The following is a 288358-nucleotide window of genomic DNA, read 5'->3' on the forward strand; positions in this document are numbered from 1 at the left end:
AGAAGCCCCAGGAAGACATTACCACTGGAATTCCCGTCCCAGGGGAAAGGCCCCTCCCAACAGACTTGATTCTGGTTTTGGTCTACCAGTTTCAACCCCAGCACAGCTTCCAGAAGTCTTTGCGGGAATTCAGAGCTGATGTAGGACAAGTCACCTATCGAGAGGACGGGAGGCTTTGCTGGGGGCGGTTGTCTGTCCAAGTAAGAGGAGGCCATGTGGCCGTGTGACTGAGATTTGTTTTGTTTCTCCTCGCCACCCTGGCGAGAAGGTGCCTGGAACCCATGGAAGGGGTCTGAGAAGAGATAGGGGCGGGGCCGTGTGGGGGCGGGACCCGGCTTAGGGGGCGGGGTTGCAGGGAGCCCACCGTAGGCTGGACTGCGGGGGCGGGGCAGAGGCCGGGGGTGGGCGGGGCCATACGGTGACGGGCGGTGGGGCGCAGGGTTGGGGGCGGAGCCCTAGGGGGGCGGGCCCCTGGGGGCGGGGGCTCGGTTGGCGCGAGTGTCCTGTCGCCGCCGCCTCGGGCTGATGGGCTGACTGGCGGCAGGCTTGCCGTGGCGCGGAGTCCCGGCTGCGGGATAGACCGAGGGCCATGGCCGCCTCTCCCGGACCCGCCGGCGTTAGCGGCGCCGGAGCAGTCTACGGCTCCGGCTCTTCAGGCTTCGCCCTCGACTCGGGACTGGAGATCAAAACTCGCTCGGTGGAGCAGACGCTACTCCCGCTGGTTTCTCAGGTAAAGTGGCGCCTGGCGCGGCCCCTCTTCTCCCTCCCGCCGCGGCCCGCGATGGCGGCCGCCGCTCGCACGACCGGACGGGAGGCAGCCGCTGCCCCACTTTCCGCGCCGGCACTGCGGCGTTGTTGTCGGACCGCCTGTGTGGGGCTCCGGTACGGGCCTCGGTCCGGGCGGCGAGAGACTGGATAATCCAAACTCCGGCGGCAGGGTTGAGTGGACTCGGCAGCAGGGGAGGCTGCGGGGCTGGGGTGCCGGCCTGGGCCTTTGCCCCCAGTACCTGCCTCGGGTCTGTGGCTCCCGGGGGCCCCCGGCCGGGCGATGCCCCCTCCGCGGGGCGAGTGGTTGAGCCCAGCTCCCGAGGCAGAGAGGACCCCCGCGGGGGCCCCCGCTGGCACTTAGGGCCCTCCTCGATAATCGACTCTGTCACCAGTTCGCAGCCCGGTCCCGAGCCCCGCTCCTCCGCCTGGGGTATTCCTCCCGGCCTCCTCGCTCAGCGTGCGCTCCCTGATCCTTTGTCCCTCCCCGCCGTAGGTCAGTTTGCTGGCCTCCCATTCATCCCGGCCACTCTACCCCTTCCCCTGAACCTGCTGCTGCTCACTTCTGCCCGCTTCTGTCCGGCCTCGTGGAAAAGTGACGTGGAGACTGTCTGACAGTTAATCCAGATGCACACCGTTTTGCCAAGTCCCGTTTGGGATGTGTGCGTTACTGTATTTACCAATCAGCTAACCGACGCCCTGAGTTTTAGGAAAGTTTTTGTTTCTCTGAGCTGGGTTATATGCAGCTTCAGGGCTAGAATTCCTCACTTAGGTCTGTGGTAAGATGCCAAGCACTGTGGGGAGTGAATTCTGTGCCTTCGGGAGCGCGTTGGCGATGTGTGACTCACATCTAGGTTGTAACCACTTCGTGACTCATACTAGGATTACCAAGATTTTAGAGGTAGATGAAATCTTAAAGATTATCTGACTTTAAAAATTCTTTCTTTAGCATCCTTGACACCTGGCCACCAGTACCCTGCTTAAACATGTTTAATGAAGGGGAGCCTGTAGCTGTTGCATAGAATTCTAAATACTATTATCTCTTCTCCTGCCCAGCCCTGCAAATATTTGAAAACAGCAGCCACACATGTCCCCGGATTCCTGTTATGCTGGTTAAATAAACATCCCTATTTTCTTCACCTTCGCGTGGCTAACAGAGCAGTGATGTATTACCTGACACTTTCCCTCCCTTTTCCTGTGTCTCATAGAGGCTCTGACCAGTGGGAAGGGCTACTGGGATCTCGCAGTAATGTCAGACCCACCGCTCCTCCCCTATCTCCACTAGCACAAACACAGCCAAAATAAGAAATACTGGAGCAGTTTTAAGAGGCAGAGAGATAAAAGAGTGATGGAGTTCAAGTTGATAGTATTTTATCCATTTTTTAAATAACACCTGTGTAATGCTTACTATGTGGTAGGCCAGGTTCTAAGCACTTTGTAAATATTAACTCATTAATTCTCATAACAATCATGTGAAGTTGGTATATATTCTCGTGGTATGGGCGAGGAAACTGAGGAATAGTGAGGTTAAATAATTTGCCATTAGGGCTTTCAGTAAGTGCCAAACTGGGATTTGCATCCAGGTACCCTGGCTCCAGAAGGTTCTCTTTGCTACACTATGCTGTGTCCTCTCTAGAGATTAGAAGCAGTAATGAGGTTTAGAGAAAAAGATAGTACACAGTGGAAAAACAAGCTAGAAAGTCGTAATCTGGAGAAATGGCAACTTTTCACAGCATGCACTGCTAAAAATGTATCAATCTTACAGCTCTGCATTGTGTAATTCTGGGGTAAAAGAAGCCAGAGAAGGGTAGGAAAGCAGAGGAAGAAAAGTATAAATCACTGCTGAGAGTTAGAGGTCAATGCCAAAGGGGAAGAATGCCTGCCTTTTTTTTTTCTTTTTCCAGTTAAAGCCTTGTTCAGGGTCACAGCTGAGGTTTTGCATCCCACACATTGTATGTCTACAGCTCCATCTCTGTCACAACACCATAACTGATATTCCTCATAATTGACTGTCCTTAACAAGAAAAAGTTAAAATCAAGAAGTGTATTAAGCATTGCCAGAATACTCGGTTAACAAAGCAGGGAAGTACAATTTAGAAAGATTTTAAAGTTTCAGTGTTAGGAGATTAAAAGCAGTTCTCCAGAAAACTCATATGTCCACAAGTCTCATTTTCTGAGAATGCTGTATTATTACCCAACTCATGTTTCACCATCTCATCCACAAGGATATTTTAAGCATTTTAAGCAAGCATTTATTGCGTGCTTATTTGTTGCTGTTTTTTGAGGGGCTTATATTCTAGTTGGTCTGTAGGTCATGTATAGAATAGCACATGCAAAGTGTCAAATGAACATCATCAATGGTACATACCCTAAAAGCTCAGAGAAGGCATGGATGAGTCAGCAGCGATGTCATGGAGGAGTCAGGGTTTTGAGGTAAACAAGTAGGTCTGGCACTAAACGGTTTAAAGTAGATAGTTTCTATTCTGGTATCATCTAGCTTCTTCTGACTCTCCAAGTGAAAAGTCCTGGGTTACTGGCCTTATTCTATGAATGCAAGATTATATCAATATTAGAAAAATGTGTACAGTTTTCTTTGCATTCACAGATTAGAAAAGATATATTTTTATAACGATGCAGAAAAAGCATTCAACTAAATTCAGCTTCTAATAATGATAAGAAGCACTTAGGGAACTAGTATTAGGAAAAAGTGTCCTTAACCTGATAGAGTATCCACAGAAAACTTTTAGTTAACATCATAGCAACAGTCAAATTTAAAATAAACATTTCCTTTAAAGCCAGAAACCAGAGTGGGGTGCCTGCTATGCTTCTATTCAGCATTGCACTGGAAATTCTAGCCAGTGTAATACGACAAGGAGAAGAAATAAAATGAATAAATATAGGAAAGGAAAAACCAAAAGTCTCAGTGTGATATAATAACCTATGTAGAAAACTCAAAACAGTCTACAAGTAAATTATAAAAATTAGGAGTGTTGGCAAGTTCACTGAATGTAGGATACTAAAATCAATTGCATTTTTCTACATTGATAACAAACAAGGCACAGGTGCACTGGCTGGTGCCTGTAATCCCAGCTACTCTAGTCTCAGCTATTCAGGAGGCTGAAAAATGGGAGGATGGCTTGAGCCCAGCAGCTCAGGGCTGCAGTTAGCTGTGATCATGCCACTGTGCTCCAGCCTGGCCAACAAGGACCCTGTCTTTAAAAAATAATTTTAAAATAATAAAAAATAAATAGAAAAAGTAATTATTAAAAAATCCAGTTATATTAACAATAACAGCAAAATATGAGCTTCCTAAGAATATACTGCTTTTGCTATGTATATATAGAGATAGAGCTCTTTCTCTATATATACATAGCAAAAGTGGTCAAACTTCATGGAGAAAATTTAAAAATTTTATCAAAAGCCAACATGGATCTAAATAAATGGGAGAAAAGTACTGTGTTCGAGCCTAGGTTGACATATTATAGACATATCAATTATCCCTATTGGTCAATTTAATGCAATTTCCATGAAAATTTCAGCAAGATTTTTCAGTAGAACTTGATAAAAGTAATTCTGAAGTTTATATGAAAGCACAAACGGCCAAGATTAGGCAGAAGAGAAACAAGGTGGATGGACTTGCTCTGCCAGATTTCAAGGCTCATTATAAAACTGTAGTAATTAAGACAATGTGGGTATCAGAACAGGGGTGAAAAACATAGACCTGTGATACAGAATAGAAAACCCTAGAACAGATCCACACATGTATGGAAACTCGGTAAATGACAATTGACATTGCTGGTCAGTGGGGAAAGGAAGAACTTAAAAAAAATTAAGCTGGGACAATTGGATATCTAAACAGAAATATATGAAATTGGATCTCTGTCCCATACCAGTAAAAAGTCAACTTCAGATGGAGTAAAGACAATATGAAAGTAAAAGCTCACAACACTTTTAGAAAAAAAAATAGGGCAATATCTTCATTACCTTATGCCGGGAAAGGATTTGTTAGTATACCACAAGTATGAACCTTAAGAAAAAAATGGATAAATTTGACTTCTTTAAAATGAAGAACCCAGGCCAGGCGCAGTGGCTCACACCTGTAATCCCAGCAATTTGGGAGGCTGAGGTAGGTGGATCACTGGAGTCCAGGATTTTGAGACCAGCCTCGGCAACGTGGTGAAACCCCGTCTCTACAAAAAATACAAAAAATTAGTCGGGTGTGATGGCATGCACCTGTGGTCCCAGCTACTCTGGAGGCTGAGGTGTGAGGATTTCTTGAGCTGGGGAGGTTAAGCCTGCTGTGAGCTGTGATCACAACACTGCACTCAGCCTGGGTGACAGAGTGACAGAGTGAGACCCTGTCTCAAAAAAAAAAAAAAAAAAAAAAAACCTCTGTTCATCAAAGCGAAAAGGTAAGTCATGAAGTGGGAGAATATGATTCCAACACAAATAACCAATAAATGATTTGTAGTACCTAGAATAAATAAAATACTCCAATGAACAAAAAATAAAAAGATTAGCCATTAAAAATTGGTTAAAAAATAATTTCACAGAAGAGGAAACAGCTAAAAGATATATGAAAAGATATTCAACTTCATTAGAAATCAATGAACTGCAAGCTAAAAAATCCACAGTGAGAATAAGTGTTGGTGAGGAATGTGGAGATGATAGGAATATCCGTGTTACAACCATTTTGAAAATGGTTTGTTGTAATCTATTATAATTGAAGGTGGGCATTACCTGTGGCCCAGCAATTCCACTCCTAAGTCAGTACCCCTAGAGAAACTCCTACACGCCTATTAGAAAAATGGATTGGGGCTGGGCGTGGTGGCTCATGCCTGTAATCCCAGCACTTTGGGAGGCTGAGTTAGGTGGATCACCTGAGGTCAGGAGTTTAAGACCAGCCTGACCAATCCCGTCTCTACTAAAAATACAAAAGTTAGCTGGCATGGTGGTGCATGCCTGTAATCCCAGCTACTCGGGAGGCTGGGGCAGGAGAATCGCTTGAACCTGGGCGTCAGAGGTTGCAGTGAGCCAAGATTGTACCACTGCACTCCAGCCTGGGCAACAGAGTGAGACTGTCTCAAAAAAAAAAAAAAGAAAGATGGATTGGAATGTGGATAGCATTTTTACTTCTGATGGCCCCAAACTGGAAACTTCCCAAATGTCTTTTAACAGTAGTATGTTTACATAAATTGTGCTATGTTCATGTAACGATATACTCTGTCACTGAAATGAATAAACCATAGCTATAATTATCAGTGGGGATGAATCTCAAGAACATAATGTTGAGTGAAAAAAAATAAAGGTTCGATACCAGATAAAACTAAACCAGATATCATTTAGGGTATACTGTATGTGCAATAGTTATAATAAGGGAGTGATGAACACAAAATTGGGATGATGGTTTCTTTTGGGACAAGAGAGTGATATGCACAAGGAATAGCCACAGAGTACATGGGCTGTCAGAGATACTGACATTGTTCTCTTAAGCTTGGTGGTGGCTGCACAGGTCTTTCTTTCATTTCTTTAAACTCCACACATATATGTTATATATACTCATATGTTTTATATTTTATAATTCAGACAGTTTCTTGAAAAGCCCTGGGCTAAGAACCAAGCATATTTTATGTAGAGTACCTCCCCACCTCCATTAATAATCACTTTATTCTCCCTGTCAGAATTCCCACTCCAAGTCTTATAATGCTTTTATTCAAGGAAGGGAAGAAGGATATCTGCCACAGAACTCCACCCTGGTGTGGAATGTTATTCTACTGCCCACTAGTCTTTTCCTGTCTATGATAGATTTCCTTTATTCACTATTTATACAGACCCCTTAAATTTCTAAGGTAGCCTACCTCATTTTCCCATTACTCTCTGCATTGTCCTGGAAGCTTTTCAGGATTCTTGTTGCAGTTACGTTGTTGATGAAGAGAGTAAATAAGGCGCCCTCTCTGCTCTTTGCTCATTGTGTATGTGAATATACACGTGTTTTTTTCTTTTCTTTTCTTTTTTTTTTTTTTTTTTTTTGTGATGGAGTCTCGCTCTGTCACCCAGGCTAGAGTGCAATGGCGGGATCTCGGCTCACTGCATCCTCTGCCTCCTAGGTTCAAGCAATTCTCCCGCCTCTGCCTCCCAAGTAGTTGGGATTACAGGCACCCAGGCACCCTGCATCAAGCCCGGCTAATTTTTTGTTTGTTTGTTTTTTTGTAGAGATGGAGTTTCACCACGTTGGCCAGGCTGGTCTTGAACTCCTGACCTCAGGTGATCCGCCAGCCTTGGCCTCCCAAAGTGCTGGGATTACAGGTGTGATCTGCCACACCTGGCTGATGGGTACAATTATTATTTCCATTTTCACAGGTGAGAACACAGAGTCACAGAAAGGTTAGATAACTTGCCACATGGTCACATGGCAGAGCCAGAATTCAAAACCAGGCAGAATGATGTCCATGCCCTTAACTGCTGGGATATGCTTTGGTGTTTTGCACTTCTTGACACCCTTTGTTAGAAGCTATCAAGTAAACCCTAATTCTTATTCTTTTATTCCACAGCAGAGTTCTTTAGTACACCAGATCTTCTTTCTTCCCCCAAGGGATGCCTTTTCTGCCCTCTTCTCTGGTTCATTTAGCTGTTCTCTAGACTCTGGTGTCAGGGCAACTCCAAGTTATGACTCTCAATTTAATATCCTTCCTATTTTTTCAGAACTATGGCTAAGATTGCATTTGTCATATTATAATTAACAAAGCACTCTTGCTAGTTGTCTTTCCCTTGATCCTTAATGTAATCCTGGCAGGTAAGAGAGACGGTGTAGTGATTAAGAGTGTAGGTAGCTCCCCTGGCTTTGTGACCTCGGGCAAATACTTAACCTCTTCAAATTTCAGATTTTTTATCTATAAAATTAGGGTAATAATAGTATGTATCTATTAGATGCTGGAGAAGCAAGCATTAAAAGAATTGATACATGTAAAACACATAGGCCAGTGCCTGGTACTGTTGTGCTTAACAAATGTTAGCTAGTCTTATTTTTTACATGATAAGGAAAGTGAAGTTTAATCTCAATTTTGTAAAACTGTGTATTTAAGTATCTATATGTATAAAACAAGACTGGAAAGAATTATGCCAGAATTCTCAGAGGATAGTAGGATTATGGGTAATTTTTATTTCTTGAGGCTCTCCTATATTTTCCATTTCTGTTTATAAATAATAAACATGTATAACTTATGAACCTACCTTTTAAAACATTTAAAACTAATTTTAGAATATAAGCAGACCTTAAATAAAGAATGTTACATATTGACTTAGTTCCTCTAAATAAAATTTTAAAGGCATACTATATTTGGATTGAACATTTCCCAGACTGCTTTCCAGTAAAAGGAAGGCAGCCACACCTAATTATGCACTGGGGAAGGCGCTTCTAGTGAAAGCAAAATGTGTCTTTTGGAACTGAACAATAGTTCATATTTTAGCCTAATTGCAGGATCTTTTCTTTGTAATTGAAATTTTAAAACTTTATGTAAATGAAATATTTAATAAACAAAATCACCTTAATCTGTTCGGGTTGCTATAAAAAATACAATAAACTGGGTGCCTTAAACAACAGAAATTTATGCCTCACAGTTATGTAGGCTGGGTAGTCTAGGATCAGGGTTCAGGCAGTTTCAGTATCCGGTGAGGGTCCACATTCTGGTTCATGGACAGCTGTCTTCTCACTGTTCTCTCAGGGTGGAAATGAGTGAGAGAGCTTTCTGAGGCCTCTTTTAAAAGGCATTAATCCCATTCATGAGAGCTCCTCCCCCATGACCTAATCGTCTCCCAAAGGCCCCACCTCATAATACCATCACATTGGGGGTTAGGATTTTAACATAAGGATTTGTGGAGGGGGAGGGGGAATGGGACACAAACATTCAATCTATGGCAAGCACTTAAACTCCTTTCCACTGCAGAGTCTTTTCCAAGATGTTAGCTTGGAATAGTCAATGCTGAGCAAGTTCTCTTTTTTTTCATGTGATAGTAACAATTCCCTAGAGTCTGTCAGGTGTGGAAAAGGATTAAGCTGGTGCCAATAGGATTTGTTCTCTGCTTCCCAGCAGCATGGCCCACAGTCATTCTCCAAATTAAAATTATTGTGACTCTTTCACATGATTATGTAATGGGCTTTTAGGTAACATTTCAATTAAAAAAAATAGGAAAGATTAAAAACTTCCAGTAAAAGAAGGAGTATTAGGTGGGGACTTGGTGTCAGTTTAAACCTGAGTTCAAATTCTAAACTAGGCTACTTATCAGTTGTATGAGCCAAGTATGCAATTTCACTCAGCCTCAGTTTTTTAATCTTTAATAATACCTGAGGATTAAGTAAGATAGCTAATTATAGTATGTCTTTGAACACTTACAATAAACTGTTTATGGTACTGTGTTAAACACAATGCTTTAATTATTTTATTAACTCTTCTTATTTATTTATTTATTTATTTATTTTTTTCAAGACAGAGTCTTGCTCTGTCACCCAGGCTGGAGTGCAATGGCATCATCTCAGCTCACTGCAACCTCTGCCTCCCAGGTTCAAGCAATTATCCTGCCTCAGCCTCCTGAGTAGCTGGAATTATAGGTGCACACGACCACGCCCGGCTAATTTTTGTATTTTTAGTAGAGATGGGATTTCACCATGTTGGCCAAGCTGGTCTCAAATTCCTGACCTCGTGATCTGCCCACCTTGGCCTCCCAAAGTGCTGGGATTACAAGTGTGAGCCACTGCGCCCAGCCAACTCTTCTTATTAACATTATAAGGCAGAGAAGGCAATATGGCTAAGTGGCTAAGAGGCTAGTCTCTGCAGTCAGAATATCTGGATTTAAATCCTAACTCTCCCATACTTCTTGATGTCCAACTTCCTCATTTGTAAAATAGGGATGATTATTACCCCAATTTTCCAATTTGGGGAAATGAGGTTGATTAATATTAACCTATTTCACTGGGTTGTTGTATGACATTATAGGGTAGTGTTTAGGAGTATGGTCTCTAGAATTGAAATGTCTGACTCTGAATCCTAACTCTAGCACTTATTAGCTGTGTGACCTTAAATAAGCACCTTTTAGCATGGGTTTCCTTAGGCTCATGATATGAGCCTTTTCACTTGGCCGGTCAAGTGTCTTCATGACATGGGAATTGTCTTTCCCTAGGGTGAACAGAGAGAAAGAAAGATGAAAACCACAGTGACTTTATGACTTGCCCTCAAAAGTAGCATACTGTCACTACTGTTTTATTCTACTAGTTAGAAATAAGTAGCTAAGTTCAGCCTGTACTCAAGGAGAGGGGAATGAGACTTCACCTATTTAAGGGAGGAATAGCAAATAATTTGTGGACATATTTTAGAACTACCTACACTCTAACCCTCTGCCCACAAATTGTTTACCTTATTCCCACCTGCAAGTAACCTCTCCCCATTCATATCCTCTCCAAAGTCACAACATCAGCTGGAAATCCACGATGTTGGTATCTATTACAAATATGATCCCGGAGAGACTTCTTATATGTAGTAGTTCCTTAAGTGTAATGTCTTTCAGCTTTAGGATGACCACTATAGACTCTTCTGTTCAAAAAATGAGAAAATAGAAAGTATAGAATAACCGCTATAGAGTCCTGTTCAAAAATGAAAAAAAAATAGGAGCCACTGGTTTATGGCATTCTGAACTCCTCCTGGGCAAATGTTGCCAGTTCCTTGATTAAGACTGAAGTCCTGGGAATAGTTCATGGCTCTTGATTCTGCCCTCTAAGTCATTATTTTACATGAATTGTAGCTCATGTTTTCAGCTGCATAGATTTCTCAGCCTGTTCCCTGCCTATGGAAGTTTGGAGCAGGGGCTGGTATGAAAGCTTCTTTTCATACAAAGATGTATTCCCTTTTAGTCCAAGCTGATAGGGTTTCTGCAAACACAATTATCTTAAAAATTTTGTAGGTCTTCTGTGAGTCATATTGAATTCATTCTACTAGACAAAAGCCCACACCCACAAGTCTGTTTGATATATGCTCTTCTTTAACTTGGGCTTCTGCTGGGACTGCTGAGGAGTAATACCTTTAGGCTTCTTAGGAGATCTGTTGTTTACCTGAATGGTTGTCTGAAGCAATACCTTGGACCTTTCTGAGAGCTTAAGATTTTATAGTCATACCCTTAGCTGCATCTTTAGGTGCTTTCTTGACACAGCCCTAGATTTTATTTTTGCCTGGAAGCCATTCTTAATTTTAGTGTGGTGTGGCATCTGGAGAAGATTTTTTTTTTTTTTTTTTTTGAGATGGAGTTTTGCTCTTGTTGCCCAGGCTGGAGTGCAATGGCACGATCTTGGCTTACCAAGATTCTCCGCCTCCCAGATTCAAGCGATTCTCTTGCCTCAGCCTCTCCAGTAGCTGGGATTACAGGCATGTACCAGCACGCCTGGCTAACTTTTTTTTTTTTTTTTTTTTTTTAGTGGAGATGGGGTTTCTCCATGTTGGTCAGGCTGGTCTCGAACTCCCAACCTCAGGTGATCTGCCCGCCTCAGCTACCGAAGTGCTGATTATTATAGGTGTGAGCCACCATGCACGGCATGGAGAAGGAATTTTTAAAACCAGCAAGTTCTGGCTTGTTTTTATTTATCCGTGTTTCTTTTAATTTTTCTCTTCTCTTACATTTTACTGTAAGCAGCAAAAAGAAACCAGGTAGCAACTTCAGAGTCTGCTTTGACATCTCCTTAGTTAGATCTCTGAATTCATTAGGTATATTTTCTCCTTTTCATGTTAATGAGGGTGACTTTCTGTCACCCTATAACAAGGAACCCCTTTTCTTTTTTTTTTTTTTTTATTATTATACTTTAGGGTTTTAGGGTACATGTGCACAATGTGCAGGTTTGTTACATATGTATCCATGTGCCATGTTGATTTCCTGCACCCATTAACTCGTCATTTAGCATTAGGTGTATCTCCTAATGCTGTCCCTCCCCCCTCCCCCCACCCCACAACAGTCCCCGGAGTGTGATGTTCCCCTTCCTGTGTCCATGAGTTCTCATTGTTCAATTCCCACCTATGAGTGAGAACATGCGGTGTTTGGTTTTTTGTCCTTGCGATAGTTTACTGAGAATGATGTTTTCCAGTTTCATCCATGTCCCTACAAAGGACACGAACTCATCATTTTTTATGGCTGCATAGTATTCCATGGTGTATATGTGCCACATTTTCTTAATCCAGTCTATCGTTGTTGGACATTTGGGTTGGTTCCAACTCTTTGCTATTGTGAATAGTGCCGCAATAAACATACGTGTGCATGTGTCTTTATAGCAGCATGATTTATAGTCCTTTGGGTATATACCCAGTAATGGGATGGCTGGGTCAAATGGTATTTCTAGTTCGAGATCCCTGAGGGATCGCCACACTGACTTCCACAATGGTTGAACTAGTTTACAGTCCCACCAACAGTGTAAAAGTGTTCCTATTTCTCCACAACCTCTCCAGCACCTGTTGTTTCCTGATTTTTTAATGATGGCCATTCTAACTGGTGTGAGATGGTATCTCACTGTGGTTTTGATTTGCATTTCTCTGATGGCCAGTGATGATGAGCATTTCTTCATGTGTTTTCTGGCTGCATAAATGTCTTCTTTTGAGAAGTGTCTGTTCATGTCCTCTGCCCACTTTTTGATGGGGTTGTTTGTTTTTTTCTTGTAAATTTGTTTGAGTTCGTTATAGATTCTGGATATTAGCCCTTTGTCAGATGAGTAGGTTGCAAAAATTTTCTCCCATTCTGTAGGTTGCCTGTTCATTCTGATGATAGTTTCTTTTGCTGTGCAGAAGCTCTTTAGTTTAATGAGATCCCATTTGTCAATTTTGGCTTTTGTTGCCATTGCTTTTGGTGTTTTAGACATGAAGTCAACAAGGAACCCCTTTTCTCCAGTTTCCAGTAAGATTTTTCTCACTTTTCCTTAAGCTTTTACCCATAGCTTCTGCTATGGCCTGATTGTTGGCATTCCCCCAAAATTTATATGTTGGAACTTAACCCTCATAATGATGGTATTAAGAGTTGGGGCCTTTGGGAGGTGATTATGTCACAAGGGAACCTTCATGAATAGGATTGGTGTTCTTATAAAAGAGGCTTCAGGGAGCCTTGTGAGGACATAGAAGACACCACTTGTGAGGAATGGGTCCTTAGTAGACACCAGATCTGTTGGTGCCTTGATCCTGGACTTCCCAGCCTCCAGAACTGTAAGCAGTACATTTCTGTTATTTATAAATTACTCGGTTTAAGGTATTTTGTTATAGCACCCCTAACTAAGACAGCTTCCTCAAAGGTCATCATGCTTCTGCAAAGTTTCTTTGACGTTTCTAGTTTTTATTCACTCAAAGTTCTTTCAATTTCCACAGCCCAATTTTAGAGCCATTCTCACATTTTAAGTTTTATTACAGCCTCACCCCAAATCCAGGCACCAAAATCTGTATTAGTTATCTATTGATGCAGAACAAATTAACTGAAATTTAGTGCATTAAAACAACAAACATTATCTTACGGTTTCTGCGGGTTAATTCTCGGGTGGCTTACCTGGTGGTTCTGGAGTGAGCTCTCTCATAAAATCAAAATAAAGATGATTGACCAAGCCTGCAGTAATCCAAAGGCTTGACTGGGGCTGGAGAATCTGCTCTCAGGTTCACTCATTCAGTTGTTGGCATGAGGCCTCAGTTCTTCACTATCTTTCGGCCAGAACCTTCAGTTACCTTGTGGGGCTTTCCATAGGGTTGCTTGAGTGCCTTCCATTATGTGGCAGTTGGCTTGCTCCCACTGTGATTGATCCTGCAGAGAGTGAGTGAGTAAGTAAGATGAAAGTCACCGTGTGTTCTATGACCTACTCTTAGAAGCACTCCATTATTTTCACTTTATTCCATTTATTAGAAGTGAGTCACCAACTGCAGTCCACACTCATGTGGAGAGAAATGAGGCTCTGCCTCTTGAGGGGAGAATTTGTGGACATGTTTTAAAACCACTACAGAGATTATACCACTTTTCTGCTTAAAAAACCTTCAGTGGTTTCAAACCACTGCGGAGATTATATCACTTTTGTGTTTAAAAAACCCTTCAATAGCTTCAAATTACTGCAGAGATTATAGTATTTTCTAGTTTAAACGCCCTTGAGTATCTTCTTGTAATACATAGAATAAAATATAAGTTCTTTTTTTTTTTTTTTTTTAAGATGGAGTCTCATACTGTCACCCGGGCTGTAGTGCAGTGGTGCAATCTCGGCTCACTGCAACCTCCACCTCCTGGGTTCAAGCGATTCTCCTGCCTCAGCCTCCCAAGTAGCTGGGATTACAGGCATGTGCCACCACACCTGGCTAATTTTTTTTTTTTTTTTGTATTTTTAGTAGAGACGGGGTTTCACTATGTTGGCCAGGCTGGTCTTGAACTCCTGACCTTGTGATCTGCCTGCCTCGGCCTCCCAAAGTGCTAGGATTACAGGCATAGCCACTGCACCCAGCCAATATAAATTATTTATTCCAATTCCAGAACCCTTTATTCCAGGCTGGTCCCTGCCCATCCCATCTCTTGGATATTGGTTTTAACTTGCCCCCGACCCGCTGTCCTTTAGCACTTCCGACTTCACCTCATTCCTTGAACAGGAGAGGCTCATTCCTTAGGGCTTTTTTTTTTCCCCCTCCACTGTTCCTTCTCCTAGAATGCTCTTTATCCTTTGATGTTTGCTGGTCTGACTACTTCGCTATCATTTAGATCTCAGCCTAAACATCCCTTCCTCTTAGAAGGAAGACCAATCAATTTCAGGTAGCTACACAGATACTTTATATCACACTATCCTAACATTTTGTACATAACAGTTATATTAAAGTTTATTTTTTGTTTACCTATTTATGTGATTTTTAGTTCTCCTCCACTCCTTCACTAGAATGTAAGCCCCATGGGAACGTGGGCTTTTCTTTCTTGTTGATTGTTATTTCAGGTTTGCCTAGAATTTTATTTGGGATATGATAGTGTGCAACAAATATATTTTGTGCAACTGAATTATTGCTATTCTACCATACTGTAAACCTACTGGGGGTCGGATTGTCTTAGTCTCATTCACTGATACATCCTTAGCAACTGGCATATAGTAGATATTCAAAATTTGATGAAAAGCAATATTGTAGTTGAGGTAACTTAGAGATTAAATTTCCCTAGATCACTTAGCAAGTAATCACCGAGCCAAGACTCAAACCCAGGTCTATTAATTCTAAATTATTAATACCTAAACATACATATAAAGTGCTTGGCACATAGTAGTTGTGCAAAGAGTAGAAGTGATTCTCTTCCCCTTCTTGTAATGCTCTTCCCCTTCTTTTAATACTAGTACATGTACGCTGAGCAGTAGTTGGGAATCTATGTTTTTCATACAACATTTCTTTAATAAATATTCTTAGATGTCAGCATAGTTCATGTACTAGTTTCCTAAGATATTTTGAAGAATTATGTTTGTTTCAGTGAGCTGAAGTTGTCACGTTTTGTATTTTATTTCATGGCCTGGGATCAAGTGTTAAAACTCTCGGTATTTCGTTTATTTTGAGTCGGATGCAACAAAACTTAGCACAATGTAAAATATAGATTACAATGCTCATTCTAAAGTATCTAGTTAATTTGGTAAACATGTATGGCACAAGTACTATTTTGTACAACCTGTGCTCCATGGTAGGCAATGGAGTGGAATGGAGAGGAAGAAGAGCTGTCTCTACTCTCATAGCATCTGAAGTCGTAGTAGAGGAAACTAGACCTGAAGTATTTTGGCTTTCTGAATGTAATGATCTATCCGCTTCTACTTTTCTCCTTAAGATTTGTTGAAAGATCTGGAGGGCCTCTGGAACTGTATGCCCCAGATAAACTGCATGCCCCCAGATAACTGCCCTCAGGTGAACTTGGAGTTGTAATTAATGGAAACATTGTCCTAAGGAATGATGGAGGATACTTTGCTGGTTGTCTCTGTTGAAGCATCTCTAACTATTGATTTAGTCTATTGAGCTATCCAATATGCCAGGCTTCATTTTCTTTGACTTTGTGATACAGCTTAAAAAAAAAAAAGGTATTGAGATAAAAGTTGCTTTTATCTTTTATTTTTAGATCACCACACTTATTAATCATAAAGATAATACCAAAAAGTCTGATAAAACTCTGCAAGCAATTCAGCGTGTAGGACAAGCTGTCAACTTGGCAGTTGGAAGATTTGTTAAAGTAGGAGAAGCTATAGCCAATGAAAACTGGGATTTGAAAGAAGAAATAAATATTGCTTGTATTGAAGCTAAACAAGCAGGTAGGTGGATATTGATTTTGAAGACTGTTCAAACCACTTTTATTGCTTTGGTTATGACGAAAAATTATTGTTTTATTTTGAATAAAGATATATAGCTCTTTGATTATGGCTGCCTGAAACATTAAAGGCCTGGATTAGCTTCCGCAAATACTGGAATCCAAGTATTTGCAAATCCAAGCTTCGCTTGGATCAAGTCCTAAATCTGAAACACAGGACTCCTTCACTGGTCAGAGTTAGTGATCGGCCATCCTCATCAGCCACTGAGATGTGAAAGAGACAGAGAAGTGGGAGCTGTGGCCTCTATTCTCTAAGAACATATTAGTCTACCTTCCATGACATAAGAAATGGAAATAAGCATTAGTATTCATTAGTATTCTACAGCAAACAAATCATAGTGACTTCAAACTTCATGATGGTTCACAGTTCTCTATAGATTGTAGCACAGAAGCCTTTGAGAACCTAGGGTGTTTTGAGGACTGCAGCTTTGTTGAAGTATCATTTATCCATTAATTTTTTCAATAAATATTCACTGAATGCTGGTGATATATCAGGCATTCTTTTAGACCATAGGGAGATAGGCATGGACAAATCAGTCCCAAATCTGCCATCGTGGGCCTTGCATTCTGCTGAGGGAGACAGATCATAAATGAATATGTATGTAATGTCAGGTGGTGATCGTTACCATGTAAAAAAAAAAAAGCAAGGTAAGAGTTAGGAGAACAATGAAGGTGCTGTTTTAGAGAGGGCAGGGTTTTTTAACTTTGGTGCTACTGACATCTTGGGCTGGATACTTCTCTGTTGTGGGAGGCTGACCTGTACATTGTAGGATGTTTATCAGCATCACTAGCTTCTACCTACTAGATGCTGGAAGGTCCCCTCTCCTTCCATGGGACAACTAGAAATAGCTCTAGACATTACCAAATGTCCCGTGAGGGGTAAAAATGGCCCCCAGTTGAGAACTCCTGGGACAGGGGATTAGGAAGACCCGCTAAGGAAGGAACATTAGAGCAGAGACTGCAATGGAATGAAGGCCTGAGCTATGTGGATACTTGGGGGAAGGGCATTCCTGGCAAGGAGAAAGTGAGAATAGGCAAGGACTGGAATTTTAGACTATGTTCTAAGTGGAATGAGGGATTAGTGGGAGATTTTGTGCTGGGCAATGACATGATCTCATTTGTATTTTTAAAAGAGTAACTGGTGGCTCCTGTATAGAAAATACATTTTAGGGGGTGTGAAGATGGATTCAGAGAAACCAGTTAGGAGGTTGTCACAGTGGTCCAGGTGATAGATGATGGTGACTTAGACTAGACGATAGCATTTGAGGTGGTGAAAGGTGGCTTTGTTTCAATATATTGCCAAGGTGGAGCTGATAGGATTGGCTGATGGTTTGGATGTGATAGAAGAGCCAGGGATAACTCCAAGATTTGGGATATGAACAGCTGGGCAAATGGTGGTGCCATCCACTGAGATGAGGAACTCTGAGAGAGGGGCAGGTCATCAGCAGGAGGAGAGTGACTGCGATAAAACCAAGTAAATGTGGAGGGGTGGACAAGATCATACACGGTCCTGTATGTTATGTGGATGATTTCAACTATTATTCTATACTAGGAGTCATTGAGAAATTTTGAGCCAGATGAAAGACATATTGTTTTGTGTTATTTTGTTTTGTTTTGTTTTTTCAAAACAAGAACATTTCACAGATGTTTTGTGTTAGATAGAAGTCTTTCTGATAGTGTGGAGGAAGTGAACGAATGAGGACAGCCTGAGAGAAGGTTGAGACTGAAGGCAGGGAGATTAATAGGGAAGCTTTTGTGGTAAAACCAGCTAGGCCAAGTCAGTGTAACAGGGCTGTAAAGAACAGGAAGAGTACACAAAATACTCATTAAGGTGGTTGAATAGGTAAAAGTAGATTGTTGACTAAAGGAAAGGGAAGACCCTGGGTTGACATTTGGATTTCTAGCCATTCACTGGGACAGAGAATAGGTTTTATGTGGGAAGCAGGGGGGGATGTCCTTATTCTATTCATAATTTATATTTTTCCTACTTTAGAAAAGGATTTGAAAGCACTAACAATAAAAGACATGTTCAATAAACTTATTAAAATAGGATGTGAAAATAAACCAGAAACTTTGGCAAACATTATTATTTTAATTAAGCATGAAATTTATCTTTGTACTTCCTGGAAGGCAAGACAAAAATGTGGGAAATAAAGGGTTATATAATCTCATTGTTTGTTGAAAGGAAGCAAACCAGCTTGTAAGAGGAGAGACTTTTTTTCCTGACACTAAATTATTGTGTGGGTGCTTATGAAACAGGCATTACGTAATGGACAATTCAACAGAAAATGTAGAGATGTTCTTCATATAACTGTTTTTTTTGCAAGAAAGCTTTGTAGTTAAAAAAAAAGAAATAAAAAAATTACTGTTTCTTCTAACAACCATTGATTAAAGCAGGAGTACAGTATTTTTAAACAAAAGGACAACCTGAGTCCTGTGCTCCTTGTTGGCTTTGTAGCATGTCATTGTGCTCAGTGTAAGGTGAGAGAGGAGGACGTGGTACACTGACACGAGTACCATACGCCCAGGCAGCTCCATAAATGGAGTATTTTGGAAGCTGTCAGGTTTCATGGGCTCCACATGTCATCTTCCTCCTAGTGTCACTCAGGTAAGAGTATGAGAATGATGCCTTCTGGAGTTGTAAAATATAGAAGCCTTTTTTTCTCTTAATACATACAAACTTAAGACTTCATTAAATCACTGCTGTAATGTTTCTAGCCCACTCAACGCCTACGAATCATTTTCTTTTTTCGACAACAGCATTCATTTGAGGGAACTAATATAAAGTAGTAGATAAAGAACTGGAGCTGGCTGGGTGCAGTTGCGCACACCTGTAATCCCAACACTTGGAGGCCAAGGCGGGTGGATCGCTTGAGCTGTGTTTGAGACCAACCTGGGCAACATAGTGAGTCCCTGTCTCTACAAAACATAAGAAAAAAAAATAGCCAGGTGTGGTGGTGCATGCCTCCAGTCCCAGCTACTTGGGAGGCAGAGATGAGAGGATTGTTTGAGCCCAAGGAGGTTGAGGTTGCAGTGAGCAGTGATGGTGCCACTGCACTCCAGCCTGGGAGATGACAGAGTGAGACCCTGTCTCAAAAAAAAAAAAAAAAAGAACTGAATTCTTAGAGTCAGATTGCCTAGATTTTAATCCTAGTGCTTCTACTTGCAAGCAGGGTATATTGGGCAATCTATTAAACATTTCTAAACCTCAGTGTTCTCATCTATAAAATGAGACTGTTAGGGTTTGTAGAGGTGTTTGGATATAATGCATGTATCATTTCACACATAGTAAGTGCTCAATAAATATTAGTTGTCATTATAATAATTAATTTTTATTCTTACTTCCCTGTGTTGAACTCTTAACATTATATTGTTGCTTTTTACTTGGCTACCAGGCAAGGTTTATATTTATGTTTTATATGGAATTTCAACAAATATTTGTGTTTGATTGACCTTGGGTTTTCCTATTAAGGCACAGCACTAGTAATTACATATAATAAATTAAAAATGATACCCGTGAAGCTGTAAGACAGCTTTGTGACTTTTTTAGGGAACTGATTTCTGAACAGTTTACACTTTGAACAACTTTATAATGTTAAGGAAGCAATGGACCATGTTGGTGGAGCCGACCAAATGTTACTATCCCACGTACTTATGAGTTAAATGCCTGGGGTCTAGTCAGAAAAAGGAAAGGTTGAATAATGCCATATGTTCAGGCTTACATGTGGTATCTTTTGTGGTTGAGAGGTGTAGAAAAAATAAATTAACATTTTCCAGAGGATCAGAGGAAACATTGTTATCCTTTTAGCTAGTAATGATAGAATGCAAACTGATACTTTTCCTCCTGCCCCTTCTGTATGCCTTAAGGTTAATTCTAAGCACTTTCGTTCTCTGTTCTTTGCTATCAAAACTTTGTATTAGTTACCTATTTCTGTGTAACAAATTAACCCAAACTTAGCAACTTAAAACCACAAACATTTACTATCTCAAACAGTTTCTGAGGGGGCACCAATCAGGGAGTGGCTTCACTGGGTGGCTCCGGATCAGAGTGTCTCATGAGGTAGCCGTCAGTGTGTTGACCAGGCCTCTGTTACCTGGAAGCTTGACTGGACTGCAGTTCTGCTTCCAGCCTCCCTCTCATGGTTGTTGGCAGGCTTCACTTCCTTGCTGGCTGTTGGCTGGAGGCCTCACTTCCTTTCCACATAGGTCTCTGTGTAGTAAGGGCTGCTTATGACATGGCAACTGGCTTCTCTCAGAGAGAGAGAGCAACCCAGACAGCTGCCTCAGTGATTTTAGAACCTAAGCTTGGAAGTGACATACGACCACTTGAACCATACCAACCCTGGTATGATGTGGGAGGGGCCAGACAGCACAAGGTTGTGAATAACAGTAGGTGGGGATCATGGGGAGCCATCTTGAAGGCTGGCTACCACAGAATTCCTCTATCTGTAGAGCTTCAGATATTGTCATTATACACAAGACATCCAAGTCTGCATTACCAGTCCATGTCTTGTGGCTTATCTTTGGTGTATTCCTCTGTTATTTCAAACTCCTGTTGTCTGAAAGTAAAATTATCATCTGTCTTCCATGCCCTTCGATTTTCTTTAAGCAACTTAGGTTTACAACCTTGAGGCCATTTTTTCACTCGTTCTTTCCTTCTTATCATTGGTCAGGTACTAATTTCATGTTTTCTTAGTGTCTCCCAAATCATCTTCTTAATGTTCCTATGGCTACTATACTAGCAAGGTCTCTACTATTTCACACCCACAATTGATACAATAGCCTGGCTCTAAGTCTTTCCATTCTATTTTATGTAGTCCTACTAGACTGATCTTTCTTTTTTTTTCTTTTTTTCTTTTTTTTTTTTTTTTGAGACCAAGTCTCACTCTGTCACCCAGGCTGGAGTGCAGTGGCGCCATCTCAGCTGACTGCAACCTCCACGTCCCAGGTCCAAGCGATTCTCTGCCTCAGCCTCCTGAGTAGCTGGGATTACAGGCCCCTGCCACCGCACCTGGCTAATTTTTGTATTTTTTTTAGTAGAGACTGAGTTTTGCCATGTTGGCCAGGCTTGTCTTGAACTCCTGACCTCAGGTGATCCACCCGCCTTGGCCTCCTAAAGTGCTAGGATTACAGGTGTGAGCCACTGTGCCTGCCAGACTGATCTTTCTAAACCTTGACTTATATTTCACCCTGTGGCCTCTCCATTAAGATTCCAATACTTTTTACTCAAGATCCTTAGCCTATGAGCTGACACATTATTTTGTGTATGTAATAGAATTGACAGGAGGGCTTTTGTAAGAAAATCAATCCATTAGGCACACAGGTATATTTAGGACTTTAAAAAATGATCTTGAACACTGTAAGTTGGTTAAAGGTTTATTATTTTAAAAATCTTTTTAACAGTATGGAGGTTTGAAGAATATTATAGCCTTGTATTATAATACAAGAATACTTGTTTTGTTAGCAGATAATTACCATTACAGAAATCAAAAGTTTTGATAGCGACAGTGAAGAAGATAATTTTTCTAGAGGGTTGGGTGTTCAATTAATAGAATCGTTTATGCCAGGCATTGTAAGAAGTTTATATAAATTCAAACTGCAGCCTAAATGAGGGCCAGCCTGTGGTTTGAATTCTCAGGAGGGAGGCTTTTGTTTGGTTTACTTTCCCCACCCAAAGTCCAGGCTGACTGTCAGACAAACTTCCTTATTGTTTCTTTTTGCCTATTGACAGTTCTTTCCGGGCCCCCATTGTATTGAAGATGTCATCCCTTGGGGCCCAAAGCCCTGTCTTTTTTCTCTCTCTGAGGATCCGTGAAAACCCAAGGCCGTTCAGCTTGTGGAGTTTGGCAGTGACCCCTGACTTCTCCCCGGCCTCGCCCCAGGCCAAGCCTTGGCACCTGCTTATTGCTCGGGTTTTAGGGTATTCTTTGGTTTTTGACTCATGAGATTTCTCTTACTGTCTTGTAGGGCAGGAGGCTTTTAGATTGTGTAGTTTGCATTACCACTGGAAACAAAAATTATGATGTTTTTCAAACTGGGTGAGGGCAAAATTTGTCACAGTTCTTAAGAGTATGCTGTTATTTTCTGGTTAGAAAGCATCGTATGATAATCCCTACAGTCGTCAAGGTGAAACTGTTTCTTGTTCCTGAAGTAAGACTCCAAAGCTGAGTTTCTCCTCATTGTGCCTTACCTTCAAGGTCAGAGAGAAGTCTAGATTTTAATTTGTATGCCCGTTTAACTTTCTCCCCTCACCTTTCTTGTTAGGAGAAACAATTGCAGCACTTACAGACATAACCAACTTGAACCATCTGGAATCTGATGGGCAGATCACAATTTTTACAGACAAAACAGGAGTGGTAAAGGCTGCAAGATTACTTCTTTCTTCAGTGACAAAGGTGTTGTTGCTGGCAGACCGAGTAGTCATTAAACAGATAATAACATCAAGAAATAAGGTACTTACCTTTCTGATGTTGCTGTATTTTTGTCTTTCTGTGTTGTTCAAAGTGCTTTTTATGACTCTTAGTGGTGGATCACTCGGCTCATGTGTTGATGAAGAATGCAGCTAGCTGTGGGAATTAATGTGCATTGCAGGATACATTGACACACTGATCATCTATACATTGAATGCACTTGTGGCCCTGGGTTCCTCCCGGGGCTATGCCTGTCTAACCATTGCTTAAAAAAAAAAGTTGTTTTTAGGTTAATTGTAAGTAATTTGGCAATGCTTGTCTATTATAATTGTTTATAACTCTGTCTGTAGTTTAAAAGTAGTGTTTCTTCTATATGTGTAATTCTTAAATGATGGGTATGCTGTGCCTAAACTTTTGAATGCAAGTAATGTCTCCTCTTAGAGAATCATTATCCACTTGTTGAGGCTTATTGGTAAAAGCTTTAAATGTGTACAACATTTGGAAAGAAAAGGCGAGCACCATGATAATATATGTAGCAGAAACCTAGTTGATAAAAATACTGAATTCTTCAGTACTTTTTTCCCTCCCAAATCAGAGACTAACAATATATAACTTAAGACACAGTTAAATCAGTGGAAATGACAATTATCCACAGCTACAAAATTTCTGTATGCAGAGTCCCTAAATGTTACTGAATAATCTCAAAACTTACAGAATGGATTTAAACTCTTCCAGTCCAGAAGTTAATCTCTCAGATGATGGTCACGCTCCATGATCATCTGGGAATCCAGGGTATGTACGATCACTTCTTGCTCTGGATGATTCGCTAGGCAAAGAGGAGAGCAGTTGGCCGGGGAAGGAGTTGTCCTAGTAGGATTTGAGGATAAAACCACCTGATAAGTGTTGAATGAATCAGAAATTGGAGAGGTGGATCTGGCAGCGCTGGAGAAATAGAAACAACCTTCCCCTCTTTGAAAGATGAAGGTTCTCACAGTGGTGGCAATGTGCCTTATCTGTGTTAGTCGCCTGAACTTCCTGAGCTGCCAGGGGAGATTAACATGCCAAATATTCATCATATTCTCAGGAAAAATAAGTAAACACAGGATATCTGTGTTTTTTTTAACCTATCTTGTTCTGACTAGAACAATCTAGTAATGTTATTTTAAAGAAAAGTATTTGAAAATATGTTTCACATTTATTTACTTTATTTCTTACATCAAGAAAACACATAACATTTTAGTCATTGGCTCTACCACAGATTCACACTCTTTATTCACCCCGATGGCCCATTTCTGACTGAGCCAGACTAATTTTCCTACTCTTAAAGTCCCACACTTCCCTTTCGACTCTATGCTCTGCAGATGATGAGGTTCCTTCTGCTTTCCTGAGAATGTTAGGGTTCCTGTCCTCCTGGTTCACTGAAACTTAAAGCTTGTGTGTGCTGGCTTTCATCCTCACCCCTTCCCAGTTCTCTGAAGATTTGATTACTGTAGTCCTGCCCATTCCCACCTTCTAGACTTGGCTGCATAAATGATCCCTTCCTTTGTATATGTAGTCATTTCTTTTATTCTTTTTCCTTTTCCTTTTCAAGTAGCTCAAAATCTCATCGTATAAACAAATCATTCCCCTAATAATTCTGTGCCTTGAATCGACTTCTACTTCTCTGAGCATCCCCTTCTGTGTCTTCTATCTGGCTCTGCCTTCTCAGCTTTCACCTAGAATTCAGAATTTTCCTTTTTTTCTGTCTACTCAGCCTTGACAATCTCAGTCTCTTGAATTGCTATCACCAAATAATGAAATATTATCTGTTTTGCAGGTTCTTGCAACTATGGAAAGACTAGAGAAAGTGAATAGCTTTCAAGAGTTTGTCCAAATATTCAGTCAATTTGGAAATGAAATGGTGGAGTTTGCACATCTGAGTGGAGATAGACAAAATGTATGTACTCATCACATTTTACAATCTTCAGATAAATACATACATTTTAGTTTGGATGGAGGTATGATCTTCAGGATTGTTTGGATTGGTTTCTTTGCTTATTACGTCTATAGCCTTGGTCTTGAAAGCCTTTCATAGATAAGTCAGGATAAAGTAAGTAGATCTGTATGTCTTTTTTTGTACATTTATAACAGTTAATTTTGTTCCCACCTCACATACTGGGAAAGGTCATACTTGCCTTCAGGGCTCAACTCAAGTACTTCTTCTTTTTATTTGGTTACTTTCTCTTTTATGAAGCTTTCCATTTGATTCCTCTACTAGGGCTCAAGCATATAAAATTGAGTCATCATGTGTATTCTTATAGTATCTTGTTAGATATTTGTTATGCTTACCATATTAGATTAATAGTAATAACCCAAGCCATTATTTATTTGAACTGCCTATGTGTTAGGTACTTAATATACATGATCTCATTTAATTCTCAAAACATCCCTATGAGGTAGGTATTGTTACTACTGTTTTACATATAGGGAAACTGAACCTGAGACAAGGATAAACTTTCCCAAGGTCACTATGCTAGCAGATCGAACTCAGTTATATCTGATTCTAAAGCCTGTAGTTCTCAAACTACAACATGATATTTGTTTTTTATTTTATTTTATTTTATCTTTTTTGAGATGGAGTCTCGCTCTGTCACCCAGGCTGGAGTGCAGTGTCGTGATCACGGCTCACTGCAACCTCCACCTCCTGGGTTCAAGTGATTCTCCTGCCTCAGCCTCCCGAGTAGCTGGGACTACAGGCATGCACCACCACGCCCAGCTAACTTTTTGTATTTTTAGTAGAGACAGGATTTCACCATGTTGGCCAGGCTGGTCTCGAACTCCTAATCTCAGGTGATCTGCCCACCTCAGCTTCCCAAAGTGCTGGGATTACAGGCGTGAGTCACCGTGCCCAGCCGATATTAGTTCCTTATGGGTCTGTTCCCCAATTCAGACAGTAAGCTCCTCAGTTTTGGGAGATGGAAGATCATATTATGTGTAGGATTGACTTTTCCTTGTTGGGGTATTTGTGTAGGAGTCTGTCTTGTTGGCAGGTTAAATATATATAATAATTGACCATTTCTTGGGATGGTTCTGGGTGTAGTCCCATAGGCTATTCTCACAGTTTTTGATATGAACTTTCCCAGTTGCAGCTGGAGTTGAAAGATGGGTATTGGTCTGGAGAGTGGAAGGCTGAAATAATGGCATTGGTTTCTAATACCAATGGTGATTTTATAGGCAGGTACCTTATTGTTTCATTTTCTGTCTGCCAGTATTGTTCTTTATAAAACAAATTTTCTTTCTTTTCCTTCTCTTCTCTTAATCTTCCTTCTTCTCCTCATTCTCCCCAATGATAATTATTAGCCTGAGTATTTTTATAATAATAATAGCTTATCATCTAGCATTTTCTTGATCACTTGAGCAAGCGTGGCATGAGTCATAGGTTCTAAAGCTGCCATCCTTCAGTTACACTTCCTACAGGATCCTCTTCAGCTTCTGGACATAACTGAAAAACTTTCACCATCATTTTGATTTGTAATTAGAAATTTGGCATGGAGAACATTTTATTTTTCTCAATTCTTGTAATATTGTGATCCAACATTTAAAAATTTATTTTTAAATAAATTTTTAACAATTTAGCTCATTAAATTTGGGACCCCTGAAACTTACTGGCAGCCTTTTTATTGTCTTTGTGTTTGATAAGTGCTACTCCTGGGTCATTTTTTTGGGATATGCATCCAGGGTTCAAATGCTTTCTCCTTTAGAATAGTCAGAATATCCTGCAAAGAGCTATAGGTCAGGTGCATTCTCAGTTTTCTCAGCAAATATTCATCAGCTGCTTACTGTTAACCAAATACTACACTAGGTGTTGAGGATTCAACAGTAAATAAAAGTGACAAAAACCTCTGCACTCATGGAGCTTATGTTTTAGTAGGGGTGGGAGGAGATAGACAATAAAACAGAAACATGCATGGTGTGTTCAAAGAACACGAGGGCCAGTGGATGGATCAAAGTGAGCAAAGGGGGAGGGTAATAAGATGAAATCAGAGAGGTAGTGGGCAGGCCAAACTGTAAAGGACTTTGGCTTTAAGTAAAATGGGGAGCCATTGGAGGTTTTGTGTAGGAGAATGACATTTTCTGACTTACATTTTAACTGTATCACTCTAGCTGCCATGTTGAGAATAGTTTGCATGGAGACAAGGGCAGAGGCAGGTAGACCACTCAAGAGGCTATTACAGTAATCTATTGAGAGATGATGGTGACCTGGACCAAGGTGGTAGAAAGTGGAAGTGGTGAGGCTGGGCATGGTGGCTCATGCCTGTAATCCCAGCACTTTGGGAGGCTGAGGTGGGTGGATCACCTGAGGTCAGGAGTTTGAGACCAGCCTGGCCAACATGACAAAACCCCATCTCTTTTAGAAATACAGAAATTAGCTGGGTGTGGTGGCACATGCGTGTAATCCCAGCTACTTAGGAGGCTGAGGCACAAGAATTGCTTGAGCCCAGGAAGCAGAGGCTGCAGTGAGCTGAGATCATGCCACTGCGCTCCAGCCTGGGCAAGAGAGGGAGACTGTGTCTCAAAAGGAAAAGAAAGTGGCAGTGGTGACAGCCTTACCCAAGTCTGAGAAAATACTTCTGGAAGTATTGGGATGCTTCACTTAGTGCTTCATGGACCATCTGGGTTTTATGGACACCTCTGTTTTGTCCTGTGGACCAGCCCTTTCCAGGTTGAGATGCCATCTTTTTCTGTTGCTTGTTATCACCATACAGCATATGGGGTCATATGTGGCTTTTAAGTGTCAGGTATAGCATACACACTTGATGCATTGTCAGCTGGACCCACAGGTGTGGGTCCTGTGGAAAGGAGTCCTGTCCAAAATGTTAAAGACAAGAGGAATGGGTGGAAATTTTATAAGCAACCTCAACCTTTATCTGATAGGTACCCATGATGGATGATACTCACATATAGGACACAGCTCTTTGGGATGTGATCTGCGTTAGCTTTGGGGTTATATGCACTTTGTCATACACTATTTGTAATGCCATCTCTATCTCTTATTATATCTATACTGGGATGCAAGTGAGTGAGAGTGATATTACTGTGTAGGACTAACTTCTGAATCCATTCTAATTTATTCAAGCAAATTTACTTTCAAAGGCAAATCATTCTTAAACTTTAGGTTTTTCTTGTTTGTAAGAAAGGGCCTTTAACCTAACTTACAAATAAAAAAGGCTAACGTGACAGGGAAAAATTTTTATGTAATTCAAATTTCAATCTCCATAAATAAAGTTTTCTTGGAACACAGCTGTTCTTATTTATTTGTGTATTGTCTCTGTTTGCTTTCATACTACAATGACAGAATTAAGTAGCTGTGATGGAGACTGTATAGCTCAGAAGGCCTCAAATGTTTATCTGGGCTTTAATTGAAAGTATTGCCCACCTCTGATTTAGATATAATAACCAAATTATTAACAGAGTATTTTGTTGTAGATTTGATCAGCAAACTTTGGCTACCTCATATAATAGCACACATTCTATTGAGGGCTCTGTGAGGAGAAGCCACCCCCCACCAAAACAAATTCAATACACAGTGCTTTCTTAGGTGTTCCTTTTCAATCTTGTTGAGGAAAATTATCTACCCAAGAAACATCTTAAGAATATTTCAGAGCAGCATATTGATTAAGATTAAGACAAACGAACCCCAATTTGAGATGCATAGCAGTTAGATGGGATTAATTAGACAAGGCTCCTTAAAGAATTGACTTTTAAGTGTCTGTTTTGAAGGAAATAATAGTCAATAGATGCTCAGTAGACAATTTACTTTTAATTAAGTAAGACATAGGCTGGGTATTTCTGGTTAAGATGCAGTGTGTGCACTTGGCGTGAGAATGTCAGGTGTGACAGAACACCAGAATGTCAACCATGTGCAGCCTCTACCTGTGTCTCAGTTCCTGGCTCTCTAGCCCTTACTAAGAGTAGCTTTTTCTTTCTACTCATATTGTGTTGATGTATTCATATTGAAGCAGTGACAGTTTGTAAAACTTTATCCTGTTTTTTATTTCACTTAACAATATTACTGAATTTTTGAGTATTAGTGTTGAATAAATACTTTTTTAAGAAATTGGGTTGTTTACATGGTCTTAGACTCCTCCGTGATTTTATTTCATATTTAGGATTTGAAAGATGAAAAGAAAAAGGCAAAAATGGCAGCAGCTAGGGCAGTTCTTGAAAAGTGTACGATGATGCTTCTCACAGCTTCAAAGGTAAGACAATTTTGGTTTTACTGTGTGATAAATTAATAATTAGAACACCTGACTAAATGCATTTAACTTACATAATTTACATTTTAAAAAAGATCAAAGTGGTAACTTAGAACATAGGCCTGAATAGTTAAATCTCAGTTATTATTTATAAGAATGCTAACTTTCTTCCCCAACTCCAAATAATAATTAATTTATGAGTCAGCTTTGATTGAACAGCTCAGCAGAACATGGTGTATTAGGTACTGTGAATTAAGGCCTGTCACACATGGTCGCTGCCTGCAGGGTTTTGCCAGTCTCATTGAGGAGCCAGCACATGTGCTGTAGGAAAAGCTAGACAAGTTAAGATCTGTTAAATACAGCGGAGTAAGAAGTCAGCCCTTAGTTTATTCTGCAAATTCACCCTTTAATCCCTTTTTCCACTTTTAACAAAATTATCAATCAAGAGTATTTCCAAACAGCAGTTGGCCAGCAAATTGGTTCAATTCTAGAATGAATGAGTAAAATGTCTCTTTAGCAGTTTGTTTGGAATAACCTTTTCTTCTGAGAGTATTTACCCTGTGCTAGAATCAGTGAAGCCACAAAAACAGACTTCGTGGAACCCACTCAGAAGGCTCTATTTTGTCTAGGCCCTTGAGTTTTTTATTTACATCGTTTTTTAAAAGTCAAGATGCATCCATGATCATATTTCACTTCTGTTCATTTCATTTTTCTTCATTCTTTTTCATTTCTTGCATGTGTAAGGCAACATTTAAAACAGTTTTAATCATGATGAAAAGAGATTTTTTCCCAAAAAATTTTTAAGTAAACTTACTATTGAAGTATAAAGGTATAGTTTTGCACTCTGCATTTTTTATTTAACCTTGCTATCGCTTTTTACTCATCCTGCTTCCACTTTAGTGAGGAGAAGCAGCTGAGTGAGCCAGGGACCCAGGAGATTTTGGTAAAGAACCATTTTTCTTAGCATGACATGTTCTCTGTAAGATTTTTGTGCGTTATGACATAAATCAAATATTAAAATAAAAATTTTCAATTGTTTTGAAGACATGTCTGAGGCATCCTAACTGCGAATCAGCCCATAAAAACAAAGAAGGAGTGTTTGACCGCATGAAAGTGGCATTGGGTAAGGTCATTGAAATTGTGACTGACTGTAAACCGAATGGAGAGACTGACATTTCATCTATCAGTATTTTTACTGGAATTAAGGAATTCAAGGTAAGAATAAAGAGAGTATATTTTTATTTTTCTCTTTCTATTTTATTTTATTTTAATTTTTTGAGATAGAGTCTCGCTCTGTTGCCCAGGCTGGAGTGCAGTGGTGTGATCTCGGCTCACTGCAACCTCCACCTCCTGGGTTCAAGCGATTCTTGTGCCTCAGCCTTCCAAATAGCTGGTACTACAGGCATGTGCTACCATGCCTGGCTGATTTTTGTATTTTTGGTAGAGATGGGGTTTCACCATGTTGGCCAGGCTGGTCTCAAACTCCTGACTTCAGGTGATCTACTCGCCTGGGCCTCCCAAAGTGCTGGGATCACAGGCATGAGCCACTGCACTCAGTCTTTTCTTTCCATTTTAAAGGAGCATCGTTATGTATAGTATCTATATTTTTGTGTAATGTTTTACAACAATGCTTCACAAAAGCAAATATATCTATTTAAAGCAATGCCACTCTGTACAAACTTGTTGCTCAGTAATATTTACATTAGAGGTGTTATTTACAAAGAATGGTGGTCTTTGGTTATAGTAGCTACTCTGGCTCTGTTTAGCTGTATGGTTTAGCTGTAGCCCCCTGTTTAAAAGAATGTTCCCTTCCTGTTTTTTGAGCAGTGCCATATATTTTTGAGCAGTACCATACATAGGATGATGGTGAGCAGCAAATCATTTCTGCTAGAATTCCTGCTTTTCTCTGTGTTAGAGGGTTGATACTTTGAGACTATAGTAATAGTATTAGTAATAATTAAAATTTAAAAATAAACAGTAATACACACTAACAGTTATTGAGTCCTTACTCTGTGCCAGCCCTTTTCTGAGTGCTTTAAATATATGAACTTATATAATCCTCAAAGAACTATTGCTATTATTTCCATTACACTGTTGAAGAGCTTGAGAAACAGAAAGGAGATTAACTTGCTGGCTACTAAGTACCAGAGTTGGGATTTGAAACTAGGCAGTGTGACTCCAGGAAGTCTGACTTCTCATCAGAAGTCATAGACATGGTGAAGATGCTTTCTGGGTAAGAGCAGTGTCTGAGTTGGGAGGGCCCTAAGAAGTCATCTAGTACAATGCCCTCCTTTAACAGATCAGAAAACTAAGGCCCTGAGAAGTTATCCAAATGCTAAAGGTTCCCACTTCTCTAACAGACAGGGCTGTGATGAGAATGGCATTCTTTCCATTTTACTGCACTTTGATTTATTTATTTATTTATTTTTGAGATGGAGTCTCGCTCTTGTTTCTTGGGCTGGAGTGTGGTGGCACGATCTTGGCTCACTGCAACCTCTGCCTTCTGGGTTCAAGTGATTCTCCTGCCTCAGCCTCTTGAGTAGCTGGGATTACAGGCACCCACCACCACAGCTGGCCAATTTTTGTACTTTTAATAGAGATGGGGTTTCGCCATGTTGGCCAGGCTGGTCTTGAACTCCTGACCTCAGGTGATCCGCCCACCTTGGCCTCCCAAAGTGCTGGGATTACAGGCGTGAGCCACCACGCCTGGCCCTGGACTTTGATTTCTAATTGTGTGAAGGTCTAAGTAGGAACATGGGGTGAAAAGACAGTAATGGAAAGTATTATCTCTTTTTGCTCTTAATAAATATTTTATTTAATCCCTACCTGCCTTTTAGGTGGATATAATTATATACTGTTTTTTTGTTTTTTGTTTTTTTTTGAGGAGGAGAGCTAGTAAGTGGCAGAACCCTTCTTTAGGCCCAGGATTCTCTAATCCCAAAGTCCATGACCTTTCACTTTACACCTCTGGGTTTGTTTATATGATGCCAGTCCTACCACTGAGGCTTCCTGAGGGGAAAGAAGCTGTAGGGACCAAACCTTCTCTTAGAAATTTTATTGCTGAAAGGGATCTTAGAGATTATTTTTCTAATCTTCCCTTTTTATAAATGCTGAGGGAGGAGATGTGTTGTTAAAGGATAATTAGGGAAACAAGTCAGGTGAGAGACATCTTTCGCCACTTGCTGCTGCATTTCTGGTGCAGGTGAAGGAGGGGCAGTGCTCTGCCTGTGGCTGTTGCCGACAGCTCTGGCTGCTGCCCTCTCACCATCAGGTGTGCTGGAGGCAGAGCTGTTATAAATAGGCTCAGTCTCACCGTCTGTGATTATCTCTTTGGCATCTTACTTTTTTTCTGATGGAGAGTATAATCTATGGAGGGAAACTGGATACTTTGCTGTATTTGGTACAATGAATATACGGACAAATGTTATGAAACCATATCAGTAAATAGCCTCTTTAAAAAAAACCCACAAAACTCCACTAAGTTGCTATCTAAAAACATGTATATTTTCTCTCTTTTCTCTCTAAAGGGAAAATAAAAAACCTTAACATAAATGGTATGAGGCCAATATAACTGATTTTTATGTTTTAATTCTGTTTAAATTCTCAAATTTAATTATCTGAGAAGATCCCCATTGTAAATTCCATACCTTACTATTATCCATATTCTTTCCTAGCTTAAATACAAGTTTCTGTCTACCTAGGATGGAGTGATCACCTGACACAACTTGGGCCAAGAGCAGGAGGGGAAGCAAGGACTCTCCTATGGCGTCTTGACTTTCCCAAACTTTGATATTTTCATGGATCATGTTAAAATGAGTCACACATAAGGATTAATTAAAATAACATTTGTGAAAGGACTTTGAAGTGTTAAACAAATGTAAACTATCCTTATTATCACATTCATTGTGACCATAATCGTGATCATTACCACTTGTTGCCTCTTGGCCCAAGTTGTCTGTGTGACATATTTCATGGACTGTAGTGTTTTACAGGGTTGAAGTGGCATGATGCATCATAGAAAGCTGAGAGAGAAAGACTGCACACGTGAGCATGTGTTCATCACATAGTCAAGGAACTCCAAACAGGGTGGCTGAAGTGAAAGGTTGTTGGGGGTTCAGGGGGTGAGATAGACTGTTAGAGAAGTATATAAAGACAGGCCATAGAGGATTTTGTGCTATACCATAGACGTTTGGGCTTGATTCTCTATAGATGGTGAGGAGCTATTACAGGGAGGTGGCAGTATCAGGCGGTTTACATTTTAGATTATACAGACCCTCTGGTAGAGGATGTTTGGGTCAGTAAGGTGCTGTTGGGGACTTTAAATAAAACGTAGGGAGACCAGTTAGGTGACTAGGAGAGTCTTTGCTGAATTAACGAAGGAAAAATGGATGCCTTCCCCAGTCCTTCTCACACCCCACATCTTCCACACCATCCTTCCCCCTGGGCTCAGCACATTTCATATTTGGGTGTAACTTATCTTCCAGGACTTTGCCTAGGCATTTTCTCAGATGCAAATCTTTTACCTGGAGGCTGGTTCATTTTTCCTACTGGTGGCTACAGGATGATGCTCTTTCTGCCTTAGTATTCACTGATCTCATAGGAATGTCATTGTATTAATTACTCTAGGAATGGTGCTTTACATGGATATTGAAGGCTTTTGAGCAATGTGTCCTCCTGGGTTAGTGGCGAATATAGATATCATTGGTGGCTGTATTTCCCCTCAGCTTGGGAAAAGAAAATGCTAGTGTTTTCCTGGGCACTGTTAGAAATTACAGCCCATTTTGGTCAGGTGGGAATATTGACTCACGTGGATGGATGGATGTCCTTTCTGTTCTCAGATGAATATTGAAGCTCTTCGGGAGAATCTTTATTTTCAGTCCAAAGAGAACCTTTCTGTGACATTGGAAGTCATCTTGGAGCGTACAGAGGACTTTACTGATTCTGCCTACACCAGCCATGAGCACAGAGAACGCATCTTGGAACTGTCAACTCAGGCGAGAATGGAACTGCAGCAGTTAATTTCTGTGTGGTTTCAAGCTGTAAGAACTTTTTTTAAAATCAAAGTAAATCTTATATAATGGCTTTCCCATAAAGTTTTGCAAGATATGGAAGCTACATAATCACCAGGAGTATGAATTTGTTCCAGAATGGGCCAGGATATCTCATCCCTTCTTTCCCTCCTAGTTGGCCAAAATATCCTTCCCATCTAGCACTCACAATACTTGACATTTATTTCCAGGCCTGTTGACTCTCATTCTAGCCAGTCTGGATTCTATGCCTCTGTCACTATCACTAGTTCACTCTGTTTTCCCCACTCTTCCACCAAACTCACCTCTGGAAAATTCCTCCCCAAAATGCTTCTTCAGAGTGAAGAACAGAGAGGTAGACCCCCACCTAGAGGTTCTTGGGACCTGAGCCTGACTGCTGGAGCCATTCACATGTACACAGTTCTTACCTCTGAGGACAGCTGATTTACAGACACAGTGATTTAGAAAACTTATTGGGGTGTAGATTCAATGAAAACAGGAGTAGATCCATCTGGCAAGTAAAAGCTTTTCACCCTTGCACAAATTCCTGGTCTAAAATTGGTGGGTGGCCACTCTATGAACCTTAAATGGGTTGTTGGTGTGCTTCAAACAGAGGAGCTTATTTGGGCAAGAATGGCCAAGACTGACAGAAGTGGGACAGCACAGGAAGTGTGTGTACACAATCTCTTACAGCAGGTGGATTGCAAAATGGAGAGACAGAGAGCCCTGGGACATGTCTCTAGCATTATTTATTTCTTAGGCCCAGACTATGTCAAAAAAGTATTTAACATGGCTTACAATATAATACAGCAGTGATAATACAAATCTGGAAGTCATGAACAAAGCTTTGGTAGTAAAGATGATGAAGGAGGGTGGATATGGCTGAGATTGAAGAAAGAAGGAGCAGTTGATTTCCTTGTAAATAGATTAATTTATGAATGAAAGTAGATAATGAATCACAGATTTCTCAGATATTTTCTTGGCATCACAGTAGTGCACATGTTCTTATTAACAGGCAATCTTGCCCTAGAGTATAGTGGTGTGAGAGACTCGAGCAATGTTTTGTGTTTAGTTTGAATTATCTGTGTGATACACAATCTAAAGTGTAGATTGCTTCAGTGTTAAATTTTAAGTCCAACACTCACTATGAAGGGTTGCTTGTGATGAAATACTCTGTTGGGAATGTGATTCTATCAATACTCAAATTTTGCAATTAGCAAATGTCATAAATTTAGCAAATTTACCCTGTGCATATTTCACAAGCACTCAGATCTCTGATCCTGCATGCTAGATGTATTTTTCATTCATTCATTTTTTTCAGCAGTTGTTACAGGTGCCTTTTATATGCCAAGCACCATAAATCTAAAGATGAGTAAGATAAAATCTTTGTCTGCAAGAATTTTACAATATAGAAATTTGCGGGAAGGGGTAAGACAAGTACAAATAGCTTTGTAAGTATCCTAAGAGAAGGTGTAGACTATGCATTGAGATGGTTTGAAGGAGGACAAATTTATATTTAGGGAGAGGGCTCAAGAAGGCTTCATGAAGTATTGATATTGAATTTTTATTTATCATGCAAAGAATTGAATATCTACTACCTACCATTTGCTGTGCCAGGTACTGTGGATTTAGTGGTGTGCAAAATAGATGTGAACCCAGCTTTCGTGGCCTAGTGGGGAAGATAGACTTTAAACAAACAAAAAATGAAAAATTCCAGATGGTTTGGACTGAAAAAATAAATATGTAATTGCAAACTGGGATGATTATGGAGCAAAAAGATTACAGTGAGTAAGAAGAGGGTCTGATTTAGATTGAGTGATCTGAAAAAGCCTTTCTGAGAAAAAGACATTTATGTAAGATCTTAAAGATGAGTAGGATTTTAATTTTTAACTAGGTTAGGAGTGAAATCATGGACATTCTAGGCAGAAAATAAAAGAGATTAATTTTAGACTTGATGAATTTATTAAAGAAAATTAGATTTTAAAAGTTCACCTTTCAATATAATCCCTAGGTTCACAGAAAAATAAATAAATAAAAAACAAAAGTTCACCTATTTGTAGTTAGCATTGAAAAATATAACTAAACTGAAATTTTATTTTCCACTATAACTTAAACAGGTAAATTTTGAAAATCTACTTTTATAGTTCACAGAGTAATATTAAAATTTATTACAATTTACAGTTCAAATAAAATTGTAATTAACAGATTAAAGAGATGCGGTAACATTACATGTATACTTTTTAAAATTTTTAGCAAAGCAAGAAAACAAAAAGCATCGCTGAAGAACTGGAACTCAGTATTTTGAAAATCAGTCACAGTCTTAATGAACTTAAGAAAGAAGTAAGTATAGTTTGAAATTTAGCCTCTTCTAATTCTTTGCTAATTTTCATGTTGTATGGGTGTATGAAATGCATTAGTATTAGTATGTCTCTGTGCCTAGAAAATGGTTTTAAAAGTTTTCCTTTGAGGCAAGGCATGGTGGCTCATGCCCGTAATTCCAGCACTGTGGGGAGGCCAAGGTGGGAGGATCACTTGAGCCTAGGAGTTTGAGATTAGCCTGGGCAACATGGTGAAACCCCATCTCTACAAAAAATACAAAAGATTAGCCAGGTGTGGTAGTTAGCGCCTGTAGTCCCAGCTACTCGGGAGGCTGAAGTGGGATAATCACCTGATCCCCAAGGCTCAAGGCTGCAGTGAGCCATGATTGCGGTACTGCACTTCAGCCTGGGTGCCAGAGTGAGACCCTGTCTCAAAAAAAAAAAAATAAAAAGTTTTCCTTTGACATAGTTATTTCGAAGCCATGATTTTATTAATGCCATCACTCTCAAAGCTTGCACATGAATTTAATCGCTTTATTCATAATAACAAAAAACTAATAACCTAGGATTCTATCAACAGAGGAATTGATAAATGAATTTTGGAATAATTCTACCAAATACTATTCAGTAATAAAAGAGAACAGTATTGATACATGCAACAATATGGATGAATCACTAAGACATACTAAGCAAAAGAAGCCAGGCACAAATGATTATATGTATAGAATTCCATTTAGAAAAAAACAATTCTAGAAAAGGCAAAACTAATTTATAATGACATAAATCAGATCAGTGGCTATCTCGGGTCAGAGGTTGGGGTATATTTACTGCAAAAGGGCATGGGAGGACTTTTTGGCATGATGGAAATGTTCAAAATTAGTTGTTGTGGTGGTTACATGGCTGTATATGTTCATCAAAACTCACTGAACAGTATCTTTAAAATAGGTACATTTTGTTGTATATCAATTCTATCTCACTGAAGTAAATTTTTAAAAATATTCCTTTGTTGAGAAGGTTTCCCTGTTCCCTGAATAAAAAGTTTGTCATCTCATGACTTACTTGGCCACTCTCAGGTTATTGAAAGTCCTATGGTCACTTTAAGTCAGGTGTTCACAAACTACAACTGGACCGTTTTCGTCAGTAGAGTGTATGGGGACACAATGCTGCCCATTTGTGGCCCTACTGTCTACTGTTTTCTCACTACAACAGCAGAGTTGGATAGTCACAATAGGACCTAAAATATTTACTCTCTGGCCCATTACAGAAAAAGTTTGCCAATTCCTGCTTTAAGTCACAAAACACGATCTCAGTTGAAAAATTAGAATGTTCCCTCCAATATGTTATTCAGTATTTAAATCTTCATTTAGTTGTAGAGCTTCTTCCCTGTTCCGTTTTCCCAGCTCCAACTAGATAGAGCTGGGAAGATGTGGTCTCTTCTCCCTTTTTCACTTTCCTCACCCTCCATTACGTAGCTGTTGTTGATTGTTGTCAGGTTGTGGCATAGAGAGAGAAGAGAGAAAGTTGAGAGGCAGAAGGTTTTTAGTGACCAGCACCCTTATCAAATGGCTTTGGGCTTGGTAGACATTTACAGCAGACTTTCACTCTCATGGATACTTTAGTGGTTCTTCAGAGGCTTTCCTGTTGCCCCCCCTACCCCCACCCCCACCCCTCAACCCCTATATCCTGTTGCTCCCTCCACTTTGAGGCATGCCTGGAGGAGGGAGTCACAGTGGGCACCCAGCAGCTCTCCAGACAGACCCTCCTCACACAGACCTCTCCTTTCCCTCAGCTCTGCTTTCTTAATTCTTTTATTTTTATTTATTTATTTTTTTGAGGTAGAGTCTCACTCTGTTGCCCAAGCTGGAGTGCAGTGGCGCGATCTCAGCTCACTGCCACCTCCACCTCAGGGGTTCAAGCGATTCTCATGCCTCAGCCTCCTGAGTAGCTGGGATTACAGACGCACGCCACCACGCCTGGCTAATTTTTGTATTTTTAGTAGAGATGGGGTTTCACCGTGTTGGCCAGGCTGGTCTCAAACTCCTGACCTCAAATGATCCACCCGCCCTGGCCTCCCAAAGTGAGCCACTGCACCCAGGCTTAATTCTTTTATATTCTTGAAGACGGTCAAGGGCTCAAGACAATGAAATTAGAATTTTTAAAAAATTTTCTTATTTTTGAGATGGGGTCTCACTTTCTTGCCCAGACAATGGTGCGAACATGGCTCACTGCAGCCTTGACCTTCTGGTCTCAAGTGATCCTCCTGCCTCATCCTCCCATGTAGCTGGGCCACAGGTGCATGCCACCATGTCTGGCTAATTTTTTGTAGAGACAGGGTCTCACTATTATAAGCTCAGGCTGGTCTTGAACTCCTGGGCTCAAGCAGTGTTTCTGCCTTGGCCTCCCAAAGTGCTGGGATTACAGGTGTAAGCTATCATGTCTGGCTGAAATTGGTTTTTGGATGTTTCTTATATAAATTATATACATGGTGATCTGTTTCACATCTTACTTGGCACTGATATGTCTATTGAAATCTCCATTTAAACATCCTGTTAAACATAGAAAGACATGGTTTTCTATGCTTTATAAAAAGCCTGCTGCCCTTGACACAAGGAAAAAACAAAATAAAACAAAAAAGAAAGAAAAAAGCCTACCCATTTTATTCCAGACTATTCAGTTTTAACTCAAGTATTGTTAAAATCCTGACTATCAGTAGAACATGGTCTACTTGTGATAAACTGAGTGGCTTTCCATAGGCTTCATTTTCATTACCTCTTATATGGGTGTATCCACGTCAACCTCATAGAATTCTTGTAAGGATTAAGGGAGATAATGTATATAAGGCTGCTGTCAGGACATTGCATAGAGCAGGAACTTTGCGTTTGTCCTGCCTCCCTCTTCTTACACGTGACGAGTTATGTGACCTTGGCAAGACACAGTCTCTGTGGAGCTGTTTCACAGTCTGTAAAATAAATGACTGGCATTAGATATTCTCTAAGGTCCTGCTGGTGAAACAAAATCTTTTTAAGTTCTTATGTGGCATTTAGTTTCCTAAGGAAAGTGAATTTTAGTTTCTTTGTTTCTAACTGTAATTATTCTCACTTAGTTGCACGAATGCAGAGGCTATCCTATTGTTAATTTTGGAGACAATCCTCTAATTTGAATTGAGATTGGATTACTTCCAGGAAAAAAGAAATCACTTCATTCAAATAGATTTAATTCAAAGTCAGATTTTTCTGAGAACAATGTTATTAAAAATGATCTGTTTCTGGACAACCCCAAAATAACCTGTCACGTCATTAAAAAAAAAAAAAAAGGCAAGATAAGAAGAAAATGTTTTGGAGTTAATAGTGTTCAAAGATATCCAGTAAGAGTGAGCCATGCATTCCACCCAAAGTGAATAAAACCATGGGGTTTGTGTTACCCTTTAATCTATTGTTTCTCCTGGGACCAAATTTGTTCATAGAGGTGGAGAGTAAAGATCTGGATGGCAACTATAGACAGATTCTAACCTCCCTGAGGGCAGGGGTTGTGTCCTACTTGTCATGTATGCCCAGCCTCTAGTACAGTGCTACAGTGCTTGCCATGATATAGGTATTTAATAAAATTTATTAAATTTATTGAATCTCACATTGGTACTTTTTCAAAAGTATGCTAAAGAACTTATCAGTGATCACAAAGTGCCAATTTTCTTAGTACTCTAAATATTGCAGTCTTAATACTCCTAATACTCTTAATACTGTTTCATTCCTCACCAACTTTAAGATTAGCAGAAGCATTTTTCACCTAAGGGAAAAGCTACATGGGAAAGAGCTGGTTGATAACAGAATGAAAAAGGGACAAGGGTATTCAGCCATTGAATAACCAGTTCATCTTCTAGAAACAGCATTACCACTAGCACCAGGGGGTTAAAGGATGAGTTAGATATCACTCCTGCCCTTGAGAGAAACTGTAAGCTCATCAGTGCTACACAACTCCTACTGTTACAAAGGGAACTTTACTCCCTCCCCTCAGTGGAACCCACGGAACTGCTTTGCAGCTTCTCTTTATTAATAGTTTTTAAAGTGCTGATGTGGTGCTTGGTCACAAAATGTTATTGTTTGTTTTCTTTCCTTCATCACCCTTCTCCTTCTCCACCCTCCCACCCCTCCACCCACACACACACCTGCAGCTTCATAGTACAGCGACACAGTTGGCAGCAGATCTATTAAAATACCATGCTGATCTGGTGGTTCTAAAAGCATTAAAACTTACTGGAGTAGAAGGAAATTTAGAAGCTTTGGCTGAATATGCCTGTAAACTCTCTGAACAGAAAGAGCAGCTTGTTGAGGTGAGTAAACAAGGTGCTAAAGAAATTGTAGTTTAATAATGACTTTATTAAACTATATGGGAATGTTAACACAAATACAGTTTTGGGTTAATTTATCTGAGCATTTTCTCTCTCCTTTGGAATCTTAAAAGGATAGCATATATCTGTTCTGTTCCTGCAACAGTCTGGCCTCTAAAATAAAACAAAATAAAAATGCTAAGACCCACAAATGAACTTCTTAATCTTCTTTTCCTTATCCTCTCAGAGAAGTTAGACCTTGGGGTAGAGCCATGGAGGTACGTCGCATGACCTTGTTTCTGTTTGAATCTCTCAGGGTCTCAGCAGGGAGAAGATGACACACTCAAATTAGGATAATTTGAAGAGAGTTTAATAAAGAAGCTGTTTACAATTGCATAGACAGGGCCTGGGGAAACCATACATGAGAGAGCAGTAATTGGGGCGAGTGGTAGCAAGGCTGATACCACCCCAGGCCAACATCAACAGGGGAATGTGAAATATAGAAGCCTTTCAGAGAACTGCCTTGAGAAGTTTGTGATTTTAGGACTAGGCCCAGAGACAGCCCAAGGTGACCCTCCCGAGAGGAGCGTCGGAGTCAAGGCCCATTCTCTCCTCAGTCCTGCTCATCTGTGGATGGGGCTTCCCATTGGATATCCCATTAGGGTAATCCTAATTATCCAAACATAGATGTAGACAATATAGGTCAGTCTCCCAGGGCAAAAGGCAGATGTGAGAAGGGAGGAGTGTGGTTAAGGAGGGACAATGAGAAGACATCTGGCACACGATTCCAAATCTTAGTTATGAGTTACTGATGCTTCAACTGACACTTGTGTTATAATTCCATTTAGGCTTATTAATTGATATTCTGAGCCTTCTGCCTATTGAAAATGCCAGATATCTACTAGAAAAAAAACCCAACTGTATTAGTTTGTTTTCACTCTGCTGATAAAGACATACCCAAGACTGGGTAATTTATAAAGAAAGAGAGGTTTAATGAACTCACAGTTCCACATGGCAGAGGAGGCCTCATAATGAAAGCAGAAGGCAAAGGAGGAGCAAAGGCACATCTTACATGGCAGCAGGCAAGAGAGTATGTACAGTGGGGGAACTCCCATTTATAAAACCATCAGATCCCATGAGACTTATTCACTATCACGAGAACAGTATGGAGGAAACTGCCCCCATGATTCAGTTACTTCCACCTGGTCCTGCCCTTGGCACATGGGGATTATTACCAATTCAAGGTGAGATTTGGGTAGGGACACAGCCAAACCATATCAACAACCAAACAAAAAACTGAACCCATGTATAGCTTGTAGGTATGAGGTGTTTGCTAGCCAACATGCATATAAATACACAGATATGAACCATCTAGCTATCTTCACATAATCTAACATACCCTGTTCACCAAATCTCAAAGACTAATGGTTAGAAGGAACCTTTAGACTAATTGAACTGGCTTCCTCTTCTTTACTTGTTTACATAGGAGGCTAAAAACTTCTGGGGGAACATTCTTAAAATGACTGTAGATATAGCTTCTTCTTTTAATAAATTTGATGCTGCTATGTTTATAAACCAAATATTATAACTATAGGGAAACTGCTTATTTTAGGAATCTTGCAGCAAATCTTTTTAACATGGAAAAAAAATGTTCTCTGATTTTCTGTTTTAAGTGTCAAGATTTTCAGTAATTTCCTCTGATATAGGGTCTCTCCTTATTATACCAGTCTGCCTAATCCAATGTTAGCTCCATTGGAAGACGGTGTTGATAGAACATGTAGCTTTTAGTAACTCTGACATAGTTTAGCTGTGAGACCTTGGGCAAGTTACTTCTCTGAGCCAAATTTCTTTATATATAAAATATGTGGGCACTACTAGGTCTTTCCAAATGTTCTTTCTGTTTCAAATATTCTGTATTAGAAATATTAGCCATCCAATCTTGCCATGATTGGATAGGAAGTAGAAACAATGTTATACATTTATTGGTATCTGCTTTGTTCCCAGAGAATCTGTTGGTGACCAATATAATCTTCTCAGTAATGTTTAAGTTTATTTTAATAGGTTTTAAGAAATTTTATTTGTAAAATCTTCTTTTTAATTATAAAATGATACTATGTATTGTGGAGGATGACGATGTGAAAATTAAACTGTAGACATGTTTTCTCGTAGACCTGTCGATTGTTACGACACATATCTGGGACAGAACCTCTGGAAATAACCTGTATACATGCAGAGGAGACATTTCAGGTGACTGGCCAACAGGTATGATAATAGCAGATTGCTCCTTCTGTATTGTGTCCTATCTGAGTGTTATAACAAGTTGTGTGGATGGAAGGTATAAATGGTTTTTCGTAACTAGAGTCCAAATATACATAGAGAAAGAAAGATAATGGAATTTCTGTTGGTAGTGTGCCAGAACATGGCTAACCTTCCATTGGAGCTGGTCATCTGCCAGATTGGAGACTGGTTCATTTAACTAATACTCTAGTTTATATCTATTTTAAAGGAAGCTGTTTACAATGCACTTGTTATGTTTGGAGATTAGGTTATCATGACATAAGAAGCATATATTACGTAATATTCACATTTCAACCTAAGATTCAAATACATTTCATGCTAATAATTAGGACATGAGACTAAAACACAAACAAAACAATGTTATGACATTACTTATAAGATTCAGTTGGGACCAGGCATGGTGGCTCACACCTGTAACCCAGCACTTTGCGAGGCTGATGTAGGAGGATCACTTGAGTACAGGAGTTTGAGACTAGCCTGGTCAACACAGCAAGACCCTGTCTCTACAAAAAATAAAAATAAACAAACAAAAATTACCCATGTGCAGTGGTGCTTACCTATAGTCCTAGCTACTCAGGAGTCTGAGGCAGGGGGATAGCTTGAGTCCAGGAGTTTGAAGCTGTAGTGAGCTATGATTGTGTCACTGTACACCAGGTTGGGTGACAGAGCAAGAGTCTGTATCTGGGGAAAAAAAAGATGCAATCAGAAGCAAAATAACTATCTTAAATTAGGCAAATAGTACATTATAGTGTTAAAATAATAATTATGATAACCAGAATTAGCAACTACTGAAAGAATGTTCTGTTCAATATTAAATGAAAAAAGTAGGGTACAGATTTGTATGTATACAAATTATTCCCATAATTTCATATGTATAGAGAATGTATATGCATATGAAAATACCTATATGACAATATCCTTGTTTAGCTAGGGTTTTTTTCTGGATTTTCTATAGTAGAGGTATTCATTTGTCCTTATAATTTTCAAAAGCCTTTTTAAGACTGATTATCTCATTTAATACTGTTCCTGTCAAATTAATCTAAGGAAAGTGGTTAAGACAGAGCTTCCTCCTTTTTTTTTTTTGAGACGGAGTCTCGCTCTGTCGCCCAGGCTGGAGTGCAGTGGCACGATCTCGGCTCACTGCAACCTCCGCCTCCCAGGTTCAAGCGATTCTCCTGCCTCACCCTTCTAAGTAGCTGGGATTACAGGCATGCACCACCACGCCTGGCTAATTTTTTTATTTTTAGTAGAGACAGGGTTTCACCATGTTGGTCAGGCTGGTCTGAAACCCCTGACCTCGTGATCCCCCCGCCTCAGCCTCCCAAAGTGCTGGGATTACAGGCGTGAGCCACAGCACCCAGCTGCTTCCTTCTGTTTTAGAGTCTAAGCTCTAAAATAACGTTTTACAGTTGTTCTTTTATTTATATTTTTAAATATTATTTATATTTTAATTTATACTTTATTTATATTCATTTATTTACTGTCAGCCAAAAGGATTCCTCCTAACTTGCAATATTGGGCAGTAGAGGTTGAGTCCCTGCATCTTTTATAGCTGAGAACAGTGCAAGTGACCTAGACTCAGTGATGGTGTGTGCCCTCTAGGAGAATCATGTTGGATGTTGGAGGGACGATCTCATGCTCTGCTGTAGAGAACAGTGTCAAAGGCTTATCATGAAAGCAGGAACTATATGAATGAACCTCCACAATGATTATCTGCTGAACACTTTATTACAACCAGGGGATCTGCTTACTGGGAGAAACTGTGTCTTCAGTATTGGCATGGGAGTCACTCTTCTTGCCTTGGCTGGAAATGTATTCCAGTAGAACTGGAGGGCTTGGCTCTCCTGCCATATGCAATCAGTTGTTGCTCCTATCCTCAGGCCCTGCTTGTCATCTGGTTGCAATTTTTGGTTTATTGTTTTATTGCAGCAGAGATATTAGGAATAGCCATATTTTCTTCCCCAGGATAGTGGCAGAGCATGTTGTTAATAACCTGCATAACTTGAGAAGCTTTTTCTGTTCCCAAAGCCTCAGCTTCCACTCCTAGTCTTTGCCATCTGCCTCACAAAAGGATAATTTAAGGCCATTGAGCATGCCTCTGGGATAATTTATTTCTGGATATCTCTGCTTTGGCAATGTTATTTTTATACTTCCTTTAAAATGTTAGACATACTGAAGGAACAATTGAACAGTTTGTACGCTAGTTGAGAGGAGAGCAATGCCGAAATCTAGCCTGTAGTCCATGGCAAGTTATGTGCCTGCTTTCCCCGAAGAGGGGAACCTTGTTCTTATAACACTGCCATCTGCTTGGCAAGTGCTGTGCCTGTGACACTATGCCCACCCCAGAGGGAGGAGCAGCTAGTTGTAATTCATTCAAAGGTACCAACTATTAATATATTAGCTAACATGGCCCTGATCATATTAATCTTCTGTAAGTTCCGCAATGACTTTATCACTCAGAAGAAAATCCAGTCCTTACCATCTATGCTTCTCCATTACATGGCCACTGGCCACCTTCCCCTTGCTCATGTCAGTCTGTTCCTCTGGCTTACTTGCTGTTCCTTGAACATTCCAGAAATGTTTCTGCCCCATCCCAAATGACTTCCCCTCGATTTCTCTGTAGCTCCCTCACCTTTTCAGTGACCCTCTAACTTAAAATACTGTGACCACCTAATCCCCTCCATCATTCTCACCCTTTATTTTGATACATATTTTTATTCCCTTCTAAAATATTTTATAATTTATTTTAATTGTGTCTCTCCCCACTGCTTGTTATAATGTGAGTCCCATGAAGCCAGGGACATTTATCTGTTTCATTCACAGCTGTTTCCCCAGCACCTGGAACGTGGGCACAGTGCCTACTAGTATAGTGGGTGAATGAATAGTCATGTTAGTTGTATCTGTGTGTGTGTGAATAATCCTATATAATCAACTCCATGGAATAGCAACATCGCTTGTTAGGAATGGGCATTTCTATCACATTATCCTATTGATTTCCCTCATAGCAGTTATCATAATTTATAATATTTTAATTGTGTGCTTGTTTATAGTTCCAAATCCCCACTAGAGTATAAGCTTCATAATAGAGGACTTTTATCTTCTTTTTTTATCACCTTATCCCCAGCACCTAGCATGATTTTTTTCACATAGTGGGTTCTCTAAAATACTACTTACTGAATGAGTGTTTGATATAATATCCCCAGTCTGTGAAACAAGAAGGTAGACAGAATCAATGCCAGTTGTTATGAATAGAAGGTAAAAGTGGTAGAAGGGAAAGGATCTGCTGTGAACATATCAAGACTGAACTCCGAATTCCTAGCTCCTGGATCTTTGTGTGTGTGTGTTTTATTTAATGGGCCATCAGGAAATTTCAGTAGGTTTGGTCTGGTCGATGGCTTCTATTTTGAGGTAGAAGCTAAAGTGTAATTTCTACTGAATGTCAGGTCAGGAGGTGTGTGAAGACTCAACCCAGCCATCCATTTTCTGCCTATATTACAATTAGCATCCCTCAAGTCCTTTGTGTTAGAGAGTGATTATTATATGAAAGATAAAATGTTAGTTGATTTATTAATTCATTCATGTAGTGGCTAACACTAAATAAAACCCCAAATGCCAAAATCTCAGGCTTAATATAATAGCAGTTTATTTCTCACTTGTATTAAGTACGGATTAATGGTATGTCTTTCTCCCTGTTGGCAATCCGGTCCCCTTTCATTTTGTGCCTCGCTAGCCCTTAGGACCTCAAAGTCCCTACTGGATCCTGTGCATTGAACCATCAGATGTGGAAGGGAGAGAGCACTGAGGGGCACGAGGGAGGTTTGGATCAATTAGGATGGAAGTGGTGACCCACATTCAAGTGGGGACAGAACTCAGTCTTGTGGCCATACGTCTCCACCAGGGAAGCTAGGAAATGTAATCTTCCTATGTATCCAGAGGGAAGACAAACAGATTTTGATGAAAACATAGCAGTCTCTGCAACAATTCATTTATTTATTCAACACATTTATTTAGCCCATGTGGTGGTACGTAAATGTGCCAGGATGATTTCTGCCCTTTTTACAAGTGTTTTGTGAGAGGCAGTGTGATGTGATGGAAAGAGCCTGAACTTGGATCAGGTAGATCTCAGTTTAGATATCAACTCTGTATATACTCGTAATAGGGTCTGGCACAAGTTACTGGGTATCTCTGGGCTTCAACTTTTCCAGCTGAAAAATGGAATAATGCTTACTTGGAAAAAGTACTATTTTATTTGTATATTTTGGGGGATATTAATGTATTAATGTATCTCAAACACCAAACACAGTATCTCAAGCATGTATCTACCAAGTACTCATGGGTGTGTATATATGTTACTTATTATTATGACTACCATTCCTACTACTACCACTGCTACTACCACCACCACTATTACTGCTACCTTTGCTACTCTGTATACAGTACACTTTTTGTGGTCTGAGTATAACTCTTTGAATTATTCTGTGGGAACAACTTTGTTCAAACAGAGTTTTACTTGAATGAAGAGAATTGCTCCCTGAATGCAGGTTTGTATATAATAATGCATACTATTTATCTGCAGGTCAGATTATAAGAAACAGCAAATTTTGTCCTACTGTGTATCTTCATATTGCCCAACATGGAGCTTGTGTATAGAAATTACTTCATAGTTGTTTATTGAGTTGAATTGAACAGCAGACTTACTTACCTTTGGTCTTCAAAGTGATTCTGAGGGCTAAGATTTTGAAATTCACACAGGTGTATATTGTGTTTCTTTAGATAATTTCTGCTGCTGAAACACTGACATTGCATCCATCTAGTAAAATTGCTAAAGAAAACCTAGATGTGTTTTGTGAAGCTTGGGAATCCCAAATTAGTGACATGTCAACACTGCTGAGAGAAATCAATGATGTGTTTGAAGGAAGACGAGGTGAGAAACTGTCCACATAATGAAATATGTTATTATTTTAATGTAACTCTTGTTAGTTTTTAAATGCCAAACCTCAACTGCAAATGAATTCTTGCTGTAACACAGCTGGGTTATTTTCGTAGTAAAATATTGTTCACAAAAAGTTACAAAAATATTATTTTATCCTCCTTTATTTTAGTATCCAAGCAGTAAAATTTGTTGTACAACAGTGTAGTAGGCCAGGTGTGGTGGCTCACACCTGTAATCCCAGCGCTTTGGGAGGCCGAGGCAGGTGGATCACTTTGAAGTCAGGAGTTCGAGCCCAGCCTGGCCAACATGGTGAAACCCTATCTCTACTAAAAATACAAAAATTAGCCAAATGTGTTGATGTGTACCTATAATCCCAGCTACTATGGCTGAGGCACGAGAATCACTTGAACCTGGGAGGCGGAGGTTGCAGTGAGCTGAGATGGCGCCACTGCAGTCCAGCCTGGGTGACAGAGCAAGACCCTGTCTCAAAAAAAAAAAAAACAGCATAGTAGATCTCTGAATTAATATTAACATTCTAGTTTTCCTACTGAAATAGTCACTTTTAAATTTCTTCTGAATTGTTTTTTAGTTACAACAGCTCTTCTATAATACAGTAATTCTGTTTTAATTCTACTAACTTCATAATGAAATGAATGTAGTTATTTGATTTTTGAATTGCTTTCCTTCCACTTGGATGGAATCTCTTTCCTTGATGACTACATAATCTTGGAATATTGCCTGTGGTGGGTAAGTTCGTTGGTATTTCTACAGCATGTAGAATAGTGCCATACAATGTATAGGAAGGCATCATTTTTATTTTTTATTTTAATACCGAGTGGAAGTTTTATTTTCCATTGTACTGTGTGTCCTGTTATTTATATTTACATGTTTATATTTTTTCTCTTCAAATGGCTTCTGTAGTGTCAAAGCTTGCTTATTTTTTTAAATAAAATGTCATTTACAATTAGATCAAATTATTGATTATTTTTTATTTTTTATTGAGTATGCCCATTTAAACATTTCATATTTTAAAAATACTCATTTAGGATACATGTTAATTTGCTTAAAAATCAGGGCATAATAGAATTATAGCTATAACATCATTTGTAAAGTATGATAAATGTTTACCATGCTTCCACATTTAAAAATTTCTGTGATAGTCTGAATGGCATATCATTTTGATGCTTTGTAGTGTATTTGTTTACATCGATTTTTATATGAGCCAAATTTCAGATATTAAAAGGTAAATGATATAATTGATCCACCTTTAAAAGGAAGAGTGGTCACTTCGCTTTAGGGACTGTTGGGAAATGAAGAGAAGTGGCTTGCTGTGGTTATAAGATACCTGATGTGGGTTATCCTGGAGTATCTGTAAGGCCCAGCTCTTTCTTAAACTGGTGTTAGGCAAGCTGTTCCCTGCTCTGGGCCCAAGTGTCCTTGGCTCAATAATGAAAGTCTTAGGCTGAGTGATCTCAGTGACCTGTCAGATCTAAAAGTCTTTTGTGAACGCTACCTGAAGTTAGTGTACTTTCGACTTCTGGGCATAGAATATACCCTGCACTGTGTCTTTATCCTGCCTGGCTCTCTTTAAAGGCCAGAGGACTATTGTCTTCTGGCTTTATCAGTTGTCATCAGCCCATGAAAGTAGGGAGGCTGGAGGAGTGCCACACGATGGCTATTTTTCTGGCATGCAACTGACTCCATGTAGTTGTAAACGTGTTCCACGTGCACTGTGAGAAGCTTTACTGATAGCTGTGGCCATTCTGAAAAGAATATGGCATCAAGCCTGGCCAGCTGATTCTCCTCTTTACCAGAACACCATTAAGCTTAGCACAGGTTTCTCCTATACTGTTTTCAGTGCTGAATAGGTTTTTGTTTTCATCCATGTAAACATGGGCTATGGCTGAGTTTTCATTACTTGTACTTCTTCTGTGTCCCTAGGCCAGTGAGTTCATCATCATCTGAAATGGATATGGATCTAGTCTTCTTGACCAAGGGCCTGAGCCCCCTTCCTCTTTGTGTTTGAGATGCTTGCAGTTTCTAAACCAGGCTGTTCTACCAGCATTTTGGTCTATCTTCTCTCTTTTATTTCCATAAGAACTGGAGTTATAACAGGTTTCCCCCCACTTTCAAGAAAGATAGCAGTCATTTAACAGTTATTCTCTGCCTTAATCCCAGGCGATGTTCTGAGTAGCAATTACGGTAGCAATTAGAGGTTGATAAGCTTGGCAAGGGGGTTTTCTTTCTATAAATGTAGGTAATTTTTTTCCTTAAAACAGAAAACAAACCCAGGTTGCATTTTCCATCAAGGGGTCTCTTCCTTCATCTGAGATCTGAGTGCTAATCTCATGTTAGGGATAGAATTGGGTACGAGTTGAAATCCAGGTTCTGAAGTGGACTGCCTAGGTTCCAATCCTGCCTCGGTTCCAATCCTGCCTCTGCTATTTCCTAACTTAATCTCTCCATGCTTCAAGTTTTACATCTGCAAAATGGGGATAATGATGACAAAACTACCTAATATGGTAAGTGTGAGGATTAAATAAAATATGTTAATTCACAGTAAATTCTCAACAAATGTTACCTCTATCAGCATCAGCATCATGACCACTGTTACCTTGTGGTAAAACTAAATAGTTTATGAGAAAACATTAGGTCCAATTTCTCTTCCTTAATCTCAATCTCTCCTACTTTCTGACATCCATCTCTCCCTATGTCCTTTCTCCTACGCTAGGGAGGACTAGCCCGTCCGGCCCCACCATAGAAAATCTCTAGATCTGCAGAAGCAAAGGTAAATTCCTTGCTTCTTTGTACAAATGAAGCTCATCCCTTCTCCAATGGTGAATTAACACCCTCTGAAAGATTCCTCTCACCGGACATGTAATGCAAGATTAATTCAGTGTTCTCCTTTTCTGTCTCTGAGATTTGCCTTTCTTCAACCAAAGTTAGGCTCTTTAGTTGGCCGGGCGCGGTGGCTTACGCCTGTAATCCCAGCACTTTGGGAGGCCGAGGCGGGCAGATCACAAGGTCAGGAGATCGAGACCATCCTGGCCAACACGGTGAAACCCCGTCTCTACTAAAAAATACAAAAAATTAGCTGGGCGTGGTGGTGGGCACTTGTAGTCCCAGCTACTCGGGAGGCTGAGGCAGGAGAATGGTGTGAACCTGGGAGGCAGAGCTTGTAGTGAGCTGAGATGGTGCCACTGCACTCCAGCCTGGACCACAGAGCGAGACTCTGTCTCAAAAAAACAAAACAAAACAAAGTTAGGCTCTTTAAAAAAATAGCTAGGGAAGTTTAAGGAAAAGTAAAAGCCACAGGCTACTAGGGTCTGTGTGGGTAAAATTGTAAACATGATCCTTCAGAGGCCTATGACTATTACAACCATAAAAATAACAGTAGCTGTCATCTCTTGAGAATGTACTGGGTTCTAGGTACTTTCATAAGTGCTGGATGTCCATTTTCTCATTTAATCCTCTCAGTAACCCTGGAGACAGGTATTGTTTCCACATTTTACGTATGATGAAACTGAGGCTCGAAGTATCCCACAGTGAGTAAACTACAGGAGCTGGGACCCTTACTGAGGTTTGAATGATGCCAAAGATGAAATTTTATTAACTACCCATACTCTATTACTCAAGCAGTTAAACTCCCCTCCAATCCTAAAGTTTTCTAATGAGAATGAACCAATTCTGTGAAAAATGCTCATGACTGCAGCTCTGAGTTCTGCTTTTTTTCCCTCCCAAAGCTATTTCAGAAATGACTGAGAGATCCCAGGAAGCACAGAGCAAGGAACAAGTAATGACTGGATTCTTATTTTGGTTGGTCCACTTATTGGCTGAGGATGGGGCCAGCTAAATTACAGAAGACATAAAACAATCTGTTAGTAATGGAATCCTGGGCACATTACCTGCCCTTTTGAGTTTGTTTCTTTATTTCAATGGACGTAAATGAAATAATGTGTCATAGTGCTTGCACATCCTATACCTGTTTTCAGAGTATGTGAGCACTGTGGTTTCTTTTACTTTCAAGCTGGATATTATGTAAATAATCTCTTCTTTAGGTTCAGTTAACTTATGTTCAAAAAATCAGCATTACCCAAACTTCCTAAGGACTGAACAAAAATTCCTTCTTATGTGGGAAACTCCTCAGCCTTCAGTCAATGAGACACCTATTGTTTCACTGGGAAAGTGCCTCTCTGTTCAGAAAGGGTTTATGTAGGGTTCATTGTGATGGAGTTGGTTGATTGTGTGTATTGCCTTTATTTGTCCTGATTTTTATCATGAACCTCATGAGCATAGCTTTTTCCTCAAAGAAGTCCAACTCTGGGTTAACCATTACTGACTGAACTGAATCCAGTGCCACAGTGTTGTTCTTCCTGTTATGCATGGTTGGTGTGACAAACCTGCCCATTACCTTGCACCTGCCCACTACTTTCCATACAAAGGTGTATTCTTCAGGTCCTGATTTCTCTTTGCTGCTGTTATAACTCCTGTTATGACTATTGTTGAAAAGCCTTTGCTGTATTCTAGCCACCTTAGTTCTGCTCTGCATAATTTGCCTCCTGTGATTGGCAAACTACCAGGCATACTTGTAAGTATCATTCAACCATCCAGCTAAGTGGTAAACATCATGCTGAGCACTAAGAGGGAGGCTTTAGTGTTCACATGCTAAAAGTTAGTCTGAGAGCTAGGTCATTGTCCACCTTAACCCGAGACACTTAAATTTCACACTAAGACCTCCTGGGATTGTTTCAAGAAGGTAAAAATCAATACTTGTCTTCCTGTCTTCTGCTTTCATCCCATTCTGCCTTCTCCCCCAAACCTCCAGGGAGGCTGTGGTCCTTGTATTAGAAGGGACCAGACCTTGCTAATCAGCTTAAGGAGATTTTGGGCTGAGACAATGGGGTTTTCTAGATAGACAATCGTGTCATCTGCAAACAGGGACAATTTGACTTCCTCTCTTCCTAATTGAATACCCTTTATTTCCTTCTCCTGCCTGATTGCTCTGGCCAGAACTTCCAGCACTATGTTGAATAGGAGCGGTGAGAGAGGGCATCTCTGTCTTGTGCCAGTTTTCAGAGGGAATGCTTCCAGTTTTTGCCCATTCAGTATGATATTGGCTGTGGGTTTGTCATAGATAGCTCTTATTATTTTGAGATACGTCCCATCAATACCTAATTTATTGAGAGTTTTTAGCATGAAGGGTTGTTGAATTTTGTCAAAGGCCTTTTCTGCATCTATTGAGATAATCACGTGGTTTTTGTCTTTGGTTCTATTTATATGCTGGATTACATTTATTGATTTGCGTATGTTGAACCAGCCTTGCATCCCAGGGATGAAGCCCACTTGATCATGGTGGATAAGCTTTTTGATGTGCTGCTGGATTCGGTTTGCCAGTATTTTATTGAGGATTTTTGCATCAATGTTCATCAAGGATATGGGTCTGAAATTCTCTTTTTTGGTTATGTCTCTGCCAGGCTTTGGTATCAGGATGATGCTGGCTTCATAAAATGTGTTAGGGAGGATTCCCTCTTTTTCTATCGATTGGAATAGGACTATAAATCATACTGCTATAAAGACACATGCACACGTATGTTTATTGCGGCACTATTCACAATAGCAAAGAGTTGGAACCAACCCAGATGTCCAACAATGATAGCCTGGATTAAGAAAATGTGGCACATATACACCATGGAATACTATGCAGCCATAAAAAATGATGAGTTCATGTCCTTTGTAGGGACATGGATGAAATTGGGAAACATCATTCTCAGTAAACTATTGCAAGGACAAAAAACCAAACACCACATGTTCTCACTCATAGGTGGGAATTGAACAATGAGAACTCATGGACACAGGAAGGGGAACATCACACTCCGGGGACTGTTGTGGGGTTGGGGGAGGGGGGAGGGATAGCATTAGGAGATATACCTAATGCTAAATGACGAGTTAATGGGCGCAGGAAATCAACATGGCACATGGATACATATGTAACAAACCTGTACGTTGTGCACATGTACCCTAAAACCTAAAGTATAATAATAAAAACAAACAAACAAACAAACAAAAAAAAAAAAGAAGGGACCAGACCTAAAAGACTCCACTTTTCCTTAGTGGTGAATATGTGTCAGTTTAGAATTTGAGATTATTTTGGACAATAAGTGTCAGAAAAAAGCCTTATCTCAGAGCTTGCAGTCTTTATCCTTCCTTTAAGGAAGCTGAATTCCCTTTGTTCTGTTTGAATCATTTCAGAGTAAATATGACTACGCTTCAGTTTATAGAGATGCAGCCCTAACTAAACTATGTAGGGCAGTTATGATCACGGATCCTGCCAAGAATCTTAATTTGGTTTTCAGTTCTGTAACTACTTTTCTCATTTTCCTGGCAGCCCTATTTCATAGCCCTGCATTTACATTATCGTTTGGCAGATTGGATGCCACTAAAAATGGGGGTACAGGACGATAAACATGTTCATGGGTAAAGATGAGTTTATTTGGGGATGGTAGGAGTCTGCAACAAGGGAGTGATCTATCCAGAGAAGAGATGGTGGTCTATACTAGGGTGACGATAGTCAAGATGAAGATAAGGGGACAAATTTAAGAAGAATTTAAAAACTAATATTGGTAGGGTTTATTGGTCAATTGAATATAGAGGTGAGGGAGAGGGAGGAGTTGGAGGATGATAGCTGGGTTTAGATTAGAATACCTCATTCCTGCTCCTGAGTTTAGCTGATAAGCTGCCTATCCTTTAGTGATCAGGGATTCATTTTAAGTGGGTCTGGGGACATTAATTTTTTGATTGATCATACCATATAGAGTGCCTCCAGAACTAAAGATAGCTAATTATAAGAAATGTGAATCAGGGATAATTTAGCACATTTTCAGTGAAATAATAAGGCTTTTCCATTCTTGGGGAATTAGCTTTATTTTGTAGATATACAGAAAGGCTCTATATATTGTAACTGAGAACATTTCTCAATTAGGTTTTCATAAGGAATAATTTTAGTGCTCCCTTAAGATGAGAGAGCCTTTGAACTTAATTGTGAACTTAATTTATCTGAAGGTATAAACTCAGAAGATGGCATAACTGTAGTGTTGACTAAACAGGATTTAGGGGGTATTAAACATACAATACCTCATTGAGGATAGTGCTTTGAAGACAATTCTATATATCAGATCTGTACTAAGTATATTTTCTCCAAATAGTCCTCTTTTTCCAACTATTTTTAATGTTTATAATATGATAGAGTTTGTTTATGCTACTTCTTTGATATAACAGCTAAACATAATTTAGCCAGTTTATTTTATTATTATTATTATATTTTGGAGACAGGGTCTCACTTTGTCACCCAGGCTGGTGTGCAGTGGTGTGATCATAGCTCACTGCAGCCTCAAACTCCTGGGTTCAAGGGATCCTCCCACATATCTAGAACTACAGGTGCTGGCCACCATGCCCAGATTTTTTTTTTTTTCCCCCCAGAGATGGGAGTCTGGCTGTGTTACCCAGGCTGGTCTTTTTTTTTTTTTTTTTTAATATGGAATCTCACTCTGTCACCCAGGCTGGAGTGCGGTGGCGTGATCTCAGCTCACTGCAAGCTCTGCCTCCCGGGTTCACGCCATTCTCCTGCCTCAGCCTCCCAAGTAGCTGGGACTACAGGTGCCTGCCACCATGCCCGGCTAATTTTTTTTTGTGTGTGTATTTTTAGTATAGACAGGGTTTCACCATGTTAGCCAGGATGGTCTCCATCTCCTGACCTCATTATCTGCCTGCCTCGGCCTCCCAAAGTGCTGGGATTGCAGGCATGAGCCACCATGCCCAGCCTACTCAGGCTGGTCTTGAACTCCTGGCCTCAAGTAACCCTCCTGCATTGGCCTCCCAAAGTGCTGGGATTATGAACATGAGCCACTGTGCCTGGCTGAGCCAGTTTATTCTTTTTTTTTTTTTTCTGCTTAGAATCAATGGCAATAATTAGACTAACATGGAAATAACATCTATAATTAGCCGAGCGTGGTGGTGTGCACCTGTAGTCCCAGCTACTCAGCTGCTCAGGAGGCTGAGACGCAAGAATCGCTTGAATCCAGGAGGTGGAGGTTGCAGTGAGCCGAGATTGCACCACTGCACTTCAGCCTGGGCGACAGAGTGAGACTCTGTCTCAAAAAAAAAAAAAAAAGTGGGAAATAACATCTATAAAAAAAGTGGGAAATAACACCTATAATTAACTATTATTTAGATCTCCTGTTAGTATTAGATTGCTTTTTCTTGTGTTATTGTCAGCTTGTTTGGTTTCTGTTGGAACTGGGGGAAAGAAGAAGAATCTTACCTGCATAGTATGGAGGGGGGGCGCTATCTGAAAAAATGATCAACTTTGCAGTTATCCTCAAATTCGTATAAATCATCCTGAGTCTAACTGCAGGATGGGAATAGGAAGCAAAACAAAGTATCTGTAAGAGGACCAGAGGGATTAGAACTATCAAGTGATAAATACTACTAGGTGGATGAAAACAGTAGCAAATCAGGTTACATAAAAGCTTTCTTTTCATTGGATTTATTTCTCAATGCATTTATTTATACATTCTACTTTCTTTAACTCTGTGGTATCTTAGAGATAAAAGAGATATCAAAACAGTTGGTTTTGCCCCAACTTGTGGAGAGTAAATATGAACATTTTAGGGCCATGGGCACTATAGATGATTACTGAGTTAGATAATACAAGATGACTCCTGTAGCTGATTACATTTAAGTAATGATAGTGCCCTTTCAAAATTCAACATTCTTTTTTCTTTATTATTTCTTTATTTTTAGTACTTTCCCACTTTTTTTTTTTTTTTTTTTTTTTTTTGAGATAGTCTTGCTCTATCACCCAGGCTGAAACAAAACAAAAGAAAAAAAAAACAGAAAAAAGAACAGACTACAGGCATGCACCACTACGCCTGGCTAATTTTTGTATTTTTAGTAGAGATGGGGTTTCACCCTTTTGGCCAGGCTGGTCTTGAATTCCTGACCTTGGGTGATCCACTTGCCTTAGCCTCCCAAAGTGCTAAGATTACAGGCGTGAGCCACCATGCCCGGGTTCCTACTTCTGTTTAATGTGCCCTTTATAATATGCTAAGACCACTTTTTAAAGGATATTATGGGCAGGATTCAGGCTTTGAATTAAGACAGATGGTGAATTTTGAAATTCTGTGTGACCTGAAGACTATTTTCTGTTAATATTGCAACTAAATCGAGCACTTTTCACATCAGAGCTTAGAGACAAGGCATGAAAATAGCCTCTTCCTTTTTAAGTTTTTTCCCCTCACCATTCTGAAATCAGAAAACCATTAATTAATAAAATTCACTTAAAATGTTGACATTATAAGGAAATGATTTGAATCATAAAGCTATTCCCAAGTACCATTAACTGATTCTTAGTAACAGTTCTTCTTCTAGATCAGCACTGTCCAAGAGAAATAGAATGTGAGACACATATGTAATTTGAAATTTGCTAGGCTAGGCACAGTGGCTCATGCCTGTAGTTTCAGCACTTTGGCAGGCCAAGGCGGGAAGATCACTTGAGCCCAAGGAGTTTGAGACCATCCTAGGCAACATAGTGAGACCTCATCTCTTAAAAAAAATACAAATAAATTAGCTGGTGTAACATGCCTGTGGTCCCAGCTACTCAGGAGGCAGAAGGTGGGAGGACCACCTGAGCCCAGGAGGTTGAGGCTGCAGTAAGCCTGTAACCTCCACCACTACACTCCAGCCTGGTGACAGAGCAAGACCTTGTCTCAAAAAAAAAAAAAATTTTTGTTTTAATAATTTTTAACCCAAATATCCAAAATACCATTGAAACATATAATCAATATTTTAGTATATAATCAATATTTTAAATTAATATATTTTACGTCTTTTTTCTCCCTTTGTACTACATCTTCAAAATCTGCTATGTATTATACACTTACAGCACATCTCAGTACAGACTAGTGACATTTCAAGTGCTAAGTAGTCAAATGTGGCTAGTAGGTTCCATATTTAATAGTACAGTTCTAGATGAAATTTTAAGTATTTGTATAAGCCATTCTGAGACAAACAGGTTTGCCCATTTCATGTAATAGTCATTCTATGAGAAAAGGTGTGATTTAGTGCTCTTATGTGTACTTTTATTAGTTTGGACCATATGAAATTTCAAAATGGTTGAATACCAGCAATTTCATATGGTTCAAACTAATCTATTATAGCTGAATATACTTGTTTTCCTTGAAGAAGAAATGTTTCTTCAAGAAGCAATTACTGCTTAGGTCTTGAATTTTTACCCCAAATGTCACAAACCAGCTTTTATAAAAAGTCTATCATTCATTGTAAGCTGACTGTATACATGACCTGGAAGTTGTAAAGATGATAGATGGGGCAGGAATGATGCGGGCATTGCCTGTCTCCTTCTTTTCCTTGTTATCGTGCTTCATGCCACGTGTCAGTTCACAGCCAAAAAACCTCCTGTTATTTGCTTTATTTCATCTTCCTATCTTGTACAGAGGGTTTTCTTCTTCCCTGACTGAGAGAATACATTATGAGGTTAGTTGTAAATTATTTGGTCTGGTACTTGCAGAAATGGAAGAAGCGCTGATACTGGTACTGATAAAAGAGGAATCAGGTTTCATTAGAGGCAAACTGCTGTAAAAGGAGCACTCTGTGAATGAAGCTGATTGCAAGTGGCAGTAAATGTCAGTGGGACATTTGCCTTTCTCCCTTTATGTTGGGAGAGGTGGAGATTGGCCAGCATAGGTACCTTAGACATGCAGCTGTTGAAAGTTTTCATGTTCACCAGCCAAATTACAATTTTATTTCTGAATTTTATGTAATGAATAGACTAAGTTATCAAAACTAATGTACTAACATTCCTGTTTGTTTAATTAATACTTTAAAAGTTAAGTGTGAATAGTAGAAAAATATATTAATAGAAAAAAAATTTTTAAGTTATATGTGTTATTTGTAGGAGAGAAGTATGGCTACCTTTCACTTCCAAAGCCAATGGTAAGTAGAAGAATTATGTACATTTTGGAATGTTTTTATTCAGAATTCAAATTATGCTCTTGTTGCCTGTTGCTGCTCCCCTCTACAACAAATAATTGACATGACAGAAAAAGGATATTAACGTTGACTTCAGAGTTGTTATTCTGGGTAGCAATCTAGATGTGGCTTATACTCTGAATATTTGTTTTAGGTTTGGGGGTTTGAGAGAATAGGTAACATAATTTTTGATTAATAAAAAGCCATATCCCAGTAATAGCATCATAAAAATAAATAAATAAGCCATATCTGAGGTCAGAAGTTGTTTTGTTCTTCCAATCTTGGATCTAATTTGAGAAGTCATGTTGGAATCACTTTCATCTAACTAAGGACTTTCATATGGTTTCTACCTAGATGAAAACATGTCACATGTCATACATATGGGAAAGAGATACAGAGTGGTATATTAACCAAGTAGTGGTCGTAAGATCCCTTTTGGGGGTCAAAAATATTGGAAATTGTGGGCCAGGCATGGTTTCTCATGCCTGTAATCCCAGCATTTTGGGAGGCCGAGGCGGGTGGATTACCTGAGGTCAGGAGTTCGAGACCAGCCTGGCCAACATGGTGAAACCCTGTCTCTACTAAAAATACAGAAAAAAAAAAAAAAATAGCCAGGCATGGTGGCACATGCCTGTAATCCCAGCTACTCAGGAGGCTGAGGCAGGAGAATTGCTTGAGCCTGGGAGATGGAGGTTGCAGTGAGCCGAGATCGTGCCACTGCACTCCAGCCTAGCTGACAGAGTAAGACTGTGTCTCAAAAAAAAAAAAAAAATTACTGATGATTATCAATAGTAACAGTGTGGTGAAGAACAGATGGTGAGTATCAGAAGAGAGAACTTGCAATGAAGAGAGATATAAAAGGCTTAAGTCTGGAGTTTTAGAAATGATAGTGGGAATGGTCGATGGTGTAGGAGAAGAACAAATGATAAATCAAATCCCCAAATCAAAAAATGGTCCAAACTTAATTAGTGTATTTTTTTGAAAAGGGACTGGCATTTAATACTGAAATACAACATTAGGAACTGAATGTAGCTGGTACAAAAGCAATCATGATACTGCAAATTAATTCTGTGACTTAAAACAGTTTCTGTGCCTTAAGCTATCGTCAGAACAGTTTGAAAGTACAGATAGCAATTTGTCTATTTTTGTTATTTTAAGCTAACTTAACCCTAACAGATGGTTTTATAGCTAATATCCTACTGGGTTTAAGCAAGTAAGGATAGACTCACTGTTTTTGTAAGTGCTATAATTTAGGGCTACTACAAAATAATTTTTTGAGAATTAGAAAAGGCATCACAAAGCTTTTAACAGGTTGAATGGAACAAAGATTTTATTCAACTGAATAGTATTTTTTATCTTTAGTGACAAATCATTTCAGAATCATGAACCATTTTCTTAGTTGAGGGATAGCATAGTTAATTATATTCCTAGAAAATTATAGTTCTCTCTTTTAGGAAGCAAAGTTGGAGTCTGGTGCTATTTATATTTAGGGGACTGACGTCTTTAGCTTTATATAACTGAAACGAATGAATCTGACTGCATTCCAAAATAGTGTCCACTAGATGGCAAGCAAGCTTGGTTACATTATTAAGATGGTTTATTTACCTTTTCAGGCAATCCCCTTTCAGTTGTCATTAAACACTTTAATAATCATCATCATTAGTAAAACTAAAAATAAAAATATGAAAATCAACTAAATTTAAAAGAATAAGGTATAAAATTCTACATAAAACAAAACCTAAAAACCTTGAGGGTGTTCCTTACTTTCTTAAAGGTTTTATCAATTGCGTTATAGTCAACTAGACCAAGGATAGAGATAAAGATGATGTGACCATTCAAGGAGGAGCCAGAGAGATCATTGGTCATATTTGTTTGTTCTCTCTCTCTCTCTCTTTCTCTCTCTCTGTCTCTTTCTCTCTGTGTGTGTGCATGTGTGTATAACAAGAGTTCCTTTGTTTTTATTTTCTGTCCTTCAACTTCACCTATTTCTTTAACAGTAAACATCGTTAGAAAATCTCAAAAGGGCTATGTTCCATGAGCAGATCTAAACTCCACGAGGCTGTTTTGTTCTGTGGTGAAACTGGTGACAGAATAGTTGGTCAGAAGTAACAAGTCATGGTAATAAGGGAAATAAAAATATATGTATGAGAAGATCTTTTTCCTTGAAGTATTAGTGATGATTTTCCTTCCTAAGCTAAGTGTACACATGAGTGTTTTGTTTTATTGTAATTTATACTTTGTGTGCATGTATGTGAATCCATACCCAATGTGTGTTTGTGAGTGTGTATGACTTAAATATATATTTCCATTTTAAAAAGTTAGCTCCCTGCATCTGCTGGCCCCCTTTTCTCTACAAACCCTAGCTGTTCTGGAACTCCTGCCTCTATCATGGGAGCTTTCACTAGATCTCAAAGTTGGAGGAATCCCTCTGTGGGCTATCATCTCCAGAGAACTTCGGAATATATTTTTCAAAGAAATGTTGCTATTGGTGGTGGTGTGATTTGTCCTGGTACTCTGTTCTTCAAGTATACAGGCATCAGTGGACTAGCCCGGTCTAACTAGTATGGAATATTTTCTCCTCTTCTAGGGAAAATACACTCTGAGTTCCAGATAGTTTACTTGAAAACAAACTTTCTCTTTCAAAAATAGGGAACCATTGAACATTGGTTCACATATTAAATTCAGAATCCTAAGTATAATCTCTTTACAACTTGGGATATGAGACTAGCAGTTGGGATATCAATGAAACTAGAGTGTTGAAATTTAGCCTTCTAAGAGCAAATTAGTTAAAGGAATTGAATTCTGGAGTCATAACATGAGGAATGTATAGAAAACTACATATAGTGGCTAATTTTAATATATCATTTCATAGGAATAATTCAAGAATTATAAGAATCTTGTTGAACAGAGAAGCCAGGGAGTTTTGGGGGACATAATAATTGGACTCCATGAATAGTGCAGAAGTTGTCTTGAGTCCCTGGAAGCCCTCGTGAAAAGAGGAGAGCAACTGTAAGCACAGAGGCCACAGAGCAGGGAAGACATTGACTTGCTTCCTCTGGCTCCAGATTTCAAACTAACAACCTATTCAAAGCTGAACTCACCTACTAGTAGAGTATTTCCAATTGGTAAAATATTCGGTCATGACATACTGAATATTTTAAACTTTTGTTACAAGTACTTTGTTATGCTTTGTATTACTATTGTATTTCCTTACAGTTTAATATACTGCTTTTTAAGATAATCTTAATCTTTTTATTGTCACAGAAGAATAATGCAAACCTGAAATCATTAAAGCCAGACAAGCCTGACTCTGAGGTAAGACCTAGTCCTACATCTAATCTTCCTTTTACATGTATAGTGATAAAGTCATTGTGATTAAAACGTCTGTTTCGTAGGAGCAAGCCAAGATAGCAAAGCTTGGACTTAAGCTGGGTTTGCTCACCTCTGACGCTGACTGCGAAATTGAGAAGTGGGAAGATCAGGAGAATGAGATTGTTCAATATGGACGGAACATGTCCAGTGTGGCCTATTCTCTGTATTTATTTACTAGGTAAAAGTAGTTGTATTTTTATTTTTTAAATCAGTATAATGATATCTGGTGTAAAGAAAAAAGTTCCATGTTAAATCATTGATAGGTTAAAGTCAGTATCAAATATATGGTAAAAAGACTAAAAGTAGTTACTATGACAATTTACGTAAGTGAATGCAACAAGACACATGTATTTAATTAGGATTTAGATTTAGAAGGGATCTTCTGCTAGGTTTCTGCCCACTCTTTCCATCATTGAAATAATTTTACATCCTGCTTTTTTGTTATCCTGCATATTAATGCCTCTCCCAGCCAGCGTCAGTATGTTAAGAAAACATACGTTAAGAAAACATGTCTTTTATGCCTTTATACAGTGATTGACTAGATACAGATGAAGATTGATTAGACACAGATCAAAGAATAGAGCTATGAGGACTATGTCAATAGCATGCCAAATCTCTGTGAGTCACCATTCATTATGTAGAGAATTCCCCTAACTTTAATGTTATCCGACCTATATTCTCTGTCTTGTTCATATTACAAGACTCTTGATTAAATGCCTTGTTGACGTCAATGTTAGTCATATTTCAGTCTTCCATTTTAGTAATCTATACATAGGGTATAGTAATTCTGCTTAGTTAAAATCAGTTATCTGCTGAATAATCCATTCTAGAATTTTCTCAAGGAATAACTTCAAGCTTTTCACTCAGTTTCTGAAATCTATCTTTTTCATTTTTAGAAACCTGGGAAATACTTGATATCTCCAGTTTTCTGGCTCCTCTCCTACTCGTTCTGATTTTGAAAAGGTTATCCACAGTGGGACACACCTGCAGGTTGCTTCAGGATTCTAGAGACTGAAGCTTAATTAAAGTAGTGAAGGATCTGTACAACTGTGTGAGATTTGGGACTCAATAAATAGCAACCCCTGCCGGGCATGGTGGCTCACGCCTGTAATCCCAGCACTTTGGGAGGCCGAGGTGGGCGGATCACGAAGTCAGGAGATCGAGACCATCCTGGTTAACACAGTGAAACCCCGTCTCTACTTAAAAAAAAAAACAAAAAACAAAAATTAGCTGGGCGTGGTGGCGGGCTCCTGTAGTCCCAGCTACTCGGAAGGCTGAGGCAGGAGAATGGCATGAAACTGGGAGGTGGAGCTTGGAGTGAGCCGAGATCGCGCCACTTGCACTCCAGCCTGGGTGACAGGGTGAGACTCCATCTCAAAAATAAATAAATAAATAGCACCCCCTTTTCCCACCCAAGCTTTTGAGCAAAATGAAAAATAAGCAAAAGAATAGGTAGATGGGAGCTGGCAACATTTATATTGATAAAGCTGATATTGGAGAATGTACTTTATGTCCATAGGCAATTAAGTTTTGAAAAATGATCCCTAGAATTACAAAGTCTTACCTCATAGGGACACAATGTATCTCTATAAAACACATGGAAGACCAGTTATATCTCAAAGGCAGCTGCACTTCCAAGAGAAAAAGGAGAAAAGAAAGGGTTAATGTATTCAATTTATTTTTGCAAAGTCACCAGAAAGACTGAAAAGATGAGCATCCACCTCCTTTTATGGGATGGGATAGGTGAGGCAGCAGAGAGAAGTGAGGGATGCTGTGCTCGTGAAGATTCCTTCCTATAGAAGGAGGATTAAGAGTGGGGAAGATGCAGTCCCAAGCTTAGAGGCATCATTTTCCTCTTGATGATGTCTTCTACCTTTTCTAGATAGATAATTCTCTGGAAAAAGATGGCAGAAATGATAGGAGTTAGAAATTTTGCTCCTGTTTAGCTATCATTTGTCAGTACCTTATCATATTTTCCATCATTGGAGACCATTCCTTTGGTGGTTTCCTTCCATTGTTCCTAACTGTTGTTAGCAAGCTTCTCCTGTGACTGAGTCTTCCCAACATGAATTTTGACCTTTTTAAGTTCATACCTTTTTAAAATCTGATGGCCCAGGCCTCTAAAAGAATGCAAAATGGAACTTCTGTGTTTACTCACAATAAATTTGCACAGACTAACTGAAATAACAAAAATCTCAGCTTTTGGCTGGAATCAAGCTAGTTATTTCCATGGTGCTGAAAATCATGCTTTTAAAAAATGTTTTTGACTAATAAGACTTGGGGGAATATATTATTAATGAATATAGTTTGATATGTAAAATATTCCCAAATGAAGGGTTCATCAATAGACTTTCCTGGTTTTTTTTTTTTTTGAGATGTAGCCTCGCTCTGTCACCCAGGCTGGAGTGCAGTTGCATGATCTCGACTCACTGCAACCTCTGCCTCCTGAGTTCAAGCAATTCTCATGCCTCAGCCTCCCAAAGTGCTGGGATTACAGGCGTTAGCCACCACACCCGGCCTAATTTTTGTATTTTTAGTAGAGACGGGGTTTCGCCATGTTAGCCAGGATGGTCTCAAACTCCTGACCTCAAGTGATCTGCCCACCTTGGCCTCCCAAAGTGCTGGGATTGCAGACATGAGCCACCGTGCCTGGCCAACTTTTTAAAAAAAGATTATAGCATCTCCTTTAATTAGTTTTATTTCAGAATATTTCAGGATGGCATGCTCAGTATTTTTTGTTTCAGTGTCAGAATAGTAGAGTATCCCATGGACACTGGGAAACATGAGGGGTTGCACTATGAGGGGAAGCTCTGTGGAACAGGACTTCTTCCTAGAATATAGTTATCGGATAGTAGCGATGACATTCCAGAATAGAAAATGGATTTTTCTGTAATAGATAAATACCGTGTGGCAGTTTTCCTGGGCAGATTTATAGCCCTTCCTCAGGCTACTGTTTAAGGTTGTCTTAATAATTTATATGATTTCTTAATGATTTACATGTAATCATTCATATTTCTTAATAATTTAGATATTTAAGATTTTCTAGTGCCTTATAGTTTTTCAATATTTCAAACTTACTAGTACCTTATAGTTTTTAATGTGGTTTTTGCTTCATCATTTCATTTGACCTTCACGACGGTTTACTGGAGAACAGGAATGATATGTTCACATCTCCTAAGTGGCAGAACTGGTTGCTACTAGATTCCAGATTTTCTGACTTATCCCTAGTCCATTGCTCTTCTTAATGCATTTGGTTATTCTTATTGTAATTTACTTTTCATTTTTTAGAGTTCTTAATTCTTCTTGGTAGTTTTTAATCTGCTGTTCCTCAATCTTCTGATGAAAGTGGTAGCACAAGTATTATTATGACTACTTTATTCACTCAAAATTGAATGTTCAGTGATATGCCTCATCAAGGTTAGATAACTGAGTTACTACCAGAATTGAAATAAGAATTAGAAGTGAAACGTCCTGAGTTTTGGTTTGATCCTCTTTCCATTACGTAACAAAGGCTTTTGGTCAAGACATTATCAGATCTCACATATTTAATTTAGGAAGTAAAATGAAAAAGGTTAAAAGGAGAAATATTACTTGTTTGTTTAAAATTTTTTATATTATGAAATTAACATATATAAAGTTTACTTGGGGAAAAGTATCTTAATAAATAATTGTTAAATATTAAATTTGCTTTAAGCATAAAGTTACAATATTATCAGTCTATTCATATTCTTCAAAATTTAGGATTTGTTAATACACAAATGCTCTAAAATTTTCATATTATAAAATCGATTTTCAGGTAATAACTTTTTGTTACCTTCTTAACAATTAATTTTATTTTAGAGGAGAGGGGCCACTGAAAACTTCCCAGGATTTAGTTCATCAACTAGAGGTATGCCTTGTTTCCGTTTTATGCTAGTACTTTAATATCATGCTAAAAGTGGGTAATAAATGTTTTCCAGATGATTTATTATATCCTGTGTATATGCTTACATCTGTACATACCCGTGTATTACAGAGAGCAGTAGAAAAGTAGAAAGGTAGATGGCTTGCAAGGACATTTTGCAAAACTATACTGACCTCATTGGAAAGAAACTTAAATATTATGAGCATAAAGTAGAATGGGCTTTACTGATAGTCAATAGATGCAATTATAAGCTTTAGGTTTACCTAAGTAGGTGAAAATATCCTGTAAGCAGATGCAAATCCAGAGTTCTAGAAAGACTTTTGGCCTCTTCATTATTGAATGGGATAAAATATATTGATTAAATGAGATAACACATGAGAAAGCATCTGTTAAAATGCTTAAGACTATTAAGAGGGTACTAAGTACATGTTAGTTTCCTTCTTTCCTTCAGTATGCATGATGATTTAGGGCATTAAAGGAGAGACAGATATGCTAACACCCACTCTTGTGCCATGTGTCTTAACAGGACTCCACATAGGCCCTTCTGTAATTCTACTCCCTCTAGTTAGAGGCTTTAGATTGGCAAGTGGGTTGCAAAATTCCTTTTATGTTTTCCCTGATCCCCATGTTAGCCTGTTTGCCTCTCTAGAACCAAGAGCATTCTTGTGTGTAAATTTGAAATTTCTGTCACTTTATCACTCATATATAAAGTGATATATGGCATTTGGCATTCCCATGTACATCTGAGATTTGAAATTTCTATCACTTTAGGCCGGGCGCGGTGACTCACGCCTGTAATCCCAGCACTTTGGGAGGCCAAGGCAGGTGGATCACGAGGTCAGGAGATCGAGACCATACTGGCTAACACGGTGGAACCCCATCTCCACTAAAAATACAAAAAATTAGCTGGGCATGGTGGCGGACGCCTGTAGTCCCAGCTACTTGGGAGGCTGAGGCAGGAGAATGGCGTGAACCCGGGAGGCAGAGCGTGCAGTGAGCTGAGATCATGCCACTGCACTCCAGCCTGGGTGACAGAGCGAGACTCCAACTCAAAAAAAAAAAAAAAAGAAATTTCTATCACTTTATCACTCTTATACAGTTTTACTTGGCATTCTGTAGGAAAGGGATTTCACCTTAAGAGGATGATTGTCAACATAATCAGAAGTATTATAGAAAATATGTCTTCTGGATTTTTCTATAGAGCAGACTATAAATGAGCTATTTCCCTTAAGATAGTTGAAATTCTGAATTTATTTATTTTTTTTCAGTTTGGCCCAAGTCTATTCTGTCATACCGCCCTGTAGGGGTGTTTTACTACAAAAGATCCACTACTTACCTTCTTCCTATGTGAGCTTAGTTATTAAATCAGTGTCCAGTGAATTGTCTCCAAACTGTGATGAACATAAAATTGCATACTTCATTCAACAAATATTTATTGAACTTGTGCTATATGTGAGATCTGGGAGAACAGAGCTCTGTGGAGAAAAGTGAACAAAGCAAAGCTCCTGCCCCCGTAGAGCTTATGTTCTAATGGCAGAATATAGACAATAAGAATTTAAGCATTCAGTGCACATATGTAAGTACTTGGAGATAAAATCACGTACGACTAGAATACAGGGGTGATAGAAGGGTGGTCAGAAAAGATCTCTATAAGGAGCTAATGTTTGAGTAGAGACAGTAATGAAGTGAGAGTTGGATGGATAAATATGGGTAGAGGATTTTAGATAGCCAAAACAAGTGCAAAGCCCTGAGGTGCAGGGGTAGGGCTGGGTGTATCAGAAGAAGGAGGCAATTATAGATGGGAGTGAAGTGAGCCAGAAGGAAAGTGGTAAAATATGATGTCTCTGCAGGCCATGGGAAGAACGTAGACTTTCTTTTTTTTTTTTGAGACGGAGTCTCGCTCTGTTGTCAGGCTGGACTGCGGTGGCACAATCTCAGCTCACTACAACCTCTGCCTCCTGGGTTCAAGTGATTCTTCTGCCTCAGCCTCCCGAGTAGCTGGGACTACAGGTGTGTGCTACCACACCCAGCTAATTTTTGTATTTTTAGTAGAGACGGGGTTTCACCATGCTGGCCAGGATGGTCTCCATCTCTTGACCTTGTGATTCGCCCGCCTCAGCCTCCCAAAGTGCTGGGATTACAGGCCTGAGCCACCATGCCCAGCTGATCCTATTATGTTTTAAGTAAGGTTTTTGGCTTGGCCAACAGAGTGAGTGGTAGTGCCATTTTCTGAGACAGGGAACACTGAGGGAGAACACTAGATTTAGAGGGTGGAAATCAAGCATTTTGTTTTGCACATGTTAAGTACAAAGGTCAGATAGGATATACACTTGGCCCTCCCTATCTGCAGGTTTTGCATCTGCAGATTCAACCAACTATGGATTGAAAATATTCAAAACAGTAAAAACAGGCTGGGCACAATGGCTCACTCCTGTAACCCTAGCACTTTGGGGGACCAAGCTGGGAGGACCACTTGAGTCCAGGAGTTTGAGACCAGCCTGGGCAACATAGTGAGACCTTGTCTCTACAAAACAAAAAACAAAAATCAAAAAAGCTAGCGGGGCATGGTGGCACACACCTGTAATCCTAGCTACTCAGGCGGCTGAGGCAGGAGGATCGCTTGAGCCTGGGAGGTCGAGGCTGTAGTGAGCTGTGATCACACCATTTCACTTCACTCTGGACAACAGAGTGAGACCCTGTCTCAAAAAAAAAAAAAAAGGAAGAAAACCAATAAAATATAACAACAGTAAAAAAAAAAATACATTTTAAAAGGTTAGAGTTCCAAGGGAGGGAAAACAATACAGTATAACTGTGATTTACTTAGCATTTACATTAACTCAGATATTATAATTTAGAGATGAGATGATTTAAAGTATATGGGATGATGTGTGTAGGTTATATGCAAATACTACACTGTTTTATTTAAGGGACTTAAGCATCTACAGATTTTGGTATCCTTGGGGAGGTCTGGGAACCAATTTCCCATGGATACTGACAGATGACTGTACAAGACTGATGTCAGGATAGTTCAGGAGTGGAGACAGAGACCTGGGAGTTATCAGCTTTCAGGTAGTTTTAAAACCATCATACTCCATGAGACAGACATGGATTTTGTCCCCAAGGGGTTTGCAGGCTAGAAGGAAAGAGAAAATTTGCAGAATAGAAAGTGGTAACATGAAGTGATAAGGAACACTTGGGGAAGTGAATCATTTCGTTTGGTTGGAATCTAGATGTAACACTTACTGGTTTCCCTTTTAAAGGGAAGGTTGCAAAGTACAATTTGACCTTGAGATCACTTTATCCAGTGATAGCAAGGTGTTAAGCCTTTTGAAAGAGGGCATAAATTAACCCTGGAATTATTGCGTCCTCCTTCTTAGTATTCTTTAATTTATTACGAAGACCTGTTATTTTCACTCACAAACCACTCTCAGATTTTCCCTGTTCTCTCCATTATTACTGCTGCCGCCTAAAACCAAGCCTTCCTCCCCTGGCATCTCATTCTAAATAGTCTGCAAACCATTTTAACATAATATCCTAAATACTTCTATCTTACCTGTACAACCGTATTTTTCACTGTACTTCTTCATCATCCTGTTCATCTCACTAAATTATAGAATTCATGATACATGGTGAATAGTGAAAATTAATCTGAAAAAAAAATAGCAACAAAAACCAACCACCTGGATTGGTTCTCGCAAATGTCTGGTTATGGAATACGTATGGGTAACAAATTTTGTCTTGCCTAGATGGAAGTGGGAAGGTCCTAACCCTTTGACCTCATGCTTGAAAATTCATCATCCTTTTATAATTGAGCATATTTGAGATGAGCTCTAGGTCCCTTGAGTAATCTAGACATAATTTGTGTAGCTGAATATCACAGGTCTGTGTGACCCTCCAGAATAATTGGAGGTCTAGTATAGAGAAGCCTCTCTAGAGATGGATTCTGCATCTCGTTTGTGAAAACTCTTCTGAAAACAGTTAAACCCTTGTGCATTCCTAGTACTGGAAAAAGTTTAGGAGTTCCATGACAGACTTTTTATGTCTAGGCTTTATTTTTAAAATTCTATGTAAAAATTATTAGTAAGTATATTTCTTACCAACTATCCATAGACATCAGTCTAAAATAGTGTTTTCTCTTTCTACCAGGTTTTTGCTGCAGAGGGTTTAAAGCTTACTTCCAGCGTACAAGCTTTTTCAAAACAGGTAACACATGTCTACCTGCCTGGTGCTGGTGGTGGTATTATGTATAACCTACTTTGGGGGTATAATATCAATGTATAGAGGTATTTAAGGTATTAAAGATGGAGTTTTGTTGCAGGCTGTTATAACTTGTTAAATTACATTTCAGCTGAAAGACGATGACAAGCTTATGCTTCTCCTGGAAATAAACAAGCTAATTCCTCTATGCCACCAGCTCCAGACAGTAACTAAGACTTCTTTGCAGAATAAAGTATTTCTAAAGGTAAAAGAGACATTTGAAAAAGTTTCACACATCTATCTTTATCTGGTTAAAGCCCCTGTTTCTTCAAATAAACTGTTAGTACCCACAGAAGGGCAATTTATTTCCTTTTTTCATGCCTTGTCTACAAGAATCATTTGTTATCTACCCTCATAATTGACCTCAGAGAGTAGCAGATTCACCAAATAATGTAGTTTTTTGGACATCATTAATTCCGTAGCACTAAACAGCTACCCTTCAATTCTGAAGTCATTACCTCTGTAATAGGACACAGGTGCCTCTGAGTCTTGTCTCCCATAATTTGTCTGAGAGAATATGGGTTTGTGCCCACAAAGCAGAGTGCAAGGAATTGCAAAGGATGGGATTGAATTCCACTATTTGGAGTGTTTTGAGAAGCCCCTAAACAGCCTGCAGTAGAATGATTAATTTTCCACCCACTCTTTCTGCTGGGGTTCCATGAGATAGACATGAGATCTAGGCAGCGACCCCTGCACCTGTGTCCTGGGGCTTTAAGTCAGCTCATGTGCCTAAATCATATCTCTTTCAAGATCCCTTAGATTTCCATATGGAGAAATTTTATCACGTTAAAACTAAATAAATGGTAAGGTCTTTTAAGTACTACTTTTTAGAATATCATTTGCATGCTTTTTGTCATTGTAGGTTGAGAAGTGTATTATAAAGACAAGATCCATGATGGCTCTCTTAGTCCAACTTCTTTCACTTTGTTATAAACTGCTGAAGAAGGTGAGGTAGCTTTTCTATTTTAGACTCATACTTTAAAAATTGGTTTAAAGGAAAATGCAAAAGAAAATAGTTACTACTTAATTTTGTAATTTTTTTTTCAGAGTGAAACCAGATAATAATTGTCTTAACTCTTTCCAGCTTCAGATGGAAAATAACGGATGGGTCTCAGTTACAAATAAGGACACTATGGATGGTAAAACTTGAGAAGCTTCTGGGGTCAGATCTCTGGAACATCATGTGATGAAGCTGACATTTTAAAATATCAAATGATCCTTTATCTTTTCAGAAATTCATCAATTTTATAAAGAAAACAATATTGAAATTTTGCTCTATTTTCTGATCATGGAACTGATTGTAAAGCTTTTTGACAACTAATAAATGTCTTGGTAATTGCTAGATTCTAATTGTAGTGTGATTTTTAAAATGGAACATTGCACTAGTGTTCTTTAAAAGTCAAACCAAATATCCCAACTGTCTCAAGGACAATTTAATCCACAAGAAGCTATTTTGAATATGTGCTCGCCTTTGGCATATTTTACCTTAACTGTTTTCTTTCTTTTATCATCTAGATCACTAATGTCAACCTGTAGTCTGGGTGAACGCAGGGTTTTCCTTAAACCTGTGGACTCTTCTTCAATCCTTCTGTTTACCAAGTGTGACAAAAATCCCCTTGATGACCCTGTCCCAGATCATCCATGCCAGCAGCAAGTTTGTTCCCTAATAAGCATTTTGTACAGCAAGGGTGGGTCTGCTGTGCTGTGTATGTCCCTCACCTACTCCCAAAAGCAAGGTAATGGAACTCCACAGAATCCTGGAACAACTCCTAGAGAGTATGAGATGGGTTTTTGGTTCTAGTTCTAGCATAGCTGGCCAGTCTGCCCTGAATATTAGCTGGGATTCTAAGCCTATCTTATAGACTTAAAAGATATTTTGAACTTTCTCAGTATTGATTGATGGAATGGAAGATAAAGACAGAATAAGGAAGCCAAGAAGCTATTTAAATTCTGAATATCATACATTTTTATATATATATATATATATATATATATATATATATATATATATATGGCTTTGAAATGTTCACTATAATACAAAAAACGTCTTTAGTCTTTTAAGGAGTTTAAAGCTTTTCTTGTTTTTGTGGGTGGGGTCATGATTGAAGGATCTGGTTTATAGGTTTTCTCCTTATAATATAGTATGGCCAACTTTGTGTTAGACTCCAGTCATAGTATTTGTATCTTAGTGCTTTGACATTCATTTTGAAATCTAACAGGGCATGTCAGTTACCAAATGGCAGTAGATAATATAAGCTTATCTGATGATCTTTATCTGGATCAGCCACCACAATCAGTATTCACAAAAGATCCAGAAGAACCACAGTAATGCCAATTGACCACAGCTAGTCAATATTTTATTGAGGAAAATTTTCACTGTAGTCCTTCGGGAGAAAATGTGATGCACTCAGCTCTGTTAATAACCTTTTTAAAATCTTTCCTTAAACAGTTCAAAATCATTAAGCATGATTTTAATTCTCTGAAACCAAAGTATTCTTTTAAATTACAACAGAAATAATGGGAGAATGATGTAAGGTAATGTTATATGTAAAATGTTATACACAATTCTTTTACTGTTACTGTCTTAGTTTTATGACGCCTTTAAGAGTCATTGTGCTACTTAAAAGTGAGGATCTGCTGGTTTGTTTATATTTTCAGCTAATAGCACCATCGTGGAGGTGTTTATCCACTTACTACACGTATCATGTCTGGGGGGTATATTTAGGGGGATAGTCATGCTGGCACTCAGATTACAAGTTTTTCCTATGAATCAAAATGTTAAGTTCTATTTACAAAATAAGTATTATTTTGTAAATAATTAAAACTTAAAAATTCCAACCCCCACTTGTACTTTCATTAGATAATATTGTTGCATACCTGAAAAAATAATAATCTCTAATGAAAGAGCAAGTGGGGGTTGGGAAGGGGTAACTTATGACTTCAACAGCATAAGAGGATAGATAACCAATGGAATTTATACATCAAATGATGTCTTCTGTATAAAAGGATATTTTATTTAAAAACAGGGATATTGAAATGTATGTTATAGCCCTTACAGAAAAATAACATGTTTTATAGTCCTTTTATTTGAAATTCAGTGTAAATCACTCTTAAACTATAAATTCACAGTTGGAGGTTTTTTTTTTTACTTTAAGTGATGTGAAAGCATTTGTTCCATTCAAAGGCCTCTATGCCTTTGAATGACATATTCTCAGTAACTTCTTTGCTGGTAACTAGATTATGTGAGACTGAGTAACTATAATGTGCGTATTTCAAGAATTAGCTTCCCACTGCATTATAACACATTTCCTAGGAAAGCCTTTGTATTTTTCATAGCCTTTTCACATATCCCTCATTTAAGAAGTCACACTGTTGTAGTTTTACTTTGTTTCAGAGGGGAAGGCCATCTTGTTGGCATAATGGGGACAGAAGATATAATATACTCTACACTCCGGCCTCTTCCCTACAATCTAAAAGGGAGAGGAGTTGAGGCAGATGAGCTAGGACTAGGCTTTTTGGTAGGCACATTGTAGGAGACTGGGTAAGAAAGGCGGGTTAGGTTTTTTTAAACTTCAAACTGTTAGGAAAATGAGGCAAAAGCTATAACCATACCATATGTTCAAACAGAAGTAGGTTAAAATGTAGTAGTTATCCCTTGGTTTACATAGGGGATTGGTTCCAGGACCTTCCACATATACCCAAATCCATACATGAGAACTCAAGTCCTGCAGTTGGCCCTTTGGAATCTGAGTATATGAACCTGCTCTATAAGTGGGTTTTGTGTTTGGTTAATGATATATTTTTGATTCGTTTATAGTTGAAAACAGTCCATGCATAAGTGGACCCATGCAGTTCAAACCCATGTTGCTCAAGGGTCAAATGTATTTACTTCTGGATTATGGGATGATGGGTAAATTATTTTTACTTGGCTACTTAAAACTTTTCTGTATTTTCTAAATTTTATTCAAAGAGCTTTGTTTGTTTTTAATCAGAAAAACATCCTTTGCATGCCAGTTGTTAGAGAGATGCAAGAGAACAGCGTGAGTACATGGGCAGGCCAGATCTGGCAGGCTGTAGACAAATGGGAACCAAGGCTCATTATGAAAACAGAGAAGGAAAACTAAGTGAAGCACTAGGCCTCCCCTGCATATGGCTGGCTGTTAGGTATGCTTTACATATACTGGTTCTTCTCCTTTAGTACCCTGATGGTTTAGGCCAGGTAACAAGAATCCCACTTTGCTTTTTGTTCCATGTCAATCCTCATGACGTAGCTGTTGTGGCATTAAGGCGTTTCACCATGACTTCTTTATATTGTTTTTGTGTCAGTAACCCTTCTGTTATGCTTTTACTTTCTTCAAATTTGGGTAACACAACTGCAATGTAGCCTTCAGTAGATGGCTGGAAAGGAAAGAACATTTAGTACTGTCAAATGATGAAAAAAAATCCAATAACAGGTATGTGAATGAGATCATATTTTTTCTCTCTCTTTTACCTTTTCTTGAAGAATAGATGGCTTATGGAGAATGTTTTCATTCACTTCCATCAAACGTCCTCTAACACAACTATTAAAAAAATTTAAGATTTCAGCATGTTTACTTAGTTAAAAAAAATTGTTTCTAAGAAAAAACATTACCTCCCTTTGGTCTCCTAAATGGTGGCTAACATGTTACTCACCTAGACACAGTATATTCTTCACCATCTGAGCAGTAAATCTTACAGAGAGGTGCAAGCTCTGTTAGAAACTGTGCTCCCTGTGTAATGAGACGGAAGAAGTAATCAGTTGATGGACATTTCCACTTTCCTTTGAGAAGTAGCCCTTAGGTGTATAACAGGATGTATTCCTGGAACTGGTGTTTTAAATCAATTACTTCAGTATATAAAAATCATTCATTAATTTCAGAACCTATATGAATATAAGTACCTACTGTGTGCCAGTTGCCATCCTAGGTCTAGGGAAAAAAGCTAAGACACATGATAAATGGGAATTTACAGACTAATAATATATTTTATCAACTATAAATGAGAAAGCTACATATAACCAGGTATAAAGATTTCAAAAGTGTGGGAAAATCCATCAACAAGAAATAATATAAAATTCGACATGACACAGTATGACGGCAATATTGTATAAAGATAGTTTCATTAAGATTTCTACCTCATTTTAATATTAGAACTTAATAGATAAAGGAACTTACTTACCAGGGTCAATCACTAAGACTTTTTGAAGGGATATTGTTCTCCCCGCCCCCCCCCTTTGTAAATCCCCAGTGTGTTAGTAAGGGATATTTTTTCTAGTTAAGAAAAACAAAAACAAAAACATGCACTTTGAGGAAAATGTGGAAAACAAAAGTTTTAAGTAGCAAAAATAATTGATCCATGAGTCAATACTACATTTTGATGTGTATGTGTTTGAAGGTCATGGCATGGTTATTGTTTCATGTACTCCACTAGATGGATATACCTGAGGAGGCTCTCACAAGTATCTACAGGGAGGCTCATGAGAGCCGATGCAGGCATGTTTCAAGTGTTGCCCTCTTTTCTCCCATGAATTTTTCCTGTAGTGGACATAGGCATTTCAGGTTAAGATGCTATTCTTTATGACCCCTTTATTTACCACTCAAAACATTTTTAAATGGCATTCAGATATCACTATGTTGGCTTCACTCCTCTGCACGTGGGTTCTTCATTTTAAAATACTAGAGTCATTGTGACTCTGCTTTTGAAAGGAAGGGGAAGGCTTGTGTCAAAAGAGCAGACACAAAAGAGCTAGGTCTGTGCCAAAAGAGCAGAAGTGTTTTGATGCCTTTTTGTCACCTCCTTTGGGAGAATGATTGGCAGTTCTGAGATCCAATGAAAACTTACCTGTAGTGGGTTCAATATGCAGGTCCCTCTCTGTTCTTCACTTGTAACAAGAGTGTTACTTTTTTTTTTTGAGACAGGGTCTTGTTCTGTCATCCAGGCTGGAGTGCAGTGGTGCCATCATGGCTCATTGCAGCCTTGACTCCTGCGCTCAAGCAATCCTCTTACCTCAGCCTCCTGGGTAACTGGGACTATAGGCACATGCCACCATGCACAGCTAATTAAAAAAAAATTTTTTTTTTTTTTTTGGTAGAAATGAGGTCTTGTCATGTTGCCTAGGTTTGTCACAAATTCCTGGCCTCAAGTGATCTTCCCCCTTCGGCTTCCCAAAGTGCCGGGATTATAGGCATCAGCAACTGTACCTGCCTTAAGTGTTACTATTTTGGACAGAGATTTATCATTGAAACTTCAGAATTCTTAAGTGTTATTGTAACTTGTAGACTATCGTTTAAGACAGGTGCATGCTTTTCTAAGTCCACTAGTTTCTGGAGTGAGGAAAAATCAATAATTTTAAGGCACATTATTAGGGGACTTCAGGCCTACAAAGGGGGGTTTGAATAAGGGTCTCCTAGAATAGTGAGAGCAATTAGCAGAAAATCTTAGTATGTACTCAGTAAATGAAGGACTTAAATCATCAACAGAAACTTTCCCAACCAGTGGGTTTGTTAAGACATTTTAATATGTCACTAAATTCTCCTTGGTATGATACTCTTAATAATCTGTCCATTTTGCCTAGAGTTACGGAGGGTAGAGATACCATTCTGTATAACCGAGTGTTGTGTGCAGGTACAGGGGGTGGGTAGATGTGTATTACATTGACAATGCTTTAGGAATGGAAAAACAGTAAGGAACAAATACCATATATTTTCTCGTATTCATGTTTTTTTTTTTTTTTTTTTTTTTTTTTTTTTGAGATGCAGTCTTGCTCTGCCGCTCAGGCTGGAGTGCAGTGGCGCGATCTCAGCTCACTGCAACCTCCACCTCCCAGGTTCAAGCCATTCTCCTGCCTCAGCCTCCTGAGCGGCTGGGATTACAGGTGCCCACTACCATGCCTGGCTAATATTTGTATTTTTATAGAGATAGAGTTTCACCATGTTGGCCAGGCTAGTCTCAAACTTCTGACCTCATGATCCACCCACCTTGGTCTCCCAAAGTGCTGGGATTACAGGAGTGAGCCACTGTGACTGGCCCATGTTTTTTTTTTTTTTTTTTTCCTTACTCCCTTGGGAATTTTTTTTCTGTTTAATTTACATGTGGAAATATATGGTAAAGAAGAGTTAGTCGCCTAAATTTTACAGAACTCGACATACTAGTTTAATACGACTAGAAGGGACAAAATATCTTGTTATATTGCTATTAGAGTTCTCCTTTCAAAGGCCTCCCGTCCCCCTCCTCCATCCTGGGCATTATAGGGATAGTAGCACAGAACCTAATATAACAGATACTACACCTCCTGAGATACCTAATTTTGGGGGATCTGAGAATTTCTTTAGGTGAAAGTATACTTAAAATCAGCACTTCAAACTGCTAGAGAAGTATGCTAAGCATATGCTACTGGATTCTAGTTAATTGGATCTGTCATTACCATGAATACAGAGGATGTAAGTAGATAATCACAGAATTACAGGAACATACCCGCTTAAATTTCCCAGAGACCTTGTTCTGAAGTCTGCTACAGTTGGTACTGATCTGATAGGAAATGCTTTTAATTGTTTTTCCACTTTGAAGAACTGGATGAGATTCTGCCAATGTGATGACACATATTCTACAAGGAGAAAAAATTGATCCTGTGTGATTGCTTGGAATAATTTTTCCTCCCATAACTCCTATTGGAACAAGAATGTATGAACTGGTATTTGTTTAGTCAAACTATCATCTTCCCCCTTTTTTCTTTGGCTACTATTGGGGCATAACTGTAGAATAGAGAATACAATAATAAAAGAGAAAACAAGATTGAATTACTTTCCCAGGAAAGGGAAGAGTACCAGAGGTCTTTAGGTAGGTAGCACTGGGGTAGAAGACAAAGAAATAAGGCATGCCTGTGTATACGAGATACCATATATGTCTCTACCGTAGCCCTTTCTGTGGGCTCTTAACAGTTCAGTAGTTGGGCACAGACTGGCCACTTCAGGTAGTAGCTGATGATGTGGTCCTCCATTTGGATGTCTGAGTAATCAAATTTATATGTTCAGAGTGGCCAGGCACTGGAATACTAATTCTTGCCAAACAAACTCGTATAATAATACCATTTCAACACAGTAGAAGATAATTAATGCATGTTTGTTTAGTGAACATTTGTTCAATCCAAGACCACAAGACCATACCAGGCTACAATACCAGAAAAAAAAAGTTTTTGATAATTTAAAATTCCCAATTTGCTTACCGGTTAGAGTGCTGTAGTATACAGTGGTCCTCACAAAATTTTCCTTTGACATCTAGAAGAATACATGAGTCTGTTGGTGGCTGAAATCAACATTTACTACCACTATGTGGTACTTTCTTTGGGTCATATAGTTGATAATGAAGATTGGACACATACATGCTGCATGCTGATCACTGGTATCCCTTCATTACTCAAAAAGACATACCTAAAGTTTTCCTAGAAAGTATTTAAAGAGATCTGGCCCAGACAGAATAATTTATTCAACATTAAGGTAATTAACTCCTTGCTCCATCTTACTTTACACTCACTTCCAAATGAGTACACACAGTATTTTTGCTAGGAAAATGCAATTAGCATCCCATTCTTTATGATATATATTTTTTGTTGGTGGTTTCCAGGACTGTCCTGATGTTGGTGCAAGTCCGACATTCTGGGAAACCCCTCAGTCATGGGTGAACTAGGACAGGCTGGTCACCCTATGTTTGGCCAACAGAAAATATGCTACAATATATATTTTTTAAACTGAGTATAACCATTATCACTGAATGAAAGGAAGAAAGGAGAGTCCCCAACGATGCTCTCGCCACTGGTACTGCTTACACAAAACAGTACAAAAAGAATACCTACTTCTAAGTGGCAGATGGCGTCTCTTAAGGTAAATGTGTAGATTCTTCTTTCTAAATGTCTCTAATCTAACCCACCCTCTTCTCGCCATCCCTGCTGCCTCTACCTTAGTTTCCATCTGATCATTTAAATAATTTTATGTATCGCTACTCCCTGTGAGAGTGAGCCCCTCAATCCCTCCAGGCACTTAAGGACTGTTGCAACCTAGCCCTCCGCCTACCTTTGGGGCCTCCGTTTAGAGTACTCTAGAGCTCGCACTGCAATCGCCGGCCCCAGAATGCGCCCTGAAGTATTTCAGGCCACCAGGTCTTTGCAAATGCCATTCCCTGGGGCTAGACGGAACACAGAAGTCCAGTTCCTTCTGACGTGGGGAGGGAGAGCCAGGGAGAGCGCGCGTGGTTTATGATCTGTCAACGTAGTCTCCACAGCATTAGGCCAGTGCGGCCAAGGAGGGATCAACATCACTCCGCACTTACCCGGTTTGTACCAGCGAGTGAAGTATCGATCCACGAGCGAAGGCACCACTGGCTCCGCGGCTTCGGGCTCGGTAGCCATGGCGACCTCTGGCGCCGTCACCCCCGCCCTCCGGGACCCCAGCGCTTCCTTCGCGCAGCCCGGACGGGCGTGCTTTTCCGGCGCGCAGCGCGTGTCGTGCGCACGCGCGCTGCTCCCAGCTCCGCAGGTTGCACCACCCCCCCCATTACTGTGCTTTGGGGTTCGACATCAAAACAGAGATCAAATACAAAAGTGTGGGCAGATGGGCAAGAGGGCAGAGGGACAGAGGACGCGGCCAATGTAGATCCTCTACCTCTACGGTGCCAGGGCTACAAAGAAGGCCGGCTGCCGTGACCAGAAGCGGGCCCGGCCACGCCCCCTCCGCCTGGTGACGTCACTCCCGCGCCGCACTCCCCGCGCTGGGCCTGCCTAGCTGACGCGCTCATTGCGCCGCTGGCCTCTTTGCAGCGCTTCAGCGTTTACCCCCGGAGGGCGCCTCCATCCCTGGAGGCCTAGTGCGGTCGATGAGAGAGCGGGAGCCGCGGACAGAGACGCGTGCGCAATTCGTGGCGGACTCTGGGAGCGGACTCTGGGTAGCCGGCTGCGCGTGGCTGGGGAGGCGAGGCCGGACGCACCTGTTTGGGGGTCCTCAGGTAAGCGATCCATCCAGGGTAGGGGCACGGGAGTGGACCCCTCCGCCGGCGGTGTCCGGGTGAAGGAGACCCGGAGGCTCCTCTGCCTGCTGCGGGCCGGGGACTGGAGTGCGGGCTGCACCACCTCTTTCCTAGAGCCTTAAATTCTTTTTGCAGGCTTGCCACCTGCTCCATCGGGGGCGCCGGGAGGCGCGACAACCCAGGGATGCCTGCTGCGCCTCCAGCCGGACTTAACCCAGCCTCTTGAGTGCTTGCAGGGGATTGATAATAACGCTGAAAGCGAGAGCATTAATTCACGATGGAAGGCGGCGGTTAATAGAGGCTCGGGTGCTGTGGTGCGGGTCCTTTCTCGCGTCTGAGACTTTTTCGTGGAGGTAGTGTCCTCCGTGCTTCTCCATCTAACGTGGTGTTTTACGTGGCTTTCTTTCCCGTTAACGATGATCTCCGTGGAGACAGTGGCTGTCTGAGTAATCTTCAGATCCCAGCACTTAGCAAGTGCTCAGTCGGTGTTGGATGTAGGCCACAAACCGGATCGTAAAGAATTCGACTGTATATTGACAGCCACCGCACTAACCAATGAATAGATCCGTATGAAGAGTAAGCAAAAAGGCAGCAAAGACAGTTTTTCAGCTGGGGGACATAGAGTAGAAATGGCCTGTCCCCAAATAATGGGAACTGTCATTTGGGGGAAGAATAGCAAGTTCTTTGCTTTCCAGGTCGCATTTGATGTGCATGTGAGACATGCTTGTGATTCTATCAGGAGGTTGAAAATGTGGGTTTAGTGGTAAGTTTGGGCTAATTCAGTCAGGGCTAGGCATTTAGGCCTAATCAGCGTATTCGTGATCTACCTGGTACATGTAATCATGCATGTGATGTCTAGCCAAGAGGTGGATAGTCGAAGGGGCAAGGGAAGAAAATGAAGGAGTTATCAGGAAATTAAGAGAGAATCCACGATTGACCTTTGGTGTGAAGGGATCTTTAGCACATTTAAGGATTGCGAAGAGTTTGAATCAGTGGAGGCAGGAAGGCTGGAGGTTGCAGATGTCAAAGAAAGAGTACCAATAGGCCTAGTTCCTGTGGCAATATGGAGGATATTCCTTTCCTAGCCTGGAAAGAAGTGGAGGGAAGTCTTCCTCTAAGAAGATAAGGGAATAAGGATGATGGGTGTGAAATTTCAGAGAAACTAGTTTTGAGGCGTTTTTATGATGTTTAAAGATGAAAAACGCGGCCAGGCACGGTGGCTCGCGCCTGTAATCCCAGCACCTTGGGAGGCAGAGGCGGGTGGATCACTTGAGGTCAGGAGTTCAAGAACAGCCTGGCCAACATGGTGAAATCCTGTCTCTAATAAGAATACAAAAATTAACTGGGCATGGTGCCGGGTGCCTGTAATCCCAGCTACTCGGGAGGCTGAGGCAGGAGAATCGCTTGAACCCGGGAGGCAGAGGTTGCGGTGAGCCGAGATCGCGCCATTGTACTCCAGCCTGGGCAATAAGAGCGAAACTCCGTCTCAAAAAACACAAAAAACCCTGCATGATATGTTAGAGGTTTCAAGTAATTTCTAGCAGTTCTTGAATATAATTGTCACCAAAACTTACTAAAATCATTGTCTGCCTTGACTGTCTTCACTTCCATCATATATAAACTTACCTTCCTTTTATCCCACATTATATATTATGTAATTCCTATTACACTTGACGTTATCTTCTGTGTACTATTAAGATTGATTCATCTTTATTCTTTCTATGTCATACATATGTGGGGTGCCAAGATGAGAGAATTCTCCTTGGGTTAGTGACAATAAGGCCAGTATGGTCCTTGTAATTGGTACCCCTAACATAAGTTAGGGACTTACAATCATAAGCCTTAAAGGGATCTGAATATAAATAACTAGCACAGTAACATTTTTTTTCCCTACTTAGGTAATGTTATGCATTTAAGCAAGTCTGATTTTGCCAGACCAAAGCAGATGTCCTGTTTAGCACTCTTGTCTCACGTTTTGTATTGTCCTGAGAAAAGCCGGGCCAGAAGAACAAAGTTACTGGAAGTAGTTATGTCAGGTCATCAAGGTCCTTGAAATGTTGGTCATCATTTTGAAATAAATTGTTGTCATGTCCCAGTATTTTCTCTTCCCCTTTAGAACAGTAAATGTTTTTCTATCTTTGATTTCAATTTTTTTATGAATGTATAAAGCCAGTTTATAAATGAATAGACCTGGTGAATATTAAAGTCATTTCAGATTCTCTTCAACTGCCAGTATATAAAAATGGATTTTCAAATAGTGCTAATCAGTGGGATGCCCTTTTGTTTTTCCTCATGATTTTATAAAGATGTCCTAATATGTAAAAATAAAATGTTTCCCCATTCATTTGTTGTTTCAACTTTCCCAGAGGAATAACTGATATTACATCCTTTTTGAAGAAAACATTCTAAAGTTGAGAATCTTGCCTCTCCTAAAAAGTGAGAACATAAAATAGGTTTCAGAATTCCTAATTTGTAGACCATAACTGTATAGAGTGGGTCAGGTTGCTGCTGTAATCCGTACATGGGTGTGTACTCAGAGAGGTAAGTTTTTTCTTTTCTTGGTTATTCTGATTCTGACTACCACTTCTTCACCCCCTGAGTCATTTCATTTAAATAAATATGGTGATTTATCAGTATTAAGCTATTTCTTTTTCTCTTAGGGATTAATGGTTCATCAAGAGATAGTTGTACTTGTCTCGTTGGAATCACTTCATCATGCGAAATCTGAAATTATTTCGGACCCTGGAGTTCAGGGATATTCAAGGTCCAGGGAAACCTCAGTGCTTCTCTGTCCGAACTGAACAGGGGACAGTGCTCATTGGTTCAGAACATGGCCTGATAGAACTAGACCCTGTCTCAAGAGAAGTAAGTTACTGATGGAGAATGCCAGCACGTGGGTATGACCCTTGATTTGTCTTCTTCCAAATTTCTTTCCCCACACAGTCTTTCTTTACATCTTATTGAATTTATATCCTCCCTAATAAACATCTTTTGCTTCATATATATGCCATGTTAGACATAGCTTAAATAGTAACCCTTCTTTAACTCTGCTGGTATTTTAACCTAAGTCAGTAGAACTCTGACCTTACTTTTTGAGTGTGTGCCATACTTTCTACCCTTTTTGTCATGCAAATTCTGTTTATAAGAGTGGTTTTTTTTTTTTTTTTTTTTTTTTTTTTTTTTTTTTTGAGACGGAGGCTCGCTCTGTCACCTAGGCTGGAGTGCGGTGGCGCAATCTCGGCTTACTGCAAGCTCTGCCTCCCCGGGTTCATGCCATTCTCCTGCCTCAGCCTCCCGAGAAGCTGGGACTGCAGGCACCCGCCACTGCGCCCGGCTAATTTTTTGTATTTTTAGTAGACACGGGGTTTCACCGTGTTAGCCAGGATGGTCTTGATCTCCTGACCTCGTGATCCACCCGCCTCAGCGCCCGGCCAAGAGTGGTTTTTAATTAGGAATGAACACGAAAGTTGCCCATGGAGCTTTCTAAAAGTTTGAGCCCATATCTCATGTCAACTAAATCAGAATCTTTAGTGTTGGCTCCTAACTATATGTACTTTAAAAACCTCTGTGGGTTGGTTTTGATATAGTCCCTTGATTATATTCTTCTACTAATATGTTTTAGGCAGTTACATCCTGTCGTGCCTTTTCCCCATACTATAGAAATCTTAGAAAAACATAGTTATTAGCATCATGTTTTATTGGACATTTTTAAAGAGACCAGGCTTATTGTTTTTGTTTTTGTGTTTGTTTGGCAAAAAGGTCACATTAACTATTTTTCTTGTTAAAGATGACAGAGTAGTGGTATTTCTCAAATGAAAGTTTGGATTTTCATCTAGAAAAAGCATTTTTGAAAGCTTTTATGTAATAAAAGAAGCATTAAAAAGTATTTCTGGAAATGTTATCAATTATTCTTGAAAGTAAACTGGGTTAATTTGCTTGTGTTTTTGGTGAAAGGTGAAAAATGAAGTTTCTTTGGTGGCAGAAGGCTTTCTGCCAGAGGATGGAAGTGGCCGCATTGTTGGTGTTCAGGACTTGCTGGATCACGAGTCTGTGTGTGTGGCCACAGCCTCTGGAGATGTCATACTCTGCAGTCTCAGCACACAACAGGTAAGTGGAAGACTCCAGTAAGGGGGAAGTCTCAAGCATCCTCAAATAGGTTACTTGCTATTTGTGGAAGTTTTCAAATCAGTAGCCATTAATAGTTACACTTTTGCTAATTAATTTTTGCATTATGTATTTCTTTATAAAAAAAATTGTTAACATGGCTTTATCTATATGTTAAGATTCTTCTAAAACTCAGTTTTGTCTGTTGCATCTATTAATCAGAATAATCAGAACATTCCAAACGAGAATACATTTTTTTAAAAGTTAAAACTGGCTATTCTTAGGTGGTGTAGATCACCTCTTATCAGACCCTCATCTTGATTTGCAACCTTTGTTTCTCAATTTAGGAAGTCGTTGAATGTTTATCTGACTTAGATTTTCTGTAATGAATGTTGATTGGCTAAATTTAGAGTCCCTGAACTCTAGGCACTAAAGTAATACATTATCATTACCTGCACATTTGTTGACTGCCAGGAGAGCTAGAGGTCAAGCAATTGCTTCTTTCTCTACTTTAGTGTATAGTTGAGTTTCTGATTTCTATCCTCACCTTCTTAACAGCAAGGATTTCAAATCACACTTGCCTGATTCTTTAAATCTTCTTTGATTACTTAATTAGTTGTGATCTCAACATTGATTATGTCACAGAAGTTAGAGTATTACTAATAGTAGGATAATGATAGCAGCTTACATTTATTAACTATCATGTGCCTGGCACTTTTTAAAGTGCTTTTCATGCAAATTTATTTAATCTTCACCATGACCTTATGCAGTAGGTTGTTGTTTCCTATTCTTCAGAAGAGGCAGTTGAGGCACAGAGTGCTTAAGTAATTAGACCAGGGTCACACAGTAATCAAATGGGGTTTGACCCTAGCAGTCTAAATCTCTGGCACCTTTGCTCTTAACCATTCCATTTAGTACAATCATAAACCTTTACTCGCAGTTCATGGTGGGAAATATCAAACCTGTCATACACAGCTTGTTTTTTTTTTTCGTATTTAAAAGATAGATGCTTTTACTTTCAAAACATTTTGTAGCATTGTTTCCTGGTTACTGAGCTCTTCCAGTCTATTTATCTTCATTTAATGGTGCTGATTCTGCCCTTTAGTGGCTTCTCAATTGTCTGGAAGGTAGAGCCCACTATTGTGCCTTATAAGCCCCTTTCACTGTCTGTTCCCCACATTCCTTTTTAGCCTCATTCCCCCCATTGTTCCTGTGTGTACGTAAACCTTTTTAGTTGCAGCTGATTTTTAACTGCTCTTTTTTCTGGCTTTGTGCCTGTACACTGTGTTTTCTTCCTGGTCTCTCTTTCCTGTCCTTATTACCACTCTTTGAAACACATCAGAAAAACTTTTTCTGGACTTTGGGCCACTTGTCATTCCCTGTGCTGAGATGCATTTTGCTTTCCAGAGATCTTGGTCATTGCTGTCATCCTCTGTAGGGTCATTTTTTATCTCCTTCGTGAGACAGCTCTGGGAAGAAAGAGGTATTTATTTCTAATCCCTGTGCCTAATAACAGGTCTATTCTCTTGATATCCATTATTGAAGAAATGTTTGTTGAGTAAGTTCTTGTTTTAATTTTTAAATATAAATTTTTAATTTTTATGGGTACATAGTAGGTACATATATTTATGGGCTACATGAGATGTTCTGATACAGGCATGCAGTGCAAAATAACCACATCATGGAGAATGGGATATCCATCCCATCAAGCGTTTATCCTTTGTGTTACAAACAATCCAATTACAGTCTTTTTAGTTATTTTTAAATGTGCAATTACTATTGACTATAGTTACCTTGTTGTGCTATCAAATAGCAGGTCTTATTTATTCTTTCTATTTTTTTTTGTACCTATTAACCATCCCACCTTCCCTCAGCCCCTCACTACCCTTCCCAGCCTCTGGTAACCATCCTTGTACTCTCTGTGTCCATGAGTTCAATTGTTTTGATTTTTAGATCGCACAAATAAGTGAGAACATGCGATGTTTGTCTTTTTTGTGTCTGGTTTATTTCACTTAACGTAATCATCTCCAGTTCCATCCATGTTGTTGCAGATGACAGGATCTTATTCTTTTTTTATGGCTGGATAGTACTCCATTGTGTATAGTACCACAATTTCTTTATCCAGTCATCCATTGATGGACACTTAGGTTGCTTCCAAGTCTTAGCTATTGTGAACAGAGCTGCAGCAAACATGAGAGTGCAGATATCTCTTCCATATACTGATGTCCTTTCGTTTTGTTTTTTTAATAGTTTTGATTGAAGTTGCAGTCAGTTTTTACTGAGACACTAGTGTTTTGAGTCTCTCTTTTCAATTTTCTCTGTCTCAGCTGGAGTGTGTTGGGAGTGTAGCCAGTGGTATCTCTGTTATGAGTTGGAGTCCTGACCAAGAGCTGATGCTTCTTGCCACAGGTAAGCTTATTACTGGTGCCTCACTAGCTTTTCTAAAACATTACTCCAGATGTCTTACAGGCTTCATCAGTTTTGGTCTGCTTGGATTTCAAAAAATTTCTTTGAACCAGTATAATACCAATGATAGATAGATAGATAGATAGATAGATAGATAGATAGATAGATATAATGTAGAGTGATTTTTTTTTTTTTGTGACTGAAGTTTTACCTCTTAGTCTATCATTATAAAAAGTTGTTTCATGTAACTTTTTAAGTCTTCGGGAGTAAGAAACAAAGTCATAAAATTTGTTGGGGAGGCTGCTAAGTCCCCAGTTAGAGTTAAAAATGTTAGCAATATATATTTTAACTTATTCTAAGAGTTGCTGTATGAACACATTCCAAAAGCCCTTCTTGGGTTCTGTTGCTGTTTTTGCCCTTTAAGTCTCATCATTCCAGATGAGTCTAGTAAACCAGCTCCACTAATAACATATATATTTAGAGGTGTCTTGGGGACAAGGAGTGTTGAAGTTAGTGGAGGAGGGCTTTGTGGACTTTTATGTTCAACTGTACACACATTAATAGCTGAGCATAAGCACCAGGTGACTTATCTAGGCAAAGCTTTTTGGATTTTTTTGTCATTGTTGTTTGTTTTTTTAAGTCAAAGCGTTTTGGATGAATTCTGTCTACTCTGTTCAGACTAACTCCAGCTCCTTAGCTTACAGTGCCATAGGTACTTACGGAATGGCAAATTTGTTACATGAAAACAAAATCATTTTTGTTTGTGTTTCTCTAAGGTCAACAGACCCTGATTATGATGACAAAAGATTTTGAGCCAATCATGGAGCAGCAGATTCATCAGGATGATTTTGGTGAAAGTGAGTATAGCTTTGTGCAATATTTTGTGACCTACGTTTCTTCCCATTTTTGACCATTTCCTTGTGCACTAATAGCCATGTCATTAGGCCAAAGAACTGTGAAGGTTAAACCCCCAGTTATTAAATGTCTATTAGTTCCTTCAGCCCATCCCAAATCTTAAAAGGCCTCCTGATGCCTCTCCAGGTCTGAGGGTTGGCTTTGTCAGTAACCTGGAAAATATAAATCAAATGTTTAAGGTCACTTAGATAGTTATTACCCAAACCCTAGGAAAGTCTTAGGCTGGGCTTTCAGTGAAAGGGACTGTACAAGCTAGTATTTCTGGGATACAGTTTTAGGGAGAAGAAAAGAATAAAGGGGATAGAAGGCTGGGTTTTGTTCCTACTGATTAGATCCAATCTGCATTTCCATGGGAACAATCTGATTATTTTCTTGCTAAAATCTAGCCAAGGTCATTCGGGCATTAAGGCTGTGGGAGTATTGAAGGGCAGTGCAGGAGAAGAGCGACGCTTATTAAGCATAAGCTTTGGCCATCTTGAAGTCACCAAGTAGCTGGCCTGATTGAAGAGGGAAGGGGAAGAAGATATTCCAACTTCTGTTAAGGTCTAATTTCCTGCCTTCTTGCTCCATCAACTCTGAGAAATCATTTAGACAATTTCCATCCATTTATTTACAAATAATGTAGTTGCTCAGAAATAATTTTGGAGGGCTGGGCACAGTGGCTCATGCCTATAATCCCAGCACTTTTGGAGGATGAGGCAGGAGGATTGCTTGAGCCCAAGAGTTTGATACTAGCCTAGGCAACATAGGGAGACCCAGCATCTACAAAAAATTTAAAAATTAGCTGGGCATGGTGGTATCAGCACAGTAATGACATGATGTGCAGGTGTTGGGGTAGCATAAGGGAAGGAAACCAGTAACTGGAGAGGGATGATTTCCCCAAGGAGGCCAACTTGAGCTGAGTCTCAGCTGAATTGGTGTTGGGTAGGTGAGGGATAAGGGTGGGGAGTAGTCAACTGAATTGGTATTGGGTAGGTGAGGGATAAGGGTGGGGAGTAGTCAGCTGAATTGGTGTTGGGTAGGTGAGGGATGGGGTGGGGAGTAGTCAGCTGAATTGGAGTTGGGTAGGTGAGGGATAAGGGTGGGGAGTAGTCAGCTGAATTGGTGTTGGGTAGGTGAGGGATAAGGGTGGGGAACAGTCCAGGCAAGTGAATGTGTCCATTTCAAGTGTCCATTTCAAGGGAGGGTTATTTCATAGAAACATTGCGGGTTTCTCAGGGAACTGTGAGTAATTCAGCATTGCCGAAGTCGCAGATTGTGAGTGTAGAATGAAGTAAATGGGACAGATTTGACTGAGTTTGTAGTAGGGAATTTGGACATTGAGTTGTAGTTGATCAGCCATTACAAGTTTTGATGATAAGAGGTTTAAAGAGATTTATTTAGTAGAAAGATGGCTCATGATGGCATATTTTTGTTGTTTTTGTGTGTGGAGAGGGAAGAGACTAGAGGCAGGGTGATCAGGTAGGGGGTTGCTACAGGAATCCAGATGAAAGATAAGGAAGGTTTGTTTGGGGCTAGAAGCAGGAGTCATTCAGGAAAAACTTGACTCACAATGAGGATGGGAGTACATTTTTTAGAATTAGCTGAAAAACTTTTTTGGAATATATGTGCATGATTCCCCTTCTGCCCTAGGCCAGTTTGAGAAATACCAATTTAGAAAGTGAAATAAATAGGCTTTGCGTATGTAAGGTGAATAAGAAAAAGTTGAGCAGGACTCCAGCCAGAACCTCAGGTGATGGGAATAAAGATGCCAGTCACTGAGAGGGAAGATGGAGAAGTGCTGGTCTGTAAGGGGTGGGTGGTGAGGTCTGTTTTGGATTTGTTGAAGGACCATATGGGATTGCCATGTGGAGTAGGCAGATACAAGGCTGAAGCTCAGGAGAAGCCAGAGCTATGGACTGAGAGTGGTGGGTATGTAGGAAATTCTGACAGTTTTGGGAACATATGGACTTGTTCAGGGAGCAGATGCTGTACAGGAAGAGTCTAGAATCCAGGGTGGAATTCTGGGGCATCCAGCTTTGAGGACAGTCAGAGAGAGAGTAACAGCACACAGTACACTTTGAGATGGGAAAGTGCTCTGGGCCTGGTGTTTCCCACTAACTTTTTCACAAAAATCCTAATGTGGTAGAACAAAGGAAATCTAGTCCAAGTTAAGGTCTTAGGTCTCAGAAATGTGTTTCTCAGTACAAAAAAAATCATTCTATGGAGTGACGAATACTTTTCCTCTATCCTGGGGTCAGTAAACTTGTTCTGAAAAGGGCAAGGTCATAAATATGTTCAGCTTTGAAGGTTATATGATTTCCGGTGCAACTGCTCAATTCTAATGTTGAGGCGTGAAAGTTATACACGATAGATAAACACGGCTATGTTCCAGTAAACGTTTGTTTGTAAAAGCAGACGTAGGCTGTAGTTTTGCAGATCCCTGCTATAACTCCATTACTTCTTGTCTTCCATTGGAAAAGTTCTCTGTCTTCACTCCTTGGTCCTTAATATTTCTGTGGAAACTTGCAGATAGAAGACTGGGGGTTTGCACCAGGATAGGCACTACCATTTGTATGCAGCAGCAAGGTATGCTTTGAGGTACTGTAGCGCTTGGATGTGAGCAGACAGGAAATGGTCATATGGACCCATAATTTATAGGAATTGCAAACAGCCCTGCTTCATCAGAATCAGAATCAATGGCAGGAGGAAAGTATTGGATCCTGTATTGGGTGATGCTTTCAGGACCATCTTTATTGTGCCTCTTGCAGATGGATCCTACCTTCAGGAACAGAAGGGTTATGTTGTTTCAGCAACTCTGCCTTTATAGTTTAAGCAAGAGAAGCATTGTGGTCTAGAAAGAACCCCAGTCAGCCTGGAAGGCAGAAGACCTGTGTTCTAACTTTGGGCTCCACCATTAGGGAGGGCTGAATCTCTTAAGTCTATGTGAGGAGCTGTCTTGTGACCTGCAGCCCCTCTATCACCAGTGAGGAGCTTGCAATCAGAATTTTATTCCCAGTTCTCATCTTGAGGTTTTATGTTCCGGACATATTTTGTAAACTCTTCGTGTTTCATTCTTCTTACTTATAAGGTGAGGGTGAGATCCCTGACTTGTGTCATCAAAGAAACTTGGAATATATAAGATGGCAGTAAAATGCTTTCCAAAATAAGGAAGGGCATTTCAAATTCTTCAAAATCACTGCTGCATATAATATGAAACGGGTTTTGTTTATTTGTTTGTTCTGAGATGGGGGTCTCACTGTATTACCCAGGCTAGAGAGTGCAATAGTGCAATCACGGCTCACTGCAGCCTTGAACTCCTGGGTTCAAGTGATCCTCGTACTTAGTCTCTTGAGTAGCTGGGACCACAGGTGTGTGCCATTATGTCCAGCTAATTTTGTATACTTTTTGTAGAGATGGGGGTCTCCCTATGTTGCCCAGGCTGGTCTCAAACTCCTGGACTCAAGTGATCCTCCTGCCTCAGCCTCCCAAACTGTTGGGACTATAGGCATGAGCCACCATGCCCGGCCTGAAACATAGTTTTCTCAGATATTGACTGCTGGACTGCTGGTCAATTTATTGAGAGGCCTTAGAGGACCCGAGTAATTGCCAATGACTAACTTCATGAAGAATAGCAGTGAAACTGTTTTTGTTTCATTTCATGCAGCTTATTGATTGTCTTGCCAATTGTTCTGTAGGCAAGTTTATCACTGTTGGATGGGGCAGGAAGGAGACACAGTTCCATGGATCAGAAGGCAGACAAGCAGCTTTTCAGATGCAAATGGTAAGTTTGGTTTGATGGATAAAGAGCCTTGACTGGAACAAATATAAGTTTGCCACCCACCAGGAACTCTTTTGTGTCCACTTAGATGCCAGTAATGAGCAGTTCTCTTCTGCTTTAGTAAAACTGCCTAGAGCCTTCAGGAAATGAGTCCCCCTAGAAAGATCCTTTTTTTCCTTGTTGTCGCCAAGTTGCTTTGTGATTTATTACCATGGTAGCAAGTAATTATAACCAATATTCATCACCCAGTTTAAAAAATAAAACATCACAGACAAAGGAAACCCCTTGTGTATCCCATCCCGGTATCCCTCCCCTTCCTCTCCAGAGAGAGCAGCCATCCTTCATTCACATGTGTGTTCTCATACTTTTCCCATATATGTATATATTAGATATTTTTCTTTTTCTGTTGGATGAAACTCTTTTTTTCCTTACTTCTAGATTAGAAAATTCTAAAGACTGACTTACTTACTTCCTTCCTTCCTTCCTTCCTTCCTTCCTTCCTTCCTTCCTTCCTTCCCTCCCTCCCTCCCTCCTTCCTTTTTGAGACGGTCTCCCTCTGTTGCCCAGGCTGGAGTGTAGTGGCATGATCTCGGCTCACTGCAACCTCCCTGCCTCAGGCTCCCGTGATTCTCCTGCCTCAGCCTGCCGAGTGCCTGGGATTGCAGGCACGTGCCGCCATGCCTGGCTGGTTTTTGTATTTTTGGTGGAGACAGGGTTTCGCCATGTTGGCCAGGCTGGTCTCCAACTCCTGACCTCGAGTGATCTGCCCGCCTCGGCCTCCCAAAGTGCTGGGATTACAGACGGAGTCTCACTCACTCAGTGCTCAGTGTTGCCCAAGCTGGAATGCAGTGGCGTGATCTCGGCTCGCTACAACCTCCACCTCCCAGCCGCCTGCCTTGGCCTCCAAAAGTGCTAAGATTACAGCCTCTGCCCGGCCGCCACCCCGTCTAGGAAGTGAGGAGCGTCTCTGCCTGGACGCCCATCGTCTGGGATGTGAGGAGCCTCTCTGCCCGGCCGTCCCGTCTGGGAAGTGAGGAGTGCCTCTGCCCGGCGGCCACCCCGTCTAGGAAGTGAGGAGTGTTTCTGCCCGGCCGCCACCCCATCTAGGAAGTGAGGAGCACCTCTGCCCGGCTGCCACCCTGTCTAGGAAGAGAGGAACGTCTCTGCCCGGCTACCCCCCCGTCTGGGATGTGAAGAGCGTCTCTGCCCGGCCGCCCCGTCTAGGAAGTGAGGAGCACCTCTGCCCGGCCGCCCCGTCTAGGAAGTGAGGAGCACCACTGCCCGGCCACCCCGTCTGGGAAGTGAGGAGCGCCTCTGCCTGGCCCCCCCGTCTGGGAAGTGAGGAGCGCCTCTGCCTGCCCGCCCATTGTCTGGGAAGTAAGGACCGTCTGCCCGGCTACCCCCTCTGGGAAGTGAGGAGCGCCTCTGCCTGGCCGCCCCGTCTGGGAAGTGAGGAGCGCCTCTGCCCGGCCGCCCCGTCTGGGAAGTGGGGAGCGCCTCTGCCCGGCCGCCCCGTCTGGGAAGTGGGGAGCGCCTCTGCCCAGCCGCCACCCCATCTGGGAAGTGAGGAGCGCCTCTGCCTGGCCGCTGTGCAACTTTCCAAGTGTGAAGTGACAGCTTTTCTGCAGGTGTACACAACAGCTCCGAAGAGACAGCGACCATCGAGAACGGGCCATGATGACAATGGCGGTTTTGTCGAAAAGAAAAGGGGGAAATGTGGGGAAAAGAGAGATCAGATTGTTACTGTGTCTGTGTAGAAAGAAGTAGACATAGGAGACTCCATTTTGTTCTGTACTAAGAAAAATTCTTCTGCCTTGGGATGCTGTTAATCTATAACCTTACCCCCAACCCCGTGCCCTCTGAAACATGTGCTGTGTCAACTCAGCGTTAAATGGATTAAGGGCTGTGCAAGATGTGCTTTGTTAAGCAGATGCTTGAAGGCAGCATGCTCGATAAGAGTCATCACCACTCCCTAATCTCAAGTACCCAGGGACACAAACACTGCGGAAGGTCGCAGGGACCTCTGCCTAGGAAAGCCAGAGACCTTTGTTCACGTGTTTATCTGCTGACCTTCTCTCCACTATTATCCTATGACCCTGCCACATCCACCTCTCCAAGAAACACCCAAGAATGATCAATAAATACTAAGGAAAAAAAAACAAGTAAAAAAAAAAAAAAGACACGAAAGAAGCTAGGCACTGTGGCTTGCCCCTGTACTCCAGCCAGGGCAATAGAGTGAGACCTCGTCTCTAAAATAAATAAATAAATGAAAAAAAAAAAAAAGAAAATTCTAAAGAACATATAATGATGTCTTGATGACTCAAAGTAGTACTTCTTGATCTTCTAATATAGGCAGCCCCTGAAGGCACAGGTGTGTGGACACAAGAAGAGTGCAAACTCTTGGGGCACCTGGGGAAGTAGTGTCCATGTCACATTAAATTCATTTAAACTCTTATATTTTATTTTAATTTATACAATATGAATATTTTTTAAAAATATGAATTGAAATTACCCTTGAGTAAAATTAATGCCCCAAGAAGATGTGCCATATTTACCCTCTGGCACACTGCCAAGTACCCCCAGGGGCAGTATAGATCTCTGTTAGAAAAGTACAGATTACATTATCCTTATAACATTTAGAAGCTATGAGACCTTGACAGGGAAGTTTCCCAATGTTTCTGAGCCTCAGTATTCTCTGTAAAGTGGACAACATAATGTCTCCTTACAAGGGTTGAGATGGGCAGGTAATAACATATATAAAACAGCTACCATAGCATCAGCACAGTGTAGGCACTCAAATGGTAGTTGCTGCTTTTATTTTAGTAGACAAATAACTTTTGAAACTTTTTTTTAAGCGTAGTTTTTATTTCAGAACAACTGTTGTGAGTAAAATATGTATAGTGGGTCTAATTTAACATTCTGAAAGCTATTGACTTATTAGAACAGTAAAGGATTATTAGAGGGCAGAAACATGGAGTAAGTACTCTCAGACACAACCTTGCTTCTTTGGGGGTGATCCACTACAACTGCCCAGCTTTGGACAAGTGGTTTTCATGTCCCCCTGATTTTTAAGTGATTTTTCTTTTTTTTTTTTTTTTTTTTGGCAGAAGGACTTAAAAGGTATCCTTGGCTAAACAGGAACTTGACCAAGTAAATAGTTGGTGCAATTTGAATATTCTTTCTTGCTGTAAGCAGCAGGTAAATTATGCTACAGCTTTCTAAGACCGTATATTTTCGATTTAAAAAAAGCACTTTACTCATACATGTTATAACATGAGTAAACCTCATAAAGATTATGCTAAGTGAAAGAAGCCAGTCATAAAAGATCACATATAGTATTATCCCATTTGTATGAAGTGCCCAGAAGGGGCAAATTCACAGAGGCAGAAAGTAGAGTAGTGGTTGCGTAGGGCTGCGGGGTGGGGTGGGGAAAGAGTGACTGCTAACGGATATGGGGTTTCTTTTTGGGAGGATGAAAATGCCCAAAATTTAGATTATGGTGATAGCTATTCAACTTTGTAAATACACTTTAAAAACATTGATTCTTACCACTGAGTTTAAACAAAAAAAACCCAAAATACATTGAATTGTGTGCTTCAAATGGGTGAACCTTAATAATATGTAAATTGTATCCCAGTAAAGGTGTTAAAAAATAGTACTTTAAGGGAATCTATGGTAGTATTGAGAATAAGGCAGTTTTCCATACTTTGTTAAACTCTGGAGAAGGTGACATTTTACTACTGGTACCTGCTAGAGTAAGACTTATCTAGTATTGCCAAAATTACGATTTATTAGTGATATAGGATGATTCAGGTAATGGGGGAAAAAAAATGAGCATCCTATTATCTAATGTACTATCCAGTAAACTACTCTAGCTTTTTTCATGAACTTTTTCTAAAGGCTTTCTAGGGCCTCGTCTTGGTTTGAAAGTTCACAGCTACCCTACAGAAAAGAAAACAAAAATCCATGGAGTAGTCAGACGCAAGTACTCATGTGAGCATAATTTACTTTGATTTTTTAAGTTGTGTTGTTCTAGCCCTCAGCCTATTCCCTGCCTGGGCTCTCCTAGTGCCCAGTAACACTGATTCAAGAGGTTGCATTTAGCTGGGCACAGCGGCTCATGCCTGTAATCCCAGCACTATGGGAGGTCAAGGTGGGCAGAGCACCTGAGGTCAGGAGTTCAAGACTAGCATGTCCAACATGGCGAAATCCCATCTCTACTAAAAATACAAAAATTAGCCAGGCATGGTGGCAGATGCCTGTAATCTCAGCTACTTGAGAGGTTAAGGCAGTAGAATCGCTTGTACCCGGGAGGCAGAGGTTGCAGTGAGCCAAGATTGTGCCACTGCACTCCAGCCTGGGCCATAAAACTAGACTCTGTCTCAAAAAAAAAAAAAAAAAAAAAGTGGGTGAGAGAGAGGAATTGAGGATACCAAGGGTTGGGCCTGAACAAATAGAAGCATAATTATATGTAGAAATTAATATGAGCTACTCTTCTAGAATAGATGACTCAATAATACCCTGCTTGCCATCTACGTTTTCTGTCCTTAATTATTTCCAGTTCTATTTCATATAACGCCTATTTCAGGCCTTAACCCTTCACTAAAGGAGGTTTGGTTTCTATTCCCTAGGACAGTTTCATTGAGAATAAATTTTGTTAGGCTATCTATGTATTCCCTACTGTGCAGACTGTAGTACAGTACTAGCAGAATTCTTAGGCTGTTAATAGAATATGATGATGAATGCCCGGGTGGTCATCTGTCCCCACCTGGTAGAATTGGCTTCAGGATTGAGATACGTGTGGCCCTGGAGGAGACGTTTCTTCCCGTCATGCTGCAGAATGAGAATATTTCCACGTTTTCGTCATTGTTTGCTGCTGCCTTTACCACCTCTGTGGCTCCTCCCTATTCACCTTCTTCACATCTTAACTCATCTGTGCCCTGTTGTGAAGCTTACACAATATGTAAACAAAACTCTACCCTGTTGGACAAATGGAACACTTGTTTCCTTGTAGTTACCTGATAGGTTCCTTAGCTCATTATATTCAGGATCTAGATCTGTAGCTCTTTTCCTCTTTTGCTGTTCTCAGAGGCCACTTTTTTTTTGAATGCCCAAAGGAGGATTTTGTTTGTTTTATATTTTTTTCTCTTTTTTGATGATTTCTGGGTTCTAAGAACCAACCCTTGGATGGTTTCTGATTCTATAGGTGGGCTTTCAAAGTAGCTTAAACCTCTTATAAAACATCTATATCTAGTGGTGTGAGGCTTGTTTGATTCTGGGATACTTAAGGTCCCCCAGTAATATTGGTGTTTCTTCCCCTTTTTAGCATGAATCTGCTTTGCCCTGGGATGACCATAGACCACAAGTTACCTGGCGTGGGGATGGACAGTTTTTTGCTGTGAGTGTTGTTTGCCCAGAAACAGGTATGGAAATATATTGCAGTTAAACAACAATAAAGAAATTTTATCTTATTAAAATTAAGGAAAATTTTCTTTCTTTTGCTTTGAGTAGGGTATTATACATATGGGGCAAGAATGTGATGCTTTAAATATGAAATGAGTTTAGAGTTAAGAATTGGAAGAGTCCTTTGAGGCCATCTGGTCGACCCTCCTACCTGGTGGACACAAATTTTTAACTAAATTAATCTAATTGGCTGTGTAAAACCATGGCAGTTTTTATTTCTAAGGAAGGTGTTTGAATAGTTCTGAATTGACAACTTTTATCATAATGTTCTAAGTGTGTGTGTTTGTCTCCACTCCCGCACAGGGGCTCGGAAGGTCAGAGTGTGGAACCGAGAGTTTGCTTTGCAGTCAACCAGTGAGCCTGTGGCAGGACTGGGACCAGCCCTGGCTTGGAAGTGAGTGAGAGAAGAAACCTTAGAGAAATTCTTGGAACCAGAGTAGAGGTGGTGGTACACATGGATACAGATGATACAGATGTTTGTGTAACACAAAGGGATTTTTACGTTTCTTCATTTGGTTATAAGCCTGTATCTATCTTTGTTTCTTCTTCTTTTTTTTTTTTTTGTTCTCTGAAGTCTGAATTCAACTTGAATATTAGATTTTAGGCTTCTTCACAGATTTCATCGTTCCAAGGCTGCATATATTTTGCATTCCTAATTCCTAAAAGGCTGTGGTTTTAAGGCAGGGTGTATATGAAGCCATTGTACAGAGCAGAAAATGGTGTTTAGAAGGGAAGGCCCAGTTTGCAAGGCTCTGTGGGGCAGATGGAGCTTTTGTGGAAATCAGGGAAAGAGCCTCCTTTCTTGGCACTAAATTCCCACAGTAGAGGATCTGCTTGCCAAGGAGCATGCAGGCTGGATTCAGACCCATTCTCCTCCTTGGCCCAGTACCCTTGTGCAGGTCACAATTTGCCTGTCATATGTGGCTGCCTGATTTTAGATAGAAGATGTATCTCCTCTGTTTCAGTGATACCTGTTGTATGTAGACCTCTTGTTTCCCACCAGTATCTGAATGGTATTATGTAAGAGCAGAAGAGAAATATATTTGAATTAAAACCCTAGAGACAAATATATAAGATGAGGTAATTAAGATGTTTTCAACATTTGGAGAAGTCTTAAAAAAGACCTACCTGAGCATAGAATATTTGCTGAAGTCATATAATTGAAGGAGAAATAGATTTTGATTTTTAGGACATTATACCTGGAATGGTTTAGATAACTTATTATTTTTAAAGTCATCCAAATGCAGTGTAAATATGTAAGGCTTTGTGGGCAAATGGAGCCTCTGTGTAAAATAGGAAAAGGCACTCTTTCCTCTGGGCAAGTACAGTCCCACAATGGGGTGAACCGCTTGCCAAGAGACAAGGGACACATGGGATTTAAAACTTCCTTGGAGAAAGATATTCATTAATTCGTTCATTCCTTCATTCATGTTTGCTGGATTTTATCTATTCTTTAGTTAGGTGAGCTTTGGATGTTGTAACACTCTGAGTTTGCTTTAAGACCCTCAGGCAGTTTGATTGCATCTACACAAGATAAACCCAACCAGCAGGATATTGTGTTTTTTGAGAAAAATGGACTCCTTCATGGACACTTTATACTTCCCTTCCTTAAAGATGAGGTTAAGGTAAGTGCCTGAGTTTGTTTCGCCCTCAAATGTAGAGGACTTTCCACAGCTGTAGAGGGAATTTTTTTTTTTTTTTTTTGAGATGGAGTTTCATTCTTGTTGCCCAGGTTGGAGTGCGATGGTGCAATCTCGGCTCACCGCAACCTCCGCCTCTCAGGTTCAAGTGATTCTCCTGCCTCAGCCTCCTGAGTAGCTGGGATTACAGGCATGCGCCACCACAGCCAGCTAATTTTGTATTTTTAGTAGAGACAGGGTTTCTCCGTGTTGGTCAGGCTGGTCTCAAACCCCTGACCTCAGGTGATCCACCCGCCTCCACCTCCCAAAGTGCTGGGATTACAGGCGTGAGCCACCACGCCTGGCCTATAGAGGGGATTTATATTTGCTACGGATATATAAATAGAAGCTTTAGAGTAAATAGTAATAAAAATGATGGCTTCCTAGAACTGATTTTTTTTAATAAAAGATATATTGTTTTTCCAGTGATTTTGCAAATAATAGCATTTCTTCCCCACCTTAGATAAAACAGAAGTAGGAAATAAAAATGCTAGTTTTTATTGTTTATTTTGACAAAAGCATAATTTTTCCAGTAATGAAGATGTTTTTCATTTATAACATTTAAATGTTAAGCGGTTTGTATACCATTAAGATCCTTGCTGAAGTGAGAACACATGAAATGGTATCTCTGTGTAAAATTTTAAACATCTTGAGAGACGAGTTTAATGAACTCCCGTGTAACTATTACTCACTTTCAGTAGATACCAACATTTTGCAAAACTATTTTCATCTGTCGGCAACTCTTTGGCCTGTACATATATTTTTATTTCCTGGAGTTTTAATTCTAGAAATCATATTTTCAATATTTATTTCTAACAGTTAAGGACATTTTTCTTTACATAACCATAATTCCATTATTACATCTTACCTCAGTGTTGTCTAACACCTAGTCCATATTCAAATTTCTCTGATTGTCTAAAAATGTCACCTTGTATTTGGTTAAGTTTCTTAAGTCTTTTTTAATCTTTAAGCATAATGTATTTCTTTTTTTTAAGTCCTCTACATAATAATGACATATTTTACAGATTTGTTTAATGCCTCTGTAGGTTAGTGATTTACAGTTAGGGATGAGCTCAGGTAGTGGGATTATTTGATTTGAGAGAGGAAATACAGCTATTATAAAGATTTGGAAGTAAATCCATATCTGAAAGCCAATGACAGATCTTTTTTCCCTTCTAGGTAAATGACTTGCTCTGGAATGCAGATTCCTCAGTGCTTGCAGTTTGGCTGGAAGACCTTCAGAGAGAAGAAAGCTCCATTCCGAAAACCTATGGTAAGATAGCTGTAGTACCCCAGCCTTCTGCCCCATAAAACGTAGTTGAAAGTAGACAGGTATGAGATTTCCTTCATCCCTTCTACTTAGTCCCTTAGTAGAATCAAAGATGCTGAAGTGGGCAGATGGAGACAGGGGTGGTTAGATTTTGATTGATTATGGATTTCAGTCATGTATTGGTTGGGGTTCTCTAGAGAAACAGAAATAATACATATATATAATTCATCCCTCAGTATTCTCTGGGGATTAGTTCTAGGATTGCCCATGGACACCAAAATACACACATTGCACAAGAACAGCCATAACATCTGTGCTCACAGAACATCAGCATGTGGTCTAACTTCAAAGTGTTGTAATAATGCGGTTTGAGACTAGGTTATGTTTGCTGTGATCACTAATTAAGCATTAGTGGGCAAGGAGATTGAGAAAATCCGTAATATAAATAATATTTCTTAATATAACTATAATTCCTAATATAACTAAGGTCTTAATTTATATGTCATCTGTTTAGTAAAGGTTGGTTTTGGCATGATTAAGTCGTGCTTGCTTAATAGACGTTGGAAGGATAATTGCATGCTTATCTTCTTTGGGCAACTGAATCAGGGTTAATACCCAGATAGCCTTGAACATAAGTGCTTGCAAAGCACCTGAAAGAAAATAAGCATCTTAAGCCCAATACAACACAATGATGCTAGCCTAGATCTTGGATTGAGTGTTTTAATACTTTTAATCTAATTGTCAGGTTATCGTCTTCCTAAATCTTCATGAGAAAACCCACTAAAAGAATGCTTTGTCCTAGTAGCCTTCCATAGTGATCATAGAGTTTGGGAGTAAAGTTGAAAATAAACATATGGGCCAGGCACGGTGGCTCACGCCTGTAATCTCAGCACTTTGGGAGGCCGAGGCAGGCGGATCTCGAGGTCAGGAGATCGAGACCATCCTGGCTAACATGATGAAACCATATTTCTACTAAAAATACGAAAAAAAAAAAATTAGCCAGGCGTGGTGGCGGGTGCCTGTAGTCCTAGCTACTCGAGAGGCTGAGGCAGGAGAATGGCGTGAACCTGGGAGGTGGAGCTTGCAGTGAGCTGAGATTGCGCCACTGCACTCCAGCCTGGGCGACAGAGCGAGACTCTGTGTCAAAAAAAAAAGGAACATAAGCATATGAATAAAAGTTAAAAATAGAAAAAAACCAAGAAAATAAACATGTATTTCTGACCTTATTGATTCTTGACATTTTATCTGCATGGAAAGCTATTTTTTGGCAATTATTATTGTTCTTATTTTAGAGACGAGGCTGAGCAGGAAGGGTCCTTTGATAAAGAAAAGATTGCCCTTGAACCCCTCTGGCAAGTGGGATGAAGTCTGCTTCCCAGCCTCTAATGGCTTTCTTTTCATTTTCCCTTGCAGTTCAGCTCTGGACTGTTGGAAACTATCACTGGTATCTCAAGCAAAGTTTATCCTTCAGCACCTGTGGGAAGAGCAAGATTGTATCTCTGATGTGGGACCCTGTGACCCCATACCGGCTGCATGTTCTCTGTCAGGGCTGGCATTACCTCGCTTATGATTGGCACTGGACGACTGACCGGAGCGTGGGAGATAATTCAAGTGACTTGTCCAATGTGGCTGTCATCGATGGAAGTAAGCTGCTGGGAAGTGTGTCCATGAGCCTGCAAGGGGTCCTGAGCCTAGGGCCTGCAGATGTGGTGGTTTGACTGGAACAGTGGGGAATCTTTATTTGTTTTGGCTGTTTGGGTTACTTGTTTGATTTTTTATTGAATGGGGTATAAGGTGGGGTATATTCTCTCCTGAGAACCATCGTCCCCCCTCCCCACCCCACTTTCCTGTTATACTGCCTCTGTGGCCTTCACACATTTACTTGCCTGGCCTTTGAAGACACTGAAAACTTTGACTCTAGGTAGAGAGGACGACAACAGTAGAGTCTTGTGGGATTGGGTGTGTTAGCCTTATCTGTTTGCCCTGACACAGATTTATAATTGATCCTTGTACCACCCCACTTGTGTTGCCTTGTTTCCTGATATAAATGCTTGCTGATATATACCTCTCCAGTATGTTCAGTTCATGCGTAGACGTTTGCCTAATATGAAGATTAGGTTGATATTTTATAATTAGATAGAAGGTTTTTTAGGGGGTGGGGTGGGGAGGGCAAGATTGAGGAGTGAAGTAGTCACCTTAATGAATAGTTTTGTTGCTGATAATAAAAGGGAACACTGGCTTCTAAGATTGTAATGTGAGGTGGTATATTAATTCATATTCTGTGTAATATTCTATATAATACTGATTTTATACTCACGTGTTCCGTATAGAGCACTTAATCAGATCTGCCTTATTACCAAATCCGCACATAGGAAAGTGCTTTAAGGATTTTGAAGGTATTAATTCCCGTGGTTTAGTGTGGCTTGGTTGCAGGCCCAGGTTTAAAGCTAGAGGTCTGACCTCTTGGCCTTTTTGCCTTAGTCCCTGGCACCTGAAACTCCAGGTTCTGAGATGGACTACTCTAGGCCTGGAGGTGATAATGGTCAATTATAGACAGAACCCATGACATTTCCCCATCCCACACTGTTTTTAAACTTGTTCATGAGAAAAACATTGAAAGTTATTTTTTTGTGAATTGCCATTATTGTTTAGATATGCCGTGATGTTCAGATGGCTTATCTTACAAATTGAATATCCTTGTGTCTAATCCTCTTCTTTCTTTTTGACTGCAGATAGGGTATTGGTGACAGTCTTCCGGCAGACTGTGGTTCCGCCTCCCATGTGCACCTACCAACTGCTGTTCCCACACCCTGTGAATCAAGTCACATTCTTTGCACACCCTCAAAAGAGTAATGACCTTGCTGTTCTAGATGCCAGTAACGAGATTTCTGTTTATAGATATGGTATGTTATAAAACTTTTACAAAGATATTCTGAATCAAGTCCCTTCTACTCCTACATAAAAGCAAATTATAGTTTGGTGTTGCCATAGGTCTAGTGTTTCTCAAAATTTTGAAGTCTGCAGTTGATGTCATTATCATTATGATATTTAATTGGCTTGGGTTTTTGTTTTTGTTTTTTTTTAATCCTACACTGGTTTGCATGAGCCATACCTTTTCCCTTACTGAACTTGAAGAGTCAGTTATTTAAGAATAACATTGAACTCTGGAAATAACATAGTATGTTGTACATTGTTAACATGTTTCACTATTTTCATTGCCCTTACACATATTTTCAGTTGATCTCATCCCTCCTAGTAGCTGTGTCAGAGATGGGGTTTTCCACTTTTATAGATGAGGGAACACAGTGTCAGAGGTTTTGTAATTTGTTTGAACAAGAATGGACAAGGACCTCAACACAGGTGTTCTAGCTCCTGATCTAACTTGTCCTGCCACAGCCCCGTTGCTGTCAGTTCTTCATTACTTTCCTGATGTGCTGGAGAATCTGAAATTTGTTTTTACTTGTGAGGTCTGTGGTTATGTCATAAATTCTGCTGGCATATGGCAGTGGTAGCCTTGTTTTCAAATATCATTTGAATTCTCAGAAAAAGCTAGATAGTTGCCAAGAGAGAATAATCAAAATTAATTAATTTAAATGGGAATTCTTTACTTTCATTTCAGCTTTTCTGTTAAGTCAGCACCCCACTGTGTACATGAATCCTGTCTGGATATGTCACCAGTTTCTCTGATTATAATTTCAGTGTGTAAAATGCTGTTACAGTCCTCCTTAAACTTTTAAAAATAACTTTTAAAAAAGTGCAAATATGTTCATTGTCAGGGCAAAAAGAATCAGATGTAAAGTAAGCTTTTGTGGGACTTAACTGTATGATGCTAATGAGTTTATGTGTCACTTTACAATGTATGGGATGTTTTGTTCTGCATTCACTTAAAAAATAGATTTATATCATTCATCATTCAGTGGTTTATATGTGTGTGTATGAATATATATATGTGTGTATATATATATATATTCACAGAGTTGTACAGCCATCACCACGATCAATTTTAGGACATTTTTATCTCCTCAGAATGAAACCCTGTACCACCCTGCATTCATTTTACTTAAGAGAAAACTCCCTGTGATGAGATAGGACAGGTTGAGAGCTTCACTTTTGAAAGATTGTTCGGCATCAATATGTGGGGTTGGCCATAGGTCAGGGGCACCTAGAGGCAGAGATTCTAGTTAGGAGAAGCTGTTGTTAAGTGTCCAGGCAGGAGCTAGCTAGAGCTTGAGCCAGGGCAGTGTTCATAGAAATGGAAAGAAGAGAAAGATCATAACAAATCCATGAATTAAAAACCCTGAGAAGTTAAAGAGCCCACTGGGGAGAGTTTGGATATAAGAGCATCTGGAAAAGGAGATGTTGGACTGGAACAGGTCAGGGCTCAGTGCCCAAGTGGAAGGGAAATTAAGAACTTGGAGCCAAGTGGTAGACGTTTGAGTGGTGTGGAGACAAGTTTGTTGCCAAAGTTTTTAAAGATGGTGTTTGATGCATCCTGAGTATCACTCCTTTTTCCCCCTCATTGTTTCTTGATTGTTTATTATATGCCAGGCTTTTTTCTAGTACTTGGCTTGTTGTACTAGAAAACGAGTTGTACTTTGTCTGCAACTTGTTGTTCTAGGTGTAGACAAAAGATATCAATTAAATATGATCTATCAGATGGCAAGTGCTGTGGAGAAAAATTAAGCAAAATAAGGGATAGGGAGAGCTTAAGGATAAGAGTTTACAGGGGGAAGGTGGCTTTCCTATTTAGTGTAATCCCAAAGGCCTCTCTGTGAAGGTGACATTTAAGCAGAGACCTGTTGAGAATCACAGTGGGAGCCACACAGACATCTGGGGTAAGAGCGTCCTAAGCATTCTATGCTTGAAGGCGAAGAAGAAAAAAAAAAGAGCGTTCCAAGCGGGGTAAAAAGCAACCACCGAAGTGCCTGTTGTATTTAGGAAATAGCCAGGAGGCCAGGGTGGCTGCAGCAGAGCAAATGAGGGGAAGTTGGTGGGTGAGTTCAGAGAGGTGATGGGAATCTGCTCTTGTAGGGCCTTGCGGCTTTTACTCCGAGTGAGATAGGAGCCACCAGAGGGCTTAGAACAGAGGAGTGCAGTGTTCTGGCTGAATTTTTTAAAGGCTTGCATTGGCTGCTGTGCAGTGAATAAACTGGATGAAGAATAGAAAGAAAATGTCTTTTAAGCAGGTGCTTAGGACTTTGGAGAATTTGAGGATATTGCGAGGTGGTTGAAGACAGTGGAGGAAATTGTCCATAGCACTGGGCTGAGAAGGTAGCCCCTTTACCTGGTCTTGCTGAGATGTGGCGTTTATCAGGGAAGATTATGACTGATGTGTTCTTAAGGGGAAAGCAGAGATTTTAAGGAGGTTGAGATGTGATTATTTTCTAGATTGCTGTTTGCCTTCTAGAACTCGTTAATTGCAGACACCATCTCCTTAGTATTAGGTGAAATCTTATAATTTACAATGATAGTATTTGCGTTTTTGTTTTCCAGGTGATGGTCCAAGTGCCGACTCTACAGTGCAACTGGGAGCTGTGGGTGGAAGTGGATTCAAAGTTTGCCTTAGAACTCCTCATTTGGAAAAGAGATACAAGTAGGTTCTTAATTATCTTGGGCTTCTGGGAACAGAATCAGCCAGCATGCAGTCTTAAATTCAGCCACCTGGTACAGTTCTTTGCCTGTTGCTTAGTGGAACACGAAATAAATACAACACCCAGGCCCTGACTTTTGGATCTGATTGGAGAAGCCAGTCATGTAGTTTGTCTGAATGCCATATAATTTGATAGGTAGCAGGAGAGCATGAGTCGTAAGCCGGCCTAGGACCTACTCCCGATAGCGCTTGGTTCTCCAGGAAAAATCATGTGGGAAAGATGGAGATGACAATGATAAGGCGGAGCTGCATTCTCTTACATAAATGGGGATGTATGGGTTGTTAACATGGATGACCTAATGCAGCCTCTGTCTTTGCTCCATCCCAGAATCTGGAACTTCTGGGTGCTGTGTTTTGAGGCTCCCGGGATGGAAAACAGAATGCATTCTTCCACTGAAACAGTATTGTAAACAACTGGACATAATTGAATACCTCAGGTACACTATAGGCATTTGCAAAATGACCTAGAAACCAAATTATAATGCCACGTCTGTAAGAGAACTTTTTAAAAAGTACCACTTATGGAGTACTTACAGATTAAAAAAACAAAGTGTAGAGGTTAGGTAACTTACCCAAGGTCATGGACCTGGTAACTAGAGAATTTAGGGTTTGATTCCATTCTGTTTGATAAGTCCATGTTCTTCATTACTAAACTACTCTGCCTCTAGGGAACATTTATTGTTAGATTAATAGAAATAATTAACTGAGTACAACAATAACAGAATTTAATAAATAATGTTTCTTAAATATATGTGATATATTTAATAAATACAGCAGAAGTGCTCAACCTCTGTATGATTTTGAGGCTGCCTGTGTAATGCTTAGTAGTTTTTAAAGAGCATTTACATACATTATTTCACTTCACAGACTTGAAACCACTAGAGTAGAGACAGAGGACAAATTAGAAAGTATGAGGCAGTTTAGAATATAGTTTCATTTAAAAAAAAACTGATGGGGATAATGTCAGTTCGTCTGAGATTTCACAAAAGACATGAATACTCATCGTGATCCTTGGGGAAGGGATAGGTTTGGGGTTGGCAAAGAATTGGGAACATTGGGTCTGGTGGGGAAGAAAGTGTCAGTGAAAACCAGAGGTGGGACTGATCCTCCATGGGATACTCTGTGCGAATGCAATGGAGAGCCTGAGTCCAGGGGGTGATGTTTGAGGAGGAAGATCAGGCTAGTGACCAACTTCTTCAGTGGGAGCTGCGGATTTGACACCTGATCTAAAAGGCAGGAAGCAGCCATTATCGGTTCCTACATGAGGTGACAAGAACAGTGCCCTGGTCAGGTGTATGAATGCTACCGAAGAATGCATTAGAGACATGGAGACCATCTCTCAAGCTAGTCAGTCAGTTTAATGTGAGGTGCTTAGGAAAGGACCCATTCTACTGCAAGTCACATACCTGCCAGAGCCTGGTTTGAATGCTGGTAAGTCGTGGCAGTGGAAAGGCTCTGGGGTTCATTAGTGTAGGGACTAGGGCAGGTAATTTTCTTGTATAGTCAGTTTCCTCAAGTGTTCTCTTCAAATTTAAAGATTTCAGGCTATGAGAAATTTTAGGGAAAATATAAAAACATATTCTTAAGCCAGAAAAAGATTAATTTTAGATTTTCTAGTATTTGGTAGTATCTCAGGTTTTGTCCCTCCAAATAATTAGGAGTTGACTGTATACAAGATGCTTCAGTCTTCCTTCATCCAGGAACATCTCAGTGGTTTTTAAGTTTTATTCATGTCTTGGATATTCTTCAATATTTACAATAGAATTCAGTTTGAGAATAATGAAGATCAAGACGTAAACCCACTGAAACTAGGCCTTCTCACTTGGATTGAAGAAGACATCTTCCTGGCTGTAAGCCACAGTGAGTCCAGCCCCCGGTCTGTCATTCACCATTTGACTGCAGCTTCTTCTGAGATGGATGAAGAGCATGGACAGCTCAATGTCAGGTATTGCAGTTTTTCCCTGTACTCCACGTGTTAAGCAAATGAAGTTAGGTTTTTGTCTTTTATGAGCATACAACTTTTTTTGACCTCCATTGATCAAGGTTGAGGAGCAGTAGCTTTCTTGTTAGACACACTTAACAAGAAGGTTAAACCTAGTTATGAGCCGTGTCAAAATAACAGACCAAAAATATATCAAAAAGTAGTGAAAAATAGGATAAATATTAATAGACGAAGCAACTTTTTAAAGATGTGTTAAATATTTTAATTCAGCACCTACCCACATTTTTCCAGGGTGATTGTTATATGTTATAATTGATTTTAATAACTGTCAAGCATAATTAGAGTGGCTAATTCTCATGGGCTAATGTGATGGGAAGGAATTTTGTATAAATGCAGTCATGCGCATATATTTGCGTGTGTGTGTGTGTGTGTGTGTCTACATACCTTTTCTATGTTTGGATACACAAATACTTGACATTGTATTACAATTGCCTGTAGTATTCTGTAAACTAACACAGTGTCCAGGTTTGTAGCCTAGTAGCAATAGGCCATACTCCATAGCCTAGGGGTGTAGTATGCTATACCACCTAGGTTTGTGTAAGTACTCTATGATGTTTGCACAGTGATGAAATCACCTAACAACACATTTTTCAGACGTATCCCCAACATTAAATGACGCATAATTGCATATATATGCTTTGTTTTGATGTGGTGACTTCAAAATGCTTCTTCCAGCCTCCTCTTCTATATATCCTATTTTGTACTTGACTACATTTACCATTAGAAAGTCTATTCTTCTTTGCTGAAATTTCACTGTTCTCTGGGCCTGAGTTTTGTTTTGATTCCTGACTATATCTTCATTATGTAACAGGTTTCAGTTAATGAATGCTCTTCTGTGTAATGCAAGCCCTGTTGTATAGTTGATAGCATTTTCTAGCCAGTTCCCAGAACTCCTTGTTTCCAGTGTCAAGACTTGGCACGTTTGTCCACTGATACTAATCCCCAGATTAATTTGTAATTAACGCCCTACTGGTGAGATTTCTCTTCTGAGAAATGTTGTTGCAAAATTAGGAACCTTTCGTTTATATATATACATTACATACATTTATAGACATAAAACATTTTAATGCAGTCATTTGCTCCTACTCTTTGACTCATAGTGCTTCGTGATATTTTGAAAAAGCCTTTTGTTAACATGTCTAAATGCAGAATATGTTCTAGAAATATGTAGCACTTAAAGTAAGCCAGTAGATTACTTTTTGAAAAGCAGGACAATTTACTAAGTTTCTACTTCTTCTGATTTGAAATTCTTCATCATTCGCTTATAGAGGCAAAAGCTTGATGCAGTCATCTCATTTGCTATAAAGGAAATGAGATGTCATTTACAGTATATTTCTACTGCTTTGACTTTTATTTCTCAAAAATACTGTTTTGTTCATATAAAATATTAATGTTTTTGAGGGCTGCAAAGTCCCTCAGTTAAGTAGTTTATATTTACTGTAGCTTATACTTTGTAAAAAATACTCTTCTAAGTGCTTTCTCTGTTTTAGCTTATTTATTTCTCATAATACCTCTTTAAAGTATGTGCCATTTGCACCATCATTTTACAGATGAGACAACTAAGACATGGAGCAGTTAGGTAACTTGCCTGAGATCATGCAGGTGGAGCCAGGATCAAATCCCAGCCAGTCTAGCTCCAGAGTTTGTTTTCTTCTTGACAGATAATTTATCCTCACAAAATTTGAAGCATTTGTAGAGGAATTCCCTATTGTTATAATTTTTAGTTTTTTTGTAGATTGGTTAAAAACTTTGAATTAAATGTTAGCATTAACATCATTTGCTTTTATCACTACCTCTTTGTCTCCCTTTTTTTTTTTTTTTTTTTTTTTTTTTTTTTTATCACTACCTCTTCCTCTTTTAAGAAATTCTGCTTCCGTGGCTATGGTCCAAGCTACTTGAGAAGCTGAGGTGGGAGGATCACTTGAGCCTAGGAGGTTGAGATTGCAGTGAGCTATGATTATATCAACTGCGTTTCAGCCTGGGCAACAGAGCAAGATACTGTCAAAAAAAAAAAAAAAAAAAGTAAAATTTTACTTGTCTCCATTGACTCAGGGAAAAAAATGTAATGGTGATAACAAATTCCCTTCATCTCATTAGTGAAAATCCACAATTTTCCATCAATAGATATGATAGTGATAGAGATATTGAGTGTGCTCATTTTCCTACAGACCAGCTGCTTTAACTATTTTAAGCAGACAGAAATGATATTGGTACCATCCATGTCTAATGAAGGCAATACATTGTAATAAGTTGCAGTAAGTTGTGGCCAGAAGAGGAATGATGACTTCACAATGTAAACAACTACCTTATTGGGTTTGTGGAAAATGGTGTCATGTAGCAGATGTGGCTTTGTCTGGGCTTTGGTTTGGAGTAGTTTTATCTATTCATCTAACCATCCATCTGTCTCTGAGTGTATATGTGTGTGTGTGTGTGTGTGTGTGTAGTATTAGTTGTGTATATATGTATTTTGTCTACATTGTATTGAAGTAGGTAGTGCAGCATCAAAAGGAAATTGTTGATTTTCAAAATCAGTGAAATGTCACTATTTTTGAGAAAAATGGTCTGTTTACAGGCCCTCCTCCTTTTTTTTTTTTGTCAGTTCATCTTCAACGGTGGATGGGGTCATAATCAGTCTATGTTGCAATTCCAAGACCAAGTCAGTAGTATTACAGCTGGCTGACGGCCAGATATTTAAGTGCCTTTGGGGTGAGTATCAAGGTGTTAGGAAAGCATGTTATGACTTACATAGATGCTTAGTTCTTAAGAACATGTACTTGTATCTTGTCAGTACAACATTGATTGTCAGGTCTTTTAACTACCCTGGAAAACCCTAAGCTTTAGAGTGGAATTGGCAAGTGTATTCTACTCCTGTTTCCTCTTTTAATGAACAGTGTACTCTTAAAAAAGTGATTGATGACTATCGCAGGGACAAAAAACCAAACACCGCATGTTCTCACTCATAGGTGGGAACTGAACAGTGAGAACACTTAGACACAGGAAGGGGACTTCACACACTGGGGCCTGTCGTGGGGTGGGGGGAGAGGGGAGGGATAGCATTAGGAGATATACCTAATGTAAATGATGAGTTAATGGGTGCAGCACACCAACACGGCACATGTATACATATGTAACAAACCTGCACGTTGTGCACATGTACCCTAGAACTTAAAGTATAATAAATATATATATATATAAATAAATAATGCCAGCATTGGAGAAAAAAAAAATGATTGAAATTGCATGTTAAGTGTTTTAGCAAATATTGATGTTGATGGTTTTTTACAAAGAGCACATCAGCTATTTTAAACTAGATCTGTGAATCTTGCAGAGTCACCTTCTCTGGCTGTTAAACCATGGAAGAACTCCGGTGGATTTCCTGTTCGGTTTCCTTATCCATGCACCCAGACCGAATTGGCCATGATTGGAGAAGAGGTAACTGAACATGGAGCAGAAAATTTCCTTTTAAAGTAGTTACCCAGGGACTGATGGCGTTAAGTACAAAGAGCGTGGGCTTTGGAGGTGGACTTGGGTCTCCACTAAATGCCTAGACAATAGTGGGAAATGATCTCACTTTCATAAGCCATACTTTATTCATCTATAAAATGGGAAAATCAGTATCTATCAGGGTTCAGAAGACTAAATGAGATAATATATGTGATTAGCAACCTTTTATCCCTAGTTGTACAAATCATTCAAAGTTAATTTTATTTAGTAGGGAAAACAGAAATGTGATCTTGAAAATAGTTTTAGTAGATTTTTATTCAACACATATTAGAATGCCTATAATTGTGGTGGATGGCAGGATGCAGTGGTTGGAAAACAAAACCGCTTAACTAATTCCTGCTCTTCTGGAACTTGTGATCTATTAATTTCAATGTAATGATTCCCTTTGTTGGGAGTGTGATGGAAATGGACAGGGTATACTGGTAGAGAATGCTGAGATGTTTGAGGGGTAATTTGAGGATGGTGGCTATGAGAATGGGAGTCCTGCGTTTGGTGGTCTAGGAAGGCCTCTCGGAGGCAGTGATGTGTGTGCAGAGATGTGAAGAAAAAGAAGGCTCTCTCTCCAGGCAGAAGGAACAACAAGCTCCTTGAGCTTAGCAAGAGCTCATCTTATTCAAGGGACTGGATGGAAGCATTGTGGCTGGAGCTCAGTGACAGTCATAGGAGGGAATTTGGGTTTTTTAATTGAACAAAGATTAGAAACTTCTTGTGATTTTTAATAACAGAGTAATGTGTTCTGCTTCATGGTTTGAACAGTGATTCTGGCTGCCCAGAATAGAGTTGATTGGAGAGTGATGAGACTGGAATATGGGATCAACACAGGTTGGTGGAGTTAGGGGAAAAAGGAGATGGGTTTGAGATATATGTAGGAGATGGAGATGTCAGGGCTCACTGATGGATTGGATGGCTTCACATCCCGTTTTGCACTGGACCAGCTGCATCTTAGGTATCTATCTTTAGTCCTGATTACAGGAACTTAGGTGTGAAGTCATAGGGCGTTAGAACTATGTGATAGAAAAGGTAGGTTTAACTGATTTGAAATAGAATTGCTTGTGATTTCAGTTTTATTTCTTTGCAGGAATGCGTCCTTGGTCTGACTGACAGGTGTCGCTTTTTCATCAATGACATTGAGGTATCAAGGCTTGGTTTGGTGTTGGATCCTTTTCACAGTGTTAGCTCCGAGTAATCTAGCTAACTTTCCCCCATGCCTCTCTGGCCTTCTCTTGCAGGTTGCGTCAAATATCACATCATTTGCAGTATATGATGAGTTTTTATTGTTGACAACCCATTCCCATACCTGCCAGTGTTTTTGCCTGAGGGATGCTTCATTTAAAAGTAAGTTTTCAATGTATAAAATAGAAATGGTCCCTCTTCCAATGTCTTTTGGAGTCTTGATGACTTTTTGAATTCTTCATCTACTTTGGCTTTTTATCAAGGAGTCCTAGGCTGGAGAAAATCTTTATTTTACTTATACCCTAATCTCAACATAATATCTCAGTTAAATCATTCTGCACTGTAGTAAAGACATCCAAGGAAGGGAGTTCCTTCCTTAAGCAGCACATTCTAAAGTTAAAAATTTTTCAGGAAATTTTATTATGTAACTGATCTAATATTTTATTTGGAATTACTATGTAGATCCCAAATGTTTTACCTTCTGTGTAGTCTTTTCCCATTGTGCCCACCCTCCACTGTACATCTGGGCTCCATCTTGTGGTTTGTAGGATATTGGCTGCATTTTGTCTTCTGTTCCATGCCCTATCTATCTCTATGTGTGTGGCGTGTATGTGTGTGTGACGTGTGTGTGTGTGTGTGTGTTCCTTATTCTAAAAAGCCAACTTATTTTCTTTGCTTCCAACTTGGAAATAGGGAATCTTTCTTTCACTGATATGATTATAGTACACTGATAATGCTAAGAAATAGAGAAGTTGCCCCAGTGCTTACTGTGTTTCTCCAGATCATTTGAGAAGCTGTGTATATGAATATGCATGAGGGCTCTGTAAGAGAGAGGGCAAGTTCCAGGGATGAGCGTGTTCATCAGCAGGGCTGATAGTCTTGAGGTTCAGTGGCAGAGCTAAGGCACACGGTTGTTATTTGTTCTCTTCTATTTCACATAACGTGTGTGGTTTCAATTGCAGTTAATGGAGAGTGGCTTGTTGTGATAGTTAAGGCTTATTAGTTAATGGTGTGTTTAGCATTACAGGCCGGCCTGAGCAGCAATCATGTGTCCAATGGGGAAGTTCTGCGGAAAGTGGAGAGGGGTTCACGGATTGTCACTGTTGTGCCCCAGGACACAAAGCTTGTATTACAGGTAAGCTGGTTTTTCAGACAAGATAGATAGTCTGATTGTCATTCAGCCAAGTACCAAGCATAATTCTTGCAGGTTGTATTTTAGGCTTTCTTATTCTTTGTATCGTTTATTGTAAACCTTTCCTTGATAGTTTTCTGTTAGTTTTATTCAAAGGAGTGTTGATACAGGCTGTGACCAGTAAGGCTCAAAGGGAAACTTTTCTTGGAAGTCAAGATAAATATAGAGAACAACCAGATTCTGCTAAAAGTGTGCTCATTTTAGAGAGTTGTGGTAGTTCTCTGTGAAGAGTTAGGTAAAATTGTGTATCCTGGCTATTTAAATGTTTTCTACTTAATTAAAAATGTTACTGCTTTAATTTATTTAAGATGCCAAGGGGAAACTTAGAAGTTGTTCATCATCGTGCCCTGGTTTTAGCTCAGATTCGGAAGTGGTTGGACAAGTAAGTGCCATTGTACTGTTTGCGACTAGTTAGCGTGTGATTTACATGTGAAGACAGTAAGTATTTTATTACAATTTTGAGAACTTAAAAGTATGAAAAGCCCTCATTACCTATATCATCAATCAGATTCTTAGAGGTTCTTTTTTTTTTTTTTAACTTTTTTACTTTAATACAGTATTTTGTAGTGGAGATTCCTAGAAGAAAGAATCGTGACACTCATCATATAAAGGAGGGCTTCTCTTAACCTGAGGGAACACATGTGGGTTTTAGGTGGCCTATGAACCCAGGGAGACTATACACACCAAACCTTGTCTTTGTGTATTTATTCAAGTAGAAAGCCCACAGCTTTCAACAGATTTACAGAGGGGCCTATGACCCAAAAAAGCCTGAGCCATTCTTGTGAAGGAAATGACTGATTTTCTGAACCTATTTGGAGGAAACTTTGTATTAGAAAGATCTATACTAATGTTTTCTTTAAAAAGTAGACCTAAATTCCATGATGATTTTCTTTTTTTTTTTTGAGACAGAGTCTTGCTCTGTCACCCAGGCTGGAGTACAGTGGTGCAATCTCGGCTCACTGCAACCTCTGCCTCCTGGGTTCAAGCAATCCTCCCACTTCAGCCTCCCGCATAGCTAGGATTACAGGCGTGCACCAGCACGTCTGACTAATTTTTTTTTTTTTTGTATTTTTAGTAGAGACAGGGTTTCACCATGTTGGCCAGGCTGGCCTCAAACTCCTGACCTCAAGTGATCTGCCCACCTCGGCCTCCCAAAGTGCTAGGATTACAGGTGTGAACCACCGTGCCCGGCCTTCTGTAATGATTTTCTGTTGTATGTATGTGAAGATGTAGTTCTCAGATAGCCATGATGACTAAATTACACCTTTTAAGAAGGTAAATGAATGTGGCACCTGATTTTTTTATTCTGTAATTTCAGAGTAGAAATCCAGTGATAGTAGCTTGGCATTGGGGCTGTAATCTGATTATAACTGGTTTGTATCATAATGAAAATATACTGGGCCCATGGAGCTCAGTTTTTTTGAGTACCTTTTATATTCTTTGTCTCCTCACAGACTTATGTTTAAAGAGGCATTTGAATGCATGAGAAAGCTGAGAATCAATCTCAATCTGATTTATGATCATAACCCTAAGGTAACTTCCTAAGCTGTCATTTACTCTAGCTTACTTTGTACTTAAACTAATATGATCTGAATGAAGATGTTTTGTCCCTTTTTTGGTAGGTGTTTCTTGAAAATGTGGAAACCTTCATTAAACAGATAGATTCTGTGAATCATATTAACTTGTTTTTTACAGAATTGAAGTAAGTATTTTGAATAATTCATGTGTATCTTTTCTATAATTTTCTCTCTTCTTGTTAAAGAAATCAAACATAAATAGCTAGAAAAGAAAAATTCCTTACTGTTCATTTTTAAAAATTGCTATAACTCTTAGATGCCAGTTGGTTTTTTGCTCTTTTCCTTTCTTTTTAAAACAGCCTGTTTAAAACTATGTCCTTAAAACATGTCATTCAGAATTATTATTTGACTTGATTTTTAGCTATACATATAAAACTACTTGTTTTTCTTAGGAGATTGAAATCAAATGGCATCTTTCTCTCTGATGATCTTTCCCCTCAACTTTTTAATGAAACACTTTCAAAATAGAGAAAAGTTGATTGTCCAGTAAGCAGCCTATTTATACCCCACCTGGATTTGCCAGTTTATATTTTTCTGTATATGCATTCTCATTCTCTATAATTTGTCCATCCATCATTCATCTTGTTTGTAGACAAATTTCTAAATGAGTTGTAGACATCAGTCCACTCTACCCCCTGTACTTCTCCTTGTATATCATTAACTAGAGGGCATTCTTTGTGTGTGGGATGGTTTTGTTGTGTTTTTTCAGGTCATATTTATCTACAGTGAAATGTCCAAATCTTAAGTGTGCCATTTAGTGAGTTTTGGCAAATGTACACTTCGTGTAACCTGAACCTCTATTAAGTTAGAGGGCATTTACTCCTTTTCAGAAAGCTGCTTCAGATTCCTTTCAGTCAGTCCCTGTCCCATTCCCTAGGCAACTACCCTTCTGAATTTTTCACCATAATCAGTTTTGCCTGTTCAAGAACTTCACCTAAATGGAAGCGTACAGTATTACTCTTCTGCGTAAAGCTGTTTTCATTCAGCATATTGTCTTCAGATTCATCTGTGTTTTTATATGTATCACTAGTTCATCCTTTTTTTATTGCTCAGTAGTATGCCATTGTGTAAATACACCACTGTTTGCTTATTCATTCCCCTGTTGCTGGACACGTGGATTGTACCCTGTTTGGGGCTAATGTGACTCAAACATCTACAAACATTTGTATACGTCTTTTGTGGACATGTTTTATTTCTCAATATTTTTATAATTCAACTCTTTTCCAAAAGACGTCATTTTTATTTATCATCATCAGCATGCCAGGTGTATGTTAGTAATTTGATCGCTGGGCTACATGTTCTGTTGATGACCGTTCCATACACACCTGTTCTTAGAGAAGAAGATGTCACGAAGACCATGTACCCTCCACCAGTTACCAGCAGTGTCCACCTGTCCAGGGATCCTGACGGGAATAAACTAGACCTTGTCTGCGATGCTATGAGAGCAGTCATGGAGAGCATAAATCCTCATAAGTATGTATGCTGTCACCAGGCGGCATCCTTTGAAAAACCGAAGTGTGTAGTTGTCCTTGTCCAGCCTACTTACCTTTCTCATTCTGGTGTTCTTCATTTATTACCTCAGATACTGCCTATCCATACTTACATCCCATGTAAAGAAGACAACCCCAGAACTGGAAATTGTACTGCAGAAAGTACACGAACTTCAAGGTAGAGATCCACTCACAGAGAAAGTGCTTAAGGTGGCCATGACTGCTACTAGTCTTCTGCAGGTGACAATCACCATGTCATTGCCACACCACAGATTTAACATGTGACCTTTTAGTTGCCATTGTAAGACCCGTGTTGGTTTTTTTCAGTGCTGCCCTCTAAAGCATATATAAAAGTATCAGAAGTATATATTCTTCTGATGTCCAGTTCTGTTGAGAAAAATTTATTGTCTTTTTGGTTATGTTGTTAGGTCTGTGGGTTTTTTCCCCAAATGGTTGTGTTCTGTTTTGTTTTCTACACACTGTTAGGAAATGCTCCCTCTGATCCTGATGCTGTGAGTGCTGAAGAGGCCCTGAAATATTTGCTGCTTCTGGTAGATGTTAATGAATTATATGATCATTCTCTTGGCACCTATGACTTTGATTTGGTCCTCATGGTAGCTGAGAAGTCACAGAAGGTATGTGGAGTTCTTACTTTTATGCCGTTTGGTTCTTTATATAATGATGGTGTGAAACCCTGCTTCTGGTAGTGCAGTAGCTTTTCTGCTATCACTCTGTGAGTGCAGGGCTGCAGACAGATCTGTGAGTTTCTAGGGCCCACGTTCCTAAGCCCCTGTGCTTATGAAAGTGTTTTGATTGTGAGGTTGAAGAAGTGAAGTAAAATTTCATGGCTTTTTTTTTTTTTTTTGAGACAGAGTCTCACTCAGTCGCCCAGGCTGGAGTGCAGTGGTGCGATCTCAGCTTACTGCAAGCTCTGCCTCCTGGGTTCATGCCATTCTCCTGCCTCAGCCTCCCAAGTAGCTGGGACTACAGGTGCCCGTCACCACGCCTGGCTAATTTTTTGTATTTTTAGTAGAGATGGGGTTTCACCATGTTAGCCAGGATGGTCTCCATCTCCTGACCTCGTGATCCGCCTGCCTCGGCTTCCTAAAGTGCTGGGATTACAGGTGTGAGCCACCGTGTGCGGCCTAAAATTACATCGTTATTTTTAAGATGATGGGCATATGTGTGAGCTAATTTCTTCTCTTATAAAGGAAATGTAACAAGTGATTCATGTTCCACTCTGGTTCTTTCTCACATGGCTCTTTTTTCTAGTGGAGGGTGGGCACATGGAGCACAGATGGCTCATGGCCTCCTTTCCTATGTTGGTACATGTGCTATGATCAAAAACTTTGAGCACCACTGGTATGTGTATTTTTTATTTATTTTTTTGCAGCCTCAGTCTCTTCCCCATGACCTCTCCAGAAATGAAAATTGGATCCTTCATCTCTCCGCTTAAAATACTTCATGAGCTCCCATTGTTCCGAGGATACAGTTCAGACGCCATAATACTGCTTAAAAACCCTTCCTTGACCTGGCCTCTGTGTATCTTTCCATTCTCACTTCTTGGTATTGTCTTTTTTTCCTCTGCCCATGGAGGAAAGACAGTGCTTTTTTCCCCCTTCCCTTGCCCCTCACCACCACATGCCTTGGTGGGCAGCATTACTTCTGCCACCCGTGGGCTTTGACTGCTTCCACCCTCACCATTCCCCTGGCTAATTCTCACTAATCTAGGTTAAAGGATGCCAAGGTGGCCTCTTCCCAGTAAGCCATTCATGCTTCCCTCCAGGGACTGGTTGAGGTGACCCTTCTATATGCTTCTGTTGCACACAGTGCCTACCCCTGCAGACTACAGTGTGTCTCCTTCTAGAGTGTGGTATTGATTTATTTTTGAGACAAGGTCTGGCTCTATCACGCGGGCTGGAGTGCAGTGGCACCATCTTGGCTCACTGCAACCTACGCCTCCTAGGCTCAAGCAGTCCTCCCACTTCAGCTTACAGGCGTGCACCACCATGCCCGGTTAAGTTTTGTATTTTTTTTTTGTCGAGACAGGGTTTCACCATGTTGCCCAGGCTGGTCGCAAACTTGTGAGCTCAAGCGATCCTTCTGCCTCGGCCTCCCAGAGTGCTGGGAATGAGCACTTAATTATTTGTTGTCTTGGGTTTTTTTCCTATGTTGTTCTTACATGTATTTATCCTGTCAGCCCAGGGAAATTGCATTAAAAACAGGAAACACCTCTCCATTAGGAAGAAAAACAATTTGCTTACAGGGCATGGCATAGAGCTGGAGATGATAGCTCCGATAAATACTAGGTTGGCAGGGTCTCCGAGTTTTGTGTCCAACTCAGTGTAATTTTATTTTTGTTTTAATGTGATCATTTCAAGAGGGCGTGGAATGTCATGAAAACAGCACCAAGAGCAATGTCTTAGACTTTTAGGAGAAACTTAGATGCATTTGTTGAACATCTTCTAGACTGAAACCTTATTTCCCTTATTAGCCTATGAAATAAATGATACTGTGAGACTTAGTTAAGGAAGTTACTGTTATTCCAAATGTAACTTAATAATATCCATATGTGAAAGCATTTTTGCCAAAGCTTGTTTGATGTTCAGCTGACCCTTGCACAACATGAGTTTCAACTCTGCGAGTTTGAACTGTGTGGGTTTATCCAAATGTGGATCTCTCTCAAACACAGTTGGCCCTTTGTGTCCGCAGGTTCTGCATCCACAATCAGTGTGGATCAAAAGTACAATATTTGCAGGATTTGAAACTTGCAGATACAGAGGGCCAACTGTATCCAGGCTCCATGGGGTCAAATGTAGGGCTGGGGTATGCTTGGATTTTGGCATCCTTGGGGTGTCCTGGAACCAATTCACCATAGATACTGGGGGACAACTGTAGTTTGATTTTATATATTATATAATATGCAGTTAATATATAATACACATTTAAAAATTATGTAGCTTTGGGTTTATTGCTATATATAAATGCTAGTTTCTATTCCTATATATGAATATCACAAGTAATAAAGTTCTCATTAATCATTTTTTTAGGATCCCAAAGAATATCTTCCATTTCTTAATACACTTAAGAAAATGGAAACTAATTATCAGCGGTTTACTATAGACAAATACTTGAAACGATATGAAAAAGCCATTGGCCACCTCAGCAAATGTGGTAAGTGTGGGGATTATTATGTTCATCTCTACTTCAGATCTTCTTTGGAACTAGGCAAGGTATAAATTAAACTGTTAGTTTAGACAGTGACTGATTCCACTTCCCACTCCTGAAAACTCTAACAGTTATGTATGCTCACCTTATTTTGTCCTGTGTTCTGAAAGGCTGAAGGTAATCACTTTTAATGAACTGGAGGAGCTCCCTAGGTAAGAACGTGGAGCAGATCCTTTTTTGGTTAAGAGTGAGCACCTGTGAAATTAACTTCTGTGTCTCAGAATCAAAATTGGTTGACAGTTCTTCCTTCTCGTGCTATTTGCAGATATGTCAGGGAAAATCTGCTTGTCTGGAGAGAGTGATGAGGCCACCTCCCCGTACCCTGCAAGACACAGTTTTAATTGACAGTGATGGGGTGCCAGTTGTTCTTCCCATGCTGGAGCAGTTGTGATTCTTTACTGAGGACCGACAGCGGGGAAAGGAAGAATCACTTGGGGTGCATGTTAAGCCTTCAGCTGCTGGCATGCTTGGAGAATCTGATTCAGCTGGTCTGGGATAGGACTGAGGCGTGCATGTGTCTAATAAGCTTCCCAGACGATGTCTTTTCAAGGAGGCTGAGAAAACACTGGGCTGGAAAGCGGGACTCTTAAGTGGGATGCTGATCCCAATCAGTGCTTCGCTTGCCTCAGAATCTGCAGTGGTGCTCCTTAAAAATTCAAATTCCAGGATCCCTTTCTTCAGATTCTCTGATTATTTAGGTCTTAAGAAGTTCCTCATTTATTTTGTTTGGTGATCATTGGTATAAATGAAGTCCATTATGCTTCCCATGTCTTAAGCCTGTCTTTGTGTGCATCTTTTTCCTGCAGGACCTGAGTACTTCCCAGAATGCTTAAACTTGATAAAAGATAAAAACTTGTATAATGAAGCTCTGAAGTTATATTCAGCAAGCTCACAACAGTACCAGGTATGTGGTGTGTGAAATGAGGCTGTCCTGGTTTTGCTTTTTGCTTTAGTAGGAAAGGAGTGAGAATCCTAAGTTCATAACACCATCCTTGGCTTCAAAATTTGTCTTAAAACTAATTAGCCTCAATTTGAACTTCTTATCTGGGAGAATGGTCCTGACCTGTTCTCTGATTCCTCTTCTGGAGTACCACAGCACCTTCCCCGTGGGGTTCCCTGCTTCCTTCCCACCCCTCCTCTAGCCCAACCTCACTGCTGTAAGACTGATCATCCTAACAAGTACAGATCTTTCCCATATATGTCAGCATAAAGGGAAAGTTTTGTTTGTTTAAAAAAGCATCCCTTAAGCTTTTTTTATATACCACACACTTTGCTTATAAGTTAAATGTGTTATATGATCCTCTTAACAACCTAATAGGGTGCTGTACACAGTTTGTAGATGAGGAAGCAACTTGCCTGAGGATCCAGAGCTACAAAGTGCTGGACCTGGGATACAGAGCCCAGGCTGCCTGACCACCCTGCCCATGCCATTAACCACCACTCTACCATGCCACCAGCATCACCATTTTCAATTTGTCCTCAGACAATATACACATCTTTCTTTCATCAAGCCCCTGCCAGCTTCTTTAGCACCAGCTTCTGCCACTGTCCACATTCCCAGTTACTTGTAGGTAGTTCTACAGATGTCACATCGTGTGATTCCTCTGCCATTTCTCTACCTACCAGCCTTCCTTTAGCCCCATTTGTCCATCAGAACCCTTGGGTTACTCCTGAATGCCATTCCTGGACCAGGCGCCAAACACTGAGCTCCCAGAGCAGCCTGCCCTCACCTTGGTGATTGCATTTGTCAAACTGCTGATTAGCTGCTTTGTCTCCTCCACCAGGCTGTGGGCTCCTTAAGGGCGGAGACTCCATGTTGTATTCCTCTCTGAATCTCTGCCTAACATCCAGCCTGGAGAATCGAGGATTTGGCCAGTGGCTACCTCTTCGCCCTTGTTTTTTATTCTCTCCCACACTCTATCTTCTCCAGTCACACTGGCCGTCCTGTTACTCCTCAGACCTGCTATATGCATTCCTGCTGCATGGCCGTGGTGCCTTCTGTACCCTCTGCCTGGACGCTGTCCCCTGTCTCATCACGTGGTTTATTCTCCTGACAGCTGTTAGAGCTCACACTCCCTGAGGGCTGCGAGGAGACTGTCCTCTGTCCCTTTATCCACCTTTGCCATTATGCTATAGACTGTATTTTTTCCATAAGTCCATCCTCTGTTACTATAAGAGCAGCAACTTGGTGGTGGTTCTTAATATGGTTTTTCATTTGTTTGGTTTTATTTTTTGCCTTGCTGTAATATCCATACTGCCCAGAATGGTGCATATGTAGTGAAGAGTAATTATTTGTTGAGTGAATAAATGGCACATCTTCAGTAAGGTTTTGAATGAAAAAATGATTGCACTAACTGATCAACTGTAAGATTTTCCCAGGTAATTCTTTCAAGGGAGTTTCAAGTATAGGAACTAAGGCAGCTGCCCTGGAGCTTTAGAGAAATGATTGTCATGTTTCCTCCTCAGTCCTAAATCTCCTCTTGTCACAGGATATCAGCATTGCTTATGGGGAGCACCTGATGCAGGAGCACATGTATGAGCCAGCGGGACTCATATTTGCCCGTTGTGGTGCCCACGAGAAAGCTCTCTCAGCCTTTCTGACATGTGGCAACTGGAAGCAAGCCCTCTGTGTGGCAGCCCAGCTTAACTTTACCAAAGACCAGCTGGCGGGCCTCGGCAGAACTCTGGCAGGTAAGTACAATCATTTATATGTCTACATCTACAAAGCTTTTAAAAAATTTATTTCTTTTGTTTGGTATTTTTGCAAATAAATTTAGGGCAGAATACCCTGAGACAGTCTCATTCTCACTGATAAAAATTAATTTAGAATGCTTTAAAGGATAAGCTACTACAGCAAGAGTCCCAGAATGCAGTGGCCCAATATGGAAAGAAGTTTATTTCTCCCATAGGGATTTATAGGCCCTTCCGTTGTGTGGCTCTGCAACCTTTTAGGCAGATGGTTGTAGCTGGGTTATCTCCACATCTGTGGGGAAGGAAGGAGGGTGGGGAGAAGTTAGAGTCGTGGTAAAACATTTACCTTTAAGTTGGAAATGACCTGGATGGAAGTTAAACTATCACCTTCTATTCCATCTCGGCCACACCAGGTAGCTGGATGGGCTGTGCCCTGTAAGGAGGTAAAGATGAATTTTGGGATGGGTCCATTCTGGTATAAACAGTAGGTTGTTGGAATAGCCAGGAATGAGGTGGGGGAAAAAAGGCCAAATGTCCAAGCATTCTGAAAGCAAAGGCAGTTTAACTGCATCAGGGACAAGGGTTGCCCGAACCAGAGGCAAGGCTGGTACCAGGCTCTAGTACCAGAGTGGAGGAAAGGGTAAGGACACCTGTGAAAAGAGATGAGCAGAAGCTCTGGTCCTCTCAGCAGTGCTTGAAGTAAAGCAATGACTGGTATATTTTTTTCCCTAACTTGTAAATATTGTTGAGATCTCAAAGAAAAAATAAAAAGCAGTCCTAAAAAAATTCCAAACTCTATCCTGTTAAATTTATGTACCAGTCCTTCTTTGTCATTTGCAGTATTCTTTTTTTCTTGGGATTCTAACAGTGTATGGGATTATCACTTTTCTTTTTCTGGTTATTAGTCCTTCCCAAATCCCTCCGTTTCCAAGCTGGCCTCTTTTTACAAATGTCGAGAATTCCTTATTTCAGGCCTTGTAGTTTATTCATTCGGTCTCCATTGTTCCTTTCTGCTTTAGAAATGTATGATATTGGTTGTTTATACCTTCTATCTCTGTTCTTGGATCTCTTATCTTCTATTCGTTACAGCTCTTAGCTTGCTATTTCCCATGTCTTATAAGGGAGTATTTCTAGTTTTTCTCAGATGTTTAGCAAAAGTAGGTGGGGAGGGCAATGGTCAAAGATGTTTGAGAAATGTTACACACTGGAGTCACTCTGTGTGTACATTTAACGTAGGCAGTTTACACAAGAGAGCAAAAGAAAGAAAAGGTAACTATTTAAATAGTGGAGGTGATTTTACCTACTTTTTTAGTGATATATGCCCTGGAGTGAGAATGCAATGAGAGACCGGAATCTGCCAGCTCCTTCAAAAGCCTCAGGTTCTCTGTGCCTCTCAGTGTGGTTTATCTCAATTGGGCTGAGAGTGATTCTAGGATCTAAAGACACTGCATGACTCAAACATAAGTCAGCTACCTCCATCTAGTAGTGCTCAACCAAAGAAATAGTGGTCTCTTACTGTTAAGGGACAAAGTGGTTTAGTGAGAGATACCAGGTCATTTTCCCATATACATGCTTTGGAAGCATCTTTCAAGGCTAATTTTGGCTGTATATGATTTTCAATTCCTGTCCTAAATTTAGATTCTAGCTGCCATTTAAGATAGGACTCTATGGTGTATATACCTGTTGCCTCACAGAAATTCAGAAAGTACATAGTTTTATACATAATAAAGACATATTAAAGAAGCACTTGAGCCAAAGAATCTGTTTAACTTTATAGTCAACTGCTGCTTATTGTCTCTACAGGAAGGCTGGTTGAGCAGAGGAAGCACATTGACGCAGCTAAGGTTTTGGAAGAGTATGCCCAGGTAAACTCAATTCCTCCCTTCTAAACCCCCCAGTCAGCAAGAAAGGTCTTCTCAATTGTATCTTAGTGATGATGAAAGTTAAAGGAACTGTGCATAATTGTTAAGTCCAGAGATAGTGTTTGCCCCAGAGGTCTTATCTTACTGGCTTGACTTGGAAATCTAAATTTAGTACATCTCTAAGTTTTGTGAGGTAGAATATGAAAGGGCTCTACTTTAACACACTACTGGTTTGACCTTGGTAGAAAGTACTTAATGATATCTCAAGGTAGCTGTGCTTTTTAAAATAGAGTTTGCCAAAGTAGAAACAATGAGAAAGGACCATTATAAAACAGGATTATTGAAGGCTACATACTCTTGGCTTTTACTCCCATTCTCTCTATTGGAAATGTCTCTTTTACCTCAGGGACCTGGAGGTACAGCAGATTATAAGGATAAGTACTCGTATGAGCATTTGGTAGTATTACAGGATTTATTATGAAAATAATAAAACTGCAGTAACACTGGCCACAGACTAACAGTACACAGGTGCACAGTTGACACCAGGGATTATTGCCTTGCAGAGTTTTGACCTTTGATGAGAGAGTGTTTTTTACAGTTGTTACTGATAGCACATTTATGTAACTTAATTGTGCTTTAAAAATATTTAGTTGTCTCTTGTGTAATAACAGTGAGTGAAAGAAGATAACTAAAATTTTATATAATTATATCCTGGAGAGAATATTAGTTGGGTGATTGAATTGAAAATACCAGTGAATGAAACATACCTAAAAGGGTAGATAGGTTGGGATGGAAAAATATACCACATAGAGGGTTAATTAAATGGATAAGATGCCATTATCTTTTTTCTTTGTAAATGAAGATTAATGCATAAAATTATTTCGTGTAATTTACGTGTAATAAAATTATGTGTTGTACAGTTGTATAATTTACATATAATAAAGTTAATTCACCAATTTTAGATGAAGAATTCAGTACATTTTGACAGATGTTTGTAGCTATGTAATCACCATTGCACTCATGATCTAGAACATTTCTAACACCCCCAAAAGTTCCCTACTTCCCCTTTTGCGGTCAGCCTTCTGCCTCCACTGCCAGCCTTTGGCAAACTGATCAGTCAGTAAAGTTTCACATTATCTAGAATTTCATATAAACAGAGCCATATGGCATGTAGTCTTTAGTCTGGCTCCTTTCACTTACGTAGTGCATTGGAGATGCATTCATGTTATAGTTTATTCCTTCGTATTGCTGAATAGTATCCCATTGTATGTATATGTCAGAATTTGTTGATCTATTCACCAGTTGATGTACATTTAGATTGTTTTCAGTTTGGGGTTATTACGAATAACGCAGCCATGAACATTCTAGTACAGGTCTTTATGGGGACAGGAGTGGGAATGCCACATCCCGTGGTAAGTGGATGTTTAACTTTTTAAGAAGTTGCAGAACTAATCTGCAGTGGCTGTATCATTTTGCGTTCCCCCCAGTGATATGTGAGAGTGCTTCAGTGACTCCTGTACTCACCAACACTGGGTGTATTACTGTGACACTAGGTGTATTATCTATTGCTATGTAACAACTTACCTTAAAAGCTGGCAGCTTAAAACAACAGACCCTATTATCCCACTTTTTCAATGGGCCAAGAATCTTGGCTGGGCTTAGCTGGGGCCTCTGGCTCAGGGTCCTTTATAAGGCTGCAATTAAGGTGTTGGCTGGGGCTGGATTCATCTCAAGGCTTGACTAGTTTTTAATTTCATTTTCTAATGTTTTATTACTAGTATATAGAAATATAGCTGAAGTGTTTTGCAGGGAGACTGTATAATTGACCTTGTATCCTGCAACCTTGCTAAACTCATTTATTAGTTCTAGAAGCTCTTGGGTGTATGCTCTAGGATTTTCTACATTAACAAACATGGTTTCTATAAATATAGTTTTATGTCTTTCTTACAGTCAATACTTTTTTCTATCTGTGTTGCATTTTCTAGGGCTTCCAATGTGGTGTCGAATAGAAGTGTTAAGAGTGAACATCCTTGCCTTTTTCCTGATGTTGGAGAAAATTCACTTGTCTTTTAGCATTAAGTGTCATGTTTGCTTTTTTAAAATTTTATTATATATTATTTTATTTTTGAGACAGAGTCTCGCTCCATCACCCAGGCTGGAGTGCAGTGGTGTGATCTCAGCTCACTACAACCTTGATCTCCTGGGCTCAAGCGATCCTCCCACCTCAGCCTGGGACTGAGTAGCTGGGACTACAGGAACATGCCACCATGCCTGGCTAATTTTTGTATTTTTTGTAGGGATGGGGTTTTGCCATGTTGCCCAGGCTGGTCTTGAACTGTTGGGTTCAAACAGTTCACCTGTCTCAGCCTCCCAAAGTGCTGGGATTACAGGCATGAGCATCCGTGCCTGGCCTGATATTTGCTTTTTTTTTTTAAATACTCTCTATCGCGGAGTTGGCAAACTACAACCTGTGACAAATCCAGCATGCCACCCGTTTTTGTAAATAAAGTTTTATTGGAGCATAGCCATGCTCATTAGTTTACGTCTTGTCTATGGCTGCTTTAACACTACAGCAGCAGAGTTAAAGAGTTGTGACAGATAGTTTGGCCCATAAGGCCTAAAATATTTGCTGTCTAATCTTTTACAGGAAAAATTTGCCAATTCCTGCCCTCTTGGTTTGAGGAAATCCCCTTCTGTTCCTTGTTCTAGAGTTTTTATCATGAATGGGTGTTGAATTTTGTCAAATGCGTTTTCAAGTATGATGAGTTTTTGTTTTTAGACCAGTGATTTGGGGGACTAGGTGATTGATTTTCTACTGTTAAACCAACCTTGCATCTCTGGATTCAACTCCACTTGGTATTATATATTTATTTCCCTTTTTCTCTCCTGGTAGATTAGATTTACGAAAATTTTCTTGAGGATTTTTGTGTTTGTGTTCACGAGGGGTATTGGTTTGTAGTTTTTTCATGTCTTTGCCATGTTTTGGGCATCAGGATAATGCTGCTGTCATAAAATGAAGGGTGGTGTCCTTTACACTTCTGTTTTCTGGAGGATTTCATGTAGAATTGGTATGAGAGTCTGGCTCATGGTTAAAAACCTATGTGTGATATTTCAGACCTGACCATAAACAATTACAGACTTTACCTAGGAGGCCACATGAGGAAAGGCTGCCCTCCCTACACCAGACTTGGTGTACTGCCAATGCATTACAGTTTCTAAAGGGAGTTGCAGTCAAGGACTCAGGGCCCCCTGTTAGTCATGCTCCTATAACAGTATTTGCATTCAGAGTCCTGGCACTTTCATTCCTAGGTCTCTCTATCTGAGACCATGGGCCAAGGTCTTCTTCAGGCACCTCTGTCAAGGCCTGTTTATGCAAGAAGGAGTGGAAAAACCTTGACATTTTTTTCCACTGTGACTCACTACCCAGTACTTTTCCACCCTTAGCCCCCTTCCTTTGCACCCATACCTCCAAGATCCATCAAACTGCTAAAGCCTTTTTTTCCAAGCTCCTTCAACAGTGAACCAACCCTCATGTCTGTGTGGATCCAGCTGTCTCTTGACCAGTGAGTTGTTCCTTGGGAAAAAATGGAACAGAGAGAGTTGGTGCTTTCCCTGGTTTTAGCCTCTTGCTTATACCAATGCAATGCCTGAAAGCTTAATTCATTTTTGACTTGTTGCTTTGATCAGCTACTCCAACACCTGACAGCTCAGCTCTTTCTCCCAGCTCTTGGGAGATATTTTTTTCCTTAAATGTTTAGTAGAATATACCAGTAAGGCCATCTCAGCCAGGAGTTTTCTTTAATGAAAGTTTTTCACTATTAATTCAGTTACTTTAGTAGACATTAGCCTATTCAAGTTTATCTGTGTCTTCTGGAATGAGCATTGGTAGTTTATGTCTTTCAAAGAATTTGTTCATCTAAATTGTCAGATTTATTGACATGAAGTGTTTATATTATTCTCTTATTGTCCGTAGGGTCTGTGATGATGTCCTTTCATTCTAGATATTGATGTGTCTTCTTTTTTTCTGATTATTCTGGCCAGAGGTTTAACAATTTTATTTATCTTGTTAAAGAATGAACTGTTTCATTGTTTTTCTCTATGATTTTTCTGTATTCTGTATCTTTTTTTTATTATTTTCTGTTTATTATTTTATTTGCTCTTTATTTTTCTAGGTGACAGCTTTTATTTTTTTCTTATTTTTTTCTTTTGTTTTTTTTTTAAAGAAACAGGGTCCCACTCTTGCTCAGGCTGGAGTGCAGTGGCACGATCATGGCTCACTGCAGTCTCAAACTCCTGCGTTCAAGCTATCCTCCCCACTCAGCCTGCAGAGTATTTGGAATTACAGGTGCATGCCACCATGCCTGGCTAATTTTTAATTTTTTTTTTTGTAGAGATGGGGTGTTACTATGTTGCCCACGCTGGCCTGAAACTCCTGGCCTCAAGTCATCCCTCCACCTCTGCCTCCCAAAGTGCTGGGATTCCATGTGTAAGCCACTGTGCCTGGCCAAGGTGATGGCTTAAAGCCATTGATTTGAGATGATTCCTTACTTTATAGTTTAAGCATATAATGCCATAATTTTCCTCAAGGACTGTTTTAGTTACGTTATACAAATTTTGAAGTGTTTTGTTGTCATTTCCTAATTTCCCTTGCGATTTCTTTATTGAACCTTGGCTTATTTAGAAGTATGTTTAACTTGCAGATATTGGAGATTTGCCATCCATCTTTTTGTTATTAATTTTTACTTTAATTTTGTTGTGATTAGAGAACATATATTTTATTTAAATTTATAATTTATTTTAATTTATAATATGGTCTGTTTTACAGAATGTTGTGTGTGTATTTGAAAATAATATGAAATCTACTATTATTGGATGGAGTGTTCTATAAATGTCAGTTAGATTAGATTGATCATGCTGTTCTAGTTTTTTATATCCTTATTGATTTCCTCACTACTTGCTCTATCAATGACTGGGAAAGTGTTAAAGTCTCCCACTGCAATAATGTATTTGTCTATTTCTCCTTTCATTCTACTGGTGTTTGCTTAATGTATTTTGAAGCTCTGTTATAGGTGCATACATGCTTATGAGTATGTTCTAGATGTGTTCATTTTGATATCCTTCTTTCTCTGTTACTATTCCTAATTCTGAATTTGACTTTAATGTTATTAATATAATTCTTCCAGCCTTCTCTTGGTTAGTCTTTTCATTGCATATCTTTTTCTATCCTTTTACTTTTAATCTAGCTGAATGTAGTCTTTATTTTGAAGGTGGGTTCCTTGTTGATAGCATTAGTTGGTTCTTTTTTTTTTAATCTAATTTGACAATCTCTGCCTTTTAATTGGAGAGTTTAAACATTTGCATTGAATGTGATTACCAATATAGTTAGATTTAAACCTACAGTCTTGCTGTTTGTTTTCTTTTTGTTTCATTGGTCCTTTGTTTCTTGTTTTTTCTTTTTTTGCTTTCCTTTGGATTTAGTATTTTTCATAATTCCATTTTACCTCCACTGTTGGCTTATTAGCTACACTTCTTCATTTCAGTATTTTAGTGGTTGCTCTAGGATTTATAGTAAATATCATTAATTGACCATACCTTCAGATAATAGTATACTACTTCATATATATAGTGTAAAAACCTTTCAAGAGTATTCACTCCATAATACTTTGTTATTGCTTTTGCTTTAAGTGATCAATGATTGTTTAAGGAAATTTTTAAATGACCTTTCATGTTTATTCTTTTTTTTTTTTTCCAAAAGATTCAGTATTTTCCGAGTTTTCAAAAACTGCTGGCTACTCAAAGTGGATCAGCAAAAATTTAAGAGCTAAAACTGTAAAACTCTTGAAGGCTGGGCACAGAGGTTCATGCCTGTGATTCCAGCACTTTGAGAAGTTGAGGTGGGACGATCACTTGAGCCCAGGGGTTTCAGACCAGCCTGGGTAACATAGAAAGACCTTGTTTCTACAAAAAATAAAAACACAATTAGCCAGGCTTGGTGGTGTGCACCTGTAGTCCCAACTTCTTGGGAGGCCAAGGTGGCAGAATTTCCTGAGCCCATAAGTTTGAGACTGCAGTGAGCTGAGTTCACGCCACTGCACTTCAGCCTGGACAACAGAACAAGACCCTGTCTCAAAAGCAAAACGAAACTATAAAACTCTTAGAAGAAAACAGGGTTAAATCTTCATGACTTTGGATTTGGCAATGGATGGTTAGAATTATACCAAAAACACAATCAATAAATTGATAAATTGGATTTAATAAAAATTAAGAACTTTTGTATATCAAGGACATTGTCAAGAATGTGAAAAGACAGCATATAGAATGGTTCAAGATATTTGCAAATCCTGTATCTGATAAAGGTTTAATATCCAGAATATGTAAGGAACTCCTGCAACTCAACAACAGAAAGCCAGACAAATCAATTTTGAAATAAGCAAAGGCCTGTAAAGCCAGCTGCTTGGCAGATTGAGACAGGAGGATTGCTTGAGGCTAGGAGTTCAAGACCAGCCTGGACAACATAGTGAGACCCTGTCTAAAAACATTTTTTTAATTAGCTGGGTGTGGTGGCATATGCCTGTAGTCCCAGCTACATGGGAGACTGAGGCAGGAGGATCACTTGAGGCCAGGAGGTCAAGGCTGCAGTGAGCTATGATTATGCCACTGCATCCCAGCCTGGGCGACAGAGTGAGACCCTGTCTGAGGAAAAAAAAAAAAAAAGAACAAAAAAAAATTTAGAAGATTGCTATTCTAGTCTACTATTTTTTCAAAGGGTGGTCTTGTTAACAATTCTGGAGCCCACCTAAACCTGCTAAATCAAACTTGGTAGTAAAGCTGGGGAGATGGGCATGTCTAACAGACGTTTCTGGTGGTTTTGATGTCCAGGCATGCAAAGAGATGATGCTTACCTTGTGTTTTGTCATTATTTTCAGAATTTACACCCCTCCCTTATCTTTTGTATCAATATTTATGGAGACATGAACTCTAGGATAGGCATGATGTTGAGAACTAGGAGTTCTCCCCTGGCCAGGGAGATAGAGGCAGGTCTCTGGTTAGTTTTGTAGTTGGCTGTGATGACATCTGACACGTTCTCTTCACTTGTTGTCTTCTTCCTGTTCCCTTGTCAGGATTATGAAGAAGCTGTGCTCTTGCTGTTAGAAGGAGCTGCCTGGGAAGAAGCTTTGAGGCTGGTAAGAATCTTTTAAATCCTCTGGATGTTGGGTGCTAAGCAGAGAGAGCGAGCAAGGGATTCCAGGTCAGTTGGAATCTCTTGTCTTCTGAGGTTCGTGAAATAAGTAGAAATAGGTCAGCTTCCTGGCTTAAGGAAAAGCAGTGTTTTTAAAACCATTTTTATCATTCTTGATAATATTTTGGAATTAATCCTCCACATTTGAAATATTACTGTCTTTTTACTGAAATGAATTGAATTTCCTTGGCTGCCTTGTAGGAGGCCTGTTTTTCAGGAAAATATTCTGATTACCTCTGAAAGTAATCCATGTCTTTCTAAGTATCTTAACTCTCCAGTGACTAGAAGTTTTCCTTCCTAAAATTACTGTGTTTTTCCTTCTAGGTATACAGACATAACAGACTGGATATTATAGAAACCAATGTAAAGCCTTCCATTTTAGAAGGTGAGGGTTCCATTTTAGATAGAATTCCTCATTTGGAAGAAGGTGAGGAGAGAGAGATGGGAGAGTCTCCTCCTATTTACTGTGTTTTCTTAATAATATGTCATGTAGACTCAATCAAAATTACCCACTGGATATAATATTTAATTCTCACTAGAATTTTTAAATATCCTGAACTGTTAAATGGTAACAAAATATTTAAATGTTAGAAACCTGTGATCAAATATGATTAAGAATCTTTGTATTTGGGAATACTTAGTAAACTTGAATATGAACTATATTAGATAATAATGTAACAGTGATAAATTTCTGGCATTTAATAATCATGTTGTGGTTATGTAAGATAATATCCTATTATTCTCAAGAGGTAAATGCTGAAATATTTAGGAATGAAGGATCATATCTCTGCCTTAATCTTAAAAGGTTCCACAAAAGTAATAATGAATGTGTGTATGCATGCAGAGAAACAGGAAGCAAAAAATATGTCAAAATGTTAATAATTGGTAAATTGAAGTGAAGGGTATATGTGTGTTCATTGAACTCTTACAACTTTTATGTAGGTTTCAACGTTTCAAAGTATTTTTTAAAAATTACCTTTTCAAATGAAGTTTGTGGTTCTTAGAAAACATATGAATATTACCAGTTCTAGAATACTCAGATGGTCACTGTGACCTCTTAAAAGCAAAGTGGAGAAGAAGGACATCAGTTTGACTTACAGAAACCTTAGGGAGTGGTTGATTTTAAGTTCTGCATTTTTATGCACATCTACCCTATAAGTAACGTCTGGCCTTTCTGACATTTACATGTATGCACATTCTTACCTTGTCTGCACCCCCTTCCCCGATCCTAATTAAAATGTTGCTGGGGTACTTTTTATGTCATTCACTTTAGGTACCTCTAACTGGGTACTGAAAGCATCGTTCCTTGTCTATAATAATCTAACCAGCTCTTAGTTAGATTTTCACCACTAATGAGAACCTTTCTTAGATAAATGCCGATAATTCATCTGCATAGGCCCAAAACCTATTAATAAAATGCATCCTTGGATGGTAGTATTTTGCTTTTTTTAAAATGTATTCTACTAGTGTTATTTTTCTCATGTATTTTTCCATTTGACAATATTTTTCAGAAATCATTAAATACATTTTTTCCACATCCATGGGCGTTTTGATGGATGTTTAGCCAGAAACATTTAGGTAACTTTCTTCTTATTTTTGTTAACTGAGCCCCACTTCCCCACCGCCATTTTTTTTTTTTTTTTTCCAATCCTCTCGTGGTTTAGATTTCATTCAGGTGATTTTATAAGTTCAGTGGTAGCGCATATTCTGGGATAATGTTGATGAACTCTAAGATCTGGAATCTCACTCTCTAATTTGTTAATGCTTATTAAGGAAAAAAAGCTCGCTTGGAAAACCTAGGAACCTCTTTCTTTTTCCTGAATTTTAACCCTCCACTGCTTCCCACCTTTAGTTTTTTCTCTTTGCTTAAACCTCATGCTCAAACTATTTTCCATTCTGCATCTCCAGCCCAGAAAAATTATATGGCGTTTCTGGACTCTCAGACAGCCACATTCAGTCGCCACAAGAAACGTTTATTGGTAGTTCGAGAGCTCAAGGAGCAAGCCCAGCAGGCAGGTCTGGGTGAGTGTCTGCGTGAAGGCCATTGACGTGCGGGGCACTGGGGTCGGGTAACACCACACATTGTCTAGGTTGCTTGATGATCCTCCTGCAATCTGATTACTGTGCCATGGGCAAGTGTGAGGCTTCTGTGGAGCCCCTTCAGGGCCCTCTGTGTCTGTGTTTGTGTGTTGGTGAAGGGCAGGACCAAGCATGAATGGGGAGAGCTCTGCCAGACATTCCCACCGACCCCCATTCACCCAGAGCAGCTGACCACTTCCGTGTCTAACAAAATGAGTTTCCTCATTTCCAGAAAAAAGTTCAGGAAACTACTGATTTGCATTAGTAATTACTGTATTTAATATTATCTCATTCATTTTGAGATCAACTTTGCAATCATTTTCATCCATCCTTTGATATGCCCCAGTTGACTCTAGTTCAGTTACCGCCCTGAAAGTAAACCCACACATTAGCAGGCAGTGTTTTCATTGGCTTCTGGTTCTTCTTTTCTAGATGATGAGGTACCCCATGGCCAAGAGTCAGACCTCTTCTCTGAAACTAGCAGTGTCGTGAGTGGCAGTGAGATGAGTGGCAAATACTCCCATAGTAACTCCAGGATATCAGCGTACGTATCACATTGATTCAGCACATTGACCATATCCTGGGCATATGGGGAAAGTGGAAGCAAATAGATTGGTTTTCTACTGGGACAGTGTAGTGGGAGTGGGGAGAATATTCTTCAACACTGTGTGGAAGTTGTTCAGACACTTTCCCAGCATATCTGAGACATTAAACTTGGCATTGGAAGGTTTTCTTCCTCAGCTTTGTGGCCTGTGTGTTTTCCCATTACCCATGAGGCAGTTCCTCCTCTGAGTGCTCAGTTTATATTAACATCTGATTTTACTTTTTGAACAAATGTTGTGACTAAATTATAGGCACTGAAAAAATGAAAAGATCAAGCTTCTTCAATTCAAAATCAGGATTGGAAGAGACCATAAATGTAAAATAAGTCATAACACTTTTACCAAATATAGTAATTTGTCAGAAATATTTATTCAACACCCATATGGTAGATGCAGTAGATGTTACCAAAAACTTATAAGGAGATATGAGTTATAAGAGTTTATAGTCTTGCTTGGGATGTGTAAAACAATGCAAGATTATATATTCAAACTGAATTATGCTTTAGGAATTTAAAATGGAGATCTGTGAAGTTGTGTGGGGTGATCAGCAACTGCAAGAAAGTAGCCAGGCAAGGTAGCACATGCCTGTAGTCCTAGCTACCTAGGAGGCTTAAAAATATCTGTGTAATTTCTAACAGGAGATCATCTAAGAATCGCCGAAAAGCAGAGCGGAAGAAGCACAGCCTCAAAGAAGGCAGTCCGCTGGAAGACCTGGCCCTCCTGGAGGCACTGAGTGAAGTGGTGCAGAACACTGAAAACCTGAAAGGTATATTCTCAGTCCTGATGATGATTCCTGACCACAAACAATAGTGAATAGGCAGTACAGACAGGCAGAGTTCAATAGGTGATTAAGCTACCATTTTCCCAATTTGAGGAAAGATGAGAACTTTTAGCAGGAAAGGTCATGTCAGCACACATTCCTGAAGCAGCCCTTCTTAGCTGGTAACTGAGAAGCCTTCCTCCATTTGGCATCCCCCTAACTGAACTGGGAGAATGCTTAAGCAATTGTGGGACACTGCTTTCTGCGTAGGCCCCCCAGTGTGCTTGATTTTCTTTTTTTGTAGTACATGTGTTTAATTATTCCAGCATTTGGGAAGAAAAAAGATAATGTGGGAGAAAGGACCTGCAGTGGGATCATAGAAATTTTTGGCCTTGGATAGAAGCTATGGTATGATTCTGTCAGTGGAGCTGGGAATATAACTTACCACTCTTTCAAATTTCTTCTCTCTAGATGAAGTGTACCATATTTTAAAGGTACTCTTTCTCTTTGAGTTTGATGAACAAGGAAGGGAATTACAGAAGGCCTTTGAAGATACGCTGCAGTTGATGGAAAGGTCACTTCCAGAAATTTGGACTCTTACTTACCAGCAGAATTCAGCTACCCCTGTAAGTTTTCTCAAAGACGGTGTGCATTTTTTTCATCATTTTCGTGGGTTATTGTATTCACACAATCCCCAAGTCAAAAAGTTTTCCTGTTCTTAAAACATAAGATGCCATAGTTAAATTATCTTAGATTTATATTTAAACTGTCAGTAAGATTTGATATTTGCATGTAGAGTGACTAGTACACCTTGGCGTAGGTCAAATGGACTATCATTTTTCTTTCTGGATGAAGTAGCTGTCATGGAGAAAATGGGAAAGTCACATGATTGCTCCTGGCCTTCAATGAGGTTGCAGTGGGGAGAGAGGGGGGGAAGATGGGATCAGATACAGCCTCTCACTTTCCTTTCAGAACTCAGGGATGGGATCAGGCTTTAAAGGGACCCCAGGCAATTGCTTTTCCTTTTGTTTTATGAAAAATTTGACTTGTCACTTCTGTGTTGTTATGATGGACTTTGCGGGTTGTGTTTAAGGCTCAATCGGCTTTGTATCGCAGAATTCTAATGTATTGTCATCTGTTTATTATTTATACCTCTGTTCACTCTCCTATACTTCAAGTCTATTGTTAAGAGTTTTTATTTGGCCGGGCGTGGTGGCTAATGCTTGTAATCCCAGCACTTTGGGAGGCCGAGGCAGGCGGATCACGAGGTCAGGAGATTGAGACCACGGTGAAACCCCGTCTCTACTAAAAATACAAAAAATTAGCCGGGCGTGGTGGCGGGTGCCTGTAGTCCCAGCTACTTGGAGAGGCTGAGGCAGGAGAATGGCGTGAACCCGCGAGGTGGAGCTTGCAGTGAGCCGAGATCACGCCACTGCACTCCAGCCTGGGGGACAGAGCGAGACTCCGTCTCAAAAAAAAAAAAAAAAAAAAAGAGTTTTTATTTGGATTCAAAAAGGCTGATATATCAGTCAAGATCTAGAAAGGAAAACAAAAGCCTATGATTTTATCACAGAATTTAATATATGGTTTGGTTAAATAAGTATTAGAGGACTAAACAAGGCAAAAGGGAAATACAGAGGAAGGACATTGAGATAGTAACTGTAGGAAGCAGCTTTACCCTCTAGCTGAGGGAACAGGAGGAGGAGTTGGGGATTATTAGAATTTAGAAGCCTAGAAGTGGGGCCCTGTAGAGCTGGCTCTTGAACCTCTGAGAGGAGGGTGCCAGCCAGCTAGTCCTGGCATTTCTGGGGGTGCTGGTTCCAAGCGTACAGAAGTAAATGGAAACTGGAAGGAATAGCTGCTGCTGGGGGGAAAGCCAGCCAGTCGAGCCGGGTGCAGTGGTGGCTCACGCCTGTAATCCCAGCACTTTGGGAGGCCGAGGCAGGCAGATCACCTGAGGTCAGGAGTTTGTGACTAACGTGGCCAACATGGAGAAACCCCGTCTCTACTAAAAATACAAAATTACTGGGGCATGATGGGCATATGCCTGTAATCCCAGCTACTCAGGAGGCTGAGGCAAGAGAATCGCTTGAACCTGGGAGGCAGAGGTTGTGATGAGCCAAGATCGCGCCATTGCACTCCAACCTGGGCAACAAGAGCGAATCTCCATCTAAAAAAAAAAAAAAAAGCCAGCCAATCAAGGAAGAAATCTAGAAATCTTTTGTTCATCCTCCAGCTTTGTACTCTCCCTCTGGTGTTCACTGTAGGCAGGACATGATGGGAAGCCAGCAGCAAGGAGGAATATCTTTCAGGTGCCGGGCCCCAGCACCACAAACAGTGGATAGAAGGGTGGGTTGGAGCTGAGAGATTACAAATCAGCTCACTGTTTAGAAACACATATGCTTATCGTGTCTTGATTTCCTCATTTAGAAATGGGCATAAGACTTCTCTGTGTGCTTCAATAGAATGCTTTGAAGGTTAAATAAGAGGGTGAGTGTAAAAGCACTTTACAAACCATTGAAATAAAAGCAACTAGGAATCAGGGCCCCACAACTTCTTGAATTTATTATAGTAGGTATTTCTTAGAAGAAATGTGATCATCATCTTCAAAACTGTAGTACTTTTGAAGATAATTGTTTTTGTTTTTTGCGACAGGGTCTCACTCTGTTGCCCAGGCTGGAGTGCAGTGATCACCGCTCACTGCATCATCCACCGCCCTGGACTCAGGTGATCGTCCCACCTCAACCTCTTGAATAGCTGGGTCTACAGGTGCATGCCACAACACCTGGTTAATTTTCAAATTTTCTGTAGAGACAGGGTGTCACCATGTTGTCCCCACTGGTCTTGAACTACTCCTGGGCTCAAGTGGTCTGCCCACCTTACCTCTCCAAAGTGCTGGGACTACAGGCATGAGCCATTGTGCCCGGCTTGAAGATAATAATTTATAATACCACTCCCATGCCATCCCCTTCCCTCTTCTCTTCTGATCACATGATCACATTAAGGTCTTATTTTATTTTATTTTTTTCTTGCTCTATCACCCAGGCTAGAGTGCAGTGACGGTATGATCAATCATGGCTTGCTGCAGCCTCGAATGCCTGGGCTAAAGCAGTCCTCCCACCACAGTCTGCTGAGTAATTGGGACCGCAGGTGCACACCACCATGCCCAGCTAATTTTAAAATTTTTTCCTAGACATGGGGAGGGGGACTCTTGCTGTGTTGCCCAAGCTGGTCTTGAACTCCTGACCTCAAGTGATCCTCCTGCCTTGGCCTCCCAAAGTGCTGAGATTACAGGTGTAAGCCACCATGCCTCCCACATTAAGTTCTAAGACATCAATTTTATGATTGTGGTTTTGATTGGTGAAGTATGGTTGTGGTATGTGCAGGATACCGTGAGTGACTTCTCATGGTGTTGCTCTTGAGAGTGTGCCACCAAGGGTCTGCACTAACCAAGGGTGTGCCCAGTGGCTCGCTGCAGGCTTGAAATTCCTGTGGAGTCTTGTGTTTTACCTGGAGCACATGTGCATAGTTTCCATTCTGCTCCATAGTATGCACATATTTGTATTTATTTCAACCTAAAAATGTTTGTTTCCCATAACTCTTTGCGTATAATTGATACTCTACATATTTATAGCCTCTTGGACTGTTTCCCCTCTCCTCAGGGAGTGGTTTGCTCATTTGGAAAAGGCCAAGATATATCACTGTAGAGTTTCTTTTCTTTTCCCCCGCCCCCCATCTTTACCTTGTTCTGGGAGAAAGGAGAATTAGAGGTCTGAGTTGCAGCTGGAGAAACTGGCAAATTAAAATCACACTGGGAAAGAGAATTACTGTGTTTCACACCATACCAGTAGAAATGACAGGCTGTTTTCTGCTGGTAGGGATTTGGCCTTTGGTATTCGCAGTCTTGAGAAGTATTAGATAATCTTTGCTGTTACACTCTATTTTCTCCTCAGGTTCTAGGTCCCAATTCTACCGCAAATAGTATCATGGCGTCTTATCAACGACAGAAGACTTTGGTTCCTGTTCTTGGTTAGTATTTTTTCTCATTTAATATTACAATACTAAGCAGAAGGACTATCTTTCTGTAAGTATTGAGAAGATCAGCAGTATAAGGAGAGATTGGATACAATTTTTCACTACAAAAAATTGACTACAATTCTTCTTCAATTCTAAGACCGCATCTTTAGTATGATCAGTTTCATGCTTCTATCGGTGGGGGACCTGGTACGGGAAAATCCAACATGACCGTTGTATGTGTAATTTTTAAAAATATTTCTGTGGCATATGCTTGTTCATAAAGGCACATCACAGTTCCAGTTTCAGTCTAAACTGTCTACATTTACGTATACATCAAAAGATTCTTCTGAAGTATCATTACTGGCTATTGGCAGTTACGCTTTGCATCTTGGGGGCATTTTCATAAACCTTGCTTATGAGTGGGACCTTTTTATAATGTTTAGGATTGATAATATAATTTGAAGGCAAATCCAAAGAATATTAGCATTTTATACATATTTCCTGTTTAGTTGTGCATGAAGTGTTTTATTTGTTGAGGGGAGATGATTCTCAATTAGATTACTTATATCCCTAAAAATTAAAAACCCTAAGCGCTTTCTTTTGAAAGTTGATTAGAAACATTTGATGGGTCAACTTGGGACTTTCAGTATTTGCCCTTACTTATAGTTGGATCAATGAAGCATCTTAGCTTTGAAAAGTGAATGATAGTTTCTAAAATAACTGGCAGTTTTAACTGCCAGTTATTTGCATTTCTAGCATGTGACAAGCAACTTTCTGAAATTTTTTTTCACCAAAGTGCTACACTGTAATAGCATTTTGATGACATTTGAAGTAGCCTGTGGGGATTCAAATTAAGTTTGACTTTAACAGCTTGTGTTGCTACCAGGAAAGAACAGCTACCTTCCATCCCAGCTAAACTCATACATCCAGACAGTAACTACTGTATTCCTAGCTCCTCTTCTGTCTGGAGAATGGCAAGGTACTTTTGATATCAGTTTCGACATATCCACTTATTCCTGTTTCTTTGTAAATTTTTTTATTAAAAAAAAAAAAAACAGATGGGGGTCTTAATATGTTGCCCAGGGTGGTTTTAGACTCCTGGTCTCAAGTGATCCTCCTGCCTTAGCCTCCCAAAGTGCTGGGATTGCAGGCTTGTGCCCCTGTGCCCAGCCCACTTATTTCTCAGATGCTAGAAACTTATATTAGACCTGAGGCCATTTGGTCATTGTTTATTTTGTGCTGTAGTCCAATCCGTTGTGATTTCCACCTCCTATGTTCCTCGTTGCTGGCCTGATGCTGACCTTCAGGTCAGGTCAGTCCCACCATTCCCTGGGGTATTCTAGATGGCTTTCCCACTTCAAAGAGCACTTTCTTGTTTTCCAGCTGGGCCTTAAAGACACTCTGTAATATTTGAGAGCCCCTCATTATCTGAGTGTTTATTATCATTACCCTTGTGGTTTCAAGGTTGTATAGGAAAAGGGAAGTTCCTATAATTCAAAAATTGCCACTGATGAACTAATCACAAAATTAGTCCCACTCAAATATTACTCAGCTGCCCCTCCCCAGCTAACAATAGTTAAGTATATTGGCACATCCCCACAAGTGAAATCAATGACTTGATGGGTCATCTCTGATTGTTTCCTGCTTTGGTGCAATACAGTATCATGCAGAACAATTGCAAGTCTTGCAAAAATTTAGTATTACATAAAATAGATAAAAATGATATTGGAAAAGCACTTGAAGCACAGCTGGGTTGGACTTGTTGCAAGTGATGACAAAATAAGTGCTTCAAATGATTTTGACTATCAAAGGATTGAGAGAAGTAGTTAGAAAAATTGAAAAGCCCTCAGGGTATTTTTATAAAAATTACTTTTTTTGTGTGCTGTGAAATTCAAATATGGAAATATGAAATATGTCATGTCCTGCTGTCATATAATTTGTCAGAATATTTACTTTCTTGCCCAAAAGTCTGTACTTTGTGTTTATTTCAAGTTAAGTCTAGACTCAAATATAGTTGTAGTTATGCCTAATTTAAAAAAATGAGATAGAGCACATTATTTTCATAACTAGTTTTTTAAAGATAAAGTCATTCCAACTTTAATTGGTATTTATGAAATTATGGACCTTGCTGACAGTGAATTTATTTAAGTAGCCCTTTTCCAGTATTGATATTCTTATATCTTTATGGCACCATTTAGTGGAGAGAAATGTAAACAAACATAAAGATGTAGTATTAAATCATAACTGCATAAAATTAACTGTAGTACATACTGCACTACTGTAATAGTTTTGTAGCTACCTCCTGTTGCTATTGTGGTAGGTGAGCTCAAGTGTTACCAATATCTGCTTAAAATGCCACCTGCCACTAATCATCTCCACATGAGCAGCACATGACAGTCTCCATTAATTGCATATGGCAGCGAAAAGTGATCTCTTGCATTCTCATGTATTTTTTATCATGTTTAATGTAATATTGTAAACCTTAAATAACACCATGAGACCTATAGGAAGTACCACAAGTGATGCTCCCAGGAAGCAGAGAAAAGTCATGACATTACAAGAAAAAGTTGACTTGCTCCATATGTACTATAGATTGAGCTCTGCAGCTGTGGTTGCCCACCACTTCAAGATAAATGAACCCAGTGCAAGGACGATTATAAAAGAAAAGGAAATTTATGAAGCTGTCACTGCAGCTATGCCAGCAGGCATGAAAACCTTCTGCTTTTTGCAAAATATCTTTTTATCTTGTATTGAAGATGCAGGTTTTATGTGGGTGCAGGATTGCTATGAGAAAGGCGTACCTATACAACTAATATGATTTGAGAAAAAGCACAGTCATTGTATGAGAACTTAAAGTAAAAAGATGAAGGATCAAAGCTGGAGAATTTAATGCCAGCAAAGGATGGTTTGATAATTTTAGAAAGAGGTTTGGCTTTGTAAATGTCAGGATAACAGGAAAAGCAGCTCCTGCCATCCAGGAGGCAGCAGCAAAGGCAGTCAGGTTTATGATCAGGACGGCCCTTATCTATAAAGCTGCTAACCCCTTAGCCTGGAAGGGAAAAGATTAACACCAGCTGCCAGGCTTTTGGTTGTACCATACAACAAGAAGGCTTGGACAAGGAGAACACTTTTTCTGGATTGGTTCCGTTGTCGATTTGTCCCTGAAGTTAGGTAGTATCTTGCCAGTAAGGGGACTGCCTTTTAAAGTTCCTTTGATACTGGAGAATGCCCGAGGCCACCCCAAACCCCATGAGTTCAACACCAAAGACGCTGAAGTGATCTACTTGCCCCCAAACACACATCTCTAATTCAGCCTCTAGATCAGGGGGTCGTAAGGACCTTTAAGGCTCATTACAAACAGTACTCTATGGAAAGGATTGTCAAATGTATGGAAAAGAACCTTGACAGAACATGAAAGTCTGGAAGAATTACACCATCAATGATGCTATCATTGTTATAGAAAAAGCTGTGAAAGCCATCAAGCCCAAGACAATAAATTCCTGCTAGAGAAAACTGTGTCCAGATGTGCATGACTTCACAGGCTTTACGACAGCCAATCAAGGAAATCATGAAAGAGATTGTGGATCTGGCAAAAAAAAAAAAAAGGTGCATGAAGGATTTCAAGATAGGGATCTTTGAGAAATTCAAGAGGTGATAGACATCACACCAGAGGAATTAACAGAAGATGACTTGATGGAGATGAGTGCTGCCAAACCAGTGCCAGACAATGAGGAAGATGACATAAAAGAAGCAGTGCCAGAAAATAAATTGACATTCATTCCAAAGGTTCCAGTTATTCAAGACTGCCTTTGGCTTCTTTTACAACATGGACGATTCTATGTTATGGGCACTGAAACTAAAAGAAACTGTGGAAGGATTGGTACCTTAGAGAAATGAAAAAGCAAAAACATCAGAAATTATGGTGTATTTCTGTAAAGTTAGTGACACTGAATGTGCCCACCTCTCTTGCCTCCTCTTTAACCTCCCCTACCTGTTTCATCTCTACCACCCCTGAGACAGCAAGACCAACCCCTCCACTTCCTCCTCCACTTCAGCCTACTCAACGTGAAGATGACAAAGAAGAAGACCTTTATGATGATCCACTTCCACTTAATGAATAGTAAATATTGTTTTCTTTATGATTTTCTTAATATTTTCTTTTCTCTAGCTTACTTTATTGTAGGAATGTAGTATATAATACATATAACATACAAAACCTTCGTTAACTGACTTTTTATGCTGCCAGTACGCCACCAGGCAACAGTAAGCTATTGGTACTTGAGTTTTGGAGATGCAGAAGTTAAACATGGAGCCAGGTGTAATGGCTCACACCTGTAATCCCAGCACTTTGGGAGGTTGAGGTGGGTGGAACGAGACTAGGAGTTTTGAGAGTAGCCTGGGCAACGTGGCGAAACCTCATCTCTACAAAAATTAGCCAGGTATGGTGGTGCACACTTGTAGTCCCAGCTACTTGGGAGGCTGAGGCAGGAGAATCACTTGAACCCGGGGGGGTCGAGGCTGCAGTGAGCCATGATCGTGCCACTGCACTCCAACCTGGGCAACAGAACGAGACCCTGTCTCAAAAAAAGAAAAAAAAAAAGGTATATACAGATTTTTGACTGTGCAGTGGGGGTCTGCACCCATAACCCTACATTCAAGGGTCAACTGTAATTTTTCATGCCTGCATGGCTCATGTGTACGGCTTTACTGCTGGAAGTTTATCGTAAATAATGCTGAAAAAGAAAATCCTTATATATACATATTTTCTGATATCTCTGCTTGCAGTATATGATTCCTGGTTAGAAAAGAAACCTAACAAATCTAAGTGACAGAGTGCCTGGGAGTTTTAGGTTACAATGACAGAATCTTTTCCTAACCCTTTCTCTCCATTTACTTTTTTTTAAGCAAAGGCATCTTTATTGATCAACATGTTTGTCGAAGTTTCATCATAATGTAGTTCCTGTCCATTAACTTCACTTACTGAATATGTGCTACCACATTTTGCTATTCCTTAAAAATTGAGATAGACTTTACATATAGTGAAATGCGGAGATTTCAGGTGTATAATTTGATGAGTTTTAATAAATGTATACAGCCATGTAACTGCTGCCACCACCCCTCCCACCAGGTTGAAATGCAGTCCCTCCTCTCAGAGCAGGGCCTCCAGGCTGTGTTTGCTCTGACTTGGAGGTTGCAGGGGTAGCAGACACATGAACTCTGGCTCTGATGGTCTTATTGCTGCAAACCCTACCTGCCTAGTTTGTTTAGTTTAGAGTTACTGCCTCAGCGCCCTCCAACAAGAGTATGTTTGTCACAATTTCTCTTCCTTTCTTACTTTTAGATGCTGAGCTTTTTATACCACCAAAGATCAACAAAAGAACCCAGTGGAAGCTGAGCCTGCTAGACTGAGTGACTGCAGTTAGAAGGGATCCGACAGAGAAGACCATTTCCACTCATTACGGTTGTCCTACCACCCCTTGCTCTTTGAGGCCTGGCTATTGAGAACTGGAAAGAATAAAATAACTTACCTTAGCATTGCCAAGAACTTCAGCAGACAACAAGCAATTCTATTTATTTTATTTTGTGTATACATCTTAATCATTAGCAAGACATTAAGCTTTAACCATTATGGCATCATTTTGTGAGAATGATTGTTCTTTCACTTGGGCTGTTTGAGAGCATAATTATGGTAATCATGAGATTAATGTTCCATGGTTTCTACCTCCAAAGTGTGAAGACAAGTAAAATAATGTTTCTAAATTGTCTTATTTTATTGGCGGAGAAGATTACAATGGCTATGAGTGCTACATTTGGTCAAATGTAATCACTTATACGGCTTCTTGTCACCTTAAACTAAGGCAGAATAAAAAGTATCCTTTGAAATTATAAGCCCTCCTTTGCTGACAGCTATTATTTTGTAACATCTTACCAGGTCATGTGCTTTCATTTATAACTGGGCTGAGCCTCCTATAATTACAATGTCTGTAGGGACTGTTTTACTGCCTGTATATTTTCTGCTAGAGAGTTAGCAATGTTAGAGCTGGAACAGATTAGAATTTCTAAACAGTATCATGCACATTTGGTGTGAGCGATCAGTGTGCATTGTATGGCATGCATGGTTGTGAATTAGTCTGTTCTCCAAATACTGTTTCTTTAACTCAGATATTTGTGTTAGTGTCTAGGCCACTTCATTTATTTTTCATTATGGTACTTTACTGACTTCCCTTTATTCAATTCTCCACCCCCTCACCAAAAAATACTGTCTCAAAATGAGAATATTTTGTTTTCTTGGTGAGTCTAGAAAACGCCCACTTCATTCTGATTAAAAATTCTTCCATGTTTTAAATATCAGAACCAGACCTTTCTTACTGTATATCTTAGTCCATTTGTGTCTCTATAACAACAACCAGCTTTCAAAGGACCTAATAGAGTGAAAACTCACTCATTACCACGAGGAATACACCAAGCGATTCACGTAGGATCTGCCCCTGTGACCAAAACACTTCCCACTGGGCCCCATTTCCAACCTTGGTGATCACATTTCAACATGAGGTTTAGGGAAACAAATGCCTAAACTACAGCACTGTACATAAACTAACAGGAAATGCTGCTTTTGATCCTTAAAGAAGTGATATAGCCAAAATTGTAATTTAAGAAGCCTTTCCCAGTATAGCAAGATGTTAACTATAGAATCAATCTAGGAGTATTCACTGTAAAATTCAACTTTTCTGTATGTTTGAACATTTTCACAAAATAATAGGAGTTTTTAAAAAGAAGAGGAAGAAGATATACTTTGCTTTGGAGAAATCTACTTTTCGACTTATATGGATTTGCTGTAATTAAGTGCCCAATATTGAAAGGCTGCAAGTACTTTGTAATCACGCTTTGGCATGGGCAAATAAGCGTGGTAACTTACATTGAAATATATTATAGTGCTCTTGCTTTGGATAATTGTAAAGGGACCCATGCTGATAGACTGGAAATAGAAGTAAATGTGTTTATTGATAATGGTGTGAATTTTCCTGGACATTCAGTTTCCTTAAATAATGTATTGAAGCAGCAAGAAATTATTTGTTTGAATGCAAATTACTATCAATTACTGTTTCTCTCAACTGAGCAGGATTGGATTTTGTTCATTTTTAGAAGAAGCAGGCAGGAGGAGACCTTCCACATTGAGGCAAAGCCAAGAAGAATTCATGGAGGAAAATTGAGTGTATGAGAAAAGGAGAAAACTCCTCTGAGTGATGAATGCTTAATTTGGGGGAAAGACTCTGTCAAGTTTTAGAAGGGTACATAAATTTGGATCCTGTCCCAAAGCAAGTTCATGCTGCAATAAGCTAAAACCTTCGCTTTTCTTGGTTCCATTGAGTCAGATAGCTTTGCTCAGATGCTCTAAACTTCAAGAGGGAACTTGCGGAAGACTATCTTCTTCAGTCAAAGTCCATTTTAAATTTATGCTTTTTAAAAAACTGAGGCTGGGTGTGGTGGATCACACCTGTAATCCCAGCACTTTGGGAGGCTGAGGCGTTTGAGACCAGCCTAGCCAACATGGTGAAATCCCATCTCTACTAAAAATACAAAAAAAAATTAGGCAGGTGTGGTGGCGGGCACCTGTGATCCCAGCTACTTGGGAGGCTGAGGCAGGAGAATCACTGGAACCTGGGAAGGTGGAGGTTGCAGTGAGCCAAGATCGTGCCACTGTACTCCAGGCTGGACAAGAACGAGACTCTGTCTCAAAAAAAAAAAAAAAAAAAACTTAGCAGGAGCAATTTTTATATGCCTTTGTGGATGTAGCTTGATGCAATTTCTTAGCCCTGCTGCATATTTTAAATTTAATTATATATGCATGTATATATACATACACATTTGAGAGATTTGTCATAGCAATAACTGAAGAGGGTGTTTTTAAAAATAAGTAAAACTGATGAAGCTTAGTAACTTAAGGTGACTGCAAATTTGAGAAGCAAAATTAGATTTGTTCTTCCTCTCGTGCTGGTTATTGTACTCCCATATTCTCTAGAAGCATCGCCTGAACAAGCCCTGGGGAGTCTTTGGCTGTTCTTTCTTGTTTGTCGTATTTATTAGTAACTGGGTGCAAATAAACATCTTAGGAGCTAGGTAGCCGTACATATTCATGAGGCTGGAGATAAGACAAGGCTAATTTAGTAACATTTGGCAGTGCTGAAGGCCTGCGTTGGATTCTCGTGTTTCTATGTTCTCTGTGCTCCCTGAGCCCTTGCCCATGCCTGCAGTGGGCTGCTCCACCACTATTCTTATTGGCTCTAAAGTCCCAGGACCTTTAAGAACAACAGTTGTTGGGTTGATAAAAAGGAAAGAACAAGGCTTTGGGCCATGTGTCCAACCATCTTAGCAGTGTTGGACAAAGTCACTTAATCTCACTGAGCCTTGCTTTCCTTCAGTCTTGTGTGTGCCCATCAAGCTAAGCAGAGTTTCTGAATGACACTGTTGTCATTTTGGTTCATGTCATTCTTTCTTTGGGTGTTGGGACGTGCTTCCCTGCACATTGTAAGATGTTTAACAACTTCCCTGGTCTCTAACCCCTAGATGCCAGTAGTACACACTCCCACCCCTGTTATGACAACCACAAAAATATTTAGATGTTGTTAAATGTCCCCTACAGGCCAAAGTTGCCCCCCACTTGAGAACTACTGTGTTAAGTTCCAAATAGTAAAACTATTGCTTTTTTATGAGGAGATTCTCTTTTTCTACTAGGGCATACTTGTGAGGATCAAGTGAGAAAATTCATAAAGTGCTTTGAAAAAGACCACAATTGCTCAGCCTTCAATTGGCGTTTTTCATTTAAAAATGAACATTGAGGCCTAGGAAGGCCTGGAGATGCCCATCCTCCAGAACCACCTCCCAACCCTCCTCTTCATTAAGACCCTTGCCTTTTTAGGGATCTTTGACGTGGGGTTCATATACCCCTAAGGGATCGGTAGATAGAGCATATTTCTGTATGATAAGTTTCCTCTGTAATCACACATTTTATTTTATGCATTTAACAACATTATTCTAAGGAGAGGTTTATAGGTTTACCACCCTGCCAAAGAGGTCCGAAGGTTAAGAACTAACCAAACTGCAACTTGCGCATCAGTGAATGATCATGGGTTGACACTAGAGTGGTTTGGGCAGAAACTGAGGTAAAGATGTCCCTCTCTCTCAGGTCAGTGTCCCCAACTCCTGATTCCTTGACAGTCCAGCATAAGGCTTAGTCATCCGTGCTGAACCATGGGAACCTCACATGCCCCTCTGTGGCTCTCTCTCTGCTGGTGCCAGCCAGATATTCTTATTCACCAGACCTGGATCCAGGGTCAGGCACTTTAGGCCTTTCAAGACTGTCTAGGCAAGCCTGGAACCTGTGAGGGCAGCTCTGGAGGGCTTCTCCCTGGAGATGGTGGAGGTTGCCAGCTCTCCTCTAAATGCAGAATGCCTGCCTTTGAGTGCCTGTGTGGCTAAGGACTATAGTAAGAGACTTTTGGCCTTCTGCATAAGAGGTAGAAACCTAAAGATACTAGCTAGCTATTGTGAGGACCCCCAGGAGTCTAGATACTAGTATTCAGATACTTTTCGCTGTTTTTAAATGAGCTGTGTGAGGTAGGCATTTATACTCAGTTTTGCAGGCAAGCAAACAAACTCAGGTGGTAGCAAAATAGTGTTTCAAACCAGAGGCCAGAGCCCATGTTCCATCCTCTGTTTTGTGCACCAACTAGTGTTCAGATTCTGAACTTTAAAGACAAGACAGAGAATGTATTGGAGGCTGTTCTAAAGAATCTCTAATTTAAAGTGCTCATATTGCAAACTCCCCCTGCAGGAACACCATAGAGCTCGCTGGGCCCTGGAAGAGCTTCCCTGGCTACTGAGGGTCTCTGTGTACCTTTGGGCTCCCCAGTTGGGTTAGAATGACCCACATAGGGCAACCTCCCACAGACCCATACCATCAGCCCCAGAACCAGCAGCCTCTATCCTCAGCACACCCCAGACTCCAACTGTGTGTGTTATAGGCTGATGGAGAATCCGGTCTGCTGGGAGATGGGCAGCTACTACTTGAAGTGTCTAGAGAATAACTGTGACTTCAATCCCTAACCTCTCTGCTGATAACCCAAGATCAATCTTACTTCGGTTTTTAACAAGGGAAATCTGTATAGCACTTGTTCTCTGAAGAGTTGCCCTTTGAGGCACATACATATGCCTTGCTTGTAATATGCTAGGCTTCAGCAGCCAGTTGCCATGATGGCTTAGTAAGAACTGGTACCGAGACATAAATGACTGTTGGAACTAAAAGAAACTCTGTTAAAGCAGGGCTCAGACAGCTTTGCCAGCTCTTGCCAGTCCCTCAGGGTTGCTGATGAAGTGTGAAATGGACACTGATGCTTTGTGGGAGATTGCACTGTTACAGCATACGTCCTATTGGCATTTATGGAAAGGGAACTGCTTATATGCCCCTACAGCATTTACCCTCTAATCTTCATTGCACTCCCCCTTCCAAGCAGAGTTTAACCATAAAGTAGTTCCTAAAGCGGGGAATGCACAAAATAAGGGGAAGCATAATTTTAGAGCAAGTGAATGTTTAAGCAATCCACATACAATGCATGTCCTATTTTGTTCATCTTCCCCCTACTCCTACTTTTGTTTGGGGAAATGTATATTTTAAGGCAGATGCTGCGTGTGTGAAGTTGTTCTTATGAAGTCAGGAAGTAGAGAAACACACTGTGGAGGGGCATATGAGGGGTGTTTAATGCTACAGGAATAAGCGCCGGCTCCACCCCCTGTGTGTAGGAGTGCGCTCACCCCGCCAAGGGTACACACTGCCAGTGCAGTGGCCATCCTCACTGCCATTCAGAAGCACCTCCTGTAGAGGAAGAAAGGCCCGTGTTCCTCGTACTCAAAGCGGTGGACCCACAGTGGTTGGAAACCCTGAAGTGAGGCCAGGATGGAGCCACCGGTCCACACGGCACTGTCTCTCTCAGGCAGCACGTTTACTTGCGGGGTGTCATTGGGACACATGTTGCTTAGCTCCTTCTGCAGACGGTTAGGGAAGCCACTGAGCAGCGTGCTGCCCCCGCAGAGCAGGATGTTCCCCATGAGGTCCCGTTTGAGGGCGATGTCACACTTGTTAAGGCAGGACACGGTCTGGGTGTGGAGGCCCAGCTGCATGGACTTGATGAGAGATGGCTTGAAGAACATCTCCGAGCAGAGGAACCGTTCCTGAGACAGCTGAATCTCCTTCCCATCCGGCAGCACGTAGCGGATCGTGTGCTCACTGAGAGGGACTTTATTCTCCTCAGTGGGATCCAGGGCCACAAAGCAGCATTTCTTCTTGATGTCCTCCACGATGCCCATCTGGTCCTGGGTGAATTCGTTCCCTGCACCGTTCAGCAGGCCCAGCAGGTAGGCTGTCAGGTCAGAGCCCGCGTAGTCCAGCCTTCCGGTGATGCTGGGCAAAGGATAACCCTCGTAGATGGGGACCACGTAGGACACGCCGTGGCCCACCTCCACCACCAGGCCGGAGGTCCTTCCGTAGGAGTACATGGACAGGCGTGACTGGTAGGCGATGTGCATCGCAGGGGTGTTGAAGGCTTCAAAGAGCATTTCAGCGTATTTCTCTCTGTTGGTGTGTGGGCTCAAGGGCGGGTCTGAAACCAAGACCGCATGCTCCTCTGGGGCGATCTTCATCTCTTGTCGGAAGAGATATTCCCAGATATCCTGCACTGTATCCCAGTCCACGATGATGCCATGTCGCAGAGGGTTAACCAGCTTGAGATGAACGTTTGTGTTGTTGAGTTCCTGCCCCACGAATGTCTCCTTGCGATTATCCCCAGTCTTGGCGGTCTCCATGTAGGGCTTGCCCACCGTTGTTGAGATCTTGTGGGTGGGTCTTGGCAGGCCGGCAAAGCCACATTTACAGTAGCCAGTGCCCAGGTCCACGACCACTGCTTTGGTCACCTCCTGCTTGGGCCTCTCCTTGGCTGCCTTTGATTTAGTAGGTTCTTGTGGCTCTGAACTCCTATGGCGGACCCACATGGCCCGCTTCGCTGGGCCATCCCTTAAAGAGGCAGTCTGGAGGGTCTGTGTCTGCAGGGGGGCCTGGTTACCCACCTTCTTGGCGGGCCCATCCCCCATGATTGCTGCGGGTGGAGCCCACATGTTGTCAAGGGCCGCACCACTCTTAGAAAGTTCTCAATTCCACTGGATTCAAGGCCTGAAAGGCCTACATCAGAGGATACCCTGAGAATTTTCCCAACAATGACATCACTAATTATGATGTAATCTGGTGACCTGGGCTTTCTAGATATTGCAAACCCTTATTCTGTGTCAGGGTACATTTGGGATATTGTTTTTCAAATGGCTCCCCTTTTCCTAAATTTTGTAACAAGACTGATTTATTCAATTAATTAATATTTCTTGAGTATCTGCTATATACAAGGCAGCTGGGAATTCGTTGGTGAAAAAAACAGACAAAATATCTTATTCTAGTTGGTGGGGGATGGGGGTGACAGACAGTAACCAAAATGAGCCTTAAGAGCAAAAGCAGGGTGGCAGTGCTAGTGTGGCCTGGGCAGGGCTTCCTGAGAGGGTGACATTTGAATGAAGACCTGCCGGAGGTGAGGGAGGGAGCCACGTGTATGTCAGGGGAGCAGCAGGTGCAGAGGACTGGAGGCAGATGTGTGACTGAAGAGTTAGATCGGGGTCAGCAGGCTGCAGTCCAATCCAGTCCCCGGCTTGTTGGATAGGAATACAGCCGTGCTCATTCAGGTACGTACTGTCCATGACTGCCTTTGCAGTACAACGGTAGAGCTGAGTCATGGCATTGAAGACTGTATTGCCCAAAAAGCTGAAAGAAAGTAAATATTGACTGGCCCTTAAAAAGTTTGCCGACCTCTCGAGTTAGAGGAGGAGCAGGAAGAAAAGTGTGGCTGGCATGGAAGGAGTAACGAAAAGTAGATGAGATGGGGTGGGAGAAGGCGAGCAGCTCACGGTAGGCCTCATTGGCCAATGCGAGGATCGTGGGTAAGGTCAGAAAGCACCAGAGGATTTGGCGCAGAGCACTGACGCCACCTGATTTAGATGTTAGCGGGATCCTTTGCTGCTATGGTGACTATGTGAAGGGCACTAAGGGTGACACTTAGAACAACCTTAAGGGGAATTATTTTTGGATATACATGTGTACACTTACTGTGCCTTCATCAGGGTCATTGGCTAGACAGTGAAATTAGACCCTACAAAATCCCACTGACAACATTGAGGCTCGTAGGTGCATAGCTCACCCAAGGATATCCAACCGGGAGTAAACAAGCTCTCCCGACTGTGGCTTCCTCCCCAGGATGTGCTGGGACACAGCTTGATGGGACCTAGCGTGCATCTCTTAGGCTGCTTGGCCACCATCTTGCATGCCATTTCTGAAGCTGGACACACTGGTGTGGATGCCTGCCACACTCAGGGCAGAATCCAACCTTGTGTTATGCCACACCTTGAACCTGATTGCAGCCCTTCATAAAGAGGCAGTCACCACAATAATGGGCTTTCTCCTTTAGAGAGGCTATGAGGGCTGCTCTCAGTTCCTTGTTGGGTATGAGAGAAGAAAGGGACCAAGTCCAGTCTCATGAGATTTGTGACTATCTGATGGGGGCAGCAAGGTGTCATCCCAAGGACAAAAATCTCAGTTTCTTGCTTCATTGATTAGTGGATGAGATAAATGGCATGGAATTTTAAAGGAAAAATATGAAAGTACTTTCGATGCCTGGCTGCCTGAAAAACAGTTTAATTGCCTCTGCTGTTCAGGGATTTGCATGGGCAACTCAGATTGTTTGACTTTATTTCAAAAGTGCTGTATATGGTAACCAAAGGCATATGTAATTTAAAACCCTCCATTTTTTTCTTCCCAAACCCTACTTGAATTTTGAGAAATCTATAGCTGCTTGGTGCCTTTTCACTAACCTGGACTCCTAGAAGAGCCTGTATTAGCTTCCTGTTTCTGCTGTAACAAATTACCATGGATTTAGTGGCTTAAAGCAACTCACAGTTATTATCTTACTATTTTGGAGGTCAGAAGTTCGTAATTCTTCTTAGTGGGCTACAATTAAGGTTCTTTCAGGGCTGTATTCCTTCTGGAGGTGTAGGAGACAATACTTCCTCTTGCCTTCTCCAGCTCCTAGAGGCCACCTGTGTTCCTTGGCTCATAGTCCCTTCCTCCATCTCGGAAGAGGGACTCTCCGACTACAGCTATCATTGTCACATCTGTTTCTCTGCCCTTGACCCTCCTGTATCCCCCATATGAAGACCCTTGTGATTACATTGGCCCCACCCAGGCCATACAGGATACTCTCCCCATCTCAGATTCCTTCATTTAATCACATCCACAGAATCCCTTTTGGCATGAAAGTTAATATCGTCAGAGGCCCCAGGAATTAAGATGTGGACACTTTTTTGAGGACCCTTTCACCTGTTCAGTGCCTCCCTCTTTGCTAATACACTCCAAGCCTGACATGCTCTGACTCATTTGCTCTTCCTGGGCTGCCCAGGCTTGCCCATCTATCATCTGTCATCGCCCTTTCTGCATTTGTGTGTGGAAGAGGTGATGCTTTAGTGTAAGGCAGTTACTCTATCTAGTCTGTAAGGTCCTTGAGCATAGGGATTTCCCTCACATTCTCTGAGCAAAAGCCAATGAAACACTTGCCCTCCTTTTACTTCACCTCTGAGTTGCACATGTTGGGTGCTCCTAATAAAAACCCTGTTTCCCCTAAGCTTCCTCTTACCCTCTGTGCCTCTTCTCTCCCTCTATGGGTCATCACATGGTTAGTGGTAATAATGGAAGAATGCAGAGACTGTTGACACCGTGCCCCAAACCTCCACTGCCTAGCACACAACCCCCCATAATTGTCACCAGCTAAGGTCTGTGTGGGCTCTCTGGGGTCCCTAGTGAGGTCCCTCTAGGCAGAGGCACCCTATATTGCTCAAAATATGTTGGGCCACAGTTTCTAATGGGATCGCACCTACTTTTAGTCCTCTGGCTCAAGACCAAAAAAAACCATGGGATGACCCCTTTTCAAACGCAACCCTGGGATCTTCTTCTATAGTGGAGGGAGAGAACATGGAAAGGTGAGATTAAAGAACACACTTCTCACCGAGGTGCATCCTGGCTCCTGGCTTCAATTTTTGGGACACTGCCCACCCCTGACCTTTGGAGGAGAGGTGGGCCAGGCCTCTGGAATTTTAGCAGCTATGGGAGGGAAAAAAAGAAAATCCAGCATGGTGTTTCTTCTCATGAATCACCTGGAGTTTTTCTTAAAAATTACTGGAGCCCACCACAGCCTTTCCAACTCTTGAATATGCTGGAGAACCCCTGAGTCGGGAGCTCCCAACAAAGAAGATCCTCGCCAAACAGGCACTTTGAGCTGCTTTCTCACAGCTCAGATCCCAGTGTGGACACCCAGGTCCCAAGACTGTGTCCATTTCCCCGAGGTGGAAGGGAGAGGACCCGTCTTCAGGGGGAGATATGCTACTGAGCACGCAAATGTGGATCCGGATGCTTCCCCTTCCATGTGCTCCAGCACAGTGTCCCACAGCCTGGTGGCCTTTGGGCATCTCTAAGTCAGCAGGCCCCAAACATGTGTGTGTGGGGGAGGGGGGCACCATCATCCACTTAGCAGCTCAAGGCAGAGACCTGGAGGCTGTGAGTAGGGTTCAAGTTGACAAGGGAACCCAGCAAAATGGTGATCACATTCAAACAACATTTCAAGTAGTTTACACAAAGTCATACAGATTATAAATAACAAATCTATGTTTGAACCCAGATCTTCAGATTCCAGTTCCTCAGTCTTCCCTCTGCTCTTTACTGCCTTTCCGTAAGGAATGGACAAAAAGTAGGCTCCAGCAGTCCATGAGCACTGCCTTTAAATAGCCTAAGAGTTGTTATGGAAGAATTCACTTGCCCTGTCGAACTTCAAGAGTAGACCCAAGACCAATTAATGGCTTCAGAGAGGTACAGATGCCAATCCAGTGTGACGAAACGTTTATCACTCATGGCTGGCCAAAATGGGGTGAGCTGTCCATGTCAGACAACTGGATGGGATGTTCTAGAGGGAACTAAAGGGTCCAATCCTCAGCTTCTGTGATTTCATGATCCCACCACAGGGCATTTCTGGGTCATGATGTTCATAATTGTAACCCTCAGAAAGTTGTTACCCAAATAATATAGTTGAATGCTGCCATGTTCCAAGAAACAATTCAGTGAGCTGGGCGTGGTGGCTCACACCTGTAATCCCAGCACTTTGGGAGGTCGAGGCAGGTGGATCACGAGATCAGGTGTTCAACACCAGCCTGGCCAACATGGTGAAACCCTGTCTCTACTAAAAATACAAAAATTAGCCAGGCATGGTGGCAGGCACCTGTAATCCCAGCTACTTGGGAGGCTGAGGCAGGAGAATCGCTTGAACCCGGAAGGCGGAGGTTGCAATGAGCCGAGATCGTGCCACTGCACTCCAGCCTGGGCGAAAGAGCGAAACTCTGTCTCAAAAACAAACAAACAAAATTCAGCAAACAAAAATCCCCACGCGTTCCTCATTAGCATTCTTACACGCTCCATGGCAGTATTTCTTAACTCTTTTTTCCCCCATGCATGTTGCCTAATCAATTCCTCAGGCACCTCTGCTCATCTTAATTCTCCCAGAAAACTTCCTCAGGCTCAGTTGCTGCTCTTCTCCTTTTTCTCTTGACTTTTTACCACCAAAGCCCTAATCTGCCTTTTTGATTTTCGGAGTGGGAAGGGGCAGCTTAAGTTGCAGGTCCCTCTGGCACTCTAGTGAATTTGTCCTTTCTGGATGACAAGCCGTCTTTCTTTGCTCGGGTACAGGTAAGCGATTCATCCTTCCCTCTGCCTCACATCCCGCATCACAGGAGCCCATGAGGGAAGGCCTCAAATGTCAGAGTAAGAGCTTGGATTAAAGTGAGGGATGGTTGGGGAAACAAGAGATTGGATTCTACTCTACTTTCTAAATTTCTCTAGAACCAGGCTCTTCCTCTCTTCCACACTCTCACAGCCCCAGGTCAGGCCACCTTCAAGTCTTATCAGAATTTCTCCGATGGCCTCGTTTTGGGTCTCAGCTTCTAGTCTTGCCCCTCCCATCCATTCTCTACATTATAGCCAAATGCAGATCTTTTTAACATTTTTCTTTTCTTTTTTCTTTCTTTTTTTTTTTTTTTTTCGAGCTGGAGTCTCACTCTGTCTCCCAGGCTGGAGTGCAGTGGTGCGATCTCAGCTCACTGCAACCTCTGCCTCCTGGGTTCAAGCAATTCTCTGCCTCAGCCTCCCAAGTAGCTGGGATTACAGGCGCCCGCCACCATGCCTGGCTAAATTTTGTATTTTTAGTAGAGATGGGGTTTCACCATCTTGGCTAGGCTGGTCTTGAACTCCTGACCTCGTGATCCACCTGCCTCGGCCTCCCAAAGTGCTGGTTGGATTACAGGGGTGAGCCACCGCACCCGGCCCTTTCTAACATTTTTCTAGAGGGCAAATCTGATCATTCCCCTGCTTAAAGTCTTCATAGGTTCCCTGGCTCACCTCAATTTAGTCTAAACCTACTCTTGGCATTTGATGCCCTTTCTTTTTTCTTTTTTTGAGAAGGAGTCTCGCTCTTTCATCCAGGCTGGAGTGCAGTGGCACGATCTCGGCTCACTGCAGGCTCCACCCCCCGGGGTTCACGCCATTCTCCTGCCTCAGCCTCCCACTTAGCTGGGGCTACAGGCGCCTGCCACCTCACACGGCTATTTTTTTTGTATTTTTAGTAGAGACGGGGTTTCACCGTGTTAGCCAGGATGGTCTCGATCTCCTGACGTCGTGATCCGCCCGCCTTGGCCTCCCAAAGTGCTGGGATTACAGGCGTGAGCCGCCGCGCCCGGCCTGATGCCCTTTCTATTTGGCTCTGTGACTTCTCTAGCTTCATCTGTTTTTCCAAACACTTTCACTGCGGGAAGTTCTTCACCGTGCCTCCATCTGAGCCTTTGCTCAAGCTGTGCTCTCTGCCTGGGACGTCTTCCCCTCCTCTTAACTACTTGACAAATACCTACACCTCTTCCAGGATTCAACTTAAGCATCACCTCCTCTCTGGAGCACCTTCTGACTGCTTGTCTCAAATGAGTTCTCCAAGTAGACTTCTTCTTGCAAACCCATCGGCACCCATTCCATTTTCTTGTCTAGACTGGGCACTGCTGGTGGCCTGAGTTTTTATCATCTATCACTGGCAGGCTGCACTAGGTAAGACCTACTACATACTCCAGTAAATGTGGAATGAAGGGAGGAAAGAACTCTTGGGGCCGTTAAGGAGGCCTGGTGCATTGGAGTTTGATGAATTTGGGTTAAGGTACAAACACCCCAAGTGCTGTTTGCTCTTGGGCAAGTCCTTAGAATTCTGAGCCTCATTTCCTCAGCTCTGCTTACCTGCAGAACAACCCAAGTGAAGTACCTGGTACAGTGCCTCCCTTACTGGAGGGGTTCAAACAGGCCCTCTCCACCAAGAAGCGGAAGAGGAAAGGTGTCCAGTAGTGAACAGGTTAGGCATGGAAATGCAAGGGGGCTGAGCAGAAACCTCTGAGACCCCAGTGTGCTTGGATTTCTAAAACTGCCGGCCACCTGCTCTGTCCTGGAGCAAACTTGAGTTAGAGAGATGGGGGTGACACACCAAGAGCCGGCCAAAGCCAGGCCCCCCCCCCCACCCCCGCTGCCTGAATGGACCAGCCCCAAGTGACATCACAATCCCGGGTGGTTGTCATGGCACTGCTGGAGGTGGGGAATCTCATTTCTCCCCAGGGAGCTCTAGGCTGTGGATGTGAGAAGGGGAGCAAGGGAGGCAGATGGCGACAAGGAACAGCCCCATGCCCCTGGGCACGGCTCAGGGTGACCCTGGAGAGGCAGGAACACGGCCCGGCCCTGACGCCGGCCTCCAGGACACAGGTGCAGCCACTCAGCTCAAGATGAAGCCCAGGAAGGTGCGCAAGATCAAGGCGATCATCATCGACCTGGGCTCCCAATACTGCAAGTGCGGCTACGCGGGAGAGCCGAGGCCCACCTACTTCATCTCCTCCACCGTAGGCAAACGCTGCCCTGAGGCGGCCGACGCTGGCGACATCCGCAAGGGGACCTTAGTGGGCCATGAGCTGCTCAACACGGAGGCGCCTCTCAAGCTGGTGAACCCGCTGAAGCACGGCATCGTGGTGGACTGGGACTGCGTGCAGGACATCTGGGAGTACATCTTCCGCACGGCCATGAAGATCCTCCCCGAGGAGCACGCTGTGCTGGTCTCCGACCCTCCGCTCAGCCCCAGCAGCAACCGGGAGAAGTACGCGGAGCTCATGTTTGAGACCTTCGGCATCCCAGCCATGCACGTGACGTCCCAGTCGTTGCTGTCCATCTACTCCTACGGCAAGACCTCGGGGCTGGTGGTGGAGAGCGGGCACGGCGTCTCGCACGTGGTGCCCATCTCCGAGGGCGACGTGCTGCCGGGCCTGACCAGCCGCGCCGACTACGCTGGGGGTGACCTCACCAACTACCTGATGCAGCTGCTCAACGAGGCGGGCCACGAATTCACGGACGACCACCTGCACATCATAGAGCACATCAAGAAGAAGTGCTGCTACGCGGCCTTCCTGCCCGAGGAGGAGCTGGGCCTGGTCCCGGAGGAGCTGCGCGTGGACTACGAGCTCCCGGACGGCAAACTCATCACCATTGGCCAGGAGCGCTTCCGCTGCTCTGAGATGCTCTTCCAGCCCTCCCTGGCGGGCAGCACCCAGCCGGGCCTCCCGGAGCTCACGGCCGCCTGCCTGGGCCGCTGCCAGGGCACGGGCTTCAAGGAGGAGATGGCCGCCAACGTGCTGCTGTGTGGCGGCTGCACCATGCTGGATGGCTTCCCTGAGCGCTTCCAGAGGGAGCTGAGCCTCCTCTGCCCGGGGGACAGCCCTGCAGTGGCTGCCGCTCCCGAGAGGAAGACCTCCGTGTGGACCGGCGGCTCCATCCTGGCCTCCCTGCAGGCCTTCCAACAGCTCTGGGTCAGCAAGGAAGAGTTTCAGGAGCGGGGCAGCATGGCCATTTACAGCAAGTGCTGAGCCTAGGCATCTGCACAGACAAGGCCTCCAGCACAGGTGACTACAGGCCACTCTATACACATTTACAGAATTTGACATAAAGCTTTACTCTGAAATGGCTTTTGTCTAGTCTGGGTTTCTTGCTTCAATCTGATAGCAGAGGGTCGGGGGGAGTCGGGCTTAGAAGTGGCAGCACCTTTTGCACTGGAGGTGGGGGCTGTAAGGAAGGGGGCTACCATACTGATCCCACCCCCTCTGCCTGCCTCATGATGGTGACATCATCTCAGGGCCTAGAAAGTGGCCTCCTGTTTTATTAGTACCTCCAGGTTCAAAACCTGATCCAAAGACACTCCTCATCGCTCGCTCAACTTAAGGGGGTTGGCTCCGATGAAGAGACTAGCTTCAGTCACCTAGTGGTAGGTTGGAGGAGATGCACAGCTGGGTGTCCGACTCCAGTCTCCTGTTTCTGCTGCTCACAAGTGCTCCCAACCTTAATACTGCTTGATCACTCCAGGTTCCCTAACCTCCCCCTAGTGCCTGCCACCCTCAATGTGGGAGCCTAAGGCTGTGCCAGTGCGTCTCCTGAGTGTGAAGCCCCATTTCTACCCATCTGTGGGTGTACCCCTTTCAACCGCAGCCAAAATTGCAGCTATTTTTCCAGAGTCACAAAGCAGAGCCGCTGATCGCAGAGGACGTCAGAGGAACCAGAAGGTCCTTTAGAAATCAGCTCCTCTCCCTGCTATAGAGATGGGGAAACTGGGCTGGGTGTGGTGGCTCACACCTGTAATCCCAGCACTCTGGGAAGCCGAGGCAGGTGGATCACCTAAGGTCAGGAGTTTGAGACCAGCCTGGCTAACATGGTGAAACCCTGTCTTTACTAAAAATACAAAAAGCTGGGCATGGTGGTGGGCACCTGTAATCCCAGCTTCCCCGGGAGGTTGAGGCGGGGCCGTTAAGGTTCTTGCCCCTCCCATCCATTCTCTACATTACAGCCAGCAGGCGGAGGTTGCAGTGAGCTGAGTTTGCATCATTGCACTACAGCCTGAGCGACAGAGCAAGACTCTATGTCCAAAAAGGAAAAAAAAAAAAAGGTAAACTGAGACCAGAGAGGAGAGGGCCAGCCTGATGCCAGTGGTTGAGCCCAGGTCTCCTGATCCACGTCAAGTTATTCCCAGAAGGGTAAATATGGTTTTTAATGGTTAGTCAGCAACCCAAAGCACTTACCATGCATCTACTGTGGGCCAGGCCCAGTGCTGGGGACTGAGAAACGACCGGAACACAGTCTCTACCCTTGGCAATCACACACAGCTAATGGACAACCACACTGGTAGGGAGGCAAGGTCTGAGCTAAGTGTTCACGGTGGCGAGAAGGTAGTGGTGATGCACTGGAATGCTGTAAATGGAGAAGTTGCTGGGCAAGGTGGCCACTTACTGGTTTTGGGGCTGAGGGAGAGGCTGTGGATGCTTGTGAGATTTCAGCTGGTGACTAACTGCCTACTTAGAAGAGTGGGTTCCTGCCCCCTTCCCTACCCTCACCTTCCAATGGAGTTCATGACCCAGTTGGTGCCATCTATGGGATCAGACATCCATGAGCTGCATAGTCTTGGATGGGCTGAGACTTAAATATCCCTGAGTCACCTCTTACCTTAAGCAAAGGGTCCTGATTTGGGGCACCCCATGAGGCTGCCTCTGTCCTGGGCCCAGTGCTGGGGGCTGCAGACTTGGGCAAGAACCAGACAAGTCATTATCACCTAAGGCCCTGCTCTTTAGTCCTTCCCCATTGTCCAGAATTGGGCATCTAGCCTGGAGTTTGAATACCCCTGGTCAAACAGGGCATTGGCAGCAGGCATGGAACCTGGGCTCTTTCCTGTAGAGGGATGTTGCAGACTGGAGGCCTGGAGGCTGAAGGTGGCCAATAGTCATGTTTCATGTGGCCATCACAGTGTACAAGTGTTTTCTTGAATGTGAAGTTTTTTCTGTGGGGCTGCATTTTCGAGGTTGCCAACGTCCCTGCCACACTGATGTCTTCATATATACTTGCTGCTTCAACACAACTTCTTCCTTAGCATTAGTTTCTGCTGCTTGTAACCCAAGTGATTGTAAAAAGCCTGATGAAATACAGAGAGGGAAGCTGAGGCTTATAGAGGGAAAGTGATGTACCCCAATTCACACAAGCAGTAAGTGCTACATGTAAACCCCACTCCCTCCTTATCTCCTCTCCTCACTCCACACATCCTCAGCAACTTCTCCTGTCTCTAGTCACAGCTTCAGTCCCTCCACCACCTGGTCATCTCCTCGAAAGCATCCCTCATGTGGCAGGGGCTGTAAAAACACTAATTGCTAGATCCCTGACATGAACTTATTTAAGCTAACCAGAGGATTCAGCAGGAGATTTATTTTTCGTGGAAAAACATGGGTCAGTGACTTCCAGCTTAAGATGACCCCCTCACCCTGTGTGTTTATCTTCCCTCCCTTCTCAGATTCCATGGAGTCATAGTAGGGAATATAAATGCATAAGCTCAGTGCAAATGAAGAGAATGGTAGGGGAATTACAGGGACTAGAGATTTCTACCCGATTCTGGAAGAAAGAGAGCGGAGTTGGGAACCAAGGAAAGAAGCAAGGGTAGGAATTTCCTGTCCTGCAGAATGGGCAGGAATTTGCAACTTGGAAATGCCAGGCAGGAAAGACATAGGAGTGAAGTGTGTGAGAGTGGGAATGGGCTGAGGAGGGGTGGTGCCCGTGGTCTCTATCTGAAGAATTGTGGCTTTCCATGCTCACAGGTAGAGAAAGGGGTGAGCACACTGGTTGCCTCTACAGGTATGTTTCTTAGGAAGAAAGAAGTTGAATTCTCTCTCTAAAGGTGGTGCTGGTATAGAAAAAGGAGGAGGGAAGCATGTGAAGAACAGACCAGGAGCCCCACCTGCACCCCCTTGTCCCTTCTCCAGACCAGGAATCACACTTGGGACTATCTCATATTCCCGAGGTAGAACAGTCGATGCCTCCAACTTTCCTCTTATCCCTTTCCACAACTCCTGGGTTCTGCATGGGCATCAGATGTGGCCCAGGACTGACTTCCCTTCCAGCACCGAGGGCAGAGCACGTGATTTAGGCTCAGCCAATTAGAGCATCCATCTCCTTGGCCATAATAATTGGTTCTGGATGAACATGCGATCTCAGTAGAGTGAGTCCTGGAGAGTGAATCCTACGCTTTTTGCTTGGAAGCTTGATATGAAGTTGAAGGGTGTGTCCTAGCACTGCTGTGGCATTTGTTACTAGGAAAGAAGCCAGCTTGAAGCTGACCCACCAAGGATTGTGGAGCTCAGAGAAACCCTGGGGACAAAGTGAACCTCTGAATCAAACCATGCCTAGAGTTTGAACCCACTCCCAGGTATTTCAGTTCTGTGAGCCATGCATTCAACTTCATCATTCATGTCCCTTAGGGTTGTGTGTCTGTTACTTGCAACTGACAACATTCTAGCTGCATCAACTTCCTTTTCAACAACAGCATTCCTCTGGAGCAGGTTTGCATGGAGAAGTGACTGGGGTTGGAGAGGTCTCTTTTAATTGAAATATTAAGAGCAACAATTCATTTTTTCCTTATGAAAAAACTACATAAGAAGAATTTTTATCAAGGTACCAGAGGATATCAGATAACATACTACACTGAAGGGCGGAGACCAAAGAGTGTCTATTGACCGTTATCTTATATATTCACTTCTTAGATATTTGTCCCTCAGCTTAGACTCAGAGCTTCTTGAGCGCAGGAACTGTGCTTCCCTCATTTTAGTTTTCTCAGAGTCCGGTGCAGAGCATGGCACAGAGTTGGTGCTTAGTACATGAAATGAACTCATTTATTCCCAGTCTGTGAGATGGACATTACAGTATTTCCCCCCATTTTACAGGTGAGGACACTGAGGCTTGGAGAAGTTAGGAGTCTTGTGCAAGGTCACCCATCTGGTAAACCAAAGTCTTGTGCTAAATCAAAGTTTTGAGATTCCACAATGCCTTTTTGCCCTTGTCTCTTACTTTTCTGAAAATTATCAATATCTTTTCCAAGAAGAAAAATTTACATATAAAAATTGCTTTCAAATCATGTACAACAAATTTGATGTAATTTCATAGTCATTATCCTGAGGTTTCAAAGTTAAAAATGCCAATCTTTTAGCAAAGAAGAGACTTGTCTTGCTGGAACCTTCCAGAGACATAAGCATCAGAGCGACATCAAGTGGTGGAGTCATACCACTTCCACATGGCAAGAGGCTTGTTTTCCTCACTGTCTAGACAGTCTGATCTCTCTCCCTCAAATGTTTGTTACCAAGTTTTCTGTAAGAGTTATTTGCCCAAGGTCTTCTTCTTTTTCTTTTTCTTTTTTTTGAGATGGAGTTTCACTCTTGTTGCCCAGGATGGAGTGTGATGGTGCAGTCTCAGCTCATGCAACCCCCGTCTCCCCTGTTCAAGCAGTTCTCCTGCCTCAACCTCCTGAGTAGCTGGGATTACAGGCACCCACTACGCCCAGCTAATTTTTGTATTTTTAGAAGAAATGGGGTTTCACCATGTTGGCCAGGCTGGTCTCGAACTCCTGACCTCAGGTGACCTGCCCGCCTTGGCCTCCAAAATTTCTGGTATTATAGGCATGAGCCACTGAGCCTGGCCCCAAGGTCTTTTTAAGAAATTAACTTTATTGCCCAGGCACAGTGGCTCATGCCTGTAATCCCAGCCACGTGGAACTCTAAGTCCAGTTAAACCTCTTTCCTATGTAAATTGTCCAGTCTCAGATATATCTTTATCAGCAGCATGAAAACGGACTAATACAGTAAACTGCTGAAAAGATACCCAAAAATGTGGAAGCAACTTCAGAACTCGGTAACAGGCAGAGATTGGAACAGTTTGGAGGGCTCAGAAGAAGACAGGAAAATGTGGGAAAGTTTGGGACTTCCTAGAGACTTGTTGAATGGTTTTGACCAAAATGCTGATAGTGATACGAACAATAAAATCCAGGCTGAGGCGGTCTCAGATGGAGATGAGGAACTTGTTGGGAACTGGAGCAAAGGTGACTCTTGTTATGTTTTAGCAAAAAGACTGGTGGCTTTTTGCCCCTGCTCTAGAGATTTGTGGAACTTTGAACTTGAGAGAGATGATTGAGGGTATCTGGTGAAAGAAATTTCTAAGTAGCAAAGCATTCAAGAGCTAACTTGGGTGCTGTTAAAGGCGTTCAGTTTGTTGTTGTCGTTGTTGTTTGAGACAGAGTCTTGCTCTGTCGCCCAGGCTGGAGTGCAGTGGCGCTATCTTGGCTCACTGCAACCTCCGCCTCCCGGGTTCAAGCGATTCTGCTGCCTCACCCTTCTAAGTAGCTGGGATTACAGGCATGCACCACCATGCCTGGCTAATTTTTTTAAATGAAGCTAAAAAAAAAAAAAAAAAAGAAAGACAATCTACAGAGGCCAGGCATGGTGGCTCACATCTGTAATCCCAACAGTTTGGGAGGCCTAAGCGGGCAGATCACCTGAGGTTGGGAGTTTGAGACCAGCCTGGCCAACATGGAGAAACTCCGTCTCTACTAAAAATACAAAATTAGCTGGGCATGGTGGTGCACACCTGTAATCCCAGCTACTGGCGAGGCTGAGGTAGGAGAATCGCTTGAACCCAGGAGGCAGAGGTCACAGTGAGCCGAGATTGGGCCATTGCACTCTCCAGCCTGGGCAACAAGAGTGGAACTCTGTCTCAAAAAAAAAAAAAAAAAAAAAAAAAAAGAAGCTAAAAAAAAAAAACTACAGACTGAGCGAAAATACTTGCACACTATATATGTTAAATATATCCAGCAAAGGACAAGTATATAGAATTTTTAAAGACCCCTCAAAACTAACAGTTTAAAAAATCAAATTAAATAAATGAGCATAAGACATGACAGACATTTCACCAAAAAAGATATGTAGTTGGCAGATAAGCACATGGAAAGAATGTTCAACATCATTAGCCATGGAAAGGCAAGTTAAAACCATGATGAGACCTTACTATCCATCTATCAGAATCGGAAAAAAAAAGAAGAAACCACCAAAGCTGGTGAAGATGAAGATGAGGAGAAACTCGGTCACTCATACATTGCTGGTGGGAATGTAAAATGGTACAGCTGTTGTGGAAAACAGTTTGACAATTTCTTTAAAAATGAAACATGCAGCTACCATACTACCCAGAAGTTGCACTTGCACATTTATCCCAGAGAAATGAAAACGTATCTATCTTCACACAAAACCTGTACACAAATGTTCATAACAGCTTTGTTCATAGCAGCCAGAAACTAGATACGACTCAGATCTCTTTCAATGGGTAAATGGTTAAGCAGTAGTGGATTCAAATTTTTCTAGCAGGGCTGGACATGGTGGCTCATTCCTGTAACCTCAGCACTTTGGGAGGTCAAGGCAGGAGGATTGCTTGAGGCCAGGAGTTTAAGACCAGCTTGGGCAACACAGACCCTGTCTCTAAAAAACAAAGAAATTAAAAAATTAGCCAGGAATGGTTTTCCATGCCTGTAGTCCTAGCTACATGGGAGGCTGTGGTGGGAGGATCAGATGAGCCCAGGAATTTGAGTCAACAGTGAGTTCTGATTGTGCCACTGCACTCCAGCCTGGGCAACAGAGCAAGACCCTGTCTCAAAAAACAAAGCAGGTTTTCCAGTTCTTACTGACAGGCACCCATGAGGATTGGAGAAGAATGAACTACAGATAGATGCAACAACTTGGATGAATCTCCAGGGAATTATGCTGCTAGAAAAAAGTCAATCCCTGAAGGTTACATACTGTGTGATTCCATTTGTGTCATTTTTGATAAAACAAAACTATAGAAATGGAGAACAGATTAGTGGTTCCAAGGGTTAGGGTTGAGTGGGTAGGGGGAAGTATATACGGCTATAAAAAGAACACTGGGAGGATCCCTTGTAGTGGTGAACTGTTGACTTCTTCTTGACTGTATGAATGCCAATATCATAATTGTGACATTATACTATAGTTTTGCAAGATGTTACCTTTGGGGGAAACTGGTTAAATGTACCTCTCTCTATATTAATTCTTATAACTGCATGTGAATTTACCATAATCTCGTAATAAAAAATCGAATTAAAAACTTAAAGAAATAGATAGGGAAAAATATATATATCCTAACGTTCAAGCCACAGCTTAGACCTTTTAAATCAAAATGTCTAAGGGTGGGACTAGGTATTAATATTTATAAGTTTTTCAGATGATTCCAGTTTGAAACTTGCAGCCAAGTTTGAAAACCAGTATCTTAGCCAACTGTGTGGAGCATGAGGAGCCAGCATAGGAGGCCGTGGAGAGCTTTGGGGCTGTACACCTCAGTGGAGACGAGTTGTGTGGTCTTGGGCAAGACTTTTAAACTCACGTAGCCTTGGGCTTTTCTTTGTAAATTGGTTATAATCTGTCCTTACTTCCCAGCACTGATTTGCAGATCAAGGAGAAAATGCAGGTTAAGTGTTTTATAAATTGTGAAGTGTAATGTAAATGTCCTGATCAACGGGCAATGTATATTGTACATACGTACAAATATGTGTGTTTTTAAATATGTACTGTACGCAGATATTTTCATGTTTAGTATCTCATTTAATCTCATCAACAACTCAGCAGTGTAGGAGTTGTGATCCTAATTTTATAACGAGAAGCCTGAGGCACACAAAAGGTAATAAATAATAATACTTTTGGCTTTAGCAGTACAGATTCTGTTCCAGCAAAACTCCATCTGCCATAGTTTACCCAACAGAGGTGGTTGTCAAGGTCACTTAGATTTAAAAGTAAGTCACTGCTTTCAAGTCTAAGAGACTTACATGAATATGTAAATAAAATTCCTGTAAGGGCAATTTTGGTTGCATTATCTGGGCCGTCATCTGAATTGTGCACTTCACTTCGCCAATACAGATGAAGCTAAGCATAAGAGAGGAAAATGGATGTTGAGAATGAGAAAGCGCCTGATTCCCAAATAATTTATGCCCAGCAAGAAGTGAGTGGCCACCTGGGATAAGAAAAAGCTAGGACTTGTGGCATCCCATTAGTGAATATTAAATCCCTTTTAATGCCTGTGTTTGATTACAAAGGTAGTTAAAAACACATTAAATATGGAAAAAGCTGATTCTGGCATCAGGCTTTCACCAAGTGAAAAGAATGACAATGCAAAGGAGAAGGAAGCTATTCTCTTTGTATGTGCTTCTATTATAAATTTAATTAAATTACTGGAACATTTGTAAAACTAAAGTCAAAGATGGATCTATTCAATATATAACAGAAAACTGAGACAATTTTATGTTTAAAAGTCCATATATGCAACTGGAAATATCTAGATCAAATGTCTACATGCTTTTTTGGATTATTAAGACAATTACTTGATTGACCAGCTGTGTTTATATAAATAGAGACCAAGTAATACAAGGTCTTCTACCTCCCAAATGGATTTGGAGCATGGGATCAGCCTCAGAACTGGCCATTGGGCAAAGTTTTTCTAATCATCTTCCAAGAATTTAGAGCTTTGCGTAAACTAGCTACCCACTATCTTTCCACCTTTGAAGAACATTTTTTCATTCACTTTATTTGGGTTTGCTGGTTCCCAGTTAAGTTAAATCCTTAACATTTTGGCTCAATGAATTAGGAGCAACTCACCAAATGAATCTTAAGAGACTGGAGAAGGTATAATTACAGTCAGTAGGCAGCTGGGTGCAGTGGCTCCCGCCAGTAATCCCAGCACTTTGGGAGGCCAGGGTGAGGACTGCTTGAGCTCAGGAGTTTGAGACCAGCATGGGCAAAATGGTGAAACCCCGTCTCTACCAAAAACACAAAAATGAGCTGGATGTGGTGGCATGTGCCTGTGGTCCCAGCTACTCAGGAGGCTGAGATGGGAGGATCCTTGGAGTCTGGGAAGTCAAGGCAGCAGTGAGTCATGATCACGCCACTGCACTCTGGCCTGGGTGACAGAGCTAGACCCTGCCTCGAAAAAAAGAAAAAAAGGATATTTTTGTGTTTTTGCATCCTGTTCTCTTTTTCCTTTTGAAATCAAGAAGAAACCTTTCTACTGGCCCAGGTCTTGGAGAGACATGGCTGGTTTCAGTCCTAACTTGAGGATGTCTGGGCCTTGAAGAAGTTGCACAAGGCATTTCACTGTTCTTGATCTTATTTTCCTCAACTGGTGAAATGGTACTGATGTGGTTTGGCTTTCTGTTTCCCACCCAAATCTCATGTTGAATTGTACAACATGAAAAAATTTAAATAGACAGGAAAAAAATATATACCCAAATGTCCAAGCCACACCTTAGACCTTTTGAATCAAAATCTCTAAGGGTGGGACTAGGTATTAATATTTATTTTAAGTTTTTCAGATGATTCCAATGTGCAGCCAAGTTTGAAAGCCAGTATCTTAGCCAACTGTGTGGAGCATGAGGAGTCAGTTTTAATGTTAATTGAACTAACATCACCTGGGATTCACAAGGTGGAAAAGATTCTCAAATTTTAATATTTATGTGAATCACCTGAGGATCTTGCCAAAAATGTAGATTCTAGTTTTGCATTTCTCACGCGTTTTCAAGTGAGGCAGATGCTGCCACCCTGGGACCACATTATAAGTAGCATGACAATGGAATTTCAGGCAGGGAAAATAATCTCATGCCCCTAGCTAAATCCGAACCTCACTCTGCTAATTTTCAGTTTTGTTTTGTTTGTAAGGAAGGCAATTTTTTTAAAGAAACAAACTGATATGGTTTGGTTCTGTGTCCCCTCCCAAATCTCATCTCGAATTGTCACTCCCTTGTGTCAGTGGAGGGACCTGGTGGGACTGGATCATGGGGGCAGTTTCCCCCATGCTGTTTTCGCGAGAGTGAGTGAGTTCTCACGAGATCTGACAGCTTAAAAGCGTGTGGCGCTTCCTTCATTGCTCTTTCTCTCCTGCTTCGCTGTGGTGAGACGTGCTTGCTTCCCCTTCGCCTTCCACCGTGATTGTAAGTTTCCTGAGGCTTCCTAGCCCTGCTTCCTGTACAGCCTGCGGAACTGTGAGTCAATCAAGCCTTTTCTTCATAAATGACCCAGTGTCAGATAGTTCTTTATAGCAGTGTGAGAACAAACTAATTAAAGTACTATGAAAAATGACATGGAAAGCCATTTGGCAATGTTGTGTGAGCTTCCTGGCATCGGCCTGGGTCCCTGTGGATTGGGGTTTCTGCATGGGCACCTATCAGGGCAGTATTTAGGCAGTACCTGTACTACTGTCTCCAACGGATACTTCCCGGCTGCTCTTCTTGTTACCATCTTCCTGGCTATCAGGGACCACCTGGCTCCACTCATCTTTTCAATTCCTTCTCCCTCCTTGTCTGAGCTTTCACTTCACCCTGGCTCTTAGCCAAATTCCATGCTATTCCTTAGCAAACCATCAGTAGCTTTCAATATATAAAACTATTGAAAAACTGAATTAGATATAGGTTGTCTATTTCCCTATCGCTAAATCTGAGTTGCCAGTGTTAGTGATCGTCATCCTTCACAGCAGCACTTTGCAGTTACAAAGCACCATTGCACCTCCTTTTTTACATTTGATTCTCACAAGTAGCCTAGAAGAAAGACTACTAGGTGGGTGTTTAACAGTATTCTCTTTTTATAGATGGGCAAATTGAACTCAGTTTTGTGTTGGATTTACTTGCTGTGCACATAGCACTGTGTCCGGTGCATTGAGAGTACATAAGAAGACTATTCCTTATGGCAGGATGATAAAAGCAGACAAAGGAAACCCTTTTTTTTTTTTTTTTTTTTTTGAGACGGAGCCTTGCTCTGTTTCCCAGGCCGGAGTGCAGTGGCATGGTCTTGGATCACTGCAACCTCCGCCTCCCAGGTTCAAGCAATTCTCTGCCTCAGCCAGAAACCTCTTTTAAGCACCTGACTTCAATTCAGTACAATGAACAGAATGAGTACTCACTTGATCCACCCTCTGCCAGCTCCTGAGGGTGGGTGGATGCAAAGTAAAAATGCGTAAGCCCTGCTGTCAAATTGTTTATGGTTTTAGGTGGGGATGGTTGTCAGATTTAGCAAATATAGATAATGATGCCCAGTTAAATTGGAATTTCAATAAACAAGTATTTTTTCAGTGTAAATATAAACCATGCAACTTGTGGGGGCAGTATGTTATTTGACAACCCTACATGGGAGAAGAAAGACTTAAAAGCCTGAAATTATGATAATAGTAGGGACTCTAGGAAGATTTCCTGGAGGAAGTAACAGCCGAGTTGGGTCTTGAATGCTGCAGAGGCCACAGAAGATCTCGGTACAGGAGGCACAATGGAGTCTGGGAAGTTAGGGAATGGAGATTTTATTATTTTAGTCTCAGTTTTCTCATCTGTAAAATGGGTATAATAATAGTACCAACTTTGTCAGGTTGTTGTGAGGATAAAATGAGTCTACATTCGTAAGACACTTAGGGGAATGCCTGGTTCAGAGTAAGTGAGTGGTGATGATAAAACTAGCGACAGCAGTGGAAAAAGGTGAGAAAGAGAGGCTGGGCGTGGTGGCTCATGCCTGTAATCCCAACACTTAGGGAGGCTGAGGCTGGTGGATCATTTGAGGCCAGGAGTTCAAGACCAACCTGGCCAACATAGCAAAACCCTCTCTGCTAAAAATACAAAAAAATTAGTCAAGCATGGTGTTGCATGCCTGTTATCCCAGCTACTCAGAAGGCTGAGGCACGAGATGCTTGAACCCGGGAGGTGGAGGTTGCACTGCTGCACTCCAGCCTGGGCAACAGAGTGAGTCCCTGTCTCAAAAAAAAAAAAAAAAAAAAGGAACATTCCAGAGATTCAAGTTATTAGTGGACTGGACTAACTGGAGGAGCAAAGCCATGAGGCAGAAGGTGGAGAAAAAGAAGAATGACATTCCTAATGGGGTTGAGTGGGAAAAGCTGGAGTCTGGGAAGAGTCAAAGACAAGTAGGTTTCAGAGAAAGTGATCAATTCTATTTGTACCTGAGTGCCCAGTCTATGTGAAGAGATGTGGCTGGAATTAAATACAGGCTCTAAAAAAAGGCCAGAGTCAGGCGTAGAGGTCTGGGAAGCCTCAGATTGGAGGTGAGGAAAGCCAAGGACATGTATTATGAAATTTCCAAAAGCCTGAATGAGAGATGAAAAAGAATGCTGAGGTCACCACCTGGCCAATGCTCTACTTACAACTCTGATTTTCTCTAATTTAACTTAGGCAATCCCATAAAACCCAGGGCAACCATGAAATCCCCACAAAGTTATGGACCTGCATATATGCTTGGATGGGTGTGGGCTGACCTGGAAGGCAGGCCTTGGAGAGAACTGAGAAACCAGGGAACTGGGGTGAAGGAAGAAGTCACTTTTTGCTTTCTACCTTTTTATTACTTTTGTTTTTCTCTCCAAGTATGAATTTTTTTTTTTGAGACGTAGTCTCACTCTTGTTGCCCAGGCTGGAGTCCAATGGTGCGATCTCGGCTCACTGCAACCTCCACCTTCTGGGTTCAAGCGATTCTCCTGCCTCAGCCTCCAGAGTAGCTGGGATTACGGGTGCCTGCCACCATGCCTGGCTAATTTTTGCATTTTTAGTAGAGATGAGGTTTCACCGTGTTGGCCAGAGTGGTCTTGAACTCCTGACCTCAGGCAATCCACCCGCCTCAGCCTCCCAAAGTGTTGAGATTACAGGCGTGAGCCACTGTGCCTGGCCGAAATTGTTTTAAAAAATCTTAAAAACTAGAGATTTTGGTAAACTAGTGTAAGAACCTGCAAAAGGTGGCTCCTATTTGCATTTTATTCTTTCTTTCATCATCCTGGAATGACTTTTGTAGACATCTATGACTTTCTTCATTTTCACCCCTGGAAACAAGACTCTGCCTCAGGATGCCTCCACTCATGCTTTGAATGTGTCCAAAGAATCTTAAGAAATACTGCTCCAATGATTGCACTACATTTTTCTTTCTTTCTTTTTTTTTTTTTTTACTTTTAGGTTCAGAGGTACAAGTGCAGGCTTTTTATGTAGGTAAACTTGTGTCACAGGAATTTGTTGTACAGATTATTTTGTCACCCAGGTACTAAGCCTAGTACCCAATAGTTATTTTTTCTGCTCCTCTCCCTCCTCCCAACCTCAAGTAGACCCCAGTGTCCGTTGTACCCTTCTTTGCGTCCATGAGTCCTTGTCATTTAGCTCCCACTTATGAGAACATGTGTTATTTGACTTTCTGTTCCTGTGTTAGTTTGCTAAGGCTGATGGCCTCCAGCTCCATCCATGTGCCTGAAAAAGGAATGATCTCATTCTTTTTTATGGCTGCATAGTATTCCATGGTGTATATGTACCATATTTTCTTTGTCCAATTTGTCATTGATGGGCATTTACATTGGTTCCATGCCTTTGCTATTGTGACTAGTGTTGCAGTGAACATTCACATGCATGTGTCTTTATGGTAGAATGATTTATATTTCTCTAGGTGTATACCCAGTAATGGGATTGTTAGGCCAAATGGTAGTTCTGTTTTTAGCTCTTTGAGGAATTGCCATACTACTTTTCACAAGGGTTGAACTAATTTACACTTCCATTAACAGTGTGTAAGTGTTCTCTTTTCACCACAACCTCACCAGTATCTGTTACTTTTTGACTTTTTAGTAATAGCCGTTTTCACTGGTGTGAGATGGAATCTCATTATGGTTTTGATTTTCATTTCCCTAATGATCAGTTGTACACAGTTTTCATTTCTCTCAGTGCCTGATGTCTACTTCAGTTTCTCCATAGAGCTGGATTGTGGGAACCATTTGTCAATGCTGTGTTAAAATCCCTTAGACACCTGTCTGAGCCTGGCCCAAAGTACTAGCCCAGGATCCTGGTCCCCAGGAAGTACAAAGAGAGAGTCACTTGGGAGTCCTTGGATTTTCCACATCCGGTAATGCACATGGGAGAAACAGGAGAGAAGGGAAAAACTGTCTATTCCCTATAGTTACTGCTGTACCATTCCAAAAAGTGATAAGAGGAGGCCATGGACATGAACCATTTTTACTCACAACATGTCTGACACCAAATGTGTGGGATTTCCCTTAATTTTTCACACCAACCAATTTAACAACTCTTTAGACATCAACTGGGTGTCCTGCAATTCAATTCAATCCAAACATTAAGTACTTAGAGTTGGCACAGACCCCACAGGTTAAGGGCTCAGTCCTATAAAACTGTCCCCCATGCTGGGCGAGGCGTCAGAGCCCCAGCATTGAGAGGTAGTGGACTTGTGGGTTGGTAAGAAGAATTACTGACAACAGTATAGGTTTGAAAAGTAAAGTTTGTTAAAGAAAAAACTCTGCAGAAGACTGCAATAGAGGCCAGTCATGGTGGCTCACACCTGTAATCCCAGCACTTTGGGAGGCCAGGGTGGGTGGATCGCTTGAGGTCAGGAGTTTGAGACCAGCCTGGCCAACGTGGCGAAACCCCGACTCTATTAAAAATACAAAAATTAGCTGGGTGTGGTGGTGGGCACCTGTAATCCCAGCTACTTGGGAGGCTGAGGCACGAGAATTGCTTGAACCCAGGAGGCAGAGGTTGCAGTGAGCTGAGATCGTGCCACTGCACTCTAGCCTGGGCCACAGAGTGAGCCTCCATCTCAAAAATAAATAATAAAAAAAATAAAATTTATAAAAAGATGAGTGCAACTTGGTGCCTCAGTGAGAGGACTGAGCGTGCCATGGTGGATTTTTTCCTTAGGAGCATTTATGGACCTTAAAGCGGGAGCTTAAGCATAATTTGGACCACGTTAGCCACATAGGTTCATGCCCTGATGTCAGCAAGGGTTGTGCAACGAGTTTTGGCATAGCATTCCGGAGATGTATAGGAATTCTAGTTTCTTATAAATTTTGTGGTGGAAAGACCTGGTACCAGTGCCTGCTTTAGATAATAGGGAAGTCTAGTTACTTATTTCCCCACATAAAAAGTTTTGCCTCCGGATGGCCTGTTTGATAGTCACCAGGTGGTCTTTGTTTCCTTCTAAATTCCTCAGATAAGGAGTTTTTGTCTCTGGGGCCTCTTCAGTGGTCACCAGGTGATTGCGCTCTCCTCATCCCACTTCAGAAGGTAGTTACGGGTCCTAGGTTTCCACCTGCACTTCTGACCAACCGCCTATAAATTGGGGGTTCCTGTGACGCCCTCTTCAGGTTTGATAATTTGCTATAGTGACTCATAAAATCAGGAAGGTGCCTTACTTACTATTACTAGCTTATTACACAGGATACGACTCAAAAACAGCCAAATGGGAGAGAGGTAGAGCATAGGGCGAGGTATAGGGAAGGGGTGTAGAGCTTCTGTGCCCTATTGGAGTGTACCACCTTTCTAGTGCCTCTGTGTGGTCACCAACTCCAGCTCTCCAAACCCTGTCACTTCAGGGTTTTTATGGATGCCTCCTCACTTAGGCATGATTGATTAAATCAATGGTTGTTTGTGATTAGCTCAATCTGTAGCTCCTTTCCTCTCCCTCGAGGTCTGAGGGTAGAGAGGGAGGCTGGAATTTCCAAACCTCCGATCATCCTTGGTCTTTCTGGCAACCAGCCCCCATCCTGAAGCTACCTAGGGGACCCCACCAGCAGTCTTTCATTAGCATACAAAAGAAACTCTCATCACCCAAAAGATTCTAAGGGTTTAGGAGCTGTACGCCAGGAGCCAGGGACAAAGGCCAGAGGTTTATTTATTTATTTTATTATATCACAGTGGACAAGTAGGAAATGGGAACAGGATGAGAGTTTTAGAAATAATCTGTAGGAGCGCAAAGATCAGTAATAAACCCAATTTAGTCAACATTTTTTAGTTGAGAAAACAGAAGCCCATGGTTGGGAAGTGACTTGACCAAGGACACACAGCTGATAAGTGGAGGAGCTGAGACCACTGTCACATTTTCCAATTTCTGGTCTTGCACTCTCTCCACGTTATTGAAGCCTCTAGTTCAGCTACGTGCAACTCAGCACATCCAAAGCCTTTGCACTGCGTGCTCTTTAATCCTTTAAGAATCTCTTAAAGAGGAACAGACTTGTCTGCGGGTGCCGGTGACCTGGCATGAGCATTCCTTTTGCAGGAACAGTGTTAAGCTCTCTACAAAGAGCAGGTGTGAGTCACCTCCAGTCACAGCCAAGCCAGCATCTCTCACAATATTGTGGAAAAAGGCCCCATGTATCAAAACTGTCTTTTTAGAAAACAGCCAGATTTGTGCTCTGAGAAGAGCTCTGGCCCTGGTCTGAGCTCCCAGGGATCCCTCTTTGGGCCCCAGCTTTTCTTTTTTAACCAGACATCTGTTATGTAGAGGTTAATTCCCATTAGGATATAAAAGGATTCAGCAAGGATCACGTTCCTCAAGGACAGGCGTAAGCAAAGGAGGTCGTGGTCAGGGCAGCAGAGCGTGGCGTCCGTGCAGGCCCCTCTTCAGTGGTACTTGCATAGTCGCTCATGCTTGAGCTCCTTGTAGGAAAGGCAGTAGCTGAAGAGCATGTAAGCCGCCAGTACCGTGGAAACCCCTGAGACACCCTTTCTTCACGTCGATGTACTTGTTATAGTACCAGTAGAAACCTCTTTGAAATGCTCCAGCAATGCCAGTAGGGGTGAAATCTTGCATCAGTATCCAGCCTTGGCAGCTCCCCTAGTTTGACATCCAGGAGTTTCTTCTCCTTCACTGGTACAAATAATGCCATCTTGGAGGACCAGCTGTGGGGCCCAGCTTTTCTTTCAGTGTTAAGAAGCTTGAATAGCTAATTGCACCTCACTAGGAGCTCTGATGGCACTGAGGAGGCTTCCCCCAGCTAAGGCCCAAATTAGTGAATGGCAAAGGCTCACAGCTAGAACAAGAAGGAGAACGTGAAGCAGGATGAAGAGCATGGCAGAGACTGATAGTTGTCTAGGAAAACATCCCCCTTCTTCAACAGTAATGAAATTTTAGCTGGGCATATGGCTGCCCAGTTGGAGGCTGCACTACCAGTCTCCCTTGCGGCTAAGTGTGGCCGTGTGACTAAGTTCATGCCAGTAAGGGACGCATGGAAGTGCTAAATGCAACTTCTGAGTCATCTTCAATGTAAAGAAGCTCCTTGTCCTGGAGCAGTTCTCTGTTCCTTCTTCCCTTAAGCTGAATATGAACGTGCCTGTGGCCTAGCACTAACTATGCAGACAAGGACAATGCCCTTGGTGATGGCAACAGGACGGAAGGAACCTGGGTTCATCAGTGACAGCATGTAGAAAAAGCATTCACCAACCTAGACCTCAGCATTGTTAGTGACAGAGGAACAAACCTCCATCTCCTTTGAACTATTTTTGAGGTCTTTGGATATAGTAACATATCCTTTACTCTGATTTCACAAATGAAAAGGTCTTGGCTATTTCATATTATCAAGAAGCTGTAATTTACATACCCCATTATAAATGACCAGGGATTTGACAATTCATTTATATTCCTGTTGCTTGGGGCTCAGGTCATGCTTTTCCACAGAATCGATGTGACTCATGGTGACACATGTCATCCCCAGACTCAATTAACTCATAGCCTCAGGTCGAGGTCTAAGGAGCAAGGAAAGAGAGTCATGGTAGAGATTATGATCCTCCAATGACCATACAACCCCATGCCCATTCTGCCTATGCTTCTGGCCTGCCTTGCTTCCAGGTTGCTGCATACCAGGTCTCAGATTGCCACCTCCCCTACAATTCAACCAAATGCCTAGCTTGGTCTCATTTCATATAGAAATAAACAAAGCAATCTGCCTGAACTGATATATGCTGACATGATTTTTATCTAAGAAAATCTATGTCATTGACTATGGTGAACTTAGAAAAGTTTGTGTTCTATACAGTACATTTATTGCAGTGCAGTTGTGGTCCACAAGCATGGTTGCATCTGTCTAGTGAATTAGGTTATCCTACTGACCACGTTTACTTCCTGCAGACAAAGTTTAAAATAGAAAGGAGAATAAGGCAGGGAAATAATTTCAAAAGGCAAGCAGACACTTGGCTGCGTAGTCCAATTGCTAGGAGACTAGATTGCATTTATGGAGTATAGAAAGTAAGGGAGTGATTTGGAAACACAGGAGCCGGTATAAGTCTGCTTTGTACCATATACATAATAATTGGGTTCAAGAAACAGAATCCATTCTGAATACTGTAAACAGGAAGAGATTTTTAACACATGGAATCTTCCAAATTTTGCTTACCAAAATAGTTGTGAAGTGGGAGTGCTTCACATATTACCTCATTTAATCTGGAGACTATTTCTAGGAGGCAGGTAATATTATTCTCATTTTCACGTGAAGATACCAAGTCTCAAAAAGTCTGGGAAATGCCCAGTTCCAACATGAAATGGGATTTAAACCATGTCTCTTTCTACAAGTTGCTGTTCTTCTCTGCTCCTCACATTCCTCCACATCTTCAGAGAAAAGATAAAATCTAGACTATATCCCCATGATGTTTTTATGAACCACTTTAAGCATCAAATGACAAGGCTGGAAGTGAGACTTCTCTGAATATAACTTATTTACTTTTGAACCACATAAACTGTTTGACATTTTTCAAAAAAATAAAATCAAGGAAAATAAAGTTAACCCTAAAATTGAAAATAAATTGACATTAACAAACTTAACTCTATCAAATTGGTTACATAATCACACAGAGAAAAGAATTATTCCAAGTGACTTTGGAACATGTTTCTCTTGTATATATTCTTGGTGGGATATATTGTAAGAAAAAAAGAATTGCAAATAATTTTAAACTTCCCTCAGTAGTTTTATTATTAGAAGTAATATTTGTACTATAATTTTGAAAGTATTTCATATATAATTAGGATAAAAAATAAGAATGTTAATATTGGTTGGGTGTGGTAGCTCACATCTAATCCCAGCATTTTGGGAGGCCAAGGCGGGTGGATCACTTGAGCCCAGGAGTTTGAGACCGGCCTGGGCAACACTGAAACCTCGTCTGTTATTAAAAAAAAATTTTTTTTTAATGAATGCTAATATTATTAAGATCCAAGGTTTTGATTAAGAGAGAAAGGAGATACAAATAAAATAAATGTAAACACTCTGTAATGTTAAATTTGTATAGGACATATTAATATGAACTCATGGTAAAACATTTTTTTACTTCCTCTGTTCACTTAACCTATAAAAAACGATATTCCAGTAGCGATGTTAACAGAAACTTTCCCTTACTCTTGATAGTTTTGCTGCCAGTTCTGGCCAAGTGTCATCATGTGGGTGGGAAGGGATTGGATGCCAGGCCAAGGTTGCAAGGAAGTAATTTATTTTATTTTACTTTTTTGAGATGGGGTCTCACTCTGTCACCCAGGCTGGAGTGCAGTGGCGCCATCATGGCTCACTGCAGCCTCAACCTCCCTAGGCTCAGGTAATCCTCCCGCCTCAGTTTTTTTGTTTTGTTTTGTTGATATTTTTTTGCAGAGATGGGGTTTCATCATGTTGCCCAGGGTTGTCTCACTCCTGGGCTCAAGTGATCCATCTGCCTTGGCCTTCCAAAGTGCCAGGATTACAGGAGTGAGCCACTGTACCCAGCCAGGTAAAGAAGTAATTTAGTCCTTCATTCTGCAGTTGGGGATTTTAAAGTTGTGTGCCAGTCCTTTTCCCTGGCCCTCGTCATCACTTACAATATCTCTTGTAAAGGCTACATTGCTTACTAATGCTTTTATGTCCAAGTAGACTCTTCTGAGTGAGTATGAAGGTGGGTTCGTGTCCTGTGTCTGGGTCCATGAAAGGTGGGAAGCTGAAGTTGAAAGAGAGAATCCTGAGAGTGCAAAATCCCTGAGAATCAGCAAAAATTCCTGGGAGAACTTCTGACTTTCGAAGGCTATGTAATTGGTAGAGTCAAAGCTGAGGTGACCCAAAGGGTAAAGGACAACCCAGCTAACATCTGAGTTGTAGGTGGAATAAAGAGAAAATAGCACTGCAGTTTATTTATGATTTGATGAAAGAGTAGAATTGGAAAATAGTAAGGTCCAGAGAGGTTGGAAGGATTTAGAAGGCCCAGGAAGGGTGGCAAGATCTGCTTGGCTGGATGCTGTTCGGGAGGGATTGTGGGTTTACTTTCCTCTTTAAGGGCCTTCTGTCACCCCCAAGGATACTGTCACTGTTCTCTATCTCCATGACATGGGCCCAGACCTCTAGTCCAGAGCACACATTCTCTGTGCTCAGTTGTCTGAGGCAGCTGTCGGATCAGCTCTGCTCAGGCGCATCTCAGCCTTGGGGCACTAGTTCTGTCCATCCTTGATGTACATTGTGAGGCTTCTGTTGCTGTTCCTCTACTATTTACAGAGGAATCAAAATATAACCAACACTTAGGCCAGGCGCAGTGGTTCACACCTGTAATCCCAGAACTTTGGGAGGCCGAGGCAGGTGGATCACTGGAGGAGGTTGAGAGTTCAAGACCAGACTGGCCAACATGGCAAAACCCCATCTCTACCAGAAATACAAAAATTAGCTGGGCATGGTGGTGCATGCCTGTAATCCCAGCTACTCAGGAGGCTGAGGCAGGAGAATCATTCGAACCTGGGAGGCGGAGGTTGCAGTGAGCCAAGATCATGCCACTGCACTCCAGCCTGTGTGACAGAGTGAGAATCCGTCTCAAAAAAAAAAAAAAGAAAAAAAAAATATACAACCAACACTTAGAAAGCACAGACCCTAGGGCCAACTTCCAGCAGAGTGCAACCTTACCCTATTTCCCTTCCAAAGTTTTCTAGATCAATTATGTTGGCACAGAGAGCCACCTGGCATGGACGCTCCCGGGAAAGATTAGAATATCATCAAGGGGAACAGAGCAGAGGTAGGAGTGGGAGCTGGGGTTTATATCTGAAGCCCACAGATCCTCTCTCTGGGTAAGGGCTCCAGGATAAAACCCTAATCCCAGTGATTCACTGGCCACAGATTGGATTATTAAGAGAGTTCAGGATACCTGTAGGAGAACTGAGTTCCTCAACTGTTAGTCATGGGCCACAGTCCCATCTTAGGGTTTCTGGGTCAAGACTTCCCCTTGTGTTAGGGCCGATAGGGAGAAAAATGCTCTGAGCCTGTGAAAGCCTCAAGTCAGGTGCTGGGGCTCAAGCTCTGTCGTCAGGGGCAGGGTCCCCTGGGATGGAGTACACATTCTCCTGCAGTTCTGGGAATCTGCCCTTCATGAGAAAAGAGGGTAGGGACTGAAAAAGTCAACTGAGTATGACAGACAGAAAACCCTTCTTGAAAATTTCAAAGAAAAAGAACGTATTTTAATCTACTTTAAAGTGAGTAACAAGATGGATCACAGAGCTCTGTTTATTGAAGATAGAACATCAGATGACCCATGAATAATGAATGTCTGGAGCTTGCCTGGAGGGGAGAGGACAGTGAGAACTGGATCCCAGCCACTCACTCTTATCTGTCAATATCAGTGCAGAGTCAAAAAGAGAAACAGAGGCATAACATTAAAGGATAAGGTTTTGTTTCATTAGCGCAAGGCTGCCCAAGGGCTAACCTTGATCTCACCTTTCTTTTTTTTCTTTCTTCTTTTTTTTTTTTTTGAGATGGAGTCTCCCTCTGTCACCCAGGCTGGAGTACAGTGGTGCGATCTTGGCTCACTGCAACCTCCATCTCCCGGGTCCAAGTGATCCTCCTGTCTCAGCCTTCCAGGTAGCTGGGACTACAGGCACGCACCACCACACCCGGCTAATTTTTGTATTTTTAGTAGAGATTGGGTTTCACCATGTTGGCCAGGCTAGTCTCAAACTCCTGAGCTTGAGCAATCCACCACCCTTGGCCTCCCAAAGTATATCTTGCCTTTCCATGAGGGCCCAGGTCCGCAATCTCTGAGGATGTCAGTGCCTAGAGCAGGTCCCTGTTAGAAAACAGAGCTCCCAGAGGGGAGACTTCACGGCAGCCTGTCCTGCCTGTCCATCCAAATGAAAGCGTAATGGAGCTGAGTCACCCGTCCTGCCCACCAGGGGCAGGTGGTGTGAGATACATTGGAACCATTATTAGTTTTGGAGGCAGAACTTCCAGGTCCTGATTTTCGACAAGCTGCTTAACTTCCCCAAGGTTCTGTGAAAATTTGGTTGGAAAAGTTCAGTTTCACAAAAGGTTTGAGAATTGTTTTGTTTGATACTGAAAGCTTCCCTTCTGCCTATGATGCGATGGGAGTTTCAGGGTTCTGGATGTTCGGCCTATGACAGTATTTGTCATCCCCAAATAACTTCTTGGTTGAGTCTCATTACCTAGGAAATCAGCTTATTAATTCCAAGAAATTGGTAGCAAAGGAAGTTGGGTGGCACCCGGAGGAGGAGAGTAGGTACAAACTCAACAGACGGTGTAATTGCATGCGGAAGCCTCATGATGAGCAAACTGTAGCATGGTGCTGGACTCATACCAAGGAGTGACTAAGGCTGCCAAAAAAAAAAAATTAAGGATAAAGACCTTAGAACTATCATAGTTAATAAACAAGAAGTATCAGCAATTTAAATCTTAATTTGGCAAAGTGGAAAGAACAAAGAAATAGAGCAAAAGCACATGCAGATTGTAGCTTAATAATCTTTGGCTCCGGTCCTTTTGGGTAGTGGGTCGGGGGGAGTTGTATACATCCTGAAGTCACCAGCTTAGCCTCGAAGATCTTGGGTAGAAGGTTCCCCTTCCTGAGGTCATCTGCTTCAGAATGATTACTTCAATACCTCTGTTTGAGATATCTGTTCAAACAGCCTTTTTGTGATTCTAGTGTGGCCTAAGTCTTTATATTTGGGAGGTATAGATTTACTGTTGTGTTGTTAGTAGTACCCGGTAAGGTCCTTCTAATTGAGGTTCAACAGCAGTCCTTGATGTCTGATCCACTAACAAATAAGAAAATTTGGGTTAAAATTATTCAAGATAATGCCAGAAGGACAAAGTTAATAAAATGTTTTGGTTATTCAAAAGAAAACTCTGTTATCTGGGCATCAAATAACTTGCTAATTTTATGGAAAGGAAACACTAATTTTACTCTTTTGGTGTATCTATATTTGCAGAAAAAATGTATAAGCCTTTTTTCTGTAATTTCAGGCATATTCTGTTTACATGGAATATAGCCTGAAATTTGTCTTTTTATCATTTATAGGATTTTTAAAAATGTTAATATATCTTTATATATGTAGATATACATAAATACACATATAACAAAATTTTAGTTTTAAGATATAATTTATCTTAGCATATTACAATAGATGTATATATTGAATCACCATTTTTAAAAATAAAGTAATAATTCCGTAACAAACATATTCACCATCTTGCATATACATTCATACTTTTCGGCAATTACTGGTTGAGCATCCCTAATATGAAAATCGAAAATCCAAAATGTTCCAAAATCTGAAACATTTTGAGTGCCAACATGACCCTACAAGTGGAAAATTCAATATCTGACCTCATGTGATAGGCTGCAGTCAAAATTTGGTTTCAGGCACAAAATTATGATATTGTATAAAATTACCTTCAGGCTATGTGCATAAGGTACATATGAAACTTACATGGATTTCATGTTGAGACTTGGAGTCTATCATCAGGATATCTCATTATGTATATGCAAATATTACCAAATCCCCAAACTCCAAAATCTGCAGCACTTCTGGTCCTAAGCTTTATGGATAAGGAATATTCTTTCTACATTATACTAGTATAGTCTTAATCATTTTATTAATTGCCACAATTAGACAAGGTAACCAACTTTTGTCTCCTCCAAATACGGAGAACAGTACAAGGCAAGAGACCAGGAACTGCCTAACTAAGTTTTGTTTCTTTTTAAATTTTATTATTTTTTTTTATTTTAATAGGTTTTTGGGGAACAGGTGGTGTTTGGTTACATGAATAAGTTCTTTAGTGGTGATTTCTGAGATTTTGGTGCACCAATCACCCAAGCATGTACACTGTACCAATGTATAGTCTTTTCTCCCTCAAACCCCTCCCACCCTTTCTCCTGAGTCTCCAAAGTCCATTGTATCACTTTTAGCCTTTGCGTCCTTATAGCTCAGCTGCCACTTATGAGTGAGAACATACAATGTTTGATTTTCCATTCCTGAGTTGTTTCACTTAGACTAATTATCTCCAGTTCCATCCAAGTGCTGTGAATGCCATTATTTTGTTCCTTTTTATGGCTGAGTAGTACTCCATGGTGTGTGTGTGTGCGTGTGCGTGTGTGTGTATGCACCACATTTTCTTACTAGTTGATTGATGGGCATTTTGGCTGGTTCCATATTTTTGCAGTTGCAAATTGTGTGCTATAAACATGTGTGTGCAAGTATCTTTTTCGTATAATTACTTCTTTTCCTTTGGGTAGATACCCAGGAGTGGGATTGCTGGATCAGATGGTAGATCTACTTTCAGTTCTTTAAGGAATCTCCACACTTTTTCCATGGTGGTGGTACTAGTTTACTTTCCCACCAATGGTGTAAAAGTGTTTGCTTTTCACCACATCCATGCCAACATCTATTATTGTTTAAGTTTTTGTTTATGGCCATTCTTGCAGGAGTAAGGTGGTATCACGTTGTGGTTTTGATTTGCATTTCCCTGATTATTAGTGACGTTAAGCATTCTTTCCATCTGTTTCTTGGCCATTTGTATATCTTCTTTCAAGAATTGTCAATTCATGTCCTTAGCCCACTTTTTGATGGGATTGTTTTTTTCTTTGATGATTTGAGATCTTTGTAGATTCTGGGTATTAGTCCTTTGTCAGAAGTAGAGATTGCAAATATTTTCTCCCACTCTGTGGGCTGTCTGTTTACTTTGCTGATTGTTTCTTTTGCTGTGCGGAAGCTTTTTAGTTTAATTAAGTCCCATCTATTTAACTTTGTTTTTTGGTGCATTTGCTTTTGGGCTCTTGGTTATGAAGGCTTTGTCTAAGCCAGTGTCTAGAAGGGCTTTTTTAACGTTAACTTCATAGATTTTTTTATGGTTTCAGGTTTTAGATTTACATTCTTAATCCATCTTGAGTTGATTTTTGCATAAGGTAAGAGGTGGGGGTCCAGTTTTGTTCTCCTATATGTGGCTTGCCAATTATCCTGCACCATTTATTGAATAGGGTGTCCTTTCCCCATTTTATGTTTTTGTTTGCTCTGTCAAGCCTAGCTAACTTTTCATGAGTTCGCATTTTATATTACCTTTTACCTTTTCAGGCAGCAGAATGAACACGTCATCTAAAGGCAATTACACATTCTATTAATCTATAGCCTTTATATAATGTATATAAGTAACAATTAAAACTATATATATGGTTTTTTTTTTTTTAGCTTAGAAACTGTTTAGGAATCCAAATATATATCAAGTAAGCTAACATTTTCCAAGATTGTAAAATTTTAACTAATATTTGGAAATTACAATTTTAACTAAAACGTAAATTCTCATGATTTGTAGTATTGTAAGAATTTTACAAGATCAAAACCATTTTAAAAGACATCTGTGCTATGATTTCACCTAAAAGCAATTTTATATTTTGTAAGCTTAAAAAATTTGTTCCAACAGTGATCCCTTTCTTGTTCCATAAAGTCTGTATAGGAAATTCCAAAAGTTTAAATCTTGAGGAGTTTAAATCTTGAGAAGTTATAAATATTGTGTAATATTGAAACTACAAAGTTATAAATATTAATATATATAAGACTGTATCAGTCATAAATTAGAATATTGTCTTAGCATTATTTTATAATAAAATGAGGGCAATACAGATACTGAGTTATCTTTGATCAACATAAACAACTCATTCCAATTTGTCCAAAATTTATCAGAAATATTACAGGATACTTTAAAAATATATTTTATAAACTGTATTCATGAGACAGATGTTAAATTTTAAGATCATATTTAAAATCATTTATATTGAAGCTAAGATGTTTTCTCTCATAACTACAGTAACAAAGCCTATTAATTTTTTTTTTTTTTTTTTTTTTTTTTGTTGAGACGGAGTGTTGCTCTGTCGCCCAGGCTGGAGTGCAGTGGCGCGATCTCGGCTCACTGCAAGCTCCGCCTCCTGGGTTCATGCCATTCTCCTGCCTCAGCCTCTCCGAGTAGCTGGGACTACAGGCGCCCGCCACCACGCCCGGCTAATTCTTTCTTTGTGTTTTTAGTAGAGACGGGGTTTCACTGTGGTCTCGATCTCCTGACCTCGTGATCCACCTGCCTCGGCCTCCCAAAGTGCTGGGATAACAAGTGTGAGCCACTGTGCCCGGCCTACCTATTAATTTTTAAATACATTTGTGTACTTTTTATTTTTCCCTGAGCAGAGAACACCAGTGATATTTGTCTACTTTTTTTTTTTTTTTTTTGAGATGGAGTCTTGCTGTCACCTAGGCTGGAGGATATTTATTTACTTTTTTAATGAAAAAGGAAGTTTAACTTTTTAATGACATTGTTGACTACCCAGTGTGTACCATAATAACAATTTTTTTTTTTCTGAGCAGTTAATTTTTACAGTTTCTCAAGTGACAACTGAGGGGAAGGGAGAAGGATAGAACAATATGAAGTTATTACTCTAAGAGGTTATTTTTTCCTTCCATAACAAGAAGGGAGAAAATTTAGACGCAGGGACCCCTTTTCTCATCTATACATAGACACAAAAGAGAAAGTCATTATAGCCAGTTTAAACGGTAACCCCAGCCCTCAACAATTTTATCAAAACATACGATTAAAAGCCAGTGCTTATTAATCCTCAAAGAATGGAGATGGAGGGGAAATCTCCTACATGAATTACAGTGATCTCCTTCTAGATGGACCAGACGTATAATCTCCTCTTGAGGGTCTCTTTGCCGTTTTTGCCTGGGTACTTCTCAAATGAACATCCTTGTTCATGTCAAAGTTCTCTAAGTGGCCACTATAGCTCTAACTCATCCTCAGTGAAGTTATGTGAGGAGGCAGCACGAGCTTGTTAGCAGAGAAGCCCAGGAGAAATTGCTTGACTGTTGATCAAAGGTAAAATATTACTTGTGTTTCCTACCCTCACCCCAAGGTTAAACTGCCTCTACTTGCTGACCTGAGAAGTTAGCAGCCACTTGGCACAGACTGTGTGGAGAGATCTTTCCCAAAGCCAATTTCTCACACCCAGGGAAGCCTGGAGGAAGTTCTCTTACATGAACAGAAGATAGGGACACACAGAAGGCAGGAGACAGTGTTAAAAGACAAATTTCACCAAGAGACACCAAAGTCTGTTTGGAAACCGAACATTTCAGGAAACAAATAATAAACCTCATACTGAACAGCCAAAGAAATAAGCAGAGCCTAAATTCAGTGTAAAACCACACAATTAAAGACAGAACTTGAACTTGACTCATGGAGTCTCAGATGTGCACATTATTACTGAGTTAAGGTGGCCAATCCATGGTATTGGGGGTCTTGGCCAAATCTCAAAGGAATCTTGTATGTCTTCGCCTGGCCAGCCTCAGTCTACCAGGAGCAAACTTTTACAGTCTGACAAATTCAGGCTTATTGGCTCATTGCAATGAGCGAGATCACACACCAGAAGAACCATGGACTGTATCACCAAGAAAGGGCAAAGTTATGATACGATTTTGCGGAAGGGTGGCATTTAGGTGAAGCTGAGATGAAATGGTTATTTTGGTAGGTGACAGCAAAGCAGGGCTGCGTGTAAAGCGACAACATCAGGTCTGAATGGCAAAGTAGACACAAGGTCTCTCTTCCTTAGAAACAAATCAAGATGTGAAATGTTAGGTCCAAAAGCCCCTTAACAGGATCTGTACCTGAGTTGAAAATGAAGGCTGCTCCTCTGTGTCAAAGTGAAATAGATCTTGCAGCCAAGAGTGAGAGGGTTTGTTCTTACTAAAATGATTTCAAAAACAAAGTTTCTGATAAACCAGGATTTTAGAAAACTAGATTTCTTAGTACCAAAGTAGTAGTCATGCTACAGTAGGCATGTTAGTAAGTGTCATTAGGTGGCTTCACAGCTGCAGTGTTTCCTTGGGAGAAATAGAATTTTCTGATAACTTTGCAGCTGGCTTTATCTGCATCTGTTTTCCCAGACTGATGAATGGCATAGCAAAATTTCATATTCTCAGGTTAAATGGATTTTCACTTTCCCAACATGTAGCGCAGTCTCCTGCTTTATCAGCTTGTGGAACTTTCCAGAAAAAGTGTGGTGACATGGGACGTTTTCTGGAGGTTATTACTGTCTTCCTTTCTTTCCTGTTTCCCTCTTCTTGGCATGGGCTGTGAAATTTTAGGACCCCGGGCCCCCCTGGGGTTGTTCCTGAAAAAGGAATCCCTAAGGAGCACAACCTGAAAGCAAGCCTTGGGGTGAGGGAGACACAGGAATCAGTATTAGAGTGTAAGATGTGGGAGAATGGGAGGGGCCAGCATGCAGTGTGCTTCAGGTGCCAACCCCTGCCAGACCCTCTTGTTCCTACTTTGTTTCTGGCTGAAGCTTGCAGCCTCTTGCAGCCACTTGGGCAAGCTCCCTGATTAACACGGTTTTGCTAACTGTGGGTCATGATCCATGCAGGGAGACGTGTGGAAGCATGGCTGGTGGGTGACCTCGTGCTTTTGGGAAGCTATGAAAGCTGCTGCTCCCTCTGTGTCCCCTGTGGTTCCTGGCTCCTGTGCCTGAGCTTTTTTGAACTCTGGCTTCCAGACTCTTCCTCTGAGCCCTTTCTACCCGTGGCCTATTATCAGCCTCTCTGCCTGGGATCCTCCGAGTTGCATTTCCCTTTCTGCACCCCGGCTTGTCTCTGCCTCTGCTCCTGCCTAGGCTGGTATCTTCTCATTGCCCCCTGCCTTTCACAATGGGTCCCACTGTCTTGCCCCTCCTTCCGCCCCCATTACTGGCCTCCTCTGCCACGAGAGGCTGTCTGAATGGCTCCCACATTCTCAGTCATCTCTTTTTCCACTCCCATGATGGCCTCATCTCTGCCACGGGAGTCCTCCTTACCCCATCTCTCCTAATCTTTCACATATCCTTCTTTTACCCCAACTACCAGCTTTCTCATCTTTTCAAGCAACAGATGGAAGGTCCTCCCTGCTTCTACCCCACCTCCCCCAGAGCTCTTTATTCAATCTCAACCCTTGGCACCAGGTCCCTTTTTGCCAATATGAACTGCTAAATAGTTCTCAAATTTTATTCTCCTCTCAGTTCTTACCATCACCCTGGTAGTTCAGGCCCTCATCTGTTATCAAATCATGCAGTAGCCTCCTAAATAATCTATTTCTTCAGTTTTGTCCTTCTTAGATTCTTTCCCGTCACTACTTGGAGAACAATCCACCTAAAACAAACATGACCATGGGTTAATATCCTTCACTGACGCTGTTCCTTCCCAAATGAAGTCTGCTGTACATTTTTCTATCCCAGTAATCAAGAAACCTCTGTTTTGCTCAGTGCTTTTACATCTGTATTCATTAAGATTTCTACTACACTCCCCAAATAGACAGGAAGCTCCTTCAGGTCAGAGGCTATGTTCTTTTTCAAGGAATTTATCCATTTCATCGAAGTTGTTGAATTTATTGGCATAGTTGTTGATATGGTTTGGCTGTGTCCCTACCCAAATCTCACCTTGAATTGTAATAATCCCCATGTGTCAAGGATGGGGTCAGGTGGAGATAATTGAATGGGGCTGGGTGGAGGGGGTGCGGGCATTTTCCCTCATACTGTTATAGTGGTAGTGAATAAGCCTCATGAGACCTGATTGTTTTATAAATGGGAGTTCCCCTGCACAAGTTCTCATGCCTGCTTCCATGTAAGATGTGACTTTGCTCCTTCTTAGCCTTCCACCATGATTGTGAGGCCTCTTCAGCCATATGGAACTGTGAGCCAATTAAACCTCTTTCCTTTATAAATTACCCAGTCTCAGGTATGTCTTTATTAGCAGCATGAGGACAGACTAATTACAGTAAATTGGTACCAGGTAGTGGGGTGCTGTGGCAGTGACTTTGGAACTGGGTAACAGCCAGAGGTTGCAACAGTTTGGAGGGTTCAGAAGAAGATAGGAAAATGTTGGAAAGTTTGGAACTTCCTTGAGACCTGAAGGGCTCAGAAAACAAGAATGTGTGGGAAAGTTTAGAACTTCCTAGAGACTTGTTGAATGGCTTTGGCCAAAATGCTGATAGTGATATGGACAATAAAGTCCAGGCTGAGGTGGTCTCAGATGGAGATAAGGAAGTGGAGTAAAGGTCATTCTTGCTATGCAAAAATATTGGTGGCATTTTGCCCCTGCCCTAGAAATCTGTGGAACTTTGAACATGAGAGAGATGATTTAGGGTATCTGGTGGAAGAAATTTCTAAGCGGCAAAGTGTTCAAGAGGAAGCACAGGATAAAAGTTTGAAAAATTTGCAGGCTGACGATGCAGTAGAAAAGAAAACCCCTTCTTTTGAGGAGAAATTCGAGCCAGCTGCAGAAATTTGCATAAGTAATGAGCCAAATGTTAATCACCAAGACAATGGAGAAAATGTCTCCAGGGCATGTCAGAGACTTTCATGGCAGCTGCCTCCCATCACAGGCCGGGAGGCTGAGGAGGAAATAGTGGTTTTGTGGGCTGGGCCCGGGGCCTTGCTGCTTTGTGCAATTTCGGGACTTGGTGCCCTATGTCCCAGCTGTGGCTAAGAGGGTACAGCTTGGGCCACACTTCAGAACTTGCAAACCCCAAGCTTTGGCAACTTTCATGTGGTGTTGAGCCCCTGGGTGCAAAGAAGTCAAGAATTGAGGTTTGAGGTTTGGGAACCTCCACCTAGATTTCAGGGGATGTATGGAAATGCCTGAATGTCCAGGCAGAGGTGTGCTGCAGGGGCAGAGCCCTCATGAAGAACCTCTGCTAGGGCAGTGTGGAAGGCAAATGTGGGGTAGGAGCTCCCACACAGAGTCCCCACTGGGGTGCTACCTGGTGGAGCTGTGAGAAGAGGGCCACCTTTCTCCAGACCCCAGAATGGTAGATCCACTGACAGCTTGCACCATGTGTTTGGAAAAGCCACAGACATTCAATGCCAGCCCATAAAAGCCATGAGGGAGGCTGTACCCTGCAAAAGCACAGGGGTGGAGTTGCCCAAGACAATGAGAGCCCACCTCTTGCATCTGTGTGACCTAGATAAGAAATACAGAGTCAAAGGAGATCATTTTGGAACTTTAAGATTTGACTGCCCCACTGGGTTTTGGACTTGCATGGTGCCTGTAGCCCCTTGTTTTGGCCAATTTCTCCCATTTGGAATGGGAGGATTTATCCAATGCCTGTACCCCCCATTGTATCTAGGAAGTAACTAACTTGCTTTTGATTTTACAGGCTCATAGCTGGAAGGTACTTGTCTCAGATGAGACTTTGGACTGTGGACTTCTGAGTTAATTTTGAAATGAGTTAAGACTTTGGGGGACTGTTGGGAAGCCATGACTGGCTTTGAAATGTGAGGACATGAGATTTGGGAGGGGCCAGGGGCAGAATTACATGTTTTGGCTCTGTGTCCCCACCCAAATCTCACCTTTAATTGTAATAATCCCCATGTGTCAAGGGCTGGGCCAGGTGGAGATAATTGAATCATGGGGGCTCTTCTGATGGTAGTGAATAAGTCTCATAAGATCTGATGGTTTTATAAATGGATGTTCCTCTGCACAAGCTCTTGCCTGCTTTCATGTAAGGTGTGACTTTGCTCCTCCTTTGCCTTCCACCATGATTGTGAGGCCTCTTCAGCCATATGAAACTGTGAGTCAATTAGAAACTTCTTTCCTTTATAAATTACCCAGTCTTGGTTATGTCTTTATTAGCAGTGTGAAAACAGACTAATACAGTTATGCATAATATTTTCTTACTATTCTTTTAATGTTGGTAGTTCTGGTGATGTTCCTTCTTACATTCTTTTTTTCATTTTTGAGACAGGATCTTGCTCTGTCACCCAGATTGGAGTGCAGTGGCATGATCATGGCTTATTGCAACCTCCACCTCCTGGGCTCAAGTGATCTTCCCACCTCAGCCTCCCAAGTAGCTGGGACTACAGGCATGTGCCACCATGCCCAGCTAATTTTTGTATTTATTTATTTATTTTTTGGCAGAGACCGGGTTTCACCATGTTGCTTAGGTTGGTCTTGAACTCTAGGTTCAAGTGATCCACTCACCTTGGCCTCCCAAAGTGTTGGGATTACAGGCTTGAGCCACTGTCCTTGGCCTTAAATTCTTGATATTGGTAATTTGTTTCTTTTCTTTCTTGATCAGTCTGACTAGAGATTTATTTATTTATTTATTCAAAGAAAAACCTTTTGGTTTCATGGAATTTTTTTCTTTTTAATTTGTTTTTCTGGGTTTTATTTCATAGGTTTCTGCTTATATCTTTATTATGTCGCTCCTTATGTTTGCTTTGGGTTTATATTGCCTTCCTTTTTCTAGTTTCTTAAACTGAATACTTATTCACTTTAGATCATTCTTCTTTTCTCAGTATACAATTTTCTCTAAGTGAGCATAACGTCATGATTTTATTGTTTTCAGAGTAAACAAAAGTTGCAGCTCAGATCTGAATCACTGGCCTTTTCTCTTATTCTGTCTTCTCAGTTCAAAATGCTTGTGTCTCTATTAATAGCCAGCATTTTCTTAGATTTGCTGTTGGAGTTTCTTAGATCAAGCATTCAAGCCTCAGCATAATCTTCTATATAGTTTCAGCTTTTCTTCTGGAAATTTGGCTTAGTCTGTTTACCACAGCCACCCTGCCTCCCATTGCAACACTGCTGTCCCTGGGCATACAGAGTTTGTGCCCTCCTGTACTGTGTCATTTTGTGGGCTCATTGCTTGCTACTTTTCTTACTGAAAGCATGGTGGGTTTTAGGAATGTTCGTGTTCTCAAGAATGTTATCATTATAAACTTTTAATGCTATGAATTTCCTTGTAAACAGTGATTTAGCTGTATCTCACAAATTTTAATATATTTTTTCATTTTCGTTCAATTTAAATTATTTTATAATTCCTCATTTGACTTCCTCTGAATTATTTGGAATTATATTTTTAATTTCCAGGTATTGAGGATTTTCTACATATCTTTCTGTTCTTACTTTCTATTTTAATTCCAATGTAGTGAAAGAGCATGCTTCGCACAATTTTACTTTTTTGAACTTTATTGAGATTTTTTTATGACCCAATATGTGGTTTATCTTGGTGACTGTTTTATTAGTATTTGAAAAGAATGTCTCATCTGCTGTTTTGGATAGGGTTTTCTTTAAATATTAATTAGTTGCTTTATGGTGTTGTTCAGGTCTTCTATGTTCTTCCTAGTTTCCTTTCTGTGTCATTTATTAATGAGAGGATTATTGAAGTGTCCAACTGTAATCACAGAGTTGTCTATTTTTCCTTTGAGTTCTATCAGTTTTTGCTTCATGCATTTTGAAGCTTTGCTGTTAGATGTATATACATTTAGGATTCTTGTATCTTGTTGATGAATTGTCCCCTTCCTCATTATCTAATGACTCTTTGTATCTTGGGTAATACTCCTGTACCGAAGCCTACTTTATCTGGTGTTCTTATGAATACCAGGTATTCCAGCTTCCTTTTAGTTAGTGTTTGCATGATACAGCTTTTTTCATTCCTTTACTTTTAACATAGTTGCCTTTATATTTAAGGTAGGTTTCTTGCAGCCAGCATATTGTGGCATGTTGCTTTTTTTTTTTTTTTTTTATCCAATCAGACAATCTCTCTGCCTTTTAATTAGGATATGTAGACCATTTACATTGTGTATTAGGCCATTCTTACACTGCTATAAAGAAATACCTGAGATTGGATAATCCATATATTAAAAAGGTTTAATTGGCTCATTATTCCTCAGGGTATATGGGAAACATGATACTGACATCTGCTTGGCTTCTGAGGGGACCTCAGGAAACTTAAAATCATGGCAGAAGATGAAGGGAGAGCCTGCACTCCACATTGCCAGAGGTGGAGGGAGAGAGAGAGAGCCAGGGAGGTGCTACACACTTGTAAACAACCAGTTCTTACAAGAACTCATTATCACAACCAAGGGAGATGGTACTAAACCATTCATGAGAAACTGCCCCCATGATGCACCTCCCACCTCCCACTGGGACCCACCTCCAGCAGTGGGGATTAAAACTGAACATGAGATTTGGGTGGAAACAGATTCAAACCATATCACATTGTTATTAATGTGGATATATATTTAACTCTTACTTTAGTTTCAGGGTTACATGTACAGGTTTGTTATATAGATAAATTGCGTGTCACGGGGGGTTTGGTGCACGTATTTCATCACCCAGGTAATTGTATTACCGAATAGATAGTTTTTTGATCCCACCCTCCTCCCACCCTCCACCCTCAAGTAGGCCCTGGTGTCTATTGTTCCCTTCTTTGTGTCTATGGTATACTCAGTGTTTAGCTCCCACTTACAAGTGAGAACATATTGTGTTTGGTTTTCTGTTCCTGTGTTAGTTCACTTAGGATACTGGCCTCCAGCTCCATATTACTGCAAAGGACGTGATCTCATTTTTTATGGCTGGGTAGTATTCCATGGTGTGTATGTACCACATTTTCTTCATCCAGTCCACCACTGATGGGCACCTGTTGATTCCATGTCTTTGCTATTGTGAATAAATTGTGATGAACATACATGTGTGTGTGTCTTTATGGTAGAACGATTTATATTCCTTTGGTTGTATACCCAATAACTGTATTGCTGGGTCAAATATTAGTTCTGTGTTCTTTGAGAAATCTCCAAACTGTTTTCCACAGTGGCTGAATGAATTTACATTCCTGCCAGCTGTGTATAAATGCTCCTTTTTCTCCACAATCTTGCCACCATTGGTTATTTTTTCACTTTTTAGTAATAGCCATTCTGACTGGTGTGAGATGACATCTCACTGTGGTTTTGATTTGCATTTCTCTAATGATTAGTGATGATGAACATTTTTTCATGTGCTTGTTGGCCATGTATATGTCATCTTTCAAAAAGTGTCTGTTAATGTCCTTTGCCTACTTTTTAATGGGATTGTTTTTTGCTTGATAATTTAAGTTCTTTCAAGATTCTGAATATGAGACCTTTGTCTGATGCATATTTTACAAATACATTCTTCCATTCTGTGGGTTGTCCATTTACTCTGTTGATAGTTTGTTTTGCTGTGCAGAAACTCTTTAGTTTAATTAGGTCACACTTGTCAATTTTTGTTTTTATTGCAATTGTTTTTGGCATCTTTGTCATGAAATATTTGCCAGGGCCTATGTCTACAATGGTATTTCCTAGGTTTTTTTTTTCAAGGGATTTTATAGTTTCAGGTTTTACATTTAAGTATTTAATGCATCTTGAGTAGATTTTTGTATAGTATAAGGAAGGGGCCCAGTTTCATTCTTCTGCGTATGGCTAGCCAGTTATCCCAGTACCATTTGTTGAATAGAGTATCCTTTCCCTGTTGCTTGTTTTTGTTGATTTTGTCAAAGATCAGATGGTTGGTGTACAGCTTTATTTCTGGGCTCTCTATTCTGTTCCATTGGTCTATGTATCTGTTTTTGTGCCAGTACCATGTTGTTTTCGTTACTGTAGACTTGTAGTATAGCTCGAAGTCAGGTAATGTGATGCCTCCAGCTTTGTTCTTTTAGTTTAGTATTGCTTTGGCTATTTGGGCTCCTTTTTGGTTCCATATGTATTTTGGAATAGTTTTAAAAAAAAATTCTGTGAAGAATGTCATTGGTAGTTTGATAGAAATAGCATTGAATCTCTAAATTTCTTTGGGAAGTACAGCCATCTTAACACCTTTGATTCTTTCTGTCCATGAGCACAGAATGTTTTTCCTTTTCTTTGTGTCATCTCTCACTTCTTTCAGCAGTGTTTTGTAATTTCTCATTGTAGAGACCTTTCACTTCTCTCATTGACTTCCTAGGGGTGTGTGTATGGTTATTTATTTATTTTTTTAATTTTGAGACAGTCTTACTCTGTCACCCAGGCTGGAGTGCAGTGGTGTGATCTCAGCTAACTGCAACCTCTGCCTCCCCAGTTCAAGCGATTCTCTTGCCTCAGCCTCCCGAGTAGCTGAGACTACAGGCGCCCACCACCACACCCAGATAATTTTTGCATTTTTAATAGAGACAGGGTTTCGCCAAGTTGGCCGGGCTGGTCTTGAACTACTGACCTCAGGTGATCCGCCTGCCTTGGCCTCCCAAAGTGCTGGGATTACAGGCGTGAGTCACTGTGCCTGGCCATGTGTGGCTATTTTGAATGGAATTGTGTTCATGATTTGGCACTCATCTTGGATATTATTGGTGTATAGACATGATACTAATTTTTTACATTGATTTTATATTCTGAAACTTTGCTAAAGTTGTTTAGGAGATCTAGGAGCTTTTGGGCCGAGACTGTGGTGTTTTCTGGGTATAAAATCATGTCATCTGCGAACACTTTGACTTCCTCTATTCCTATTTGGATGTCTTTTATTTCATTCTCTGGCCTGATTGCTCTGGCTAGGACTTCCAGTACTATGTTGAATAGGAGTGGTGAGAGTGGGCATCCTTGTCTTGTTCCGGTTCTCAAGGGGAGTGCTTAGTGCTTGATATGGTTATATTGAAATATATCGTTTACTATTTGTTTTCTGTTCGTTACATCTGGTTTTTTTGGTTATCTTTTCCCTCTTTGCTTACCTGTCTTTGGATGGAATATTTTTTACAATTCTATTTTATCTTCACTCTTGTCTTATTTGTTACATCTCTTTTCCTAATTTTTCTTTTGTGTGTATGTCTCAGGATTTAAAATACTCATCATTAATATTCATAAATAGCCATCTTTAAATAATATACTGCTTCATATATAGTATAAGAACTTTACAACAGAATACTTTTCTCTCATTCTTTGTGCTATTGTCATGTACTCGGGCTGTATTTTTCAAATTAATTTAAATTTATTAAGTGATTACTTATTTGACTAAAAATATTAAAACATTTCATGTAGCTAAAGTCCCCTCAGCCAGTCACAATGGGTCATGCTTGTAATGCCAGTTCTTTGGGAGACACAGAAGAGGGATGATCACGTGAGGCCAGGAGTTCAAGACCAGCCTGGGCAACTCAGCGAGACCCTGTGTCTACAAACAATTTTTAAAGTTTTTTTTTTTTTTTTTTTCTTTTTAGAGATGGGGTTTCACCATGTTGCCCAGGCTGGTCTTGAACTCTGGGCTCAAGCAATCTGCTTGCCTTGGCCTCCCAAAGTGCTAGGATTACAGGTGTGAGCCATCGTGCCCAGCCTAAAAGTTTTTAAAAAGTCCCCTTGACCATCCCTTCTCTGGTGGTACACAATGTTACCAGTTTCTTATATATTCTTCCAAATCTTTGCTGTGCCTTTACATATGTGTGTATATGTATACATCTGTATATATATGTGTGTATATATATACACTTAGAATATATATAGTTTTTACATAAAAGATAGTATACTGTGCATATCATCTTATCGCATGCTTCTTTTATTCAACAATGTATATTGTCAGTCTACCCATATTAGTACATATAGCTCTGCCACATTCTTTTGAACTGCTGCATAGTATTCCATTAAATGGATTTCCCAGTTTGTTTTTTGAATTCGTAGACATCCATTTTATTCATTATGGTAAACAAGGCCTCAGTGAACACACTTCCTTATGCCTTACTGTAGACATTGGCAAAATGCTTCTCTAGAGTAGATACTTGGAAGTGGAGTTATATTTCTTGTAGAATCCTCTAGCAAGAAATAAAAGGGACAGGAGAGACAGAAATTAAACCTGGAAATTTCTAGGGTTGCATTTAAATTGGGGCTAATGGGGAATGGTAGTGGGGGTAGTAGGTGAGGTAGAAATGCAAGAGGATTTAAAGCCTTGGAAAGTCTTTGGAAAATCTTATATAGCAATGATGTCATCTTTGAAACTCAGGGACATCTGGGGGAAATTCATTGGTTATTGTTTTCATGCTTTGGGTATAAAAAAAGCAATTTTTTTTACTTCATCCGAGATAGAAAGGAAAAGGGTATAGAAAAGGGAAGCCCAGTGGGCTTAGGAATGTAATGGAATTTAGAGATCATCTGGTTAAGCACCTTCACTGTTCACATGGGAGGCAAAGCTTCCGAGGGAGACTTGGTCCAGGTTCCATATTGAGTCAGTGGTAAAGCTGGACCTCCAGGCCTAAGTGCTGACATATCTTAGCCCAGCTATAGGAGGGAGAAAAGCAGAAACAGGAAGGAGATAGCTTAGTCCAGCTTAGTCCAGTGGGGGCGGGGGGCGGTGCGCGCCTCACAGACACAGAAGCAAACAGCATTGCTGCCCACTCGGCCCCCGGCAGCTCACTCTCTTCCTTTCTCCAGATTCCTGTGGACTTCTTTCTTCAGCAGCATCAAAGAAGTCCAAAAAGGAAAACTAAACAATCCAAATTACAGGATAGAGAAAAAGACCCATTTCCATGTAAATGTTACCATTCTGCAGCAAAACAAACAGTGGAAATAATGAGGCTTTGGTTTGGATCTGCAATGTGGAAGATGGGCCTTGCTTATAAATAGTCTTTAAACCAACAAGTAGAGCCACAGTAATTCTGTCTTGGAGGGTAGAGGGATTGGGGACTGAACACATCACCCTAAAGCAGCTATTCAAAAAGTGGTCCAGGTCCCCTCGCAATAATTAATAATAATAATAAATTTCAGGCAACAAAATGAACAAAAGGAAACAACAAAAAGCAGGGTTGGATCATTAAAACAGAAAAACTGGGTACTCCAAAGACTTCTCACAGCGGACAAGTTATGGAAATGAGATTTGAAACTGTGCCCCTGCAGGATCTTGTCCACTTGTACAACATAAATCCTTAAATTGGCCTGCCCACCGTAGACTGGATGCCCTTTGAAAGTGCAGCATCCTGGAATGCTGTCTTCTGAGAAACAAAAGATACACAGTTGAACCATATGAAATTGCCAACATTTGACTATTCTGACTTACCAAAAATAAGTAAGTAAAAGCAGCACGTTGAAGGGATTCAATGTTTAATTTACTCAGGCCCTCAAAAAGACAGTGTCTTTATCAGTGTAAAGTCATTGGACAAGCCCCCTCCAGGCCAAATATCAGCAGACAGGCACAAGAGTCACCTGGGTGATTGCCTCAGAAGCCCAGCAGTGCTCCAGAGCAAGGTGCACCTCCTCCCTGTGTTGGGATACCTGGGATGTCTTTTACACAGGCGCATTCCTGAATGACTCACCCCACTCCAGTCCTGAATCCACATTTCTGTGGTGGGCCTGGGAACCTGCATATTAAACAATCACCCAGGTGACTATTGTGCCTGTCTGCTGATATTTGACCTGGAGGGGGCTTGTCCAAAGACTTTACGGTGATAAAGACACTGTCTTTTTGAGGGCCTGTGTAAATTACATTGAATACCTTCAACCTGCTGCTTTTACTTATTTTGGTAAGTCAGGATAGTCAAATATTGGCAATTTCATATGGTTCAAGTGTGTGTCTTTTATTTGTTTTTCTTTAAATTTCAGCTGAGCTCTGGAAAATAAGTTTTCTAGATCTTGGATTGGACACATTCGGGGTTAAGAGATTTTTCCAGGTGCGAACATCAACTGACAAGTTTAGGAGCTATTTCAGGGAATACCTTTGAATTCTTCTTTCCATTTGGAGCCAGGAAGTTCAAAGAAACATTCTATGGGGTAGCAGGTCTTCAGGCTTTAAAGGTAATTGTATTGTTCTTTATGTTTTTAGATCCAACCTCTTTTTAGAATCATTACAAACACTGTGAGAGGGGTTTCTCCCCACATTGCAGAAAAGGATTTGAGTAAGGTAGCCATGTTTGACCTCTTCTGGAATAAGGTAAGGGGATCAATCAACCAAGACAAAACTCTCAGTGGTGAATTGGTAGGGCCAGGATCCCATACATAGCAAATGGGAAAATCAGACTTTGAACTTAAGTCTTTGGAAATAAGCTGGTGCTGTAAAAAAGGAGTGTACATTAAATTGAATTTTGGCCTAAATTAGGGCTACCACTTAGTAGTTAGTTGCATGATCTTGGTCAAATGAAGCAACCTCCTCCAGTTCTGTGTCTTGCAGAGGTGGGCTTGGAGGTACTGTTCTTGGGGGAGCTGAGTGAGACCCTCAGTGCCACGCATGTCCATAAAAGGTGCTCAGTAGTTTATTACTAGTGAATTTCAGGCTGGAGGTTTTTCCAAAGATGCACAGCAGCCTCTTGAGTAAGAAAAGAAGAAAAGCTGCAACCCTTCCCTCTGCCCCTAATCGCTTCACACATACAACCACCCTGGGGCATTTACCCTCCCAGGGATAATTCCTGGTTGAAAGTAAAGCTGGCACAGCTACTGTGGGCACCAGCAGGTGCCAGTGCAGGCTAAGCTTTCAGAAGGGTTGCCTGGCCTGACTTTCTCATTTCTTCTGTCTCTCAGTGTGACTCATGAAAGCCCAGACTTCCTTTCCTTTCATCCAGAGTGATTTCTGTCTCATAGCCTTTTGTTTGTTTGTTTACATAATATGTCCATGGAACAATCTCATAGCCTTTCTTGCTTGCTATTCTGAACCCGGGAAAAAATGCCCAGGGTTTGCACTGTCAAATATCAAGGAAGAAGAAAGATCTCCTATTTTGGAGATCTTCGTAACAAAACTAGTAAACACCAGTGGCTACTTTGGGCAGCACTTCACAGTTGGCAAAGTACTTTTGGATTCATCATTTCACTGAATATTTTGCAAAGCCCTGGCAAGACAGTGTGATGGCTAAGGGCTGGGCTCTGAGGTCTGCAGATTGCCTTCCAATTCCCATCTTCACCTCTTCCCAACTGAATCATCTTGGGCAAGTATTATAATTTGCCATCTCTGAACATCATAGATTTAAGTGGAAAGTACTAAAATAGTAGCAATAAGAGCTTAATAATTGTTAGCTATTATTTCTGTCATTCCCATTTAACCAAGTGACTTTGTTTTTCCAGAATATCTGACCTTAACCTAACAGGTCAAACTTCACTTTCTTCACTTTTACACCCTCATCCTTTCCTTACAGTCCCCTGCCTCCACTCCTCCTCTGCCTCTCTTCCCCATCACAGCCTATACTAAACTTTCCTGTGGGGTGCAGGCTGTCCTTTGTCCTGAAAATGCCACACTTGGTGAATACCTACCCATCCTTCAAGTAGACTGACTTACTCCCATGCTCCTGGTTTGCTTTCTCCACACCTTGGCTACAACAACTGTGTCCGGAATTGGTGGTTTCTTGGTCTCACTGACTTCAACAATGAAGCCGCGGACCCTCATGGTGAGTGTTACAGCTCTTAAGGTGGCGTGTCTGGAGTTGTTCGTTCCTTCTGATGTTCGGATGTGTTAGGGGTTTCTTCCTTCTGGTGGGTTCGTGGTCTCGCTGGCTCAGGAGTGAAGCTGCAGAACTTCGCGGTGAGTGTTACAGCTCATAAAAGCAGTGTGGGACCCAAAGAGTGAGCAGTAGCAAGATTTATTGCAAAGAGCAAAAGAACAAAGCTTCCACACTGTGGAAGGGGACCCGAGCGGGTTGCCACTGCTGGCTCGGGCAGCCTGCTTTTATTCTCTTACCTGGCCCCACCCAAGTCCTGCTGATTGGTAGAGCCGAGTGGTGTGTTTTGATAGGGCGCTGATTGGTGTGTTTACAATCCCTGAGCTAGACATAAAGGTTCTCCACGTCCCCATCAGATCAGTTAGATACAGAGTATGGACACAAAGATTCTTCAAGGCCCCACCAGAGCAGCTAGATACAGAGTGTCAATTGGTGCATTCACAAACCTCGAGCTAGACACAGGGTGCTGATTGGTGTGTTTACAAACCTTGAGCTGGATACAGAGTGCCGACTGGTGTATTTACAATCCTTGAGCTAGACATAAAGGTTCTCCAAGGCCCCATCAGAGCAGCTAGATACAGAGTGTCGATTGGTGCATTCACAGACCCTGAGCTAGACACAGGGTGCTGATTGGTGTATTTACAATCCCTGAGCTAGACATAAAGGTTCTCCACATCTCCACCAGACTCAGGAGCCCAGCTGGCTTCACGCAGTGGATCCCGCACCGGGGGATCTGTCTGCCAGTCCCGCGCCGTGTGCTTGCACTCCTCAGCCCTTGGGTGGTCGATGGGACTGGGCGCTGTGGAGCAGGGGGTGGCGCTCGTCGGGGAGGCTCGGGCTGCACGGGAGCCCACGGAGGTGGGGGAAGGCTCAGGCATGGCGGGCTGCAGTCCTGAGGCCTGCCCCGCGGGAAGGCAGCTAAGGCCTGGCAAGAAATCGAGCGCAGCACCGCTGGGCTGGCACTGCTGGGGGACCCAGTACACCCTCCGCAGCCGCTGGCCCGGGTGCTAAGTCCCTCATCGCCCCGGGCTGGCAGGGCCGGCCGGCTGCTCTGAGTGTAGGACCCGCCAAGGCCACGTCCACCCGAAACTCCAGCTGGCCCGCAGGCACCACACGCAGCCCCGGTTCCCACTCGCGCCTCTCCCTCCACACCTCCCTGCAAGCTGAGGGAGCCGGCTCCTGCCTTGGCCAGCCCAGAAATGGGCTCCCACAGTGCAGCGGTGGGATGAAGGGCTCCTCAAGTGCCACTGAAGTGGGAGCCCAGGCAGAGGAGGCGCCGAGAGCGAGCCAGGGCTGTGAGGACTGCCAGCACGCTGTCACCTCTCACAACTATGTAGAGTGAGCTGGTCTCTTTCCCCATCTGTCGTCTTATTAGACTGAGTGCTTTCTGAGAATAGGAACCAGATCTCCTTGCTTGTGGAATCTGCCCCAATATCTATGGGATACCAAATAAGTGTTGGTTTGAATGAACAAATGCTGCAGAATGTATAAAAGCAGTTAAAATGATCTTAGGTAAGCACTGTACTCATGGAACCCAGAGCTGGTGAGCCAGTCCTGGAACCCAAACTCCCACTCCCCATGCTTCCTGGGCATCCTCCATGCTGCCTCTGGGTGTGGCCATCTGACATTGCTGAGTAATTTTTCTTAAGCTGGACACAGAAAGATAAAAACTAATGATATGAAAGCACTAGACTTCATATTTACAGGCCCAATAGAAGTTTCCAATGACATCAAGCAGCCAGTGTGCAAGGCCTGCTTTTAATGTATCAGAAAAGACAAAATTACAGGATGACCGCCTTTGATGTCCCATCTGTTTCGTCTTTCTGAATAAAAGGGAAACTCTGGCTCCAGGCTGATTTTCAATTGCAAAAATAGACTAAATTCCAACCCTTAAATTATCAGAAGTGCCACATACTTGACAAGCAGCTAAGCAGAGTACAGAAACTACCAAGTTAGTAATTAAACAGAGCTTAAGTCAAATTAACAGAGACAGACATTCTTGTCTGGCGGTCAGAACAGAGGCCTGGGGAGCCCAGGATCTGGCCCTGGTTCCTGCTTGTGTCAGAGTCAAGTTTTGATGTGCAGCCGCAATTGCTGAGAAGAGACCCCCTGGGCTCCCTCCACCCCCCATCTATCCTGGAAAGACTCCCAGGGTGGGAGGGGGGATGTTCCTGTTGAAAGATACGAATCGGGGAGGGTAGGCCTGAAAGGAGTCAGGAAGAGACTGAGAGTGCCTCGCTCCTCTCCATTTCAGAATCTGTTTCCAAATATTGCAAGAGGCCATGGAAGATTTTTTTTTTTCCCATATAATGATTGGCACTTAGGAGCCCTTATAAGAATTTTAATATAAATTATTATCTGTTCACTCAAACAATTTTGAGTGCTTACAACAGTGGATAAAGTAAAATCCTAGACTTGGAGAGCTGACATGCTGGTAGGAGGAGGCAGACAATGAAAAAGTAAATATTTAGTATTTCAGGTGGCTTTAAGTGACATGGGTGTAACCATAGAGGAGGGAGAGAGAGTTCAGGAGGGAGTGGGGGAGAGGTACGATGGAGTCGCAATTTATATTAGTCAGTTCATGGAGGCTTCTCTAATAAGGTGATCATTCAGCAGAAACCTAAAAGCAGAAGAGAATTCCAGGCAGAAGGAACAGCATGTGCAAAGGGCTTGAGATGGAAGAGTGCTGAGCATGTCAGAGGGAAAGCAGGATCCTGGAGCAGCCAGATCAGGGCCAGCGTGGAGAGAGTGGTAGGAGATGAGGCTGGAAAAGGAATAGGGGCTAGATCATGTAGGCATCCTGAGGATGCTGGCTTTTAGTCTAAATTAAAAGCGAAGGCATTGAAGGATTTTGGGTTGCTCCGACATGCTGTACAGGGTCACCTGGGGCTGCTGTGTTGAGAGCAGACCTAAAGGCAAAGGTAGTAGAAAGGCAAGGGTAGAAGAAGGGAGACCTCTCACGAAGATGCAGCAATAATCCAGAGGAGACACGATTGTGGCTTAGATTAGATGGTGGTCAAAAGTGGGTTAGATTCGGCCGGGCACAATGGCTCACGCCTGTAATCCCAGCACTTTGGGAGGCCGAGGCGGGTGGATCACGAGGTCAAGAAATCGAGACCATCCTGCCAACATGGTGAAACCCTGTCTATACTAAAAATAGGAAAATTAGCCGGGTGTGGTGGCTTGCACCTGTAGTGGGAGGCTGAGGCAGGAGAATTTCTTGAACCCAGAGGCAGAGGTTGCAGTGAGCCGAGATTGTGCCACTGCACTAGAGCCTGGTGACAGAGCAAGACTCCATCAAAAAGAAAAAAAAAAAGTGGTTAGATCCAGAATTTTGAAAGTAGACCTTATAGAATTTGCTGATAGTTTGGCTCTTGGATGTAAAAGGAAGAAAGAATTCAAAGATGACTTTAAGGATTTTGGCTTGACCAAATGAAATGATGGAGTTCCCGTTTAATGAGATGGGGAAGAGCAGGTCTGGGGGATGGGCATGAAGAATTTGTCCTTGGCTATGGTGATTCTGAAAGGCCTCTTGTATGACCATGACAGGTATTGTGAAGAATCACGGCTCCAGGCATGCAACCTGAGTGCAAGTTTATTTTTGTCTCGGAATGTCCCTTTAACATTTGGTGGAGTAGTGGTCTTCTTTGCCATCGGGTAAAAACTCTGGCAGTCTCCATGATTTTTCTCGTCATTCTCGTGTATCAGAAAGTTTCATCATTCACTTTAGGAAAATGCAATGTTGATCCAGAAAAAAATGTCCAGTTCACTCTATTAATCAATACTTATGTCATCATAAAAATGTCATGGTGTATACCCAATGTAGAGGCTGATGAAAAAAATACATATTTTTTAATATGAAGAGGTCATGGTTCTTCTGCTTCCAACTCCCCCATCTTATACCTCTCAAGCTTGTGCCTATAGCAGGTAGGCTACCACATTGGGGAAGAAGTTATGGTCAGGTTTTTTCTCTTTCTTGCTTATCTTCTCATTAGCTATGGTTTCAACCATTCCAGAGTTGGAGACCTTGGAGGGTAAAGCAAAAAGATCAGGAAGTTCTTACTTGGGTGGTTCTGTCCTAACATGGTTACACTTTCCCTGGGGTTGGCTAATATTCAACACTGAATCTTCCTTGGTTCTTTTGTACATTCTCTGGTGGCTCCTCTTTGCAACACCGCTGGCGTGGGTAATGCATCCTCTTCCTCCAGCTGCTGCTGGATTTTCTGCACTACACACAGACTTTCTCAAGTATTGTCCTACTATTCTGCCAAGCAGAACACTTGAGCAAGAATGATAAGGGTCCTGGCCCACTCTTTCTCCTGCACGGCCCACCTCTTGTCCATGGGACACATACACCCTGTGCCTTGGCTGATCCCTGAGGGTTCATCTCTTTTCTGCTATCATCCACGGCTTTAGCGGCCTCCTACCTTTACACTCCCCAAGTAGGAGTCACACTCCAATTAATTGCTTCTTCCCCTTCTCCAAACTGCAGGGAACACATGTCGGCTCTCCAAGTCATCCTCTGTCAATAGATCTCTATTTTCTATGGAGAGGAATTATTCACAGCACAGCTTTCTTCAAAGAAAACTTTTCACAAATCCTTCCTACCCCCCTTAATCTCTAGTAACAAGACCATTTTATGCCCTTAATTACAGTGAGGGGTCCAAGTCAAACTCTTCTCAGATATCTACCTTGGAAATACTCATTTGCATTAGCTTCTGACCTTAGTATTTGATATCCATTGTGTTGGAGTCTTGCCCAAACTTCCTTTTTAACGTCGTTACATTTTCAAAATTTGGGCGTCAACAGCATATGAAGAATCATGCTTAAAGCCATGAGATTAGAGAAAACCACCTATGGAATGAACAGCAAAAAGTCCGAGGATTGAACCCTTAGGCTTTTAGAAGTTGGAGAAATGAAGAACCAACGATGGATGTTGAGAAAGTGCATTCACAATTTGCCCTTCTGGACTGGCTTAAACAACGAACAGGCAAAAACAAATAACACTTTAGGCTCTTAGAACTCATTTTCTATCCTGATTTATAATAATACTTGAGCAAATTTTTCCATTCTTCATGATGCCACTCTTCGTATGATCTCACTCCTCACATGTAACTGTCCTTGGCATTTACAAAGTGTCCATTGTCTCTTTTTACCACCTGACACCCCTGTGAGAAAGGTCTGTTACAGATGGGGAAATGGGGGCAAATAACTTCAAGAGGCTTTCCCAAGTTCTAGAAGTAAGAGGCATAGGGTGGGCTTGAATCAGGTCTTTTGGTTCCAGATTCAGCTCTTTTTTTTCATAGCTGCCTCAAAGATACGACAACCACAGTGTTTTTTTTTTTTTTTTTTTTTTTTTTTTTTTTTTTTTTTTTTTTGTAGGTTTTGCTGAAATAGACTATTTAGTAAATGAATGGCAGCTCCTGTTGATTAATCAAGGCTATCTAGACAGCTGTGTTGAAGGATTCTGAGGCATAATGAGGTTTGGCAGGAAGAGTACTTGATCAATTAGTTCAACTGCCATTGCTGTAGGAGGGGTTCTGGTGGCTGATACACCATGCATTTGCTATCATTCATTTAATTATTTCCTGAGAAAAGGGTTGGGGGAGAGAGCCACGTGGAGAGAGAGAGGGAGAGAGAGAGTGAGTGTGTGTGTGTGTGTGTGTGAATCATTTCCTGGAACAGTTGTATTTTCTCAGCGCGTATTCTAAGAATGGGAAAAAGGAATAAAGAACAGCCTAAATCCACACTGGGTTACATGCATTCTGTATACATGCATTCTGAGAGCATATACTTAAGATGTGGCATGAGCAAAGGAAAACAGCCCTGAACTCAGAGCAGCCTTGCCAATAAATAAAACTAGTCACTGTTCCCTAGAAGTTTTCTGTCTAAAATTTTTTTTTTAGACCGAGTCTTGCTGTGTTGCCTGGGTTGGAGTTCAGTGGCGCAATCTCGGCTCACTGCAACGTCTGCCTCCCGGGTTCAAGTGATTCCCCTGCCTCAGCCTCTTGAGTAGCTGGGACTACAGGTGCACGCCACCATGCCTGGCTAATTTTTGTAATTTTGGTAGAGACAAGGTTTCACCATATGGGTCAGGCTGGTCTTGAGCTCCCGATCTCAGGTGATCCACCTGCCTTGGCTTCCCAAAGTGCTGGGATTACAGGCATTAAGCCACTGTGCCTGGCCTCTAAATTTTTATTTTGGCAAATTTTGATCCAAGAGAAAAGTTAAAAGAAGAATAGTACAATGAATGCCCATATATCATTTTCCTGGTTTCGTCAATTGTTAACATTTCCCTATCTCTGCTTTAATTTGGAGTAATTTGAAAGTAAAAATTTAAGACACTTCAGCATTCATCCCTTAAGAACAAGGACCTCCTACATAATCATGTAATATACATAATCACACCTGCAAAATTAATGTTGATTCAACAATATCATTAACGTATAGGCCATATTCAAATTTCCCCAGTTATCCACAAAACTGGGATAAGACTCAATGTACTACTTTTTCTTTTTCTTTTTCTTTGAGATGGAGTTTCACTCTTGTCACCCAGGCTGAAATGCAGTGGTGCAATCTCAGCTCACTGCAACCTCTCCCTCCCAGGTTCAAGTGATTCTCCTGCCTCAGCCTCCCGAGTAACTGGGACTACAGGTGCCCCCCACCGTGCCCAACTAATTTTTGTATTTTTAGTAGAGACAGGGTTTCACCACGTTGGCCAGGCTGGTCTCAAACTCCCGACCTAAAGCGATCCACCCATGTTGGCCTCCCAAAGTTCTGGGATTACAGGCATGAGCCACTGTGCCCGGCCTAAATGTACTACTTTTTGACCAGACTTTATTTTGGTAAATGACATATTGTAATTTTTTTATTTCATTGATAAAATATCTTTCAGAAATGAACATGCTTTTTTTTTTTTTTTTTTTTTTGACTGGGATATAGTACACTTTATTTGACCAGCCCTTTACTTTTGGACATTCAGCCTATTTCCTCTTTATTGATTGCTCATGCAAATGCTCCTGCAGTGAGCATGGGGACATGGTGGCACGCTGGAGTGGCCTTGGTATATATTCCAGCCTTTTTCTGAGGGCCCTTCTATACTGAAAGGCTATATTTTTTTCCAGCCTGCCTTGCTGCTGGAGTCTCGCTCTGTTGCCAGGCTGGAGTGCAGTGGCATGATCTCAGCTCACTGCAACTTCTACCTCCCATGTTCAAGCAGTCCTCCTGCCTCAGCCTCCCAAGTAGCTGGGCCTACAGGCTTGTGCCAGCACACCTAGCTAATTTTTGTATTTTTAGTAGAGATGGGGTTTCAACATGTTGGCCAGGATGGTCTTGATCTCTTGATCTCGTGATCCACCTACCTCGGACTTCCAAAGTGCTGGGATTACAGGTGTGAGACACTGCGCCTGGCCTTTTTTTTTTTTTTTTTTTTGAGATGGAGTATTGCTCTGTCGCCCAGCTGGAGTGCAATGGCATGATTTGAGCTCACTGCAACCTCCGCCTACTGGGTTCAAGTGATTCTCCTGCCTCAGCCTCCCGAGTAGCTGGTATTCCAGGCACCTACCACTACGCCTAGCTAGTTTTTGTATTTTTTAGTAGAGATGGGGTTTCACCAGGTTGGCCAGTCTGATCTTAAACTCCTGACCTCAGGTGATCCACCCGCCTCAGCCTCCCAAAGTGTTGGGATTACAGGCGTTAGCCACTGCGTCTGGCCGTGGCTGGAGCTCTCTATATAATTTAGGTTCCACCAAAGCACTTGCACTTACATAAGATGGGGAGGGCAAAAGTGAGGCAGAGGTCATGCTTGTGCTGCTCCTGCATTTCTCTTAGGAGCTTGGCCATTGATTTGTTTCCTGCCATGTTGGGACAGGCTGTGGAAAGCCATTGGAGGGTAGAGGGCAGAGGCAGGGCACGATCTCTAATTTTAAAGATCACGCAGGATACTACTGTGTGGAAAATAGACCATAAGAGGGCATAATTGGAATAGAGAGCCAGTTGGAGGTTCTTGTCAACTGGATGGAGATGATGGTGGTTTGTATTGGTAGACAGGGTGAGAGGTAGTCGGATTTAGATTATATTTTGAAGATGGAATTATGAGAATTTACTGGACTGTATATGGGGTATGAGAAAAATGATCCCTGCACTCCCTTGTACCTAGCATTCTGGATGTAATTCAGGTTGCACCTGTCAGATGCACTCCTCTGAGATTTGGAAGGCAAAGTTGAGGTAGAGATCATGCCTTTGCTGTTTCTCCAGGATTTGTGGGGCTTGAGCAACTGGGTGAATAATGGTGTCATTCACTAGACAGGGAGAGTCAACATTTTGGTGGGGTTGGAGGTGGACATTTCATAGTGCTTTTCTGAATGTCTATTAGACATCCAAGTGAGATGTTATGCAGGCAGTTGCATATATGGAAACGGGTGAGGGCAGGCCACTAGTGAACGTACTATATTTATGGCTATGGGATTGTATAAATTCATCTAGAGAGAACTGAGACCTGGAGCACTCCACCTTAGAATCTGAGAAGAGGAGAAGAATCTAGCAAAAGAAGGGGAAGAGTGGTGATTAGATAGGAGAAAAAGCTGGAGAGTGTGAGGTGTTAGAGGCAAGGAGAAAAGGCTTGTGAGGAGGATGGAGCAATCAGTGTGACCAGTGCTCATGAGACAAGGAAGGAGCCTAAGGGTGGAGAATTTACCATTGGAATCTGGCAATGTGAAGGTCATCTGTGATGCTGATAAAAAGCGTGATGGAGAAACCTGAGTAGACCTGGGTTAGAGAGAATTGGATTATGAGGAAGTGAAGGAAGGGGACTCTTTCTTGAGCAGTTTTGCTATAACAGAAGAGAGAACTAGAGCCATAGTTGGAGAGAGAGATGGGGTCAAGGGAGGGCTTTGTTTTTTTGTTTTGCATATGTTAGGTATTTTGCATGCTGATGGGAATGATTTAGTGAAAAGGAAAGAAAAATGATGGTGCAGGAAGGGATGAATGAAAAGTCCTTGTTTATCTGAGAGGAAATAGACTCAGAAAACAAATTCAAGGGTTATTCCCATTGTTACGGGTTGAATTGTGTCCCTCTAAAAGATATGTTGAAGTTCCAACCCCTGGCAGCTGTAAATATGACCTTATTTGGAAATAGGGTTTTTTTTTGCAGATGTTATCAAGTTGACATCCTAGTAATATCCTGAGAAAACATCATTAGGGTAGACCCTAATCCAATATGAATGGCAGCCTTGTAAGAAGAGGAAGAGACACAGAGATAGACATAGGAGGAGAATGCCCGTGATGATGGGGACAGAGACTGGATCAATGCATCCAAACCAAGGAATGCCAAGAATTATTGGTAACCACCAGAAGCTGGGAGAGGCAAGGAAGGACCCTTTTCTAGAGGCTTAGCGAGAGCACGGATCCTGCCCAACATCCTAGTTTCAGACCCCGAGAGGATAGCTAGCTTGTTAACGGAACAATTCTCTACTTTCACAGAAAGAGTTATCCATGATGAATCAGTGCAGTAAACTAAAGCAAGGAGATTCTCACATTGTCTCACTTGTTATATTTAAACCTTGGGTTTCAAACAATAGGTTGTCTTGAAAAGTGCTGCTGGGTTTAGAGATACTTTCTGATTCTGACCTATCCCCAAAGATCTGTGTCTTTCTAAGACATGCCTTAGTCTCCTCAGGAAGCTGATAATGGATGTTTCTGTAAGAGACAAATGACCACCTGTATTTAAAAACTTGAAAGGTCTCTGCTATCTTTCTGATCTTTCTGAGAAAGAGTTTGCTAAATCAGCCTTAAACATTTTGCGTGATAAAACCAGTCATTCTTCTCATGATCAGTATTTCCTTTTAGAACGTGTTGAGAATTTTTCATTTTTCCCCCCATCATCTTTTGCTGTATTGAATTCTAATTTCTTGATTTAAATTTCTTTTATTTACTAACTTCTAAGTATCCTCAGATTGGAGTTGTTTAGATTTTATGTAAGGCATTTGTGATACCAGTAGTGGAAAAAGTATTTGATTTGGAGCTAGAAGATACAATTCTGAGTCCCTCCTCTACCATGTCCTGACTTTGGGACATTCTCCAGACTGTTTCCTTATTGTAAAACAAGGGTGATACCCACCTCATATAGTTACAGTGATACTGACAGCTAACATCTCTATAACTTTATGGGTTTTTTTCCCTGCATATCATCCCATTTAATCTTCAAATCAACTCCTTGAGCTTGGTGGGGAATAATCATCACCCCTTTCCACATACGTAGAAACTGCGGCTGGGCGAGCCTAATGTAAGAGGTCTAAATAGGAAGTGTTTGAGCTGGAATTTGAGCTCAAATATTTTTCTTATAAAAGCCTATAGGAAATTCCACCCATCATATTTCATTGGGCTTATATAGCATTTTACAGATCTCAAAGCATTCTGCAAAAGTAAAGAATTGTCTTTTTCATTTTTTTAAAAAAATTTTACTCTAAGTTCCAGGATACATGTGCAGAATGTGCAGGTTTGTTACATAGTTATACATGTGCCATGATGGTTTGCTACACCTATCAACCAGTCATCTAGGTTTTAAGCCCCGCATGCATTAGGTATTTGTCCTAACGCTCTCCCTCCCCTTTCCCCCCTACCCCTGACAGGCCCTGGTGTGTGATATTCCCCTCTCTGTGTCCATGTGTTCTCATTGTTCAACTCCCACTTATGAGTGAGAACATGTGCTGGTTGGTTTTCTGTTCCTATGTTAGTTTGCTAACAAACTAGAATGATGGCTTCCAGCTTCATCCATGTCCCTGCAAAGGACATGATTTCCTTTTTTTATGGCTGCATAGTATTCTATGGTGTGTATGTGCCACACTTTCCTTATCCAGTCTATCATTGATGGGCTTTTGGGTTGGTACACCAAGAATTCTTATTTCTGTGATGTTACTGTTTCTGAGTGGACATATGTACAGTAAGAGTTCTGTTCTGAAGATAGCCAGACCTGAAATCTGCTTATCTAGAACTGCACTGGTCATTATGAAGGCCACTAGTCCTATGTGTCTACTGAGTTCTTGGGGTATGGTTGATAGTACTGGGGAAGTGAATTTTTAAACTTTTATTGAACTTTAATAAATTTAAATTTAGAAGTAGACATTCAATTTATTGGAAAACTTTTAAGTAAGTTTGAAACAATAGGGATTTGTGTATCCATTTTTTCAGCTATAAATTTTATGTTATAAACACAGATCAAGTATTTCCCATGAAAATTTAGTATTCTGGGCTGGGCGTGGTGGCCCACGCTTGTAATCCCAGCACTTTGGGAGGCCGAGGTGGGCGGATCGCGAGGCCATGGTGAAACCCCGTCTCTACTAAAAATACAAAAAAATTAGCTGGGCGTGGTGGCGGGCGCCTGTAGTCCTAGCTACTCGGAGAGGCTGAGGCAGGAGAATGGCATGAACCTGGGAGGCGGAGCTTGCAGTGAGCCGAGATCGCACCACTGCACTCAGCCTGGGTGACAGAGCAAGACTCTGTCTCAAAAAAAAAAAAAAAAAAAAAAGAAATTTAGTATTCTATTGAATGCTGTTATGTGTAAAATATACTAGATTTTATATGATGTAAAATATCTCTAATTTTTTATAGTGATACATTTTGAAATAATACTTTGGATATATTGTTTTAAATGAAATAGATTATTAAAATTAATGTCGTCTGTTTCTTTTTCGTTTTTTAATGTGGCTGCTGGAAAACTTTACATATGTATCTTGTATTATTTCTCTTGGACAGCACTGCTCTAGAATTAGCTGTGAAAGAGTATTTGTGTTAACTAGGGATTTCCAGACCAGAACAGTACAAATCATATGTCAAATTTCACATTTTGTTTCACATAAGGAATTTCCAGGACAACCTATTCTATATATTAGGTGCTGACTAATTATTCCTCCTTCTGAACTAGTGGAGACTCTTTTGTGGCTGCTCACTGAGGTTTGATCATACCTGTGTGGAGGCTTCTTAGTTCTCCTTCTGTCTGTAACTACCCGGTGGGTTCACCTTGCCCACTGCCTAGACAGAACTGATGTATCAAGACAGGGGAATTGCAGTTGAGAAGAGTCACTTAAACTGAGCCAGCTGTGTGGGAGACTCCAGTTTCATTATTATATCAAATCAGTCTCCCTGAGCATTTGGGGATTAGAGCTTTTAAGGATAATTTAGGGTGTTGGCAGTGAGTCTGGAGTGCTGATTGGTTGGGTCAGAGATGAAATCATAGGGAGTCAAAACTGTCTTCTTGTGCTGAGTCAGTTCCTGGGTGGGGGCCACAAAGTCACATGAGCAAGTTCATCTATATATGGGGGGTGCCAGCTGATCCATCAAGTGCAGGGTCTGCAAAATATCTCAAACACTAATCTCAGGTTTTACAATAGTGATGTTATCCCCAGGAGCAATTTGGAGAGGGTCAGAATCTTGTAGCTTCCAGCTGCATGACTCCTAAACCGTAATTTCTCATCTTTTGACTAATTTGTTAGTCCCACAAAGGCAGTGTTGTTTTGGGAAAAGGCTGTTATCATCTCTGTTTCAGACTATAAGCTATAAACTAAGTTCCTCCCAAAGTTAGTTCAGCCTACACCCAGGAATGAACAAGGACAGCTTGGAGGTTAGAAGCAAGATGGAGTTGGGCAGGTCAGATCTGTGTCACTGTCTCAGTTATAATTTTGCAATGGCGATTTTATGTCCTTAGTTCCAGTAGCCAGGCTGCTAGCGGTAGCTTCCTAATTCTCCTTTCTGCTCTCAAGGCCTCTTGAGTTTGTTGACTTGGGCCTCACTTTGACCTGGTGTTTGGGGGATGATTCTATCTGATTCTACACCTGTGTGGTTTAGGTGCTGCCTGATGAGCCTGCACCTGGGTCTGCACTGGCTTGCCTATTTCCTGGGTGTGTTCCACTGTGTAAGGCACTATCAGACACAGCTATGGAAAAAGCCAGATTGCAGGCAATTCCTTACTTTTATACATATACACCTTCCTGAATGCTTATGCAAAAGTTGAACACATCCAAGAATAGACAGACCAGGTATAAGGTGAAGATTGTAAACCTCATAGCTGAAATATAGTCTCAAATAATACCTTGTCTTTTAGTCACAATCTTTGAGGCTGTCTCTCCAACATTTCGTATAAGTTCTTTAATTTTATTATTGTAGTCACAATTGAAAAACACCAGTAACTTGTCAATAAACCAATAAGGCTAAAGATTTTCCACTTTCAACATCCCTAATATTTCTTAAATATATTAAGTTTGTAATCCCATACTTATTAATAGTATTCATATTTTCACCTGTCCATTGTCTTTTTTTTGAAAAAATATTAAGGGTAAAGAAAACAATGCTTTTCCAAAATTTTTGATTGGGGTGGAGAGGAAATCATAGAGGGTCGAAGCTGTGTTCTTGGGATCCGAATTGCTTCTGGGTGGGGCCACAAAAGTGGAGTTGTTGGTCTGGGTGGAGCCATGGGTCCAGGTGGAGCTATATTGGTGTCAGACATGAAAAACAAAACAACAACAACAAAAAAACTGGAAAGATATCCCAAAAGGCCAATCTACAATACTGGTGTTATTTGCAGGAGTAATCGGGGAAGTTGCAGGTCTTAAAACCTCCTTTGCTTTTTCACAGGATGCACCACGATTCAGGCTCCTCTCCTCCCCCCAGCCTGATGGCCTCCCATTAGCTTTACAACTGCAGTTGAGTTTTGGGCAAGGCCTATTATCATTTAAACTGTAGCCTAAATGTCTTTCATTGTTAGCCTAATAGCCCAGGAATAATTAGGGGAAAGATGAGATGGGAGTTGGGTTAGTTTAGCTTACTGTTATAATTTTCTCACTGATAAAACTTCTACAAAGGCAATTTCAATCATAGACTGCTGGCCATTCTGTGGGGGAGATCACTTTGCAAGTTAATTAGTTTCACGTATATTATTGTGTTCAATTCTTCTTTTTTTAAATATCAGTTTGCTTTTTCATAGGATGCTTTCAATTCTAATTGTTGTGAGCTTTAAACAGATGGCATTGCTTTATATGAGAGAATCAGTGCCTATAAATAAATAAAAATGTTTGATTTTTCTGCACTCTGTTATGTGTATCATGTATATTATGGCAATATCCAAAGTTAAAAAATTATTTTGACACAGAGGAATGTAATCAGGACCTTTTTAGTGAAGCGAGTGTTTCAGTGGTTCTCCACAGTGGCAGTATAAATAGAATTCTCTCTCTCTCTTTTTTTTTGGAGAGAGAGTCTTGCATCTCACTCTGTCACCCGGGCTGCAGTGCAGTGGCACACTTACAGCTGTCTGCAGCATTGACCTCCTGGGCTCAAGTGATCCTCTCACCTCAGTCTCCTGAGTAGCTGGGACTACAGGTGTGTGCCACCACACTGGTTAATTTTTTATTTTTTGTAGAGACAGGGTCTTACCATGTTGCCCAGGCTGATCTCGAACTCCTGGGCTCAAGTGATCTTCCCATCTTGGCCTTTCAAAGTGCTGGGATTACAGGCATGAACTACTGTGCCCAGTTTGAATTTGTTAATAGATAAAATGGGTCATTTTCATCGGGTCAATCCTATAGTCCACAGGGCAATCTTTTGCTTATGCAATTAAAAAATAGAACAATTAAGGACACCTTATGGAAACCCTTCTCATGTATTTTATGTGAGTGGCTTATGGAGATATAGCTGTGATGCAGGATATTTTCTTAACACTTTCACTTGACTCACAACAGGGTGCCTCGTTTACTCAGGCCACCCTGTTCAACCCCTCATGGGAGGCAGGCGGGAACGTGTGAGTGAGCAAGTACAAGAACTGGCCACTTTGGCACTGGTAGGAGCAAACTCTGTGTGGGCCCTGCAGCAGCATCTAGGTGGGGTGCCTGCAATCCCAAGGCCCCAGAGGGTGTGTTACAGTGCTGTCTTAGCTCTGTCATCCACAGACAGCAGCTCAGTGGGCCCTCTGCCTCATTGCATGGGGCAGCTGCCTTCTGCCAGTGAGGGCAAAGGGCCAGTGTGACAGCCTGTTTGGATACCTGCACCTGATGTGTTCCACATTCTTGTCCAGTGCCCAAGAGGAATGAGGTCATGTAGACAAATTGCAGGGTGGTGAATGTGGAGAATTTTACCGAGTGACGAAAGCGGCTCTCAGCAAACAGGGGAACTGGAAAGGGGACAGGTCTGGGAGACCTGCCCTTCAGGAGAGAGCCCTGAAGTCAAGCTGCTTTTCTGCCTCTCTCCTGAAGTCAAATTGCTTTATCCAGCTGCCGTCTCAAAGTCACCTATCCCTGATGTCCAGTCGCTTCTTCCTGATGTCTAGCTGCTGCTTTTCTCTGCCAGCTGAGTATGGGGTCTTTATAGGCACAGAATGGGGGCAGGGCTGGCCATAGGTAGTTTTGGAAAAGGAGACATTTGACTGGTTTAAAACATTATTCATAAAGAACCAATTGGGAGAGAGTGGGCACACAAGAGTGGGAGTTCTCATTTTGGGCTGTGGGTTTCAGGCTTTTTGGCTTAAAGGTGGGGTTTTGCCAGGGACCCACCCCTGTCTGCCTAGAATTTCTCTGCCTCCTGCCTGTATCATTGTATCATTTCCCCCTCTGAAGAGGCACATCTAACTGCTGTTAGCATATGGATGATCACTGGTCTTAGCTACTTCCTGCTAACAGAGGGGTGTTATTTTGAGAAAAATGGCAGTCAGATTTCCCTCAGAGGTCTACCTAAGGGTCCCTGGCAAAAGGGAGCCATTCTCCGAGGTTGTATGACCATTTGGAGCTTGATGGCCTCTAGGCAAGGAGAAACAAGTTTTACGAGGTTAAGTATACATGGATTGAATATGTGTATTATACAAAAAGGAGTTAAAAGGAATGAATCTAGTGCCAAAGATTACAGAAATAAGTGAAATATACTAATCCTTCTGAAAACAACATTGCACCCTGAGCTGTTTCACCCTGGTGAAATAAATTAAACCTTATATGAAACCATTTACACTTTAGGGGAGCAATAACTGTTTAGGGAAATGGATATTCCCATGGGTGTTTAGGATTAAGAGGTCTTTGGTAAAGGCACCCCCTGTTATAGAACAGAATGAAGGTAAGAACATGAAGGATAGGCAAAACTATAAGGAGGATATTCATGGAAAGTTAATTATTAACACTTTTGTGATTTTTAGCTTAAGTTCCTCAATTTCTTCACATTAGTACTTTGGGTACTCTTCTGGATTGGGAATCACTGGGTGAATTGGAACCATCAGTTCCCCCAGGCCTTTACTTTGAGTATAATGAATCAAAAAATCTATTCCAGTGACATTCATTGCCATAGGAGTAGAAAGAAGTACAGTGTAAGGTCCCTCCCAATCTGGGCTGGTAGAGGGAGAAAGGGAAGGGATTACCCTTACCAGTACCAGATCCCCTGGGTTGAATAGACATTGCCCTAGTTCAGTTCCTGTTGGAAATGGGCCAAAGAAGTTATATGTTTAATCAAATCAGAGGTTTCTTGGTCTAGCAAGAAATCATTGGTGAGAAAAGGCTGTCCATACATAATTTCAAAGGGACTCAGATCCAGCTTTGAAGGGGTGTTTCTAACACATAGTAGGGCTATGGGAACAAGGGTAGTTCAGGGGAGGTGAGTCTCCTCACACAGTTTCCTGAGGTTCCTTTTGATAATATCATTTGTCTTTTCTACTTTTCCTGAGGATTGTGGTCCCAAGCACAATGAAGATGGTACTGTATGCCCACTACCTTTGAGATCCCCTGGATGATGGCTGCCTTGAACAAGGGCTATTATCACTCTGGAGGTACTTAGGGAGTCCAAAGCAGAAATTTATCTCTTTAATTGCTATTTTTATCACCTCAGAGGCTTTCTCTGACATGGAAATGCTTTTACCCAGTTAGTGAAGGTGTGTATCTTTCCATATTAGGAGATAACTTGGTGCCCCTTGCCTTTGGCATAGAGGTGAAATCCATTTGCCAGTCTTCCCCTTGGTAGCCTCTTGTTCTTCAGGTTCCAGGGGGAAGAAGCCACCGATTCAGGGGATGATTTTTAAGGCAAGTCTTACAAGCATTAACGACCTGCTTAACGATTTGTATCAGGTGTTTTTTTTTTTTTTTTTTTTTTTTTTTTCCCTGAGAACAATCTCTGGGCCAATTGATAGGTTTTATCCTTACCTAGGTGGAAGGCCTGCTGAAGGCTTCAAGGAACTTTCCATTGGCTGGCAGCTGGTAGATGAAGCTTGCCATCCTCCAATTGTAGCTATCCTGAGAACTGAAAGATGTATCTTCAAGAGGTGGCCCATTCTATTTCCGAAGGAGAATATTGAGGTTTTATTTCTCTTACGGAGCCCTCTCAGATCAGAGGGGCTTCAAGTGAATCAGAAATCTGGGCCTTCTTGATGCTGATTTAGCTGCTTGATCTGCCAGCCTATTTCCCTCAGCTATTTTATCCATCCCTTTTTGGTGGCCTTTACAGTGTATTACTGCCATTTCCCATGGGAGGAAAACTGAGGATGATAGTTTATTAATTTTCTGTTAGTATTTAATGGGAGACATGTTAGCTGTGAGGAAGTTCCTCTCTTTCCAGGTAGTAGCACGGGCATAGAGGCTAGGAAAGCATACTTAGAATCAGTATAAATGTTAACTGCTTTCCCTTGGCTTAATTCAAGCACCCTCATGAGGGCAATTAGCTCGGCTAGTTGAGCACTTGTGCCCAAGGAGAGATGCAGTCTCAACATCATTCAGGGTAACCATTGCATACCCTGCTTTATGGATCCGTTGTTCTATAGAAGAACTTATGTCCATAAAGAGAATCCAGTCTGGGTTCTTAAATGTGGTTTCCTTGGGGTCCTTTGTGGCTGCATAGGTTTATGCTACTTATGGGGGTTTCCCTGGCTGCATTAGGTTTGTACTACTATCTGTTCGCAGTCATGTTCAAGCTCCCCAGCTTCCTCTTGGAGGAAGGTGGCTGGATTTAGGGAGGGGAAGTTTCTTAATTGAACTGCAGATCCCTCTAATAACAGAGCTTGATATCTGAGGAGGTGGTTGTCCATTAGCCAGAGACTCCCCTTGAAAGACAACAGTCCTGCCACATTATGTGGAGTGTAAATGGTTAAGTTATTCCCCATCATTAACTTAGTAGCCTCTGGTACCCGAGCGGTACAAGCAGAAAGGCTACTGCTGCAATTGCCCAGAGGCAAGCCAGCCATCCTTTGGCAACCAAATCAAGCTCCTTATTTAGGTAGCCTACAGGCTGCTGGGCTGCATCTTGGGCCTGGGTTAGAACTCCCAGGGCATGAGTAGCTCTGAGCCATTCCCTTCCTTTCTGACATGTAAAGATTAAATGTCTTCCCTATGGGAAGACTAAGGGCTGGTGCCTTAAGCAAGGCTTGTTTTAATTGGTCAAAGGCCTTTTTAGCCTCTGGTTCCTAAACTAGGGAGTGAGTTTTAGCTCCCTGAGTCTCCTTTATTAAGTGATGTAAGGCAAGGGCTATTTCATATACCCAGCTATCCATACTCTGCAGAATCCTGTAATGCCCAAGAATCCCCTCAGTTGCTTGAGGGTTCTGGGGAGGGGAAAGAAGGAGATGGGCTTAATCCTTTTTTCACCTAACGCCCCCTTGTCCTGTTGACAAGACCAGGGCTAGGTACTTCCCTGAAGTCTGCAGAACTGAGCTTTAGATTTTGAAACCTTATATCCTCTGTTAGCCAGAAAATGAAGGGCCATACTGAGAGACTTTTCTCAGTTGGAGTGCAGAGGAGAATGTCATCTATGTATTGTAAAACTTTAACCTGAGGATAAAGGAACTCAGGTCATTTGACAATGCCTGCCCAAACAAGTGGGGGCTGTTTCAGAATCCCTGAAATAACACTGTCCAGGTTAGCTGGGTGGTTTGGTTAGAGGGATCCTCAAATGCAAATAAATACTGGGAGTCAGGGTGTAACAGTATGCAGAAGAAGGCATCCTTTAGGTCCAGGACTGTGCACCATTTAGTTCCCTAAGGTATTTTAGCAAGCAGGGTATATGGATTGGGAACCACTGGGTGAATTGGAACCACAGTCTCATTAACGAGGCAGAGGTCCTGAACTAGTCTTCATTCCCTCTTAGGTTCTTGTATCCCCAATATCGGGGTATTACAAAGGCTGTTGCAGAGTTTGAGGAGGTCCTGAAACCTTAAGTTATCAATGATGGCTTCTAGTCCTTTTCTAACTTCTGGTTTCAGGGGATATTGTCTCTGATTAGGAAAGGAGGTGGGACCCTTAAGGTAGATCAAGACTAGTAGGGTGGTTGTGGCTCAGCCAATTTTCCCTTGAATCGCCCAAACTTCTGGGTTAATATCTATGTCTGCTAGGGAGAGACGAAGAGTTTGTCCTGGGGCCATGAGAATGGTGGTCCTCATATGAGGCAGAATTCCTCTGCCCAACAGAGGAGTTGGGCTTTCAGGCATTATTAGAAAGGCATGGGTGAACAAGAGGTCTCTCTCCAACTACAACTAAGGGGTTGGGAAAAGTATCAGGTTAAAGGCCTTCCTGAGACACCCCTCATGGTTGTGCTAAAGCAGGACAGGGGGCCCATATTGGAGAGGAGAACCAAGAGACCCACGCCAGCATCCAGAAGGAGGTCCAGTTTCCTCCCTTCGATTTCCAGAATTCCCCAGTGCTCCTGGATGGTAATGGTAGACTGGACCACTGGAGCTGGAGAGAGGAGCCCTGGGACCCATCAATCCTGCTAGACCATTTGGGAGATTGGCTCTAGACCAGCATCCCTGGGGACAGTCTGCCTTCCAGTGGTCCCCACTGCAGATGGAACAGTGTTGAGGTGGCTTCCTCATGCTACCTGGGCAATTTTTTCCTAAAATGCCCTGGCTTGCCACATTTGTAGCAGTTAATGAGTGCAACTCGGAGATTCTGGAGTTTGTGGGCTTGCATGGTGGCCATTAAAGCCTGTGTCTCTTTCCCATGTCTCCTCTCTCTCTCGGGCCTCGCTATTCCTATTGTAAAAGACCAAGGTGACCATTTTCAGGAGGTTCTCTAAAGTACTGTTTGGTTCCAGGGCCTTTTCTGTAGCTTCCTCCTGATACCCTTGGTAATAAATTTACCCTGAGTAATAAATTTACCCTTTAGGATTAGTTGTCCCTCAACTGAATTGGGACGTAGGTGTCCTTTACCAAGGCCTCTCTTAGCCTTTCCAGGAAGGCAGTAGGATTCTCATAAAATCCCTGGTTTATCATGGATAGCTTGGTATAATTGAGAGGCTTAGTTCTAGTCTTATATAGGCCCTCTGTTACGTACATCTGAAAGTGTTTCCTCTTCCGTTCTCCCATCTCATCATTGGGATTCCATTTAGGGTCATCTAATGGTACTGCTTCTCTCCCAGTTGGGTCAAGTGTGTCACCTTCCCTGGTACTACGTGAGTACAAAACTCATCCCCAAATCTCTCTGCCACTTGCAGAGCAGACTGCTTCTCTGTGTTAGTCAGGGTTTGATACTAAAGTAACATAATGTCTTTCCAGGCCAGGAAAATTCAAATACGTGGGTTAAATTATGGAAAGCTTCTATATATCTGTCAGGGTCATCTGAAAACTTGCCAAGATTCCCCTTAATTTACCTTAAGTCCTGTGGAGAGAAGGAGACCTGGACCTTACTGGGGCCAAATTCATCAGGCATCTGTTGGAAGGGCAAGAGTGAGACTGGGAATTGTCTAGGGTAAGGATTTCTAGGAAGGGGCAAGTGTGAGAGAGAAACTGGATAGGAGGAACAGGGTGGACCTGGAGAAGCAGGGCCAGAGGGAGCTGGCTTTCCTGTTGGAGGTTCCTCTGGGATTTATTTCCTTAGCTCTCTGGGATTGCCTCTTGCAGCTCCTGAGATGGGAAAACAGGAGTGCAGGATCAATCCTACTGTGCTTCTGAATTAGCCTGCAAGGTAAAGAAAGCCTGTGCATATGGGGCCTCAGACAATTTGCCCTCACGTTTACAGAAAAAATCCAACTGCAGGATGGTGTCAAAATGAATGGTTCCTTCCTGAGGCCAAGCCAGTCCTTCCTGCAGATCAAAATTTGGCCAAACCTTTGTGCAAAGGGCTATGAAGTGTTTTTCCTCCAGAGTCTGAGGGTCAAAACAGTCCCAGTGATTCAGGATACACTCCAGAGGTGTATAGACTGAGGATGGTGAAGACGATTGGTTGCCCATTCTTAAGGACAGGGAAGTAGGATCCCCTCATTTCTCTTCCCTCTTTCAGTGAAAACCCAGGGTGTGAAAGGGAGAAAAAAAAGGGTGTCCTTCTTTTTTCTTCTTTTTATCCCTGAATCCTGGTGACCTTAGACGGACGCTGCCCATGGGTGCCAGTGTGGCCTGCACCCATGAAGCAGGGAGGGCCTAGAGAATAGGATTTATCTGCACTCACCTATACCTCCATCCCCCCTACTGTCGGCAGCATTTGGGTTCCCTGGGCCTCATCTATGCCATGGAGCATGGCCTCTTTCCATGAAGAGGGGGCTTAATCCCCAGGAATTAGTCTTGCCCATTAATACTGTGCCTGTTGCCTGGCTTTAGATCCCTCAGATCTGGCTTTCTTTCTGGGGATTCAAGCCAAAGCTTGGAATCAAGTTTGCAACAAAAAGGTGTCTGAGGGGATGCATGGGTTTATTTAGATGAAATCCCAGATGGGCCTTGCCAAATTTGCAATTATCAGCCAGTGGGGTCACTCCTCCTCTGCTTTCTTATCACAAGCAGAGTGCTGAGGTAGGAAAAGAACCCTCTTGCATTGAAAAGGAAAGAGGAAAAAAAAAAACCAGCTTAAGTGGGAGAAAACCTCCTGCTCTATGCAAATAGATTCCTTTAATCACTGTATCCTTCCTCTGGTTTGGACCAAGCTGGACCCCTCGGCCAGGGGAGGAAAGACTCTGTGGGTGCATGGTGGGAGGGGATGGTGAGTGGGAAATGCTGACCAGCTTGGCCCCTGAAACTGCCCTGGGACCTGGGTGACAGCCATGGTTCTCTCCCACCCTGTGTGGCCACTGGGCATGGCACATGCATGCTGCAGACACGTCCAAGCACCCCAGCCGGGAAGGGGGAGGGGAGCCACTGTGTACCTACAGCTGTTGTGGTGGGAGTGGGGATGGAACCTATAAGAACAGATGGAAATCACATTGTTCTGAATTGCATATCTGATGGTTGGGCCAAACGCTCATTCCACCTAAACGTTTCTGCAGTTTGCAGCAACACCCTTAACATTAGAAGAGATAGGAGCCATGAAAGAAGGAAGCAAAAATAGCACAGAAAAGTCTGGGGGTCATGGCTGACACCCTAACGGGCAGTTGGGGACAGGGTCAAATCTAGGGGTCTTCTGGCAACAATGGGGCATGGCCTCGGCCAGATGCTTTCAGTTGCCCCAGGACCTTATCCTGGTCTCATGCGATGGCTAGACCTCTGAAAGGAAACAGCCAACATTCCTTTCACCCAAAAGAAAGAGAGGTGGTAGGGTCGCATCCTGTCCTCTGCAGCTGTACTATTTGCTCTTAACTGGCCACTCAGAGGTTTGGTGGGTCATTTGCCTTCAGAGGAAAGTTTGAGGGCAAGAAGAGACAGATACGACAGATCCGCATTTACTCACCCTTCTGACATATCCCAGATGAGCCCCCAGATGCTGCAGGATATTTTCTTGACCCCTTTGTGGGACTCGTGACAGGGATGCTTCATTTACCCAGCCTGCCCTGTTCAACTTCTTGTGGGAGGGAGCATGTGGACCAACAAGCGCAGGAACCGGCCACTTTGGCTCTAGCAGGAGTGAACTTGGTTCACTTGGGTCCACTGGGCTCTGCTCCTTGAGAGAGGGAGTAAGCAGGCAAGTGAGTGCAGGAACCAGAGCGAGCAAGTGCAGGAACTGGCTGCTTCAGTGTTGACAGGAGCAAACTGTTGGGCCCCACGGCAGCATCCAGGTGGGGTGCCTGCAAGCCCAAGGCCCCAGAGGGCGTGTTACAGTGCTCTCTCAGCTCTGCTGTGCACAGACAGCAGTGTATTACCAGCTCAGTGGACCCTTTGCCTCATTGCATGGGGTGGCTGCCTTTTGCCAGTGAGGGTGAAGGGCCAATATTACAGCATTTTTGGGTACTCATACCTGGTACATGCTGAATTCTTGTCTGGTACCCAAGAGGAATGAGGATGAATTGAAGGATGTCGAATATGGAGAATTTTATTGAGTGATGAAAGTGGCTCTCAGTAGAGAAGGGAGCTGGAAAGAGGATGGGAAGGGAAAGTCTGTCTCTCCTGAAGTCAAGCCCATCTCTGTCTCTCTCTTCTGAAGTCAGATTGCCTCACCCAGCCACTGTCTCAAAGTTGCCTCTACTTGATGTCCGGCTGCTTCTCTCTGCCAGCTGAGTAGGGGGTCTTTATAGGCACAGGATGGGTGTGGAGTGGGCTATAGGTAGTTTTGGAAAAGGCAACATTTGATAGGTAAAAGTACATTATTCAGAAAGAACCAATCAGGAGAGAGTGGGCACACAGGGATGGAAGTTCTCATTTTGGGCTGTGGGTTTCAGGCTTTTCAGCTCAAAGGTGAGGTTTTGCCATGGACCTGACCCTGTCTGCCTAGAATTTTTCTGCCTCCTGCCTCTACCATTGTATCAGCTGGACTTGCCGTATATTTGAAAAGCTCTTAAAGTAAAATATACATACAGAAAAACAAAAAGACTGCAAGTATATAGCTTGAATTTTCACAAATGGAACCCACCTATGTAATTAGCACTCAGATTAAGAAACAGAACATTACTAGTGCCTAGAAGGTTCTTCTGGGTCCCCTCGCAGTCTCCTGCTGTTTGCTTTTTGATAAACACACAGTGCGTCTTTTTTCTTAGGCACAGAAGGAAGGAAATCTTTCTGTTTTCGTTCATTCTGTATTAGGTCGTTTTCACCCTGCTGATAAAGACATACTTGAGACTGAGCAATTTACAAAAGAAGTTTATAATGGACTTACAGTTCCATGTGGCTGGGAAGCCTTACAATCATGGTGGAAGGCAAGGAGAAACAAGTCACATTTTAAATGGATGGCAGCAGGCAAAAAGGGCTTGTGCAGGAAAACTCCCCCTTATCATAACCATCAGATCTCGTGAGACTTACTCACTATCAGGAGAACAGCATGGGAAAGACCTGCCCCCATGATTCAGTTACCTCCCACTGGCTCCCTCCCACAACACGTGGGAATTCAAGTTGAGATTTGGGTGGGGACACAGCCAAACAACATCACATTCTTAATACTATCCAAAAGTAAATGAGTTCTACTAAATGCAAAGCTATTCCTTGAATTATTCTTAAAATAATAATAGTCTGTTTAAAAGCGTCTTGTATTCCACTGAAATTATTTTAGGAGTAGTTTTATATTTGTTTTCTCATTTAATTTTTAAAAGCACCACTGAGATAAGGGATTGTTTTTACCACTTCATACATAAAGAATAAAGGCTCAGGGAGGTCACACAGCCAGCACACCCACCCAGCTGGTCACACATGCAGGACCGAGGGACTCCAGGGCAGCGTGTGCATTGCTGTACCAGGAATAAAAGAGATGTATGATCTTTCACTGATCAGAATGTATTGTGGCCACAAAGACCTTGAGAATCCCTGGCTTAAGTGACCTCCAAAAGGAGGCCTCTTCATCCTTCATTCAGAGACATTCTAACTATGCAGAAAATTTAGGACAGGACTGGGGTAAAAGTTGCCATTTGTGCACTCTTTCCTGGTTAACCCTTCTTTGCCAGGCACTGTTACAGACACTAGGGATACAGCATGCAACAAGATGGGTACTGCGCTTGTTGTCTCTTGGTGCTTAAATTCTAGAGGAGACAAAATAAATAGACATAGACATAGACAAGATCATATAGTTATAACACCATGAAGAAAATACATAAGGCCAACATGAGAGTGAGAGTGTTACTGGAAAGGGGTCCTGATCCAGACCCCAAGAGAACATTCTTGAACCTCTTGAAAGAATGAATTTGGGGCAAGCCCATAGAGTAAAGCGAAAGCAACTTTATTAAGAAAGCTTCACTTTCTTAAAGAATGGCTACTCCATAGGCATAGCAGTGGCGTGGGCTGCTTGACTGAATACATTTACAGATATTTCTTATATGCTAAACAAGGGGTAGATTATTCATGAGTTTTCTGGGAAAGGGACAGAGATTTTCTGGAAGTGAGGGTCCTCCCCTTCTTAGACTATATGGGGTAACTTCTTAATGTTGCCACGGCGTTTGCAAACGGTCATGGTGCTGGTGGGAGTGTCTTTTAGGATGCTGATGCATTATAATTAGCGTATAATGAGCAGTGAGGATGACCAGAGGTCACTTTCATAGCCATCTGGATTTTCGTGGGTTTGGACTGGCTTTTTTTTTTTTTTTTTTTTTTCCCCCGTGTCCTGTTTTATCAGCAGGGTCTTTGTGATCTGAATCTTGTGATACCAGTCCTGCCAACTTGCTATCCCATTCTGTGACTAAGAATGCCAAACCTCCTGGGAATGCAGCCCAGTAGTTCTCAGCCTCATTTTACCTAGCCCCTATTCAAGATGGAGTTGTTCTGGTTAGAATGCATCCGACGAGGGTGGGGAGCATGTGGTGGTCAGGGAAGGCTTCTCTGATGAAGTGACTAATTTTGTAAAAGAAACTTTTCATTGAAGTATATCACATATACAAAAAAGTGCACAAGTCATAAATGTACAACTTGATGAATTTTTGCCAAGTGAACACACCCATAACCACCCCCCATATCAGGAAGTGGGACATTGTCAGTCCCCTAGAGGCTGCTCTGTGCTTTGAGGGGTGACTTTTGAAGTGATCTGGAATGCTAAATTGGTGGCTGTGCAACGATCTGGGTTCAGAGTGTTTCAGTAAAAAAAAACAATATGAGAAGGCAAGGGGAAGAACTTAGCATGTTTGAGGAAAAGAAAAAAGGCCAATTTGTACCACTCTATTAATTTAACCCAGCAGTATTTGGGTTTCGTGTTTGTGGCATAGTTTTCAGTGTGGGACTGGAAGGGAACCATCACTTTGGGATCCCAAAGGCCCAGCTTATTGATGGATGGTCCTGGAATTGCAGTTATAATAAAAGTAACATGGAGCAGAGAGTCTTAGCAGAAAGTCTTAGGATATTTTATTGATCACATGGTCTCCACCACATCTAAAGTGGGCAATATCCCAATCTATTCTCAACTAAGATATAGGGACTTTTACAATTTGAGCTATTATAAAGTCTGTGAATATATCCAATATTCCAATCCATCCTCAGCTAAGATACAGGGCCTATCTTAGTTGAGGATGGATTGGGATATTGGATATATTCACAGACTTTATAATAGCTCAAATGACAATCACTTCTAGATGCTTTCAGTCTGTTGATCTTCCCCCACCATGGCAACCCGTTAACCAAAATCTCTCCTGCTGTCATGTCCAAGGCCTTGGTCTTGACACTTGTTATTCTAAGATGAATCATGACCATGTGCTTGAAAATCCCAAATTATCTAAATGTTTGCGTATAGGCCAGATTGGTTTCTAAGAAGGGATGTAGGTAAATAAGAGAGGCATTTGGAAGTATTTACATAACAGGGAACAATAGGGACACTGGGAGAATCATCACACAAATGTCTGCCACTCCAGCTTATTGTGCTCAAAGGAGATAATGTCAAATTGTGGTAGAGGGTTCAGTCTTGAAAGTATTTTGCCTGCTTTACTGAAATTCTAATTTGGCTTTAACATTCGACTGTCTCAAGATTATTGGTATTTCATTCTATTGACAACACTCATTCAGAACCTGACAAATGAGAACTTTTCAGGAGACAGTGCTGCCTTTGCACTGAGCATGTGACAAAAATCCTTGGCCCTGACTGCCCGTGCAGAGGCTTTAGCTGGGCCCCCAGCAACTCTTTAAGGCATGTTTCCCATGAGCTCAGAGTGTGTCTGCTGTTCCCATGTCCGTAGCAGGCCACCATAGAGGATTGCAGGGTGTGGCTATCTCTCTGGTGGGCATTGCTGCTATAGGGCAGGTATGTGGACTGAATGTTTGTGCCCCACTCTCCAATTCATAGGTTGAAATCCTAACTCCCAAGGTGAAAGTATTAGGGGGTGGGGCCTTTGGGAGTTGATTAGTCATGAGAAGGGAGTCCCCACGAATGGTATTAGTGCCTTTATAAAAGAGGCTCTAGAGAGACCCTCACCCCTTCTACCATGTAAGAACACTGAAGGCGCTGTCTGTGAGGAAGCAAACAGGCCCTCACCAGACACTGACTCTGTGGGCACCTTGATCTTGGACTTCCCAACCTCTAGAGCTGTGGGAAATAATTGTTATTTATAAGCCACCTGGCTTATGGTATTTTTGTTATAGTAGTCTGAACACACTAAGACAGTAGGTATGGCTGATATGCTGTTCTTCTCTGTGCTGGTCTGTAAATGGCTGTAATTCTCCTGTAGTTCCTTACCATTGCCATCCCAAGCCCTCACGTGTCAGGTGTGTGGAGGAAGACTGTTTCCTTCATCTTTGCCACATTCTGTTAGAGGGTCCCCAAAGGAGGGCGGCCCCAGCCCCAAGGTGTTTCTGTTTTTACTTAGAGCCTCTTGCTCCCCTGGGGACTCTGGCATGAACCCAGTGGAGGCTGGGTCAAGAGACAACTTGGATAGGCAGATACCTCCCTGAACTGAGAATTAGGAGATTGTATCCCATCCTTAGAGCCTAATAGGTTCTTCCTTCCCTTAGGATATATCCCTTTCCAGGAGGCTCCTTAGACAGTCCTCCATACAGACACCATCAGGCTGCTTCCCCTCTGTTGGATAAGCCAGACATCCCGACTACCCAGCCTGGGCTCAGCACTGGCTGTTTCTCAAGGCAGCCTTGTGGCCCACTGATGGTTCATTGTGTAGACTCAGGAAGGCCTGGCTCTTGCAGCCTCAAGCTGGGAGCCCCCACCCCTCTTAAAACTGGGGGAATTAAAACTGTGCTTGCTTATTTTTTCATCAGCCAAAGCCAGATCCTTGTTCTGACAAGTCCCGTCTTAACACGAGAAGGCAGCACTTCCCGCCAAACCACCTTAACATGTAAATCTGCCAGGAAGCTGGAGTTTTGTCTCATTCTCGTTAGTGAGGAAGATGAGAGGAGGCAGGGGGCTCCTCACATCTCTCCGACCAGAGGCTCGCCTCTGCAATGTATCTGCTTGCACAGGGCCACTTGAGTCATCTTTCTAAAATCCTGTGTCACACCTGTGCTTTCAAAACTGCTCATGCTTGCTTGTTGCTTAAAGGCCAAATTCTTCATAACAGGCAAGCCCTCCACTGATTTCAATTTCCCCTACTTCCCCCAGCATGTCGTACTTCCCAGTCACACCAGACTGCTCCAAGTCTCCCTGCCCCATACCAGCCAGCCTCTCTTCTCATGCTGTTCCCCTTGTCTGGAATACCACTCCCCACTCTGAACTACTGCCTGGCAAGCGACTCATTCTTTAGGCTCAGCTCAAATGTCCCTCATCTGAGAAGCCCTTCCCCCCATCTCAAAGGTAGTCTCCATCCTACAGAGATGTTTGTGCAGCCAGGACTGCAGGACCTGGCTCACAGCGTCTCAGTCCAGTTGAAGTTTTATTCAGGGACTGGTTGTTCCTGAGGCATGGTGCACCTCTCTACAGGGCATGGATTTATCTCCCTGGTGTGCATTTCTGAAATGCACCTTCTCTTCTTATTTGGCTCCTGGGGCTCAGTGTACCATCCGTGAGTACATCAGGGAGTTGCCTGTGTGAGCTCATCAGTGTCCTTAATCTCCTTTGTAAGTGGATTATGTCAGACTTTACTGTGTGCCTGGAGGCTTCCCATGGGTCTAATTTCAAAATAACAGAAATGTTATACTAACTACCCCCTCACTCAACCTCCCACAGCAACATATTTATTTTTAAAGCCGTTTAATAGAATTACATCTAGGGAAGAAACAGAAGCAAGAGAAAAAAAAAAAAAAGCCAAGTAATCCTCCCAACCTCACAAGACAGCTCATGCATTAAGTATGTCAAAGGGCTCTCAGCTCTTCCAGGAGGTCTGCAAGAGAATGAAAAGGAGTCACAGAATGCAGGGGCAAGCTCCCTTTTCCCCTGGACAGATGACACCATATTGGGATGCCAGTAGGGAGGGTCCATTGTCAATAGGGTCCTTTCATCAAGGCCCAAGACATTGCTAATTTACTAGATATTAAAGCAGCAAGAGGCAGCTGCTGGGGGTGGCAGTGGGATGGGGTAGGGTAGTAAGGTTGAAGGGTAAGGATTAAAGTTTTGGGAAGGCAGAGTTGCACTTAGAATGAGCTGGATTCTCTGTTTTGTGTTATTCATGTCCTTCATCTGCCATAGCTACTTCCCTCCCTTCTCCCTTCCCTAAGCTCTGGTAAGTACTCATCTGTTTTGTAACTATAATTTTGTCATTTCAAGAATGGCATATAAATGGAATGATATGTAATCTTTTTGAGATTGGCTTTCACTCAACATAATGTCCTTAAGATCCATCCGAGTTGTTGCATGTATTAGTAGTTCATTCCCTTTTATTGCTGAGTAGTATTCCATGTTTAGATGTACCACTGTTTGTTTAATGCTTCTATAAAAGGGTGGTAGCACTAGGGATCCCTGTGATGGAACTATTCTGTATCTTGACTGTGGTGGCAGTCATAGGAATCTACACCTGTGATAAAATTGCATAGAACTGAACACATGCACACACATGTGAGTGCATGTAAACTGGCAGAATTTGTGTAAGGTAGGTGGTTTGCATCAATGTCAGTTTTATGGCTCTAATACTGTACTGTAAGATATCAGCATTGTGGGAGACTGGATGAAGGATTTTTCTGTATTTCTTACAACTGCATATGAATCTATACTTATTTTTTTAAAAGCCTTTGGTGGCACTTTTTTGCCAGTGGAACAAAGGCTAAACCTCTTGGTCTGGGACTCAAGAGGTCCTTCCATATTCTAGTTACCCTACCTGTCTTTTGTCTTCTCTCTCACGACTTTGGCTTGGCTGACTTGTTTGTTTCTCATCATATTATGCACTTCTTTTTAAAGTAACCTGTTCTTTTTATTTGAAGTACAACATTGAAGTAAAAAAACTCAAATAATGAAGGTACAGCTTGATGAATTTTCACACTGTGCACCAGATCAAGAAGTAGGACATTGCCAAGACCCTAGAATCCTCCACCTCCCCCTTTCAAGTAACTACCCTCCAAAGGATAATTGCTGTCTGATTTTCATCATCATATGCTACTTTTGCCTGTTTTTGAACTTCATGTAAGTGAGTTCATGGATTCTTTTTCAACTGGATTCTTTTGTTCAACATGTTGGCTAGATTTACTCATGTTGCAGGTAGCAGTAGTTTGTCCATTATCATTGTATAGTAGTTATTACATTGTATGAAGAGAATATAATTACACAATTTATACATAATACTGTTGATTATCATGTTGTTTACAGTTTGGAGCTATTTCAAATAGTTCTGCCACGAATCTTCTTTTGTAAGTCTTTTGGGCCTCATATATACTCATTTCACTTGGATGTATACCTAGAAGTGGAATTGCTGGATCCTGGGATATGCACCTGCTTCACTTTAGTTAGTAGGTACTGCCAAATAGTTTTCCCAAGTGGTTGCACCAATTCAAACTGCTACCAGAAGCATACGAGAGTTCCTCTTGCTCTGTGTCCTTGCCAATCCTTGGTATCATCAGTCTTGCTAATTTTAGCCATTCTGGTGGAGTATGGAGCAATAGCTCCTTTTCTAAGACCAGTTGCAGGGGAGTTTCTGCTCCTCCCCCCCACAGGAGATGACTGTGGCTTGTTACTTGGTGTAAGGATCATAATAGAGCAGAGAGCTTTTCTCCTTCTCCTCCAGGGGCAGGTGGCCTGGTTTCTATCCTTTACCCAGGGGCAGGTGGCTTAGTTTCTATCCCTTCTCCAGACAGTGGGTCTTTGCCTAGGCCTTGGGAGTGGGAGGGTAGCCTGCTCCTACCCTTAAGGCTTTGGGTTTTTATAAGGAAAAGTTCTGGAAAATGGGCAGGGTTTCATGCCTGTGGGCCAGCGAGGGGTCCCTTGGCTCTCCCGCCTGGCCCAGTCTTTCTTCTGAGCACCTGGTAGGGGTTGTGGAAAAGAGCTGGGAGTATGAACTCCTGTGTCTGGGCTCCCAGGGATTCTCAATTGTCACACCTACCCACACTGGGCTTTTCAGATCTGTTATAATGAATAATTTATTGTATATTTCAAAATAACTGGAAGAGAAGATTTTGAATGTTCTCAACACAAAGAAATGACAACTGTTTGAGGTGATGGATATTCGAATTACCCTGGTTTGATCATGTTGTATATGTGTATTCAGAATATCACAAGTACCCCAGAAATATGTACAATAATTATGTATCATTTTAAAAAATCTTGTTACGGTGTTAGCTCTTCTTTCATATGCAGCCACTGCTTTCTCCAAAGAGGCTCTGTCAAAGGTGGGAGAGTATGTATATTCTGTCTCTATGGAGGGGCTTGTCACTCTGGAATCCAGTTCTCCTGATTGCCTTGTAATCTCGGCTCTCTGATGGGTTAAAGGAAGTTAGGATTGTCTATCGTCTGGCTTTTTTTCTTGTTGATAGAGGAGGAGTAATGTTCTCTTGTGGCTTCTTGCGTCTCACTGTGGTTCTTAACTTGAATTTCTCTGATGTCTAATGAGTTAGAATGCCTTGACGTGTAACAGCCATGTCTAGCATTTTTGTGCTCCTTGAATGCCCTTTCCTTTCATTCTTTGCTTATTCCTTCGAGGGTTAGTTAAAGGATCCCTTTTTCTAAGCAGCTGTCCCTAACCACTTCTGTGTGCATCTGCCTCCCCCACCAAACCTTGCTGTCTCATCCCCTCCTTCCCCAGTATTTTGTGTTGTTTGGATTAGACAACTGGGGATTGGGAAACAGTATGACTTCTTCCTGGTTTCCGTCTGTTTTCCTAACGTCGATGGTCAGCTGGGAGAAGCAGAGAGTGTGGGTGAGAGGCAGTGTACGTGTCCAGGGTGGATTTTCCTTGGGTCCGGGAGAGGAATAGGGCACAGAGACCACTTCTTCCACCGGAGTTAAGGCTGCAACTTGTTTCTCCAGCAGCAGAGGCAACATTGCTGCTGCTTGCTGTCTGGGAATTCCTGGGAGGGTCCCCTCGTAAATGCCCCAAAGGCCTCCTTCTGGTTTTGGTTGTATCTTTGTTTCTTACCAGGCACTTTTCCTGCCTAATTGAGCCCAAATTGCTGAAAACAAACTTTCTCAGGGTTATTCTCATCCTGCTGGGTATCAGCTTTCCCTAAAACCAAAATTGCTGCTTAGTCTAGACCTGCACGTTATTGTTCTATTTTAGGAGAAGCCCAAACTCACTCCACCCCAGAATAGCAGATGTGGCCGCTCCACACAAGGCTGCCTTTTCCCTTTGTCTCCCTTGCAGCTGTGACCCCTTTGTACAGTGTCTGTCCCTGGTGGCTTCTGAGCAGACCTCAGCTGCTCTGTTACTGCCGAGGGCAGCAGCGAAGATAGAAACAGCCTTTTCAAAGTGACAGAAGAGAAAAATAGCATAAACTTTGGGCATAAAAAAGTGAACCTGAAATGTGAGGCAGTCACAAAGGATCACCTGTGGATCAGGCCCTGTCTAGGGGTGCAGGGTAGGGTATCCCTCAGTCTTGCTCTTCCTCTGAGTCCATGGCCTAGAGTTTCCTGTTCCATTCTGCTGCCCTGCCTGGGCTTCCTGGGTGAGCTGGGAAACACTTTCTGCTTCTAAGATTCTCTCTATTGTGACTTTGGGACAGTGGAGGGCTGGTAAATGTTGTAATAACTGACCCTTCAGGAAAAAGCACCTGCTTTGCAATGTTTGCCCATTTCCATTGTGTGAAGAGTCCCACCACGGCTGACTTTAAGCTATTAACATGATATCCCAACATAGAGTTGGGAAAAGATTCATAGCAGCACACAATTATACAGGGCTTCTGTAGTACAGGTGAAATGCATGTAAATAACCTTCAGGGCACAGATCAGCGGTTGGCAAATTACAGCCTGTAGGTCAGATCTGACCTGTGGCTTGTTTTTGTGCAGCCTGTGAGCTAAGATCGGTTTTTATATTTTAAAAAGGTTAAAAAAAACCACACAACAGTGTGACAGAGATTGTCTTTGTCCCTTAGAGCCTAAAATATTACCTGTCCCTTTACAGAAAATTTCACTGACCCCTGGCATAGATAATAGTGAACCGTAGTGAAATAATTAGGAAGTAAGGAATTTGAGCACATTTACTGTTGGTTTTTGGTGTAATGTATTTAATTGTAAATGTACATTTACATCGTTCTTAATTTTAAAATGTATATTTATCTTTATTTTTTCTGATGGCTGTGCTTAACTCCAGGCTCACAAAATTCCCCCCAATTTAACAATTGGTTATCACAAGCCAGTAAGAATGACTTTAGCACACCACTGCCTCAGGGGCCATTGCTGGAAGGTTCTTTAGTCCAATCTCTTCACATTGTAAATGGGGAGACTGAGGCCCAAATAAGAGAATGGTTTACTCAATTTGCTACTTGGCAAATTAGTGGCAGTCAGGTTGTCTGACCTGCAATTCTGCTATCTTTGCTCATTTGATGCTGCCCAATAAACACCCACGGTTCCCTTTTATTTTCTTTTTTTCTTTTTTTTTTCTTGAAACGGAGTCTTGCTCTGTTGCCCAGGCTGGAGTACAGTGGCACAATCTGGGCTCACTGCAACTTCCGCCTCTCGGGTTCACGCCATTTTCCTGCCTCAGCCTCCCGCCTAGCTGGGACTATAGGCGCCCGCCACCACGCCTGGCTAAGTTTTTGTATTTTTAGTGGAGATGGGGTTTCACTGTGTTAGCCAGGATGGTCTTGATCTCCTGACCTCGTGATCCGCCTGCCTCGGCCTCCCAAAGTGCTGGGATTACAGGCGTGAGCCACCGTGCCCGGCAGTTCCCTTCTTCTTGCCGTGATCTCTTTGGACCCGATTTCTTTTGCTACCTGAGGCGGCCCGCGATCCTCACAGCGAGATCCTCACAAAGCGCAGCCTCAGCGCGGGCTCACCCCGAGGACTCTTGCTCCCCACGAAACCATGACCCTGTTCAATTAGCTGATGTTTTCCTTTTTCTGTTTACTTTGAGGATAAATATTCTTTCTCTCTCCCCTGGATTGTTGCCCTGGGTATTTTATCAAGCCCTGACTTTTTATGCAGTCTGATCTTGGCTTCTTTGGACAGAATGGGTGTTCTTGGATTAACCTCCTTGATCCACCCACCTCCACTTTGGACTTTGCACTGAGCACTCTTTGTGCTAAATCATTGTTCTCGGCAGACTCAGACCCCCGTTTATGGTGACAGAACCTGATGCCTTCCGAGGGGTGAGGCAGGGGTGGGGAAGAGGCTGGCCTGAGGGAGCCGGGAGACTGCCAATGTCAGGATCTCAGCGAGTGGCTGGGGCTGTGTACCCTGTGAGAGAGAGAGTGGGGGAGAAAGAAAGATGATCACTGGCTTCCCGAGTCTCACAAAGCCCCCCTGAGCTTCCTGTGCTTTTGGGGTGTTGCAGATATCTCCAGGAATCTTACGATCAAGTCTCACATAACCCAAACATTTAAGGGGATTCCAGCTCCTTGTGACCAGTCTCTGATGAAAACACTGGAAATCTCAAAATCCTCATACACTGGCAGCAGTGGAGGTGCGGAGAGGCAGCCCTGTGCAGCGCAGGCACCTTTCCTGCCACGTCCCCCGGCTGCTGCGGAGCCATGGCGAGCTCCCCTTCAGTGCGCCTCTTGCCTTCTGTTGTCTTTTCTTCTCTCCCCAGAGTGGGTGAATGAGACACTGTTGTTACAGTGTAATCATTGCTGCCAAAGTCAAGGAGCAATGACAGATATTGGCCTGATTTTTTATGTAATTTGAGGTACCAAAAGAGAAAGTGGAAAATTATAAAAGATCCCATATAAAATATAGAATTAAAAATCCTAAAGAAAGACATTGTATGTTTATTTCTGTAGAGTGAAATTAAATTTCCTTGAATTGGCAGATAGAACAGATAATTTGGGAAAGCACACACATCTGGCACTGAAAAACCAGCAGGGGTATTATAAACTTACTTGTTTGACATTGTTAAGATATCAAAATGGCATTAAAAAAATTTGTAAAAAATGTATCTAGAATTCTACTTCCCTGTAAATAGTATTTTCATTTTCTCTGGTGTCTTGCCTACTGTGATTTACATAATTTAACGTAGTTATGTTCATAATACATATACCCATTTTTCAGTCATGAAAACCTTCTATGTTGCTACAATCTATAACATTTTAATTTCTATTGTTGAATAATATTGTCACAGTTTGCTTCATTTTTCCTTTATAATTGATATTTAGATTGCTTCCAGTTTTTGGAAGCACAATGAACAACACATTGAACACTTTTTTATTTTTGATTTTAAAATTTGAGAGTAAAATTTCTCAGCGTGAATTCCCAGGAGTAGGATTATTGGGTAACCTGAAAAGGCTGGCACTGTGGAAGGAGAACTGGCTTTAGAGTCAGAAGACTTGGGATTGACCACTGATCTACTATCTGTGTGATCTTGGGCAACTTTCTTGAAGTCATTGTGCTAGTGTTTTCTCATCTGTAAACTTGATTTGTATTATATCATACTTCATGAGATATATGAGTACTAGCATGTGGTAATTATTCTCAAATGAGCGAGTTTCAGCAGAAAGGGAAAGACATTTTTATTCTTCTTGATCCACATCATCAGATTCCTTTGCCAGAAGGTAGATTCATCAGTGACGTAATGAGTAGATGCAGCTTTCTGTGCAAACTCGCTGGCGTTGAATTTTCTGATTTCAAAGGCCAAGATAATAAGTTGCAAAAAGGTACTTAGGGAAGTGTGTAAAAGAAATGCTTAGATAGTAAAAGGTTAAAATCACAAAAGCAGACAAGGCACAAAGCACAGCATGGCATTACTGACTGAAATAAGAGACAGGATCAGAGAGAAGGGGGTGTGGTGGAGGAAGGGACTCAGTATTTTCCTTTGTGTCTCTAACCTTTGTCAGGTGGCTGAGGGTGGGCTGCCATGGGGACAGTTCAACACTTAGCTTCCTCTAGATGGGCACTCTAGCTTTTTCCCTGGCCTTGGCAGATGCTCTCTGACTCAGTTCTCTTTCTCTGCCCTCCACCCTTAGGGGAACAGATGTATTGCAGGGAGAGAACAATGTCTTCGTTGTAAGCCCAGCTGCCACACAGAACTCCCTGCTCCCCTCCACACCACAGGGACTGCCCCCCAGTCTGCCAGAGCCTCCAGCCCACTCCTCTGCCCACTCAGGCTCAGCCCTGCCAGACCCTGAGGGGCAAATAATGCCTGCCTGTTTCCTTCTCTTTGCGGGACAGTCCACCTCGCTGTGCCCATCTCTGTCTCAGGAGGGCAGGGCTGTCTATACAGGTGAGTCCTTGGCATTGGAAACAGAGATAGCCACGTATGTTCCAGGGGAGCTGGTTGAAGTGACCCTGGCCTATCCTTTCCTCTTGCGATGCTTCAGTGGTCTTGATGGTGAATTGAAGGGAAATCATCAGAGAAACTCTGGTGAGCCCTAAGCTTCAGAACTGCTCTTCTGGAAACTTCCATGGTCCCTACAACAGCAGTCCTTACAAAGCACCCACACTGTGGACTGAAGGAAACAGTCATCTCTGCATCAGGCAGTTGATTTAAAATCAGGTTGATTTAAATACTTTCTGAGGTGGGGAGAGGATTTCTTCTACTTTGATGGTGCTCTTTATTCTATAAAGCCCATTTCTATCTGTTCTCTATGAGGCAGGCAGGACTCTAAATGGGGAAACTGAGGCCCAGGGATGAAGAGTAGTTAATAAGTGTTGGAGCTGGGACTTGGGAATCCAGGCCATTGGTCTTCTGGGTAAAAGCAGGTTCTTCCCACTCTGACACACTGAGCTTGGTAAAGAGGATGTGGGGAAGCAAGGAGGGGTCAGGAGACAGGACAACCCCAGGGATGTGGGTGGGGTCCCGGGGCAGGTGCCTGGAGGGGCTCTGCCAACAGTAGAGCTCCTCTGGGAAGGTCTTACGGAGTGGAAGTGACACAGGATTCTCTGATTTCTTCTGTGGTTGGATTGCACCAGAGTTTCTTTTTGGTTTCCCATGACCCTCCCTCGTCTGGGGTTTCTCTGGTTTCTGGTTCTTAGGACCGAGAGGGCTGTTCCAAGCTGAGCGTGGTCAGCAGGTGTGTGGGCCTGTGTGAGAAGCCAGGGACTGGGGGCGGTTGCTCAGGATGGGATTGTACTGGCAGTGGATCCCAGGTCACCTGCGTTACAGATTGACAGCGTATGCTTCTCTCTTCTGTCGGACCCTCAGCACTTCTCCCTTCTAGGTCCTCCCCTTGAGTATCATTTAAAAAGCAAAATCTTCCAGCTTAATCATTTTCCAAGGCTCCCCCATTCACTGAGGGAAAGTACTGTTGCTGTAAGATGATGCACAAGGTCTTTCTGGACCTGTATTGGGCCTCAGCCCCTGCCCTCCTCCCCACTGCCTTTTCCCGAGTCCCACCCGATCCTGTGCTCCCACCATGCAGAACCTTATCAGGTTTCCTAAGTGTAGCGCACTGCTTCATGCCTCCCTGCTTTTCTCCACACTGTCCCTCTGCCTGGAGTACCTTTCCCTCCATATTTGCCTGTAGAGTTCCTATTCATCCTTGAAGGTCCTGGTTAAGGAAACCTTTCTACCTCAGAGGAGCATCCTGTGATCCCCGCCTGGTCCTTCTGCCACCATTGCCCCTATTTATTATAGCATGACTACTCTGTTTAGTTTTTGCCTCTCCAGACCAAGCATTCTTGGAAGACAGAGATCAGCTGGAATCATTTTGGTGTCCCTTGATGATCCCCTTTGGGGACCATTTTGATTCCCCCAAATGATCAGAGGAATCATTTTGTCCCCTGGCACCAAGCCTAAGTCAGAAGGCTTGTTGAGTGATTGGTCAAGGGGTTTTCCCTGGGCATTTGCACACGTTTCCTCCTAGTGGCTGCAGTCCATGTTCACACCGTAGCTAGAACGTTCTTTTAAAAACATAAATGGTGCCATATCCCTCATCTGCTTAAAACCCCTCAGGGGCCTCCTGATGCATTCAGGGTAAAATCTTTATCATGGTGGCTCTTGAATCCTTCTGACCTCACTGCTGTCAATGGAGCCATAATGAGCCTTTCAGTTGCTGGAATGTTCTTTCCTGCCTTAACACCTGTAATACTGTCTCTTCTACTTACGGTGCCGTTCCCTCACTTTTGACATGAAAGAGCAGCCTGCCTCTGTCTCGGCCTACCTAGCCTATGAATGGCAACTCCTGGGTTCTGGTGGCGGAACTCTATGAGCCATGTGATGGCTTAATGCCAAAGCTTACACCTGTGTGCCCATGACCTGTGTTGACTTAAAGTTATGAGATCTATACATCGGGAAAGGAGAGCTTAATTTCTTATAAAGGGTTGCAGCTGCAGGCTGGCCACCTGCAGGCTGGGAAGCATAGCCTCCAGCAAAAACCAAAAGCAGGCACTTGGAAGGAGGAAGGCTAAGACAGGAATTTACGCTGAACAGGTTGGCTAAGTATACATATTCAGCAGGTTATAGGAAGAACTATGAATATTCATGAAGGGGTGTGCATGCATTGTAAGCAAACGTGCATGTTACATATGTCCCATGTTCACTTTGGGGTGGAGACTTAACATTTAAATGCAGTGAATGTAGGCTCCATAAGTCAAAAGGGAAAACAGAGGACACAGAAGTGCCCCTGTGTGCAGCCTCCATGGACTGGCCGGAATCAGTCTGTGGTCAGTGGTCTCTTATCAGGAAGGAATGCTGGTCAGTTGCTGTGCCAAAACCACAAAAATGGTGGGGAGTCCAGCCGCAGCATCAGGTGGTTGGTGGAAACCAGCAGTGGAGCAAATCTTTTGAAAGGGCTGGTTTCAGCTGAACTCTGGGAAAGAAAGTCCATGGTGTTTAGTGAGGGAGGGGGCACAGCAAGGCCTGTCTGACCTCCTCTCCCACCCTGTCATGGCCAAGAGCTCAGTTTGTAAGTTTCTTTGTGGTCTCCTTGGCCAAGAGGGGGGGTCCATTCAGTTGGTTGGGAGGCTTAGGATTTTATTTCTCACCTGCATTGGTTATCACCCTTACAAAAAAATGAAGAGACATAAAGTGTGCAGGATCCCTGAGGATAAATTGTCGAGGGAAAGAAAGAGATCAGACTCTCATCAGATAGACCTGCATTCAGATCCTGGCCCCACACTTATTTTTGGCACTATGGGCAAGTGACTTGATCTCTTTAACCACAGTTTCCTTACCTTTAAATGGGGTTAATAATGCTTCTTGCTTCATGGTGTCATCATGAAATTTGAAATAATGTATATAATGCAGTTTAGCACAGTTCCCGTCACATAATAAGCACTCAATTTTATTGTTAATTTACTGTAAGGCAGCATATATAAATATATAAATGAGCATTTATTTAAAATAACTTCAGAATCTTTCCTTCCTCCCATTTTTTTTCTTCTTCCCTCCTTCTTTCTCTCTCTTTTATCTCCCCCTACCCCATAGTTTGTTTCTTTCAAGCATTTAACAAACTTTATTGGGTGCCTACAGAGTGCCAGGCAATATCCCAGAGCCTGGGAAAAGATTTCAGAGAAAAGAATGTGTGTTTTGTTGTCTTCCCTTGCCCGTGTCCCAGAGTGAACTTTGAATTTGTCTATATGACTTAGCCTCAAATGACAGGCCCAGCAAATCTGGGAGGTGGGGGAGGGCTGTGTGGGGCTGAGAAGGGTTTCAGCTGGGTCTGCCTCCCCTCATTCCAGCACTGCTCCACCCATGGCCCAGCAGGAAGCCTCCACTTGTGATATGAAAATGCCCTTTCAATAGCTCAGTGTGGAAGCTCAGATGTTGGTAACAGTTGCTTAATTTTAGGAACCAGGATGTATGCTGCCAAGTTGTGATCCCACTGGACCTCCAAGCAGTTTGAACTTGAAGTGAAATCCAAACCATGAAGTCTTAAACTCTTGAAACTGGGGAAAAAAAAAAAAAAGATTTCCAGGTTCAAAGAAAAAAGCTTCACCAGGCTCCAGGATGAAGGAGTTTATCCAAAATATCACCATCCAAAAATAATACTTTGAAGTTTTATTAAAAAAAAAAATCAGAGACCTATGGGTGAAACTTCTTTTATAACAGAATTATAAAGAAGGTATAGTGTGGGGGTATGGGTCTCTTTTTCGAGAACATTAAAGGAAGAGTTGTTTCCTGATGTCAACTGCTCAGAGAAAAGAAAATGCTTTTTGTTTTTGAACATGATAGATTTTCTATGGCTAATGAATTTACAAGTTTGAATCCCCAGTTGTATTGCTAATGTGGATTTCATAATTAACCTCTCTGGGGTTGGATAGGCCTTAAAATGAGCTACACCAAAGACTATTTGCATAGTTCAAAGCAGACTTGGAGGATCACAAACAGTGATTATGAAGGGCAGTTATGCTGTTATAATATTAATAGTTCCTTCTCATCCTTCAGGCTGCAAATCCCATTTCAGCTGTTCTATAAAGCATTCCTTACTCCTCTTCCCCTCAGCCCCGTGTCCCCTGACTTTCCCACCTATTTCCCCTCCTTATTTCAGCCAGCTACCCATTCTTTCATCCCTCCACAAGACCTGCTCATTCATCCTCTCTCCTTCCCCAGTCTGCTGCCTTAAAAACCCACCCCTAGGGTTCTGGCCCCACAATGCCTGAAATATTTGGGAAAAGAGTGGTGCGGGGTTCTAGCTAGTCTAAGACTATTTAAAATCCGAGGAGTTTTTCCCTCGGACACCACTCTGAGTTACAGGAGTTTCTTAGTCCATCTGCCTGGTTGCGGGGAGAAATGAGGATACAGAGAAGAGAGGATACAGAGGTTCTTGGGGGGGAATCACTGGCTAGAGTCTGAAGGCTCTAGAGGGAGGGACCGCATATTGTAGAGCTGGTCTCAGAGGGTCAGACGTGGTTCAACCAGCCTTCCAGGTCATCTAGTGGGGAAGAGAGAAGAGCTTACAGGAGATGGCTTTACTAGCTTTAGAGTCTCCTTGGACCATGGGAGCAGTGAGGCTTGGGGCCTTAGGAAGGTCTGCCTGGGTGCAGGGGCGGCTCAGCAAGTGGGGACCAGGAGCTTGTGCTTCAAGCTCAGTCATGGCTGCTCCAGCAGTGGGGCCCATGAACCCAACTTGATAGGATTGGAAGCTCCTAGAGAAGTAGGAACTAAAACCATGGGGGATTCCTGGGGTGGTGGGCTTAGCCTGGGACAAGAAAGGGAGAAGCTTGTATCCCTAAGGTAGGATCCATCCTGTTTTGTGGCTTTGGATTCAAGAACCACGGTTAATTCCAAGAAAGGCCCATCTGTGGAGCCCTCTGTTGAATCTGTCCAGGAAGCTTACAGATGGGCATGGGCAGAAGAGAAGAATGCACATCTCTTGGGTTAGAATTGTGGCTTCAGGAAAGAACTCCAGAGAGAGAGTTTTATAGTAGTACCAAATGTGGCTTAAAACAGGTTCTCAGTTTCTTTGTCACTCCACCCATCAAAAGGTGGAATCTAATTCTCCCCATGGATGTTGGCCGGCCATTGGTGACTCACTGCTTTTTTTTTTTTAAAACATGGAGTTTTGCTCTTGTTGCCTAGGCTGGAGTGCAGTGGCGCGATCCTGGCTCACTGAAACCTCCACCTCCAGGGTTCAAGCGATTCTCCTGTCTCAGCCTCCTGAGTAGCTGGGATTACAGGCATGTGCTACCATGCCCGGCTAATTTTTTGTATTTTTAGTAGGGATGGGGTTTCACCATATTGGCCAGGCTGGTCTCGAACTCCTGACCTCAGGTGATCTGCCCGCCTCAGCCTCCCAAAGTGTTGGGATTACAGGCGTGAGCTCCCGAGCATGGCTGGTGACTCACTTCTAACTAATAGAATGTGGCAGAAGGGATGCTGCATGACTTCTGAGGCTAGGTCTGAAAAGGTGATACAGCTACCCTTACACTCTTCTTGGGACATTCATCCTTGGAACCCAAGCTGCCATGTTGTTAGGAAGCCCAGGCCACAAGGAGAAGCCATGTGTAGAGTAGATGTTCCAGCTGACAGCACCAGCTACGATCTCAGCTGACAGCCAGCCTCAAACTTCCAGACACTAAATGGGAATGTTCCCCCTGCCACTCCACTGTACCTGTCCAAATTGCAGATCTGTGAATGAAATAAATGTTGCATTATTTTAAGCCACCAAATTTTGGGGTAGTTTGTTACATAACAATAGGGAATGAAAACACCAAATCCCATAGTTCCCTGGCTTCTCTCATTTCTTTTTTTTTTTTTTTTTTTTGAGATGGAGTCTTGCTCTGTTGCCCAGGCTGGAGTGCAGTGGTGCTATGTCAGCTCGCTGCCAGCTCCACCTCCCGGGTTCACGCCATTCTCCTGCCTCAGCCTCCCGAGTAGCTGGGACTACTGGCGCCCACCACCACACCTGGCTAATTTTTTGTATTTTTAGTAGAGAAGGGATTTCACTGTGTTAGCCAGGATGGTCTCAATCTCCTGACCTCTTGATCCACCCGCCTTGGCCTCCCAAAGTGCTGGGATTACAGGCGTGAGCCACCACTCCCGGCTTGGCTTCTCTCATTTCTTTGTCATGTAGGTTTGTTGTTGTTTGTCCCCCCACAGGAGAAGGGTTCAGTAAATCATGGCATGCCCAAAATATGCAACATTTTGCAGCCATTACAAATACTGGTTTTGAAAAATTTCTAACAGCTTGGGAAAATGTTTTGTATTTATAATATTGAGTTTTTAAAATCAGATGAAATTGCATGTGTAATAGAATCCCAATTTTGTTTTAAAAACATGTGCATAGGAAAAGAACTAGTAAGAAATGTACCTACATGATGGAAGTAATGGGATTATGTCCATTCAAAACTTTTTATCATGAGTATGTTTTCATAATCAGAAAAATTGTTACATTTAAAAAAGATCGATTCCTTTAGTTTTATTACATTAAGCATGATGTTATTTTCTCATTCTTCGTTTCTAGTTGCCAACTATGCATAAATGGAGAATTCATGTTCACTCCAGGAAACAGTTCCAAGTAGACAATAGTAATTGAAAAATTGGCTTTGTCAAAACTCATGTTGAATAAATGGGCTTTTAGTACGACCTTTCAAAAATTAGTCTTTTTAGTCCTCCCTTCTCCTCCTGTCTCTCCTTTTATACAAGCTTGACTCTGAACCCTATTTCATCCCATTGAGTGTCAAAGGCGTCTTGAAACTTTACGCTTTCTGAAACAGTCTCCTGGAGTGGCCTCCTTGTCCTGCTCTGATTCCCATTCCCAAACTTAAGATTTCTTTCTCTGGAATTGTATCTCTAAAAGGTATATGGACTATGTTAAATTAGCCTCCAGATAAAAGTGCATGCACTCTCTCTCTCCCCAGCCCTAAGTCAACTTTGTAGTCCAGCAGATAGTATAATGGAGTCCAAGAATGTTAGATCTGGAAGAAACCCCACAGATTATCTAATTCCACCCCCTTCTTCCAAAAAGAAATCAAGCTCAAGGTCCAAGGAGTTTAAATGGCATTTCCAAGATGATATAATAGAATGATAAGAAATTAGCCCCAGGGCCAAGTTTTTCCATCTGTTTTTGGGCAGCAGAGCCTGATAGAAAGAATGAGCATGTTGGTACCAAATGCTCATTTCTACTCTGCCAAATAATGACTATAAAGTTGGGCAAAGATACTTCATCTCTCCTAGCCTCAGTTTTCTCTATTTGTAAAATGAGAATAGTGTATACCTTGCAGAACTGACGTGATATTAGAAATACTATATTTCGTCTTCCTTTTAGATAATCAGAGACAAAGTTGTTACTGCTGGGTTTTAGCTGAGCAAGTAGCTTCTTCAGGTGAATCGATTCAGGGATTATTGATACAGGCAACTGTTCTCCCAAAAACAAATACAGCCATTTTTAAGGCCCACTGTTTTAAACACCTGAATTAAAGAATATCTTTCCCAGGTGGAGCCCATGCTCCCCCAATCTGCCCACTTCACTCCTAACCACCTGGTGGCTGGCCACTGCCCCTTGATTTCCTTTGGACACTGGCTGCAACCCTGTTCCCCTCCCACAGAACATGGCTTACTTTACTTCTCAACCCATCTTTTAACAAAATTCCTTTCCTTTATCTTTTGTATCTTCTGCCACATGTGAATTACCTCAGGAAATCTTTTTTTCTTTTTATTTTATCCATAAATTTAAAAATTCCCAAAGTGCTGGAAGACACATACAGTGATACTTATGGTCACGATTCACTTGTGTGCAAGAAAATGAAATCCACATGTTTTTTAGTGTTATTAGGTTATAGTGAAATGACATGATTGAAAGTGAAGTAACATTTTTCATGTTAGATTGTCAAGAATAACAAAGGCTTACTATTGATAAAGGTGAGGGGAAACTTGTATTATATAATTTGGTCAAAGTGATTATTGCTATAGCCTCTTTGGAGAGCATTTTGCTCTATCTCTAAAAATAAAATATTTATCCTTTATTCATATACATGCACAAAGAGACATGTCCAAGAATGTTCACTAAAGTACTATTTACAATATAAAAAATTAGAAGCAACTTATTAACTGTTTCTTAGTAAGGAAATGATTAATTATGATTCGTTAATTTTATGGAATATTCTGAAGCTGTAAAAAAATAACATGTCTGTATCTGCCAACAGAGCTTAGCCATTGTTATGTGAAAAGGACAAGCTGATGAACACTATGTGTGGTATAAAACCATTTGTAATAAAGTCATCCCTCAATATCCTTGGGGGACTGGCGCCAAGACCCTCTCAGATACCAAAGTCTGAGGATGCTCAAGTTCCTTATATAAAATGGTGTAGTATTTGCATATAACCTATGCACATCTCCTGTATACTTTAAATCGTCTCTAGATTATTTACATACTTAATGCAATGTAAATGCTATGTAAATAGTTGTTATACTGTATTGGGTAAAAAATTTTGTATTTTTTTATTGTTATTTTTTGCCATTTTTCTTCTGAGTAATTTTGATTTGTGGTTGGTTGAATCCATGGATGTGGAGCCCATGGATACGGAAGGCCTACTGTATATCATTTTATGAAAAAGATTTAGAAGGATATGCTCCAAATGGATAAAGAGAGGTTATTTTGGGGAGAAAAGTAGGTTTTTTCTTTTGAAAATGTTTTAATACAAAGGATTTTTTCGACTTGAAAAATTTAAAAATAATATTTTAAAATTAAATTATGACTAAAAACATAAAAGCTCTTCATGTGACTTTGATGTCCATGCAAGACATCATAATCTGTAATCTGCTGTGTAACAAAGTATCTCAAAATTCAGCATTATAAAACAACACATTTTGTTGTGCACACTTTCTGTGGGTCAGGAATCCAGGCATGGCTTTCCTAGGTCTTCTGCTTTAGGATCTCTGAAAAGGTTGCAATCAAGGTATTGGCTGGGGCTTTGGTCTCATCTCAAGGCTTGACTGGGGAAGGATCTGCTTCTAAGCTCACTTCCACGTGGTTGTTGGCAGGGTTCAGTGCTTCATAGGCTGTTGGACTGAAGGCGTCTGTTTCTTAATGGCTGTTGGCCAGAGGCCATCTTTGGTTCCTTGCCATGTGATCCTTTCCAATATGATGACTTGCTTCCTCAAAGTGTGCAAACTGAGAAAGCAATAGAGCATGCCAGTAAGATAGAAGTCATAGTCTCTTTTATCCTAATTACGAACGTGACATACCATGATTTTGCTGTAATCTATTCATTAGAAGCAGATCACTAGGTCCAGTCCACACCCAAAAGGAGGCAGTAGACAGGTGCATGAATAACAGGAGGAGGAATCATCTGGAGCCCTGTAGATGCTGCTTACTGCAGAAACCACTGACTTAGGTAATTGAGGGGAATAAAAAATCTAAAAATGAACTTGTTTTTCTCAAGCATTATACTTTCAACTTTAGTTATAATAATTAAACATTTTTATACCTCATCTCTTAAGCAATATCTTTTATATTGGTCAAATACACTTTTGTGGAACCCAGTCATCCTTTTAGTCAGAATTTCTGTAGGAAAATGCATCTTGGGTTCTGTAGAGCACTTCCACAGATTGTTGTAACATCACCCACTTGGAAACTGGGGGGCACAGGACCACTCAATCCAGAGATTAAATAAAGATCAAATATACTTTGAAATCTTTTCCTTGCTTTGTAATTTGCTTGCAATGGGTATCTGTTTCAGTTAGCTGTGCTGTATAAATACAACCCTAAACACAATGGCTTAAAACAATGGCCATTTTATTGTTGTTAATGAGTCAGTGGTTGACCGGGCAGTTTTGCAGTCAGCTGGCCAGTGGGCTAGGGCTGGATGGCCTAGGAGGATCTCACTCACATGTCTGGGGGTTGGTAAGCTGGTTTTTCTCTGGGGCATCAGATAGGACACTCCTCTCTACTTCGCATGGTCTCTCATCTTCCAGTAAGCTAGCTTGGGCTTCTGCACGTAGTGGTCTGAGGGTAACAAGTAAGGGGAAATCTCATTGGTCAAAGCAAGTTACATATTCAAGCCTGGAGTCAGTATAGGAGGAGACTTCCTAAGGGATGCTTGATTCATTAGGGGCCATTACTGTACATTACTACCACCATGCCATATAGTTTTCAAGATCTTTGGTCATTTCTGTGTTCTGTACTATTTTGTTAAGCATAGCCACCAAAGGATATGAATCTTGTCAACCAGTAAAAGAGTAGCTACAATTTTAGGTCTCACCAGGGAGTGCAGCTCATTAAGGATGGATGGAACCAACCCTTGTCCAAAGCTCGTCCAGGACTGTTGTTGTTTGAGGAAGTAACTCTGAGTGAGGTTTTACCCATTTATCCCTATACTCTGAACTATGTCCTCATAATAATAAAGACCAATTAGCATTAACATGCATACCTGAGCTGCGTTAACTCAGCTGCCTGCAAGACGAAGGCACCACTGAATAACAGTTTAATGTCATGCCTTAACTCTTATTCGTGACTGATACGAGAAATGACCATGGGAAGTAATCGTATCTGTATACCTTTAGTAAAATCAATGTGGAGGATGTTATTGGAGATGATTTTCAATGTCTCTCGTATAAAGTATCAAGTGACTGATTCCCACCCCAAATTAGTATAAGGAAAATTAATGTTTCACTGAATAAATGGTAACCAGTCTTCCTTTATAAGGCAATAAGAAGTCTATAACTTCCTCTGCCCCCTGCCAACCCTTTTTTTGTGCTGGAGGCTGGAAATAGCTAAGTAATGTTTTGTTACAATAACTCTATTAGCCTTGTTGGCTCTGGGTGTTTTTTTTTTTTTTTTTTTTTTTAAGACAGGGTCTTGTTCTGTCCCTCAGGCTAGAGTGCAGTGGCGTGACCTTGGCTCACTGCAGCCTCAATCTCCTGGGCTCAAGCAGTCTTCCCACCTCAGCCTTATATGAGTAGCTGGGACTACAGGTGTGCACCACCATGCTTGGCTAGTTTTTGTATTTTTTTGTAGAAATGGGGTCTCACTGTGTTGCCCAGGCCTAGCTCCGAGCTTTTGATACATATATTTTCCTTCTACCAGATGACATCTTTGTGTTTTGATGATCCTAATTTTTGAGAAACGTTAGTGGGTTAAAATTACAAATACATGAATCAACAAATAAACATATTCGGTTCTGCTGCTAACAAGTTTTTCAGTCATTTAAAAAATAATTCTCCCATATGTATAGGATGTTGGAATACATTTGGACTATGTGATATTTAAAGTCCCTTTGCTCTTAATGACTCCAAAACTGTTCTCCTGTGACTCTCCCGCTTGAACATTTTATACTTCATGAGGCATTCCCGCTATTGAATGTCTTGCATGGCCCAGTAGAAAAAGAGGTAGATTCAGACCTGTTTCCGTGTGGCTGAAGACTTTTTCAAACATCTTGTGTTTGGCAAAATATGATGAATGTGGGCAAGCTTTTTGTCCCTTGTGTCTAAAACACAGTGTACAGTATTCCCAGGGAACTATAAAGTGTGGTATTGATTTCTAGTACAACTCACTCACAGTGCTCATCGAAACCCATTAGACACCCAAAAAACCTTTATGGCTTGACATATAAAACGACTTATGTTTGATTTGCTTTTTAAAATAACTTTGATGCTAGCAGTGGCCAAAAAGCAACTATGGACTCAAAAGTGTTTTGAAATTCAGCTGAACACCTTCCTAATAGTAATTAGGGGTGATTTAGCTTTTAGACACTATTCTGGGATTTCATTGTTTATGTGCGTTGATTTGCTGTAAGGAAACACTTGATAAAGGGACTTACTGGAGTTTTATATGAAAGCGTGATACAAAATATAGAACCCCTGCAGGGTTATTCCCATATGATTTATTAATTGCTGCTATAGAAGCAGAAGGAAATACTTTTTGAAGGTGGTATAGCCTAACCGTTAAGACAGTGGTCCCCAACCCTTTTGGCATCAGGGACCAGTTCTGTGGCAGACAGTTTTTTCCACTGATGGGCAGGGGGGATGGTTTTGAGATGATTCACGTACATTGCATTTATTGTGTACTTTATTTCTATTATTATGACTTTGTAATATATAATGAAATAATTATACAACTCACCATAACGTAGACTCGGTGGGAGTCCTGAGCTTGTTTTCGTTCCACTAGATGGTCCTATCTGGGGGTGATGGGAGACAGTGACAGATTATCAGGTATTAGATTCTCATAAACAGCCTGCAACCTGAATCCCTTGCATGCACAGTTCACAGTGGAGTTTGTACTCCCGTGAGAATCTAATGCAGTTGCTGACCTGACAGGAGGCGGAGCTCAGGTGGTAATGTGAGAGGTGGGGCGTGGCTGTAAATACAGATGAAGCTTGACTTGCTCTCCTGCCACTCAACTCCTGCTGGGCCGCTTGGTTCCTAACAGGCCACTGACTGGTACTAGTTCGTGGCCTGGGGGTTGGGGACCCCTGGGTTAAGAGATTAACTGTGGATATCAAACCCTACCTCTCCCTTCCTCTCTACATGACCCTGTTGCTTTTCTAAGACTTAGTTCCCTAATTTTTAAAAGGGTGGTAATATTATAATATTATATCTACATTGTAGAAGTAAGTGTAAACAGGAAATATTGGTTAGCTCTTTAGAACAGTACCTGGCACTTTGAACACACTTAATAACTGTTAGCTATCATTAAAGCTGCTACTATTTTTAATGTTAAATTATATAGGATTAGCTCATATCCCCCTATTATACCCCTCTTTATGTGAAAAGCTTTTACTGAGACTGAAATGAGCTGGGTGAACTTAGAGTTTCTGATAGTTAAATTATAAAAGACCTGGGCTTTTATTCTGATCCCTTCACTTTTCAATGGTGTTACCTTACACACGTTTCATCACATCTCTGAACTTCATTTAAAAAAAAAAACCAAAAACATGATGCCGATTTTCCTGCCAACATGGCTGCTGTGTAATGCACAGTGCTCCTCATTCAATCCACAAGATAGTATGCCTTTTCATGAATAAGCACACAAAACCCTGATACGAGAAGTTGTCTTACAGTGCTGGTCCCTGATGACCCCACATGGTGTTCTCAGGCTGGAGATATTTGGAATAAGTTTGAGGTTGCTTCGAATGTCACAATGATAGGGGATATTGACATCAATTAGCAGGCAGGGGGCAGGGATTCTAATTGTTCTACAGTACATGAGACAGTCCTGCACAGTGAAGACCTGTCCTGCCCCAACTATCCATAGCATCCATACTGAGAAATACTGGGTTAGAGGGATGAGACAGGGGTCTCTGGTTTGGAGTCACAAGTTTAATCAAGGTATGGGTGGTGTTGCCACCCCCACGTCCCCCACCCCAAAACCAAGGCTACTGGTTTGTTTGAGGTTTAAGGATGTCTTTGTGAGTGGTACCTTCTTCAAGATCTTGGTACTGGTATGGGTACTGAGTGTTATGCTTAAAGTGCCATACAAAAATCACAGCTTTTCCAATAAGATGGCTGTGACACTGGCCGTGCTCTTCCTTCAGGGCCTTTGCACTGGCTACAGCCTCTGCTTAGAATTCTTCCCCTCAACAGCTCCATCTCCACCAAAGTTCATAGGCTCGTAGCCTTTCTCAAAGACATGTCAGTAGGGACTACTCTGACCAATCTATATAAAATTGCAACCTCCTTCAACCCTTCGGAATCCCATTATGCTGCCTTCCCCACATTGTAGGTAACATCCTGTGCAATATTATATTACCTACATATTATGTTTCTTTATTTTTCTCCACTAGAGCGTAAACTTCACAAGGGTGGGGTGTGTATGTGTGCGTAATTCATGGGTGAATAAAACCAAGCCCTTAGGACATAATAGATGCTCCATATATATATTTGTTGAGTGAGTGAATGAATAAATGAATGAATATGAACAAAACCAGCTAGTATAATATCACTTTAACAGGGATAGAAGGTTCCAAACATAATGGAAGTAGAAAAAGACTTAACTAAAAGGAATAAACTTGAGAAATATGCAGGCCATGTGTGATGAAAACTATAATGTGTTACAGAGGGGCTGTAAAAAGACTGGAGTAGATGATTCCTTCATAGGAAGATTTTACATTAAGAAGAAATGCATAACTTTAGTGGCGTCTCTATAAAAATTCTCATGAGCTTTTTCAAACTAGACAAAAAATGGTTCTCAAGTTCTTTGGGAGAATAAATACGAGAAAAGCTAAGAAACAGACATAAAGAAGTGTAAAGAGGAGAGTCACACCCGCAGCTTTATTGAAACCAATTCTAACACTGAAATAATTAAAGCAGTGTCTTACTGGTACAAGAGTAATTAGACAAAGCAATGGGGCAAAAGAGAAACCTCAGAAAAAGACACAGATGTATACAGATCTAGAGTGGCATAAAGGTAGTACAGTTTATCCTTGAACACATGGGATTTAGGGGGTGCTGTCTCCTGCGTGGTAGAAAATCCATGTACAACTTTTGACTCTCACCAAATTTAACCGCCAGTAGCCTACTGTTGACTGGAAGCCTTCCTGGCAGTATAAACAGTCAACACATATTTTGTATGTTATATGTATTATGTACTATATTCTTACAGTAAGCTAGAGAAAAGAAAATTAAGAAAGTCATAGGCTGGGTACAGTGGCTTACACCTGTAATCGCAGCACTTTGGGAGGCTGAGGTGGGCAGATCATTTGAGGTCAGGAGTTTAAGACCAGCCTGGCCAACACAGTGTGAAACCCTGTCTCTACTAAAAATACAAAAAAAAAAAAAAAAAAAAAGCCGGGTGTGGTGGCACATGCCTGTAATCCCCGCTACTCGGGAGGCTGAGGCAGGAGAATCGCTTGAACCCGGGAGGTGGAGGTTGCAGTTAGCTGAGATTGCACCACTGCACTCCAGCCTGGGTGACAAGAGCAAGACTCCATCTCAAAAAAAAAAAAAAAAAAACCTCATAAGGAAGAAAAAATATATTTACTATTCATTAAATGAAAGTGGAGCATCATAAAGGTCTTCATCCTTGTCGTCTTAGCATTGAGTAGGCTGAGTAAGAGGAAAGTGAGGGGTTGGTTTTGTCTCAGGAGTGGCAGAAGCAGAAGAGATGGAGGAGGTGGAAGGGGAGGTAGGAGAGGTGGGCACACTCTTATTTAAAAAATCTGCATATACGTGGAGCCCCGCAATTCAAACCCTTCTTGTTTAATGTCAACTGTAGTTTGAATTAATAGGGAAGAAATACTAATAACATTTATTGAACGTTAGCTTTTTGCCTGTCTCATGTAAAGGGCTTTCCACACAAAATGATAATGTATTTATTTACATTTATATGAGACAGGCAAAAAGATAATGCAATATTATTGCTGTATGATTTATTTACTTCTTGTAGTAGCCCAGGGAAGCATGAGTTATCATTACTCATTTATTTATGAGGCAGAGTCTCGCTCTGTCGCCCAGGCTGGAGTGCAGTGGCACGATCTCAGCTCACTGCAAACTCCGCTTCCCGGGTTCACCCCATTCTCCTGCCTCAGCCTCCCGAGTAGCTGGGACTACAGGCACCTGCCACCATGCCCGGCTAATTTTTTGTATTTTTAGTAGAGACGGGGTTTCACCATGTTAGCCAGGATGGTCTCGATCTCCTGACCTCGTGATCCGCCCGCCTCGGCCTCCCAAAGTGCTGGGATTACAGGCGTGAGCCACCGCACCCGGCCCATCATTACTCATTTATTACAGACAGGGGAATGAAGCTTAGGTGCAGTCACTGCCCAGCCCAAAGTCACCCAGTTAGTATGATTTTGAATCCGAATTTGAACCCAGACCTAACACCGAAGTTCACACCTTTAACCTCTACATTATATGAATAAAAGATGTGGAGCTACTGGTTAAATATTTGGAAAAATATGTCACACATAGATTTAAATGTGAAAGATGAAAATGTAACAAGACCTTAGCTTTAAGGATTTTTTAGTGTTGTTTTCCTTAGAAGAAGCTAAAAAGTAAAGAAAAAACCCAAGAATAATAATAAAAGGAATAAATGGAATAAAAGGATTTTTACAAAAATTTGAAGCCATATAAGCTTCATTTTCTATTTTTCAATAGTTACACATTTCAAAATTAGCTAAATCTATAAATTAGAATTTTAATTACCAAAAAAGATGAATATTTAAGTAATTGAGAAACTATTCACAGTATAGGTGGAAAAAGGCAGTTTGCAAAATAGTGTGTAAAGTATGATACTATTTCTATAGAAATGTATTTATATACATCAACAAAAGAAAAAAATCCCTACCACATAAAGTCTATGTGTGTAAAAGGCTAGCATGTGAAGAAATCTGTGACTGTTTTTCTCTCTTGTGGGATAGTTTGCTGCCAGTGTCAAGCAGAAAATGGCACCCTGGTACCTTGCAAAAATAGATGCCCAGATCTTCTCTGGCCACAGTCGTTTCTTAACCTGTCAGTTCTATCAACAAGCCAAAATAACAGCCTGACTTTCGCTGTGTAGAGTTCCCATAGGATCCTGTATCTTCCTTGACCTGACAAGTCAACCCCTGTAAAAGACAAATTGGAAGGCTTGTTAACTCTCTTTCGACTCTGCCTTGACTTGGAGCGTTTGATAGTTTAGGCTGGTTAATGTCTGTTTTTTTTTTTTTTTTTTTTTTTTTTACAGCGATTCCACCCAGGGCCTCATTTCTTACATGTGTCAGGCTGGAGGCAGGTGGTTCTTCAAGTTGGCCTCACAATGCAGTGGCCTACGCACCAGCTCCCTGCTTCCCCGGGCCTGGGTGCTGAGTCAGGGATGCTCTGGGATTCGGGAGGACTGGGATCCCGGAGCACATGAACTGGACTCCTTTTGCAAACAGCACTTAGGACTTTGCATTCTGGTTATTTAATAGGAGTCTGCCTGCCCAGTTAAAATATGTGAACGCAGTAAGATCAAACGGCCCAGCAGTTCTGGATCGTATTCATCTCTGTATCCTCAACACTCTGTACTCAGTGTGATGTTGGGGAGGGAGCTCTGAACTGGGAATTCCACAAATCTTGGTTGGAATCCTTTCCAGTGTGGTTAAGTCTGGGCAAGTGATTGCAGCTTTTTGAGCTTTTCTTTCATTGTCTATAAAATGGGTCTAATGAGAGTCACCTAGTGTGATCATTAATGATACTAATTATGCAATGGCACATAGCCCAGAGCCTGGTCTAAAGGAAGCTCTCAGTTGATGTGGACTGATCATGTCCCGGTGAACCTTGGGGCAGGGCCGATGGCTCCAAGTGGGAGAGGAATCTTCCCCGGCAGTAATCCAGATATGCCACTAGGAGGCGTGCGAGTTCCATAATTGATTTTTTTCCCCCTCAGTATTAAAAGCCAGTCTCAGCCCAATTCAATCTCTGCAACTTTAACTTATTATTTAAGAGTGATAAATGGCCTGCTCCTGCATTCCTTTTCCATTCAAATCACTGTCATTAAGATTAAGACAGTGTAGCCTGCTAGTGAAGAGTTGGCACCTTTTTGTTTATTTCTTGCTGCTCTCCACGTGGGGTACCAGCCCCCTGTGAGCTGAGTACCTAAAGCTTGGCCTTCACTTTGTTCTGTGTACGCTCAATACACTTGGCTGACAGCATGTGTCTTGGGTCGTGATCCGAAGGTTTGGATTATTTGTGGGAAGGAAAGTGAAACCAATCTTGATGGATTCTATTTTATGCAACAAAAGACAGCCATCTGTAGCCTCCAAATGGGCCATGGATCCTTCTTTCTCCTGTCTTAGAAGAAGTATGCTTGGCTCCATTTTTGTTTATTGTTTCTGCCATGTTCCCTTCCAGTCCAGAGATTAGTGCACTTCCAGGCCAGAGAGCTGGGTTTGAGCCTCAGTGGGGCCTCTCGTCTCGCAGATGGTTAGATTAGAATGAACCTCAGTGGAGGAGTGAGTTCACCCTTCCCTCAGATGGGGAGTCTGAGGGCCAGAGTCAGGCTAGGATCTTGAACTTCAGTTCCTTGAACGAGAGGACTGGGCTGCGTATTTCCAGTGTCTTTCCAGCATGGACGTTTTTTCACTTTCAAATCAGGATGCCATGCTCATAAGCCTGATTCTCCAGCTCACCTGAATTGTGTGAATTCCGTTTATGAAGAGCTGAGATATTGTAAACATGAGTGTCACTGCGATTTATGAGTGTTGTGGCAGCCTAGCCCTAGGAGCCATGCTGGGGCTTTCTCAAAGTAGACATTATGCCTTGGAACAAGCTGTTCTGATGAGCAACACAAGGACACATCAGAGGCTCCAGAACTTCCAGTTGGCTTTGGAGCCTGTGATTCTCCTTTTTTACAGTCCTGTGACATTGAGACAGTATTAGCATTTACTTCCATTTGCTAAGGGCAGGACAACATGCCATGAGAAGGTACTGGTATTCTCATGGAAGCCAGTGATCAAGCTAAAGGAGAGTTGTCAGGTATTTGATATTGACTGCAGCAAGAATATGGAGGAAAGAGCCCATGACTTGGGGCAGGGCCTGCCAGGATTTAAATCCTACCTGCCATTTACTGGCTGTGTGAATGCAGGCAGGTAACCTGGCCCCTGCCTGTAAAGTGGGATAATAATAACCCACTGCTCAGGGTTGTTTTTGCGGATTGAGACGAAGGTAGTACTGTGCAAAGTGCTCATGAAATATGAGACTGTTTTTATTTATTTTATTTTGAAGCCCAAGAATTGTAAAATATGTTTTTCTATTCTGAAATGTAGGATTAAGGTATGGTTAGAAAAGGGAACACAATAATGTGAGAACTTGAAGAACCTCAGTGAATAGCAGCAGAGTCTGAATTAAGGACATCTGAAAATAAAAGGAGAGTGATGGGGATAAAATGACCTGCTAATGTTGCTGGGCTCCTGAAGGAAGGGAGCCCAGTGAAGCAGTGTTGTTGTTTGGGGATGATACCCGAGATTCGTTGTGTCACAGTCACGGAAAACTAGGACGTGGACACACAAAGAGTGAGGTTCAGAGTGGAAGTTTAATGGGCGAAAAAGAAAAGCTCTCTGTAGCAGAGAGGGTCCTGGAGAAGTGGGTTGCTGCTTTCACGGTGAAATGTAGGAGGTTTTATAGATGAGCCTGAGGAGGCAGTGTCTGATTTACATAGGGTGCAAACGATTGGTTGGACTAGGTGTTTCATTTGCATAGGGTGTGAGTTTCTGGCTGCTCTCACCCTAATCTTTTGTCTTGCAAATTGTTCTCTGCCTGGTTGGCGCCATGTTATTTCTTTACTGTACACGACGTGGTGACAAAGAAAAGAGAAGATGATGCCTCCATGTTGAGCATGCCTGGCCCCCAGGTAGCTCTTTTCTATTGACACGGCTGCCGGCATTCACCTGTGCAGGCTTCCAGGTTGCTTATCTATGCCCGCATCTCAATTTTTCAGGCTGCTCTTGGTTAGAAAAGAAATGATTTTGAGGCTGCTTTTTTTTAAAAGGGAAATTATGCCGATGACTCTTTTACCCTCACTATCTGCCTAAATAATTTCTTTCTAGTTCCCGTATCACCAGGAATCTGGAGTTCATTGGGGATTCCTGAAGGACTAGATTGGCAAGGATCACATCAGGCTGGTGACTGTGACTTACCTTCTATTACCAATTTGCCCAGAGTATCTATTCTCTTTCTGAGCCTTCTGCTGCATTGGGTCGTGCAAACATTGGCTGAGCACCTGTGCTGAGCCAGGAACGTGTCACTGCTGGGGACACGAGGCAGCTGAGCACAGGTCCTGGCCTTCTTGGTCTGATAGGGAATACCCAGGAGAAAAGGCAAGTTCACTATTCCTACAGCAAAGGGCCTCAGTCAAGGTCTGCCTCAGCAAGGGGGGATGGTGGGGGAGCTTCTAGCCCTGCCTTCTGGATGGAGGTCAGGAAAGACCTGCCCAAGGAGGAAGTGTCTGGCTTGGAGTGGGGGCTCCTGAGGGGATAGGGAGCCAATGATGGGTAAGAAGAGAGCCAACTCCTCCTGGGGAGCAGGGCGCTGCCTGGATGGTCAGAGTTTTTGGAGGATGCTGCTTTCTTTCTCTTTCCTTTTCATGTCCAACACAAAGGTCTGGATTATCCCACAGAGAAAACTTAAACTCCCACGGGAGACCCTTCTCCTGCCTTACGTTCTAGGAAGACCATTCAGGTATATCAGTGTCCTGTTTTAACTCTGACATTTGTAACTGCCTGAGGGGTTCTCTTGCCCACTGGATAAAGAAAGACCATGGCATTGTAGTGGAGAAAGAGTTTAAGAGAGACAGACTAGCTATGCCATGTGAGAGATGGAGTTTGTACCCAAGTCATCTGGTTCATAGGTTAGGGGTTTTTCAAAGGTGGTTTGAGGGAAGGGGTGAGGGTGGCCAGGTAACAGGTGCTTGCTGCTGATTGGTTGGGGGTGGAGAGGAAATCATAGAGCGTTAAAACTGTCCTCTTGTGGGCCGAATTGCTTCTGGGTGGCGACCATAGGAGCTTGTCCTGGTGGAGCCATGGGTGTCAGACATGCAAAAAACCTGGAAAGGTATCCCAAAAGGCCAATCTACAACAGTGTTGTTATTTGCAGGAGCAATTGGGGAAGTTGCATATGTTGTAATCTCTGGAATAATGCCTGTACCTTAACAGGATTCAGGCTCCTCTGCTCCCAACAGCCTGATGGCCTCCCATTAGCTTTACAAAAGTGGTTGAGTTTTAGGCAAGGCCTGTTATCATTTAAACTATAGCCTAAATGTCTTCCAAAGTTAGCTTGGCCCAGTAGCCCAGGAATAATTAAGGGAAAGGCTAGATGGGGTTTGGGTTAGCTTAGCTCACTGTTATAATCTTCTCACTGATAGAACTTTTGCAAAGGTGGTTTCACATTCATCATCTGAGAGTGTCTGTCTTAGTTAGTTTGGACTTGTATAATGGAATACCATAGACTAGGCGGCTTAACAGCAAACATTTCTCATAGTTCTAGAGGGCAGGAAGTCCAAGATCAAGGCACTGGCAGGTCCAGTGTCTGGTGAGGGCCACTTTCTGGTTTGCAGGTGACCTTCTCGTTGTATCCTTACATGGTGGAGGGCAGAGAGAGAGAGAGAGAGAGAGAGACAGAGAGAGAGAGAGATGAAACACTCTTTTTTTTTCCCCCTTGAGATGGAGTTTTGCTCTTGTCACCCAGGCTGGAGTGCAGTGGCACAAACTTGGCTCACCACAACCTCCACCTCCTGGGTTCAAGCGATTCTCCTGCCTCAGCCTCCCGAGTAGCTGGGATTACAGGCGTGCACCACCACGCTCAGCTAATTTTGTATTTTTAGTAGAGATGGGGTTTCTCCATGTTGGTCAAGCTGGTCTTGACCTCCCGACCTCAGGTGATCTGCCTGCCTCCGCCTCCCAAAATGCTGGGATTACAGGCGTGAGCCACCACACCCGGTGGAAACAAACTCTTTTGTATCTTTTTATAAGGGCACTGATCCCATTTGTGAGAGCTCTACTCTTATGACCTAATTACCTCCCAGAGTTGCTCCCTCCTAATACCTTAACACTGGGGGTTAGGAATACAACTTAAGAACTTTCGGGTGGGACTCATTCAGTCCACAACAGTATCGTCTCATTTACTGAAAGAAGCCCCTGAGGGAAGAATAAGACTGCCAGGGGCATATTTAAATCCATAGCTTGTCTCCAGGGACTGTTGTAAACTAACTCAATTGGCAAATGTTTGAAAAAAAAATGTTAGCACTCAATGCTGATGAGTTTCTGTTGAAAATGACAGATCTGCTGTCTGTGCTAGTAGTGAAAATTGGTAAAATGTCTTGGGAGAACAATGTAGTGTTAAAGCAAACTAAATATGGCCTGAGAAGGACTCCATACTCCTATATCTGAGTCCTTGTAGATGAACTGTAACCTAGCTGAATAGTCAGACAAGATTGAAAACCTAACTTAGGAGTATGCACCTGTAACAATCACTGAGTCTTGGCCAATCCCAGCAGCCATACTTCAACCACTCAAAGACTGCTGAGTGTTCAAGCTGTGTTCAAATAAGGGAAGTGCCAACCTGTAACCAATCCAGCTGTTTCTGTACTTCACTGCTGATTTCTGTATATTACACATTTCCCTTTTTTTGGTCTGTAAATCTTCTTCCTCCACGTGGCTGTGGTGGAGTCTCTGTGAATCTACCGTGACTCTGGGGGCTGCCCAATTCATGAATTGTTCATTGCTCAGTTAAACTCCTTTAAAATTAATTTGACTGATGTTTTTTCTTTTATCCGTAGTAATACTATGGTAGCAACAGCCATGAAGATGCATGCATCCTTCAGCGTGCTCCTGGCCTTTAGTTCTATTTACCTGCCCTCTAGAGGAAGGAATCTGCCCTAAGGAAGAAATTCCCCAGTGTGTGTTACACAGGCTCACACAGGATGCAAATGGCATCCCCTATAGCTGCAGGCTGCTACAGTCTGGACAGCAGGGAGTTTATCTTATTTACTACTAGATCCTTGGGGGCCTAGAATTGCATCTGGCACACAGCAGGAGCTCAATAAATACTTCCTGACTCACTGTGACATGCTCAAGTGGTATGCCAAAACATGTGTCCATGGTCCAGAAATTTAAAATGATCATCATGAAGATAATGCATGAATTCATTCAGGCTGAAACTTTAACCAGGAAAAAAAAAGCAAGACTTGAATATTGCTTCTGTGTAATTACAACCATGCAAAATTGTATATGATTATGAAAACAGGGCCTGAAAGAGAATGGGCAAAAATGAAAATAATTCTGTTAGTGTGCTGAGATTATGGGCCATTGCTTTTTAATGTTAAATATTTCCAAAATAAAGTGAAGTCAAATTTTTTTGACCACACATTTTAGGTTGATTTAAGAAAAACAAGGTAAGGCATTATTAGTAGTAGAATTCGATTAAATAACTACTTTATTTCACAGCTTCATCCTCCCTTGGAGTTAACAAATGTTCTTCAAGCATCTGTAATCCATACTTTGTAGCATCAGTCCCAAGGCAATCAATAAACTCAAAAGCAAAAGGACTGCCAAGATGGGAACTGAGAAGAGAACTTTTGTTTTCAGTATCTACTGTGAGAACGCATGCAAATGAGTAATAAAGAACCGCAAAGAAACAGCAAGCCCTGAGTTGTGGAGGGGTTAGATTCACTACCTGACTATTGTGAGTCAGGAAGTATTTGTTGAGCTCCTGCTGTATGCCAGATATAAAATCCACCATGAACTGAGGATGCAGTGAGGGTTCAGTGGGGTCCACAGTTTTCTAAAGCAGGTCTGGCTTTGCCAGTGAGTAGTCTAATTTGCCAGCTTTGCCAGTGAATATTCTAATTTGCTAGCTCCTATTCCTTCACTCTGCAAGGATGGAGGAATGCTTAATTGTGGAACAGAACCTGAAATGAAGCTTTCTGGGTTCAGTTTCCCATTCCACAAGGAACTCTGAGTCCTTGGAGGAAGATGCATGTTTTTCCATGTCTAATTTTCTCAATCTGTGGTTGGCCAATGTTGTTTCTTGCCACTGATCACAATGCGAGGCTGTGTTCAGCAGCGGTTCTCAAAGTTTAGCAGGCATCAGAGCAGCTGGAGAGCTTGCCGACAGACTCAGAAGTGCTGCTGATTCAGTGGGTCTGAGTGGGGTCCACGAATGTGGTTTCTAACCAGCCTCCAGGTGACCCTGCTGCTGCTGTTTGGGGGACTACATGGAGTTGCACTGGTGTACAGCTTTCCCGGGTGGTCCTCCCATGGTGCTCTGGAGGGGCTTCTGGATGAGGATTTGCTTCCCTCCCCATGACCAGGTCACAGTTACTCCCTAACTGAAGTGAACCCCATTGATTTCTTGACAGACAGCTGAACAGAGTACAAAGAACAGGAGTTTTAGAATTAGGTCCAGGGACAGATCTCTGCTCTGGACTTTTGTCTGTGACTGTGGAACCCTAACCACTCTGAGTTTTGTTTTGTTGTCTACAATGGGGCTAATGTTGTCCATTTTAGAGGTATTTTAGAAACAAGGTTGGGAAAATACCTTGTACAGTGCCTGGCTCATAGTAGGCACCCAATAAGTGATGGCTTTTTTTTTTTAATTTTTTTAAGATGGAGTCTTAAAAAAAATGTATTCCAGGCTGGAGTGCAATGGTGCGATCTCAGCTCATTGCAACCTCCGCCTCCCGGGTTCAAGTGATTCTCCTGCCTCAGCCTCCTGAGTAGCTGGGATTACAGGTATCACCACCATGCCCAGCTAATTTTTTGTATTTTTAGTAGAGATGAGGTTTCATCATGTTGGCCAGGCTGGTCTCGAATTCCTGACCTCAGGTGATCCACCTACCTGGGCCTCCCAAACTGCTGGGATTAGAGGCGTGAGCCATTGCTCTCGGTCAGTGGTGGCTCTTAATAGAATTCTTTGGAGATTCTACAGATACGAAATGCTATTCAGTTAATTATTTAAGCATCTGCAGGGAGGTTCACAGGAGCACCTTTATGGGGTAGATGGATGGAACTAAAGGTTAGAAAGGAAAGTGGAAAGGGGGAAAATGCGATTCATCAGATAACTTCTTTATTAGCCACATTTTTGTTCTGTGATGGAAAATACTTTCTGCTCTGTTCTATCCTACCCTATCCTACTGCCTCCTCTCCTCTCTTCCTCTCTCATCTCCTATCATATTCGTTAAAATGTGAAGTCTCTAAAATGCCACGCACTACCCAAAGTGTTTTCTATCGTTAAGGAGACACTTCATGACAACATGCCAAAGGGTGTAGATTTTGAATCAAGTTGATCTGGGTTTGAATTCAGACTTTGCCATTTCCCTTTTGTATGATGTCCAAGCTGTTTATATCAGTTCTCTGAGCCTTAGAGTCCTTGTTTATAGAAGGGGGAGATTAAATAGCACAGGAAGCCCTAGAAGGGAAGGTGCTTGGCTTAATTGACTGACAGGGGACGTCTATTGGAGACTGTGAAGGACAGATAGACAGTGATGGATGGATGGAGACTGTGGTGGATGAACAGAGACTGGGATAAATGGATGGAGACTATGCTAGTTGGAAAGAGACTAGGATGGGTGATGGAAACTGCATTGGGTGGATGGAGACTGTGATGGATGAATGGATGGAGACAGTGATAAATGGATAGAGACTGGGATGGATGATAGAGACTGGGATGGATAGATGGAAACTGAGGGATAGATTAGAGATTGATAAGTGGACAGACACTGGGATGGTCAATGGAGACTGGGATGGATGGACAGACTTGCATGGATGGATGAAGACAGTGACAAATGAATAGAGACTGGGATGGATGGACAGAGACTGATGGATGGATAGAAACTGGTAAATAGATGGACACTGGGATGGATGATGGGGACTGGGATGGATGGACAGAGACTGTGATGGATGGATAGAAGCTGTGATAAATGGATGGACCCTGGGATGGATGATGGGGACTGGGATGGATGGATGGGGACTGGGATGGACGGATGAAGATAGTGATGATGGATAGAGACAGGGATGGACAATGGAGACTGGAATGATGGATGGATCCTGGATCCTGCTTGGACAGGGAGTCCTTTTCACAAGCGTAGATGGCTGCCCTGTTTACTCTGAACAGAACTATAGCCTCTCCACCAGAATCTTGGCTCTTCAGGCACCAGCATGGGATGGGTGGCTTTCCCTGTAGGGCAGAACTGGACCTCTGATGTTTCCTTGGAATAACAGTGAAAGATCAGGTAAATTGTGGCCTATGAAATCATCTAGACCTGAGCTAGATCCTGATCTCACTATTTATCATAATGTGACTTTGGGTTAGGAATACATTTATCCTTTACTTGTAACACAGGACTGTGAGGATAATGAAAATAATCACTTAATACAGTCTGGGCATAGAGTAGTTTAAGAGGTTCCCTTTCCTCCCCATTATTTTTCTAATCCTCACAACAGTCTATTAAGCACTTACTGGATACCAGGTGCTATGCTTAATGCTTTACAGGGTGATCTCATTAAACCTGTCTACCACCACCTACCAGTGAGGTAGGGTATCATTATTATCATGCCAGTTTTTAGGCAAGGTAATGGAGTCATAAGATAGTTAAGTAACTTGCTACTGGTCTTGTATTCATGTGATATAGTTTCGGTCTGTGTCCCTACCCAAATCTCATCTCAAATTGTAATTCCCACGTGTCAAGGAAGGAACTTGTAATCCCCACGTGTTGAGAGAGCAGGGGTGATTGGATCATGGGGGTAGTTTCCCCCATCCTGTTCTCATGATAGTGAGTTCTACAACATCTGATAGTTTTATAAGTGTTTGGAAGTTCTTCCTTCATTCTTCTCTTTCTTGCCACCTTGTGAAGAGGGTACTTGCTTTTTCTTCGCCTTCTGTTATGATTGAAAGTTTCCTGAGGCCTCCCCAGCCATATGGAACTATGAGTCAATTAAACCTCTTTCCTTTAAAAATTACCCAGTCTTGGGTAGTATTTTTATAGCCGTGTGAAAATGGACTAATATGTTAAAAGAGGAGAGGACCTGAACTCCAGCAATGTGGCTTCATTGCTGGAAGGTGTTGGCATTTCCATTCTGTTGATGGCAAGCCTGGGGCTCACATTGGGGAATGACCTTCCTGGATGTCAGCTCTTTGACTCCAACACCCAGACTTTTTTTTTTAAAGTTCCTTGAACCCATCAAGTTCTTCTCCTCTTTCCATGGCTTCTTCCCAACCTTCCTAGTTCAGCTGCAAACTATCTTCTTCAGAAGCCTCTTCTTTTTTTTTTTTTTTTTTTTTTTTTGAGATGGAGTCTTGCTCTTTCGCCCAGGCTGGAGTGCAGTGGCGCAATCTCTGCTCACTGCAAGCTCTGCTTCCCAGGTTCAAGCCATTCTCCTGCCTCAGCCTCCCGAGTAGCTGGGACTACAGGCACGTGCCACCACACCCAGTTAATTTTTTGTATTTTTTAGTAGAGATGGGGTTTCACCATGTTAGTCAGGATGGTCTCGATCTCCTGACCTTGTGATCCACCTGCCTCGGCCTCCCAAAGTGCTGGGATTACAGGCGTGAGCCACCGTGCCCGGCCCAGAAGCCTCTTCTGACCCCTGTACCTGAGGAAGCTTCCACCTCAATCCTCTATCCTTTCTCCATGTTTGTTTTCTTCTTAGCACCTTGTTAGCCCTGTTCATAATTACTTAATGGTGTTTTTTTTGTTGTTGTTCATTGTCTCTTTCCCCCACTGGACTGTAAGCTGCATGAGGGCAGGAACAATGTGGCTTAATTTAACTGCCTATCACCCGCCTTGTCAATTGCCTGTCAAATACTTGTCTAAATAGATGAATAGAGAAGTGAATAAGTGGATGAATGAAACGCAGGCATAGCATAAACTATTGTTTCCTGCCGCTGATGTCAGTTACTAAGTGACCGTATTTACTCAGAGCCTTTGAGTCCTACATCACAGAGATGTTGTGACAATTAAATCAAACAACACATATGAAAGTGCTTTGTTATATACCATATTGTGCTGTTCCCATGTGAGGTGAATAAGAAATAGTTCTCGCTTCACTGTAGGACTTTTATGAATATCCAAAGCTGCCCCCACCACCCCTGGCCTTCTCAAGTTTCTTTCTTCCAGTTGATACATTTCTTGGCAATAGAGGAAAAACTTAATGCCACCTTGATCATGGAATCTAATGACTTGCTGCTAAAGTAATTTTAAAGTAATTGTGCCTGACATGGTAACAGCAATTCTTCCCATTCTCGGTGGAGGCACTTGATGTCCTGTCTTGTAGTTGCAGGTTTGTTGGTTGGTCAGGTAATCTGTTGTGGGAAATGATTTCTGAACTTAAATTTAGAGACCCAGGTTTCAGTCCCAGCTCCGTCAAATGATAGACTTTGGGCAAGTGTCTTCCCTTCAACACAAAGACAATGTCAGGACTGGAAGTTAGAGATCCTCCAGCCCAAGAAAGGCAAACTATGGGCCCATGGGCCAAATCTGGCCCACCATCTATTTTTGTAAATAAAGTTTTACTGGGACACAGCCATGCTCATTCATTTACATATTGCCAGCAGTTGCTTTCTTGCTACAATTACTGAGTTGTAACAGACCAGACGGCCTATGAAGCTGGAAATATTTACTATCTGCTTTTTCACAGAAAAAGTATGCTAACTTCTGCTCCAGTCCAACTTCCAACCCCTTTTAAAAACAAATGTTGGATATTAATTCCAGAAAGAGAAAGGAACTTTCCCAAGATCACATAAAGTAGCAAAATCAAAAAGGGAAAAACTTAGGAAAGAATAAAACTAAGATTAGTGAATATTCTGCTATAGTCGAAAGGCTACATGTATCAATTAATCTAAGATCATTCAGAGATATTTGAAGGCTTTTTCCCTCATTTGGTATCTGTCCAACTAGGACAAGTATTATATTTAAATGGTTCCAGAGAAATAACTCCCTTGGAGAATGCTATAATGAAGGCTTTGCTGTGTCAATCCGACTAATTCATTATAATGAATATATGGCCAAAGCATCCACTGATACTTGTTTTTGTAATATCTCTGATATCATGAGTCATTTGAACTTCACTGATTTTGAGCTGTGCTAATTTGATGACATAGGCTCTGCTTAAATTTATATACTGCCTGACAAAATGCCTCATTAAGCAAATCAGTGATGTAAACAAGATTTTAGGGGGGTGGTGTTTAAGTTACTCAAGAGGATGAACAATGGTTCAGGCACTGCCAAATCATTTGGAAGTGTTTATTTTAAAGTATATGATGACCATGCAAATCTCAAATCATTTCTATCTGCTTATTAATATATATGCAAGATCCTTCTAATTGGAAAATGTTTTGACAACATTTCTGTTTGGATATTGAAAGACATTTTTTTCTGGAATAGTCCGTAACTCAGATTTTCTACTAATTATGATCATCCTTTCTCTATAGGAAGGCAAAAATGGGATATCATTGTGGGAGAAGACGTTAGATACTATCAATTGTTTCCTACCCCACAGGAGTATTGAGATAATTTAGGTGATATAGTAGGATATTAACTTTGAGTTCTGTAGTGAGAAGTTATTCTAAGTTCTCTTTCAATCTTTTTGACTAGAAAAGAGGAAAATCTCAGGTGGATGTTGGGATGTCCTCAACACTGCTACCATTTACTAATCTCCCTGCTTCAAAAGGAGAGGCTGAATCTCAGGCAGCCAGTCCTCAACAGGCAGCACTTTCCAGAGATAATTAGAAGCATCATTCTCCTTTATTTTATTTATGTTCATGACTGCCTCTGTTCAGACAAGTGATAGTGATTTCTATCCGTGGTAATCCTATAAAATTTCCTTTTTTTTTTTTTTTTTTTTTTTTTTGAGACAGTCTTGCTCTGTCTCCCAGGCTGGAGTGCAGTGGCATGATCTTGGCTCACTGCAACCTCTGCCTCCCGGGTTCAAGCGATTCTCCTGCTTCAGCCTCCCAAGTAGCTGGGACTACAGGTGTGTGCTACCATGCCTGGCTAATTTTTGTATTTTTAGTTAGAGACAGGGTTTCACCATGTTGGCCAGGCTGGTCTCAAACTCCTGACCTCAGGTGATCCACCTGCCTCTGCCTCCCAAAGTGCTGGGATTACAGGTGTGAGCCACGGCGCCCAGCCTAAAATTTCCTTCCTAAGTCAATTTCAAGGAAAAAATGTGAGGAAGTGAGAAAACTGTAACTGCAAATGTAAACTGCGGATGACATGTAGATGTGACGAAAATCACAATGTGGCATATGTCAACATGGGAAACATAGTGAAGATGGGGCTTACATGACTGAAGTTTGGAAAAAAGTAATTGCCTTATTTTATGGCAGATGAAACTGATGACCAGGGAGGGCTAGAGGCAGGCTAAGGTCAAACAGCACAGGTATCAGAGCCAAGATTTGGAAAAGGCCCAACTCCCAGCTCACTCCCTTCTTGCTACGTGACACTGCCTTTCATTCATTTTGGTGTTCCTGTTCAGGTACAAACAAACATTTGGGAATGTGAGCTTGTTCTCTGAATAGATATATAAATATTTTTTTCACCAGCCTACCCTGCATCAAAACGTTTGCCTCAAACTAGCCCTGTGGCATTGAAAAAAAGTTTGTTGGAATGACAGTCAGTGGAACATAGGGTCAGGCCTTCACCCTATCGTGGTTCTAATTCTCTCCATGGCTTTCCTCACCCAGCATGAGGAGGCTGTAAAACATCAGCTCTTTGAGAAGAGAAAGATTCTTCCTCGGACTGGAGTCCACTTCTCAACAATATCCCTGAAGTATTCACGTTCCCCTCTCAATGGGAAACCCAATTCGTTATAATGTGGCCTGTTCCATTCATGACAGTAAATGGAATCTTGAGAGTCCAATAATATATTTTGGAAGTATTTGAAACATGTCCACATGGGCCCTGTCTACACTGAAATTTGGGTATGGCTGAAAGACTTGGATATTGTCCCATACATGGCGGAAGCTGGTACTTTCAGATTATCTTTTTTTTTTTTTTTTGAAACGGAGTCTGGCTCTGTCGCCCAGGCTGTCAGATTATCTTAAGCTGGGGGACCAGGTAAGTGACAAAGCACTGCCCACTGTGTCTTTTAAGCACATGGTATCCTGCTGCCCCAATATAGAAAGACAGTCTCCTCCCACCAGTCAGGAGTAAAGTCCAGGCTAGAATCAGTCTGCAAGGCCTAGTACAGAGTCTACTATTTTAGTTTTTTATTTCAAACACTTTAATTGCCTGGGTGAGAGTCCGGTTTTCCTCACATCCATATGATTCTCTTCCCATCTCCTCATCTCCCCGGCCACTCAAGTTTTATGCCCTCTTTCCTAAATCACCAAGTGTATGGGTAATGTTCATTTTCCCCCCATTTTTACGTTACCTTGGCTTTTATTCTTCCAAGTGTTGTTTTTTCTTCCCAAGTATACATACAGGACTTTAAATGGCATGTTAAAACTTTTGTCCAATGAGGAATAACATATATATATATATATATATATATATATATATGGTAGAGTGCATAAATGATACTAACAGTCTTTACATCTGGGTGAATTTTTTTGACTTACATATGTATCCATTGCCTTTAACATTGTCCAGATCAAGATATAAACACTTGCTGCTTCCCAGAAGGTTCATAAAGGGGATTCTATTGATAGGGTAGGAGTTTCCAGCTTTCTCCCTGTAAGTCTCTGGGAGAGACCTCATAAGGCTGCTGTGGTCCAGGTAAGGTACAAGGAAGTATGGTTTCTTTTCTTTTCTTTTCTTTTTTATTTTATTTTTTTTTTTTGAGATAGAGTTTTGCTCTTGTTGCCCAGGCTGAAGTACAATGACACAATCTCGGCTAACTGCAACCTCCGACTCCTGGGTTCAAGTGATTCTCCTGCCTCAGCCTCCCAAGTAGCTGGAATTACAGGCATGTGCCACCACGCCCAGCTAATTTTGTATTTTTAGTAGAGATGGGGTTTCACCATGTTGGTCAGGCTGGTCTCGAACTCCTGACTTCAAATAATCCACCCACCTCACCCTCCCAAAGTGTTGGGATTACAGGCATGAGCCACCACGCCCGGTGGAAGTGGTTTTTTGATGAGATATTAAAAGCTTTCTCAACAGGACTTTGGGGAATGACTTTGGGAAGTGTAAGGGGGCAGAGGGGGATGGGCCAGGGCCTTGAGATTTCAGATGCCAACTTTCTTAGAGCTCAACTGGCAGAGATATTGAAGCCTCAGACCTTAGAATCCTGATGGGAAAAGGGGGCTACAAGAATGGCCTCCTTGGTTTCTGTCTCTCCTTACAGAAGGCCTGGAGGAGGACTTGCAGGGCAATGGGGTAGGTTGTCACTCTCATTTTCCCCAAATTGCTGGCATCTGAGTGCAGCTGAGATGCCTGGGCTCTTCTGATATGGGGCCCTACCCATTTGCTCTGTTTCTGACATCCCAGGCAGGTGGAACACGGACAGATGTCACCTTCTTGTTTTGAAGGTAAAACAGCGGAGGGGACAAAGGCTTACTTCTCAGTGTTATGCCAAGATACATATTTCCTATGCATTTTTCAGATGCCGTGTGGCCCATCTGAGCCATAATTGTTCTGAAACCACATGCCAGCTCTCATGGCACATGATATTCATTTTCAACAGTCACCCCTCAAACGACACAAGACGGTTGGCAAATCAAGAGATGAAAGGCCAGATGAGGATGGCAGCTAGAGATCTGTGTCTCTCCTTGGTCCAAATTTACGAATCACTGCAGTGAGATTTAAATAATAGTAATACAGTTGTTTCCATTTACTGAGCATCTACTTTGAGCCAGGCATTATTCTAAGAACTCTACTTCTCTTGTCCTACTTCATTCCTTCAAACAGTTTTATGGGTAGATATTATAGTCCTTAATTTTTAGATGAGAAAATGAGACTCAAAAGAGGTTAACACATTTGTCTAGGGCAAACAGCCACCAAGAGACAGAGCTGGGACTGGATTCCATGTTTTTCTGATGGTGGAGCCCAGGGTCTTTAAATTGCATCAGCCCTTATGCAAACATTGGGTTCTCAGGACTTTCTGGTTTTGCCAAAATTACACTATCAATCAGTGACACATTGGATTAGAGTGCATTAAATGAGAAATATCATTACAAATTGGGGGAGGGCTGACACGAAAAGATTATTGCTGGCTTGTTTCTAATCCTTGAGGCAGCTGTCGCTTGGTCTCAAGTCCACCAGACTGTGGGTGCAGCAAGGGTAGGGACCAGTGCCCAGCACAGGGCTTGGCACGCAGGTGCCTCCCAGGTGAATTGGATTTAGGATGATTTTTACCCTTGAGGCCTTGAATAAACCCTCATTGGAAAGAGAAATAGTCATCAAGAACAGATGACATTAAAATTGGAAGAATATTATTTATGTTTCACAATTTTAGTTAACAGTTTTCAAAAATACTATGCTCCTTTCCAATATGCTTCCTGACTCTAATTACATCATTTGGGTAACACCTTACATCCAATTTTCCCACCTCTAGGCTTTCTCTTCCAATCCAACTAATCTCCCTTGGTCCTACTAGGACAAGGAACATTTTTTTCAAGCACAATCCTGATTAGATCTCTCTCATCGAACCCCTCCATTCTTACAGAACTCTGTGAGCCCCTCTTCACCTTGAAGTTTGGAAATTCTTGATTATGTTTTGATTGATTTTTCTCTCTGAAAATACTACTGTGCCAGACCCAAGTTTTTTTTTAATCGAAGACATTTGTAAAATGAGAATGCGCTTCTCGTTTTTCTGAATTAAAAGACATTTCAACTCATCCCTAAGATTGTTTGGGTCAGGTTCCTAGAAGTAGCCCTGGGATGCAGATACTTATACTTGTGGCTTAGTGAGTTCTCATAGAAGAAAAGCCTGTAAGGAAGCGAGGGACACAGGATAAGGCAAGGATGATGCCAATCAAAGTGATGGTTTCAGCTACTTCCACTGATTGACAGGTGGCCTGATCTCACTCTGATCCCACAGGGAGCTCAGGAGTGTGCAGAGTGTGCTGGAAGCCAGGGAACCAGACTTTTCTACTCTGAATCAGCCAGGTATTGACTGAGGGTTGCTCTTGGGTTTTTGATGGATGGGGAGGGTGCATAACCTCTCAGGCACTGTCAGGCTAGGTGACTTCTGTCTGCTGCAGGCAATTCTCTGGAAAGGCATCTGGGGGATGGGCGTGCCCACTAAGTAGGGGAGAGCTAGGCCAGCAACACCAAGAGCTCCTACTGTAAAGACAGAGCTCAAATATCACCTCCTCTGTGACTCACTGGGGCAGGGCTGAAAAGTTACTGCTTTTTACTATTACGAGCATAGAACTTGCTGCCTTGTTCAACATGTGAATTACTTGCTAGTAATGGAATAAACTGAGGCTTTGGAGCCAGACACACCCTAGTTCAAATCTAGCTTTGTCCCTTATTACCTTTGGTACCTTGAACATCCTGTTACCGATCTGAGCTCAGTTTCTGCCTTGTAGAATTGTTGCAGCACTATGTGAGTTATGGACCCATAGTATCTGGCCCACAAGAGGTTCGTAAAGGCAGACCCAACCAGCAAATGAATGAGCAAACTTGCAATGAATTTTATGCTTTTCAAAGAGCTGTTAATTCCCATTGCTGTTATTATCCCCACTATGTGGATGAAGAAACAGTCAACAGATGTGGTCACTTGCAGAACTGGCAGTGCTGGGTTTTATTCTGGGACTCTGTTAAGGAGAAACATGAGTGGATTGGCTGTGTCTCTCCATGCAGCACAACATTTTCACCTCCGAGAAACCCCCAGTGATAATTAGTTTGAAGCCATATTTTATTTTTCTGGGTGAGAAGGCAGATCCAAAATAGAATTGATAAAAAGGCAAAAGTGGGCCGGACGCGGTGGCTCACATCTGTAATCCCAGCACTTTGGGAGGCCGAGGTGGGCGGATCCTGAGGTCAGGAGATTGGGACCATCCTGGCTACCACGGTGAAACCCCATCTCTACTAAAAATACAAAAAAAAAAAAAATTGCCGGGCGTGGTGGCGGGTGCCTGTAATCTCAGCTACTCAGGAGGCTGAGGCAGGAGAATGGCGTGAACCCGGGAGGTGGAGCTTGCAGTGAGTGGATATCGCACTACTGCACTCCAGCCTGGGTGACAGACTGAGACTCAAAAAAAAAAAAAAAAAAAACAAAAAACTATGGAGGCAGTATGGAAGGAGGAAAACTACGGAGTAATCAGTGGTTGTCAGGTTTGGGGGAAGGGAGGGATGAAGAGGGGTAGCACAGAGGATTTTTAGGGCAGTGAAACTGCTCTGGATGATACTGTAATGGTGAAGGCATGTCATTATACATTTTTCCAAACCCACAGGATATATAACACCAAGAATGAACCCTAATGTAAACCATGGGCTTTGGGTATTAATGATGAGTCAATGTGTGTTTATCAGTTATAAAAAATGTACCATTTTGGTGGGGGATAGTGATAATGGGAGGCTAGGCATGTGTCGGGGCAAGAGGCATATGGAAAATCTGTTTTCCTCTCAATTTTGCTGTGAACCTAAAACTACTCTAAAATCTGTTAAAAACTAGAGCTGATATTTATTTGGCACTCACTGGGTGCCAACACTAGGGAAGCATTTTTGTACCTGTTTTAATCCTCATAACCAGGTGGGAAATTTCACCCCCGATTATAGATGGGGCAGAAGAGTTACGTGCTCAAGTCACACATCTACTACGTGGACACCAGGCTCATCCTCTCCGAACATAGGCTGCCTTCTTTGGGAAGGAGAGATGGCGCCTGCAGTTGTCCTCTGCTGTGGTCTGATCTGACAGTAGCTGCTGCTTCCACACTCATCCTGTGCCACCTCCTCCCTTGCTGTGTCTCCAGCCCTGCGGAGTGTGGCTGCAGATGGTATTTTTATTGCTGTGGACACACAGAGCTAGACTTTTCGCAGGCCAGTGCCATCTGTCTGCCTGGTGGACCCTGGAGGCTCTTTAGAGCACATGCCATCAAGAGGCCACATTCCACACGCTGCTCAAAGGCAGCCTTGTGTGTGCCCACGTGTGTGCACTTGCCCAAGCCCCTGGGATTAGTCTGTCAGAATGCCTCTCGGGAGAGGTTAGTGTGGCTGTCTCCTGCTGTCTGTCAACAAATGTCCCTCTGCAGCTCCGTGGTGCCTGCAGCCTTGCTGCTCCCTCTGTACACAGAAGGCGGAGGTGGTGCTGGTATAGCCACTCCTCCTCATTCATTCATCCATTCAGTCATACATTCCACCTCTGCTTACCGAGCTTCAGCTGAATGCCACCCAGCCTTTGTTCTAAGATGCTCAGAATGTAATGGGAAACACACTGAAGGTAAAAGACAATTATAGTCTAGTTTTCAGAGAGAGAAACAATTGTCTGAAATTTGCTATTGCTGCTGCTGCCCTCCAAGGCGAGTGGGTGGATCCACATCAGGGAAATTCTTTATACTCAAGGCTTTCCTCTTTTGTGTGTTATTCCTTGATGGGTTCAGGCAAGGTTAGCCACTTGCTTTTGTGTACACAGCCCCCTGTAGTCACATCTGTGGTGGCAGATGTCATTTCTGTTGTAACTGTCCATCTACTTGTCATGGTCTGCTGTCACACTATGAACTCCTTCAGAAGTTGGATACTGTCTGGTCTTTTTGATCTTTGGAGGCAGTATGGTTTTGGAATTAGAGAAACCCAGATTAGACTCCTATAACTGCTGGTTACTAATTCGGCACCAAGACTAGACGGAATGGAGTGAGTGAATGGAGTGAGGCACTCACTTCAGCTACAGATCTAAGGGGGCAGCAACAAATCCAGTCATCAATATATATACACACACACACGTATATATGTATGTATATACACATACATATGTATATATACACATATATAAAATATGAATTTTATATAATATATATAAAACACAAATGGTATATATATAAAAATTTGTATTATATATTACATATAAAAAATTTGTATTATATGTACAATTTGTATTATATATATTTGCAGACAGAGCCTTGCTCTGTTGCCTAGGCTGGAGTGCAGTGGCACAATCTTGACTCACTGCAACCTCTGCCTCTGGGTTCAAGTGATTCTCATGCCTCAGCCACTTGAGTTGCTGGGATTGCAGGCATGCACCACCACATCAAGCAATTTTTATTTTTTATTTTTTATTTTTAGTAGAGATGGGGTTTAACCATGTTAGCCAGGCTGGTCTCGAACTCCAGCCTCAAGAGATCCTCCTGCCTTGGCCTCCCAAAGTGCTGGGATTACAGGCATAAGCCACTGCACCTGGCCCAAGATAAATATTTTAATGCGATATTAAAAAAAATTATCACTTATGCAAAAAGTCCATGATGAACAAAATGTCAAAATTTTAAATAAAGACAAGATCTGGCCCAAAACTTGCATGACCTACCTTTCCATAATACTGGCCCTGTCATACTAAGTTTGCATGAATTTGAATTAATTTCTGCATTAATTTTGATTTAAAAATATTGCCCTCAAGGAGTTGACATTCTAGTGGGAGACGCAGACATGTGCACAGATAACCATAAGAGATGTCCTAAACAAAGTGCCACATACCGTGGGAGTGCAGCAAAGGATGCAACCCATCTTCCAAGATGGCTGCTGCTGGTAGTCGAGTGGATGTTGGGAAACACTGTCAAGAAGAGGTGATATTTGACCTGGGTCTTGCAAGACAAGTCAGAATTTAACAGCTGGGGGTGAGGTGGATGATGAAAGGGAAGCAGAGGGAATTGCCTGGGAAGAAGCACAGAAGTATGGGAGTGCTGCCATATTTGGGGATTGTCAAGCAGGTTGGGTGTTAGGTTTGATAAGAGGGATTTGATTGGTAAGAGGAATGAGGCTGGGTGCGGTGGCTCACACCTGTAATCCCAGCACTTTGGGAGGGGGAGGCAGGTGGATCACAAGGTCAAGAGATAGAGACCATCCTGGCCAACATCGTGTAACGCAGTCTCTACTAAAAATACAAAAATTAGCCAGGCATGGTGGTGCGTGCCTGTAATCTCGGCTACTTAGGAGGCTGAGGCAGGAGAATCGCTTGAACCAGAGAGTTGGAGGTTGCAGTGAGCTGAGATCACATACCACTGCACTCCAGCCTGGCGACAGAGCAAGCTCCTTCTCTAAATAAATAAATAAATAAATAAGGAATGCTTATTTCCATTCTTGTGTGTTGTGTTTCCAAGAACATTCAGGTGACGTTTCCCTGCAGGCAGTTAGAGATCCTGGCCTGGAAATGAGAATGGAAGAGAGATTTACAGGTCAGAAGTTGCAAGAGGTAGGAGATAAACACATGAAGGAATGTTTCTGAAAAGAATGGTGCAGGTTATCCAGCCCTTCACAGAAAACCTAACACTATAGCCTTCTTGAATCTCTGAACCTGGTCTATATCTTCATATACCCAAGTCTTTAATTGTTCTAAGCAGTGCATTGTAGTTTTCAGTGTAGAAGTCTTGCACATTTTTCATTAGATTTATTTCTGGATATTTGATGTTTCTAAAGTTGTTACTGTAAATAGCATTGGTTTAAAAATTTTCATTTTCAATTACTTTTTTTTAGGTTATATATATTATATGAATAATTATATTCATAATTACATATAGCAAAATGCACGTGTAAGTGTTCAGGTGGATGAGTTTTGACAATTGTATAGACCTGTTTAACCATCATCCCAAACATGATATAGAATATTTCCATTACCTTAGAAAGTACCCTCATACCCCAATCTGGTCAATTTTCTCCTCTTCCAGCAACCCCAGGGAAAACCATTTTTGGATTTCTCTTGCCATTGATTTTTTTGCCTGTTCTTGGACCTTATATAAATGGAATAATATAGTATCTATTATGCTTGTCTCCTTTTGGTTAAGATGATTTGAGATTAACCCATTTGTTGCATATATCAATAGTTGGTCCGTCTATTGCTATTCATACCTTTCCCTCTATTCATACCATTCATACTAGAGTTCATCCCTCTATTCATACCATTCCACGGTATGAATCTACCATAATTTATCTCTTCTCCTGTGGATGGACATTTGGGTTGTTTACAGTTTTGCCTGATAATATTGCTATGAACATTTTTGTATAAATATTTTTGTAGATATATACTTTCATTTATTTTGTTTATACACCTAGGAGTGGAATTACTAGATTGTTTGGGTAGATATATATTTAACTTTCCAAAGAACTGGAAAATAGTTCTCCAAAATGGTTGTACACTCCTACCAGCAATGAGTAAGAGTTCTTCTCCAGTATTTGTTACTGTAAATTTTAAATTTTAAACCATTTAGTTGGCATACATTAGTATCTCATGGTTTTAGTTTGCGTTTCTCTGATGACTAAGGATGTTGGGCTTCTTTCTCTGTCCTTATTGGCCATTTATATATTTACTTTTGTGAAGAGTTTGTCTTTTGCTCATTTTAATTGGGTTGGGTTTTTTTGTTGTTGTTAGTTTGTAAAGGGTTCTTTGTATTTTCATTGTTTCCACAGGAATATACAGTGGTGTCTGTACCATTTTTTTCCACAACAAAAGCAAACAACAACAACAAAAAAACCCCCAGCTTTGCTCATTGAAGAATTAATCGCTCAGCTTCCCTGGGCTCCGACAGCAACAAGTTTATCCATCTAGTGTAGAACTTGTCATAGTTTGATTTTATTAAATTTATATGCCTTGGTGAAAAAAACCTTTTCTCATTAAATCGAGTTAGTATCTCAGTTAAAAAAAAAAAAATTGATGTTGTATGTGTGGATGTATTTCTGAACTCTCTATTTTGCTCCACTGTTCTATTTGTCTTCATGTGAAGATCACACTGTTTTGATTACCGTAGATTTTTAGTGAGCCTTGAAATCAGATAGTGTAAATCCTCCAAATTTGCTTTCCTTTCTCAAGGTAGTTTGTTTTGGCCCTTCTAAGAATTTTATCTTCTAGCCGGGTGCAGTGGCTCACACCTGTAATCCCAGCACTTTGGGAGGTCGGGGTGGGCGGATCACCTGAGGTCGGGAATTCGAGACCAGTCTGATCAACATGGAGAAACCCCATCTCTACTAAAAATACAAAATTAGCCGGGCATTGTGGCACATGCAAGTAACCCCAGCTATTAGGGAAGGCTGAGGCAGGAGAATTGCTTGAGCCTGGGGAGGCGGAGGTTGCAGTGGGCTGAGATTGCATCATTGTACCCCTGCCTGGACAACAAGAGCGAAACTCCGTCTCAAAATAATAATAATATTAATAATTTTATCTTCTATGTAGATTTCAGAATTACCTTGTCACCTAGGATTTTGGTTGAGCTATCTTTTTTAACTCTTAATTTGGTAGAATGGATACCTAAAACTATGGCCTACTTGAATCCATGAACCTGATCTGTATCTCCATGTACTGAAGTCTTTAATTGTTCTAAGCAGTGTGTTGTAGTTTTCAGTGTAGAAGTCTTGCACATTTTTCATTAGATTTATTCCTGGATTTTTTTTTTTTGAGATGGAGTCTCGTTCTGTCGCTCAGGCTGGAGTGCAGTGGCGCGGTCTCAGCTCACTGCAAGCTCTGCCTCCTGGGTTCACGCCATTCTCCTGCCTCAGCCTCCCGAGTAGCTGGGACTACAGGCACCCACCACCAAGCCCGGCTTATTTTTTGTATTTTTAGTAGACACAGGATTTCACCGTGTTAGCCAGGATGAGACCATCCTGACCTTGTGTTTCGCCCCCCTCGGCCTCCCAAAGTGCTGGGATTACAGGCATGAGCCACTGTGCCCGGCCTTTTCCTGAATATTTGATGTTTTAAAAATTGTTACTGTAGGCTGGGCGTGGTCGCTCACGTTTGTAATCCCAGCACTTTGGGAGGCCGAGGCGGGCGGATCATGAGGTCAGGAGATTGAGACCACGGTGAAACCCCGTCTCTATTAAAAATACAAAAAATTACCTGGGCGTGGTGGTGGGTGCCTCTAGTCCCAGCTACTTGGAGAGGCTGAGGCAGGAGAATGGCGTGAACCCGGCAGGCGGAGCTTGCAGTGAGCCGAGACTGCGCCACTGCACTCCAGCCCGGGCGACAGAGCAAGACTCTGTCTCAAAAAAAAAAAAAAAAAAAATTGTTACTGTAAATAGTGTTAGTTTTAAAATTTTCAATTATTTGTTGTTGTGATATAGAAATATAACTGATTTTTATATGTTGATTTTGTATCCAGAAAACTTAATATTTTTTAGGTTCTTCAGGGTTTTCTACACACATAGTAATTTCATCTATGATCACAGTTTTACTACTTCCTTTCCAATTTATGTACTGTTTATTTCTTATTGAGCCTTATTGTACCAGGTAGATATCCAATAATATGTTTAAAGAAAGTGGTGGTAACATTTTTCTTTGCTCCTATTCTTATTAGAAGAACATTTCATCATTAAATATGATATTAGCAGTAAGTTTTTTGTAGAATCTCTTGATCAGATTGAAGAAGTTTCCCTTTTCTCACCTCAATTTTTTTGTGTGCATGAGTGTTAAATTTTGTCAAGTACTTTTTTCTCATCTATTGAGTTAACCACATGAATTTTCTCTCTTATTCTGAGAATGTGGTGAATTAATTGAGTTGATGGATTCACTAATGCTAAACTAAGCCTGCATTTCTGGGGTAAATCTCACTGGGTCTTGTTGTGTTATCCTTTTTATATATTGCTAATATTTTGTTGAGCATTTTCAATATATAATCTTGAGTAATTTTCTTGTTATGTGTTATTTGGTTTTGATATTAGGTAATGCTGGCTTCAAAAAATAGGTTGAGAAAGTATTCCCTTCTATTTTCTAAAAGAGTTCGTATAAATTTGGTATTATATTTTCTTTAAGTTGAGATAATTTACTGGTGAAGCTATCTGGACCTGGAGTGTTCTTTGTTAGCAGGCTTTTTGATAATGAATCAATACAAAAAGTTGATATGAGGCAATTGCTTTTCTAATTCTTCTGTGTCAGTTTTGTTCATTTATCTTAGTTTTTCAAATTTGTTAGCATGAAGTTGTCTATAATATCCCATATGTCCATTCCTTCATTTCTTACGTTGGTAATTTATGTTTTCTTTCTTTTTTAGTTATTAATCTTGTTAGCATTTTATCAATTTTTTTTTTTGAGATGGTGTCTCACTCTGTTGCCCAGGCTGGAGTACAGTGGCTTGGTCTCAGCTCACTGCAACCTCCACCTCCTGGGTTCAAGCGATTCCTCTGTCTCAGCCTTCCCAGTAGCTGGGACTACAGGCGCGTGCCACCACAGCTGGCTGATTTTTGTATTTTTAGTAGAGATAGGGTTTCACTGTGTTAGCCAGGATGGTCTCGATCTCCTGACCTTGTGATCGGCCTGCCTCAGCCTCCCAAAATGCTGGGATTATAGGCATGAGCCAGTGTGCCTGTCCATCAATTTTATTGTCTAATCAAAGAACCAACTATTGACTTTTAAATTTTCTCTTTGTCCACTTTCTGTTTGATTAATTCTGCTCTTATTTCTATTTCCTTTCTTCTACTTAGTACTTTGCTTTTTTTTTTCTAGTTTCTTTTTAAATTTTTAATGTTCATGCATACATAGTAGGTGTATATATTTATGGGGTACATGAGATATTTTGATATAGGCATAAAATGTGTAATAATCACATCAGGGTAAATGGGGCATCCTTGAGCATTTAACCTTTGTGTTACAAACAATCTAATTAACCCTTTTAGTTATTTTTAAATCGTAATAGTCTGTTCTTATGCTACTAATAAAGACATATCTGCGACTGCATAATTTATAAAGAAAAAGAGGTTTAATGGATTCACAGTTCCACATGCTACCAGGGGAGACTGGTGAGGCCTAACAATCATGACAGAAGGCAAAGGAGGATCAAAGACATGTCTTACATGGTGGCAGGCAAGAGAGCATGTACAGGGGAACTGCCCTTTACAAAACCATCAGATCTTGTGAGACTTATTCACCATCATGAGAACAGCATGGGAAAACCCACTCCCATGATTCAGTTACCTCCCACTGGGTCCCTCCCATGACATTTGGGGATTATGGGAGCTACAGTTCAAGATGAGATTTGGGTGGGGACACAGCCAAACCATATCATAAGTGTCCAATAAATTATTGACTGTAGTCACCCTGTTGTGCTATCAAATAGTAGATCTTTCTCACTCTATTTTTATACCCATTAAGCATGGGAAATGAGTACTTCCCCCACAACTACCCTTCCTAGCTTCTGAACCACTGTTCTACTCTCTATCCCCATTAGTTCAGTTGTTTTAATTTTCAGCTACCACAAATAAGTGAGAAAATGCAAAGTTTGTTTTTCTTTGCCTGGCTTATTTCACTTAACATAGTGACCTCCAGTACCGTCCATGTTGTTGCAAATGACAGGATGTCATTTTATTTATGGTCAAATACTTCATTGTGTATATGTACCCCATTCTCTTTATTCTTTTGTCTGTGGATACTTAGTTTGCTTTCAAAAATTGACTATTGTCAGTAGTCCTACAATAAACATAGGAGTGCAGATATCTCTTCTATATACTGAAGAATGTGTGTTCTGTGGCCGTTGGATCAAATGGTCTGTAAATGTTAGGTCCATTTGGTCTGTAGTGCAGATTAAGTCTGATGTTTCTTCGTTGATTTTCTGTCTGGATGATCTGTCCAATGCTGAAAGTGGGGTGTTGAAGTTTCCCACTATTAAAGGCCAGGTATTGGGTTCTATCTCTTGTTAGCTCTAATAATATTTTCTTCACATATCTTGGTGTTCCAGTAGTGTGTGTATATATATTTACAAATGTTATATCTTCTTGCTGAATTGACCCCTTTATCATTATACAGTGACCCTCTTTGTGTCTTTTTAGAGTTTTTAATCTTGAGATATATTTTCCCTGATGTAAGTATAGCTACTCCTGTTCTTTTTTGGGTTCCATTTGCATGGAATACCTTTTTTCATCTCTATTTTCAGTCTACGTGTGTGTATATAGGTGACGTGTGGTTCTTGTAGGCAATAGATGATTGGGTCTTGCTTTTTTATTCATTCAGCCAGTCTGTCTTTTGATTGAAGAGTTTAGTCCATTTATATTCAATGTTATTATTGATATGTAAGAATTTATTCCTGCCATTTTGTTATTTGTTTTCTGATTGCTTTGTGGTCATCTCTTCTTTCTTTCCTTCCTGCCTTCCTTTTAGTGAAGGTGATTTTCTCTGGTGGTATGTTTTAATTTCTTTTTATTTTGTGTGTATCTGTTGTATGTTTTTTGATTTGAGGGTACCATGAGGCTTGCAAATAATATCTTATAACATTATTTTAAACTGATGACAACTTAACACTGATTACATAAACCAACAAGCAAAGAGAAAACTAATAAAAACTTTACATTTAACTTCATCCCCCAACTTTTAAACTTTTTGTTGTTTTTATTTATATCTTATTGTACTAGCTATGTCTTGAAAAGTTGTTGTAGTTATTATGTTTGATTAGTTCATCTTTTAGTCTTTCTACTCAAGATAGACATCAAGATTGCTACTCAACACCATAATTACACTGTTATATTCTGTGTTTTCTGTGTATTTACTATACCACTAAGTTTTGTATCTTCAGATGATATTGCTCATTAACATCCTTTTCTTTCAGACTGAAGAACTCGCTTCAGCATTTCTTGTAGAAATGTGGTACTGATAAAATCCCTCAGCTTCTGTTTGTCTGGAAAACTCTTTCTGAAGGATATTTTCACTGGATATAATATTCTAGGATATAAGGTTTTTTTGTTTGTTTTTGCCTTTAGCACTTTAAATATGTCATGTCACTCTCTCCTGGCCTATAAGGTTTCCACTGAGAAATCTGCTGCCAGATGTATTGGAGCTTCATTGTATGTTATTTGTTTTTTTCTCTTGTAGTTTTTAGAATCCTTTCTTTATCATTGTCCTCTTGGAGTTTGTTAACTATCTTGAGGTAGTCTTATTTGGGTTAAATCTGCTTGATGTTCTATAATGTTCTTGTGCTTGAATATTGATATCTTTCTTTAGGTTTGGGAAATTCTGTTTTTATTTCTTTGAATAAACTTTCTACCTCCATTTTTAAATTTTTTTTTGAGTCTTGCTGTGTCGTCCAGGCTGGAGAGCAGTGGTGCGATCTTGGCTCACTGCAGCCTCCATCTCTCAGGTTCAAGTGATTCTACCACCTCAGCCTCCCAGTTAGGTGGAACTACAGATGCGTGCCTCATGCCTGGCTAATTTTTATATTTTTCAGTAGAGATGGGATTTCGCCGTGTTGGCCAGGCTGGTCCCAAACTCCCGACCTCAGATGAACCCCCCCACCTTGGTCTCCCAAAGTGTGGAGAGTACAGGTGTGAGCCACCACGCTGTACCCTCTGCCTCCTTTTAAAGGGCAGTAACTTTTAGACTTGCCTTTTTAGAGCTATTTTCTAGATCCTGTAAATACGCTTCATTCTTTATTTTTCTTTTGTCTCCTTTGTATATTTTCTCCTCCTTCTTCTTCTTCCTCTTCCTCCTCTTCCTCCTCTTCTTCTTTTCTTCTTCTTCTTCTTTTCTTCCTCTTCTTCCTCTTCCTCCTGTTCCTCCTCCTCCTCTTCTTCTTCTCTTCTTCTTTTCTTTTCTTCCTCTTCCTCTTCTTCCTCCTCCTCTTCTTCTTCTTTTCTTCCTCTTCTTCCTCTTCATCCTCTTCTTCCTCTTCCTCTTCTTCCTCTTCCTCTTCTTCCTCTTCTTCTGTTTCTTCTTCTTCTTCCTTTTCTTCCTCCTTTTCCTCTTCTTCCTCCTCTTCCTGCTGTTATTCTCCTCCTCCCCTGTCTGTCGCCCAGGCTGGAGTGCAGTGGCACCATCTCAGTTCACTGCAACCTCTGCCTCCCAGGTTCAAGTGATCCTACTGTCTCAGCCTCCAGAGTAGCTGGGACTACAAGCCCACGCCACCATGCACAGCTAATTTTTGTATTTTTAGTAGAGACGGGATTTCACCATGTTGGCCAGGCCCAAACTCTTGATCTCAAGTGATCCGCCTGCCTTGGCCTCCCAAAGTGCTGGGATTACAGGCATGAGTCACCACACCCAGCTGACTGTATTTTCAAATAGCCTATCTTTGAGCTCACTAATTATTTCTTGTGTTTGATCAATTCTGCTGATAAGACACTCTGATGTGTTCTTTGGTATGTCAATAACATTTTTCTTTTTCTTTTTTTTAAGACAGGGTCTTGCTCTGTTGCCTAGGCTGGAGTGCAGTGGTACAATCATGGCTCACTGAAGCCTCAACCTCCCAGGCTCAAGAGATTCTCCCACCTCAGCCTCCTGAGTAGCTGGGACTATAGGCATATGCCACAATGCCTGGATAATTAAAAAAAATTTTTTTGTAGTGATGAGGTTTCCCTATATCACCAAGGCTGGTTTTAAACTCCTGGGCTCAAGTGAACCTCCTGCCTCAGCCTTCAATTGCATTTTTCTAATTCCAGAATTTCTGCTTGATTAACTGTTAATTATTTCAGTCTCTTCAAAAATTTTATCTGATAAGATTCTGAATTCCTTTTCTGTGTTATATTGAATTTTGTTAAGTTTCCTCACAACAGCTATTTTGAATTCTTTATCTGAAAGTTCACATATTCCAGGATTTATCCCTGGTTCCTTATTTAGTTTGTTTGGTGAACTTACGTTTTCCTAAATGGTCTTGATGCTTGTGGATGTTTGTCAGTGTCTGGGCCATTGAAAAGTTAGTTATTCACTGTAGTTTTTGCAGTCTGGGCTTGTTTGTACCCATCTTTCTTGGGAAGGCTTTCCAGGTATTCAGAGGCACTTGGGTGTTATAATCGAGGTATTTGGTCTCTGCAGCTATATCTGCATTGGGGGGCATCCCAAGTCCAGTAACACTGTGGTTCTTGTAGAGGTACCACCTTGGTGGTCTTGGATAAGATCCAGAAGAATTCTCTGGATTACCAGATAGATACTTGTTCTCTTCCCTTACTTTCTCCCCACCAAAATGGAGTCACTCTTCTTGTGTTGAGCTGCCTGGAGCTGGGGGATGGTGACACAGACATCCCTGTGGCCACCAACACTGGGACTGTGTTGGGTCAGACCTGAAGCCAGTACGGTATTAAGCCTCACTCAAGGCTCATGGTGATCAATGCCTAGCTACTGCCTATGTTCACTCAAGGCCCTAGAGCTCTGCACTTAGCAGGTGGCCAAGCCAGCCAAGCTTTGTATCCTTTCTTTCAGGGTGGCCAGTTTCCCCTGGCCCTGGGCAGGTCCAGAGATGCTGTCCAGGAGCCAGGGCCTGGACTTGGAAACCTTAGGAATCTATCTGGTTCTTTATTCTACTGTGGCTGAGCTGGCACTCAGTTCTCAAGACCAAGTGCTTCCCATTCTTCTCTCCCCTTTCCATAAACAGAGGAATCTCTCTCCATGGCCACCACTGCCCCAGGCCTGTGGTGAGTACTCCCTGGCTACCACTGATGTTCACTCGAGGCCCAAAACTCTTCAGTCAGCTGTGGTGAATGCTACCAGGCCTGTGACTCTCCTGACTCCTTTCAGGGCAGTAGGATCCCCTCTGGCCCAGGACAGGGCCAGAAATACTGTCTAAGAGTCAAGGCCTAGAATTAGGGACCCTAAGAATCCACTTAGTTCTCCACCCCACTGAGGCAGAGCTGGTACCTAAGCTGTAAGACAAAGTTCGCTTTACTTTTCTCTTTGCTTTTCTGAAGCAGAAGGAGTCTCTTCTTGTAGCTGCTGTAGCTGATAATGGGCTGGGTTACACCTAAAGCCACCATGTCTCGGATTCTTGCCTGAGGCCCATGGTGATTGCCGCCTGGGTATCACTGCTGATTATTCAAGGTGCAAGGGCCTTTTAGGCAGCAGGTGATACATCCTGCCAGGACTGGGTCTTTCCATTTAAGAGGGCAGGTTCCTTTGTGCCAGGGTTTATCTAGAAATGTCATCTGGGAGCTAGGGCCTGAAGTGGGGGCCTCAGGACTCTGCCTGGTACCCTATTCTATTATGACTGAGCTGGTTTCCAAGTGGCAAGACAAAGTCCTCTTTCCTCTTCCCTCTCTTCCCCTCAAGTGGGAAGAAGTCTCTTTCGGAGCTGTGAGGTATGCTTTCCAGGTTGGGGGAAGGGTAGCGCAAGCACTCCCTTGGCTGCCCCAGTCTCACTAGGCTGTGTGCCCTCCAAGTCCACTGGCTCTGAGCCCAGCACAGCACCATGATTTGTCCAAGAATTGGAGTCCTTGTGGCCTTGAGTGCCTTTCAGGTTTATTTAGGATCCCAGGGCACTTTAGTCCGCTGAGTTCCCTGTTGGAACTCAGGTTCTGACTGCTGTGATGGGCAATTCCCCTCTTGTTAGGGCTGGTCTAAATGCTTCCTCTTTGGGCACCAGCTGAGTTCTGCCTGGTGTTGCTTTCTGTGACAGGACAGCACTAAGTTCCAATGCAAAGTCCAGCAATCACTGTGCTTTCCCTCCCACAAGTGCAAAGATTCTGTCTGTGCAACACATGTCCCCTGCTAGGGGATGGAGGAGGGGTGATGTTGGCAATTCAAGGCCCTCATCAGTTCCTTTTTCAGTGATATGAAGTTAAAACCAGGTACTGTGATCACTCACTTGACTTTTGGTTCTTAGGGACATGTTTTTGTGTGGATAATTGTTCAGCTTGGTGTTCCTGTGGGGAGGATGATTGGTGAAGGCTTCTGTTTGGCCATCTTGCTGCTCCTCCTCCACTCCAAGTATGCTTCTTTATAGCTTTTCCTCTTGGATGTACTCACAAATACAGGCCCTGCCTGCCTCCAGCCTACTGCTCTTCATATTCCATGGCTGGGGCCCCATAACCTTTCTCAGTGAGCTCCAGTGAGACCCAGCATCCAGGACGAGACCTGACTGAGGGGCTGTAGCTTCTTAATATTCAAGGTTAGATTACTGATTTTCATTTTATCTTTTTTTCTAATATAGGAATAGTATTAGAAAAAATATTATATGCTGCATCCCACACATTTGTCATGTTTTCATTATCATTTAGTTTAAAATATTTTCTATTTTTTTCTATGACTCCTTTTTAAACTTATGAGATATTTAGAATGTACTGCTTAGTTTCCAAGTATTTTGGGGGAATTTTCTAGATAGCTTGTTGTTACTGATTTTTTAGTTCATTCCGTTGTGGCCAGAGAACATCCTCTGTATGATTTCAATTCTTTGCAATTCATTGAGGCTTATTTCATGGCCCAGCACATGGTCAAGTCTGGTGAGTGGTCCATATGCACTTAAAAACAAGGTATATTCGGCAATGTGACACATGGTGTTTTGTAAGTATTTGGTTGGTAGTGTTGCTCAACTCTTATATGTCTTTATTAATTTTTGTCTACAGCTTACAGAACTTATGGAGAGAAGAATGTTAAAATCTCCAGCTGTGTTTGTGGATTTGCCTATTTCCCCCTTTAGTTCTGTAAATTTTTCATTTATGTAATTTAAGTTGCGCACTTAGGTACATGCATATTTGGAATTGTGTATCCTTGATGAATTGGCTCTGATTCTCATGAAATGTTCTTTTAGCATTTGATAGTACTTATTTTTTAAAATTTTGTTTTAGATTCAAGGGCTACAGGTGCATGTTTGTTACATGTGTATATTGCATACTGGCAGGGATTGGGCTTCTAATGTTCACTAGTGTACCAAATCGTGAACATTGGACCTGGTAGTTATGATAGTATTTTTCATGTTTATGTTTTTGTGATTCATATGGTCACACCAGCTTTCCTATACGTAATGTTTGCAAAGTTTGTCTTTTTTTCAACTTTACTTTCAACCTCTCTGTGTTAGCATATTTAAAGCATATTTCTCAAAAACAGCATATAATTGGGCTTTGCTTTTTAAATCTAGTCCGATTATCTTTGCGTTTTAATCGGTGTGTTTCATCTATGTACATTTAATGCAATCATTGATATGATTAGTTTAAATCCACAATCTTGGCAGTTATTTTTTGTTTCATTGTTTTTTCTTTCCTGCTTTCTTCTGGGTGAATTGAGTATTTTTAAGTGTTCCATTTTATTGCCTCTATCATCTTTTGCCATATATCTCCTTGTGTTTTTTTAGTGGTTTCTTTAGAGAAGAATTTTTCAATCTTGGCACTATTGCTATGTAATTCTTTGCAATGGGGGGCTGTGATGTGCGTGGTAGAATATTTAGCATCATCCCTGGTCTCTACTCACTAGATGACAGTAGCACCTCCTCTCCCCACTTGTAACAAGCAAAAATACCCAGACATTGCCAAATGTCCCCTGGAGGGCAAAACTGCCCCAACTGAGAACTACTCCTTTGAAGATAACAGTATTCACTTTTACATTATAGCAAACTACCTTCAAATAATGTTATACCTCTTCATAAACAACATAGGAACTTGACAACAATATAATGCAATCTTCCCCTTCTCAATCTTTGTACTTTTATCATACTTTACTTTTAATTATGCTATAAATCCCATAATACACTGTTATTATTTCTGCTTTAGTCTTTCAAAGAAACAAAGATGTCTATGTATCTGTGTGTAAAATTTTCCTTTACATTACCTTTAATATGTATTCCTTCTCTTCTGCTGCTGGTTTCTGCTCCTTGAGAGATCTATCTCCATCCTGCTGTCCTCACCCTAGTCTTCAAATGCCCAGTGGAATGCACTTTGTAAAGGCCTGGAGGGCCTGGCGGGCCTGGTGCAGAATTCTCTCAGTTCTTTTGCTTGCCCAGTTTTTGAAGGTCACTGCTGAGCACTCTGTGAAGTCCTGGAGTATCTCAAAAGGATTTTCCTCAGTTCTCCTGGCCCTACCCTTAGGCATCAGTAGGCTCCCACCTTTTTCCGGGGGAAGTATTTATGTACCTAGAGGGAATCTTTCTCAGCTCTCCTGCCCTGCCCAAGCCCTTGGTATATCCTGATACACTTGGGGAAGGCCTGTGGGAATGAGTGGGTTGGTGGGGGCAGACTTACTCTGGAATTCTGATCCATCACTGCAACCTACACCCAGGTATTAACAGTTCATTGAAGGTTCAGCTGCTTTTTCTTTTCCCTAACTACGGTGAACCTTTCTATTCTCTACTGGAAAGTTTGCCACTTTCTGGAATTAAGTTTGCTTGGGTTTATGCCATCACTTCTCTGATAGGTTTTTTTTAAAGCTATGATCTTGCAGCTTACTTGACTTTGCCGTGTTGTTACTGTGGGAATGATAGTCACTTCTGACTTTCTGCATCCTTACGGGAACTGCATCAGACTTTTAAACAAATATCCAGGACCATGAGTATTATTTCAGTTGAGTTCTTACTGCAAAGCCCTGCCAAACTTTCAACATCAATGACTTGTCACTTAGCATCACCCATCCCTACTCCTCACCCCATCAGTCACCCGGCCGCTGAGTCCTTAATGCTCATAGAACGTGCTAGACTCGGCTTTTGTGTTGGATTCAAAGAGTTCTCTCCTCAGGACAAATAGCTTGGTTATTAAAGAAAATGGTACGGGGAAGCGGATGCTTACGTTATGGTCAGGACTGGGTGCCCTTTAATTTGTGGGCTTTGTGTGTTGAGAAAGAATAAAAACTTCTAGCCTGTGACACACCCTGCCCAGGACTTGTTATAGCAGCTGATGATTATCGGTCATAATATTTTTCATGTTTTGTTTCAGGCTGCCTACAATCTTGTCCCCAATAGGCAGATAGGTCACAGCAGAAGTGGGTGAAACACGAATAATAAAACCCATCCTCTAGGGCTAGTAATGACAAAATGAGGTAGCGTCTATGACACAGGTGGTGTGTCACAGGTGCTTAATAAATACAACCTCTCATTACCTTCAGTTAGAAGAAAGGGGCTCTCAGAATCGAGGATGAGTTTCCTATTTTCATGTAGAGGCCATATGGGACTGTTCAGAACTTGCGTAGCAAGTGACTCAACTTCAACTTGGCCCCACTGGATTCAGACCTGGAAAGAATGCTGGTCGGGTGTGCCAACAGGAATCTATTTTTGTCACCCACCATGGAGGCTCTTATAAAAAGTTCATCCTGTGGGAATAAGGAGTTAGGCATATGAACTTGATCCAATAGCAAAGTCCCAGGTCTCAAGGGCAGGTGCAGCTCTGACCCTGCCTCTCCCTG

General features: G+C 41.6%; 5 protein-coding genes and 2 pseudogenes across 10 annotated transcripts; 4 read left to right on the forward strand and 3 right to left on the reverse strand.

Moving 5' to 3' along the window:
- The first annotated feature begins 437 nt into the window (after positions 1-437).
- CTNNAL1 (catenin alpha like 1) lies at positions 438-71594 on the forward strand. Of its 3 annotated transcripts, none has more exons than XM_003260334.3 (19): positions 438-730; positions 15877-16066; positions 22387-22574; positions 24349-24468; positions 28682-28771; positions 29813-29983; positions 33607-33807; positions 36049-36135; positions 40282-40440; positions 42607-42699; positions 47509-47659; positions 58638-58675; positions 61976-62026; positions 62107-62261; positions 65924-65972; positions 70134-70190; positions 70336-70449; positions 71107-71190; positions 71329-71594. In XM_003260334.3, exons 1-19 carry the CDS (start codon positions 590-592, stop codon positions 71392-71394), a joined length of 2205 nt encoding a protein of 734 aa, XP_003260382.1. In that variant the 5' UTR covers positions 438-589; the 3' UTR covers positions 71395-71594. The 3 variants fall into 3 exon arrangements, with proteins under 3 accessions (XP_003260382.1, XP_030680308.1, XP_030680164.1); XM_030824448.1 differs by having other exon boundaries at positions 71292-71586; XM_030824304.1 differs by lacking the exon at positions 71329-71594 and having other exon boundaries at positions 70336-71190.
- LOC115836092 lies at positions 22637-22797 on the forward strand (annotated as a pseudogene).
- A 985-nt stretch (positions 71595-72579) lies between the features above and the next one.
- Positions 72580-79952, reverse strand: ABITRAM (actin binding transcription modulator). The gene is made up of 6 exons (XM_003260331.2): positions 79587-79952; positions 78487-78538; positions 77739-77868; positions 74919-74995; positions 74737-74806; positions 72580-74642 (listed from the first exon to the last, which is right to left on the reverse strand). Exons 1-6 carry the CDS (start codon positions 79663-79665, stop codon positions 74505-74507), a joined length of 546 nt encoding a protein of 181 aa, XP_003260379.1. The 5' UTR covers positions 79666-79952; the 3' UTR covers positions 72580-74504.
- A 14-nt stretch (positions 79953-79966) lies between these two features.
- On the forward strand, positions 79967-145294 carry ELP1 (elongator complex protein 1). 4 transcript variants are annotated; one of them, XM_030824541.1, is made up of 37 exons: positions 79967-80258; positions 82940-83144; positions 84234-84386; positions 86711-86792; positions 87566-87646; positions 91382-91467; positions 96791-96887; positions 97231-97321; positions 98429-98552; positions 99786-99879; positions 101290-101520; positions 102609-102779; positions 105370-105469; positions 107289-107471; positions 110128-110234; positions 110857-110960; positions 112111-112164; positions 112262-112367; positions 113225-113340; positions 113706-113779; positions 114852-114930; positions 115020-115099; positions 116310-116447; positions 116557-116642; positions 116951-117099; positions 119515-119638; positions 120499-120596; positions 122182-122383; positions 124187-124248; positions 131367-131429; positions 131810-131912; positions 133394-133507; positions 133997-134108; positions 134805-134932; positions 135398-135552; positions 138880-138955; positions 144285-144832. In XM_030824541.1, exons 2-37 carry the CDS (start codon positions 82995-82997, stop codon positions 144350-144352), a joined length of 4041 nt encoding a protein of 1346 aa, XP_030680401.1. In that variant the 5' UTR covers positions 79967-80258; positions 82940-82994; the 3' UTR covers positions 144353-144832. The 4 variants fall into 4 exon arrangements, 3 of the variants coding, with proteins under 3 accessions (XP_030680401.1, XP_030680534.1, XP_030680468.1); XM_030824674.1 differs by having other exon boundaries at positions 80013-80258; positions 131810-131870; positions 144285-145294; XR_004032675.1 differs by lacking the exon at positions 131810-131912 and having other exon boundaries at positions 144285-145294.
- Positions 145295-149676: 4382 nt separating this feature from the next.
- On the reverse strand, positions 149677-151197 carry ACTL7A (actin like 7A). The gene has a single exon (XM_003260330.4). The coding sequence runs from the start codon at positions 151106-151108 to the stop codon at positions 149801-149803; it is 1308 nt and encodes a 435-aa protein (XP_003260378.1). The 5' UTR covers positions 151109-151197; the 3' UTR covers positions 149677-149800.
- Positions 151198-157714: 6517 nt separating this feature from the next.
- Positions 157715-159156, forward strand: ACTL7B (actin like 7B). Its single transcript, XM_003260329.4, has one exon. The coding sequence runs from the start codon at positions 157811-157813 to the stop codon at positions 159056-159058; it is 1248 nt and encodes a 415-aa protein (XP_003260377.1). The 5' UTR covers positions 157715-157810; the 3' UTR covers positions 159059-159156.
- A 16305-nt stretch (positions 159157-175461) lies between these two features.
- Positions 175462-175727, reverse strand: LOC100583351 (annotated as a pseudogene).
- Between the last annotated feature and the right edge of the window lie 112631 nt (positions 175728-288358).

Source organism: Nomascus leucogenys, chromosome 1a, assembly GCF_006542625.1.
Source record: "Nomascus leucogenys isolate Asia chromosome 1a, Asia_NLE_v1, whole genome shotgun sequence".
Classification (NCBI taxonomy): domain Eukaryota; kingdom Metazoa; phylum Chordata; class Mammalia; order Primates; family Hylobatidae; genus Nomascus; species Nomascus leucogenys.

Coding starts and splice junctions, on each gene's coding strand:
- CTNNAL1 (XM_030824304.1), top strand. CDS start 590: ATGGCCGCCTCTCCCGGACCCGCCGGCGTTAGCGGCGCCGGAGCAGTC. Junction 36,136..40,281: donor TTAATGAACTTAAGAAAGAA/GTAAGTATAGTT, acceptor ACACACCTGCAG/CTTCATAGTACAGCGACACA. Junction 65,973..70,133: donor ATTTAGTTCATCAACTAGAG/GTATGCCTTGTT, acceptor TCTTTCTACCAG/GTTTTTGCTGCAGAGGGTTT.
- ABITRAM (XM_003260331.2), bottom strand. CDS start 79,665: ATGGCTACCGAGCCCGAAGCCGCGGAGCCAGTGGTGCCTTCGCTCGTG. Junction 78,539..79,586: donor CACTCGCTGGTACAAACCGG/GTAAGTGCGGAG, acceptor GTATTCTTCTAG/ATGTCAAAGGAAAATTTTGT. Junction 77,869..78,486: donor ATACTACAGCACTCTAACCG/GTAAGCAAATTG, acceptor TTCTCCTTGTAG/AATATGTGTCATCACATTGG.
- ELP1 (XM_030824541.1), top strand. CDS start 82,995: ATGCGAAATCTGAAATTATTTCGGACCCTGGAGTTCAGGGATATTCAA. Junction 110,235..110,856: donor GATATTTAAGTGCCTTTGGG/GTGAGTATCAAG, acceptor TGAATCTTGCAG/AGTCACCTTCTCTGGCTGTT. Junction 138,956..144,284: donor GACTTTGGTTCCTGTTCTTG/GTTAGTATTTTT, acceptor TCTTACTTTTAG/ATGCTGAGCTTTTTATACCA.
- ACTL7A (XM_003260330.4), bottom strand. CDS start 151,108: ATGTGGGCTCCACCCGCAGCAATCATGGGGGATGGGCCCGCCAAGAAG.
- ACTL7B (XM_003260329.4), top strand. CDS start 157,811: ATGGCGACAAGGAACAGCCCCATGCCCCTGGGCACGGCTCAGGGTGAC.